The sequence below is a fragment of the Mesoplodon mirus genome (assembly GCF_964341445.2).
Source record: "Mesoplodon mirus genome assembly, chromosome: 2".
Taxonomy (NCBI): domain Eukaryota; kingdom Metazoa; phylum Chordata; class Mammalia; order Artiodactyla; family Ziphiidae; genus Mesoplodon; species Mesoplodon mirus.
The window spans coordinates 116289661-116578018 of record NC_138977.1 but is presented as its reverse complement, the minus strand read 5'-3'; the positions used below and the strand labels follow the sequence as shown (position 1 = coordinate 116578018).

The window sequence follows — 288358 nt, the reverse complement described above, 5'->3', positions numbered from 1 at the left end:
AGAAGCCACCGCAATGAGAAGCCCACGCAGCGCAATGAAGAGGAGCCCCCGCTCACCACAACTAGAGAAAACTGTGCACAGCAACAAAGACCCAACACAGCCAAAAATAAAAATAAATAAATAAAATTTTAAAAAATAAAATAAATATGTCTGTATTTATAAGAAAAGAAATTACAATACAGTATAATAAGGGCAAAAAGGTGAGCCCAGATGGCTATGGGAGCACATAGGAGGAAACCCTAACCCAGTTTTGGGGTGCCAACGAAGTCTTCTTGGGGGAAGTGATGTCTAAGCACTATTTGATGAAAATTATCATCTCCAGAGTTACCTCTGAGCCTCAGAGTTTGTGGAAGACAGAATACTGGCTTCCAAAGACGCCCACATTCTAATCCCCAGAACCTATGAATATGTTACCTTATATGGCAAAAAAGGCTTTGCTGATGTCATTAAGTTAAAAATTTTGAGATGGGGAGATTATTTTGGGTTGTCTGGGTAGGCCTGATGTAAGCACATGTAACCCCTTATAACAGGGAAGCAAGAAGGTCAAAGTCAGTAGTGGGAGATGTAATGATAGAAGCAAGAAGTTGGAGTGATGAGAGGAAGGGGCCACAAGCCAAGGGATACGGGTGGCCTCTAGAAGCTGAAACAGGTAAGGAAACAGATTCTCCTTGAGAGCCTCCTAAAGGACACTGCCCTGCTGACACTTGGTTTTAATCAGTAAGACTCATTTTGGACTTGTTCTACAACTGTAATAGAATACATTAGTGTGGTTTTAAGCCATTAGGTTTGCAGTAATTTGTCACAGCAGCAATAGAAAACTAATATAAGGACTTCCCTGGTGGTGCAGTGGTTAAGACTCCACGTTCCCAGTGCAGGTGGCCCAGATTCAATCCCTGGTCAGGGAGCTAGATTCCACATGCATGCCGCAACTGAGTTCGCATGCCACAACTAAGGAACCTGTGAACCACAACTAAAGACCCAGTGCAACCAAATAAATAAATAAATATTAACAACAAAAAAGAAAACTAATATAGATTTTAAGTCATAACTGGTGCAACATCACAAATTAGATAGGATGAATCCCGGATTAAAACCAAGAGTGAATATTCCAAAGCCTGGGTGGGCTTTCCCTAAAGCTTATGTAACCTCTTAAGAAACTTCTTGGGTATCTGCTCAGTATGTCTTGAAGAGCTTGTCTGCCAGGCTCCTTCCATTCTCTCTTGCCTAAGGCACGAGTGTTCTTATGAAGATAGTGTGTGGTATTAGATGCTAACGTGCTAGGATGTTAGACAGAGGACATGCGTGGATCAGTGCATTGTTTTTGAATAGCATAGTAGAAAGAGAACTAGATTAACACTAAGAGACTCAGGGTCTCTAGTCCTAAAGCTGTAATCAGCGCGGGGACTTGAGCAAACCCCTTCACATTTCTGGGCTTCATTTTGCTCATCTGAACAATAAGGGCTTGAGTGAAATGGTTTTTGGTGCTGCTTTAGTTTGTTTGTTTTTTTTTCCATGCGGGATCTTAGCTCCCCAACCAGGGATGGAACCCGTGCCCCCGCAATGGAAGCATGGGGTCTTAACCACTGGACTGCCAGGGAAGTCCCGATGTGTTTTAGTTTTAACGTCCTACAATTTCTAAAGGCAGGATGTCCTATCCCTCCTCCCCAGCACGTACACTTTGAAGCCAGTAAGCCCCCAATGCGAGTTCAGTTTTAGCAGCTTGGATGCCAGTTCATTTATTATTTAACCAAGGAAAAGGAAAGAAACCTCTCCTCTTCCAAAGAGGCCAGTGTTAGCAGAGATCGTCTGAAATTCCCTGAGTTTCAGAAACTGTGCAGATCAAGCTGAAAGATTAATTAGTAACCGGCAAAGTTGAAGAGAATGATCTTGGTTTGTAAATTCTGTCACTGCACATAAAGTATTATGTGAATGGTTGTAAATGAACAGTAGTTCTAGCTAATTCTGGAAATGGCCATATTCCCATGTTATCTGGTGCTGGAGCCTGAAAGGAGAGCTTGAAATAAGATCTGGATCTTTGGCAAATGATCTTAGGGGCCCCAGTACATGAGAGTCAAGGCTGTCTCAGATTGTGTATTCAAACTAAATGCCAATTTGTTAACGCAGAGCGATTCTGAGGCTTTAGCTCTGCTGGAGAGATACCCTGTGGGTTTCAATCAACCTTAATACTTGGCATGTCACAGCTTTGTATCTTTGATGCATGGAACTCACAGTACAAATTTGCCTTGACCTTTCTGTACTGGTCCTGGTACAATCCTATGAATGCTGCTGATGCCACCCAAACTGCTTCCTTGTCATTTCCCTGCTTTCTGCCTGGAGATGCCTGGGAACACTTAGGCAAACACACAGACTATTAACCCAACCAATCAACAAATAATAAACAATCCCATGGCCTTAAAATATTTTTCCTTCTTGACCTCTCTATAGAGCACTGATGCGACCACCACTCTCTTCCAAAACATGTTTCTACCTTCTTCAAAGATGCTTTACTCCATTCATTCCCCTTCTCTGCTGCTCCTGCTTCATCTCCACCTCTGTCTTCTCTTCTTCCCTTGGCTGCTCATCTTAGTCTTCCATTTCCAACCTTGGCTCTCAACTCCTTCCCCTGCACGTTATCTCCCTTGATAACCTCATCCAATCAGCGCTCGATTAGCATGCTAAAGTGGACGGTCCTGAAATTGACAGAGAGCTCGAGCCTCCCTCATGCCCCAGTTCCCACCATACTGAAGGTGCTGGGGTCACAGAGTTCAGGCTGGATCCCGTCTCTGCCACCCAGAAAAGCTCTGTGAATGTGGACCGGTGACAAGCCTCAGTCTCCTTATCTGTACAATGGGAAGAATCATAGAACAGACTTCCTGATGTTGTAGCAAGCATGAAAAAAGTGAATGCTGTAAAGTGATTGACACCTAGCAGTCACTTAACACATGCTATCAGTAATTCTTATTTGAATAATTAAGCTTTTTAACTTGCATACTTTGTTAGCAGATCCAATGCACACCTCTCCTCCCTGAAAAAATGAAACACTTCACACAAGCCCTCCAATGGTTCCTGTTTCTTTGAGTGGTGTCACCTGCCCTTCCATTTTGTATTCTTTCTTTGAATTTTTTTTTTTTTTTTTTGGCTGCACCACACAGCATGCGCGATCTTAGTCCCCTGACCAGGGATCGAACCCGTGCCCCCTGCAGTGGAAGCGCGGAGTCGTAACCACTGGACTGACAGGGAAGTGCCTGCCTCCCCAGTTTCTAGACCCACGAGTTTGAAGTCAACTTTGAGCCTTTCTCTTTTTTGTCTCTGTATCTGATGAATTGCCAAATCCTACATCTCAGTTCAAATCTGCCTCTTCCTCTCCATTCCTACCCCCAGTAACCCAATTTACATTGATTAGTGTCACCGTTCCCTAACCAACCTCCCTTAGTCTCATATTTTTGTGCTGCCAATGCATCCAACTTCATCTTGGCCCAGAGCTGTAATTTCACGCTCCCCTGATCTTAAACACACTTCTACTGATTCACGCTTCTTGTTGAATAAAAGCCAGTTCCTCAGGGTAACATTCAAGTTCCTACACAGCAGGGTTGAGACTTGGCTGAGAGTGTGTGAGGAGTGGGAAGAGGACCGCTCTCGGGATGCTGGAGTAGGTGTCAACTTGGGTGGGGGAAAAGAGGAGTCACTCGGTTGTTCTAAGTGCCAGAGAGTATATATACAAAGATAATGGATAACTGCAGTTTACACAGTGACAAATATCAAAAATCCTATGGGCATGAATAACATTCAATCACAGATATTTATCAAGCATCTACTGAGTGCCAGACACAATGGCTGGGTGTTGGGAATACAGCAGTGAAGGGCTTTGCCCTCAAAAATTTACAGTTGGAGTGGGAGTCAGAGAAATCCACAGGCAGTCGTAACACAGCATGGAAAACGCTGAGCACTTCCATGGGAATATACAGGAGCAGCTCCCACACCTGCGGGGGTTGGTGGGGAGGGAGGAAAGCTTCTGGGAGGAAAGGACACCTTAGCGGAGACAGATGCACAAAGACTCACTCAGCCAGGTGAGGACGGAGGGGTAAGGACGCCAGGGGATGTTTCAAGATAAGGGGTCTCGTGGGCCCACCAAAAGGCAGAGAAACCTTGGTGTGTTGGTGCCTGAGGGCTGAGGCTTAGCCAGGGGCAGAAGTGAGGGGTGTTGAGAGAGAAGACTAACAGGTAAGCAGGGGACAGATTAGGAAGAACTTTCTTTACCACGATAAAAGGGTTGGCTTTTATCCTGGGGGGAAAACGGCAGCCACTGACAAGTTTTAAGCAGGGTAATGGGCCCATCAGATTTTTCTTTATTATCAGAAACTGAGAAAAAGGCGAGGATTTTAGCTGAGGAGAGTCTAAATACACCAATCATTAGAACTCAGAAAATGTCAGTAATAGACACACCTCGGAGATATTGTGGGTTTAGTTCCAGCCGACTCCAATAAAGCAAGTCACACGAATGTTTTGGTTTCCCAGTGCGTATAAAAGTTATGTTTAGGGCTTCCCTGGTGGCGCAGTGGTTGAGAGTCCACCTGCCGATGCAGGGGACGCGGGTTCGTGCCCTGGTCTGGGAGGATCCCACATGCTGTGGAGCGGCTGGGCCTGTGAGCCATGGCCGCTGAGCCTGCGCGTCCGGAGCCTGTGCTCCGCGGTGGGAGAGGCCACAGCAGTGAGAGGCCCACGTACCGCAGAAAAAAAATAATAAATAAATAAAAGTTATGTTTACACTATGCTATAGTCTGTTAAGTGTGCAATAGCATTATGTCTAAAAAAACAATGTACATATCTTAATTTAAAACTACTTTATTGCTGGGACTTCCCTGGTGGTCTGGTTAAGACTCCACGCCTCCGCTGCACAGGGCATGAATTCGATCCCTGGCTGGGGAACTAAGATTCCACATGCCACAAGGCGTGGCCAAAAAAAAAATTTAAAAAAACTTTTATTGCTAAAAAATGCTAACCATCAGCTGAGACTTTAGTGAGTTGTAGCAGTACCATCAAAGATTACTGATCACAGATCACCATAACAAATAGAATATCAATGAAACAAACAGTTTGAAATATTGTGAGGATTACCAAAATGTGACACAGAAACACAAAGTGAGCAAACGCTGTTGGAAAAATGGCACCGATAGACTTGCTCGATGCAGGGTTGCCCCAAACCTTCAATTTGTAAAACACGCAGTATCTGCAGAGCACAATAAAGCAAAGTGCAATTAAATGAGGTCTGCCTGTAATTCTGTTTCAATATCTGGAACTTCAATTTTAAGACACTTAATTGTCCTTGGTTCTTTACCTCTGACCCTTGCAGTTTATAAGTAACATGGGAAGTCATCAACTGATTTATGTGCTGTTGTCTAGATAAATATTTATTAGGATCATAATTTAGGATGTCAGAGTCAGAAAGGACTCTAGCCACATTTGGCATAAAAATAAAGACACTGGTGCACTGAATGATGGGTCCTGGTTTTTTTCTGGTTTGCTGCCTTGATTTAGCATTGTCTGTCTTCTGTGGCCCCAAGTAACTATAAAGTAACCCAAGGTGGAGGCATGTTGCCTGGATGGGCACTGAGGGGGCTTATAGACCTGGCCAAGACCAACACCCCACTCTCAGGGAGACTAGGTCATGGTAGGTGCCCCACAAGAAGCCTGAAGCAGATTCACCAGGGAAGAGAAGAGAATGAGCTGGCGGGGTCAGGCTTCCTAGAAGGAGGGGACTTGGGTCCCATTATGTTAATACAACCTGGCCCTTTGAGCCCAGTTTTGAAAGACAGGGATATAATCTCCCCTCCAGGTCCAGACTCAAAGACTGGCTTAATAGAATTTGGTCCTATGCAGCATATATCATTAATAAAATGATGGCTGAGTCTTGATGGCTTAGTCATCACAGGGGTTACTGTAGCGTAACGGGACAGCCCTGGAAAAGGGAATTAGTCACAGAGTGGAGATGACTTATATTTGATTATTTCCCACAATGAAGGTTGAAGAAGTGGCTGCCCCAACCCCATGTATTTTTCAAGGTCATTGAAAATTTCAGCATCACCATTATCCTACAATAACTGGTGTCACCAATCTGGGGGACATCTCTAGAATTTGAGTTAATGCTGTAGAGTGTACTTACATTACAGAAAGCCACTGCTTTTTTTTTTTTTTTTTTTGCGATATGCGGGCCTCTCACTGTTGTGGCCTCTCCCCTTGCAGAGCACAGGCTCCGGACGCACAGGCCCAGCGGCCATGGCCCATGGGCCCAGCCTCTCCGTGGCACGTGGGATCCTCCTGGACCGGGGCATGAACCCGCGTCCCCTGCATCGGCAGGCGGACTCCCAACCATTGAGCCACCAGGGAAGCCCGCCACTGCATTTTTGTTCCATCTGTATAACAGTGAGATTTCACATATAAGCAATACTGTACAGTGCAGGCTCTGTGAGATGTCTGCCTGGGTGCGTCATCTGGAGCCATTTACCTACTGTGTGACTTTAAGTTTCTTAACCTCTCTGTTAAGGAGCCTCTCGCTAAAATGGGGATAAAAATATCTAAATGGGGGTATCTAAAAGGGGGATTAAAGATATCTACATTATAGATTTATTGTGAGGATTAAAGGAGATAATTCATGGACGGTGCTTAGCACAGAAAATGCGTTTCAGAAAGTGACACTGGGTGATTAATGTCAACCTAATATTTTACTTCTTCTGGGGGAATTTGTGTTTCTTCTATGATTTACCTGCTCTTGTCATCTGTCCACTTTTCAATTAGGGGCAAGTCACATTTTCCTTATTAATCTCAATTGAAATCTACCTGCATGCATTCACATGACAACTGTGTCAAGGCTCTTAGACCTTGAGAAGGCAAAGCAGCCCTGGCTTAGGTCTGCACTGAAACCTGGAAGATTTCACAGGCCCCTTTACAGTTTGCTCATCATTCTCTCACAGACTTTCCTTCTATGGTATCAGTTCTTCCGCAAGCACACTTAACACTTATTTTTCTTTCTTTTAATCCTTTTGACACTTCCTGTTCTCCCTAAATACTTAGGCTCCCTTCCCCCACTAAAGAGACCCTGACCATGAGATTTCTGTACATAAACCACTATGGATCCCAGAGGGAAAACTGAAATCAAAGGAAAAACTACATTCCAATTACTTGGGCGGTTGTGAATTGTATTTATTTAGCCAATCATCTACCATTGACTCAGCACTCACATGTGTCAGGTAAGGTGCTGGCACCTGTCCAAGATGGAAGGACATGGACCAAGGCTCAAGGATCTCAGACCAAATAGAAGACCCTGAAGGATCTTCCAAGGCAATAGAAATAAAAACAAAAATAAACAAATGGGACCTAATCAAACTTACAAGCTTTTGCACAGCAAAGGAAACCATAAACAAAATGAAAAGACAACCTACAGAATGGGAGAAAATATTTGCAAATGATGTGACCAACAAGGGCTTAATTTCCAAAATATACAAAGAGCTCATACAACTCAACAACAACAAAAAAAGCCAAACAACCTAATCGAAAAACGGGCAGAAGACCTAAATAGACATTTCTCCAAAGAAGAAATAGAGATGGTCAAGTAGGCACATGAAAAGATGCTCAACATCACTAATTATTAGAGAAATGCAAATCAAAACTACAATGAGGTATCACCTCTCACTGGTCAGAATGGACGTCATTAAAAAGTCTACAAATAACAAATGCTGGAGAGGGTGTGGAGAAAAGGGAACCCTCCTATGCTGTCGGTGGGAATGTAAGTTGGTGCAGACACTATGGAGAACAGTATGGAGGTACCTTAGAAAACTAAAAATAGAGAAACCATATGATCCAGCAATCCCATTCCTGGGCATATATCCAGACAAAACTATAATTCAAAAAAGACTTGCACCCCTATACTCATAGCTGCACTATTCACAACAGCCAAGACATGGAAACAACCTGAATGTCCATTGACAGATGAATGGATGAAGGTGTGGTACATATATACAATGGAATAATACTCAGCCATAAAAAGAATGAAATAATGTCATTTGCAGCAACATGAGTGCAACTAGAGATTATCATACTAAGTGAAGTTAGTCAGAAAGAGAAAGACAAATACCATATGACATCACCTATATGTGGAATCTAAAATAGGACACAAATGAACTTATCTCTGAAACAGAAACAGACTCATGGTCATAGAGAACAGACTTGTGGTTGCCAAGGGAGAGGGGGTGAGGGATGGATTGGGGTTAGCAGATGTAAGCTTTTATGTATAGATCAGACAAACAACAAGGTCCTACTGTATAGCACAAAGAACTATATTCAATATCCTATGATAAACCATAGTGGAAAAGAATATTAAAAAAGAATGTGTATACGTATAACTGAATCACTTTGCTGTACAGCAGAAATTAACACAATATTGTAAATCAACTGTACTTCAATTAAAAAAAAAAGACCCTGAAGGAAGATACCAGACTTGGTGAAGTGGCTGCTGTGAACCTATGAATGGGGGTCAAAGCAAGGACAAGGAGCTATGTGTACTGCATGTGAAACATGTCTGTACTGAGGGCATTTGTATTTTCATGTTTGTTTGCCATTTTTTCTTTAGTGAAGCCCTAGAAGACAGAGTCCTGGTCATCTTCTTTCTCGGGGGCTCCAGAGCTTTGCCCCACGAGCAGTCCTTCCCTTTGATCTGTACCATGAGCTATATGGGGTCAGAAAACCAGGACGCAGTCGAGCCGGCACAGATCACATGCCAGTTGACTTCTTTTCCCTGGTGAGATGGGTTCAAGCCCAGATTCTGCTCCATCCCGACAGAGCAACAGAAATCTACACGACAAAGCAGTTGCTTTCTGAAATGCACTTACTGTGCAAAGCACTTACACAAATTATCTCTTTTCATTCTCATTACAAACCTATAGGTAGGTATTATCATCTCCATTTTAGAGATGAGGAGTCAGAGGCACAGAGAGGTTAAATAACTTGCTCAAGGTCACACAGCTAATAAGTGGTGCTTCCAGATTATGAACCCCGATAGGTCTCTCACAAGATCCTATGCTATGCGATACCGCTTGCCCATGAAATCTCACTGTTATATGGGAGAAATTTAAAAAGAGAAATAGTTTATTCACTTATTAGATTGGCAAAGACTAGGAAGCTGAGTGATGTCTAGGGTGCGGAGGGCCTGGGGAAAGGTGTGCTTTGCTACCGCTTGTAGTAAAGATGATGGACTTCTACTCCTCCTTTCCTAAGTCAGAATTTGTTCAGGTAGCCTCCTGTCTCCAGGTCCAGAATGGAACCCAAGCATTTTAAGCCAGTATTTTTCAAGCTATAAACATGAAGTTTGTTTGGTGGGTCCCAACCAGTGTCTTTCGAAAAACTGAAGTCAAGTAAAAATAGAGTGTATTGTACCCTTCATCTGGAGTTCTGGTTTGTGTGAGAAAATAAATGTCTTTATTCTTTAAGCCAACTTGTATTGGGATTGTTGTTCCTTTGCAGCTGAAAGCATCCTGGATGATTCACTGAAGTGTGAACTGTGCAGTATTTCTGGAGGGCAATCTGACTACATGTATCAAAAATTTCACTAAACATACACGGCAATACCACTTCTAGGAATATATCTCAAAGAAGGAAATGTTTGCATGTACAGTTTAAAAGGATGTTCATGGAATCAACATTTTTAATAGCAAAAAACCAGACCTGAATAACCATTAATAAAGATTATATAAAATATGTTGCATCCTAGGTCTGGATTCTATGCAAGGAAAAGCTACGCAACCAGTAATCGGTGAGATTTATAAGTTAGTGAATTGTTCACACTAACAGGAAATTGTGCATAAATGACACAAATAGGAAATTAGTCGAGTCACTGAGTTAAAAAGTTAAGACACCTGTGCTTTTTGCAACCTTTGATGTATAATAATTGATAGAGACAAAGATCATCACTAGACGCTGAAACCATTGGATAAAAGATTGTAGGAGCAGGATGTGCACATGATCTCAAAGGATCACCCCTAAGGTTATTTATTGATTACAAGGGAGTCGGGGGACTTTATACTGGAGAGATCTGGCAGATGCCACCTTAACCAAGTGATCAGACTTTTCAATCCCAACGAGACGCTGGGAACCTCCTGACGTGATGCCTTGTAAAGTACCGATACCACCTAGGTCGTATCCTTGTCAGAAAGATTAAACCAGATCTAGTCAAAAGGAAACAAATTCAGATTGTAGGGCCTTGTACAAGACAATTGTCTTGGACTCTTCAAAAATGTCCATGTCACAAGAGAAAAAAAAGGCGCGAGAATATTCTAGAACAGTGCTGTCCAACAGAAATATAATGTGAGCTATACATGCAATTTAAACTTTTTAAAGAGACACAGGTAAAACTAATTTTAATTATGTATTTTTAGCCCAAGACATTCAATGTATTATCATTTCAATATGCAATCAATATACAGAATTACTGATGAGATAATTTACATTTTCTTGTGTGTGTTAAGTCTTGAGTACACTCAATTTGGACCAGCCATATTTCAAGGGCTCAAAAACCACATAGGGCTGGGGGTTTCTGTATTGGAAGGCACAGCTCTAGACTAAAGATGGCTAAATGGACATAACAACCAAATGAAATTAGGATCCTGTATTGGAACAAAAAAATAGCTATAAAGAAAACTGTGGGAATAATTGGGGAAATTTAAGGGTAGAATATATATTAGATAATATTATTGTATATATGGTAAAGTTCTTGGTAATAATAGTACTTATATAAAGAGAATTACATTATTCTTAGGATATAAACGCTAAAGTACTTGGGTGTCAAGTATGACGTCTGCAACTTACTTTCAAATGGTTCAACAAATTATAAATAGGTGGTAAGTCAATAAATAGAGGTTGAGATAGATATTGATATATAGAGGGAGGGAGCAAATGTTAATAATTGGTGAATCTAGGGAAAGGATATTCAGATGTTTACGGTACTGTTTTTCCCAACCTTTTTCAAGCTTTGATAGGCCTAAGAGAAAAAATAGATTCCAATAATGATAATGACATTTTACATTCTTTACAGTTTATGGCATATTTTCATATATATTGTGAATCTGATCCTTTCAAAAGTCCATGGAGGTAGATATATGGTGTGTTTTATCTTTATTTTATAGTCAACGAAAACATTTCTTCAGCACCTAACCACATGCTAGGCACGGCATATGCATTTTCTCTTTTAATTTCCCAAAGAACTCCCAGAGGCAGGTGGAGTCTCTCCCCTTCACAGCGGGTGACATTGGAGGCTTTGGGAGGTCAGGGGACTGCCAGGGCTGTGAACTGGGCAAGCCCCAGAGCTGGGGTTTAAATGCATCTCTGTCCCACTCTGGGGCCTGAGCTCCTTTCTCTCTTTGCATCCTGTTTGTAAGTCATATTTCACAGATGTAGAAGTGGAAGCCCAGAGAAGTTAACTAACTTGTTCAAAGTCACACAGCTACCAAGGGCAAAGGCAGAATTCAAGCCCACGCTTCATTCAGTCTCTGATTCCAGGGCTCTTTTTTCACAGCACATTCTGAAGTCGGTTTGGGCTCTAACGGGGTGACTCATGTGAGAAGAAATCTTGGAGAAAGGGCCCCCGGCACAGGAAATTAGTCGAGTTATTGAAGTGGAGACAAGGAAAGGCCCTTGAGCTCAGAGCAGGCTTGGCTGGGGAAAAGCTCTGTAAAAATAAAAGCACGACTACACCGACTAAATCATCTGATGCTCTGATTAAGAAGCATGAGTTGCCACACCATGTGATGGGGCGGCCGTGAGCTCCGGCCCTGGAGACATGACCTGGCACAGATTCCATCATTGGAGGGTGGTATTCAGGTAGGATTATGTTTGGGGGGATGGGAGGAGGGGGGAGCAGTTCAGAACTCCAGTCTCGCAACTGTGCTGCATTATTGTAAATGTAAATACTCTTCTTCAGTTTTCACTTAATTTTCAATGAAATTTAAATTTTTCAAATAAAAACTAAATTTTTCATTTAATTTTAATGATCTGATTAAAAGACTGACGTCTTAGCCCTGAAAACAATGAAGTCCTTTGCCAAAATACTCAAATAAGAAGAAACTAGCAGACTTCCCTGGTGGCGCAGTGGTTAAGAATCCGCCTGCCAATGCAGGGTACCAGGGTTCAAGCCCTGGTCTGGGAAGATCCCACATGCTGCGGAGCAACTAAGCCTGTGCACCACAACTACTGAGCCTGCGCTCCAGAGCCCACGAACCACAACTACTGAGCCTGCGTGCCACAACTACCCCACACCTAGAGCCCGTGCTCCACAACGAGAGAAGCCACCACAATGAGAAGCCCGCACACCACAATGAAGAGTAGCCCCGCTTGCCGCAACTAGAGAAGGCCCGCGTGCACAACAAAGACCAAACACTGCCAAAAATAAATAAAAATAAATCAATTAATTAAAAAACAAAAAAGAAGAAACTAGCATAACAGGAATCTAAGGGAATCGTGCGTTTTACATCAGAACAGGCTCAGGGCAATGAGGACTTCTAAAGGAAGATCGTCCCTTCAAGGACCACCCCGTCTTCTCCCACTGAGTAGGGGACTCCAGCAGGGACCTACCAGGGGGCTGTGAAGCTGAGAAGGTCGCCACCTTGTTACCGAGCCCAAGTTCATACTGCTTACTGCACGACGGCATGCCAATAAATCGAGAGATGAGGTGTTGGGGTAAGGAATAGCAACTTGATTTGGAAAGCCAGGAGGCCAAGAGGCCGGTGGACTCGTGTCCCAAAGAACCATCTTGCCTGGGTCAGAATTCAGGCTTCTTTTATATTAAAAAGGGAGGGAGTAAAGTCAAACATCTGCTTGTTCCCGTCAGCCTCCTGAGGGGAGGTGTTAATTTCTTCCTCCCTGCAGTCATTCACAGGTGGGCCTGGCCAGGATATCTCCTGTGAGCTAACCAAAGGTATCTTAGCTTAATGCTCATTACCTGGGGAGCAGGGTTAGGGTTAGGGTTAGGGCTCCCAGAGATGGGCCACTATGTATAATTTAAGCTTATAGGCAACATCCCTTTATTGATTAACTTGTAACAGAATACAGAAGGTTCTTCCCTATTACATTCTGAGCATTGATCTGGAACCACAGAGCACTGCCTGAACTGCTGAAGGGAGATGACTGGCTGTCCTGGAGACAGTGGAGCTCTGGGTCTGTCTAGGTTCAGCCTCCCAAGAGAGTGTGTGTCCTTTGAGAAGCCTGGGACGCACCCAGGACCCTCACCCTGATCGTGGCAAGGCCTAGGCTGGGAGTCACGATGGCCCCTTTTCTTTTTTCAATGTTATGAAGTGTAGTTGATTTACATGGTTGTGTTCATCTCTGCTGTACAGCAGTGACTCAGTTACATGTATATATATTCTTTTTCATATTCGTTCCCATTGTGGTTTATCACAGGGTATTGAATATAGTTCCCTGTGCTCTACAGCTGGACCTTGTTCTTTATCCATCCCATATATAATAATTTGCCTCTGCTCATCCCAAACACCCAATCCTTCCCTCCCCCACCCCTCCACCCCCTTGGCAACCACAAATCCGTCCTCCGTGTCTGTGACTCTGTTTCTGTTTCGTAGATACGTTCATTTGCGTCGTAATTTAGATTCCACATATAATACAATGGGCTCTTTTCAAATGACTTCTCAGCTGGGATGCTGCACAGCTGTCAGTCCAGACCCTGAATCCGGGAATGGTCCGAGTCAGAACTGAGTGCCCGTGAGTGGGACATAGGTGTAGTCTGAGGTCTGGGAAGCAGCCACTGGTTATGGGTGATGTTGGGGGCGGTGGCTGAAGGCCACCAGTGGACACCAGTCCCCAGCAGGGGGGTCCTGGAGGCGGCGGTCTAGGCCAGCAGCCAAGGTCAGTCATTCCGATAGCCTGCGTGGGTCTGACGGCTGAGTTAATGAATTGTGCACAACTCCATTCTCATATTGAATGGGTTTTGTTACATGGCCAACCCTGCCTGAGAACTTCACCCAGGCTCATCTAAGAGGGACCTGACATGGGAGCAGCAAAGGACTTGTGCTGAAACCCTTCCAAGTGTGACCTCTACACTGACCACCAGCACATCTTCTCTGTCATCCACCTCGAATCCCCATCGGGGTTTGCTGTTTGTTTTTTAATCCAAGTCTTTACCCTGCCAAGCACTAGGAAAAGGAGGATTTACCCAGTTAAGAGCTGACAAGAAGAAGTCCACACATGTGGGCTTGTGACCCTGCAGCCCAGAAGGGCTCACACTCCCCTGGGTCCCCCACGTGCCCACTGAGCCCCGAGGTGGGAGACCAGACCCCAGGGCTGGAAGAACCTTGTGTGGCTCAGAGTCTGAGCAGAGTCCTCTGCGCTGGGGAAGACTTCACACTGACCACTGCATCTTGTGACTCACAGTACCAGAGGCTGCTCTTAAGAGAGAGGAAATGATGACGCTTCCAGCCCTCAGAGGAGATCTGCGGTCGCTGTAATCAGAGTAATAACACTCTGTTCTATTTCAGTGACACAGGGTCACATTTTCCTTTAAACTGAGAAAATTCACGTCAGGCGTAATCATATCACCTCCCTCCCTCCCTTTCCCATGCTTCCTTCCTTCACTCCCCGACACGCTCCTCTACCCTTCCCTCTATTTTTACGGATGTGAAATTCACATAACACGCAACGAACCATTTTAAAGGGTATGACTCAGGGGCATTTCATGCATTCACTGCTGTGTGACCATCACTCTTTTCTGGTTTCAAACCATTTTCATCACCCCAGAGCACCCCACAGGCAGTGAGGGGTCACTCCTGTTCCCCCTTCCCTCAGGCCCTGGCAGAAACCACTAATCTGCTTTCTGGACATTTCATATAAAAGGAAGCACACAATATGGGACCCTTTTTGTCTGGTATCTTTCACTTAATTTTCTATGTTCAAGGGTTCATCCAAGTTGTCCAATATAACAGTACTTCTTCATTCCTTTCTGTGACTGAATAACATTGCATTGTGTGGATATGTCACAACTTGTTTATCTAGTCATCTATTGATGGGCATTTGGGTGGTTTCCACCTTTTACCTGTTATGAATAATGCTGCTATAAACATTCATGCACAAGTGTCTGTGTAGACATGCTTTCCTTTCTCTGGGGTGTACACCTAGGAGTAGAATTGCGGGGTCATATAACGCCATGTTTAACATTTTAAGAAACTGCAAAACTGTTTTCCAAGGCGACTGCACCAGTTTGCATTCCCCCAAGCAGAACAGGAGGGTAACTCTTTCTTTCATCTGATGAAATGAAACAAAACAAAATTTAAACAATTTGCTCATCGTAAAACACTGAGTCTGCTAAGGACATTGAAATAACCAACCACCTTTTGCAATGATTCACCAAGTGTGGAAACGTAAGCCTGAAACAAATTCACCCAGCTGGTCCACAGCTTTCCCTGAAAGGCAGAACAAGATGCTTTAGAGGGAAAAGACTGCGCACCAGTTGTTCTTTCGTGCGCTGGCTCCCTGGTCAGCTGCTCTTCTCCACATTTTATTCTGGCCCATCAGCAGGTCAGCTTGGCTGGACGCCCACTGAGCATAGAACACTCACCTCGCCAGCTGGTGGGAAGACACATGGGAAAAGATGCCGGAGGTATTCAAGGAGCATATGATAATGCAGACAAGTCTGAACTGACAAGACAAGGGACGGCATTTCAGAGCTGGCAAGGACTGTGAAATCTCAACTGAAAGTCAGGCACAAGGCTGGAGTTGAGGAGACTGAGCCCTGTCCCCCAACACCCGCCAGGTTCATGGACTTACACCTGGCCAGTCAGCGGCAGGGGATGAGAAGCCAGGCCCTCCACAGTGAGAGCGGCCCCGGTTCACTTTGCCAGGGTTCCCGGGCTTGTCCCACGAGGCAAGATGAGGAGGTTGGAAAATGCAGATCCCTCAGCCCCACCCAGACCGACTGGACCTGGCTCTCTCAGAAGGAGATCTGTGCTTTTAATGGTTCTGATCAGGAAGTTTGGGGAACACGTCACCAACTGTAAACAAAACGATAAGGCCGATTTAACAGCACCAAAAGTGCCTAGTTTGTGATTTTTGTGTTGATATCGCCTTGCGTTTGGGTGAAAATTTAAAGTTATTATGTTTATTTGATGTGTGGTTTCTGTTCGAGTCTGCCTTAGGCTCTGATGGTCTGATGGTTTAGTCAGTCTATGGCATGCATGCATGGGCACACACACACGTGCACACACGTGGACACTCACACACACACACACACACACACAGAATGGATGGAGGGTTACCCCACCTCTTTTAACCCAGAGTATAACAACTAACCTCACTGCTCTGTACCTTGCTTTGAAAACAAAACTTGAAGTCCCTCATCTAAATCTGATAATAATTACTGAGAAAAAGCCTGTGTAGTAGGTTTTTAAATCCTGGTTTCACAGATGAAGAAACTGAGATTCTACAGGTCTCAGTTACTTGCTTAAAGTCATGAAACCAGTTACTGGTTCAACTGTGCCTCCCCACCCTGAAAGGCTATGTGGGTGTTCTAACACCCAGTAGCTCAGAAGGTGATCTTATTTCGAGACAAGGTCTTTACAGAAGTAGTCAAGTTAAAATGAGGTCATTAGGGTCTTATAAAGTGGGGAAATTTAGACACACATACCCACACAGGGAGAACACCACATGAAGATGAAGGCAGACATCAGGGTGATGTGTCTACAAGCCAAAGAACACCGAAGATTGCCAGCAAACCACCAGAAGCTAAGGCACAGGCCTGGGACAGATTCTTGCTCATAGCCTAGAAGGAGCTAACCCTGACAACACCTTGATCTTGGACTTCTACCCTCAGAACGGTGAGACAATATGTTTCTGTTGTTTTAAGCCACCCAGGCTGTGATCTTTTTTTTTTAATTGTTTTTTTTTTTTTGTAATTTTATTTATTTATTTATTTATTTATTTTGGCTGTGTTGGGTCTTGGTTGCTGCACACGGGCTTTCTCTAGTTGTGGCAAGCGGGGGCTACACTTTGTTGCGGTGCATGGGCTTCTCATTGTGGTGGCTTCTCTTGTTGCGGAGCTCGAGCTCTAGGCGTGCAGGCTTCAGTAGTTGCGGCACGCAGGCTCAGTAGTTGTGGCTCGCAGGCTCTAGAGCGCAGGCTCAGTAGTTGTGGCGCACAGGCTTAGTTGCTCTGCGGCATGTGGGATCTTCCCGGACCAGGGATTGAACCCGTGTCCCCTGCATTGGCAGGTGGATCCTTAACCACTGTGCCACCAGGGAAGCCCTGGCTGTGGCCTTCTGTATGGCAGCCCCAGCAAACTAATACTCCAAAGAGAGGCAAACCTGGGTCTGTCCACATCTGACTAGAGTGTGCATGACCAACTCAAGGAGCCCGGAGTGTAGTGGGGGACAGACGTGAGCAAAAACACCCGGCAGTTCTATGACAGCTCTGTGCATATACCATGGGAGCACAGGGTAGGCATGTGGGGATGGGAGGCAGGGGTTTTAGAAGCAACTTCCAGCAGGTGGAGTCCAGATGTGGCCTGTGTCAGTTCCAGGGCTATGATCTAGAATGCCGTGCAGCAAGCACACGTTGAGGGCTCATGGATCTCACCATACACACACGGGTGAGCGGTCCCATGGACAGTGGAAAGAGAAGCCTCTAGGAGGCAAACACACAGTGTTCTAGCTCCGTTCTGTCTTTGGACAAGCCACATAGTCTCCAGGGCCTTGGTTATTCCAGCTATAAAACTGAGAACATCATACCTTCCTACCCTAATGGACCAGATGCCCACTTAAGGTCCACTTATGAGGTTTATGTCTGGGAGAGGGTGGCCTGCTAGTAGGGCAGTGGTTCCCAAACTTGGTTCAGCCTGGGGAACGATCCAGATTCCAGGCTCCCTCTCCCAGAGCCTCTGATTCAGAGGTACTACCACAGAATATACACGAAACAAATGCTCTCCATGCGATCCCAGTGGGCTGCCAGCTGTGGGCACCACTGGGTTAGTGAACACCACTGTGTAAAACGGGGCCAGCCAAGGGTTTGGGTTCAGATATGAGATGAAGCATTTGGAGATGCTGTCATCTAACCTGTAGAGTACTGAGCTAAAGTTGACATCGGAACACAAATGTCAAGGGCGTGGTGATGTCCAAGGCTAGTTCCTCATGAGGAAATGAACGCTCTCGGTAGGAGTGAAATGATCCTTGTGTGTGTACAAACACGCACACGTGCACAAACACACGTGTGTGTGTATATATACACACATACACATGCATACATACCTTGTGCAGTCGAAGGGCTGTGCTACAAAGGAATCTGAGAGTTACCATGAGCAGGTCTGGGGAGATGATGAGAGCTCTGCCGGGGTGGGTGGGGAGGTGGGAAAGGGCTGGACTGTAACTGCAGGACCCACACCCAGAGCATGAGTTAAAATAAACGTTGCTGTGCCAGAGCCAGGGAAAACTCAGGCCTGGGGATGCTAGCAGTGTGAGGGCTACAAAAGCAGAAACCAGTGAAAGATGTTTAGGAAGACTTTTGTCACCATGAAAGGACATGCCAGGCCTGGTGGCTACTTGGGAGGAGTCATGGGGTCAGAGAAGAGGGTCTGATAAGGAGCCCTGAGCAGGCGCATCTGAATGGGGGCTGGGGAGACCTGCGCAGGTAAATGGGGAGACTGGGTGACTGGGGATGGTGTGGTGGAGAGTGTTGACCTAGAAGTCGGAGTCTGAGGCTGGGCTGGCTGTATATGGATGTGTTAACAGGGACTGGAAGAAACAGTCTTAAGTTTCAATCAAGGGGAAGGAGTGTTTAATATTGTCAAATACAACAGACATACTTAATTTAAAGAAGCTTGTTCTGGGACTTCCCTGCTGGTCCAGGGGTTAAGACTCCAAGCTTCCACTGCAGGGGGCGCGATCCCAAGTCGGGGGAACTAAGATCCCACATGCTGCGCCGCGTGGCCAAAAAAGAAAGAAAACTAAACAAGCTTGTTTGGGCATTAATTGACTTGCTAACTCGATCACTAGCAGTCTATCACATTTACCAAGTAATGTGTAGGAGTTACAGGAAAGTAGATTTGGGGCTCAATATAAAGGATATTAAACTAAAATATACTCCAAAATAACTCTTTATAAATAGAACCAGCTGACTGACCCCTTCTGGCTGGGGCCTGCCTAGGTTAGGAGTCTGGGGAGCAGAGATGGGCCGGGCAGTGAATTTACTGTAAGTCATCCAAGTGAGAAAAGCCAAGATGTGAACAGAGCCTGTAACCTCCGGAGCATTTAACCTTGAAATGTCAGACGAGCAAGGTTCAGACTTCAAGTCCTAGGGTTCAAGGCGGATCAGGTCAAAGCAGCACTGGAACCAGGTGGGAAAGCCCAGAGTTGGAAGCCGATCTGAGCCTGGAGCAGAGAAGGATCCAAGGCAGAAGGTCCTAGGTAATTGCTGGGTGCAGACGTGCTGTGTGTGATTGGTGGGTAAAAGAAGCTTACGTATCCTGGCAGGATGGCTACATAAGTTGTGAGGCCTAGTGTGAAATGAAAATGCAGGGTTGGGCTTCCCTGGTGGCGCAGTAGTTAAGAATCCGCCTGCCAATGCAGGGGACATGGGTTCGAGCCCTGGTCCGGGAAGATCCCACATGCCGCGGAGCAACTAGGCCCGTGAGCCACAACTACTGAGCCTGCGCGTCTGGAGCCTGTGCTCCACAACAAGAGAGGCTGCGACAGTGAGAGGCCCGTGCACCGCGATGAAGAGTGGCCCCCGCTCGCTGCACTAGAGAAAGCCCACGCAAAGAAACGAAGACCCAACACAGCTAAAAACAAACAAACAAACAAACAAATAAATAAAATTTAAAAACATTAAAAAAAAATGAAAATGCAGGGTCTCCTTGCTGAAAAACCAAGAATTTCAAGACAGCAAGAGCAGAGCATTAAACCAAGTGCAGGGCCCTTCTGAGTGCAGGTCCTGTGCAACAACTGTACAGGCCACTCACTCATGAAGCTGGCCCTGGGTGCGGGTTAGGTGTGGAAGGAAGGCAGTGAGCCCCTGGCTGTGCGTGTTGCAGCAGAATCTGCTGAGCCCGCAGTGGCAATGCCTGTGCTGGACGAAGCACCCCAGAGAATGCCCACTAAAGCCATTCCAATGCTAAGAGTCTTTCATCCTACCAGCTAAAAGCACCCTGGGAGTTTGTAGATGGTGTCATGAGGTCCAGACAAGTCAGCCAAAAAGACAAAGCCAAGGTCCCTCAAGGCCCATGTCTAACAATCCAATTGCAGGCTCCTCCCCATGTCATTTTCTGCAGCCTGTCCCAGTCAAAGACTACAACTCAGCTGTAATTGAAACAGGAGAACAAGTACAGTAGCAACCATTCAAATAGCCCTGGGCAGGTTGGGTTCAGCTCACCGCAGTCATGACTTTCCTAAGGTTTCCAATAAATTCTTGGTGCCAGAGATCAAAGGCCTCTCATCTCTTTTGAAGGGTCTATTTCCTTTCTGTCACGCACAGTGATGCTGACAGGTGGGAAGAGAAAAAGTGACAATGAGGTAATTGGATTCACGCTCTGATGTTGTAACACTCCTGCTTGAGCACAGATCATGGGGGAAAGTACATTCAACCTTCAATCACACTCGAGAATCCAAAGCAAACTATTATCCCTTCTCCTCCTGGAGGAAAAAAGATCTGAAATGTTGAGGTTAGCAGCCCGCAGACATAACTTGGAGGTCACACTTAGAAGTCAATCTTTTAGCCATATGTGTGTAGACACACACACACACACACACACATAAGTATATATATATATGTGCATATATGTGTTTATGCATATGTATACATGTATATATGGGTATATGTTTGTATATATGTATATGCATGTATATATATTTATAAATATATACATGTAAACATATATTTATATTTCATATATGAAACAGTGACAAGAGGTATGGCTATGAAACAGCTTCAGTCAGTAATATGTATTTCAGGGAAAAATAATATATTAAAGATGCTGTAAACCCAGTTCTGAGAAAACTATCACTTATATGGGGAAAATTGATTTCTCCCATGTCTGCCAGCAGCTGCGGTTGAAATCACCTAAGTGCAGGTCTCAAGCTTACTCCTCGCCGCCTGGATTTGCCAAGCCATGTGGTTTGTAAAGCATGTTTCTTTCTCATGCAAAGAACCAGGAACTCGGAGGTTAGGTGGAAGACCACCAACTGGTGAAAAACCACCTCAAAACATTTTCGAGGGCTTCCCTAGTGGCGCAGTGGTTGAGAGTCCGCCTGCCGATGCAGGGGACGCGGGTTCGTGCCCCAGTCCCAGAAGATCCCACATGTCGCGGAGCGGCTGGGCCCGTGAGCCATGGCTGCTGAGCCTGCGCATCCGGAGCCTGTGCTCCGCAACGGGAGAGGCCACAACAGTGAGAGGCCCGCGTACAGCAAAAAAAAAAAAGATTTTTGAGGCCAAGCTGTCTTGAAGCCCTGCACTGACAGAGTTATAACTTAGTTTTATATATACTCCAGTGGTATTTTGACTCCAGAATAAGGATCGGGTGTCTTCACAGTCCACTTTCTGCATAGGTCTGATGATGCGCGGTTTAGACAAATCAGATACGAAACAGAAAGCTGAAGAGCATGACAGGGATCTTCCAGGGGTTTCCTTGTATTAAACAGAGGGCTGGGACTTCCCTGGTTGCGTAGTGGTTAAGAATCCGCCTGCCAATGCAGGGGACATGGGTTCGAGCCCTGGTCTGGGAAGATCCCACATGCCGTGGAGCAACTAAGCCCGTGCGCCACAACTACTGAGCCTGCGCTCTAGAGTCCACGAGCCACAACTCCTGAGCCCACGTGCCACAACTACTGAAGTCCACGTGCCTACAGCCCGAGCTCCGCAACAAGAGAAGCCACCGCAATGAGAAGCCCACGCACTGCAACGAAGAGTAGCCCCCGCTCACCGCAACTAGAGAAAGCCTGCATGCAGCAACGAAGACCCAACGCAGCCAAAAATAAAAATAAAACAGAGGGTTACTCTACAGATAGCAGTATTAATGGTTTTCATAGATATAGCAGCAGTATTTCAGGCCATTTATTATTTTACTTTAACAATTTGTCAAAGATGTCGATGTATAAAGAGAAAGACTAAGGAAACTGCACACGCATTTATTTTACTTCACACCAACTGGACACCATTTGGCTTGGTCCTTGTGGCCGTAGTTTACAGGAGCCACTCCTTACCAAGAAAGAGGGACTGAAGTTACAGCTATTTTAGGAGAAAATAATTCTTTTTCTAGATAGTCTTAAAAAGCAAAGCCTACAAAGTCATGGTATGCATAACTGCATGTTTAAAATGATGCTAGAATAAGAGAAAATCAAGACAGGAAAAAATATGAAGACACATTAAACTCAATTATTGTTTTTCCTGAAAATCAGTCTAGCTGTTTTCATTTCACTCTTCGACTCTGAACTCAATGAAGAAGGCAGGGTTGTTTCCATGTTTGTAAAGTGTTGACTGTTGCTTGCAAAATGGGGCCCTGTTCTCTAAGAGCCTGTAACAGATGACCTCCAAAGGGATGGAAGAATAAATTAATGATAGGGTGGTGAGTAAGTGCTGGAACAAGAGAATGCTGATAGTTGCACAACACTGTGAATGTACTTAATGCCACTGAATTGCACACCTTCAAATGGTTACAGTGGTAATTTTTATCTTGTGTGTATTTTCTCATAATAAAAAAGTAATCAATGCACATCCATCAGACACTGATTCAGAAATGAAAATTCAGAAATGAAAAAAGAATCAAAAGCTTAAAGCTGCCCAAGTCCATTATCACATGAGTCTATACCGTAGTTCACAGATACACAAATGTTATGAGCAAAATCACATCTACTCAAGGAGAAAGAACCACTGCATACAGCGTGGTGAGCCTATCAGGCTGGCATTACATCTGACATCAAATTAGAATAAAAAATCGAAAACAATGACGAGACATTATCAAAAGGAAATCCCCTAGACTGGCAAAGGGATGTGTAGGGGTTGGCAAACCCGTGGCCCCCGGGCTGAATCCAGTCCCATTGCCTGTTTTTGTGTTGCCTGGGAGTTAAGAATGGTTTTCACATTTTCCAGTGGTTGAGAAAAAAAGCAAGAGGAGAGTACTGTTTCATGACACATGACCATGAAATGAAATACACATTTCAGTGCCCCTAAATAAGCCTCTACTGGAACACAGGCCACCCCCCCCATTCCTTTAGGTACTGTACATGGTGCTTTTGAGCCCTAATGGCAGATTTCAGTAATGGCGACAGAGACCATATGGCCTGTAAAGCCAAAAATATTTTCTACATGACCCTTTGAGCCATTTGCCGGCCCTTGCTCTGGAAGGTGGACGGTACTTCTAGATGAAGGTGGGCCACCCCGGAGGGAACCCACCTCAGAGACAGACTGGGGGGCCCCTTCTTAAAAAAGCCACCCTGCAGAGAAATGTTCATCAAAAGGGGGAATCCAGTTCAGCACCCTTGAAGGGCCTGCTCCACGGGGCTGCAAGGCCAGAGGCATAGCGGATGCTCAGGAGGATGGGGCCACTGTGGTATCAACAGCCTCACCTGCCCTGTGCTCCAACACACCCTCACCTGCATTTCTTTTTTTTTTTGAAGTAAAGTTGATTTACAATGTTGTGTTAATTTCTGCTGTACAAAGTGATTCAGTTATACACATATATACAGTCTTTTTTAATATTCTTTTCCATTATGGTTTATCACAGGATATTGAATATAGTTCGCTGTGCTATACAGTAGGTTGTTGTTTATACATCCTATATATAATAGTTTGCATCTGCTAATCCCAAACTCCCAAACCATCCCTCTCCCTCTCCCCCTCCCTCTTGGCAACCACAAGTCTTTCCTCTATGTCTGTGAGTCCGTTTTTTTTCAGATAGATTCATTTGTGCCATATATTAGATTCCACATGTAAGTTGTATCATATGGTATTCATCTTTCTCTGTCTGGCTTACTTCACTTAGTATGATAATCTCTAGGTCCATCCATGTTGCTGCATGCACTTTCTTTTTCTTTTCTTTTTTTGTTTTTTTGGTGCACTGTGCAGCTTTCGGGATCTTAGTTCCCCGACCAGGGATTGAACCTGGGGCTATGGCAATGAAAGCACCAAGTCCTAACCACTGGACTGCCAGGGAATTCCCACACCCTCACCCACATTATCTGCTTCCTGCCTTCTTCCCTTTCAAAGCTTCTGTACATGTGTGATAGTCAACATCCCAGGTATAGCAGCCTTAGGAGGAGGAGGGATGGAAGCATAGCTGAGGACCTAGTTGGTGCCCAATATTTAAATATTAGCTCTTTGAATCTTCCCCACAACTCTCGTAGAAAGTGGGCATTATTAGCCCCACTTTGTAAATAATATTAGCTACTTCCCCGCCCTTTTTGTCTGAGTGATTGCCATGGTCCCTGGCATTATTCTATGAGCTGTACATAAATTAAATCATTTCATTCTCAGAACAGCTCTAAAAATAAATACAAGTATTATACTCATTTTACAACTGAGATCATTGAGGTCAAGGTATATTAAGTAATTTGCCCAGAGTCGCTCAAAAAGAAAACACAGGGCCAGGATTTGCACCCAGGTACCTTGGCATGGAGCTAGGGCCTGAACCGTTCAGCTGGGCCGTCTGCCACTGCAGAAGTGCCAAGAGGTTCTTGATTTTGCTAAGGAAACACAGATGGTAACAGCAGAGCAGGTGGCATTTCAGTTCTTTCTACCGCTTCTTAAGTGATCGTAACCCAAGACATGGGAAACCAGAAAACGGCCTTCGTTTGTCAAGAGACCACTACATTTTACAATTCTAAGTCTCCTCTTCTGATGCCTAGCAATGGGGACGGCTGTCGAGTGCTCTTCTTAAAGCAGAACTTGACCGGTAATAAAGTGAAAACCTGTCGTTTTTCTGATCAGGTTGACCTTCCTGATCTGAATTGGAATACTGGCTTTTCAACCAGATCTTTTCAGAACCGAGATTGATTTGCTGAAGGAGAAAAAGAAGAATATCAACTCTGCTACTGTTGTACGTAAGACAATGACTACAAGAAGACCAACTTTCTCTGATAGATGAAGTTTATCCAGAGACAGAGAACTTCTTTGGCTCCAAACAGGCTAAGAAGGCTGAAGGAATCTTTGAGGGAAATTGTCTGTGTATGGGACGTCCCTGGTGGCGCAGTGGTTAAGAATCTACCTGCCAACGCAGGGGACACAGGTTCGAGCCCTCTGGGAAGATCCCACATGCTGCGGAGCAACAAAGCCCGTGTGCCACAACTACTGAGCCTGCACTCTAGAGCCCGCGAGCCACAACTACTGAACCCATGCGTCACAACTACTGAAGCCGGAGCGCCTAGAGCCTGTGCTCCGCAACAAGAGAAGCCACCCAATGAGAAGCCCGCTCACCGTAACGCTTTATTAAAAAAAAAAAAAAAGTTTGCTGAGGACACCAGCTCAGCACAATGGGTTCCTACGACTCATGTCTGCCTAAAATGGACTGCAGCTTGTCAGCAGCTCCTTGGAAGAACCAGACGCCTTGGAATGATGGGGAAGACCAGATGCAAAATGCCAGCGCGCAGAAGGAAACTTTGTTTCTTGTTTCTGGAAGCGTCAGGGGGGTTGACTCAGCAGGTTAAGGACAGGCTGGCCCCCCCAGGTGTCTCCTCCCTGGCCCACAGCACCTCCTCTCCTCCCACCCTGTTCCCACCTGGCGCTTGCAGCAGAGACTGAGATGCCCCAAGGCCTTGCCTGGGACAGTGAAGCAGAGAATGAATCCTCAGAGGCATTTTGCAGGTGCAGAAATGCTACCCGGATGCAAACAGGAATATACCGCTAAGGTGACAAGAATGTTGGTGTGAATAACATCCAGGGGGACCCTGCGGTTTGCATTTCTAAAGTGAAAATAAAAGATCAGAAGCCAATACGGTGGCAATGAGATCCTGTTATGTGCATAAGAGCTGGTATTCGTTTCAGCCGGCTGCACTACAAAAAGATGTGAGAGCTACATTTTGTTTTAAGCTTCAATCATATTCCTTCCACCCTTGTTTCGATTTTGCCAACACTTACCGAACGGCTAATCTGAACCAAGTCGTGTGCCAGCTTCTGGGAGAACAGGATGAATCAGGCACAGTCCCTGACCACAAGGAGTTCAAATCTAGCATCTCCTGCAGACCTCTGAGTGGTCAACCCCGAGTGTTGTACTTGCTGACTTGTGCTTTTGAGGGGAGAAGCACAGCAGGCTGGGACTCACAGCTGCCACCCCACAGCCCCAGGGTCCCCCCCTGTCCTCTGTTCCCCACCACACAGAGGGTGGAACAGTTTGCACGGCTCTGTAATCTCAGCCACAAAGAGCAGCCCCAACCTTTGTCCCCGTGAAACTCTAGGTCGACCTGTAACTATGGCCACACTGCAACCCGGTGCCATCTGATAAGGACAGAATTTAAAACAGCGCTCACAATTCCTGCCAGCATCAGCCATGAACATCGGCCAACCTACTCGGTCTGGGCTGAGCGTCAAGTGCAGGAGCCGTAAAATGAAAAGTGGAGGCGAGAACTCAGCTGCCACCTCAAACAAGATGACACGCACTCACACGCGCACTGGCATCCGCACGCCCTCTCCCCGGTGCTTTGACCCAAGTACTTAAGTGATTCCATCCCCAATGTCTAGAAAGAGGAAGCAGTGCTGAGCACAGTGCTTTGAAAAATAAGCATGTGCAATTCAATAGCTTTGCAGAAAGGAGATCAACAGGGCAGGGCTGGCTTTCCTCTGGTTCTTGCACAGGAACATGCCCAGCTGGAGTTTGTACAAGAGCCATCTCCAGCCCCTGATCCTGGGAGCTGACTGGGAAGGTGTTTAGAAAGTGAAAGCTGCAGGCATCATTTGGCAGAAATTACTGGAACCCAGCCCGTCTTATATCAGCTGTGTTCCAAACATACAGAGAGATGTTCTGAAACTAAGGTAGTCTGGCAATCATTTAGGGTAGCAAAAGAGAAGGAGGCTGGTAACTAAGAATTTCCCAGAATGCCTGGTGGTCCAGGCCTTGCCATGAGGGCTTTCCGTGCATTGTCTCATGGAATCCTCACCACTACCTTCTGAAGTGATTACTGTTACCATTTCCATTTCACAGAAGGGGAAACCGAGCTTTAGCGAGATTAAGCCCTTTGCCTAAATGTCATGTATCCCTGCCTCGTGCTTGCCACCTCCTCCCCAGCAGGATTGCCCCTGCTGTTCCCCTGAAGTGGCAGAGGGTGATGCACAGACCGCCCAGAGGGTCCTAGCCCTGCCCAGAGAGGCCTAGCCCCGCCCAGAGAGCCCTGGCTCCGGAATGCAAGGAGCAGGGCAAAGTGCATTCATGTCTTTGTACTTGGCAACAAAATCTCCCTTCCCCATTCTTTTTGGACATCGGGTGCATTCAGCTGAGATAACCCTACCCCTCAGTTCCTGGGTGCAAGTTTGAGAGGAACAGGATATTTATAGTTTCATAGTATCTCCCCACAGATTCAGACTAACATCATGTGCCTCTTGGTGTGATGCACTAAGATATGGTTATGAAGCACTTCTGCCAAAACACATCATCTGAACCTAATCATGAGGAACAAATGAGACAGGCCCAAATGAGGGGCACTGTACAAACTCTGCAGGAAATGACAGGAGAGACAGAGCCAGGCTGAGGGGCTGTAAGGGGACCCAGCCACTGCAAGCATCGTTGGATTCTGTAACAGGGAAGAGCAATTTCTCTAAAGGACATTACTGGGTCAGTTGGTGAAATTTGAATATGGCGCGTACATTAGATCCTATATTGTATTCATGATAAATTTCCTGACTGCGACAATTGTATTGTGGTTATATAAGAGAATGTCCTCGTTCTCGGAGGCAAAGGGCAGACTAATATGATTTAACTCTCAGGTCATTTAGGAACAATAACAACAATGATAGCATGTATAGATACAGAGAAACAAAACGATAAAGCAAATGTGGCAAAACATTAACCATCAGTGGATCTGTGCCAGTTGCAACAAGATGGATGAAACTAGAGGGTATTATGCTTAAGTCAGACAGAGAAAGACAAATACTCTATGTTATCACATATATGGAAACTAAAAAATAAAACAAATGACTAACTATAACAAAAACAGACTTACAGATGGAGAAGACAAACTAGTGGTTATCAGTGGGGAGAGGGAAGCGGGCAGGGGCAAGATAGAGGTAGGGGATTAAGAGATATCAACTACTATGTCTAAAATAGATAAGCAACAGGGTATATTGTACAGTATAGGGAAATACAGCCATTATTTTGTAATAACTTAAAAAAAAAGAAAAATACACCAAAACATTAAGAGTGAAATTGGCTTATGTTTTTGTCTTTTGCTCTTCCTATCAGTGCTAAAAAATAAAAAACTAATAAAGAATAAAAAAGCTAATAATAAAGGAAAAAAACATAGTATCTTGTAGAACCCATAAGGTGGTTGCTCTTAAATTCCACTAACTGTGTAGGTGGCTGAGAGCAATTAAACAGAAATGAATGACTACAGAAGAGAAAGCAGGTTTGGGGCAGGGAAGTCATTAAGTGCAAAACCCACACAGAGCGCGATGCACATTCCCTAGGAAGACTAGAAACCACTACAGAACATTCTGGAGTTCTTCTAACCTCCTTCCATTTCTAGGCCCTTTCCTGGATTTCACAGTAAATATCCACAGCCAGAACCATCACCGACATGGAATCCCAAAGGGAGACAATTATCCAACAAGCAAAATAGACGGCTCATTCACTTTTGGGTCCTGTCTATACTGACAGAAGCCACTGGGTGAGAGGTAAGAGTGCTTGACTCTGCCTGTCTCTCTCCACACACACACACACACACACACACACACACACACACACACCATCACACCATCACACCATCACATCATCCAGGGTTCTCCCGGTCTGAATCCCCATAAGCGCATATGTAACGGCACAGTGCTCTGCCTGACACGCTAACCACCCGCTACTCTGAGAAGCTCTTCTGTTGGGAATGATACAGTTCCCACGAGTCTCTGTGACAACCACCCCAGAGGTGAGAACAGGAACTCTGCTGTTTCAAGGCAGATAGGCTCAAAGGGCTATCTTTGACCACAGTTGTTCCTTGAGGGATAGAAAAAGCTTAAGTTGGAGGTTATTTATAGGGAGAGAATGTTAGCAACCCAAAAGTGAATTAGCCATCTGGAAGTCAAAGCTTGGCAAAAGTGCTGACCAATAGCTCGCGGCTCGGGAAATTAGATCAAGATATCCACATCTTGAAAGAGGAAAGAGTTGGAAAATCTGAAAACAGTTTCTTGTAGCCCATCAACCAAAACTAGTCCAAACATGACGAGGAACAGGTCAAAGGAAATGAACTCAGGAATTTGGACCTTGTGGAGGCAACCGACTTAGCTGACTGGAACTGGTTCCTGTTTCCCCTTGGAGCCTGGCTAGGCTGAAGGCGGTGAGTTTCCCACCCAGCCTGCTGGTGCAGCATAGGGTCCAAGCTGGATGGGCCTGGCTGGGGGGAGCAAAGGGGCTCATATATCCTGCAGAGACGACAGAATTTTGGAAGGGAGGCTTCAGGTAATGAAAGTTTCGAAGCACATGAATGCAGGTTTAAATATTTCTCTCTCTCTCTCTCTCTCTCTCTCTCTCTTTTTATTAAAGTATAGTTGATTTACAATGTTGTGTTAATTTCTGCTATACAGCAAAGTGACTCAGTTACACAGATATATTCTTTTTTATGTTCTTTTCCATTATGGTTTATCCCAGGAAATTGAATATAGTTCCCTGTGATACAAAGTAGCACCTTGTTGTTGATTCATTCTATATGTAATAGTTTGTATCTACTAACCCCAAACTCCCAGTCCACGGTTTAAATGAAGGTTTAAATTATTTTTAGGTGGCTGCCAGTGAAATGTTAAATGTCCTCTGGGACTTGATGTCATTCTCTTTAGTTTAAATCTCACATTATATCCTTGCTGTCCTTTGCCTCCACACTGCCCATTAACTGTGACCTCAACCCAGCCCAAGTTCTTAAGACCATTAAGGTGGACAGTCAAACTCATATAAACATCCCCACCAGAGTGAGTAACCGCAGGCCCAACTTCCTTCCGAAGGTGCAATTATATATTTATATGAAACACACAATAACAACCCTTGTGTGTTATTGACCTGCCTGTGTTGAAAGAGAATGTTTTGTTGAGGGGGCTGAGTGTCCTGGAAGGAAGTTGCTCAATCTAAGTGAAAACCAAACCGTGGCTTTGGTTTCCTCGGGAAATTTTGCAGTAACTGCTTCTCTATAATTAGTGAGCGTGGGTTTGACCAAAGCCGTCACCTAGACCCTGCCTAGCATGTGTAAACATGAGCAGTACACAGGCCGGGGACATCACACCGGTCATCTTTGCCATCCTACAGCCATGGACGTGTTTGAGTCTTGGAAGGAACTGCCCAGTCTGGGGGGGTTTCAAATTTTTTTCTAAGTCGGGGTAGGGGGGGGCATGGATTGGGAGTTTGGGGTTAGCAGATACAAACTATTATATATAGAATGGATAAAGAACAAGGTCCTACGGTATATAGCACAGGGAACTATATTCAATATCCTGTGATAAACCATAGTGGAAAAGAATATGAAAAAGAATATATACGTATAACTGAATCACTTTGCTGTACAGCAGAAATTAACACAACATTGTAAATCAACTTTACTTCAATAAAAAAGAAGAAAGAAAAAAAAGAAAATCAAAACTTTTTCTACGTCTACTATGGATGGAAGGCAAGGGAGGGGAGGAGAAGGGGGGAGGGGAGGGGGAAGAGGAGAAAGATGAGACTTTGGTTCATAGCAGGGTCACTTCTCTCTGTCACAGGTTAACAGGTCCACATTCCAAAGGGGTTCCAATGTCGATAAAAGGTAATTAACAACCATGGATTAGTCTTTGCCATTTCACGGATGAGGAAATGAAAGTCCAGGGCGGTAAAGTGGCTGGCCTAAGGCTGTGAGTTACAGGAAATGGCCAAGGCTTCTGACTTCATATCCAGGGCCCCTTCTCCCTACTGCACACCACCCAGTAACACCAAGGAGAGACCAGTGACAGGGGCTGTGGTAAGTCTCCTGACGGGCAGATTGACAGGGGATCCACTGATCAATTCTGTATCAATTCCTACTAAGCAGGCAGCATTGTGCCAGCTTCTGCGAGGCACAGAAAAGGGTTTAAGTCATATCATCTTTCCCACGAGGAGCTTACTCTGTATTTGCAGAGACGTGACAGATGTTCAAAACATGTAAATATCAGTGCAAATCCAGGATGGTGGAGCATGGAAATCACCGCCGTGGGAATCAGAAGAGGGAGAGCGTTCTTCGAGGAAGCTCAGTGGGGAGGCTTCCTGGGGGAGGTGAGCCTGGCGCTGAGCCTTGGAGCAGGGCAGCCCTGGGGACCCCAGGAGGACACTGTCAGCTGAAGAAATGGAGGGGTCATGAGGATATAAGGGGGTATCCTGGCACTGGGATTTGTTCACACTAGGAAATACCAAGAGAGAAGGCAAAGAGGCAGGAGCCAGGGGGTTGATGCGCACCCAGAACTCGGTGCCGGCAGACAGAGGGAAGATGAGGAGAGACGTTGCTCAGAGCTGCCTGGACCCATCGGCTTCTCCATCCTCTACCCTCCCACCCACTGATCTGCGAGTCACAGTAAGGCAGCACCCTGTCGACAGCCACTGCTGGGTCCTTAGATCAGACTTTTATCACCCCACCTGCTCCTGGTCCTCTCACTGCTGTTCTGGCCCCTTCTAATGGCCACCAGAATTCTCTTGCTACAAAGCCAATGCTACCATGTCCTCACACTGCTTTAAGACCCAAGGAACCCACTGTCCGTTGGATAAGGCCACACTCCTTTGCAGGGCAGACCAGCCCCTTCATAGTCTGACCACACCTACTTTATGGCCTCTTCCCTCTTGTACCCTTGGCCCCAGGCTGATGTCCTTACAGCCCCTTCCTGTAAACCACATGCAACACCCTGCACAACTCTCTGAATCCTCCATGCCTTTCTGGCATAGTACCTTATTTTGTGCTTAGCCTTTGATTGTCTTCTAACTTTTCTTTGAAACTCACCTCAAATGCATCACCTCCTCCAGGAAGCCTCCCTTCCTTGATGCTCAGGTTCCTGGCCCTGAGCTCCGATAGCACATCGTTGGGCCTATTCTGTCCCCATTTGTTTTTTGTTTGTTTTTCCTTTTTTGGCTGTGCTGTGCGGCATGCAGGACCTTAGTTCCCTTACCAGAGATCGAACCCATGCCCCCTGCAGTGGAAGCACAGAGTCTTAACCACTGGACCACAAGGGAAGTCCCTGTCCCCATTTGTTTAAATATCTACCTCTACAAGGCAGAGCTGGGAACCCAGGGCTGATTCTCATTGTGTTCTGCCCAGGGCCTGATGTGGATCACGGTTCATAGAAAACTGCTTAATAAATGTCTGGTGAATGAATGAATAAGTGGAGGAGTATGAGAGAGGGGTAAAAAATCGAAGGCAGATTTTCAGGCTATTGGGGTTAAAGGAGTAGAAGACACCATGCACAGATGTGGTGCCACAAAAGGCTCGGGTTTGCCTTGCTGGGGCCACCCGCTCTGTTACTGACACCTCCATTCTCTAAGGCTGGGATTAGGGCTCCAGGAGGGGCATCTCCGGCCCCAAGCTAACTTCAGTGATCACAACAGTGGAGGTCTAACATACTTTAAGAAGCTATTTTGATGCTGAAAGCCCAAACATAACACAGTAAATCAGAAAGAAAAAATAAATTTAGCCATAATCCCATGACCTCAATACAATCACTCTTCTTAATTTTTTTTTAATTTATTTTTACTTATTTATTTTTGGCTGCGTTGGATCTTTGTTGCGGTGGGCGGGCTTCTCACTGCGGTGGCTTCTCTTGTTGTGGAGCACAGGCTCTAGGCGCGCGGGCTTCAGTAGTTGTGGTGCGTGGGCTCAGTAGTTGTGGCTTGCAGGCTCTAGAGCGCAGGCTCAGTGGTTGTGGTGTACGGGGCTTAGTTGCTCCATGGCATGTGGGATCTTCCCGGACCAGGGCTCGAACCCATGTCCCCTGCATTGGCAGGCAGATTCTTAACCACTGCATCACCAGGGAAGCCCCAGTCAATTACTCTTATTTTTCACTTTCCCTCCCAGTCTTCTCCCTTATGTCTTGTGATGGTTAGTTTTAGGCATCATCGTGACAGGGCCAAGGGATGAACTGGTGAAACATGACCCTGGGTGAGTCTGTGAGGGTGTTTCGAAGGAGATTAGCATTTAAATCAGTAAACTGAGTAAAGATCTTTCTCACCCTTGTGGGAGGGCATCATCCAATCCATTGAGGACCAACCTTGATAGAACAAGAAGGCACAGGAAGGGTGAATTCTCTTCTTTCTGTCTCTCTCTCTCTCTCTCTCTCTCTCCTTGCGCTGGGACATCACCTTCTGCCCTTGGACATCAGGCCTTCAGACTCAGGCTGGGGCTTACACCGTTGACCCCCCCTGGTTCTCAGGCACTCAGATTTGGACTGAACCACACCACCAGCCTCCGGGCCTCCAGCTTGCAGACGGCAGACTGTGGGACTTCTCAGCATCCATAATCCCAGGAGCCAATCCCTCGTAATAAATCTCTTCCTCAAATCAACACGGTGTACACCTTAAACTTACACAATGTCATATGTCAGTTATATCTCAATAAAGCTGGACGAAAATCTCTTTCCATATATCTATACATATCCTATCAGTTCTTTTTCTCTGGAGACCTCTGACTGATACACGTCTATTATTGCAGTTATCGTTTTTTAAAATATAATATTGGGTTGGCCCAAAAAGTTCGTTTGGATTTTTCCATAACATCTTACAGGAAAACCCGAATGAACTTTTGTGGCCAACCCACTATGTAAGCAAAGTCAAAATTCTTGAGACGATGTCTTTGATTTGCTTCCCAGTGCTCTTCACACAGTGGGTGCTTAATAAGTCATTTGAGGCAGACTGGCACGTATCTTGAGTAAAAGCTTTTCTCAGAGGCAGTGTCACCCTGGCCGTGACTCTTCCAGAAGGAAGCTAGTGAGAACATCTCTCATCACTTCCAGCCTTCTCTTTCCTACCTCAAACCCACTTTTCCCCTTTAAATCTCTTTCCCCCCAACCCAGCTTGTGGGATCTCAGTTCCCTCACCAGGGATGGAACCCAGGCCCTCCGCAGGGAAAGCGCAGAGTCTTAACCACTGGACCACCAGGGAATTCCCTCCCTTTGAATCTTATTTTTATTCCTTCAATCAGTCCTTTAGTCAACAAACACGAGTGCCGACTGCAGAGCGGCCCCCGGCTGGGCCCTGCGCTCCGTGCCGGGGGTGGGGGGGTGACTGCCTGCAGCCCCACTGCCCCCTCGAGACCCTGGATCAGTGGCTTGTTATTCAGGACTTATCCAGCTCCCAACTAGGAGTCCAGGTGCACCCAGGCCCCTTCTTTTGTGCGAGCTGCACCCAGAAACAGAATTGTCCAGCTGCCCCGAGAAAACCCACAGTTGAGATTGTGTCAGCAAGCCTCTGTTCTGTTTCTATAAAGGACAGCTTATTAGGTAACAATCCATCCCAAGTGGAAAACACGCCTTTTGTAAGGCCTGCAATGACCTCTTGCCTCATCCCCCTTCAAGCCCACAGTCCTCTCCCTCGGAAACAACGAGGTTGACCAACTACAGAGAGTCTCCAAAATGTCTTTTCTAGCTTTAAAGAAAACGGGGACTCTAGCCTCAGGGAGACAAAAGATGACACTGCGTGAGGGGAGCTCCAGGGAGTGGGGCTGAGCCAGAGGGGCCCTCGTCCTGGGTGGGAAACCACCTTTCCCAAACTTCTGCTGCAGGGAACGTCCGGGAGCGTAGGCTCGGGAAGGCCAAGTTGCCGCTGCACGGGGCTCAGAGGAAGGGATTGCTTGGGTGGAGGCGAAATGCTACACCAACTGGGGAGGAATTCATCTCCAATCCTGAGACCTAAAGAACCATGTTCCCCTGTGATGGGGTTGGGGGCACCTTGGCCTCCCCATAAACCCACAAACCTAGGATGAGGCAGGAAAGAAAGTCACACTTCTCACTCACCAGCACTCTTACAGGGAGGGTGACTGAGCAGGGTGTCCTCCAGAACTGTGGGCTTTCTTATGCACGCGCACACGCACGCACACACACTGTTGCGGGCTGAGTCCCCCTGATTTTCATGTGTTGAAGTCCTCACCCCCAGAACCTCAGAATGTGACTGTATTTGGAGACAGGGCCTTTAAAGAGATGATTTAGGTAAAAGGAGGTCATTAGGCTGGGCCCTAATCCAGTATGACTCGTGTCATTACACAGACAGACAGAGGGAAACCATGTGGACACAGAGGGAAGACGGCCGTCTACAAGCCAAGGAGAGAGGCCTCAGGAGAAGCCAACCCTGTCGACACCTTGATCTTGAACTTCCAGCCTCCAAACCTGTGAGACAACAGATGTTGGCTGTTTAAGCTGCTCAATCTGTGGTGCTTTGTTATGGCAGCCTGAGCAGACTACCACACCCTTCCCACAAATTCACACACACACACACACTCTCATACAAAAATCACTCACACACGTGTACACAGGCTCACGCAGAACCGCACACTTACCCACCATCTGCACAGACACACTCACGAATCCTCATCTCCCAACCCCACACCATCTACACAACTCCGCTCCCTTCACACACTCACATGCACTGCCTGAGGCCAGAGACTCAGGCTGCGTGGCTCAGGCCCACACTGAGGCCGGTTCCCTTCCTCGAATAGTGGGCTTTGCTCTCCATCAAGCTCACTCCTCTCATCCCGGGCCCTTTGCCTGGACTCTGACTTCCTGCATCCTGACCCTCCCTGGTGCCTGGCAATGTGCTCTCCTGTCCTGACCTTGGCCGGCACCAGGAGCTGGGAGGCCTAGACTCCGGTGAGCACGGGCAAGGAGCAAACATTGGGAACCTCAGGATTCTCATCTCCAAAATCAGTGTTTACGCTAGCACAGCAGTTCTCAAAGCGTGGCCCCCAGACCAGCAACATCAGGACCACTGGGAACTTGCTAGGAATGCACACTCTCAGGCCCCACCCAGACCTACTCATCAGAGCCTTCGGGTGGGTGGAGCCCAGAAGTCTGAGTTTTAACACGTCCTTTGGGCAGTTCTGGTGCAGGCTAAGGTTTGAGAACCACTGAACTGGGCGATCGCTAAAATTCCTGCTAGGGAATAAACCTCCCAGACTCAGCATTAAGTGTGGTCATTATGATGAGTAGTATTTATGAAACATCTTCAGTGTGCCCAGCCCTTTGCAAACATTAACTCTACAACAACCCTCTAAAATAGGTGTCATTAAACATATTTTCCAGATGAGTGAAATGAGGGCCAGAGAGGTTAAGTAACTAACCAAGGGACACACAGCTGGAGGTGAGCCGGAGAAGGAGGTGCACCAGGGCTCCCTCACTGAGTGGTCCCCCCTACTCCACCTGGGTTACCACAGTGACAAGTACCTGGCCTGCTGTCAGTTCTCAGTGCAGGTCACTCACTTTCTGGGGGTCCTATGACCTATGACCTGCTCTTCCCACCTTAACCAACTTTGCCAGCCTCCCTCACCACCCTACTTGTTACGGTACCTTGGAGCTCTCCCCCACCTCCCATCCCCTGTCCAGCACTGAGCCCTGCCTTCCTTCTCTTTCCATGGTAGTGGCTGGCGGGGCATCACAACCATTCCACGGGTTGACACCATTGTTGGAACCAGCTTGGCTCCTGAAGGAAAGAGGCCAGGCCTAAGTTCAAGACCTGTGATGGCCTGAAAAAACACAGCCTCTCCCCTCACAACTTCCCCTAACAGAAAAACCTCCTGCAGGCAACGTTGAGATTTCCAAGGCCTTGATCCTCACACAATGCAAAAGCCGTGGGAGAAACAAGGTTTCCCTAGTGTTTCCATAGGTGAGGCCTGGGGCACGTGGGCACTGAGCAGAAGCAGGGCCCTCCACGGGACTGGTGTGAGCAGGGAAGCCCGTCCGCCCGGAGGCCGCCCTTCCTGGTTCCCTAGCACCAGCACCCTGGTCGCCTCAGCAGTGCATGGCTGGGCTGCGCCCCATGAGGAGGACAGGGGTCTTATCTGTCTGCACTGCTCTATGCTTAGTTTTTACATATAGGAAGTGCCAAGTCAATATTTGTTGACTGAATGAATGAATTCTTGTTCTATCTACCAGAGTTTACATCAGCAGCAGCTTTGTATACAGGCATGTACACACACACACGTGCTCATGCTCCGGGGCTGGTGGAGACACCGAGGGGAGGAGAGAGTCAGGAAGCAGGACAGGGCAGCCAGGCAGGGGAGGCTGGTGTGGAGCAGGAGGAAAGCACAGAGGGACAGAGCGGGGTGGGAATGGACTGTTGCACAGCTGAGGCCAGTAAAAACAAAACCGAGAGACTTCCCTGGTGGAGCCGCAGTTAAGACTCTGCGCTCCCAACGCCGGGGGCCTGGGCATGATCGCTTGTCAGGGAACGAGATCCCACATGCATGCTGCAACTAAGAGTTCACATGCCACAACTAAGGAGTCTTCAAGCCACAATTAAGGAGCCCACCTGCTGCAACTAAGACCCGGCTCAACCAAATAAATAAATATTAAAACAAAGCAGGGCCTCCCTGGTGGCGCAGTGGTTGAGAGTCCGCCTGCCGATGCAGGGGATGCGGGTTCGTGCCCCGGTCTGGGAGGATCCCATATGCCGCGGAGCGGCTGGGCCCGTGAGCCATGGCCGCTGGGCCTGCGCGTCCGGAGCCTGTGCTCCGCAGCGGGAGAGGCCACAACAGTGAGAGGCCCGCATACCGCAAAAAGAAAAAAAAAAAAAAAAAAAAAAAAAAAACAAAGCAAGGGGGAGACCTTCAAGATGGCAGAGGAGTAAGACATGGAGATCAGCTTCCTCCCCACAAATACATCAGAAATACATCTACATGTGGAACAACTCCTACGGAACACCTACTGAACGCTGGCAGAAGACCTCAGACCTCCCAAAAGGCAAGAAACTCCCCAGGTACCTGGGTAGGGCAAAAGAAAAAAGAATAACCAGAGACAAAAGAACAGGGACGGGACCTACACCAGTGGGAGGGAGCTGAGAAGGAGGAAAGGTTTCCACACACTAGAAGCCCCTTCGCGGGCGGAGACTGCAGGTGGCGGAGGGGTAAGCTTCGGAGCCGCGGAGGAGAGCACAGCAACAGGGGTGCAGAGGGAAAAGCGGAGAGATTCCCGCACAGAGGATCGGTGCCGACCGGCACTCACCAGCCCGAGAGGCTTGTCTGCTCCCCCGCCGGGGCGGGCGGGGCTGGGAGCTGAGGCTCGGGCTTCGGTTGGAGCGCAGGGAGAGGACAGGGGTTGGCGGCGTGTACACAGCCTGAAGGGGGCTAGTGCACCCCAGCTAGCCAGGAGGGAGTCCGGGAAAGTCTGGAGCTGCCAAAGAGGCAAGAGACCATTGTTTCGGGGTGCGCGAGGAGAGGGGATTCAGAGCACCACCTAAATGAGCTCTAGAGACGGGAGCGAGCCGCGGCTATCAGCGCAGACACAAGAGATGGACATGAAACACTAAGGCTGCTGCTACAGCCACCAAGAAGCCTGTGTGCAAGCACAGGTCACTCTCCACACCTTCCCTCCCAGGTACCTGTGCAGCCCACCTCTGCCAGGGTCCCGTGATCCAGGGACAACTTCCCCGGGAGAACGCACGGCACACCTCAGGCTGGTGCAATGTCACGCCGGCCTCTGCCGCCGCAGGCTCGCCCTGCACCTGTACCCATCCCTCCCCCGGCCTGAGTGAGCCAGAGCCCCCGAATTAGTGGCTCCTTTAACCCCGTCCTGTCTGAGTGAAGAACAGATGCCCTCAGGTGACCTACACACAGAGGCGGGTCCAAATCCAAAGCTGAACCCCAGGAGCTGTGCGAACAAAGAAGAGAAAGGGAAATCTCACCCAGCAGCCTCAGGAGCAGCAGATTAAATCACCACAATCAACTTGATGTACCCTGCATCTCTGGAACACCTGAATACACAATGAATCATCCCAAACCTGAGGCGGTGGACTTTGGGAGCAACTGTAGACTTGGGGTTTGCTTTCTGCATCTAATTTGTTTCTGGTTTTATGTTTATCTTAGTTTACTATTTAGAGCTTATTAGCACTGGCAGATTTGTTTACTGATTTCGTTGCTCTCTTCTTTTTTAAAATATATAGATATATATATATTTTTTCCTTTTTCTCTTTTTGTGAGTATGTATATGTATGCTTATGTGTGTGATTTTGTCTGTATAGTGTTGCTTTTACCATCTCTCCTAGGGTGCTGTCTGCCCTGTTTTTTTTAATATAGTTTTCAGCTCTTGTTATCATTGGTGGATTTGTTTTTTGGTTTTGTTGCTCCCTTTTTTCTTTCTTTCTCTTTTTTTACATTACTTTTTAATACTTTTATTTTTAATATTTTAAAATTTTTTTTATAACTTTATTTCTTTTCCTTATTTTTTCTTGCTTCTTTCTTTTTTTCTCCCTTTTCTTCTCAGCTGTGTGGCTGGCAGGGTCTTGGTGCTCCAGCCGGGTGTCAGTGCTGTGCCTCTGAGGTAGGAGAGCCGAGTTCAGGACACTGGTCCACCAGAGGCCTCCCAGCTCCACGTAATATCAAATGGCAAAAGCTCTCCCAGAGATCTCCATCTCAACGCCAAGATCCAGCTCCACTCAACAACCAGCAAGCTACACTGCTGGACACCCTATGCCAAACAACTAGCAAGACAGGAACACAAGCCCACCCATTAGCAGAGAGGCTGCCTAAAATCATAATAAGGTCACAGACACCCCGAAACACAGCACCGGATGTGGTCCTGCCCCCCGAAAGACAAGATCCAGCCTCATCCACCAGAACACAGGTACTAGTCCCCTCCACCAGGAAGCCTACACAACCCAGTGAACCAACCTTAGGCACTGGGGGCAGACACCAAAAACAATGGGAACTATGAAGCTGCAGCCTGCAAAAAGGAGACCCTAAACACAGTGAGATAAGCAAAATGAGAAGACAGAAAAACACACAGCAGATGAAGGAGCAAGGTAGAAACCAACCAGACCAAACAAATGAAGAGGAAATAGGCAGTCTACCTGAAAAAGAATTCAGAATAATGACAGTAAAGATGATCCAAAATCTTGGAAATAGAATGGAGAAAATACAAGATACGTTTAAAAAGGACCTAGGAGAACAAAGATCAAACAAACAATGATGAACAGCAAAATATATGAAACTAAAAATTTTCTAGAAGGAATCAATAGCAGAATAACTGAGGCAGAAGAACGGATAAGTGACCTGGAAGATAAAATAGTGGAAATAACTACTGCAGAGCAGAATAAAGAAAAAAGAATGAAAAGAATTAAGGACAACCCCAAGCACCTCTGGGACAACATTAAATGCAACAACATTCGAATTATAGGGGTCCCAGAAGAAGAAGAGAAAAAGAAAGGGACTGAGAAAATATTTGAAGAGATTAAAGTTGAAAACTTCCTTAATATGGGAAAGGAAAGAGTCAGTGAAGTCCAGGAAGTGCAGAGTCCCATACAGGATAAATCCAAGGAGAAACATGCCAAGATACATATTAATCAAACTATTAAAAATTAAATACAAAGAAAAAATATTAAAAGCAGCAAGGGATGGGCTTCCCTGGTGGTGCAGTGGTTGAGAGTCCACCTGCCGATGCAGGGGACACGGGTTTGTGCCCAGTCCGGAAAGATCCCACATGCCACGGAGCGGCTAGGCCCATGAGCCATGGCCACTGAGCCTGCACACCCAGAGCCTGTGCTCTGCAACGGGAGAGGCCACAACAGTGAGAGGCCCGTGTACCAAAAAAAAAAAAAAAAAAGCAGCAAGGGAAAAACAACAAATAACATATAAGGGAATCTCCATAAGGTTAACAGCTGATCTTTCAGCGGAAACTCTGCAAGCCAGAAGAGAGTGGCAGGACATATTTAAAGTGATGAAAAGGAAGAACCTACAACCAATATTACTCTACCCAGCAAGGATGTCATTCAGATTCGACAGAGAACTTAAAACATTTACAGACAAGCAAAAGCTAAGAGAATTCAGCACCACCAAGCCAGCTTTACAACAAATGCTAAAGGAACTTCTCTAGGTAGGAAATACAAGAGAAGGAAAAGACCTACAATAACAAACTCAAAACAATTAAGAAAATGGGAATAGGAACATACATATTGATAATTATCTTAAATGTAAATGGATTAAATGCTCCCACCAAAAGACATAGACTGGCTGAATGGATACAAAAACAAGATCTGTATATATGCTGTCCACAAGAGACCCACTTCAGACCTAGGGACACATACAGACTGAAAGTGAGGGATGGAAAAAGATATTCCATGCAAATGGAAATCAAAACAAAGTTGGAGTAGCAATTCTCATATCAGACAAAATAGACTTTAAAATAAAGACTATTAGAAGAGACAAAGAAGGACACTACATAATGATCAAGGGATCAATCCAAGAAGAAGATATAACAATTGTAAATATTTATGCACCCAACATAGGAGCACCTCAATACATAAGGCAAATACTAACAGCCATAAAAGGGGAAATTGACAGTAACACAATCATAGACGGGGACTTTAACACCCCACTTTCACCAATGGACAGATCATCCAAAATGAAAATAAATAAGGAAACACAAGCTTTAAATGATACATTAAACAAGATGGACTTAATTGATATTTATAGGACATTCCATCCAAAAACAACAGAATACACTTTCTTCTCAAGTGCTCATGGAACACTCTCCAGGATAGATCATATCTTGGTTCACTAATCAAGCCTTGGTAAATTTCAGAAAATTGAAATCATATCAAGTATCTTTTCCGACCACAATGCTATGATACTAGATATCAATTACAGGGAAAAATCTGTAAAAAATACAAACACATGGAGGCTAGACAATACACTACTAAATAACCAAGAGATTACTGAAGAAATCAAAGAGGAAATCAAAAAATACATAGAAACAAATGACAATGAAAACACGATGACCCAAAACCTATAGGATGCAGCAAAAGCAGTTCTAATAGGGAAGTTTATAGCAAGACAATCCTACCTCAAGAAACAAGAAACATCTCAAGTAAACAACCTAACCTTACAGCTAAAGCAATTAGGGAAAGAAGAAGGAAAAAACCCCTAAAGTTAGCAGAAGGAAAGAAATCATAAAGATCAGACCAGAAATAAATGAAAAACAAATGAAGGAAATGATAGAAAATATCAATAAGACTAAAAGCTGGTTCTTTGAGGAGATAAAAAAAAATTGATAAACCATTAGCCAGACTCATCAAGAAAAAAAGGGAGAAGACTCAAACCAACAGAATTAGAAATGAAAAAGGAGAAGTAACAACTGACAGTGCAGAAGTAAAAAAGATCATGAGAGATTACTACAAGCAACTCTATGCCAATAAAATGGACAACCTGAAAGAAATGGACAAATTCTTAGAAAAGCACAACCTTCTGAGACTGAACCAGGAAGAAATAGAAGATATAAACAGACCAATCACAAGTACTGAAATTGACACTGTGATTTAAAATCTTCCAACAAACAAAAGCCTAGGACCAGATGGCTTCACAGGAGAATTCTATCAAACATTTAGAGAAGAGCTAAGAGCTATCCTTCTCAAACTCTTCCAAAATATAGCAGAGGGAAGAACACTCCCAAAATCATTCTATGAGGCCACCATCACCCTGATACCAAAACCAGACAAGGATGTCACAAAGAAAGAAAACTGCAGGCCAATATCACTGATGAACATAGATGCAAAAATCCTCAACAAAATACTAGCAAACAGAATCCAACAGCACATTAAAAGGATCATACACCATATTCAAGTGGGATTTATCCCAGGAATGCAAGGATTCTTCAGTATATGCAAATCAATCAATGTGATACACCATATTAAGAAACTGAAGGAGAGGGCTTCCCAGGTGGCACAGTGGTTGAGAGTCCGCCTGCCGATGCAGGGGATACGGGTTCGTGCGCATGTCCGGGAAGATCCCACATGCCGCAGAGCGGCTGGGCCCATGAGCCATGGCCACTGAGCCTGCGCGTCCGGAGCCTGTGCTCCACAACAGGAGAGGCCACAACGGTGAGAGGCCCGTGTACTGCAAAAAAAAAAAAAAAAAAGAAAAAAAAGAAATGGAAGGAGAAAAACCATATGATCATCTCAATAGATGAAGAAAAAGCTTTTGACAAAATTCAACACCCATTTATGATAAAAATCCTCTAGAAAGTAGGCACAGAAGGAACTTACCTCAACATAATAAAGGCCATATATGACAAACTCACAGCCAACATCATTCTCAGTGGTGAAAAATTAAAAGCATTTCCTCTAAGGTCAGGAACAAGACAAGGTTTTCCACTCTCACCACTATTATTCAACACAGTTTTGGAATTTTTAGCCACATAATCACAGAAGAAAAAGAAATACACAGAATCCACATCGGAAAAGAAGAAGTAAAGCTGTCACTGTTTGCAGATGACATGATACTATACATAGAGAATCCTAAAGATGCTACCAGAAAACTACTAGAGCTAATCAATGAATTTGGTAAAGTAGCAGGATACAAAATTAATGCACAGTAATCTCTTGCATTCCTATACACTAATGATGAAAACTCTGAAGGAGAAATTAAGGAAACACTCCCATTTACCCCTGCAACAAAAAGAATAAAATACCTAGGAATAAACCTACCTAAGGAGACAAAAGACCTGTATGCAGAAAACTATAAGACACTGATGAAAGAAATTAAAGATGATACAAATAGATGGGGAGATATACCATGTTCTTGGATTGGAAGAATCAACATTGTGAAAATGACTCTACTACCCAAAGCAATCTACAGATTCAACGCAATCCCTATCAAACTACCAATGGTATTTTTCACAGAACTAGAACAAAAAATTTCATAAGTTGTATGGAAACACAAAAGACCCCGAATAGCCAAAGCAATCTTGAGAAAGAAAAATGGAGCTGGAGGAATCAGACTCCTGGACTTCAGACTATACTACAAAGCTACAGTAATCAAGACAGTATGGTACTGGCACAAAAACAGAAATATAGTTCAATGGAACAGGATAGAAAGCCCAGAGATAAACCCACACACATATGGTCACCTTATTTTTGATAAAGGAGGCAGGAATGTACAGTGGAGAAAGGACAGTCTCTTCAATAAGTGGTGCTGGGAAAACTGGACAGCTACATGTAAAAGAATGAAATTAGAACACTCCCTAACACTATACGCAAAAATAAACTCAAAATGGATTAAAAACCTAAATGCAAGGCCAGACACTATAAAACTCCTAGAGGAAAACATAGGCAGAACACTCTATGACATAAATCACAGCAAGATCCTTTTTGACCCACCTCCAAGAGAAATGAACAAATGGGACCTAATGAAACCTAAAATCTTTTGCACAGCAAAGGAAACCATAAACAAGAAGCAAAGACAACCCTCAGAATGGGAGAAAATATTTGTAAATGAAGCAACTGACAAAGGATTAATCTCCAAAATTTACAAGCAGCTCATGCAGCTCAATATCATAAAAACAAACAACCCAATCCAAAAATGGGCAGAAGCCCTAAATAGACATTCCTCCAAAGAATATATACAGATTGCCAGCAAACACATGAAAGGATGCTCAACATCACTAATCACTAGAGAAATGCAAATCAAAACTACAATGAGGTATATCACCTCATACCAGTCAGAATAGCTATCATCAAAAAACCTACAAACAATAAATGCTGGAGAGGATGTGGAGAAATGCTGGAGAGGGTGTGGAGAAAAGGGAACACTCTTGCAGAGTTGGTGGGAATGTAAATTGATACAGCCACTATGGAGAACAGTTGGAGGTTCCTTAAAAAACAAAAAATAGAGCTACCATATGACCCAGCAATCCCACTACTGGGCATATACCCAGAGAAAACCATAATTCAAAAAGAGTCATGTACCACAATGTTCACTGCAGCACTATTCACAATAGCCAGGACATGGAAGCAACCTAAGTGTCCATCGACAGATGAATGGATAAAGAAGATGTGGCGCATATATACAATGAAATATTACTCAGCCATAAAAGGAAACGAAATTGGGCTATTTGTAGTGAGATGGATGGACCTAGCGTCTGTCATACAAAGTGAAGTAAGTCAGAAAGAGAAAAACAAATACCATATGCTAACACATATATATGGTATCTAAAAAAAAAAAAAAAAGGTCATGAAAAACCTAGGGGCAGGATGGGAATAAAGACTCAGACCTACTAGAGAATGGACTTGAGGACAAGGGGAGGGGGAAGGGTAAGCTGGGACAAAGTGAGAGAGTATCACGGACATATATACACTACCAAATGTAAAATAGATCGCTAGTGGGAAGCAGCTGCATAGCACAGGGAGTTCAGCTCGGTGCTTTGTGACCACCTAGAGGGGTGGGATAGGGAGGGTGGGAGGGAGGGAGACGCAAGAGGGAAGAGATATGGGGATATATGTATATGTATAGCTGACTTACTTTGTTATAAAGCAGAAACTAACACACCATTGTAAAGCAATTATACTCCAATAAAGATGTTAGAAAAAAAAAAAAACTGAGCAGAGGCTAAAGGAAAAGAATCACAAATTGGAAATTGGGCCCGAGAGCTGATCATGCTTGAGGTCTGCTTACAAAAATGATCATTTGTGTTGAGTACAGAAGGGTCACTGATGAGACCAGAGATGGTCCCACGCCTGTGAACTTTGCCGACAGTCTGGACCCATCGGGTTCCCTTGTGGGCAGGGCTAATCTGGCGGGATCTAGAGGTGCACCGAGGGGGGTTTTGTGGGCTGGACTTTCACCCTAAGTGACGCTATGACGCTAGGTTTGGTCTCACTTACTGTTTGTGGACGAAGCTTTTCATTCAGGGAAGCATTCTGCATAATCTTACACCCAGGGTGTCTTGCACAAGATGTCCTTGCAGTGTGACCAGGCTGGGGACCCCACGCCTTCTAAATCCAGGTTAAGACCAAATCCTGCTAATCCCAACTCCTTCTCTTCCCCTGGGCTTGGCACCTCCGTCTTGATGGATCATCTGGTGAACCCAGGTAATTCCAGGAACCGAGGCCCAGACCTCATCTGAATGGGCCTGGCTCATCTGTTTCCCTGCAGCCACTGTAGTCTTCTTGGACGGTCTAGAACTTGGAATAGGTGGGCCACTGCTGCCTTCTAGGACCTGGGAACGGCTACAGAGAGCACCTCCCAGACAGACGGGCACTGCACACAAAGCCAAGCAGGTCCTTTGCAGCATTACCCTCGTGTGTGAGGTCAGCGAGTGGACACACCGCAGGCCATCATGCTGCCATGGGCAGGTCTCTCAGGGCCTGTCAGGAGGAGACTGAGGCTCGGAAAGGTGGAGCGACACAGCCACCAAGAAGGAAAGCCAGGGCTCCAGCTTGTGTCTTGTGGCTCTAGGTCTGTGTTCCTTTCACCCTGCCATAAAACCCCGGTTATAAATGATGAGCACGGTTCCTGGACAAACTGCTTCACTGGAATTCAATCCTGGAGAAGAAAAATGGCCCCTGCGATGGGTTTACTCGGTCCTGGAAGCTGCACGGCCTGTGTGATCCAGCCTCGTGAGCAACTCTCCCGCTCGCATTGTGTTCCTGGATTAAGGGTGATTGATGCCAGCTGAGGTTCTCACTGAGGCTCCATGCATAGCGAGTAAAATCACAGGTGTTGGGATCCTCCCGCTCAGCACAGCCAGGCAGATACCTTCTTATATCCTTGTAAAGCAAACAACACATTTTATTGTGACAGTACCTTTACTGTGAAGGGGTGAAGGGGGTCAAAAGGTACACACTGCCAGTTATAAGATAAATAAGTCCTGGGACTGTAACATACAGCATAGTGACTATAGTTAATAATACTGTATTGTGTATTTGAAAGTTGCCAAATAGACCTTAAAAGTCCTCTTCACAAGAGGAAACAAAATTTGTAACAACGTGTGGAGACAGATGTTAACTAGACTTATTGTGGTGAGCATTTCGCAATATATGCAAATACTGAATCATCATGTTGTACATCTGAAACCAATACAATGTTATATGTCAATTATATCTCAATAGAATTTTTAAAAAATAGCTGTGAAGTTTTGTCAGTAATAATATACAAGCACTGGGTGGATCTTTGAGCAGTAAATGAAGAAAATAATATGGCAAAGGGAGTCTAATCACTAATAAAACCCCTGCTAAAATTCCTAAATCCCTTACATTTTCTAAGGACTTGTTATAATGAGCTGGTGATACATTGCCCCAGGGCAAGAGGTCAGTTTCATCTCTTCCGAAACTCTGGATGAGAAAGTAAATTCTTTAAAAACTAAATGAGTGACCAACAACCTCTAGCTTTTCAAAAGAGGAATTATTCCTCAGTTTAACACTGGAGTTTATCAGCAACAGACAAAGCTTAGAAAATCAAAATATTAAAGGACTAAGCTCAGAGCTGGGATGATCATAAAACCCAGGTGAAAACTGCTAAAATACGGACTTAAACGGACTTAAAAAGGAGAGCCAGCTTCTGGCCTTTGAAGGGGGCAAGTCAATGATCTGACCTCCCCTGCAGAGCCATAGGGCTGCTGGTGAGAGAGGCCCAAGGTGGCCTCTTCCTCCCCAAGTCCTGACACCCCAGAGTCCTCCCTGAGACAGTCTGCTTTGTTCAAGCCTATTTTGTTTCATTTTCCACTTTCCCTTTCAGCTCAGGGGTCAAGGGAACCCAATATAAAATTGTTACAAAGCCTTTCAGTGAATTCCAGAACACAGAACTCACACCATACAAAATATCAATTTCCCTTAAGATAAGGGCAGCTGTCTCAAATTCTTTTTGGAATAAGGTGAGATATAAAATATTTATATTCCCTAAATAGAATTATTTGTCCTAAAATAACAGAAGTTGATTTATCTCTGGGCAGAAAGCCTCATGTGCAGACAGGCACGCCCACCTGTTTACACTTAGGGTCACGGTGTCTGCCAAGAAAAATAACCCCCTCAGTGAACAAGCAGGAGTCACGCTGTTCCCTCACTAGGTCCAGTCACCAGAAGAAAGTTCTCAACTCCCAAGGGTCTCCCCAGGCTTGCTTTTAGGTCTCCTGTTGCATTGACTCTCTAGCTCTGTTGGGTGAAGATTGGACATGGTCCAGGAGGCTGCCGGCAACACGGTGGATCAACTACGCAAGTCGGATCCAGCCTAGACCTGTGGCCCATGTGTTTTCCATTTAGCGACACCCACGCTACCGGCACAGCGGCCAATAGCGCTCACGGCAGTGGTCCAGCCTTCACCCTGCATCCGCAAACCGGCCCTTGGCAGGACTGGGCAGGCCGTTCCCTCCGGGTTTGCATAGTCAGCACCCACTGCAGAGGCAGGGACAGGGGTCTTCTTAGAGACCTGCTCCCAGCCCTACAAGGGCAAAGTGGCCTCTCTTACGATGCCCTTGGGTGGCAGGTGTGGGTCCAGAGAGTGACACTTGCACCTATTCCACTCATCTAAAGAATTAAATCCGTGCATTCAAATACTCCAACAAGTCCTACCCAGGTACAACTCAGTTAACTACTTCAAACAACTCACTTACAGTGGTCACACCGACTACCGGACTCCCCAGAGCTGCCACCGGGAGAAGCTTCAGAGAGCTGTCAGGGACACGGCCACGCCAGCCGATCGTCCAGCCACCCATCATGGCCTCGGTGCCCAGAGCTGCCATATTTTGTTACACTTGACCCTCCTGCTTCGTTCCCAACCCCAGCCATTCTGATCAGAGCAGGGGTGGGGGACAGCTGGCTCAAGGGAATAAGACAGAAATGATGGGGAAAGCAACCAAGTGGGAGCCACAGCAGCAGCTGTAAGACAGGAGAAGGGAAAGCCAGGTGGCAGCAGACAGAGCAAGCTCGGCAGAGAGCCAAGGGCTTTCTGAGCCTATCCACTCTGAGCACTGCTGACCTAGCTTCCCTTGAGCACCTGCACCGGTAGACATTTTCCTGAGGAGACTGAAGCATATCTGTGTCCTGTGCATCTCCCAGGACACTGGGGAACTGGCAATTCATTACTGTAAGAACCTCCTCCATAGCTAATGGATGCTCTCGTGTTAAGGGCTGAATTGTGTCCCCCTAAAATTGTCTGTTGAAGTCCTAACCCTCAGTACCCCAGAATGGGACCTTATTTGAAGGTATGGTCTTCATAGAGGCCATCAAGTCAAAATGAGGTCATTAGGGTGGATCCTAATCCAGTTTGACTGGTGTCCTTATAAAAAGGGGGAATGTGGACACACACACAGAAAGAATGCTGTGTGAGCGTGAAGACGGCCGTCTACAAGCCAGAGAAGGAGGCCTGGAATGGACTCTTCCCCAAAGCCCTCAGAAGGGACCAGCCCTGCCCACACCCCTCCATCTCAGACTTCTAGACTCCAGAACCGCAAGACAATAAATGTCTGTTGTTTAAACCAGCCATTCTGTGTGCTCTGCTCTGGCAGCCCCAGGACACTGACACAGCCGGTAGGGTCCTCTGCCTGGCCCAGGGGCCCTAAAACCAGCACAATACCACACCTGCAACCACTTCAATTCCAGCCCTTTAATCTCTGGTCCCAAAATGAAACCTTTGATTTCGTGTTTTATTTTGTTTTAAACATTTTGGGACGACTGTATGTGCAGTTTTAGAAGTTTGTAAAAACAGTTTTCTATTAAAAGGCAGCGGCTCCTGGCCTCTTGCCTTCCCAGATCTGTTCCACTGCCCAGAGTCAAAGGGCTCTAATCGTTCCAGTATTTAGCTGTCGGGGGCCGGCATGTCTGAGCAGAGTGCTGACTTGTTCTCTGTTCCAGGAGTTCCCTCACTGAGAGCATCCCTTGGAAAACGCCAGAGAAGGTGAAAGGAGATGTCTTCGTGCGGAAGTAGGACTGCTGTAAATAGCTTGCTGGCTTGCTAGTGGGAGTCAGGTACTTCAGAAGGGGACGCTCAGTCCCCAGAGTTCCTGTGGCTCCTGTCACAGAGCAAGGACAGGACCCAGAGCAGACCCTGAGCTGGCCAGACTGGAGATCATGACCATCTGTCCTACCAGCACCTCTGTGCCCCTCCCCCAGCACAGTCCCTGAGTCAGAGAAGACCCTTTACTTGTAAATATCTGATGCTGATGGTTGTTGCAGGGAGAAGTTATCTGACGCTTCTATGTGTCTAATAATTAGTTGGCAGGGGCTGCTCTTGCTCTTTTTTTAAAAAATAAATTTATTTATTTTATTTTTGTCTGTGTTGGGTCTTTGTTGCTGTGCGCGGGCTTTCTCTAGTTGCGGCGAGCGGGGGCTACTCTTCGTTGCGGTGCGTGGGCTTCTCATTGCAGTGGCCTCTCTTTTTGCAGAGCACGGGCTCTAGGTGCACGGGCTTCAGTAGTTGTGGCTCATGAGCTCTAGAGTGCAGGCTCAGTAGTTGTGGCGCACGGGCTTAGTTACTCCGCGGCATGTGGGATCTTCCCGGACCAGGGCTCGAACCCATGTCCCCTGCATTGGCAGGTGGATTCTTAACCACTGTGCCACCAGGGAAGCTCTCTTGCTCTTTTTTTTAAACAGACTTTATTTCTTTAGCTATTTTGCATTTACAGGACAAACTGAGTAGGAAGTGCATAATTCCCATATACCCTTCACACACACACACACACAGTTTCCCCTGTTATTAACATCTTGCATTTGTAAGTGTGGTACACTTGTTACAATGAATGAGCCAATATTGACACACTGTTCTTAAATAAAGTCCCTAATTTACGTTAATGTTCACTCTTGGTGCTGTACCTTCTATGGGTTCTGTCCAGTGTATAAAGACATGTATTCACCAACACAATATCATCCACAATAGTTTCATAGCTCTAAAACCCCTCTGCACTCTACCTATTTAGTCATCCTTCCCTCCCTCCCCACCCTGAAACCACCGATCTTTCTACTGCTCCATATTTTTTCCTTTTCCAGAATGTCATATAGTTGGAATCGTATAGTATGTAGCCTGTCTGATGAGCTTCTTTTACTTAGTAACATGCATTTAAGTTTCCTTCATGTCTTTTCCTGGCTCGATAGCTCATATCTTTTCAGCACTAATATTCCATTGTCTGGATATACCAAAGTTATTGATCCATGCACCCACTGAAGGACACCTTCGTTGTTCCCAAGTTTTGTCAATAAATAAAGCTGCTATAAACATTCATGTGCAGGTTTTTGGGTGGACATAAGTTTTCAGCTTCTTTGGATAAATACCAAGGAGCATGATTGCTGGATCGTATGGTAAGAGCATATTTAGTTGTGTAAGAAATGACTAAGCTGTCTTCCAAGGTATCTGTTCCATTTTTGCATTCCCACAGCAATTAGTAATAGTTCCTGTTGCTCCACCTCTTTGCCACCATTTGGTGCTGTGTTCTGGATTTTGGCCATTCTAACAGATATATAGTGGTGTCTCATCTTTTTTTAAATTAATAATTCCCTAATTATATATATTGCTGAGCATCTTTTCACATGATGTTTGCCACCTGTATATCTTCTTTAGTGAAGTATCTGTTTAGATCATTCGCTTTCTTACTGTTGAGTTTTAAGACTTCTCTGTACTTCAGATACCGGTCCTTTATCAGATACGTATTTTGCAAATATCTTCTCCCAGTCTGCGACTTGTCTTCTCATTCTTGTGAGTCTATTCTCTTTTCAGACGCTCAGGAGGGCCAATGAGGACAGACACCCAGTATCTCCAGGGTGTGTTGTGTGTGCGCACACTCACTGGACAGCAGGCTGATGTATAGGGCCACATCTAGGCAGTGGGAGAGAGTTTGGGCTGGAGGAACATGTATTTTGGGTGGGAGTATGTCAGATTCCAGTGCACTAGCTCTGTCCATCCATCTGCCATCCACCTGATACGTAAGGTGTGCCTGTTTTATACCCTGCATGCTTCTAGGCATTAGGAAAGCAAAGATGAGTAAAACAGAGCCCTCGCCTTCAAACACCACACAGGCTGGTCCGGAAAGTGGACAAAGAAATAGGTCACTTCAGCGCAGGATGAGAAGTGCCCCGTAGAGGGAAAGGTGGGTGCAGTGGAGGTGGAGAAGGCTGTTGGGGGACGGCAATGACAGAGGGAGAAGGAGAATAGGCTGAAGGTCTCGCCTACTCTGCTGTCTCCAGGGACCCCCAGGGCAGCACGAGGGAGCATCCCCTGCCAGCTGAGCCTTTTGAGGGCATGTCCAGGAGCTTTCCATCCCCAAAAGGCAAAGAGCAGGCCTCTCCACCCTGCACTCTCACTGTCACCGCCGCAGCTTCCTCTTTGTCACTTTCACGTGGTCCCCAAACAGGAACTGCTGCAAAGCCCTGCGTAGCTGCGGGTGAAGCTGCCCCGGAGATGGGTAAGGGGCTTTCACACCCCAGGGGGGACAACTGACAGCTCAAGCTTTAGGGCAGCAGCTATGGCTACCCTCATGGTCAGTCGAGCAGAGGACCCTGGGGCAGGGAGGGGCAGGTGTGTTCCCTCAGGTGGGTGCATCTTCCTCCCCCACCCCCTCCCCACAAGGTGATCCTCAGGAGGGTGAAATTATTGCACAGTTAGTACAGTTGTGAAGGGGAACTTCCCATTTTCAAGGTTCTGCAATCAGCAATATGGGGGAAATCTTTCCCCATCTTTCTCTCAACTAGAAGTTTTTAGTTGTAAAGGCAATGCATGCTTCTGGCAAAACATTCAGTGACAGCAGAGCATAGTCTATGCTGAAAAGTTAAAACCATTCTCACTAACCCACCACATCACTCGCCCCAGAGAGGACCATGGTTATCAATTTCTTGTCTTTCAGACCTTCCTTAAGTGCAAAACACATGTCTCTAGTTGTAGGGAAATAGACAGTCGGATACAGAGTGTTCTGTGACCTCCTTATTCACTTATCGCTACATTTTGTTACTACAGATAACCCGATTCACCTTTTGTTTTTATCAATCCCTTGTCTGTTTTTTAAGGCAACTGCTGTGCCAATGAAAGGCGGTAAAGTAGAACTGGCTGAGGGCTGTCAGCCACCTTAGTAGCAAGAAGAGGCCACAGAGTGAAGTGGAAAGAGCATTAGACAGATCCAGCCGGGAATTCCAGCAGGCTTGCTGTGTCCCCTTTGTAGATTTCTTTACCTCTCTGGGCTCCCATGCCACCGCAATAAAATGCAGATTATGCTTGATTTAGGCTAAGGGTCAGAGTGTAATAGTTGCTCAAGAATTGCAGCTCTTCTTGGGGCTTCCCTGGTGGCACAGTGGTTGAGAATCCACCTGCCAATGCAGGGGACACGGGCTCGAGCCCTGGTGCAGGAAGATCCCATATGCTGTGGAGCAACTAAGCCCGCAAGCCACAACTACTGAAGCCCATGTGCCCTAGGGCCCGCGCGCCCTAAAGCCCGTGCTCCACAACAAGCCACTGCAACGAGAAGCCCGTGCGCCAAAACGAAGAGAATCCCCGCTCGCCACAACTAGAGAAAGTCCACACGCAGCAACGAAGACCCAACGCAGCCAAAAAAAAAAAAAAAAAGGATTGTAGCTTTTCTTAAATACATGGAGAGACATCCCATGTTGATAGACTGGAAGCCTCAATGCTGTTAAGAATTAAGCAATTCTTGGGAATTCCCTGATGGTCCAGTGGTTGGGACTCCACGCTTTCACTGCCAAGGGCCCGGGTTCAGTCCCTGGTCAGGGAACTAGTCTACTGAAAGCTGCATGGAGGAACCAAAAAAAAGAATTAAGCAATTCTCCCCAAATTGATCTACAGATGCAACTCCATCCCCGTCAAAATCCCATTAGGGCTTTTTTTTTCCCCCAGAAAATTTGCAATGTTTCTCACCCTGCAAATTGGAATCACTGAGTTCTCAAAGAGCTGAGGGATGTGGAGGCTCCTAGCTGGGGGCCCTGCATATTTGCAGCTGGTGTTGGTGGCCTTTCTGGACCCCACGTGCCCTTTGATCACCAGGAACTCTCACACTGGTAGGAATCAAGGTGGAGCATCTCACACATGTATTAGCTTCCTAGGGCTGCTGCAACAAAGTAAACGGGATTTATGGTCTCACAGTTCTGGAGGCCAGAAGTCCACGGTCAGGGTGTCGACAGGGTTGGCTCCTTCTGAGGGCAGAGGAGGAATCTGCTTCTAGCTTCTGGTGCCTTGGTGGTCATCTCTGGTGTTTTCTTGCAGATGTATCACCTCAGTAGATACCTCACTTCAGTGTTGGCCTCCCTTTCACGTGGCGTTCTCCCTGTATATGTGTCTATCTCTGTGTCCAAATTTCTCTTTTTAGTAAAGACACCTGCTCATACTGGATTAAGGCCCACCCTAATGACCTTATCTGAACCTAATTACCTCTGTAAAGACCCTATCTCCAAATAAGATCACATTCTGAGGTCCTTGGGGCTAAGACTTCAACATATCTTTTCGAAGGGACAGAATTCAACCCATAACAGGTGGTAAAGGAATTAAAATGGTGCTTTACATTTAAAAATGGATATCCTACTGAGTTTAATGCAAAACTCATATGGATTTTTAAATCAATCTTGAAGTGTCTCAAGGATATCAAGCTTTTGGTAAACACCCACTTCCCCAGGCACCTTCCTACACCTCCTCACCAGTATCCCCTCCCCTGGGGGTGCAGCTCAGCCCTTTTGTCCTAAAGAGCATTTTGATGGGAAAGCTGGGTGCTCCTTTATGTCTTTCACAGGTGAGGATGCTGACGCTGGAGGAGGGGCCAGATGGTGCCTACCCCATGGTGGGCCTTCAAAAGATATTTATTCTCCTTTATTTTGCTTGACCAAAGCCATGAACAGAATGTAACTTTAGGTTTCTAAGAGCCAATCTTGCTTAAAACCTCATTAAAATCCCTCCCCATTCCCTCCACACTCCATCAAGTATTAAGAAAACTTATTTATATTATATAAATAATATAAATAATATATATTATATATTATATATTTTATATATATTAGTTATATATTATATACATTTATATTTATATAATTATATATTATATTATATATATTATATATAATATATTATATAATTTATATTTATATATATTATATTATTTATATTTACATTTTATATATAATATTATATAGTATATAATATATATAATATATTATATTAATACAGGTGACATCAAAGGCCTATGACCCTTCTATGACCCTTCTATCTTTTTTTTTTTTTTTTTTTTTTTTTTTGCAGTACGCGGGCCTCTCACTGTTGTGGCCTCTCCCGTTGCGGAGCACAGGCTCCGGACGCTCAGGCTCCGCAGCCATGGCTCACGGGCCCAGCCGCTCCGCGGCATGTGGGATCTTCCCGGACCGGGGCACGAACCCGTGTCCCCTGCATCGGCAGGCGGACTCTCAACCACTGCGCCACCAGGGAAGCCCCGACCCTTCTATCTTTTTGACCCTTGGCTCTTTGCCCTGTTTGGAAAAACAAAATTGTAGTTATCTGATGCTACCAAGTGTGTCTGGTGCTGCATCCCCAAAGACTCCTGTGTAGTTGGGTCCCTTGAGTCCCTCAGTGACGGCTTCGTGGAGGGTCCGGTGGACACTGCTGCCCTGGTTAATCACTGCTAAAAAATGCTACCCATCATCTGAGCCTTCAGTGAGTTATAGCAACATCAAAGATCACTAATCACAGATCATAACAAATATAATAATGATGAAAATTTTTGAAATACTGTGAGAACTACCAAAATGTGACACAGAGACTCAAAGAACAAATGCTGTTGGAAAAATGGCACCGATAGACTTGCTTGATGCAGAGTTGCCCCACACTTTCAATTTGTAAAAAAAACAAAACAAGACAGTATCTTTGAAGTGCAATAAAATGAAGGGCAATAAAAGAGATGTGTCTGTGTATCATTAGATAATATCTCAAAGTAAAACCTTTCCCCTGATTTTCAAATATGTGCCACATCTGTGACAAGCTATGGACAGAGGTGGAAATGGGTATTTCCATCTAGGATAAGTTACTCCAATTTTTTTTTTTTTTTTTTTTTTTTTTTTTTTTTGCGGTACGCGGGCCTCTCACTGTTGTGGCCTCTCCCGTTGCGGAGCACAGGCTCCGGACGCGCAGGCCCAGCGGCCATGGCTCACTGGCCCAGCCGCTCCGCGGTATGTGGGATCTTCCCGGACCAGGGCACGAACCCGTGTCCCCTGCATCGGCAGGCAGACTCTCAACCACTGCGCCACCAGGGAAGCCCAGCCCAGTATTTTTTAATTAAGGTATGTACATTGTTTTTTAGACACAATATGATTGCACACTTGATAGACTACAGCATAGTGTAAACACGATTTTATATGCACTGGGAAACCAAAAAATTCATGTGACTGCTTTAGTGCGATATTTGCTTTATTGGGGTGGTCTGGAACCGAACCCACAGTATCTCTGAGGTATGCCTGTATAAATCTTTCTACTCCAATTGGCTGATATGATTTCCTAGTCCAAGATTTACAATGACTTAAGAAAACGAATGTGTTTTATTTTACTTTCCATGAATCCTTGCTAGCATGTAGATTTCAGTTGATATCTATGGAAACAGGACTTAGAATTCTTTGTCTCTATTTTCAGTTTTCAAAAAGGCTCTGGCATCATTGATGGTAATGGGGGTGATGATACATTTCAGAACCTGCCTGTTACTTCAGTTTTACTTTTGTTGTTTTTTTCTCCTGGACCTTTGAGGCAGGAGCCAGACTACACACCTGGGCGTGGGGACAAGGAAAGGAGGGTAGGAACTCAAGAAAGCCAAGAGAGGCTACTAGCTCCATGCTGAGAATGTCTCAGAGCTGTGCCCTCCAAGGGCAGGATGAGAGCCATGAGTGGGTACCAATCATTCTGGGAGGGAATCATGGGCCAGTCCTGCCCTCTAGCCTTCCTGCAGGGTAGGCAGGGGTACAATTCATAATTAGTGCTCATTCAAGGCCTCAGGGATGGAGTTCTAGGAGTCCCACGCTTTCCTGTCCCCCTTAAAGAGTGGCCCATTGTTGACAACCCTGTCTGAGATTCCTCAGAGTCCCCTGACCTTTGCACATCCTCTTCTTGTTGTCTGGAATGCCCTCTCTTCCTTTATCTGCTTCGCAAACTCCTCTTTCCCTTCAAACTCCTTTTCCCTTTATCTCTGAATCCTGCTTCTAATCCCAACATCTGGCACAAAGTAGGAGCTCAAGGAACGCACAGGATGAATGAACTTTCAGGCAAGATGGTTGGATTATGGAGACAACATGGGTTCTGGCACTGGAGAGAGGTCCATTTGCATGTCATACCTGAAATGCACTAATGGTGAGACCCTAAACAAGAGACTTAACCTTCCTGTGCCTCAGTGTAATCACACAGGAAACAGGACAGAAGTATTTACACTGCATTTCCCACAGTTTCCCTAAGGTGAAAGCATTACGTGAACTTCTAAAGTGCTTTGCCAAGGTCAGAAATAACCAACACTTCCTGTGTTCTTGCTGCACACCAGGCACTCTCACCTCCTACCCCAGGGAGCCCCACAGTGACTATGAGATGGACATTCATACCCTAATTTCAGGCGGGTGCAGGGACTTGTCCCAACACGTGGCAGACCCAGGCTTCACCCAGACCCCTCCCACTCCTGGAACGCACGTCTGCTTGATGTACTGCAGGAAGGGACATATCCGGAAACAAGGACCCCAAAGAGCTCTTCTCCAACTGGCTGTAGCCGAAGGGCCACCAAACCATCCCTCACTTATGAATTATTCGAGCCCAAACCCGAAACCCCAGTGAACGTTTAAACGCACTAAACGCTGCTGTTTATCTCAAACTTCATCAGTTTATTTTTTTCCTCTCCCGAAGGATCCCACTTGCATCTCAATGGCACAGGGGTGTTTCCCACTCAAATCAGGTTATTTCCCCTTAGGACCAAGTGAACCAGGACACAAAGCAATTTCAAATCTGATCAATTGCTAAGATGTATTCCATGACTGGCAGAGCCCAGGCAGCTGCTCTTCCTCTTCTTGTTTTTCCCTTTGAGTGGAAGGAACCAGTTGTTTCTCGAGAGAGGAGAGCCTGCCTGTTGCTTACAGGTTGTGTGAGCCATGCACGGCAGGGTCAATCAAGGGTTCAAGTTCTGCGGCTGTGATGTGCTGCCCAGAGAGTGGGATCCTGCTTGCTTTGTGACAATTTACATTTTCCAAATAACAAAACTGGGTAAAGGCCAGGGCAGTGCACGGTTTCAGGGCTTTTACTATCAGTCATCCCTAGCAAATGCCAGTTATCCATTGCTCTGTAACGAGTTCTCCCCAACACTGGGTTGAAAACAATAATCATTTTATTATTATCTCTCATGGTCATGGGTGTGGACTGGGGTCACCTGGGCTGTGCTCGTGGGATTGCTGTCAGCCAGTGGCTTGGGCTGCACTCGTCTGGGGGGTCTTCTTACCTGCATGTCTGGTAGCTGATGCCTGCTGTCGGCTGGGACCTCAGGATGGGCTGCCAGCCCGGCCACGTGGCCGCCCCGTGTGGCCTGAGCTTCCTTGCATCATGGAGCCTGGGTTCCTAGAGAGATAATCCAAGAGGACCAGATGGAAGCTGTTCCACCTTGCAGGCCTGGCCTCAGAATCACACCGTAGCCCCTCTGTAGTCACAGACCTCCCGCCCCCCAATTCAGAGAGGGAACGTGGTCCTGCTTCTCAAAGGGAGGAATGTCAACATCACATCAACACAACATCACATCAACACAACTCTTTAAGAACCTGTGGGATGGGAGATGGTGCTGAGGCCTTCTCGGAAAATATTATCTACAGGGTAGAACCTGGACACGCTTGGCCTCATGACTTCTAGGTCAGTGCTTTAACTCTAGTTCATGCTGCTTTGGGAGGTATGTGGGGTAGTAAAATTGACTACCTATAGATTAAACCCTTCTATATGGTAAAGAAACCACACAAACAAAATCCGAAAATCCCTGGGATATATTATTTGCAATATCTATGACAAAGGGCTAATTAACTTTAAAATGTATAGGGCCCTTGTAAATCAGTTAAGATTGTCCCAATTTTTTAAAAAACTAAGGACTTGAAGACTCAATTTACAAAAGAAATTAAAATAGGAGTATACATTTAAAAAGTTCAACTCAACTAAAAGAATTAGGTTTTAATAAACAACACCCCCGTGGGTATATTCTAATTGTCAAAGATTAAAAAAAAGAGAAGAAAAAAAAAGAACCACCCAAAGGCAAAAATATAGGGAATGGGCCCTTCCAAACACTCCTGCTGGTGGGTGTAAGTTGGTACAAACTTTCTGAGGGGCAGCTGGGAAGTATTTATTAAAAGCCATAAAATTTCAAATAATAGTGAGTTGGAATTTATCCTAGAGAAATGAATAAGGACACTTTGGTACACCTGAAACTAATACAACATTGTAAATCAACTATACTTCAATTAAAAAAAGGTTAAAAAAAAGTGCTGTTCATGTGCACATTTAAGTGGAAAACAAAAATACCTAAAAGTATATTTAGCAGGATCCCACTTTTCTTATGTAATTTTTACAAAATATATATAACAATTTTTAGCACATTTCTGGGATAAGATACCAATGTATGAATGAGATGATTGCTGAATAATGAGATTTCTGGTGATTTCTTTTTCTTGTACCTTATGTTTATTTTCCAGTTTTCTAAATACAAATGTGTTAAATACAAAGAAATAATAAAGTAAGATAAAGTAAAAATAAATTTCCACTTAAAATATTTTGTAAGGAAAAGGTGGGAAGGGTGTGAAAGCATGGCTTTTAGAGCAAACCAGATCTGGAGTTGGACTCTGCTCTGATACAAAGTGCATGCATGATCTTTGCCACATTTACTTCACTTTGGGCCTCAGTTTCCTGAGATGACCAATGGGCACAGTAAATTCTACTTCACAAGGTTCTAATGAGGAGGGACCCCATTTCCCATTACATTCAGTAAAGGAAATCTTCTCATTCCGGGATCCCTGCTGAGCGCTCTCCCTTCTTTCATCTCTTGAAGGCCTGAATGTTGGAACTCATCACTCAGCACCACTTGGTACCCATGCTGACTAAGCAACGAGACACACTTGTGGGTGAGAATGACGTCTTGTTTGCGAGGGGCCTGCATTGTCTGGAATTAGCCTTGTATTCTGTGTCATTGTCCACTGAGGTACACCGGGAACCTGGTCCCTGAAGAGAAGGGTACACTCACGTGTACACAGAGGCACACTTAGGAATACTTCTGTGTGTTCCTCATGTCATGTATAGATGTCTATAAATGCTTACTGAATAGAGATGACAGACTCACAGACATAGAGAACAGACTTGTGGTTGCCAAGGGCGGGTGGGGAGGGAGAGGGATGGACTGGAGGTTTGGCATTAGTAGATGCAAACTATTATATATAGGATGGATAGATAACAAGGTCCTACTGTAGAGCACAAGGAACAATATCCAATCTCCTGGGATAAACCATAATGGAAAAGAATACAAAAAAAAGAATGTCTATATGTATATAACTGAGTCACTTTGCTGTACAGCAGAAATTAGCACAACATTGTAAATCAACTCTACTTCAATTAAAAAAAAAGACTCTGGGAGGAAATGCTGGGCTGTTTGGGGGAAATCTGCAATAAAATGTAGAGGCTTGAACACATTTGGGACACTAACATTTAGACTTCCTTTGGTAGCAGGTTAGGCAACTGACTTTTAAGAAAGTTCGTTAGCAGGAAGGTGGGAAAGCTTGGACCCCTCTTCTTTCGGGGGAAGTTACGTGAGCGGCCAGGCCTGGGAGCTTCAACACCCCGCCCCCCATGCCCAGCAGGCATTGAGAGGTGTATCCTGCCCTCTAGTGGTCTCTTCTGGAATTGCCTCCAAGGAGAAACCTTGACGCAGTGGGGCTGGAGAGCTCTCACGCAGTCGTCTGGGCCCGTCTACCTTCGCCTGCGCTTCAAGCAACCAGGGCGTCAGTCTCAGAGCCTGTTTTTCAAGGCTTTTTGGCCCTTCCATCTCTTAATTGTGTCTTGTTTTAACAAGGGCCCCTTGTAAGGGTTCTTCTCCAAAGTAAGGGGCTCTGCTTTAGGCATCCTGGCTCAAGAGGTGAGGGAGTCGGCAGTGCTGGATCTCAGAGCCATAGCTGGGCAGTGACCGCTCCGCCAGCGGGGCTGGGGCCCTGCCTCCACCTCCTTCCAGCCCTCCTCAACCTGCTTGCTCCAGGATCTGCGACAAGAATTTTGCAAAACCTTGTTTCCTCTTACATTTTTATTCAGAACATTTTTCATCATAGGTTCGCTCAGTTGTAAAGAGATGTAACTTCAGGTGTATTGTCCATGTTGGTATTAAAAAAAATAAAACGGTTACAATCACTCTACAAATGTATCCAGTGAACCCCAATACAAGATCATTTCCAATCCACCATCAGCTGTTGAAAAGAGCTGTGAATAAGCCCTTTAGAACTCCTTTCTCTCTTTGCACTTGTATTCCCATTCCCCATAAAATGTTATTGTAATGTGATGTGTTTTTGTCCTGGAAAGTCTTTTATTGACTACCTTGAACTGAATAACCCAGACTAGAGGGAAAGGAAAGGATGCCGGAGTGAGGCACCCCAAGGGGAAGGGCAGGGCAGCCTGTCAGGTGGTGCAGACGCACACAGCAGGGAGTAGACAGGGCTCCAGGGCCAAGGAGCAAGGCTGAGAGATGTGCAGGGCTGCATCCTCCTCGGACTATTTTCTATTGTCCTCAATTCCCTTGCTTGCTTCCAGAGGGTCTGTCACCCTCAGCGCAGTAGCTGGGGCGGTACTGTGGAAGGAGCTGAGGGGTATGGGGAGGCGGGGTCTGCTCCATGCACTGCCCTCTCCTCGGAGGCCTTTGAGGAGGAAGACGGCAGTAATGGGCCTGGGAGGCTGCAGGGGGCACATGGGCATCAGCGCCAAGGAGATCCCCACGGAGCAGAGAGGAACACAGACCCACAGGCTCAGCAGCTGGAGGGCAAAAGACATAAGACAGCTGGAAATGCCAGAGGCAGGAGGTATAGGTCCTGATTACAGCCCCTTCCCAGTACCATCCCTGGCCCCAGAGAGCTCAGTTCCTGAGGGAATGTGCCTGAAAGCCCCTCATCTACTTCTGTTATGAGACCATTCATTTCATGCCTTCTGTAGTGTCAGAAATTCTAAATGTTGGGACTTCCCTTGCTGGTCCAGTGGTTAGGACTCTGCGCTTCCAGTGCACGGGGCACGAGTTCGATCCCTGGTCGGGGAACTAAGGTTCTGTATGCCACAAGACGCGGCCAGAAAAAGAAAAAAAAGAAAGAAATTCTAAATGTTAACATTTATATTATCTGAGGCCCAACACCATATGTGCACATAACAGATACTCAATGCGTGGTGGTAGTTTTTAAACTAAATCCATGAGTGGATAAATGAAATAGTGGAAGCCCTCTTGGGCTTAGTAATCAGACCCCCAACATTTATTCCTCAGGTAAGAAAAGTTAGCTGCTATAAGTATTAAAATGAAATGGCTTAATAGAGAAGGAGATTCAATTGGCTTTGAGGATTGCTGATCAAAGCAACTATATTTGCATAGTGGGTCTGTTTTTTAAGACCCAACATCTTATTCCCTCTAAAAAGCCTTTCTGGATCAGTTTTACCCTTATTATTTATTTATTTTTTTTCTGGCCGCACCGTGCTGCATGTGGGATCTCAGTTCCCCGACCAGGGATTGAACCCGTGCCCCCCTGCAGTGGAAGCACAGTCTTAACCACTGGACCGCCAGGGAAGTTCCATTTTTATTGGCCTCTTAAACTGTGTGTGTGTGTGTGTGTGTGCGCGCGCGCGCGTGCACGCGCACACACACACACACACACGCAGGTAAATCAATCATTGGAAGCATCAAGCTATGGGGTGTCCTTTCTCTCTACACCCCAACCCTCTGGGACTACACCACTGGGACTACATTTGTCCCAGGAGGGCTGTTGTTGGAATAATGGTGAACAAGGTGTGAGACCGAAAAGACTGGCAAGGCCATGCCTGAGGGCAGAGGAGTCCCCACTCTCACCGCCCCCAGGAGAACTCAGAGCAGGGGGTGGGGGAAGCGAGGTCAGGGCACTCCTGACCCGGGAGCCGAGCCTGCGGGAGTAAGGGAGTGGCCCCCCGAGAAAGGGCAGTGAGGGAGAAGGGCAGCCCACCGACTGCCTTGTCTCCCTCGGGGAGGGGAGAACAGCACACCTTACCCGGTCTGCAGAAGGGCCGGGGAGCCGCAGCGGTCCAGGCAGTCGGGATGAGGAGGCTGCAGAGTGACCCCGAGGATCAGGGGACCAAAGACACCCACGGAGTGAGACCCTGGGGCAAGAAAGTCTCAAAGCACAGCAGCACCCCTGGAGCGCCACTCGGAGGGAAAGGCTGGAGGCGCACATCCACAAGATCCAGGTTTTGTTACCAAACACAAGTTCGTGTGCCCCATGCATAGTGAGGCTAAATAAACCGAACCCTCGAAGTGAAACAGGAGGGAAGGGCGCAGGGCACAACCTTTGAAAGGATGACATAGCCGTTGAGGATATGACAAAAACTGGTTAGAACCGATTAGGCCCAAGATGGCGGAAGATTCGACTTCCGGTAGACCTCGAGTCTCATTATGCACTCATTGTAATATATTAGCATATGATAATTACACGCGCGCGCGCCATGACAGTTCCGAGGCTGACCATAAAAGGCCAAAAAGTGGGCAGTGGCCCAATTCCCGGAGATCCCTGCCCCTTTCCCAAAATAATTGGAATAATCCTCCCACTTGTTAGCCTATGAAATTACCCAGCCCATAAAAACAAACCACTCCATATTTCGGAGCCGCCCTCGTCTTTTGAGATGGATCGCGTTCGGTCTATGGAATGTGTATCTCTCCAAATAAATCCACTTCTTACGTCTCACTTTGCCTCTTGCTGAATTCCTTCTGAGCTGATACACAAAGAACCTGAGCTTCATTAAGTCCTGACACCACATGTGCGATCTCAATCAAAAGATAGTGGATTAGAATCCCATCTGAGTTGTGAGGTTTCAGGAGTTTGGAGCAGAGAAAGGTTTATTGTAGGGCCAAGGAGAACAAATGGCTTGTGCTCAAAAACCCCGAACTCCCCGATGGTTTTGGGGGTGAAGTTTTTACAGGCAAAATTTGGGGTGAGGGCTGCAGGGTGTGTGTTCTTTCTTCTGATTGGTTGGTGGTGAGGTAACAGGGTAATGTTCCAGGAATCTTGTGCTCAGCCTGAAGTTACCATCCTCCACCTGGATGGGGGCCTTAATTCCCGCAGAAGAACTCAAAGATATTGTGTATATCCCTTGAGGAGGAACCAGGATCCTGCTTTAATGGCTACACTATAGTTTCTTGACTGGTCCTCTTCTGTTTCTGCATTCCTTCCCTTCCTTGATTAGTAATTGTTTGAATCTGCCCTGTGGTACTCAGGAAGGTCTAGGCGGCTGAAGTCTTTATCCTGTAAATAAGAAACTGGGGACACAAAGGTTTTTGTGCCCAAGAGGACCCCATGGGGGTCCTGCTCAGTTTCACAGGGAGCTTAGATTTGGCTCTGGGGGAGAACCTGAGGAAGGATGGGGCAACGATGCTCCTTTAATATAACTGAGTTTGACCCCAGAGTGGCTGAGCAATTACTATATTGAACTAGAATTCCCCAGAGTGAGAAAATGAAGTTTTCTGCCGTTGCAGACTCTGCGCCTGAAAGTCAAAATGAGCTACAAAATAAATAGGACTTTTTGGTACGTTTTTCTGTACATCTGTATAATTCATACCTGCTAGTTACACTGTAACTAACATGTATCCTAATTGGACACAAGTACATGTGAGGTGTGGTTATAAAAAAGCTTTTTAAATTTTTTTTTAACTAAACTACAAACATTTAAAAACATACTCAAAAGAAGATCATAGAGTTATGAACTTACGTGTCAGTTAGGGTTTGTGCTCGAAGAATGTCACCTGCCATATCAGTAAACAAAGGATGTTGCTGCCATCAGTCACTGCAGCCACCCTGGACCATGCACCCTGAGGGGATTCAGGACGGAGAAAACCAGAACACTGGCCCTAAATACTAAGGTGCATATCAAATGAACAACTTCAAGAAGCCCAGATTCTTGCATCTTCCCATACATAGAAAAGCACTAAATTCATTAACTTGCGATGTCTGGTTTTCTTTAATTAACAGTAATCTTTTGATGTTCCGACTCCCTGGGGTTTTTGTTTGTTTGTTTGCTTTTTGTTTTTGCAAAAACTCCTATTTATCCGGCTCCTCCCTTGCCTCTTTGGAGCCGGGCCTCAGAGTGATCTGAGAGGCTAAGTTCTCAGTGAGTCTGCTGAATAGGACATAATTCTCAGCTTTTAGGCTGTGCAATTTTTTTTTCAGTCGCAGTCTCAAAAGCCAGATGTACCCATGTTAGGATAATATGAGGGAGGTTTAAAGTTATGGCTGGGGTGTGAGGAACCTCAGAGGGAATGGAGCAGTCCTAGGGGAAAGTGCCAGGGGGCTGTTACCTCCCTGAGGTCCAGAGACCAGGGAAGAGAGTGGTTCCTGGGACCCAAGCAGACAGCGTAGGAAGGGGGACACCTGGAGACCAGGTGACCTTCGGTGGTCAAGGGGTAGAGATAACCTTCAGCAACTCGGCAGGGAGAGGGAAATAAACACTTAGATTCACTCTCCTCTCTCCCTCCCTCCCCGCTAGGAAACCAGGGGGCAAGGGAGACAGATATCATCCTTAGATGGATTGGCCTCTTGGGGTCCAGCTAACCAATAATCTTAATTCCATCTGCAAAGCACCTAGATTAGAATCTTGGAATCTTTAGAATTCAGCCAACTACAACAATGATCAGCATTTTGCCAATCTTAGGTAACTCGCCTTTCTTTAAATTACAGTGTATTTTTAGAAAGCAGGTTTATTGAGATTATAATTCATATGCCATACAATTCACCCATGTAAAGTGTACATTCAATGTTTTTTTGGTATATTACATTAGTAATTTTAAAAATTGTGGTAGAATATATATTACATAAAATTTGCCATTTTTAAGTGTACACGTGGCATTAAGTACATTCACAATGTTGTGTAACCATCACCACTATTTATATCCAAAACTTTTTCATTACCCTAAGTAAAAACTCTGAAACCATAAAGCAATAACCCCCATTCCTCTTGCCCCTAGCACCTGATAAACTCTAATCTACTTTGAGTCTCTATGAATTTGTCTATTCTAGGTACCTCACATAAGTAGAATCATATAATATTTGTTCCTTTGTGACTGGCTTATTTCATTTAGCACAGTGACTCCAAGGTTCATCCATGTTGTAGCATGTGTCAGAACTCCATTACTTTTTATGGCTGGATATTATTCCCTTGTATGTGTACACTAGATTTTGTTTATCCTTTCATCTATTGATGGAATCTTGGGTTATTTTCATGTTTTGGCTGTTGTGAATAATGCTGCGATGAACATTGGTGTTCAAGTATCTGTTCGAGCTCCTGCTTTCAGTTTCTTTGGGTGTATACCTAGGAGTGGAATTGCTGGATCATATGGTAACTCTGTGTTCAACTTTTTTTTTTTTTTTTGCGTTACGTGGGCCTCTCACTGCTGTGGCCTCTCCCGTTGCGGAGCACAGGCTCCAGACGCGCAGGCTCAGCGGCCATGGCTCACGGGCCCAGCCACTCTGCGGCATGTGGGATCCTCCCGGACCGGGGCACGAACCCGTGTCCCCTGCATCAGCAGGCAGACTCTCAACCACTGCGCCACCAGGGAAGCCCTGTGTTCAACTTTTTGAGGAACCACAAAATGGACATCCATGGTGGCTGCACCATTTTACATTCCCACTGGAAATGCACAAGGATTCCAATTCTCCGCATCCTCCTCAACACTGTTATTTTCTGGTTTTGTTTTTGATAGCCATCTGCCACCCTAATGTGTGTGAAGTGATATCTAATTGTGGTTTTGTTTGGCTTTCCCCTAAAGATTAATGATGTTGACCATCTTTTCATGTGCTTATTGGCCATTTGTATATCTTCTTTGAAAAAATGTTTATTCAAATCCTTTGTCCATTTTTGATTGGGTTGTTTTTGCTATTGTTATTGTTGAGTTATAGTTCTTTACATATTCTGGATATTAACCCTTATCAGATATAGGATTCACAAATACTTTCTACCCTTTCATGGGTTGGTTGTCATTTCACTTCTTTTTTAAAAAAATATTTATTTGTTTATTTATTTATTTGGCTGTATCAGTTCTTAGTTGCAGCACACGGGATCTTCGTTGCCACGCGCAGGATTTTTGTTGCAGCATGCCAACTCTTAGTTGTGGCACATGGGATCTAGTTCCCTGACCAGTGATGGAACCTGGGTCCCCTGCATTGGGAACACAGAGTCCTAGCCAGTGGACCACCAGGGAAGTCCTTCATTTCACTCCTTTGATGCACAAAAGTTTTGAATTTTGATGAAGACCAATTCATCTTTTTCTTTTGTTGCTTGTGCATTTGGTGTCATATGCAAGAAATCATTGCCAAATCCAACATCAGGAAGACTTTTCCCTCTGTGCTGGCCTCCAAACAATTAAAAGCAGCAATCAGAACCCACAAATCTGATTTTTGGAGAGCAGTGTTGTTTTTATCGCTCACCCTGGCCCTAACAAGCTGCACTAGGAACGTGGGCTGCTGTCCCCACAGCTGAGTGTCTTGGGGCTGAGGGGTGGGTGATGGTTGCCACTATTAAGAGGAAATTGACCAAAATTTATCAGCCTTTCATCAAGCTCTCTCCTGGGTGCTGCAAGCATTCTACTAGACACAGAGTTCCAAAGTACTTCACTCAGATGGCTCCTGCCCGTTCAACTGCTGTTTTGACAGATGGATAGATTCCTAAACCTTCCTACTCCACCATCTTCCCTGACATCACCTTTACGATTTTATGACCAGAATAAAACACTGGAAGTTTTAGCCCTAACATAAGTTGTCCCTGTCAATAAATCCACATTGGCAGGCTGTAACTGATTCTACTATGGTGCCATTTTACAAGCAGGCTCTGTCGTACCAGGTCCCTACTCTACAACAACTTCAGCTCTGAGCACCTTGTTCCTGCTATTTCTGAGCCCCCTTCACTCTGTCCAAGTCAATGGTCCATTCTCATCCCCCCAGGGGTCAGCATGGGTGGCACTTCCCATTGGTAGCTGCTTAGAACAGAACGGGGGTCTCACTCTTTGGCCAAGGTCAGGAAGGTATCTTTGTTCCTTCTGGACATGAGGAGGGGAGGAAAGCACAGCTCATCTTCAGAACTGAATCAGGAAACCCTATCGCCTGTAGCTAAAATTTTTCTAAAAAATGAAAACAATGTTTGGGCTTCCCTGGTGGCGCAGTGGTTGGGAGTCCGCCTGCCGATGCAGGGGACACGGGTTCGTGCCCCGGTCCGGGAAGATCCCACATGCCACGGAGTGGCTGGGCCTGTGAGCCATGGCCGCTGAGCCTGCGTGTCCGGAGCCTGTGCTCCGCAGTGGGAGAGGCCACAACAGTGAGAGGCCCACATACCGCAAAAAAAAAAAAAAGAAAAAAAAGAAAACAATGTTTAGAAGGGTGATTTGATGTCCATAATAGAATTAATTTTTTTTTTTTTTTTTTTTTTTTGCTGTACGCGGGCCTCTCACTGCTGTGGCCTCTCCCGTTGCGGAGCACAGGCTCCGGACACACAGGCTCCGCGGCCATGGCTCGCGGGCCCAGCCGCTCCGCGGCATGTGGGATCTTCCGGGATCGGGGCACGAACCCGTGTCCCCTGCATCGGCAGGCGGACTCTCAACCACTGCGCCACCAGGGAAGCCCTAGAATTAATTTTTAAGTCAAATATCAGCCCCTAAGTTCAGGGACTCACTTGGGAAACAAACCATCCCTTATAACACTGGGGACTAAATAAATTTTGCAGATTATTAAATGGCTATCTTTCCATTGTGAATCCACCTCCCAAGATTAAATATCTTCATTCATACCAGATAGAGGGAGATTTTTTAACAAAAAAAAAATTTATTTTCTGTACTAATATTTATACAGCTGTAAACTCAAAGAATCATCCAATACTTGTACAAATCTGGGGAACAGTTAATAAGCACCTTCAATGGTTTCCACAGTTTAAGAATTTATCATTTACAAAATTTTAGAATGAGTCTAGTAAAATGAATAAGATAGTTATAAACATTATACAAAGTCATGACAAAACATTTGATATAGAGGGCTCAATATGGAAAGATAAATATAAAATTAAGCTAATTTATGGGGTTGGGCTATATAAAAGACCCATGTGCTCCCCAAACCTTGTGATTCTTGGGGATATATGTGCCTCTCAAAACAAACTCCAATTATTCAAGGAAAGGCTCTCTTGATTCAGGTCTCATGTACTGCAGAAAAGGGGGTGGGAGGGGCTGAGTGTCCTGAGGTTTGCAGATAAGAAGAGGGGTCTCTTCCTTAAGGAGAAAAACAGGCATATTCTTCCATGTCAAGTGTATAAGTGTTCTCTGGTAAGGACATACCATTTTTTTCTTTGGCGTTATTTAAGAGTTTTTCTCATTGCTATTGTTAAATCCCCTCCTCCACCCTTTCTCTTGGGTTTTCCATTCCTGCTCTTGGTCAATATCTTTGAGATACTTCTGAGTGTTCTCTACTCTCTTACCCTGATCTTTACTGACTCAAATTCCTTATTCTCAGCTTTCAATCCAAAATTTCTATCATTTTAGGACTCTGGGAAGCAGTTGACAAAAAAAAAACAAGCAAACAAACAAAAAAATCCACTAGCTATGTATAGTCAGGAGAGGTTTTCTAAACAAACTATAGAAACATACACATGAAATGTGGTAATGGTCCTTTTAATTACACCAATGAGCAATAAATGGTCTGGATCACTAGTATAAATATTCAGTTTGGCCCTCCTGGATTGTGATTTTGCATGAGAATACAGCCAGCAAGGGCCATGGATAGAGGGAGAAACAAAGGAGAAGAAAGCTTATGGTTGATTGTAGATTGGATCTCATGGAGGCCAGAGGTGAGGGACTATAGGGGGTGTCATCACTGGTACCAGCCCCAGCCTGTGTCTCAGATGGGTCTCCATTAGGAGGCTGGACACAGGTGCCAGCAGTGGGGCTGTGCTGCCCCAGAGACTAGATGCTAGGATCCAAGTGCTCTGGTAATCTTTGGTATAATTTAAGGCACATCAATAGAATCCCCATCCTCAAACATCTTACTCTACACATTGAAATTCCTACTACTGGACACTCCTTTGATTTGAGGCTTTGACTACCAAAGACTACTGCTGAAATGCCAATATTTTATCTGGGAGAGGCTGCTCAGTATCATCCACCAAATATCCATGTATCCTTCGGACAGGGTGGGTTTTGACCAAAAAGCAGGGCTTGCTCTCTATAATGTAGGCCTTGGGCAGGATGCAGGTGGTACAGAACTCAGGGGTTAAAAGCCAGGAGTATAAAGAGGGAAATCAGAGCACCAAGACGAAAGTGTGGGAGGGCTAACTCCCTCCTTTGCTCACAGCCTTGCCTAGACAATCCTGGCTGGTGTGTTCAGCAGCTGACGGGATGATGGGTATCTCAGAGTGAGGCTGAGCTCGTAAGGCCACAGGGAAGGGGCAGTTCAGGCCTGGGGAGGTTCTGCTCACCACTGGGGTGTTAAGGTTGGGGAAAGTTTCCAGCACCAGGATGGGGCATATAATCCTCACTCAGGGCTGTATAAGCTTGTCTGAGGGTTGGGGTCAGGGAGGTTTTCTGTCTTTGCATAGGAGTAGAGGCTTTCCCATTCCAGAAGTGCAGGGCATATGTTTTGGGGAACAGTGAGGGCAATGCTGTTGGGGCTCAGGCTGGGTTGGCCCTGGACCTGGTGGCCACTTAGCCACCAGGTCAGACAGTTTTCAGTCTGGACCCTTTCAAGTAGGGTCTTGCTGTGAAATACTTTAGAGAGGGAACGAGGCACTCATCTTCATTTCCGCTCGATACAGTCAACGCCCAGGGTATTGTCAGGGCAACGGCAGGTCCTGCTTCCTGGGGTGGCCAAGCAGAGGTGGGTGCAGCCACCATTGTTCACTGAGCAGTAGTTGTGACCTGGAAAAGGCAGAAGTCAGCTCAACAGCTAAGAGACTGGCCTCCATACTAGACCCCCTTTTGGTCTCTGGGAGGCCAAGCTTGTGGGGGCTCCTGGGGAACAGGGAAGGCTGCACAGGGCACTCAGCTCAGCTTATCTATCGGCTGTTTCCTCATCATTAAGGATTTGCCAGATGTGCAAAAACCTTGATTCCTGATCTGGGAGCTATGCAGATTTACCATTGAAGCTATTAAACAGATCTCAGGGAGGGTTTTCCAGCTCTGATCAGAACATGGAGTTGGAATTTTAAAGCACAATGTACTCTTTATCTAGCTTGGCCACTTGACTGGGGGACAGGAGGGAAACCAGGAAGGAGGCTGGGTTAGGGGAGAGAATTTGGAGAGGCAGCCTAACACAGGCTCAAGCCAGGCTGCATAGCTCATCCCCGGTTCTGCCATCGTGAGCACCATAAGTGACCGTGTGACTCTGGGCAAGTGCCTTCAGTTTCCTTATGTATAAGGTGAGCATAATAATAGTACCTACCTCGTAGGGTTGCTACAAGGATTAAGTGAACTAGTGGATACAAAGCACTTAGTATGCTAAGTGACTTAATATATGTGATGTACCTAGCTCACAGTAAGTATCACATCCATGTTTGCCTGGTAATTATTATTATTATGAATTATTGTTGTTGCTGTCAGGCCAAATGGATGGATTTTAAAGCAGCAGAGATCCTAACACTGATGTTCCTCCTTGGAACCTGAAGACCGCATACTTTTAGACCCAGCCCAAGAGTCGATACTTTTCCTCACCCTTATCCTCTATCCACTTCATTCCTTAACATTTCCTATTGATTCATCTTGGCTCACCTACTCAATAATGAAGACCCTTGACAGCCGGGACTGTGTCTCACCTGCCATGTGATAAGGGCTATGATAGGCCACACAGGTAGCAGCCAGAGTGTGGGCTCTGAGCCCCAGAGTGCTCCCAGCCCCCTGACCAGTTACAGCACAGGTGAGTTACCTTCGGGACACTGAGACGGGGCGGTGGTGATGCCATACAGCCGGGTCTGTTTGTGGGGATGGAAGGAATCCGTCTCTCTGGAAATAGCAAGATCCACAGCGACCACGGAATTCCTACAGAGCACCAAAAGATGGGAGGTTAAAATACATCTAATGTCTTGAACTTTTCTCTAGAGGGCAGCCTCTTTTGTTGTTTGGGGGATAATTTGGAGGCCATAAACAGATTCACTGGCCTTGCTTCCTAGCCATCCCTCCCTCTTCCTGGGATGAGACAAGCGTGCAGTTCTCTGGCTTCTTAAAAAAAAAAAAAAAAAAAAAAAAAAGGACATAGGTCAGCTAGCTCTTCCCTCCAGCTCTAAATTCCAAGCTGGGAAATCGACTTTCTATACAGATGCCCTTGCCACATCTGCTTGCTTGGTTTAACCCCACCTTCCTGCAGGAAGAGCTGGTCAAGAAGGGGCTTTGGGAATACTGCAGTTTAAGAATTAAAATAAAATAGGGGCATGGAGCCCACCAGCCAAGTGACCGAAGTCGGCTCCTGGGGAGAGAACAGACATGCTCGGGAAGTCCAAGTCTGCACTTGAAGATGCCCATCAAGGAGCATCCAGATGACACATGGCATCCCCTGCTTCCCTAGAAGCCCTGCCTCCCATTCCTCGCCCTCCTCTCTGACAGCCAAAGGGCGAGGCAGAGGGGACCCCTCTGGAGGCGGGAAGGTCAAGCCAAGAGGCCACTTGGGAAGGGAGCGGCCTCCAGGGAGGGCGGCAGGGCAGGCCCCCCGGCCCCCACGCTCCAGCTGCTGACGTACGTCTTCCAGTCTGTGTAATACAGATTCTTCCCGAAGCTTGTAACAGCAAAAGGATACTGGAGCCCTTCAAGAACCTTGCGTCTGCTGGGCTGATCAGGCTTCAGGCATTCGGCCTGATGGGTGCCTGTGTGGGGCAAACACAAATCGTCCATTGTTCATACAAGAAATGGCCCCTTTGTGTCCAAAAACGAGAGTAATGAGGGCAAGGGTGAGAGTGAGCGTTACAGGCTCATATCCTAGAGAACACAAGACTTGCTCTTCTAAACTGGAAAGTTGTCTGTTCATCCTCCCTGGCCCCTCATTGATCAATAACCCCTCCATCCAGTACCCATACATGGTTCTGATGGGGAGACAGAAGCTGGAGCAGAGGAAGAGCACCCCGTTTCACCAAAATTCCCGGGGACTTAGGAACGATGCCATCTTCCAGCTGCTGCTCAAGCCCCTCCTCCTTGAAGCCTCTCCAAACCTCCCCTCCCTGCATTCAGAGCCCTTAGAATTGCCAAGCTGCACAGCCTCGCGTCAATACCCGCATCATGACCAACTTAAGGCTTGGGCTTTCACTTAACTGTGCACGCTTTACTCCCTGCATCCCCCGTGGCACCTGACAGTGTCTAGAACAAAGCAGCAACACAAGAGAGACTTGATGGATGAATGACATTCCTCCCCGACTGAGCATCCTGCCCACATCCCTCGCCTGAGGGACACCCCAAATCTGCCCGGGCAGGAGCACACATCAGGGCTGTATTACTTTATCTTCCTTGGCCTCAAGTCCTGCCTAAGCCCTTGGGGACAAGCGGGAGCTACAAGAATGTTAAGTTGTGACTTGCTTAATAGGTATCAGAATGAGGACAGGCTCTGGGGGTCAGCAAACTTTTTCTTAAAGGGCCAGTTAGTAACTAGTTTAGGTTTTGTGAGCCAAGAGGTAAAAACCCAGGACATTATATAAGCATTTATATAACCTTTTATTTATTTATTTTACAGTATCAATCTATTTTATTAATGTAAACAAATATTTTACTGAAAATGTCAAGGTTTAGTTTGTCCCCAGTCTGAAAGGTGGAGTATTTATATCAAATTATTTGGTCTTTGGGAGGAGACTTGACTGTACTGAAAATGAATATGACTAGGCTGAATGTGTAATTTGTACTACATTTCTGAGATGTTCACATTCTTGCATGTGAAATATAAAATGAGCCTCAGCAGGAGTGTAAGACTAATAAATTTGAGCCAACTAGTTTGTTTGCAAAAAAGTCTATGGATTAAAAAAAATTTTAGATAGCTCTAATGCCAACTGAATTAAGTTGTCATTGTCTTAAATCTGAAACTCTGAAGCATCCTATAATAAGAAATTTTGCATTACCACTTGAGCTTGCCTAAATAGTCTTATAAAAATGCAAATTAAAATACACAGTGTTTTGGAGGCCTTGGTGACATCGTATTATGGCGTAGTACTCAGTTAGAAATGACTATGTAGATTATACACTCAGTAAAAATGGGTAGAGTCCAGAGCACACGATGGCTTTGGTAACTGCAGGCAGGCCCATCAAACTTTGCTACCATCTTTTAAAGCATTGTACACAAAAAGTACTATTGGATGTGGAGGAATGAGACACCTTCTTTATATCTTTGAAAGTTCTTTTCCCTTTATTTGGCCCTTCTCTTCCTATGTAAGGTGGGAACTTGCCATGGAGGCTTCCCTGTTTTCCAAGAGGCAAAGAGAATGCATGATCCTGGGCTGCTTCTTTAAGGCTCTTCACTGGGGCTTCTTAAAATGCTTGAGGGAAATGAGTGGAGGGATCGATAGCGCATGGTTGATGGAAGATGCTGATAATTATGTTGGTGGCAAATAGGAAGCTGAAGCTCCAGCTACATTTTTCTCTCTCCAAACTCCAGAACTCCACACTCCAGAGGCCCTCCTTTCCACGTGCTGTATATAACCTTTTAAAATGTAACATTTAAAAATGTGAAAACCGGGGCTTCCCTGGTGGTGCCGTGGTTAAGAATCTGGCTGCCAATGCAGGGGACACGGGTTCGAGCCCTGGTCTGGGAAGATCCCACATGCTGAGGAGCAACTAAGCCTGTGCGCCACAACTACTGAGCCTGTGCTCTAGAGCCCATAGCCACAACTATTGAAGCCACAACTACCGAAGCCCGCGCGCCTAGAGCCCGTGCTCTGCAACAAGAGAAGCCACCTCAATGAGAAGGCCACGCACCACAGCGAAGAGTAGCCCCTACTCGCCACAACTAGAGAAAACCTGTGCACAGCAATGAAGACCCAACACAGCCAAAAATAAAAACAAATAAATAAATTAATTTTTTTTAAATGTGAAAACCATTTATAGCTCCTGGGTTATACCAAGGAGGTTGGATTTGTCCCAAGGCTATAGTTTGCTGACCCCTGACCTGGAAGATTAAGAGCTCTCCCTAGACTGTGTCAAGCCTAGAGAAACAATAAATTTCAGAGCAAAGATATGCAGCTATTGTTTGTGCAGGAAAAAAAGCAGTTATCTTATGTTCTCTTCCCCATAACAGATAATCTTGATAGTACAGGGGGTAACAATAATTGTTTGGTAAAAAACAAGGCACTGTTCCAACCCCAGGAGCCAGGCCTGGGGCTTTCCATCACCTGCATCCACCCAGCAGAGTTGAGATGAGTAGGCATCAAAGGTCAGCCCGTTGGGCAAACCCAGGTCATCCTGCACAAGGATCCTCCGGTTTGTGCCATCCATGTAGGAAGTTTCGATTTTGGGGCTATCTCTGTTCCAGTCTGTCCAATAAAGATTCCTGGAGGAGGAAAAGGAGGAGAAAGAGGAAGAAAAATATGAAGATGCATGAGAAAAAGTTCACTTAGAAAACACTTAAGACTCACAGACTTGGAGAATGAACTTATGGTTACCAGAGGGGAAGGGTTGCGGGGAGAGATAGTTAGGGAGTTTGGGATTGACATGTACACACTACTGGTGGCACAGTGGTTAAGAATCCGCCTGCCAATTCAGGGGACACAGGTTCGAGCCCTGGTCCTGGAGGATCCCACATGTCACAGAGCAACTAAGCCCATGCGCCACAACTACTGAGCCTGCACTCTAGAGCCCATGAGCCACAACTACTGAGACTGCGCTCTAGTGCCCATGAGCCACAACCACTGAGCCTGTGCTCTAGAGCCCATGCGCCACAACTACTGAGCCTGCATGCCACAACTACTGAAGCCCAGGTGCCTAGAGCCCATGCTCTGCAACAAGAGAAGCCACTGCAATGAGAAGCCTGCGCACCACAACAAAGAATAGCCCCCGCTTGATGCAACTAGAGAAAGCCTGCGTGCAGCAATGAAAACGCAACGCGGCCCAAAAATTAATTAATTAATTAATTAATTTAAAAACAATGGATAACCAACAAGACCTACTATATGGCAGAGGGAACTCTGTTCAATATTATGTAACAACCTAAATGGGAAAAGAATTTGAAAAAGAATAGATACATGTATATGTATAACTGAATCACTTTGCTGTACACCTGAAACTGACACAACACTGTAAATCAACTCGACTCTAATAGAAAATAAAAAGTTAAAAAAATAACAAAATAATAAACAAAATTAAAAAAAAAAAACTTTAGAAGAGGGGAATTCTTTGGCGGTCCAGGGGTTAGGACTCTGCGCTTTCACTGCTGAGGGCCTGGGTTCCATCTCTGGTCGGGGAACTAAGATCCTGCAAGTTGCAAGGTGCGGCCAAAAAAAATTAAAATAAAATTTAAAAAATAAAGTTCATTATGGAAAAAAAAAACACTTAAAAAGAACCCACGGTGAAGACATTAGCAGACACTGAGACACAGAATGGCTAAAAAGGATCTGCAGGCGTCAAGACATATTTTCCTTTGCAAAGACCCTTGGATTTGGCTCTTCACTTGAATCTTTCTGTTACTCACGACTTCACTCCCCTTAAACATAAGTTACATATTATGTCTCAGTAAAACTGTTTAAAAAAAACCCAGAACACCATAACTGACATAAACACATGGGAATAATTCCCATATGCTGTCACCATACAGGAAGGCACAGCAGACCCAGGGGATGAAGCCCAGAAGCAAGGCTGGCAGAGGCAGTGGTTAAGGCACCTGCTGTCAGGCAGGTGGCTGAGTGGCCACAGAACAAGAGGTGTGGTCTCAAAGGGAAGGAGTCAAAGCGTCAAGGAGACACGGGCCTGGTGTGTAAGATGTAGAGCTTGCAGTAAGGGAAAGGGAGAAAAAGCACTGATACGCTGACAAAACCCATAGGGAGGGACTCCAAGGTGTTCATGCTGGGTTGGCCCCCAGGGGGACATTTATGCTACCTTGATACTCTTCTGGGGTCAATACAAGTCAGGTGTTGATTCACATTCAACCCAAGTGGAAATATCCAATTTCTGAGCTGTCAACTTACAAAGGCTCTTGGTAAAAATTGGAAAGTGGAACACGGTATCAAGTCCATGATCACACGTAAACATACTGCCATTTCACCATGGATATCTGTAAGCCACCGACTGTAGACTCACTCATCCTACACTCATTCATTTCAGGAGAGCAATGCTGGAGTTACAGCTTAACATTTGAGAAAATCCAAAAGGGCAGATGCAAATAGAAGAGATGCACACACAGATTTACGCAAAGATACCCTCTCACGGAATCCGTTACGATGCCTCTGGGATTCACCAAATCAGTCTCAAACAGCACCCGGCGTTGGGTCCCATCCAGCTTTGCAACTTCTATCCGATCCAGGTGAGAATCCGTCCAGAAGATGTTGCGGCCAAGATGGTCAAGAGCAATGCCTTCTGGGCTTCCAAGATCTAGAAGCAAACACCAAACATGGGCTTCCAAGATCTAGAAGCAAACACCAAACACTCCTGATTTTTTTTAAAGCAAGTAAGATGAGGTTTTTCTGATTACTCAGTGCTATTTCACCTGGCATCCAATCCTTGCACTTTGAAAAAACAAATGGGAGTGTTAAATGCTTGTTGTTTAAGATAAGTAACACTTCCGCCTGCCGATGCAGGGGATACGGGTTCGTGCCCCGGTCTGGGAGGATCCCATGTGCCGCGGAGCGGCTGGGCCCGTGAGCCATGGCCGCTGGGCCTGCGCATCCGGAGCCTGTGCTCCGCAACGGGAGAGTCCACAACAGTGAGAGGCCCGCATACCGCAAAAAGAAAAAAAAAAAAAAAAAAAAAAAGATAAGTAACACTTAGTGACAAATTGAAAAATGCTACTCATTCCCTCGATGGACATCCACCCTGTGCACTACATTGGGAGCCAGGCCCATAAAGATGCTGAAGCTGTGGTCCTGCCTTCAAGAAGAAGCCCACAGCCAATCACAGTTCAGACTGAGTTCCAGGTTCTGTGGGAACATGAAGGAGGGACACTGGACTCAGCGTGGGGAGACCAGGGAAGGATTCCTGGGGGAGATAACACCTCCTAAAGCTGGCTCCTGCAGAAACAATAGGACTTTGTCAGGCAAAGATCCTGGATAAAGGTTTTCCAGGTAGTGGGACCAGCACATAGGTCTAAAGGAAGAATAGACATGGCCTGAAGTAAACCGTGCGTGGCTGGAGACCCCGAGGGTGGAGGGTGGCCAGAGATGAAGTTAGCATGCCCGTGTTAATGAGCTTAGAGCTTATCCCTTATCCCTTATGCAAAGGGGAGGCACAGGAATATCTGAAGGTGGGAACAGGACAGATTTACCTTATTCACCAATGGGGAAAAAAGGTCATTTCAGAGAAATAATATATGTAAGAAATCACAGCTGTTATTACTTTTATACAAGTATTAGGATTACAAAGAAGGGATATCAGGAATTGTGAATAGCACCCAGAAGTCCTACTAGGCTATAAGCAACTGATTTCCAAGCCAGGGGTTGCCACAGCCTAAGCTGACTGCAGTGGGAACCTTCAGCACCCACCTAACCCAATCAGGAGTTCAAGATTGCGATGGTTTCCTGACTAGAACTACAATCAAGTTAAAAGCTAAAACCCCACCAGGGTTTTACTGGTGTCATCTGGGATTCTTTCCCCTCTGATTATAGAATCGAAGGTCATTTAGTACAGCTGGAAGTGGAAACAGGAAGGGGGAGAGCCGAGGATGGAGCTCCCTGCCCCAGGGGCCTGGTACGAGGAAACCAACCCAGCACTGTTTTTTTTTCTTCTTTCTTTCTTTCTTTGGTTGCATTGGGTCTTACTTGTGGCAGGCGGGCTCCTTAGTTGCGGCTCGCTGGCTCCTTAGTTGTGGCAGGTGCAGCACTGTGTTCTTTCATCAATAGAGAAGCAATCCCAACCTTCAGCCCCCTCCATATCGGCTTTCACTAGACCCCTAATACAATCATGACTGTGAATGCTGGCAATGTCTAAGCCCCCTCAAAGGACCCCCACCAGAGGAAGTTATTAAGAATTAAAAACAGCAGTTTCTAATTTTAAACACGTTCTTTATTGTTCTAACCAAAAGTAAAGATTTATAAAGTATTAAAATATTGTCCATGTCCCTAGAAGCAAAGGGATGGTGAGATTGAACTCCAAAGGCCCCTTTCAACTTTCAGACAATATCAGAAGAAATCATTCTGAGGTATATTTGGAATGAGTACATCCTGTCTGAGAGGCATGAGCTATTCAGACACACACAGAACAGTGGGACCAGGGAAGGCTGTTCAATGAGCGTCTCTTTACGAGTTCCAGGAAGGAACTCCGTGTCATGTTTTCTCTTTATAAACAGCCCTGATCTTGACGTCAAACCCAAGAGCAACCATACCTCCTTCCCCAACCAGGAAAATACTTCTTTATGGGATAAGGAGCCAAAGGAAAGGCCTGGAAAACCTCATCCTTTGCTGTGAGTCAGGGCAAGATGGGAAGATGTCAGGGCAATATATTCCACACTGATTATGTTGAAAGGAAACAGATGACGATACTTATCAAAGATATTTGGCTAGGACTTTAACTCAAGGAAAGACAGAGAAAGCCAGGATTCAGACGTTATGAAATTAAGAAGAAAAGAAAAAGAAAAGATACACACTGCCATTTTCACTCACTAGGAATGTACCAACACATACCATGATGAAGATGTAAGTGGAAGTTTCTTTCTCTTTTTGAAATTAAAAAAAAAAATGTATCCCTAGGGATCTTTCTTCTACAAAGATCACATTCTGATTTAATTCTGTGTTTTCACAGTGGGCTTTTGTCTGGAATGTTTCTTACTGGGCTTAAAGCTTTCTTGGATGATTATCAGTTCCAAAAGCAACAGGAAATAGCAAACGATGACCTACTCCCCTCTTCCACTGGGTTTTGAAGTCAAATCACAGATAATAGCAACAACATTTTTAACAGTGATAAGATGCAAAAAGGCATTTTCAAACTTCTGTTCATTAAAGCAAGCCATGAAAACTAGCAGACATTATTTAAATAGCATACTGGATTCCAGAAAAGGATTTGAGGTCTATGTCCAAAGTCAGACATATTTAACTCAACCTCAGTTTAATTCCTGCTACATCATCTCTTCTGAAGGAGCCAAGGAAGGAAAAACATGCCCCAGGGGCTACTCCACAGGCACAGGGACCCTTCCAGAGTACCAATTTCTAGGGAAATGTTAAATTGGAAATTAGAAAATCTACACTTGGCCCCAAGTAAAAAGAAATACCAAAGAGGCTCATATATTTTAAGGATGTATCTCTGATTTGAGTGTTCTGCAGAGGAAACAAGATGATTTTACACAGCAAATGTCATTGGCATGACAATGTCTTTTGATTGAAAATATCTGCAAGTCAGCTGATGAGTCACAGACTTAGTAATGTGTAACATTTGACCTTTTCAGTACAGGAGAATTTTTAGAGGCCCGTGGATTTTTGTCATAATGGACTTGAATCTTGATAAAACATATCTACCTAAAATAGCCTTGACTTGTTGAAGGTAGGCATTAACATAATAGAGTCCTTGGCTTAAATCAGCATCCATAAGTTAAGGAATTGAGGTTAAAGGTTGAGGGGTAAGCTGTGCCAAAGTGCTATGTGCTTTATCATCAGTGATGCAACAAAAACAGAAATGTCTGTAAGAGTTCAGCCTGATTTGCTGTACTCTTCTGGCAATCTGAGCAAGGTCCAGTGGGGGTGAGGTAGAAGAGAGGAGACCCACCGCACCATGAGATTACAGGTTGAAGTGACAACCCTTCAACTGGAAAACTGTCTTGGGAATAGACTCACTTCTCAGGGACAATATTTGCCAATATGCTTGTGATCCTCCCGTCTTTACGATTTATCTGCTTATTGCCTGATGGACCACCCGCCCTAGGGCAGACAGTCTGAAAATCGGTTCTAGGCTCAGCAGCCAGAGGGTGAAATGTATATCCAAACTGGATGGTCGAGTTTGGCCTTTATTATTCCTTAAAACTGGCTACAGAAGTTTTCAGAGACAGGCATGGACACTTACCCTGTTTTAATTTTATTCTCCTTAGGCTAGCAAGAAATCCCAGCTAAGATGTTCATGATTTAGTGATGAGTCCTCAGAGGACTCTCCAGAGAAGGCTGGAAAGGGCGATGTTTGAGGTTGAGAACCCAGCCCCTCTCAGATTACCATATCCTGTAAACAATCATACACCGCAGCCTTCCGCTCTCTCCCAAGAGCCACGTGGGCTGCTAGAAGCAAAACCGAAAAGGAAGACTGACATTTACTTGCCCACCTTGTCGAATGATGGTGCTTGGCTCTCCACCATGCAGACTGGCTCTCCCAATGGAAGGCTGACTGATGTCGGTCCAGTAAACCATCTTGTCCACACAGTCGAAGGCCAGTCCAATGATGACTTTATCCTGGAAGTGCAGACCAGTGGTGAGAGTGGTCCACCTACTAGTGAATGATGATAGTGGGACTCTTTCCTGTGCTTAGAGGCATTTAGATACGTTTTGAAATGAATTGTCTTCAAGTCTTTGTCTTTTTTTTTTTTTGGCTGTGCCACGCAGCATACAAGATCTTAGTTCCCCGACTAGGGATCAAACCCATGCCCCCTGCAGAGGAAGTGTGGAGTCCTAACCACTGGACCACCAGGGAAGTCCCTCTTTTGTCCATTTTAAAAATTAAATTATTGAGTTGAAGGAGTTCTTTATATATTTCAGATAAAAATCTGTTGTCATACACATATATATATATATGTATGTATATGTGTATTTTTTCTCAGTAAACAGCACTTTTTCATTTTCTTAATGATGTTTTTGGAGAGCAAAATTTTAAATTTGTATTAAGTGCAATTTTATTTTTCTTTATGGCTAATGCTTTTTGTATATCATCTAAGAAATCTTTGCCCAACTGAAAATCATAAAAATTAAATAAAAGACATAAATATTGGAAAGGAAGAGGTAAAATCACTCTATTTTAAGACTATGATTATTTATGTAGAAATTCCTGGGAAATCTATAGTAATATTTTAACTAAAAATTGAATCTAGCAAAGTTGCAGCATCCAAGGTCAAAGTAAAATTGTATTTCTACATACCAGCAAAAAGTAGAATTTTAAAATAATAATGTTTATAATAGCAGCAAAATATTTAAGAATAAGTATTTTTAAATGTACAAGATTCTATACTGAATACTATAAAACATTGTAGAGTGAAATTAAAGAAGACCCAAATAAATGAAGAGATGTTAGTTTAATGGATCATAAGATTTAATATTGCTAAGATACCCTAAATAGACTTTAGGATATCCCTAAATAGAGTTAAAGATCCAGTGCTATCCATATCAAAATCCCAACAGGCTTTCCTCCCTTCCCTCCCCTCCCCTCCCCTCCCCTCCCCTCCCCTCCCCTCCCCTCCCCTCCCCTTTCCTTTCCTTTCCTTTTTGGTAGAAACTTATAAGCTTACTCTAAAATGTATATGGAAATGCAAAGTGAGGTCCTGGGGACCATAGAAGTATAAGACCAGGATGCTCTTTTACTGAGAGAATCAGGGTTATCAGCAGACACTTGCCCTCCAAAAGTCATGTCATAAGGGAACAGAGATCCTTACCATACACCATATACAAAAATTAGCTCAAAACGAAGCGAAAGTCTAAATGTAAGAGCTAAAAATATAAAACTCTTAGAAGAAAACATAGTTGAGAGCCTCATTACATTGGATTTGGCAATAATTTCTTGGATATGACATCAAAAGCAAAAATAGATAAATTGGATCTTATCAAAATTAAAAACTTTTGTTCAGTAAAAGACACAATCAACAAAGTGAAAAGGCAACCAACCCATGGAAGGTGATAAAATATTTGCAAATCATGTAACTGATAAGGGGTTGATAGAGTATATAAAGAACTCCTACAACTCAGTAACAATAAGAACAAAACAACCCAATTACGAAATGGGCAAAGGATATGAACAGACATTTTTCCAAAGATATATAAATTGTCCATAAGTATATGACAAGATGTTAACATCACTAATCATTAGAGAAATGCAAATCAAAACCACAATGAGATACCACTTTACACATATTAGGATGGCTACAATTAAAAATAGAAAATAATAAGTGTTGACAAAGTAGAAGGGAAATTGGAAACTTTGTGCTCTGGTGGTGGGAATGCAAAATGGTGCAGTGCTAAGGAAAACCATATAGTGGTTCCTCAAAAAATTAAAAATAGAATTACCATGTAATTCCAGGTCTTGTTTATATACAAAAGAAGTGAAAGCAAGGACTTGAACAGATGTTTGTAAATCCATGTACATAGCAACACTATTCACAATAGCCAAAAGGTGGAAGCAGCCCAAGTTCTCCACTGATGGATGAATGGATAAACAAAATGTGATACATCCATATAATGGAATATAATTCAGCCTTAAAAAGGAAGGAAATTCTGACACATGCTACAACATGGATGAAATTTGAAGATATTATACTAAATAAAGTAAACCAGTTACGAAAGGGCAAATACTGTATGATTCCACTTATAGGAGGTCCCTAGAACAGGCAAATTTCATAGAGATAGAAAGTAGAAGGGGATGCAAAGGGGAGGAGGGAGTTATTATTGAATGGATCCAGAGTTTTAGTTTGGGATGATGAAAAAGGTTCCGGAGATAGATGGTGATGATGGTTGTACTTAATGCCACAGTGGCATTAGCTACAGTTAAAATAGCTAAATGGTAAAGATAGATAGATAGATAGATAGATACATACATACATACATATATACATACATACATACATAGAAGGACAGACAGATAGATGATACATAGATAGGAAGGACACAGTGAATATTTATAATGTTGTTTCAGCACTCTCCCTCCACTGATCCCATCTCAATTTCCTGCTTTTCATAGCCTCATTTGGCATTTAAGCCTCTCCCCTTGGTCTTGGGGGAAAACGACTTTCACACGGAGTTTAACCCACTCCCGCTACCCGGGAGTGTGTGCTAGTGGATAGAGGAAGAATGATGATTACCCCTTGAGGGATTTGTGCTTCAGTGAGGCAACAGGAAATCACAAAGATCACTTACACATTTGTTCAGCAAATATTTTTCAAGGGCCAAGCACTGTTTGGGATCTGCAAATACCCCTGTGAAACAAACACCTCCATGAAATAGATGGACAATTCCTGATCTTGCTGTGCTTATATTCTTGGTGGGAAGAGATACATCAGACATAGAACATGTACCCTGATATACAATGTTTCAAGTAGTGCTGGGTGCCTGATGAAAGACAAAGCAGGGTAGGTGGAGGCTGCAGTCTGGATAGGGCAGCCAGGACAGGTTTCTCTAAGAGCTGATGTGCCAGCAGAAATTCAAATGACATGCGGCAGTGAACCATGCAAGTGTCTGGAATGAGAGAACTCCAGGCAAGGGGACAGCAAGTGCAAAGGCCCTGAGGTGGGAGTGTGCATGGTGAGTTGAGGACCAGCTAGAAGGCCAGAAGGCTGCAGCCGGTGAGTGAGGGGGCAGTGGTAGGGAATGGGGTGGGAGAGGTAGCCGGATGCCATGGAAAGAACTGGATTTTTTTCTGGGTGAAGGGAACCCATCAGAGGGTTTTGTGTTGGGGAAGAACATGAATCCAATCACGGCTGCTTTGCAGGAGGCTTTTGAAAAGCATTTTTACCATGGATGGACCTAGAGATTATCATCTCTAGTAAGTTAGTAAGTCAGAAAGAGAAAGACAAATACCATATGATATCATTTATATGTGGAATCTAAAATATGACACAAATGAGCTTATCTATGAAACAGAAACAGACTCACAGACAGAGAACAGACATGTGATTGCCAACGGGGATGTGATGGGGTGAAGGAATGAGAGTTTGGGATGAGCAGACACAAACAAGTACATGGATAAACAAAAAGGATAAACAACAATGGATAAACAAGGTCCTACTGTAGAGCACAGGGAACTATATTCAATATCCTATGATAAAACATAATGGAAAAGAACATGAAAAAGAATGTGTATATATATATATGTATAACTGAATCAGTGCTGTAGAGCAGAAATTAACACAATGTTGTAAATCAACTATACTTCAATAACAAATTTTTTTAAAAAGAAGCATTTTTATTTTGCAGACTTTTTTTGATCATGTTTCCTCCCTGGTCAAAAAGAAGAGGGGGTATGGCGGTGTGCAGAGATCCATGCAGGAAGAGAAAATAGGGCAGGTGGGAAGGACAGGGGAGTAGGGAAAGGAAGATGAGAAGAAAGTAACATTTCTACCCGGAATCTTTACGCAGGCTCTGCAACCAGCACTGAGGGGTAATGAGGAGTCCTGCTGGACTTTCATCTCTAAGAGCTGGTAGCCCACTCGCTGCTACTTCTTCACTCCTTAGAGGACCCTGACGGCCCCCACTGCCCTGGCAACGCTGAGTCCACAGCCAGAAGCCTCCACCAGGTCTCAGGTTTGGTTTCCAGGCAGGAGGTCAGGATCCCAGACAGAAAAGCTCCTCAAAAGTGTCTGACCTCTAACTAATGGACAAAAATTCCTCGACTCACAAAATGCATCTCTGAAGCTTTGGAAAGCTCTGGTGACTTACTGCCTCTGGGCAGACAGGCGCATCTTGAGCTGAGCGGCTGCCGAAAGATGAGTCACGTTGCTAATTTAGCAGGGATGGCAACATCAAACCTGGCAGATGCTCGCAGACAAGAGAGCAAACTCACATGCCGCGCCCACCTGAGGGGTCAGATACCAAAGGGGTCTCTCTGGAAGGCCTCCTGTTTCTGCTCCCACCCTCGAGCCTCATGGGGGTGCTTAGGAATACAGTGGCCCCATTTAGAGGTGGACACCCAGGGTCACACAGAATGAAGAGGTCCTGGGTCCAGGGGTCCAGCCCTGGTCCCTGGGCTGACTGCACCCTGCTCGTTGCTCCAGGCCACTGAAGCAGAAATTGTCACCAAGTGCCATCGGCCAGCACTCACCGGGGCATGAAGCAGCGCCTTGGCTTCTGTCTTGGTCATGGTGTTTCCCTCCAGGGGGAGGTGCTCTATCTTCCCGGTCTGGGCGAAGAGTAGGTGGGTCCCAGGTGGCAGGGGGATCACGGCGGTAGGAACTGAGGGTCCGTGGTGAACCGGGGGAGCCACTGTGCTCAGACCTGGGTGGTGGGAGATGGCAATGAGTAAGGCCCGCGTGCAGTAGGAATGCACAAACGCACGCGTGCGGGCGTGTGCACCGACTCACACACATGCACCCACACCGGGTCACGTCACCTTCACGGCACCACAAACTGCACCGTCACACGTGCACATTTAAGATCCGAAAGTTCAAGGAGCAGAAAGACTTCAGTCAATCAAAGGGCATTTGTGATGAAGATGATGCAGGGCCAGAGTTTAACATCAAAGGTCGACTGGAAAAAAACAATGGCTCAGTTTCCCCCTTAATGGAACTAACCTGGCTATCGGTGCCCTGCTCTGCACACGGGCTGCAGCAGTGAACAAAAACAATGCAACAGCAGCAACCCTGAAACCCTGGCCACAGGGAGCTCACGCCCCAGCAGGAAGCTGCTGAGTATTTTCATGCGCGAGGAGACCATCTGAGTGGACTAGCCCCACTCACCCCATCCCACGGGGGTGGGAGGGTCTCAGATGCCACAAACGGGAACACAGGCCTTCTGGGCTTTCCAGAACAAAATGATGGGCAGGGCTAATCCTCCCTCAGACTCGGCCTTGCCTCCTATCTGCTGACCTGGTGACCCAGCACAGCTCCTGGCTCACCTGACCAGAGAACGTCCCAGGAGGGGACAGGGAGCCTGTACTGCGGGTAAGGAACATGCAGTGGCTGTCGGGAAACCTGGGCCCCAGACCTGGTCCTGACACTTGCTGTGTGGACACGTCATGGACCTTCCTGGGCTCGTTTCCTGCTCTCTGAAGTGAGAGAACGGGACCAGGTCATCACCGAGCTCATTTTCAGTTCTTTTCTCTTGTCCATCTTGCCTGTTTTACCCAATCAATGATATAAACCAATCTGGTGGACCTTTTTAATATCTCTGGAATCTATCCCTCCAAACTCACTGCCAGCACCTCAGGTCAGACCCTCGCCGTTTCTCACCTGGATTAATTAGAAATACTGCAATTAATTAATTGCACCCGCCTCCCCACAACCAGGGCCTCACTCCTCCCTTTCAGCTCTTCTAAAACTGAAACCTGGTCACATCAGCACCTGCTTGAAACCCTTCCTGGGCTCCCTCAGGACCAATCCACACCCCTCAGCGGGGCACCTGATGTCCTTACCTCCATTCTGCTCCCCTCCCACAGGACACAGACCCCTGGGGGTTTCTTTCCTGCCTCTCCGCCTGTTCCTGCTGCCTGGACCATGGGTCTCCTCAACCCCTACTCCCCAGCACAGCTGGCCCTGTTCCAAACCTTGGTTCTCACAGTACTGCTCTGCAAAGCGTTCCTGGGCTAGCCCACGACCCCCCAAGCCACTGTGCTTCCTGGCCCACCTACTCTCTCTTAAGGTTCCTTTCCCTACCCTGCACCTGTTTACCTGTCCTCTGAGGTTCTGGGGCTGGCATTGGGGCTTCCCTCTGTGGGCTGCCAGCACTGACCACACCAATCTGACACTCAGTTAATGCTGGCTGGCTGGCGTAATGAAGTTTGTGAGTGATCACTTCTCACTCTTTTTTTTGGCCTCCCTTCGCAGCATGTGGGATCTTAGTTCCCCGACCAGGGATTGAACCCATGCCTCCCTGTACTGGAAGCGCGGAGTCTTAACCACTGGACCGCTGGGAAGTCCCTGTGAGTGATCACTGCTTACTCAGCAGCCTCTTAGCAGCTTTGAGAAACTATCTGGTAGGGGATCAGTTTATGATTATTAGCTGAATGGAGAATGGAGAGGCAAGGATTGATTGTATTAGATTTTGGTAATTTGTGACAATTACCATTTTCTATGCCTGTGACAGAATTTTAGAGCTGAGAAGCATCCTAGAGATTATTTTGCTTGAATCCGATGTTGAGGCCGAGGATGCTGAGACTCAGGCAAGTATCTGTCCAGTGTCACACAGCCTGGCCCCCAGCTCAGCGCCTTCCCATCGTCATGGACTGTCACAGAACTATCTTGCAGAAAGCTTTGCGGCTGTTTGCTCCTGGCATTCTAAATGGACCGAGTACCTAAAAGTCCAGGAGCAACTGTGAAAGAGGCAAGTGTACCAGGAGGAGAACAGTTCCACGCCTGAGTAAGCCCCTCCATGCCTGGGGAGGGGCTCCGGTTGGTCTCTCCCATTCCTGTGCTGTGTGCCAGCCGCTGGAATGCTGGGCCACCCACTGCAAGGTTTACTCAGGGACCCCTGAGCACACACCCTCTCTGCTACCAGTTGCAGCCTCAATGCAGCGGGTCCTGCCCATCATTTGCACAGAACAGGTTTGCACAAAACAAGAAGAGGAAAGGGTAAGAGGGAGGAGAGGGAAAGTGGGGAGAGAGATGGTGAGGGTGGGCAAGTGATGGGGAGATGGAAAAGGGGGCTACAGAGGGGAGAAAGGGAGGGAGGGACGGGCTTCGAGCCAGTGGTGCAGGTCAGGATTTAGGGCAGGCAGAAAGTGCCAACTGCACCTTTGGCAAGGTTCCCCGGCAAGGGTCCCCAGCGATGCTTGCAGGTGCTGAGACTTCCTGTCTCCAGCACTGTCCTCTGACTTACACGGTGGCCTCATCCCGGGTGTGGTCCTGGTGCCCTCCACCTCGCGGCCGTCGCGGTCCACACACCAGCAGTAGCCAGTGCTGCCGTGGCACTGGGTGGGCGCGTAGTGTCCGTGCTCATCACACTCGGGAACAAACAGTCCCGGAGGCCGGGGACGCTGGGGGTCTACCGCCCCGAGGATGTGTTCTCGTTCATGCTGGCATCGGGTTTTCTCCACTTCTATTAAAGAGGTGAGCAAAAGGAGGGTCATCAGCTCAAGTCCCCATATCCAACTCAGAACCTCAGGAGCTGCCTGTTCACTACTGAGTTTCGTTTCATTAATTAAAAAAATTTTTTAATTTATTTTTATTGAAGTATAGTTGATTTACAATGTTATATTAGTTTCAGGTGTACGAGATAGTGATTCAAAATTTTTATAGATTATACTCCATTTCAAGTTATTATAAAATATTGGCTATACTCCCTATGCTGTACAATATATCCTTATAGCTTATTTAAAATTTTTTTTTTTTTTTTTGCAGTACACGGGCCTCTCACCGCCGCGGCCCCTCCTGCTGCGGAGCACAGGCTCCGGACGCACAGGCCCAGCGGCCACAGCCCACGGGCCCAGCCGCTCCGTGGCATGTGGGATCTTCCCAGACCGGGGCACGAACCCGCATCCCCCGCATCAGCAAGCGGACCCCCAATCACTGCGCCACCAGGGAAGCCCTAAGATTTTTTATTTTTTATTTTTTTGGCTGCACCACGCGGCATGTGGGATCTTAGTTCCCCGACCAGATATCGAAGCCGCGGCCCCTGCAGTGGAAGCTCAGAGTCTTAACCACTGGGACTGCCAGGGAAGTCCCAGTACTTTGTCCTTTTTTGTGGCTGAATAATATACTATTGCATGGCTACACCACATTTTGTTTATCCATTCATCACTCGATGGACAGCACTGACATTTGTTTTAAGAAATTTTAAGTGTTTCTTAAATTTGTCCTCTTTATCATCACCAGCTTCTTGATTACCCACACTGAGTCTGGGTCAAAGATTTGGGGGACCAAAGACCATAGGGCACATTTACCAATATTTGTATGTTTCCTTTTTTTGTTTGTTTGTTTTGTTTTTTTGCTGTACGCGGGCCTCCCACTGCTGTGGCTTCTCCCGTTGCGGAGCACAGGCTCCAGACGCGCAGGCTCAGCGGCCATGGCTCACGGGCCCAGCCGCTCCGCGGCATGTGGGATCCTCCCGGACTGGGGCACGAACCCGTGTCCCCTGCATCGGCAGGCGGACTCTCAACCACTGCGCCACCAGGGAAGCCCTGTATGTTTCCTTTTAATTACGTGCTAGTGTTTGGCATGAAACATGGCCTTTTGACTGTGTAACTCAGAAGATCCCAAGGCTGGGAAATACTGCTCTATCTTTGGGAAATTGCTGATGAGAAGCTATGAACTGGAGTAAACTCCCATGTTTATAGAGTTGTAAGTGGCAGAGTTGCAGCTGCTTCCACGCTGGCTAGACTCCAGCCACCACAGCATCCAGCCAGGCCAGCGCTGCCATCACCTCTGCTGCATCCGCCACCCAAAGCGATGCCCAGACACTGCCAAGAGCCACACTTCAGCCAAACTGAACCACGTCTGCTGCCCCTCTCCTGCAGGCCTTTCCATGTGCCATTCGTTGTGTGACTCCCCGCCCCCCCCCACTCCTGGCCGGTGAATCCTTCAAGAATCAGCTCAGGCATGTGCTTCTCGGGCCCTCCAAGAGCTCCCAGGATGCTCTGGACTCACCCGCCCTGTGACTCTCATCACACTGATGCTGAGACTCTAAGGCTGTTCCTGGTCTGTCTCCCTGAGCAGATTCTAGCCTCTGAGAAGGTAATGAGGGACTGCATCCCCTTAATCTTGACTTAGGAAGCCCCTCCTGGGCTGGAGTGGGGATGGACATGGGAATAAACCCCAGGCCCTGCCCTCAAGGAGCTCCCAGTCTGGAGGGAAGGGAACAAGCAAACACACAGTAACAATCCAATGAGTCAGTGTCTTGACAGAGGAGCCCAGGACACAGCACATACACACAAGAGGTCCTCTCTGTAGGGCTTGGAGAGCAAAGGGATGCTGGAGTGCGTTTTTTTGATCTTTACTGGAAGATTGTGGTTATATCATCGAGGGCAGGGCTCCACTGACTTTTCCTGCTAAGGAGCAGAGAATAATTATTTTTGGTCGTGTGGGCCATATGGTCTGTGTCACAACTCAACTCTGTGGATGTGGCACGAAAGCATCCAAGTTTAATACATATTGTAAATGAATGAGTGCCAATAAAACTTTATTTACAAACAGTGGGCCAGGTTTGGCCTGTGGGTCTGTAGCTGTCAACCCCTGCTCTAGGGCATTGCTAGTTATGTTAGGGAGAAATCTTATATAAATACTCTAATTAATATATTACTGTGTTCATAATATATATATTGTAATAATAGAGTATATAATAATATATTACATATTTCACAGAATTTCGTGTCTGAAAAATGTTTTTGATCCTCAGTTCCACCACTTGTGGCCCTGTCAGCAATGCTGGTTGACCAGCGATGGCAGGAGTAACTAATCCCACAGTATCATTTGAGGCGTGAGTAGAATATGATGAGACAATGTGAATGGCTGGAATTTTAAGTCTTGCACTCCAGCATTCATCTGTGACTGTATCTACACCAGATGACAGAAGGAAAACAAGTCTGTGGGCCACAGATAATTTCAGGGAGTGAGTTAAGCTAACGTGTGTGTGTCACCATTGCCATAACACGTTCAGGGAGCAGGGGGAGTCCTAGGCACTGGGCATGTGGGTGCAGAGGGCCCGGGGCTGGGCTAGGAATCCAGAGACCCGGGTTCTAGCGTTCATCTGTGACTGTATCACACAGGAGATCCTCTCTGTAGGGCTTGGAGAGCAAAAGCATCCTGGAGTGCTTTTTCTGATACTTACTGGAAGCTTGTAGTTATACAATCGAGGGCAGGGCTCCACTGACTTTTCCTGCTAATGGGGCAGAGAATAAATATTTCTGCTTATGTGGGCCATATGGTCTCTGTCACAACTCAACTCTGTGGATGTGGCATGAAAGCATCCAAGTTTAATACATATAGTAAATGAATGACAGTGTGTTCATCCGTGACTGTTATCTACACCAGGCCTTCACAGTGCATTCGGTGATGTGCTGCCAGTTCTCACGACAGCCTGCTGGACATGGCTGGCCCCTCGATTAGAAACAGCGAGCCTGCCAGAAAAGTGTGTGTTGAACCTGGGAGGGGAAACTGGGTCTGCTTTCTCTTTTGTCCCAGAGGCTAATATAAAAAACAAAAACAAAAGCAAAAGGCCCTACTGTATAGCAAAGGGAACTATATACAATATCCCGTGATAAACCATAATGGAAAAGAATATAAAAAAGAATTTATATATGTGTGTAACTGAGCCACTTTGCTGCACAACAGAAATCAACACAACATTGTAAATCAACTACACTTCAATTAAAAAAATAAAATTAAAAACAACAACAACAAAACATATTTGATGTAGGAAGAGCCAAACAAAGATACAAATAGGCCATCTGGTTGATGATAAAAATGTTGGTTTTCTTCACTCTTGGATGTAGGGCTTGTTTACTTCCTCAGTATCTTACATTTGTACAGGGCTTTAGTTTCTGTACAAGCTGTCTCTGCTCACACATCGTTCACTTAATTCTCACTATAATCCTATGCAACAGGCAACTACGGTTTTTACGTCAAATGAGAGAACGGAAGCTCAGATTGGCTTCCCCAGGCCACAGCACTAGCGAGTGGCTCAGCTCAAGCTAGAACCCGGGTCTCTGGATTCCTAGCCCAGCCCCGGGCCCTCTGCACCCACATGCCCGGTGCCTAAGACACCCCCCGCACACTGAATGTGTTATGTCAACGGTGACACACACAAGTTAGCTTAACACACTCCTCAAAATTGTCTGTGGCCCACAGACTTGTTTCCCTTCCATCAACATATGTATATGGTGCCGCCTTTCCAACTAGAAAACAGGCTTGGTATTCTGTGTACTGTCAACCAAATCAAACTTTTAAGGGAGGAAGGGGTACCTCCCTTGTACATGGCTGACAGTTTTGGGTTAGCCAATACACAAAATCTCAAGTGATCTAGAGTTTCCAGTGGAGCTGTATCTCAACTGTATCTTAAGTGCTGTATCTTGAACTTATATTAAGGTGGGGGAGACCTCAGTTGTGACTCAGGAAACAGAATTTCAAGTGTGTGGTTTTTTTGTTTTTTGCTTTTTGGCCGTGCTGCGTGGCTTGTGGGATCTCAGTTCCCCGACCAGGGATTGAACCTGCGCCCTCGGCAGTGAAAACACCGAGTCCTAACCGCTGGCCCGCCAGGGAATTCCCCAAGTGTGTTTATGGAAAGCTGTGATATCACTGTGTTCCCTGGGATGGCTTCTCAGCCTGGCCCACAGCAGCCCCTGTGGGTGCCTCCTGCTCAAGGCTCCAGGCTCCCACAGGGAATGTCCCACTGTGGGTGGGGTGGGGAAGGGATAATAAAGACACGTCGGCCTTGCTTCTGGTTGATAAAATAACTGAGGCAAGATTCTCTTTGCTCACCTAGTTTAATCTGCTCGGTGGGGAGGAAGCATTCGAGACCTGATACTTATCCAGGGAACAGCAGGGAGTCTGGGGTGACTCTTCTCAAATTGGGGACAAAGAGAAGGAGAGGAAAAGGAAATAGATGGAGAAGAAAAAAAGCACACGTTTTTGTCTCTTGATTTGCATCCCATTCCCTTGCCTGATTACACTTCTTCCTAGGTGTTAATTCAAATAAATAACTCTTGTAGCCTCTGATATACTCAGGGGGACAGAGGAACTTGTTGGGGGGCTCCAGTTATTCAACCTCTTCCTACACAGTCCACCCCCCTCCGTAAGGGGCCACCTGCTCCCGGTGGCCCTGCCACACACACGCATCTTGGGATGAGCTAACATGGGTGTGGTGAAACCATGCCTGGTCTCTGCTGGGTTTGAGAGTTTTGGCTCCTAGCTTCATCTCATTAACTGCCAAATGGACCCTTGTTAGTCCAAGATTGCCAAATTTCCAAGAATGGGAATTTACAAGTAAAAGAACAATAGCCATCTGATGTGAGGTTTACGAAGGACACCACCACAATCTCCACCACCGATGATGATGATGGTGGTAAAAATCTCTCTACTTATGAACTCTCTTCAGGTCCCTTCCCAACATGTGCCCCCAATTCTTACGGGACTGGTGAGGAAGGAGAATGCCCAGAAAGGGGGAAATAAACTAGCAATTGGCAAAGGGCAAAAGGGGAGGGGAAAGCAGAAAGGTCATAAAGCATCAGGAAGAGAAAATGCACCTCTAGCCCATGTGCCGTCTCATCGTGTGAAACTGTGTCTTTGGGTTTTACTCCCGTCTCCTCGGCCCACCCCCTGCATCCTTCCTCTCCTGACACCCCATTAGTGTGGGCCTTTTTTTGGGGGGGGCCCATTGTGCGGCTTACAGGATCTTAGTTCCCCAACCAGGGATCGAACCCGGATCCCCTGAAGTGGAAGCGCAGAGTCAGAACAACTGGACTGCCAAGGAATTCCCTAGTGTGGGCTTTTTAAATTGGTGCATCTCTCAGATCAGGAACCCCATGGACCCTTGAATCATTTACATATTTGTTATAAGCATTTACTGAAACCTCTGCTAGCCAGGTGCCCTGCAGGATGTGGGAATCGTCTCTAGATACGAGGACCCTGGGAGTTCACAGGACCCCACCAGGGTAACACATTGTGAGAAGTGGCTGGTAGTGGTCGAACAGGCTGCTTGGGAGCTGAGAGGAGGACCACCTCGGTCAAGGGGTCACCTGACACTGAGGGCAATCAATCTGCGGTGTTCCTAATACACCCCTAATACTCTGCATGGTTGGACCCAGTGGCCTGGGTGTAGGGCTCACCTCAGGCTGGAGGTTTTCAGGCCGTGCATGGAGGAGGATAAAGAAGCCAAGAAATTCAGGATATTGGTGAGGGTGGTGACATGATGCTTCTTGGGGTTACGGTGAGAGGACTTCGAGAAGAAGAAGGGATGGAGAAGCTGAATTGGAAATGAGGCTGTGTGAGGCTACAGGGCAGGGAGGTGGTGGCCAGAGGGGGACCACGGGCCTCAAGACCATAGGAGTTCTCCAGCCTCTGGGGGCCTGGTTTTTGGGATCCTCTACGCCCTGACCTCACCTGAGCTGCTTAACCGTATCTCATCCCCACTATTCCTCCCCATCTCCTGTTCAAATCCTCCCCATCTTCCAAGGCCAAATCCGACTTCTCACGCTTTCCCTCACTTCCCTAGCCCACCTAGATCTCCTCTCCCAGCCACTAGTTACCACTTACAGACTCGCTATAGTTTCAAGTGCTCTCTTTTCCTGCCCAGGGACAGTGTGAGCTCCTCCCAAGCGCAGACATTACTGTTTATGTGCCGAGTACAGTGATAGGCACATCACAGATGCTTAAGAAATATTTAGCAATTGATCTTGGCTAGTTAGCCAGGTGCCTTGGGCAAGTTAGGTAGCCTCTCTAAACCCGCATCCATTCAATGAGGTTAATCGTACCCCCAATGACACATACCAGCCAATGATGGAGAAAACTAAGAGGTGTGGTATCCTGGACACCAAAAGAAGAAAGTGTTTTAGGTGGGAAGGTGAGGTCAACTGTACCAAGTGCTACTAAGAAACGGGGGCAGGGCTAAGATCTAACAAAGTGAAGGTCATTGCTGACTTTTACAGGAGCAGTTCCAGGGTGGGGAGGGGGATTGGGGGACGGTAGGGCAAAGCTGACTGCAGTAGTGAAACCCAGCAGGATCCTGTGGGGCTCCTGGGCACAAAAGCCTTCCTGTGTCCCCCCATTTCTTAATTACAGGAAATAGGCTTCATTCAGGCTCCAAGACCTTCCCTGAGTTCCAAGGGGGTAGGTTCAGACCGTTGCTAATCAGGGAAGGGAGGGGATGCAGAGACAAGGGAGGAGCAGTCAAGAAACAATAGCGCAGCCTTGGGGCAGGGTCCTGGTTCCCCCCTCAACGGATACACATAACAGTATCTTTGAGCTGTTTTGCAGACACTGAAACCCTCACCAGGTGGAAGAAGTTAACTGTTTGCTGCCCACAAGCACGTAGACCCCAGACTGGTTGGAACCAGAAGGTTGATGATGCAGACTCCCGCTTACCTCACCACCAACCAATCAGAAGAAGGTCCACGAGCTGACCACGCCCTCTTTGAACCATTGCTATAAAACTCCTCACTACTCCCTCCAGGTCGGGACACGCAGCTTTGAGGGCATTAGCCCGTTGTGTCCCCCTTTGCCTGACAAAGCAATAAAGCTCTTCTTTTCTACTTCACCCAAAACTCCGTCTCCAAGATATAATTGGGTATGGGGTACAGAGACTGGATTTGGCTTCAGTAGTTCAAGAGGGAATGGGAGGCTCTGGGAAGAGGGTAACAACCTAGTTTTAGAATCTAATTACAGACAGAATAGCTACAAAAGCCATGGTCAACATTTACAATGAAACAAGGTGACCAGGTTGTTCTATGAACCCCCAAACACAAGCAGGGGTCACAAAGCCCCCCTGGTGTCAGTGTCTGTGTAGAGAAAGGAGAGGGAAGCAGCAGGGCATCTAACAGTTCTGGGAAAAGGAGAACCCAAAGAGCTAACAGGTACTCAGCTGGAAAGCGGGCCAATTTGAAAATGGCAGCTGAAACTTTGAAGGGATTTTTCTACTCCAAGGTGGAATGTAAAGCCAACAGCAGCTGGAAGATCTAGCCCCTACTGGGGAGAAAGTGCTGGGAATGGAATCAAAACTAAGGAGGATGAAGATGACACGTACAAGGAAAGAGAAGGTCCAGCGGGGGAGGGGAGCAGAGCCAGGAAACTGTAATGTAAGCTGAACTATTTTTAAACACTTCACCAAAAGAGCAGAAGAGGAAGCTCTGGGTCGCTAGAAAAAGCTATCTGCACCGAGCTTCTTTCAGAAAGTTCAGGAGAACTAAAACTCATAAAAATGAACAACAGAAAAGTATGGAAGGCAAATCCAACACAAAGTTACTATAAGGAAAAAGGATATAAAAGGATAGTCAGGAGTACAACAACCCTACAGATAGTGAAAGCTTGCCAAAAAGATGTGCTAACGGATCAAAACTGTAATCGTCTATTGGGTTGGCCAAAAAGTTCGTTAGTGTTTTTCTGTAAGATATTATGAAAAAACCCAAACGAACCTTTGGCCAACCCAATATTTCAACTTAAGCGAAAAGACAGTGGAAAATGATAAAAGACAGGAAAGAACAAAATGAATCAGCATTTGAAAAACTCAAAAATGAGGCAACAGGATTCAGGAAAGAAGTAGAAACTTTTAAAAAAGAATCATTTCAGAAAGGCAAGAAATTTTAAAAAAATTAAAAATAAATAAATAAATAAATAAATAAATGAAGACTCAACTAGATGGAACACAAAGTGAATAAACATGCCTTAAGAGAAACAGAAGGTGGAAGTGAGGAAAATGTTTAAAGAAAAAAAGAAAGGATATCAAACAAATTTAGGAGATTCGGACAAATACTGGAGATAGGCAAAGAAGATTCAATATGCAAAACAGAAATCCCTAAAAAATAATCCAAAGCAAGGAAAGAGAACAAATACTAAAACTAAAATTCCAGAAAGCTTTCCTGAAATTAAAAGATGTGAAATGACAAATTGAAAAAGCACACCGTGTAACTAAGACCCAGAAAAACCAACACCAAGCCATATTCTAGTAAAACTGTTGAACTTTTGAAGGGAACTATGGAAGAGAAAGAAAAAAATCCTTTGGGCATCCAGGTAAAAAGGGGAAAATTATCTTCCGATTATCATTTGCCCTTTGGACAGCCATGCTTTATGTCAGAGGAATATTTGAGATAGTCAAGGAAAGAAAATGAACCAAGGAATACTGTTTTCATGAGCCCTTCCTGAGAAATTTACTAGAGAACAAGTTTCTGACAACCAAATAACTAGAGAGGCATTGACATAAGGACTGGTAACAAGCAATAAATAGTGACTTGCTGAACTAAGACCAAATGAGGGTTCGAAGTGAGAGAACACAGGGACTTCCCTGTCGGTCCAGTGGTTAAGACTCCATGCTTCCACTGCAGGGGGTGTGGGTTTGATCCCTGGTCAGTTAACTAAGATCCCACGTGCTGCAGAGCGCAGCCAAAAAACAAAAACAAACAAACAAAGTGAGAGAATATAGTAGGTGTTGGTTACACGTACATGCCCAGGCAATGTAGATATAACTACAAAAATAGGAGGGCACGTGCAAAAAATTTTAATTGTTCTAAGAAATTGTATTGGTGGTATGCAGTATTTGAATTCTCAGCCTGTTATGTGTGTAATGTGAAATAAAGTAAATACGGACTTATGGTCTATTCTAATTCTTACATCCACTGTACCCTTGAGAACCAGGATTCTCAATGTGGAAGAAAGGAGATATGGATATAATCTAGACGGGGTAAAGGAAAAACCCTGTGGTCATGTATCTGAATTGGAACTATCAACACAGACTCATGAATTCCTAGCTCTGTCTGAACATTTCTACTACTTAGATTGTGGTCCTGCAATGCTATTTCCCACTAAAAGAAGAGCTTCATGGAAAAAAGGCTGGTTCTAGTTCAGAGAGCAAGGAAGATATTAAAGACCACAGTGGACCCTCTGTATCTGCAAGGTCCTGCATCCTGTATCTGCAAGGTCCTGCACCCCTGCATCCTCGATTCAACCAACTACAGATCAAATATATTAGAAAAAAAATCCCAGAAAGTTCCAAAAAGCAAAATTTGAATTTGCCACACAATTTACATAGCATTTTCATTATTTTTACAATTTTTTACATACCATTTACATTGTATTTATAATTATTTACATACCATTTACATTGTATCAGGTATTGTAAGTAATCTAGAGATGATTTAAAGTATCAGGGAGGATGTGGATAGGTTACATGAAAATACTATACCATTTCAATTTTATACAAGAGATTTGAGCGCCTGTGGATTTTACTATCCTCGGGGGGTCTGGAACCAGACCCCCATGGATACGGAGGGTTGACTATACTAGGCTCATGTCAAAAGGACCAGAGGCCAAATTGAAGACGTTCCCATGGGCCAAAGATGGGACTCTGAACCACAATGAGAATAATGATTACAACCAATTGATACCCATGAGTCTATAATGCTATTAAAAAACTAACAATTAATTAGCAAACTTCACTGGCTAATAAGGAATCAATCTGTTATCTTGTCAACCAGTAAGAAAAAAAAAGGGAAAGATCCAAGCATTTATCCTGCCTTTTCTTTATGAAATGTACCACTGGGCATCCAAAGAGTAGGTGAGGGGAAGCATTTCTTTATAAGTATTCCAACGAATAAATTTAAAAAAAAAACCCACCATGATGATAGAATTAGACTATTGCCATTTTGTTACCCACTAAACATTAATGGACCTAAGCAATAAGCATCAATTCCATCTAATAAAGGAGAAAGAAACGATAGAATTAACGTCTCACCATTTGCCACTCCCTGGAAATTAATGGATCTAGGACTTAATCATTAATGGCTCCTAACATCACCTGGAGTGAGACAAGCAGACTTTATGAGCTTCTGATGTAAGGTAAGACCACCACTTGTCTTGCCAAAAGGACTGAACCCAACTCTGATCAAGCCTCTGGACTCAGCTGCCAGTTTGCAGACGATATGAAGAACAGAGGAGTGTGTTGAACTGCCCCAGACTGTGGGAAACTATAGCTCAAAAGTCTTGGGTTCTTCAGTAGATAAACTTCAAGGACAAGAAGGGGATGGCAGAGGGAACTAGAGATAGAAAAACGAGCAACTCTAACTCTATAGTGTCTAGGAATGTACATGTATGATGAAACAAGAAATGCAAGGAAGTGATTTCTCTGAAGGTGATGTTGGTGGTTACTTTTGGAGAGAAGGAGAAGGCAATGACTGCAACAGAGCACCTGCAGCAGCTTCTGGGGCTGCTGGTAAAGTTCTACTTCTTGACCTGAGTGGTAGTTACATGGCGGTTCACCTTAGCTATCCATCCTTGAGCTATCCATCTGTTCTATATGACTTTCTGTATCTATGTCTTATCTTACAATAAAACGGTAGAAAAAAGAGAAAATGGGAGGAGAGGAAGTGGAAGTAGAACTCCAGACAACCCTCATGAGGAATTAAACACTATAAAAGGGAGAAGGAATGGGACGGCAGTTGGGGAGGGGTGGAGGCTCAAGGGAAGTCCTCATTTGTGTCTTTTAGATGAGAAATGGCTTCTCTGCAGGCTGACTGGAATTATCCAGTAGAGATGGAAATAATAACCATCCAGGATGGGGGAGGCTACCACAGGAATGGCAATTTCATCTCAGGCAAGCGATAATCTGGCACATTAAATTAATGTTGATTAGAAATTTATGATTTGACATTTGGTTGGTATTTAATTTGTAAATGTGTTTTGCTTTTATAGTTATAAAGGAAGTTGATACCTGGATTTCTCCATAATAATCTAAGCCAACCCTGGAGATCTTAAAAATGTTTTTCTTTCAAAAAGGGTCTTACTCAATTTTGAGAAAAGTTGCTTTAGCAAATTCTTTTCTATAAAGAGTTCAAGAAACCTTTTTGTAAACTAAGAAATTATTCGGGCCTCATGTTCCTCATTTGCAAAATAAAGGAGATGAATTACAGAATTTCTGGAGCCCTTTCCAGCTCTCAATGGGAAATTCGAGTTTTCTAACAGCCAGTTTGTTTGAAACAAAGTGCAAACTGTAACACAAACAACAGACACACAGCAAACAAAAAGTACATGTTAAATTGTTCCTCAGTTTTCCTCCCTTTACATTGTATTATCCTAAATGTTTTCCTCTTCCCATGCAGCCCTACTTTCTGAACTCATTAATTATCTTTCTGTCTATAGATGGCTGTGGATCTGGAAGCAGTAAGCTGGTAAGCGTGCCTGGTGCCAAGCATAAAGAAAAGTGATCAAGCATCCCCAGGTTTGGTACTTGTCCTTAAAAATTCGGGCTTTACTTCTCTAGCCCAGGATTCTTCATACTCCTCTTTCATCCTCTAATAAGCTCTCCTATATTCCAAACCTCTACCCAGTTCCAGTCCCCCAGACCTGTCACCTCCTCATATTCCCACACTTACATAGTTCCCTTTCACACTGTAGGAGGGTTGGCCTGTGACTAATAGTATCAGCAGAAGTGACAGCATTGTCATTTCCAAGGTTAGGTTACAAAAGACTGTGGCTTCCATAAAAAAAGAATGAAATCATGCCATGTGTGGCAACATGGATGGACCTAGAGATTATCATACTAAGTGAAATAAGTCAGAGAAAGACAAACATATATCACTTATATGTGGAATCTAAAAAAAAATGATACAAATGAACTTATTTACAAAACAGACTCACAGACATAGAAAACAAATTTATGGTTACTAAAGGGGAAAGGGGTGGGGGAGGGATAAATTAGGAGTTTGGGATTAACAGATACACCCCACTATATATAAAATAGGGAAACAATAAGGACCTACTGTATAGCACAGGGAACTATATTCAGTAACTTGTAATAACCTATAATAGGAAAGAATCTGAAAAAGAATATATATATACATATACATATATATAACTGAATCACTTTGCTCTACACTTGAAACTAACACAACATTGTAAATTAACTATACTTCAATTTAAAAATGCAAAAAAAAAAAAAAAGAAAAAAATCTTAAAAAAAAATTTTTTGAAAAAGACTGTGGCTTCCATCTTGGGCACACTCCCCTTCCTTGCTTGCTCTGGAGGGAGCCAGCTGCCAGGTCTTGAACACACTTAGGCAGCTCCGTGGGGAGACCCATGCTATGAGGAACTGAGGTCCTCTGTCCAACAGCCCATAAGGCCTGCCAACCACCATAGGGACCCTTCAGCCCCAGATGAATCCCAGAGAAGATGGTAGCCCGGCTAAGGTCTTGACAACAACCTCTTGAGAGACCTTGAACCCAGACCACCCAGCTAAGCTCCTGAATCCCTGTCCCACAGAAACTGTGAGATAATATACATTTACTGCTTTAAGCTGCTAACTTTGGGGGATAATTTGTTACACAGAAATAGATAACTAACATGACAGCTTTCAAACTTCCTGACCACAACCCATAGAAATGCTTTCCACTCTGCATTTCAGGACCCACACGCATGCTTACACATACACACAAACATGCACACACTCAGCCATGCACTAGACAAGCGTCCACAACTATTATTTCATGAAACAATACTTATTCCTACTGCATATACTCGGCATACTCTATTTTCTTGATTATTGTTTTCTTTTTCGTTCCATTCCATTTAAAAGAAAATGGTAATAGTGCCCCACTGAGCTGATTTCACAATCCACACGTGCATTTTGGGCAAAGAGTGCAGAAGGACAGTGGGGAACAAATCATCATTTTTTTTGTTTTGCTTATCATTGGCTGATACTGCAGTAGCCATAACCTTAACTGACTCACCCCTAAAGCTAGTTTAGTTTTTTATTTTTTTAAACTAGCCCCTCTGTATAGGGTAGGTACCCAAAACTGCTCAATGTCTAATCCCTACACTTCATTATGCTTGGTAATAGGAGTCCAGATAAGACTATACTTAATTTTTCATTAATATTTCATTAACTATTTAGTCACACAAAATTTAGAAAAATACGATGAAAACCTCATTGTTCATATTCCAGCTGGGAAAAAAAAAAACATTAGAAATACAAATGCAGCCCTTGTGCAGCCCTTCCCAACCCCAATTCCCTCTCCCACCATAGAAGTAACCTTTATCCTGAAGTTTTTGTTTCTCATTCCCATGCATGCATTTTATAGTTTTATTGTATATTTATACATATGCAGGTTTCTTTTCATACAGGCTTATATTTCATATAAATGGGATCATACTGCGTATATCCTTTTATGACTATTTTTTTTAATACGTAAGAAGTAAATTTATTGAGAGAGAGACACACTCCATAGACAGAGTGTGAGCCATCTCAGAAAGTGAGTCTTTTATGACTTTTTTTTGCCCAACATGATGTGGAGATTTATCTATTAACTCTAGGTAACTCAGATTTATTTATTTACTTATTTATTATTTAATGTGTTCATTCATTCATTTATTTGCTGCACTTCGCGGCTCGCATAATCTTAGCTCCCCGACCAGGGATTCAACCAGGGCCCTTGGCAGCAAAAGTGCGGAGTCCTAACCATGGACTGCTAGGCGATTCCCTCTAAGTTCACTCACTATAACTCCTGTATATTATTTCATGGTATAAATTGTACCCAAACTCATTTGTCCATTCCTCCTGTTGGTAGTCACTTAGATTTTTTTTTTCTGTTATGAACAATACTCGATGGACACATATATTTCTAGTGTACATTCTCTCTCGAGCATATACATAGATGTTGAATTTTTTAAGAAAACAGGATTAAATACCTAAATAATCCTAGCAAAGAACTCTGATTGGTTTTATCCTTGTCCCATTTTTGTATCCCAGACTATAGGTCTGGATTTGTTTCTGTTTAGTCAATAGAGCCTCGAAAACGGGGCCAGGAGTTGGGTTAAAAGAACAAAAATAAAAAATGAAACATCTGCTTCCTTTTGAACTGCAGATGTGAAGGAAGCCTAAGGAGATAATGTCTTAGTCATTTTTAATAGCTGCTGGAATATCTTAACTCAAATGATCATGAACTTTTCTCTGTGTAACCTGCCTATCAGAATCTGTGGGGACAGCCGTGTCTTTTACCCATAATATCAGGAACAGAAGGTTGATCCTCCCTGGGTTCATCTAGGCTGGGGATCAGCAAACTTCTTCTGTCAAGGGCCAGGTAGTAAATATTTCAGGCTTTACAGTCTCTACCACAACTACTGACCTGTCTTTGCAGAATGAAAGCAGCCATAGGCTATTCATAAACTAGAGTATGAGTGCTCCAATAAAACTTTATTTACAAAAACAGGCAGTGGACTAGATTTGACCTGCAAGTCATAGTTTGTTGAGTCCTGTCCTAAGCAGAAGAAAACAATTTAGACCAGCAATATGTAGTATTGTATATCGAAATTTAAACTTTAATCTGATATTCTTCTCCTTTTAGATGGTCAATTATCCTAAAAACTGGTCACACCCAGTCCTGTTGAGAGTGCGAATAAATAATTATCAATACTATTATACACTGCCAGTAGGAGAGGTGCATTCATTTATTTCCTCAACAACTATAAAGAGCTATGAGCCCCAACATAGGCCACGTACTCCACAGGATACTGGGGACTTGAAAATAAAGTGCACAGGCACGCTATGCTCAAGGCACTGAAGGCTAGTGAAGGGAGGCAGACATTGAAATAGCTTGTAATTGCTTGAAAAAGTGATGAAATGGAAATTTCCATGTATCTCTTATTGAAACCTTGACAGTGGCATAAATTTATTTGGCCAACAACAGCAGCAGCAATTAAAATAAGTAACAACTCATCTGGCTAACTGCAGTCGGAGGCATCAGATACATCCTTAATCTCACGACAGGATACCATGTGGTTTCGGGAACTGAATCCAGGTTGGAGTCCATCGGGCAGACCTGGGTTTGAGACTTAGTTCTAGTACTTACTACCCCTGGGACCTTGATTGTGCTTTTACCTCTGCGTTTTAGCATCCTCTATGTAAATGGAAATAGTAATAGTACTTACTTTAAAGAGATGATTATGAACATTACATGAAATAGTGTAGGTAAAGCACCCAGCACACAGTAGGCTTCAGGCAAATGGCAGCTAATTATACGTATTCATTCAACAGCATTTGTTGAGTGCCTCCTAAGTTCCAGGATCATTCCAGGTACTGAACTAGGACTATCATTATCCTCATGATCTAATGAGATACCACAAAAGTCTCAACTTTAGAAGCTGCACAGTCCAGGTGTAATAGGTGGTACGCCCAATTCTGCGGAGTCCTCAGCCTGCCTCTTCCCACAACTGGTGGCCCTTCACCTCCCCCACCCCACCCCAGCACCATTCCCCATGACTCTTAGGAATCTGTGATGGTTAATTTTAGATGTCAACTTGACTGGGCCACAGGGTGCCCAGATATTTGGTCAAATATTATTCTGGGTGTTTCTCTGAGGGTGTTTCTGGCTGAGATTAACCTTTCACTCTGTAGACTGAGTAAAGCAGATGGCCTTCCCTTAGGTGGGTGGGCCTCATCCAATCAGTGGAGGGCCAGAATTGAACACAAAGGTGGATCCTTCCCCAAGTAAGAAGGAATTCTCCTTTCCTGATGACCTATGAATGGAACATGAGCTTTTTCCTGCCTTTGGATTCAGACACTGGCTATTCCTGGGTCTCCAGCTTGCCGACTACAACCCTTGGGACTTGCCAACGTCTACAGTTGTGTGGGACAATTCCTTCTGATAAATCTCTTTATATATAAATAAATATATATTTCTCTCTCTCTCTCTACACACACACACACACACACACACATCCATTAGTTCTGTTTCTCTGCAGAACCCTAATACAGATCAGTTCTTACCCTGTACTGCTCAAGTCACAGGGATGACCAGCCTCCAGGGTGCCAGCACAGTTCTGGTCCAGGTGTGGGACCCCCGGAGTTGTGCAATGTGCAACCCGCATGCTCAACACCGCAGCTGTGCTCTGATCACCCACCTCAACTCTCCATGGAGCCTCCCACGTCCCCACCTAGCCTTCTCTCCCAGGGCCTTGTACTCAGTACTCATGGACAGGGCAATGACCCACCAACTCCAAACGTCCCCGACACCTTACCTCCAGGCAGGCAATGGAAGCCGTCTCCCTGATAACCAGGTTTGCACTGGCACGTGAAGGACCCTGGAGTGTTGTAGCAGACGGCATCAGGGTGACATCGGCTTAGCTGGCATTCATCCACATCTGCAAGACAGCCACCAAGCCGGGGATAGTGAGATTTCTTCTAGAATTCCTAGTTTACACAATAATATAAGCCACTTACTCAACTTCTGGGGACTCAGTTTCTGATCTAGGAACAGTGATTTAAGAACTCAGCAAACATTAATTATCAAAACACGAACTCCTCAATTTCTATCTAGTGTATTTACAAATGTGTTTCACTTTGATGTTTTCATGAAAAATCAAGCATGCAAAAGGAAAAACGAGAGGATTTTTTTTCATTATTTCCTTCTCATCATAAACGAGAGCTTCAAAAATGTCTGAGTTTGGAGACAGATGATTAACTGCTTGACAGAAAAATCTTAAAGACCAGAGAAAATTCACATGTTCAGTAACAAAGAGAAAGTATTTCAGAAATTATAATCTCTTAGAGAAGCTTGGACTTTCCAGAAATACTCCATGGTATAACGTTAAGTAATTTTGCAAACCAGGGGACAGAGGAACGGTGTTCAGAGTTATTTCACTTAAAATTATCTCTAAGAGCACCCTGGCTGCCAACAATGGACAGATCTGAGGTCTGAATTTTGTGGAACCATTTATTCTCTGCATCTGAAGTCATTTATTCAAAAAGGGGACTTCACTTTTTTTGGAACACAAGATTAGAGCAGGCCAGGTGAATGACTGTATGCATCTTATTAAACAAAAGGCTGGACTTTAAGCTCCACGTGTGTAAGGATTGTTTGTCTTTTCATGAAAGACAAACAATCTCCTCAGTCCCTAGCAGACAGCAGGTGTTTAATTATTGCCTGAACGAGCAAGTGACATGGAACAAAATGGTACGGGGAGGACAAGTGTCTTCCCCAATGAGAACAGCCCCCCAAAGAAAACACATAATTCAAATTACTAGAGATACAAAATACAGCCCATCTACTCAACAGAGTTGGGAAAAGAATTCTCTTTTTTTTTAAAATTTAATTTTATTATTTATTTTTGGCTGTGTTGGGTCTTCGTTGCTGTGCACGGGCTTTCTCTAGTTGGGGCGAGCGGGAGCTACTCTTCGTTGCGGTGCACGGGCTCTAGGCGCACCGGCTCAATAGTTGTGGCACGTGGGCTCAGTAGTCGTGGCTCATGGGCTCTAGAGCGCAGGCTCAGTAGTTGTGGCGCACGGGCTTAGTTGCTCCGCGGCATGTGGGATCTTCCTGGACCAGGGATCGAACCTGTGTCCCCTGCATTGGCAGGAGGATTCTTATTCACGGCGCCACCAGGGAAGCCCGAGAAGAATTCTCTTGAATTTAGAGTTGAGTCAGTAATTAGCATATGATAAGTATCACCCAGGGAATTTTCTCAGGTTACGCAGGGAGGAAAGTCAGAGTGACCACGTACCTTGGCAGGCTCTGCCATCCCCAGAGAAGCCTGGCAGACAGGAGCAGGTGTAGGAGGAGCCTCCCAAATAGATGCACTGGGCCCGCTGAGAGATGTCACAGTCATGAAGGCCAGTCTCACAGTAGTTGATGGGGCGCTGGTCCACGACAGCTTCAGACAAAAGGTTGACACACAATGTTTAAAAGAGTCCCCAGAGCAGTCCCAGGGCCCTGCCAAGCAGTGTAGTCCACTGAGGTGGATTATGTCTGGACCCCAGACCTCCAGACCTCTCTTCAGGTTCATCCCTGCTCCCCGCCGGATGGTCCCCCTGGCTCTCCTCCTGTTTCCCCCCACCTGGATCCCACCTCTGATAAGCCTTCGCAGCCTGCCACTGCAGGGGGTCAATCAGCCTGGCTCTCAACCTCAGCTTCGCCCCAGGGCTCTGTCTCAGGCCACTCTCCACACCTGGTCCCCGAAACCCAACTTTCCCTTCATCTGGATGTGGAGGTGGAATCTGCAGGTAGACGCACTTCCCGTGGCACCTCTGTTGGTGGAGCGTTTGGAGCTGAGGATCTGAGACTTCCACAGTATCTTTGCCCTCGGCTCACTGGGCAGGTGGAATATTCACTACGAATGCCAAAGTCACCCACGTCCCACCAAGGAAGGTGAAATCAACTTTCCCAGGGAAGTGAGACGGGGGATGGTAGAATGACTGTGGGCCTCTGGGGTGGGCAGCCCTGGGTTTCTACTAGGTGCATGAGTCCACCATATGGCTTTGGGTAAATCATATAACTTCTCGGAGCCACAATTTCTTCCTCTGTAGAATAGGAATGACTTCCAGCTTGCCAAGCATGGGGAGGCCCAGTAGGTGGGACTGCTCTAAAGGGTCCTGATGACAAGACTCAGAGAGTGAGGTTGTAGGAAGTAGGCCTGTGACACAGAGACTAGAAAATCATACCCCATCCTGTGCTGCTGCCTCGAGGTGAAAGTCAAGGACTAAGGTCTAGGGGGTGATTTCCAACAGCTGGTTCAGATACTCTGGGGTTTGTAAGGCACTTTAACTTCTGGTCTTAAAGCTCTAAGGCCCAGGTCAGAGTCCTGGCCCTTGCAATGTCAGAACAGAACACTTTCTTCCTGCAAGGAGGCCCTCAGGGTTTAGATTATCCTGGACACAGGAGGACTCCTCATCTTTATCCTCAATGAGTCTTCCCAAGATTAATTCCAGTTCATCCTGCCTCAAGTGCTTCAGCAGAGAGGGCTCCAAGCATTGTCAGGGGACAGGTAAAGAAGAGGATCTTCTTCAAAGGTCTGTGCCCATGAGAGGTTAGCAAAGTACTGTATTGGCAGATGGAGGCCCAGCCTGTGGACTCAGTAGTTTAGACTCCTGAAGTTGGACTGTTAACTAACTCCCATGGGACAGGGACCATGGAACCAAGTCTGTGGGCCAAAGGGTTACTGGATTTTAAACTGCTACAAAGTGGTCCAAATTTCCTTCTAGAAAACAGTAGCCCAGATTACACTGAACCAAACCAAGGACACACTGTTTCCTTGGACCACTCCTGTTTTCTCTCACTTTTCATCGTTTCTAACATTCTTCTTCTCTCCAGGGTCTTCTTTCCCCCAACTCCTTCAGCTCGCACAGTGTGAAAGGGACACTCTCGGAGAATTGGGACCAAAAAAAAGATAGGGGAAATATACCCAGACAGAACAACCAGGAAAGGAGTCTCACTTCTCTTCCATCAAATATTCATGTCATTAGAGTGCGTAAGTGATCATTTTACACATTGTGTTCGCTCCAGCCACATTGTGCCCCACCCTTGGTAACAGGGAAGGACCTTGCTGCAACATGGGTAGGTCTTAATGTCCCCTGCCCTGCCATCACCTTCACCTTTGCTTCTATTTTTTTTTTTTGGCCAAACTGCTTGGCTTACAGGATCTCAGTTCCCCAACCAGGAATTGAACCCTGGGCCCACGGCAGTGAAAGTGCAGAGTCCTAACCACTGGACCCCCAGGGAATTCCCACACCTATGCTTCTATAATCCTCAAACCCTTTCTAGAAAAGGCAGTTTATAATTTAATTTTTTAAATCACGTTTTCCTTTATGTAAGACCATTTTTCACACCAGAGCAATTTTCTTCTGAAGGAAGCTTTAGAACTTTACAACTCCAAACAATTTAGTTCTACCTTTTTCATTTTCAAAGTATACAAAGCATTTTTTTTTCTTTTTCTTTTTTCTTTCTTTATTTTTTTTAACATCTTTATTGGAGTATAATTGCTTTACAATGGTGTGTTGGTTTCTGCTGTATAACAAAGTGAATCAGCTATACGTATACATATATCCCCAAGTCCCCTCCCTCTTGCGTCTCCCTCCCACCCTCCCCATCCCACCCCTCTAGGTGGACACAAAGCACCGAGCTGACCTCCCTGTGCTATGCAGCTGCTTCCCACTAGCTATCTATTTTACATTTGGCAGTGTGTATTTTTAAGCAAAATATACAGCAACCCAAAGGAGACCTTTTCACTAATTTACACAAGAGGGGCCACCAGCACATCCAGCTGTGCTTCCCTCAAAGGCTCCTAACCCCGCAGGCTGGCAATTTCCTACAATTCTCACCCTGCCTGTCAACTAGCAGGGGGTGCAGGGTGGGAGGGAGGGGAAAGTTTTGGAAAGGACAGAAAATCAGGCTCAAAATGGGATTTAAAACCAGTATGGAGGTTCCTTAAAAAACTAAAAATAGAATTCCCATATGACCCAGCAATCCCACTACTGGGCATATACCCAGAGAAAACCATAATTCAAAAAGACACATGCACCCCAGTGTTCATTGCAGCTCTATTTACAATAGCCAGGAGATGGAAACAACCTAAATGTCCATCGACAGATGAATGGATAAAGAAGATGTGGCGCACATATACGATGAAATATTACTCAGCCATAAAAAGGAACGAAATTGGGTCATTTTTAGAGACGTGGATGGATCTAGAGACTGTCATACAGAGCGAAGTAAGTCAGAAAGAGAAAAACAAATAACGTATATTAACGCATACATGTGGAACCTAGAAAAATGGTACAGGTGAACTGGTTTGCACGGCAGAAATTGAGACACAGTTGTAAAGAACAAACGTATGGACACCAAGGGGGGAAAGTGGCGGGGGGTGGAGGTGGTGGTGGGATGAATTGGGAGACTGGGATTAACATATATACGTTACTATGTATCAAATAGATAACTAGTGAAAACCTACTGTACAGCACAGGGAATTCTACTCAGTGCTCTGCAGTGCCCTAAATGGGAAGGAAATCCAAAACAGAGGGGATATATGTACACGTATAGCTGATTCACTTTGCTGTACAGCAAAAACTAACACATTGTAAAGCAACTATACTCCAATAAAAATTAATTAAAAAAAATTAATTACAATTACATGGTCCGTTGGGGTTCTACTTTTCTAGCCCCTGCACTTCTGAAGAGAACCCTGAACGGTGACCTGGCACGGGCAGAGCTGCCCTGAGATGCTGCCACCCAGTGTGACATTGGTCCCCGAGAGACTCCTGCAAGGCTGGCTGGGGCCAGGAAATGAGACAACGCAGAGAAGGGAGGTGATGCCAAGAAGGAAGGACAAAACGAGGGAAAGAAGCCACGTGTTACAAGGAGAGAAAAGGGCGGGGGATAAAGAGCCTTTAGGAGAGTGGTTTCACAGCCTCTAGTTACTTTAAGTTCTGAGAAAAAGATCACAAAGATGAATGATTCACAATAATTTTTCCTAACAACATGACAGGAGAGGGAGGGAGAACAGGAACGCTGGGTGAGCCAGGCTGAGCCTTTAGCCTAAGCCCAGCCCTGTTCCCCCTGACCGATGGGCAGGTGCATGGTGCCGTGCACTGTACAACTCGGGGTCCCAACCTGCCCATGCTCTGTACAGGCCACGTATCACAGGGGGCAACTGTATCTACACATAAAGGTGATTTGCAGGCCAGCTGAGGCTCTTTTCCTTTGTGTCAGCATACTCTGCACATTCCAATTAACTAAAAGTTTGCACCCAGGGGAAAAGAGAAAGTCACAGGCTTGCAGAAAATGACAAAGATGGAAATCCACAAAGCAGCCCCTCCCCTAATGGATACCCATCCTCATGGAAAGACAGTCACCTCTGGCCATCCACACACCCTGCATGAGTGCCCAGCCCCTCACAGTTGTCAGGACACAGAGCCGGCCTCCTAAACCATCCAGATTCTTTCCTCACCCTTCCCTGCTCTGACCCGACAGACATCATCCCAGCCTGGGCTTCAACCCAGGACGTCGTTTTAACAAGGAATTCCGGGAGAGTGAAACTGACCAGTCAATTATCCAGTGAGGAGCCAGAGTCTTTGTGTGAATGCATTCAGGCAGACTTGGTTTCACCCTGTGAGCCATCTCTCTACGAGGTGAGTCTCAAAGGAGGCAATTAAAAGAGGCAAAAAGCCAAGTGGGATGGAAGTGCACAGGGGGCCACAGGCAGGGGGAGAATCAGGAAACCTCGATGCCAGGTCTTGGTGGAGCTTAATGATCTTCAGGTAGTTTTCACACTGCTTCTGAGAGGGGGGAATCCATTATTCAAACAAAATCTTACTCAGAAATTGATATACAGAAAAATGAAATAGTCGTTGTATCCCCACTGGCAGATCCTGGGGCATCTCCAAGGGCTCCACAGGAACACAGGACACAGGAAGCCCATGATGCAGTCTAATCACCTCATTTTACAGGTGAGGAACTGAGGCCCAGAGAGGTTGTCTTCCTCAAAATCAAATGCCTAGGAGTAGACGTTTGCCCACCACCTGTCTTGCACCCCACCCTAGCCCTTCTGTGAGGGTGGACCCCAGGAATGGCTGGAGACAGAAACTGAGGACACAACATGCCTCACACACGTCTGCCCCAGGACCGTCCACATCACCACTCAAGGGGTAAAGGATCCACCACCAAAGCTTCAGCCAAAATATAATGCAAATGGTGTTGCCACAAAAAATAGACCTTTGAATCTCCTTCGTCTCAAAAAGCAGAGAAGGAAGTCAGGCCAAATTCACAGAAATTGTTGTTCGCTATGGAAAGAAAAAAAAAAAAAGAAAGTAACTTTAGCAGAGTTGAAATCTCAGCTCTGTGCAAAGGGGACTGGCTGTCTCTCAGTTCACAGATGTTTGGGTCATACTCAAAATATGAGAACGGCCTGTTCCCTCTGCCCTCAAGACACCGTCTCACCCTGGGACCTTGGCGGCCTCATCTGAGTTTCAAGACAGAGCAAACAGAAAGCATGCTAGGGTTTAGTAAACAGCAAGGAAAGCACAAGGAGATGGTTCACTGATGCAGTAAAAGAGGAATCTGTTTTAAATTGGGAAGAAATGTTGAGTTCAGACGGCCCCTTTAGCATGCTGCCCTCCAGACCTGGAAATCTCCAAGAATCTTTGAACTTGAAATTCTTGGAAACGACAGGTCAAAGTGCAGCAGTTGGAAAAAGTGGGGAAATTTAAACAATCTGGCTCTTTGGAGTTGGCCCATCACCATCATCACCAAAATCATCAGCAACCTAAAGCATAATTAGCCCAATTAATAGCCTTAACTTCTAACTTTGATAGGCTATGAAGTTATGCTAGTACTTGTGGCTTGTAAAATGGAAATCCATAAACAGAAAGGCTCCGAATGGAGTTTTAGATGTAAATCAGGAAGAATTCAATCTAAGGCAGGTAGTGACACAAATGCCTATAAGGTGTTCCCTCCACGTGAATCCCAAGGCCACTAATTACAAGGAGAAACATGTCTAGTTGTTTGAATAGCTATTAAAAGAATAATGAAAAGAATTAAAAGGAATTTTATAAGAAGGGAAGGGTATCACCAGTGTAGACAGACAACACTGCTAATTCCTTGTACCTGTGACTCTCCAGGCAGTCGGAGGGAAGGAATGAAGTCTGATTCACCTTTGTAAACTGTCCTCCCCAACAGGACAGGGAACCTTCCATCTCAGCCAGGAAAACTACCTGGGGCAAAACCATTCACACAGGTGCTGACATACGTCATGTGAATTACTCATTTTGAAAAGTCACCCACAGAACTTACCCACACACGTTCCCTCCTCTGAAAACCGGAAACCCTCCACACACTCGCATCGGAAGGTTCCTGGGTGGTTACTGCAGATTGCATGGCTCCCACACACCGAGGGCTGCTCTGAACATTCGTCAATATCTACAGCAAAAAAAAAAAATGTTTTTAAGATTTATTAATTGATTCATTGATTTTTGGCCTCACAGCTCAGCTTGGGGGATCTTAGTTCCCCGACCAGGGATCGAACCCAGGCCCCCTGCAGTGTAAGCGCCAAGTCTTAACCACTGGACTGTCAGGGAATTCCTCCCAAATTTTTGTTTGAATGCAGACTTTAAAAAAAAAAACCACCTCTTCAAACAGCACTAAACATAATAAAATAGAAAGCATTTTGGCATGCAAATGGACCCACTTTAAAACACACCTTTTTATATTCCAGAAATGATGTTAAAGAAATCTTTTTTTTCTGTGCATAATTTGAGAGTGAGCCCAAGGCCCTCCTCCTAAATAAATGTGTACTCCCCACTCCCCACCCAACCTGCCCTACCTTTTGGAGTTAGTTGCTGAGCCTGGCACCGACTAACATCAGATGGGCAAATATGTGTTAGAAAGACGTGCAGACAAGTCTCCAGACTCTGAATAAGGTTCCTAAACTACAAAATGTAATTAAATATGCTCTTGTTCAAAAATATTTCCTTTCTCCAACGATAGTGACAAAGCAAAGTTGGACCGTCTAAAGCCTAATTGTGAATCTTGGAATGTTATCCTGAGCTTAATGCACTAACAGGAAAACCATTAACTCATAAGATTGTGAGTGATGCTCTCTCACAGGATACCACTGTGGCCATCACGTGGGGTGACTGGAACAAAGGAACGTATGCTCTGCAGCTGGACACAGCTACGTTCAAATCCTGCCTCCTTTCCTTACCAGCTTGTGTGGTCCTGGGCAGGTTGCCTCACTACTCTGCCACAGTTTCCCCATTGGTGAGTACTCATGCTACTATTCATCTTGAGGGGTTCTACTGAAGATTACAGAAAATGAATGTAAGCCTAGCCTGCTCAAGAAAGGTACCTATTGAGACTTCCCGGGCCATCCGGTGGTTAAGACTCCACGCTCCCAATTCAGGGGGCACGGGTTTTATCCCTGGTTGGGGAACTAAGCTCCTGCATGCTGCGGGGTGCGGCCAAAAAATAAAAAGAAATTAAAAAAAAAAAGAAATGTACCTATTATTATTATCCTACACTACCAGCCACAGGGGTGTTCCGATTCTAGGAACATAGCCCTCAGATGGCCACTGGCATTGGGGGCCAGTCTGGCTACCATTACAGGAAGGCTGGTTGGCTCAGATAAGAAATCAAGCTACTCTGTCATCACCTGGGTTACCTGTCCACTGATGGACTGAAATAAATACAGTCACACAAGATCCTTCTGTGCCAACCTCACTCTCAGAGTGCACAGGTACTTCTGGCATTTTTAGAACTCTTAGAGATGCATGTGAGGAAGATTTCATAGTGGCTGAGACCACACAACTCCCCTCCCCCTCTCAGCTGCCCATCCTCAATTCCATCATGTGAATCTTCCTCATGCTCCACCTCCGATGGCCAGTCCAGCTGGTCTCTTCACTGGTGAGGCAAAAGCCCTGCTGGCTTTTTGGACTACATTGCACAAGACAGGAATTTTTGCCACTTCAGCCCCGTAGTTGGACCTATACTCAGAAAAAAACCCAAACCAAATGGCATTCAGCTTTTGAAACCACACTACAGTGTAAGTTTCTGTGACATGCTTAAGATACAAGATCTCAGGGCTTCCTTGGTGGCACAGTGGTTAAGAATCCGCCTGCCAATGCAGGGGACACGGGTTCAAACCCTGGTCCGGGAAGATCCCACATGCCACGGAGCAACAAAGCCCGTGAGCCACAACTACTGAGCCCACGTGCCGCAACTACTGAAGCTTGTGCACCTAGAGCCCGTGCTCTGCAACAAGAGAAGCCACCGCAGTGAGAAGCCCACGCACCACAACAAAGAGTAGCCCCTGCTCACTGAAACTAGAGAAGAGCCCACACGCAGCAAGAAAGAACCAACACAGCCAATAAATAAATAAATAAATAATTTAAAAAAAAAAAGATACAAGATCTCATATCACTTATATGTGGAATCTAAAATTTGGCACAAATGAACCTATCTACAAAACAGAAACAGACTCACAGACATAGAGAACAGACTTGTGGTTGCCAAGGGGGAGGGGGAGGGAGAGGGATGGACTGGGAGTTTGGGGTTAGCAGATGCAAACTATTACATTTAGAATGGATAAACAACAAGGTCCTACTCTATAGCACAGGGAACTATATTCAGTATCCTGCGATAAACCATAATGAAAAAGAATATAAAAAAAGAACGTATATATGTGTATAACTGAGTCACTTTGCTGTACAGCAGAACATAACACAACACTGTAAATCAACTATACTGCAATTAAAAAAAAAAAAAGCTACAAGATCTCAGACCAGAGGATGGGTCCAGGCACAGCTGGAAGGTTACAGAACAAAGCCCCTCCGAAGGCAGCCTCTTAACGAGCTGAAGCTGGGATGGGGCTGGAGGGATACTCAGCAAGTGTGGACTTTCCAGCTCCATCCACCAGCTGCTGCTGCTTCAACAACATGGGAGAAAAAGATCATTCTGTTTCACTGTGTCTGCACTACAGCCCTCAGAGGACACAACAGGCCAGATGTCTGGACATGCTGTGCAAACTGCAGGGATCCACGGCTGAGGCTCAACTGCCAAAGCACAAGAGCACAGAGCAGCAGTTTTCAATCAAAGGGACAGAACACAATCACCAGGGGAAATTTTCCAAGCTTCATTCCACCCCTAGAAGGTTTATGGAAAGGGAAACTGCGCGTTTCAAGAAAGCTTCTTAGGTGATTGGAAGGATGCTCATCCTGCACACCCTACCTGGAGAACCACGGCAAATAGGATCTGGGGGCCCGTGGGATGAGGGAGGGGATGGTCCCCTAGCACTACCCCACCTCCATGCAGGTCTACACATAAAATCCAAGCTGAGCGACTCCTTTTCTTTTAGAGCAAAACCCTAGCCATTTCCCTGCTATTATTTCACGGTCCTTACAGTTTGGAAATTCTTCCTAATGCCTAATTGAAACCCTCCCTTCTGTAATTGGAGGCTAGGACTCTAATCCATTCTTTAGTAGAAAGAGTGAACTAGTGATAACTGTTCCTTATAAAAGATCACAATATCTGCTTGAAGATTATTGTTCTTCTTAGTCATGATCTGGTCAACGTCTTCACTGGGAAGAGATTTCCTTTCACATAAATCATTCCCTAACCCAACGGGAAAATCCTGGATTATTCTTGTAATCACTGCTTCCTTTTTGACTTTTTTTCAGAGTGGCTACTTTTCAACAACTCTAAGTTTCTCTAAAATGTGTCCTTTTCATAAACACCAGGCTCTCATTGGAGAAGAGTCTCAGGATTTATTTGTTAAATGCCTGTGCGCACTCAATGAGAGATTGTGCAAAACCCTCTCTTACAGCCTCCCAACTGAGAAATATAGGGAAGCCATTCTGTCAGGCACCAGAGCTCTTGTGATTCAACTGGAAATCTCCAAATTAGCTTGCAGGGTCACTCTGCAGTGTCTAATCAAGCCCAGCCTTATTTTGAATGTCATCTATCATTATATCAACATTACACACACTGAATGACAAAGGCTCACCCTCATTCTCTTCAGAGGCACTTTCCAGGTCAAAATAATATGTGAAGTGATCTGCTTAATGCAATTTCCTATCAACAGCCCGGTGTCTCAATGCATTAAGACTACGAGGTTTATTCTCGTGACCCAGAACAGAAAGTAGCCTGACTAGGAATATACCCACATTCCATGGTGCAAATCTGCCAGGATGAGGACTAATCACAGGGCAAAAGCAAGTGCGCACAAACACCTGTCTTCCTGGGCCAACACATCAGAGGGGTTTCCATGATAGCAACAGATTCCATCCGTAAAGCATGGCTGGTTGTGCCTTGGGAAAGTGAAGCAAGCAGTCCCACCACAAGCTCAGGCACCAAAAGCAAAATTAGCCAGAGGTTATGGGTCAGCAGGTTGGGGTAGCTCCATGTTTTACTAATACAGTAATTCCCCTACATACGAATGAGTTCCATTCCGAGAGTGCATTTGTTAAGTCCAATCTGTTTGTAACTCCAACACACTTAGCCTAGGTACCCAACTACCACAATCATCTATATACCGCTGATTTTACGCATGCTTCCGGACATCTGGGCTTGAAATAAAGATACTGTACTACTGTACTCTATACAGTACTGTACAGTAAAGTACACAAAAGCACACCCACTTATAGAGGATGCACGCACGTGACAATGTACACCAGACACGTGAACTAACTTACATGACTGGACATGCGAATGCACATTTGCAGCTTTGAAGGTTCGCAACTTGAAGGCTTGTATGTAGGGGACTTACTGTATTCAGTTGGCTTATGAAGCTGAAGCAGAGCTACATAAAGACTGAGGAGGTACAGGCTTCTGCTGAAGAAATGGGGATACCTCATCCCTTCGTGGTGTCCTTCACCATCACCATGGCCTGGGAGGTCTCTGCTCACAGACACACAGTATCACAGTTTCAAAGTGGCCTGAGCCAATTTAGCCATTCAAGACTGTTGGGCTCTTTGGGGAAACACTGGGGAACTCTGATGATCAGAGGTGAGTAGGAACTATGTCCCCTGCCCGGTGTTATGTTACAAGGGAAGCGAGTCTCAGATTGAATTCTACCACACAGACAAAGTCATCAGCCAGCTGGCTAGACAATTGTACAAGCTGTTCCTGTAAGCCCAGTCCCTGCTCTCCATCCTTTCAGACGTTCCAATGAGCACCTCACATAAATTTCACTCTGAAGTAAATGCAGCAATACCCCAGCAGCAGGATCTGCTAACCTTCACGTGAAATCAGCACACTAAAGCTGCCATTCACTGGAGGCATCCAATGGATTCAATTCAATGGATTCCGGACCCAAGGCATCATTCCCAAATTCCAAGGCTGCTGGGCTCCCCAGATTCTTATGCCCCAGTCATTCAAGGGGGCTGCTCATCATTCTGGCCAAAAAGACATGTGCACACCACCCATTTCACTAGGGAAGCTTACTTCTAGCACTCCTTACATTTGTTGGTGAGACCCTGTGGCAGGTTTAGGAAGCTTTGACATTCTTACCCTAGTTGCCTCTGCTGTATGGACTCTTCATTGAGTCAGGAGTCAACTAACTGCCTTTTGGTGGTGGATTAAAATTTAGTAACAAACATAAATATCAAGCTGTCTAAGTGAAAGTATTTAAAGTGAAATTATAAGTAATAAAATAAGTACAATGAAGACAGTATAATATATGCACTTGAGTCAGAGACTCAAGGTCCAACGTTCCAATGTCCCTGGCTCATCTGTAAAAACAGGAATAGACCTCCCACCCATTAGGATGGCCGCTATCCAAAAAACAAAACAAGTGTTGGCAAGCATGCAGAGAAGTTGCAGCCCTTGTGCACTGGTGATGGGATATAAAACGGTGCAGCTGCTGGGGAAGACAATATGACGGTTCTTCAAAAAAATCACACACAGGGCCTCCCTGGTGGCGCAGTGGTTGAGAGTCCGCCTGCCGATGCAGGGGATACGGGTTCGTGCCCCGGTCTGGGAGGATCCCATATGCCGCGGAGCGGCTGGGCCCGTGAGCCATGGCCGCTGGGCCTGCGCATCCGGAGCCTGCGCTCCGCAACGGGAGAGGCCACAACAGTGAGAGGCCCGCATACCGAAAAAAAAAAAAAAAAAAAAAAAAAAAAAAATCACACACAGAATTGATGTGACCCAGCAATTCCACTTCTGGGTATATCCCCAAAAGAGTTGAAAGCAGGGTCTCAAACAGATATTTGTACCCCATGTTCATAGCAACATAATTCACAACAGAAAAAGAATTGAAGCAACCCACGTGCCTATAGACAAATGAATGGATGAAAAAGAAAAAGGAGTATGTGTATACAATGGAATACTTCGCAGCCTTCAAAAGAAAGGAAATTCTGACCCAGGCTACAACATGGATGAACCTTGGGGCCACTATGCTAAGTGAAATAAGCCAGATACAACAAAGGACAAATACTGTATGATCCCACTTACATGAGTTACCTAGAATCATCAGATTTGTTGAAAGTATTATTGAATGGTGGTTGCCAGGGGCTGGCAGTGGAGGGGAGGGATGGGAAGTTGTTATTTAATGGGAAGAGAGTTTCAGTTTTGCAAATGAAAAGAGTTTTGGAGATGGATGGTGGTGATGGTCACACAACAATGTAAATGTACTTAATGCTGCTGAACCGTACACTTAAAAATAGTTAGAATGATCAATTTTATATTATGTGCATTTTACCACAATTAAAAATAATTTTTAAAAGACAGAAATGAAAGAATCTATCTTATTAGAGTTGCTGAATTAAATCAGTTAGTGTTTGTGAAGCACCTAACACAACAATGCCTGGGTACGTCGCAGTTGTAGTCATATTATGTGTGTTATAAACAGCGCTGACTTTCCCTTCCTTTAAGCCCATGTATTCTCGACGTGAAGTGGAGTGTGACCTTATAAATTCTACTCTGCTGCTTAGAGTCAGGGCATCTGACCAGATGAAGGAAGGGCCAGGACCCCTAACATCACAGAGGGAACACTGAGCGTGGGGCTTCAACAACTCAGCGTGACCATCAGTGTTTATCTCACTGGTGCTGCCTCTTCCTCGCCCCTCTGCTGTACAGGATCTGTTTCTGCAGCCCCCCAGCCCACTGCCCACCACCACCAAGTCAGAGTGGACGGCTGTACCGTAGCAGGTCTGTCCGTCTCCCCGGAAGCCGATGGAGCACTCGCAGGTGAACTGGGTCCCGGAGCCGGGGCGACAGGCTGCATTGCTGTCACACCCATGAGTGCCGATGTAGCAAGGATTCTGAAGGGCATCAGGGGAGCCGTCTGTGAAGGCAGAGACATTGAAACCCAGTGAGGATTCAGAAACTCTTATTCCTCCAGAAACTCCAGAAAGTAAGGCAGGACTGATGACCAGGAAACCCGCCAACTCCTGAGTCACCTGGGGGTCACCTGAGGCGGGATCAGCAAACTACATCCCTTGGGACATTTGTCTGTTTTTGTAAATAAAGTTTTACTGGAAACCAGCCACACCCATTCACTTGCATACGGTCCTTGGCTGCTTTTGTGCTACAGTCACAGAACTGAGAGAGACTGCACGGCTGGCAAAGCCTGAAATATTTATTGATACTGTCTGGCCTTTTAAGAAAAAATACGCCAACCCCTGATGCATGGAGCTACAACCGTCAAAGGAAGGGGACAGACACCTGCCCTCCTTCTGCTTTATGGAGCTGAGGACAAACCCAACTAGCTGGAGAAGTGACCTGGGTACAGAGGGAGAGTCAAAAATAACTGAAAAAGAGAAAGACCTTCACACCTAGACCCCAAATATACAGAACCCCTAGGGCTTAAAGATTTGGATGATGTGAGACCTGACACTGGGCTGTCCCACTAGCTGCAGCTCCTTCCACGCAGCCAGAAGCACCCCCAGACTAGACCCCCCCTCTCGCAATGTGCCGTCCCCAGGCAGAAAGCTCGTTGTAGGCTCCGTGCCTGACTTTTAGCAGATTTGATTTGGATTTTCCCAGGCCCTGAGCACACAGTGAGCATCAGAGTGTTTTAAATGCCTGGCCATCAATAGGCACATGAAAAGATGCTCAACATCACTAATTATTAGAGAAATACAAATCAAAACTACAATGAGGTATCACCACATACCAGTCAGAATGGCCATCATCAAAATATCTACAAACAATAAATGCTGGAGAGGGTGTGGAGAAAAGGGAACCCTCTAACACTGTTGGTGGGAAGGTAAATTGATACAGCCACTATGGAGAACAGTATGCAGGTTCCTTAAAAAACTAAAAATAGAATTACTATATGGTCCAGCAATCCTACTCCTGAGCATATATCCAGACAATTCAAAAAGATACATGCACCCCCTAGCAGCACTATTCACAATGGCCAAGACATGGAAACAACCTGGACATGGAAACAACAACAAATGAACTTATCTAGCAAACAGAAATAGACTCACAGACATAGAGAACAGACTTGTGGTTGCCAAGGGTGTGGGGGAAGGACAGGGATGGACTGGGAGTTTGGGGTTAGAAGATGCAAACTGTTATATATAGAATGGATAAAGAACAAGGTCCTGTTGTATAGCACAGGGAACTATAGTCAATATCCTGCAATAAATCATAATGGAAAAGAATAAAAAATAAAATAAAAATAAATGCCCAGGGCTTCCCTGGTGGCGCAGTGGTTGAGAGTCCGCCTGCCGATGCAGGGGACACAGCTTCGTGCCCCAGTCCAGGAAGATCCCACATGCCGTGGAGCGGCTGGGCCCGTGAGCCATGGCCACTGAGCCTGTGCGTCCGGAGCCTGTGCTCTGCGGCGGGAGAGGCCACAACAGTGAGAGGCCCGCGTATCGCAAAAAAAATAAAAATAAAAAATAAATGCCCAGCCATAGGCAGCTGCAGCCCTTGGATGGTCTACTTTTTAAGGCAACTCAAGGATTATCATTCTTCTCTACCCCAAATGGAATAATGAGGAGGCCTTAGGTTAGCAGAACAGAGACAGGTAGGTTTTCTAAGAATCATAAATGACAAGACATTTATTTCTGTCGGGAGCTATTTCAGCATAACTTTCTTCTTCTTACTGAGAGTAAGAGACGAAAAACAACATGTCAAAAGCACCGAGAGAGCCGTGCAGGCAGACACACACACACAACACCCAGTCTGAGCTGCCACCTCTTACCCCTCACAGGACCGATAGAGTTGCTCAGAGCATAGCGCAAGATCCTCTCCTCCTGGTTGTACAGGACAAACACGCTGTCCACCGAGAGCTGCTGGGTGCTGGGCAGGGCTGGCCGGGAGTCGTCGTGGACGCACTCCTGGAAGGTGATGGTCTGGCGCCACTGGTAAGTGTGGACGTGAGAAGGGGCCACGCCATCGCGCTCGGGTTCCATCACTGTGTACTCCCGGGTGGAGGATGATGTGATCACTGGATGTGGGAGGGAAGCAGGGAGACAAGGCAGGGACACAAAGGACAGATCTTGAGGATACAAGAGGCTTAGTCAAGGGCTCTAAAACCATCAGCAGTATTCTCTGCCTATACTGCTACCAGATGAGAGATCGGATGGAACAGGATAAATAAAACTATTTATTTCAGCATTGGGACTCATTCTGACACCTAGATTTCCCATACTTTTATTGATGTTATTTGCATTAGAAATAGTTACTGCTTTTTCTCATCAAGTGCTTCTCTATAAGTTCCTAAGTCACCCAGAACCAACCCAGAGTTTAAGGTCTGATGAAAAGAGCACGGGCTTGGAGGGAGAGACACCTGAATTCACACCTTGCCCCTTCGCTCACAAGGTGTGTGATCATAGACCAGTTACTAACTTCTTTACCCTCTGTTTCCTTTCCGACAGGGGTTGGGGTGAGGATGAGATAATGTATGTAAAATTTCTGGAATCAAGCAGGCTGATACTGTCATTAAGACACATTACCATTTATGGTGCATTTACCACGCGACTAGCAGAGTGCTAACTGCTTTTTATGGGTTATCTCACTTAGGATTCAATAAATAGAGGCTGCTATAAATAACCCTAGATTAAACGGTTCTCTGATATATAAAAATGAGACACTAATAGGTTTCAGTAGACAATTTCTATAAATTACTAAAGAAATGTGAGCAAATCTCAGTAGAGAAGGGAAACAGTCTTCCCCACTTAGAAGACAGCTCGCTTTTCACCCATACAATGAAAATCTCAACTTCCTATTTTGAAAAAAGTATAAAAGACTCTCTATATCTGTGTGCTCTGCTGTAGTTCATCATCAAAGCCAGAGGATACATAAAAGGTTAGTGTAAGCTGCCTCCTGTCCAGCTCCCACGTGCTGGGCTGCCAGAAACACCATCTGGTCGTAGCCTGACTTGCAAACCGGGGTGCTGCAGCTCCCTGCACCTCCTACTCACCCACTCGTTTTCCCCAAGAGAGCCGGAGCAAGCCACAGAGCCATGGTAATTGGTACAACCTTTCTGGATGGCCATTTAATAAGAGCCTTTAAAGAGTCTCCATTGTTTGACTCGGCACTTCTATTTCTAGGAATTCGGTCAGAAAAGAATCAGAAATGTGGTCAAGATTTATGATGAAGATGATTATTTCAACTCATTATGAGAAGGAAAAATTGGAAATAACCTAAGCTTTAGAAAAGAGAATGGTTTACATTGATAGCCATACAATAGAATGGTAGAGATTCATTAAAAAGTGTTTGCAAAGCCTATTTAATGAAACTATCAAGTGTTCATAATTTGATGCTGACTGGAAAAGTGAAGATACAATAATGTGGTATGACTGAAATTATGTAAACAGAAACTATATACTTGACTGTAGAGTATACAGTAGTATTGTATCAATGTTAAATTTCCTGATTTTGATGAGTGTACTGGGACCGTGTGAGAGGATGTTCTTGTCTTTAGGAAGAACATGTGAAATATTTAGGGAATGAAGGATCATGGTGCCTACAACTTACTCTCCAAAAACACCCCATATATATATGTGTGTATGCGAGAGAGAATGATAAAGTAAACGTAGCAAAATGTTAACAACTGGTGAGGCTGGGTAAATGATATGTGGAAACTGCTATTTTCAAGTTTTCTGTAAATTTGAAGTTTAAAAAGTACATACAGATGTATACTATAATAAAATTATATTATTTTGAAATTATATAATATGATGAGATTTTATGTTGGGATATTATTTGTGTTGGTATATATACATATGTTGGGATCGTCTTTATATGGAAGGAAAAGGCTGAGAGGAAATACACTTAATCTAATAATAATGATTGTGTCCTGGTTTTACATCTGTAAGTTATGCTTATTTTCTTTTCTGCCCTAAATTCTCTCCAATGAGTGTGCACGATACTTATTAGAGAAAAGGTGATTTGTATAAAGTACCCGCTGCACTTCCCTCTCCGAAAGCTAGGAGATAGCATGAGCTCAGGGCTGGAGCCTGTGGGTGACGCTGCCCCAGGACGTGGCGCTGCAGCTCACCCTGGTGGGAGTAGTGGTAGAGCTCCGTGTAGGGCTCGATGTGCACCGAGGAGCCGAAGGTCATCTGCGGCACTCGGCCCTCCAGCTCCGTGTCGATGGTCAGGTGTCCGTGCTCGTCAATACCGCTGAACTGCTGCTTAATGAACAACTTGTCCGGGTGCCCCACAAAGGTCACCTCAGCCTGGCGGGTGAATTCGCCCCCTGCAAAGCAAGGTCAGTCTGTCACGTTGCTGTCAAGGAAGCCACCCTCATGCCTACCCTGGGCTCACTGTGCGGACAGGCTCACACCTCCTCTGCAGATGCTTTAGTTTGGTTAGTAGAAATGGGGCTGTTGACACCAAGGACAGAGCCAGGACATCCATATGGCCCAACTGAGTCACGCGCAAGAAACAGAAGCTGCTTGCCAGCTTCAAACCAGCATCTGAGATGGGTGGGCTCGTGGCTTGTGCTGGAAAAAGCAGGGGATAGAAGTTGGACTCCCAGCTGTGCTGGGTACTGGTTGGGTGAGCTTGAACAAGTTACTTAACCTCACGGAGCTTCCATTTCCTGATGATGAAAAAGGGATACAATCGGTCTTGTGGAAATTAGATAAGTACGTTAAAACGTCCTCTGCCAAACATCAAGCGCTCCAGGACGTTGGCTGTGGGAATGACTACTGTAACAGCTAAGCCCTGGTCAGGATGAGCCAGTTGTTCAGGGCAAACTATCACCAGGCCCAGAAACCATCCTAGGAGCACATACTAAGGTGCTGGCTCAGGACCTCCCCTTGGTCTGGGCAGGGAAGCAGCCCCTGACAAGCAGGAAAAAATACCCCCCCCCTTCTTCCAGCTTCCTCCCTTTGCCACCTTTGCAGACTCCCGATAGCACGGCTGGCAGCTATTTCATGATATGTGAAAAGTATATGAAATTTACATTTCAGTGCCCATGAATAATTTCATTCCAACACAGACATGATCATTCATTTGCATATTATCTTTGGTGCTTTCGCTCGACGACGACAAAGTTGAAGACAGTTAGTCCCCTACATACGGATGAGTTCTGTTCCGAGAGCGCGTGCGTTAAGTCCAATATGTTCTTAAGTCCAACGAAGTTAGCCTAGGTACCCAACTAACACAATCCACTATCTAGGACTGTACTGTAATAGGTTTACAATATTTTTCACACAAATAATACATTAAAAACAAACAAACACAAAAATAAAGAAAACGTTTTTAATCTTACAGTACAGTACTTTTAAAAGTACAGTAGTACCAGCTACATCACTGCTGCTTTTACGCTTGCTTCCAGACACCCTGGGCTTGAAATGAACATACTGTACTACCGTACTCTATACAGTACTGTACAGCGACGTACACAAAAGCACAACCACTTGTAGAGGATGCACGCACGTGACAACGTACGCCAGACACGTGAACTAACTTACGTGATTGGACATGCAAACGTAGGTTCGCATCTTTGAAAGTTCGCAACTTGAAGGTTCATATGTAGGGGACTTACTGTAGCTGCAACAGAGCCCGAATAGCCTAAAACATTTAGGCAAAGCTTAAAATATTTACTAACTGGCCCTTTGCAGAAAAAGTTGGACAACTCCTGCTTTATAGCCCCCAGGTCCCAGGCAGATATCCAGCTGATAACACAGGGGCAGTTAAGAAGGACCATTGTAGTAACAAAGATTTGCTGTTGTAGGGAATTTGTAAAGACTCCCTCAGCCTCCCTGAAGTTGATGTAAGTTACAAAGGACCATCCATTTAAGTCAATCCATATTCAAGGCAACACCAATATGAAATGCTGTGCAGCCAAGGAGTAGGATCTGTGGATCTGGCCGCAAAGCTCAACTACGTCTGCAAAGGGAAGAGCGTGTGTTTGCAAGAGAGCCTGAACATCGTTATGATACTCAGGGTACACATGCCTGTGGGAGAGGGAGAAAAAACATTGGGCCATAAATAAGGTATCTTATATCCTTTTCAAATATATATCCTCTCCTTTCTTAAAACGTCCACATTTCAGGAAGTTAGGTATTTATGCTCTGTAACTTTGGGAGGGGTGTCTATGCAAAGCCTACAGACCCTGCTCTCAGCAGTGTTTTCATGATAAAGCTATGGCTGAAGCTCCAGTGAGGCTAGGGGTGTTGGAGAAGGCAGGTCTAGGTAGTCAGAGGCAGCGGCTATGTACCTGTGCCCCAGAACAGCAGGCTCCAGGTCCTGGGAGTGGCCAGAGATGAAGGATGCAGACTCCTCCAGCCAAGCAGTTCCAGGAAAGGGCCTCCAGCACAGTGGGGCCAGCCTCAGCACAGCATGGGAGAGGCCACCACTGCTCCAGGGAAGCATCTCCTCTACTCCCACCCACCGACAATCTGCCCACATGTCCCCTGAAGACTGAACTTTCCCCGACAGGACACGGTCTCTAAGCAGCTCCAAGGAAACTCAGCTTTCCTAAGACTCATGCGGATTATTTTTATCAGGCTGACTTTACCAGCTAGAAATGACAGGTTCCTTTTCTCCAAGCAGATACTAAGGAAATGTCAAATATCAGTTTCAGATTAGTTGGGAATTTGGAGGCAGGCTGGATAAATAGAAGGATCCCCATACTTTGGGTTGTGAGGATATAGGAGCAAACATCATTTGCTCTGCCTAAATCTAAATCTCCACCCTGAAATCGCTCCCTGGTCAAAATGCAATTCTAGACAGTCTTAGTTAATGTATATTAATTGAAAAACTTCTTGATAATTTTACCTCAACACCTTATTTCCAGAGCCACAGAATGCTTATCGGTAAGTTACTTGCAGACATGGAGTTCCCTTTCCATTCACCCCAGCCCATTAATTTTAAGGTCTGATGTCAGTTACCTGTGATGCTAAACCCATTCTTGAATCCATCTTGCTCCACGGCAAACATCCATCCGATGATGCCCCCAATAGGGGCCAGAGGAAGCAGAGAGTACCCGATGGTCTCAGGAATGGTGCTGATGGCTGTGTAGGAGCGCCCATGGTTCATTACCACGTAAGAGTGGAGGTCGGTGTTCTCAAAGACAATGGGAACTTGGCTGTTCCCCACAAAGATCTTCCCTTTCACCTTGCCGTTAACTCTCTGGGGGGTACCTGAGTGAGAAACAAAGAAAGCAGCCGGCCCTTCAGAATAGAATAGTATGTCTGGTAGGATCTGTACCTATAAAAGCAAAGAACCAAACAGTACTGGGGTAAAGGGCTTTGGGGTAAGTGAAAGCAACTGTTCTTCCCAAAAAGGCAGTTCCTATGGCTGTGTCTATGAGCCTTACAAATTCCAATTTCTTCCTCTCTTCCACGCTGATGGATAATGGACAGCAGAAAAGTGAGACCCATTGTTTGATGGAGAAATGTCTGAGGCAATTAAAATGATCTCATAGAACAGTATCATGGGTGGTCTAGAACTGGGTGACATAAATGTCTCACTTTTGAGAGTATCAGGGACAGAATTAGTCATTTCACTGGGACAGCAGGGCTAAACTGGTTGGGACATTTGGTTGCCTGATCTGTAACACATCTTAAAGAGCATCTCCGGCTCAAACATAGGACTGCCAGTCTGAGTCCTGGACCTTCACTCAAGCCAAGCCAGACAGAAGTGGCCACAGTGGATATTGCAGGCCACACAAATACGCCCTCTGACCCAGAACCAGCTTGTGGGCTGGGGTGTGTTTGTTGTTGATCGTTCCATTTAGCCAACCGGGGAAGATGTGAAACTTACTATGGCATATTTAAAAGCTTTCTTCATAAATTGCTAAATAGTATATGTATAGGACACCATTTTTGAAAATCACATTAATGATAAATGTTAGCATACACTTAGGGGCAAATATCTGAAGAGATATACACAAAACTGCTACCAGTGGCTAACTCAGGGCGATACGGTGAACTTTCATTTTCTGTACTATATATCTCTATAATGTTCAAATATTTATAACTTGCATATATTTATTATTGTTTAATCAGGAAAAGATAAGCTCTCAAGAAATTAAGTTGTTCTTGTATTTGAATAAGAAAATTGAAGGTTACCACATGACCCAGCAATTCCAACTCCTAGGTATATACCAAGAGAACAGAAAACATATGTCCACACAAAAACTTGTACACGAATGTTCTTAGCAGCATGATTCATGATAGCCAAAATGGGAAAGCACCCAAATGTCCATCAATTGATGAATGGATAAACAGAATGTGGTATATCCATGAAATGGATATTATTTCACTAGAAAAAAGGAATGAGGTACCTGATACATGCTAAAACATGGATGAAAACATCATGCTAAGTGAAAGAAGCCAAACACAAAGGTCCCATGTTGTAAGATTCCATTTATATGAAATATCCAGAACAGGAAAACCCGTGTTGACAGACAGTAGATTAGTTGTTGACAGAGACTGGGGATGAGGATAAATTGAGGGTGACTGCTAAGAGATCCAGGGTTTCCTTCTGGAGCAATGAAAATACTCTAAAATTAGAGGTAATAGTTGCACAACTTAGTTAATATACTAAAAAGAACCAAATGGTATACTTTAAGTGAGTGTGTTACTTACATCTTTAAAAAAAAAAAAACTGAAGGAAGAGGTAAATAAGTCACCTTGGACTGTTCAGGTTTAATGTAGAAATTCTATCACTTACTGATTGTGCATATCGTGTTTCTCTTCCTAGATTATAAATGTCTAGAGACAAGACTTTCACACCCAACTCCCTGGCTCTGTCTTAGCAGAGGTTTCTGTGCACAGTAAGTTTTCAGTGAAGTTTGTAGAATAACCTGAGACAAACGAGCCCTCATTTGAGCATGGTCACCAGTGTTCTGAAGACTTTCTGCTGTGTTCAGTATGCCTTAGCTGCTAAACAGGGTCACTGAGGAACTTCCCTAGCGGTCCAGAAGTTAAGACTCCACACTCCCACTGCAGCGGGCATGGGTTCCATCCCTGGCCGGGGAACTAAGACCCTGCATGCCGTGCGGTGTGGCCCCCCAAAATAGAATAGAATAAAATAAAATAAAATAAATAAAATAAAATATAAAATAAATAAAATAAAATAAACAGGTTCACTGACAAGCCAAGGCAGACTCGACACAGAGTATTTCTGCAAATAAACTATGTCATTACACTGGGGGATGCGGTGAAGTTAAAAGACTAATATCAAAAAATGCCTCCCCCAGGGCTTCCCCGGTGGCGCAGTGGTTGAGAGTCCGCCTGCCAATGCAGGGGATACGGGTTCGTGCCCCGGTCCGGGAAGATCCCACGTGCCGCAGAGCGGCTGGGCCCATGAGCCATGGCCCCTGAGCCTGCGCACCCGGAACTTGTGCTCCGCAACGAGAGAGGCCACAGCAGTGAGAGGCCCGCGTACCGCAAAAAAAAAAAAAAAAAAAATGCCTCCCCCAAACAATTACAGAAACAAGCAGGAAAGCCAGGGGAAGGAAACCAAATTTTTTCCACCAAACTTGGAGCTAGAAAACTATTTCAAAAGTAGCAAGACTCCAAAAATATTTAAAAACCACAAAACTATGACGGGGCGTGTACAGAAGGTCAAAAAATGTAGCCGAGCGATCTGTCACATCTGAGCTTCCTGCCAAATGCAACCCATCAGCATTTCCAATCTGATATTTGGCACAGAAAGAGCTAATGAGATTGCTCTTTGAGAAGAAAGGTTCACTGTAGATTTTGGAAGCTGCTCCCAGGGTGAGAGATATATAAAAGCCAAGCCTAAAACAAAGCAGCAAAGATATACCATCCCTGGGGCAGTGGGCTTTGGAAGAAAACAGACAACACATTTATAAACGTTAAAAACATCCCCCCAAATTAATATGCAATGTATACAAAATTTTCTTTCTTGCTGCAGATAGTATTTAACTATCTAACTGTGACCTAGGAGGGAACTTTTTTTATTTTAGCAAATTAAAATAACTGATTGAACTTTAGCTATGGCAGGGGATCTAAAAAACAGAAAAGCATTCCTCCAACTGAGTTTTATTTAGTTGTATTGTGTGAAGCAGTTGAGGTTCCTCATTAAACACACGAGGAAAATGACAGGTGACAAGTGAGGTGACTTGGCATCTGAAGGAACAAATGTTCAGTATGGTCGGTTTGGGTTTTGTTTTAATTCTGGTTTATGGCCTCAGGTTCCCATAGGTCTCCCTCTCTAAGTAAACTCTTATCCGGGCCCTCTAGACTTTTGCAGAGAAGATTCTTCTGACCATCTGAGAATGTCAAGACTGGTTGGTCCTTTTCCAGGGGCAGAGCTCAGAACTGATGCCAGCCCACTGACGCCAGCTGAGTCCATTTTGGAGTGGGCCCACAATGGGTCTGGGCTCCAGAGTTAGCTGTGATGCACCCCTTATGCTGCTCCATCACCTCGCTGGGATCCCAGGGGCATGAGGACAGGTCTTTACCCGCTACATACTTTGGTTTCCACCAGCCCACTGTGGCCTTGCTGGAGTTGAACCACCATTAGGATGGTCTGAGTGATGCCAAAAGAAAAGGTTTGAAAGAAACGGAGGAAAATGGGGGGCACTGACAATTCGTGGTCCAGGCTGCATAATTCCAACACTTTAGCCTTTGGCTCACGCTAGCGACAGTTGTGAAGATGGGCTCCTAATGGCTGTCATTTCACAGATGGAGAAACAGCACAGGAAAGAAAGAGACCTCCCCTTATTAGAAAAAAAGGACGGGGCTTCCCTGGTGGCGCAGTGGTTGAGAGTCCGCCTGCCGATGAGGGGGACGCAGGTTCGTGCCCCGGTCCGGGAGGATCCCACATGTCACGGAGCGGCTGGGCCCGTGAGCCATGGCCGCTGAGCCTGCGTGTCCGGAGCTTGTGCTCCGCAACGGGAGAGGCCACAACAGTGAGAGGCCCGCGTACCGAAAAAAAAAAAAAAAAAAAGAACAAGAAAAAAAGGACACTCCCCAGGACCACACCCCCAGTAGAAAAATACGGGCAAGAACGGGGAATGAGAGATTAACTATCATTGCCCGACTGAAAATACCACCCCCGTTTAGAGATCTGGGTAAAGGAAAGATTTCAAAACAAGCAGCGAAACAAAAATTCCACTCCTCCCCCTTCAAAGGGAACAGACAGAAGCAAAGTACCTTCTGCAACACACTGCCGGCCATTCCCCGTGTAGCCGGAAACGCAGCTGCAACAGAAGCCGGTGGCAAAGTCCCTGCACTCTGCGTGCACGGAGCACTGGTGTCTGTTGTTGGCACACGTCTGGCGGGAATCCGTGTTGTAGCTGAAAACTGCTTGGAGAGAACACAGCACACCTGTAAGCGCTTCACAGGGCTCTGGACCAGGAGGCTTTCTGACCCTACGCCCTCAGCTGTGCAAGACTTGACATCTGCTCAGGCAATTCAGACCCAGGGCTCTCTACCTGTAGCCACTTAAATAGTATAGTGGTTCCATTATTCAAACCACCAAAGCAAATGGGTCTAAAGGGAGTTTGAGAAATCACAAGGGTGAATTCTTTAAAAATGCTATAATCCAATGTCCTCAGTATCACGGAATCAATCTTAGGTGACCGGCACCCAATGTCAATCTTAATATGGCATCCATCTAATGTCGTCAGATCCACTTCACATTTTGGGCAGGAGGGACCTTAAATTTTTTTTAAATTATCTTTTATTGTGGTAAAATATCTATAACATAAAGTGCCATTTTAACAAGCTTAAAGTATTTTTTTTTAATTTTGACCCTTTCTTCTCACCAGGGGATAAATCCGAAGCTCTTGAGTCAAAAGCTAGTTAGAAATAATTCCTCAGTCATACCTGGTCTAAAAGCCTTTGACCCAAGAAACAAGAAGAATTTCTCCCTATTTTAAATGTCTCTCTCCCAGGTTCATTTTATTGGATGATGAACTAGCTCATTAAACTCAAAAATCCAGAGCAAATTAATTTGGGTTGAAGTTCAAAAACACAAAAGGGGATGAACTTTTAGAGGGGATAATGACCCACTTTATAAATGACTGTTATGAGTGAAGAGAAAAGTAAAGTTTAACTCCAGGTAGATTCCATGAGTCCTACATACCCAGAAGGGAATTTCCTGTATGTATAAAGATGGCGTTTGGAGCTGAAAATACTTGGGCCCTGAGCTGAACGCATGTGATGCTACTGATTGCTTAAGCCCAGCTCCCAGTGGGTCTGTTATGGTCAATGGATCTGTGGGTGACTATTCAAATCACACCAGGAATGCACTGCTGGCTACAGGAGACTGACCTTTCTAATAAAAACAGTGAAATAACTGGGATCGAGGGCAGAAAAACATCTCTTTTGAACACAGTTGGGGTTCAAAATCTAGGCTTTTCTTTTTACTAGTACCAAGGAATATACTACCATAAGTTGCTGGGGCTAGCTATGCTCTCATTTAAGTGATAGCTTCACAAATGAGAATTTCAGACACGTACGTGGGGTGAAAGCAGGATGAGACTCAAAACTCACCCTGAAGGTAAACATATGTGCCAGTAAACATACACAGTCCATCTTGGGGCGACCACCCTGAGACCCAGCTATAAGAGCTGAGTGCAACATGCTAGGCGTCAGCATTACCCCAGGAAATCCAGGGTGCCATGTGTATAAAGGGAGCCCTGAGACATGAACCATGTCCTCATCATGTCACTAAGGGCAGCTTCCCCGTTCTGTGCCTCAGAGGTAAGTAAGCACACTACCCCGGCCACCAGACCCTGTCCATGCTTTGGGATACTCGATAAGAACAAACATCCGACTATTGCTACGAGACAAGTCACAAGTAAGGAGAAATAAAAACGGGTGAATAGGGCTTCCCTGGTGGTGCAGTGGTTGAGAGTCCGCCTGCCGATGCAGGGGACACGGGTTCGTGCCCTGGTCCAGGAAGATCCCACATGCCGCGGAGCAGCTGGGCCCGTGGGCCATGGCTGCTGAGCCTGCGCGTCCGGAGCCTGTGCTCCGCGACGGGAGGGGCCACAACAGTGAGAGGCCCGCGTACCGCAGGAAAAAAAAAAAAAAGGGTGAATAATGTGGAATTGAGTAGATGTTTTGAGGGCCTTATGATAACTTCATAGTTGAAGCAGTTGTGCGTCATAGTAAACACCATTTAAAGGCTTGGACCGTCCCCTTGATAGGAATCTTAATGGATTATAGGTCAACCCGAAGGGCAAAAAAATAATGAACACAGTCTAGTTCAAATGTCTTTTATAAGACAAATCAAAGCATGCTGGGGTTCCAGTGGTTTTCCCTGAAAATGTAGCAAAAATCTGATATAATACGGTTGATTAGAAGATATTGTACTTTGAAACCATCCTCAAAAAGGGGATCTACTTATTTTGTAGTTTTAAATGTTCACAAACTAACTCTGAAACTGATAGGGCCCGGGAGGAAAAATAATCAACCATCCTCCTTCCAAAACCAAGAGGAAATAAATTTCAAAGATAAACCGTGTCAATAGCCAAAGGAACTTCTAAAATGTTTTTTCAGGTGGGTGAATATACTGCTCATCTCAGAAGTCACAAATAAGGAAGGAAATCTGACAATCAAAATAATTCTAAAGCACTTTTCTCTTTAAAACAGAAAAAAAAAGAAAGAATAATAGAAGACTTGAAAGAGGACATGTTCTACAGTCTCCATAACCCCAGCCCTAATGGCCAGATCCCTTGGAGTCTCTGAAGCCTTTGGGCCCATCGACCGATGCTCTGCAGCTGTGAGTTCCACCCCCTCCTTCCCCAGGCGCTCATCCTTACAAACCACCAAATGATGCCCACAGCTGACAACCCGCCAGCAATGCTCCCCTGTCTGGAAACCCAAGTATCCAAGAAGGTACCACCTGCAACATAAATGGCCTTACCAACTCCTGTTTCCTCAACTTCATCCACATCTATGACCTGTGGTTGCTGCTGGGGAAACCTCTCCACTGGCAGCTGGAAAGATCTGGTCCTCTCCGTGGGAGGTCCAGGGGGTCTCTCAGTAGCCAGGCGGCGAGGGGAGAGGTCACTGGGCATGTTGTATGTGCCAGTGTCTCCCCTTCTCCGGGCCTCATAGGGGAAGGATGTGGTGCCCGTGTCCTCCAGGCTCAGAGGTGTCACCGAGTCATAATCCTCATCATCATACTCTGTTCCATCGTCCAATCCCAGGTTCACGTCCGAGGGCACCACGCCACTGGCCGTGGCCGGACTCCCAATCTCAAACACCCAGATGCCCTGCTGCCCAGAGTTGCTGCTCCTAGGGGGAAGGACAGGCTTCTTGGAAACAGGCCAGCAACCCACAAACAGCCCCCAGCAACCAAGCAGAAGGAGCCCTGGGGATCCGTGTCAATCTGAAACCCACCGCCTGCTTCTGCCCACAGCCTCGGTGGAGGATGAGAGAGCAGATGCAGTCCTGTCTGGTCATCACTGAGCTGAGACCATCCAGGGGGATACGGTGAGGCTGTATCCAATGGGCACAACCCTAGCAAAGGCTTAGTCTCGGTCATTCGAGAGGCACGCTTCAGGGACATTTTTAGGCCTTAAAATGCAATTTATAGGAATCACTGGTCATGTGCTTTACCATATAAGCAACCTGTTGACCGGAGTCATCCATTTTCTCAGTTATTCTCTTTCCAGGGCATGGTGTGATATGATAAGAAATATGTATTTGGTCCTTGTCTCTGGTTCTGGCATATAACCCCTAAAATCCCTGTAATCCCTGGAGTGATAAGGGTGTCTTTTTGTATGCTAATGAGATGGCTGGTGGCTGGGGACCCTAGGTAGCTTCAGGATGGGGGCTGGTCACTAGGAAGAATAAGGCTTGATTACAGGGCTGGAATTTTCTTCCCCACGCCCTGACTTCCAGGGAGGGGGGTGAGGAGTGGGGTTGGAGAATAAGTTAATCACCAATGGCCAATGGTTTAATCAATCATGCCTATGTAATAAAAATTCCTAAGTGATGAGATTGACAGAACTTTTGGTCTGGTGAACACATCATGGGGCTAGGAGGGTGGTGAGCCCAGAGAGGACATGGAAGCCCCTCACCCACTCTTCCTCCCATACCTTGCCCTATGCATCTCTTCTGTTTGGCTGTTCCTGAGTGTATCCTTTATAACACACTGGTAATAGTAAGGAAAGTGCTTTCCTGAGTTCTGTGAGCCATTCTAGCAAATTATCGAACTTGAGCAGGGGTTCATGCAGACCCCCGATTTATAGCTGGTGGATCAGAAGTGCAGGTGGCAACCTGGGACTCGCAAGGGATGTCTGAAGTGGGGGCAGTTTTGTGGGACTGAGCCCTTAACCTGTGAGGTATGTGCTGACTCCAAGCAGTTAGTGTCAGAACTGAATCGAATTATAGGACACCTAGCTGGTGTCTGAAGAGCTGGAGAATTGGTTGGGGAAAAAACCCCACAAATTTGGTGTCAGAAGCGTTATGACTGAAAATAGTACAGAGTTGGTTTATTAGAAATCCCAACACTGTTAACTGTGGAACCTTGGACAGGTCTCAGTTTACCTTTTTATGTTAAAAGGGTGTAGTAAAATACAAATGATATTGAGAATCTAAAGGCTTTTTATAGTTATAAAATACAATAGAATAACCCTAATCTCTACTTCTTGCACCACCATTTTTACTGTTCTTCTGTGTGTGATTGGAAGTGTTCCTATAAGAAATTATGTAAAATGACCAGCTCATACAATGGAAAGAAGGGACATACACTACTGGGTAGAGAATACTGAGCAAAAGACGGGGGTTGGACAAGGAATGAGGAATCAAGAAAGTCCTGCAGAAACTGGACATCTAATCAATCTGTCTGCTTGGGACTCAAATAAAGGCAGTGCTATGCAGGAGCCTGCTTGAACCAGCTGGTAAAAAAATAAATTATATAAACTTACAATTAAATAATCTATATTAAAAGGAGAGGCAATCAAAAAGATACATATACCCCAGTGTTCATTGCAGCACTATTTACAATAGCCAGGACATGGAAGCAACCTAAATGTCCATCGACAGATGAATGGATAAAGAAGACATGGTACATATATACAATGGAATATTACTCAGTCATAAAAAAGAATGAAATAATGCCATTTGCAGTGACATGGACGGACCTAGAGATTGTCATACTGAGTGAAGTAAGTCAGAGAGAGACAAATATCATATGATATCGCTTATATGTGGAATCTAAAAAGAAATAGTAATAAATAAACCTATTTGCAAAACAGAAATAGAGTCACAGAGGTAGAAAACAAACTTATGGTTACCAAGGGGGAAGGGCAGGGATAAACTGGGAGATTGGGATTGACATATACACACTACTATATATAAAATAGATACCTAATAAGAACCTACTATAGAGCACAGGGAACGCTACTCAATACTCTGTAATGACCTCTATGGGAATAGAATCTAAAGAAGAGTGGATATATATATGTATAATTGATTCACTCTGCTGTACAGCAGAAACTAACACATTGTAAATCAACTACAATAAAAATTAAAAAAAAATAAAAGCAGAGGGAATAAATACTTGAAACTCATATTAGCTATGTTCTTCAAGTTATTTGAATCTACTGCACCTCTATGGTGAGAATACTATATAATGGTTCACCTGTTCTCAACCCCAGGTTGAGTGACATGATGTGAGCAGCTGGAAACTGGCCATGGTAGGAGTATTTACACCACAGAAATAGGCAAATGCTATAAATGAGGGCTTCCCCAACCCATCTAAAGCCAGTTGCTAAGCATTTACCAGCGCACCATTAAAGTGTAGAGGAGTTTTGGACTCAATTGGCAATATGAAATTGGGAGGGGTTTTCTCAGCCTTGGGGTCATAGCAGGACATAGTTTTGAATAACTTGTATTTCTAACTTTATACATATAGAAGAGATGGTAAAACTGTCTCAAATGAGAATGATATCTAAAAACTTGGATACCTGTTCATTCTAAGAGTATATTCCCTTGAGTTCATCAGAAAAACAAAGTACTCCATAATATAAAAATTATATACAAAATTTAAATCCATGGGAACATTTTTAGGTAATGTTCTATATTGCCCATTACATTATTCTTAATAAAACAGTAAAATGATAGTCTTATTAAGGGGAGAATCTACTGAAGAACAAAAAAAAGCATACTTGGCCAAGTTTCCAATTGATTCTCTGTCATTAGCAAATACATTATAAGCTCCGTCACTCTTCCACATTAATCCTACTAAACCTTGGCTGAAAGCAACCACTGCGGGAACTTGGTTCTCATCCTTCTTTGAGAATGTCGTATAGAACTGCAGACCATCTTCAGGATAAAGGAAAATGGCGTAGGTGCTGGAATCAGAGGAGGCCAGAACAGCCTGGAATGTGTTTCTCTGTGAAGATGAGTTAAAATTCAGTTACTCAGGAAAATCTCTACAGATCTTAAAATGCGCTCTTCACCAGATCGTATCTAAAAAATACAGAGATGGCAGTATTTACACCTTATTCTAAAGCAATACTTTTGTAGGACCAAGTATTCCAGGATAATCCCACTTAAATATCTCTAAAGCTATGTCAACATGAAATTTTCTAATTAATCAATGAATACTTTCTGCGTAACCGTGACCCTAAGGTTAATGAAAAACTATAGAGATGGCACCTCCAGGTAGTGGCCTAAATCTCATGCAACTTAGCAAATTCTTACCCACAGAATTTGTTTCCACGGCCATTAAACATATTCAACCACATTCATTATGTAGCTGATTGAGCCCAAGCACCGTGCAGTGAGAAAGAAAAGGAGCTTTGAGAGAAAACAAATCTGGATCCAAGTCCTGCTCTACCCCTCACTGACTGTGTGACCTTGGGCATGTTACCGAACCTCTCTGAACCTTGATCTGTGAATCTGTAAGATGGAGATAAAGCCACCTACCGCATAGAAATGTTAGGAGGACTACGTGAGCTAGCGTACGAAGGGCCAGGCACAGAGAACATATTCCTACTGTTAGTACCTCTCCCACGCACCAGGCATTGTCCTGAGCACTGTGAAGACGAATAAAAGTATGGGATCGCCGCACTTGAGAATTTACAGTCTAGGTGGGAAAACTGACATGTGAACAAAACATGGCCAAACGGGAGGATAGATTCTGTAATGGAGTTGTGTGCAGGCGAAGCGCCCGATGCTGGGAGGAGCGGGGGCAGAGGAGGCGGAAAGAACAAGCAGGAGCTGGACACGTGCAGTGAGGGTCAGGGAGAGGCCATCGCAAGCAGAGAGCACAGCTAGTGCCAGGGACTGCGGGTAAAACAAACAAGCAAAAAGCCTCAGCAGGGAACTGCACATAATCTGATACAGCTGCTGCAAGAGGGTGCCGAGAAGTAAGAGTGAGGGGAGGTTTGGCCCGTGAAGCAGGCAAGAGCTCTGTACAAGGGGCTGGGCAGGTATCACTCAAGTGAAAGGGATGCACACTCGAGAAACTGAAGGTTTCAAACAGCTTTCAAGGACAGCACTCAGGCAGATACAGGTGGCAAAGCAAAACGTGTCAGACAGACTCCTCCAAAGTGTGCTCTATGGGCTTCCCTGGTGGCGCAGTGGTTGAGAGTCCGCCTGCCGATGCAGGGGACACGGGTTCGTGCCCCGGTCTGGGAAGATTCCACGTGCCGCGGAGCGGCTGGGCCCGTGAGCCATGGCCGCTGGGCCTGCGCGTCCAGAGCCTGTGCTCCGCAACGGGAGAGGCCACAACAGTGAGAGGCCCGCGTACCGCAAAAAAAAAAAAAAAGTGTGCTCTATGGGATGCAATGTGTCTTATTTGGGAGGGAAAAGGGTATGGCCAAAAGGTTTGGGGATGGCTAAATTAAACAAAATTAAGCAGGTTTCTGTACTATAGGACTTTCCAGAGTGAGTCACCATGAGGGAGATATAGTTTTAGCGCTTCCCAAACTTATCTGGTCCGAGGAGTCCTTTTCCTCAAGGAATGTCTGTGGGACCAGTGTTCTGTGGTACACACTTTGGGAACCACCAGCTGGGAACATCCCCCATTTAAAGGGAGTGTTTTTGGACCTTTCAAGTTGCTCTCTACCCTGTAATGCTATAAAAATTAAACAATGGTGGAGCAAATTTATTTTTCCAAGGAGAAATCGAAGCATGTCCTAAAGAGTCACCTCAGATCTAGAGATGGCTTTGTCAAACATTCCCTTTCCTTCAAGGGCAAGTCCAGGCTCTACACACCCTAACACCTTTCCCAACCACTGCATCCACAGAGACTCCCATCTCTGGTTATGATGAAACTTGTTTCCTGAACCACCCACATGGTACAAATAGGTTTTGTCCCCCCCAACTAGAGTGTGGGTCTGGTCTTTATTTCTTCACATCTCTTGAGACTGCTTTATTAGTTTAACCTATCACTTCATATTAATAAATTCTTTATTTATCTAGAAGCCACCTCCCACTATCCACCACCCAAAGTAAGAGCAGCTAGGGCTGTAATTTATCAGCCCTGTTCTTGCCATGTGGCAATCTTCTCAGGAATTGGCTTTCTTTACATCTAATCATCATTACAGCATAGATTTAAGTAGCCCTGCAGATAAGGTTTTGGAAGTTTCAGACCTGCAATAAACAGCTTACTAGATTTTGCTTTGGATGTCTGTCCAGTCTTTATCAATCGCATGGGCGTGGTGTACATCAGAGTAGCACAAACCAGAAGACCAAAGTGTACAAAACCAACATGTTAGACTATTTGCCCTTGTGCCTGGGTAGGTGCTTACCTTGCCTTCCTGGGCAGGGTCCTTGCTGGGCCCTTGGTAGGGAGCCACGGATTCCCAAGTGACAACCACCACGCTACTGGGCTTGAAAGAGACTTCCGGGAACCCTCTCTGGACACACTCCGCTGCCAGCTGAGTGACAGAGGGAGATGAGTCTTCCCGATAGTAAACCTTCCCAAGGCCATCTGTCGTGTCCAAGTCCGCCAGGAAAGGGGCGACTGCTCCGAAGGTCGGTGGGAAGAGCCCAGGATGGGATTCTTTGGCTGGGGGCTCACTCATGGCAATAATGCCATTTGTGGTAATCTGTACAAATCCAAACATCATTAAAAGGAGTGCAGAAACTTACAATCAAATATTGGGAGCAACCCAAATACCCATCAACAAGAGAACAGGTAAATAAATTCTGGCCATTTCACACAATGGAATACTATACAGTAATATTTTTAAATACACAAAACAACATGAGTGAATCTCACAAATATTAAGCCAAGCAAAAGAATCCAGACACAACAATAGTACACAGTATATGATTTCATTTATGTGAGATTCAAGGGGAAAATGGTGTAGTTCAGTTAACTGCAATTAACCTCAAATGTACACAATAGTTGCACTTGTAGAGTACATAAAGATAAGATTATCTCAGCTCTTTTTTCCTTGAAAAAAGAGAGAAAGGAAAGGAAAAAAAAAAAGATGTGCAGAAACGACATCTTCTTCAGGGAGACTGAGCTCCCGTTCACAGAATGCTGTCATAGTGTATCAAACGTGACAGTGTGTCAAATACAAAAAAATTGGAGAAAGACATGATCCAGAACTGTAAAACTCAGCATTCTTTTCCTAGGGAGGACGGCCTGGTAGAAGGTACAGGGGCAAGAATCACAGGACCTGACCCTGGCATAGTCACCAGACCTTGGGCAAGGGTCTCAAACTTCGCATCTTAGGCTTCCCATGTGTGTGGTTTGTGGCACACGAAGGACCATTCAAACAGAAGAGTCATCATCAAAGACTGTGTTAATTTACTCAACAGAGTAATCACTACAAACCAGGGCTGTGCTAAGCACTGTGGGTCCACAAATAAGTAGAACCCAGGCTCTGCCTTCAAGGCACCCACAGTCCAGAAGGACATGGAGACGGACTAACACAAACAGATGATAAGACAATAAGCAAACAAGTGTCAAGAAGTAAACGTGAATGGGCCACGATGGTGGCGTTATTTTGAACAGATTAATGAATTAGATCAATAGCTAACATTTATTGAACGTTTACCATGTCCCAGACCTCTTATTAACATCTAATCCTCAGAAGAACCCCATAAAACTAGCTATTACTATTATGCACATTTTTCTGAGGTGGAAAATGAGGTAAGTTAATCAATTTGTCCAAAGTTACCAATAAGAGGTCTCACCGGGATTTGAACCAGTTTATAGCCTATGAAAAGATTTCACTGTTCTTATCCAGCTAAAACCCACATTCCCTGGGAAAATGGGGAAGGGACTACAGCCTCCTGGCAGTGAGTGTGCTTGGGCCTCCTGCAAAGCCATGCTTAGAATGAGGCTTTGAGCCCTTCCCACATCCTTGTTAGTGCACAGTTCACTGGTGACAGAGAACACCACGCCAGTGATCTTTTGTGTGTGTGTGTGTGGTACGCGGGCCTCTCACTGTTGTGGCCTCTCCCGTTGCAGAGCACAGGCTCCAGACGCGCAGGCTCAGCGGCCATGGCTCACGGGCCCAGCCGCTCCGCGGCACCTGGGATCTTCCCAGACCGGGACACAAACCCGGGTCCCCTGCATCGGCAGGTGGACTCAACCACTGCGCCACCAAGGAAGCCCAGCCAGTGATCTTTTTACTTCCGGAGTCTATGAATTAAAAACAAAAAAATCCCTAATCCAATGGGAGCAACTTTGCATATGGCCCTAGTTTGCACTTCAAGAGCCTACAGGTTGGAAGAACACAGCAGCAAAGGGAGTTACAATTGCTCAGGAGTTCATTAGAAGGCCTGTGGGTTTTCCAGGTCACTTACTTCCCTCCCTCCTCTTCCCACGGCCTTATCCTTCAGTCACTTCAGACCTCATTCCCAGAGAAGGGGGCAGTGACCGACAAGAAGGAAAGGAACTTAAGACCAAACTCTACAACATGCCAAGAACCAGGTAAAAAGCTTCGATGTGATGGAGCCAATTTGGGCCCCGGGAAGGGACAAGAACAACAGGTTTGAAAGTTAAGTGTGGACCTAGCAAGATCCTTCCTTTTTACCAAGTGTCACGGTCTGTTAACTGTTCAGGTGACATAGTTTCCATCATCACCTGGCACCAGCAATGATTTTCTAGAATGCACAGACAGGCTGCAGAGAAGGTAGTCAGGGAAGAAGCCTCGTCCAGCTGGTCTCCTGCCCTCTTCGCCTCCACCCCATCCAAACATCTCCCAGCACAAACATCCTGATTGGGTTGCCGTGTGAGAGCGTGGGAAACGGCTCACTTTCTCAAGCCACCAGAAGTTGGCAGTTACCAGCTGCCAGTGGGAAGTGATCACATGGAAGCCACATACAGACAACTTGGTTTTAAAAAGCTGTTTTCCAGTGAAATTTAAATCAGGCCAACAATTTTGAAAATGTTCCCGGTGCCTTACATTATTGAGAATCTGGGCACAGGAATTTCTATTTTCACAAGGAATGCTTTAGGAATTGAGTTTTTAGACAAGAAGCATGACGCCCTGCCTGCAAATGCTTTGGACAAAGACCAAATAACCCTCATTAATATTAGTAGAAAAATTATTTTTCAGGCAGTTTTATGGCACACTCAACTCACTTGTCTATGATAATGAAGAAAGATGTCATATACAGAACATCCGGAAGTTTCATTTGATTCTTAAACTTCTTAGTAAACGTTTTCAGTTTTGTTTTTGTTCAAATGTAACAATTAATGGCCAACTTGATGAACGATACTCCTTTACATTTGGGTGCCAGGCTTATTTCACAAATCTGTCCAGCTCATGATACTCCTACTGGCCTGGTTCCTTTTCTCCGTCTTGTTCAAGTCGAGCAATTCAATAGAAGGGCAGGCGCACAAAGGGAAGGGCCTAAAAGGCACTTAGGAGGCCAGGAGGACAGACCTGGGTACCACTGAGACAGGCTGGGACCTGGGACCCTCTACCGGGGCACTTTCTCTTGGACCTGGACAGACATCTTCTCCAGCAACAGAATACAAAGAAACTATAGGGACTAAAAATAACTGTGTGCATGCGCAGTTGGGACAAATTATGAACAATAAGATACAAAAAGGCCACAAACCAATCGCCACTTCTGAGGTCCCTGGAGCAAAAGCAGGGTATTGCGCATGACCCCTGCACACAGCACCACCAAGGCGGTAGGCAGGCCACCTAAGCCACCCCTCAGGCCCGACCCACCAATCCGCTCCCACCCTCACCCCATTTAAGGGACCAGCTCACCACGCCCCCCCACTAGGAGAACAAGCAAGGGCGCCTGTTTCTTGTTTTTACCCCTCAAGCTGCAGCACAAGTCCCAGTAAAGCCTTGCCTGAGTTTCTTGTCTGGCTTCTCATCGATTTCTATTGATTAAAGAATCCAAGGACCGGGCTTCCGTGGTGGCGCAGTGGTTGAGAGTCCGCCTGCCAATGCAGGGGACACGGGTTCGTGCCCCAGTCTGGGAGGATCCCACGTGCCGCGGAGCGGCTGGGCCCCGTGAGCCATGGCCGCTGAGCCTGCGCGTCCAGAGCCTGTGCTCCGCAACGGGAGAGGCCGCGACAGTGAGAGGCCCGCGTACCGCAAAAAAAAAAAAAAAAAAAAAAGAATCCAAGGACCCAGGTCGGTAACACCATCTCCAAAGGGACTAGACTGGGGCCCACAGAGAGAGTCACGCAGCCGCCTGTCCAGCTGCTCAGGGCTGTCGCCATAACAGCTGTTCACCCAGCTTGCTTAAGCCAGGAAACCTGGCAGACGGCCTTCATTCCTTGCTCTTTCTCATCCCATGTCCTGTGTGTCCGGCCTCCAAAGTATACAGCACTTTCTCCATCCCTGCGACCACCAGCACCCCTCTTCCCCACCTCCTGCACCCATATAATGGGCTCTTTCTCGCCTCTTCCAGGGCTCAGCTGAAGCAACACCTTCTAAGGGAGCCTCCTCCATCCATCCAGTGTATCCCCTGGCGGGCCCCTCCTCCTCCCTTCCCTCACGTCTGGCCCCCATTCATATCTCCACCTCCTATTTGTGTCCTTCCAGGCACAGACCACAGATTGTAGGGATCTCACTGACTCAACTGCGAGCTCTGGCCACTCTTCCCACTGCCACAGTACATCCCTTGTGGTCCAGGACCAGGTCCGTCTTGGTCTGTGCCGTAGCTACAGAGCTTATCCCCTGCCTGGCACACATAGCTCCCTCCCTTCCCGACTCCCTCCAGGAAGTGCAGAGGAAAGGTTCATAGGGATAAAACCTCCCACCAAGGCTGTTTTTGGGTTTTTTTTTTTGCGGTACGCGGGCCTCTCACTGCTGCGGCCTCTCCCGTTGCGGAGCACAGGCTCCGGACGCACAGGCTCAGCGGCCATGTCTCACGGGCCCAGCCGCTCAGCGGCATGTGGGATCTTCCTGGACCGGGGCACGAACCCGTGTCCCCTGCATCGGCAGGCGGACTCTGAACCACTGCGCCACCAGGGAAGCCCCCAAGGCTGTTTGAGAAATACTGCCCGGTGAGCTTCGAGAAGGGCCACAGCATTATGTGTCGGCGGTTCTTCCGCTGGAGTGCGACACGATTTACTAAAACACTTTGCATAAATGTGAACCGCTAACTCAGGTCTGAGCAAGTCTCTAGATCTAACTACCACTTTACAGGAAATACAGGGGACAGAAGCACACTTAGAGGATACCAGAGGGATGTGACCAGCAACATCCAGAATATGGGACATCCTGAAGGACAAATACCCAGTTTCTTTAATAAATGCATGGAAAAAAGGTGAGGGGAACCTGCAGATTTCAGAAGTGGTGAGGTACCTATCTAATAGACGTGATGTGTGGTCTTCGCATCTACTAGACGTGATGTGTGGTCTTGGATCCTGATTTAAACCAGTCAACTGAAAGGCCAAATAAAATACTTTATGAACCTATGTGATATTGGATGACATTAAGGAAATATTGTTAACTTTTTAGGTGTGATCATGATTTTGCAGGGGTTTTTTTTGTTTCTGTTTTTATTTTTGGCTGCGCTGGGTCTTCGTTGATGTGCGTGGGCTTTCTCTAGCTGCCGTGAGCGGGGGCTCCTCTGCGGCGTGCAGGCTTCTCATTGCAGTGGCTTCTCTTGTTGCAGAGCATGGGCTCTTGGCACGCGGGCTTCAGTAGTTGTGGCACGTGGGCTCAGTAGTTGTGGCACAGGGGCTTAGTTGCTCCGCGGCATGTGGGATCTTCCCGGACCAGGGCTCGAACCCATATCCCTTCCATTGGCAGGCGGATTCTTAACCACTGCACCACCAGGGAAGTCCCCGTTTTGTTTTTAAAAAGTCATTTTTTTAGAGATACATTCTGAAATATTTACAATGAAATAAAATGTTTGGGATTTGTTTAAAAACAGTTCAGTTTAGGTAAGAGGGGAGAATATTAAGAATAGGTGGGGAGGGCTTCCCTGGTGGCGCAGCGGTTGAGAGTCCGCCTGCCGACGCAGGCGACGTGGGTTCGTTCCACAGTCCGGGAAGATCCCACATGCTGCGGAGCGGCTGGGCCCGTGAGCCATGGCCGCTGAGCCTGCACGTCCGGAGCCTGTGCTCCGCAACAGGAGAGGCTGCAACAGTGAGAGGCCCGTGTACCACAAAAAAAAAAAAAAAAAAAAAAAAGAATAGGTGGGGATATAGGTGAAACCAGACACACCATAAATGGATACATGTTGAAGCTGAGTGATTCATGAGAGTGCATCATAATATTCTATTTGTGCATATGTTTAAAATTTTCAAAATGAACTTTAAAAAATAGATAATGAAGTGATTAATCTAAAATTTAAAGTTTCTAAAGAAAGGCAGCTAACTTTTATAGCTAAGCCCACATGAATGCTCTCTGTGAGGAGGAGGGCCCACGTTCATTGTCTGAATTCCTCCTTCCCCAGACTGGTCTACCCCTTCCCTCACAACCCCTGCCTCTCCTCTACCAGAGATTTTCAGGAATGTTAGTTGCACTGGGCGCCCTAGATTGTGTTAATGAGTAGAAGGTGCTGGTGAAAGCAGGTTTAGTAATTAACATGAACCAAAAGTTGCAGACACTTGAGGCACCAGATGCAGGGCCCGGAGTCCAGAAAGAAACAATTATTAAACATAAGTATTATACAGCAGTCACCAGTATTATTTTCTGTTCACCACTTTGTGCCAGCTGAAAAATTACGTGGATTATAGGACCAGGTTTTAGTTTTGATATGAATGTTGGTGAGGAAAAGTCTAGAGTAGAAATACATGTGCTGGAATTTTTTTTTTTAATTGCTTACACTTCTCCAAACTCACCATGCTGTTTCACCTACTTAACACTGTGTGGTTTTGCATTTATGGTCCCCCTCGGCCTTGAAGATCTTCACTCAGCTCCTGTCCGTGGCAAAGTCCCATTTTACCCTGTGAAGCCCTCCTGCCCTCCCCAAGCAGGGTTTAGCACCAGCTCCTTTACATCTGCACCTCTCTCTATCTTTGGGCCATTTACAGGCCCAAAATGGAGTCACTTATGCTAAGCCCCACATCACCAAACTGAGACTTAATTATAGTTTCCACTCTATATGGAATCTTAAACCAGTCAATCAGAAACCACCTGATCAGCACTAGTGAGGTCATCTGCTGGGTAGACCCCAGCCCTCCCCTAAAGAAAAGTAGCAATACTAGGACCTGCTTTTTTTGGCCAGATAACTTCCTTATTCCCACTCCTTCCTGCCTATAAAAGTCTTTCATTTTGCATAGCTCCTCGGAGCTCCTTTCTATCTGCTAGATTGGATGCTGCCCGATTCGAATCGATTTTTGCTCAAATAAACTCTTAAAAATTTTAATATGTCCCAGTTTATCTTTTAACAGTTCACAATTAGCACCTTGGAGTCCTGACTCAGGAGCCCTGAGTCCCAGTGACACCAGCACATTCCTTGCTGTGAATTATGTAATAGGGAAGAACAAATCTAACTCTATATTGGATCTGTTTCTTTTACTTTAACCTTGAAGCAATTATACTCCAATAAAGATCTATTATTAAAAAACAAAACAAAACAAAAAGAATGTTGTCTCTAGCCTGAAATATACAGGACAGCCCATTCTCAAGGCTTTGAACTTTAAAGGTATAACACTTCTCCATTCATATAGAGATAAAAAGTTGCAGAGGGCTTCCCTGGTGGCACAGTGGTTGAGAGTCCACCTACCGATGCAGGGGACGCGGGTTCGTGCCCCGGTCCAGGAAGATCCCACATGCCGCCCAGTGGCTGGGCCCGTGAGCCATGGCCGCTGAGCCTGTGCTTCTGGAGCCTGTGCTCCGCAACGGGAGAGGCCACAACAGTGAGAGGCCCGCGTACCGCAAAAAAAAAAAAAAAAAAAGTTGCAGAACAGAGAATAACATTTGTCCTGTTGGACGTTTATAGGAACACTGTCACCAGACCTACATGGACAGCTGCAAGAACAAAGGATTCTGGCACCAAGAAGTGTGCACCAACCAGCCACACCCCCTTGCCTTTTGGTATAAAAGAAGCCTGAACCCTAACTCAGGGAAAATGGTTCTTTGGGACACTAGTCCCCCATCTTCTCAGTCTGCTGGCTTTCCAAATAAAGTCACTATTCCTTGTCCCAACACTTCTCTCGATTTATGGCCTGTCATTCAGCGAGCAGTATGAGCTTGGACTTGGTAACTATAACATGGCAAAACTCTTGTGAATTTTTTTTTTTTTTTGGCCACACTGCACGGCTTGCAGGGTCTTAGTTTCCCAACCAGAGAGCGAACCCACGCCCCCTGCAATGGAAGCTCAGAGTCCTAACCACTGCACCGCCAGGGAAGTCCCAAAACTCCTGTGAATTGAATGCATTCCTGAGAACGTCTGTCTGTATTATTGAGGACTAAAGTAATAATAATGATGATGATGATGATGTTATATTATTGTCTTAAGGTAACTCTAACCAAATATTGCCTCGCTGAGGTTTTTGGTAGCGTAATAATACGTTGCTTCTTTATTGAAAAATAGCTACATCCAGCATGCTGACCAATGTAAATACTGCCCTGAATCTTGCTGACAGTTCACACTAGGAAAAAGAAGTTCCTTCAGCAAAGTTAATGTTCAGCTCAGCGTGTTACTAGCGCAACTCAACAGCCCTGTACAGAACACACCTATTCACTCACCCCAAGGAACACACCAAACAACAGGCTCTTCATCCAGCTGCAGCATCAGTTACATCACAAAGCGCTCCTGGGTGAAAATGCAAGCCTCACAGGGCTAACAGTTGGAGCCACTTACTTACAATTGTTTCAACTCAGCTGACAGTAAGAAGAGGCGGGACAAAGCACTAACTCATAATGAGGAAGTGGCCCCCATTTTTAAAAAAAGCACTTCACGATCATCTTTAAAGTGAACTTACAGGCAAATGAAGCCCTGGAGAAAGTCTAAATGCAGATACTCCATACATTAAACTTATGTGTTAGATTCCTTATATTCAAGCAAACGCTGAGGAAGTGAAACAACAGCCATCTTTTTTGACTTCCGTGAGCCTGGTAGCAGGCCCCAGGGCAGAATGCTTTTCCCCTGCAACCCTGAGGGGAAAGCCTTCTTTAAAACAGATGTGGTTAAGAATACTTGAGGTAGGCACAAATAAGAAACAAATGGGCTCCTTTTAGAAATGCGAAGAGCAGTACTGGGAAGACAATGAAATTGCTTGCAGTTGCAAAAGCAAACTCCATGGGTGGGAAGAAGCAGGAACCTAAGGTAAAATAATTAAGGCCAAAGAAGGAAAGGGAAGCAAACACTTACTGCTAGGTTTGAGGCCCTTTACTAAAGCTGTTTGCATTTTTTTACATTTAATACAACCACCCCTCTTTTCACGTGTATGAAACAGACAAGGAAATGACAAGAGACTTTAGCTTCATGTCACACAGCCAGCAAATGATTGGGACCAAGATTTGAACCCACATCTGGTCGAGTCCATTACCGGTGCTCTTTCTGTTATACTCAGCCACCTAGTTTAGAGAAATGGGGAGCAAAAGTCCTGGAAGTTACAAAGCTTCATGGGATGGCTCCATGGTTAGAGACGGGGCAGCTAGAAAAACCTAGGAAATGAAAAGAGCCTAAGAAAAGAAAAACTTGAGAAAGAAGTCCCTGAAATAGCCTGAACTAATGACACAATCAAGGTGGAGGTTAACCGATTCCAGCCTGGAGCTCAGAGGGGACCTGGCGCCTGCCCCACTTGAGTGGTACTTGACAGTTTACAAAGCATTTTTACTCCAGTTATTGTAGTGAACCTAGTAAAGCATGCATTAATATCATCTTCATTCTTCATCTGAGAAAAAAATGAGTTTCCATTTATAGGACTTGCCTAAGATCATACACCAGAAGTGCCAGAACGAAACTCTTGAGTCTAAATTGCAAATATTTTCTATTAACTCCACAGAGCCAGAGAAATGACTCTGGCTTGAATTAGAAATAGAAACAAAAGGATTAGCAGATAAAAACAAGGGGCAACCTGGTAGTAATAGTTAAAAGATGAGTCAGTGTTTTAAACTGAATCCAGTTAATGTCTAATGAGAGACTCAGGATAAGTTACCCATCTCTTCTGCAGGACATTTCTACCTGAGATTATCTGCCAACATTTAAAAATGGTTGGGAGTCTTTAAATTTTAAACTCTGGTATGTCTATCAAAGAAGAGGTAGAATTGTCCTTCAGCATTCCAGAACAGGAGGTGATCAGGAAAGGCAAGAGAAGGGCCTTGTCCAAACCCTCAGTCTCTGGGGAGAAGTGTGCCCCTCCTTAACATCTTGGATAGAGATATCAGAAGTTCACCTGTGCTGACTAGGGCACCAGGACTCCCTGAATTTGGATTATACCAATCCCTTAATTTGAACACCAGTCCCTTAATTGGATCAGAAATTATAGGGAAAGAATTAAGCACTTATCTGCCTTTCCAGAACAAACCATGTCAGTGTAACCCAAAAGCCCCAGTTGATGAGGGAAAGCTCTTCTTTACAGGAGTATGCCAGCTAATAAATGTAGAAAGAATGCTAGAAACCAACAAGTAAACAACAAGACAAAATAAGACACAATTTGGCAACCGTTAATTTAATAATTGATTCAGGCAAAGATCATCAATGGTTGCTATAGACATTAAGTGATAGGTTGGTGGGCAAGGGGACAGCTACATAAGGCCAAACAAAGTATCACCCCATAGCTTGCTCTCTGCTTACAAGGGGAAAAATGTAACACGACAGGAGCAGCTAGCAGAGAAACAACCAGACATCACTTGCCTCCTGATATTATACACTATGACATATATGGCTTCATTCATGAAGTATTCTTGTTAAATAATGTTTAACCTACTCAACAATAAAAATACAGATAACCCAATTTAAAAATAAGCAAAGGATGTGAACAAACATTTCACCAAAGAAGATATGCAAATAGCCAATAAGCATGAAAAGATGCTCAACATCATTATCATCAGGGAAATGCAAATCAAAACCACAATGAGATACCCCTTCACACCCACCAGGATGGCTAAAATCAAAAAGTCAGATAATAACAAGTGTTGATGATGACGCGGAGAAACTGAAACCCTCATACATTGCTGGTGGGAATGTAAAATGGTGCAGCCCCTTTGAAAAACGATTTGATAGTTCCTCAAAATGTTAAACATAGAGTTACCATATGACCTAGCAATTCCACTCCTACGTATATACCCAAGAGACCTGAAAGCTGATGTCCACACGAAAACTGGGACACGGACATTCATAGCAGCATTATTCATAATAGCCAGAAAGGAGAAACAACCTGAGTATCCATGAACTTATGGAAGGAAAAATAAAACCATGGAATATTATTCAGTCATAGAAGAACTAGGAACTGCTAAGTACTGCAAAGTGGAGGAGGCTTGAAAATGTTATGCTCAGTGAAAGAAGCCAGTCACAAAAGGTCACATGTTGTATGATTCTATTTACGTGAAACATCCAGAGCAGACAAGTCCATAGAGACAGACAGTAGATTAGTGGTTTCCAGGGACCGGGGCAGTGGGGAGGTGGGGGAGATGGGGAATGACTGCAGAAGGATACTGGGTTTCTTTTGGGGGTGAGCAAAATATTCTGGAGTTAGACAGTGGTGATGGTTGCACAAGTCCCTGGGTATACAAAAAACATTGAACTGTACACTTTAAAGGGGTGAATTTTAGGGTATGTAAATTATATCTCATAACACTGTTATTTAGAAAATCAAGGAGGTGTAGAAAACAAGGGGGAATGTGTACATACATATGTTTGTACATTTGAGACTCTCTCTGCAAAGAGATAAAAAATTCATGAATAGTGATTGTCTCTGGGGAGAGAATGATGGGCCTGGAGGCCAGAGTAGGAAGGAAACTTCCCTTAACACTGTTGTTACAAGTTTTGTTAACCATCTGCATTGTCTTACTATTCCCCAAATTAATTTTTTTTTTTTTTTTTTTTTTTTGCGGTACACGGGCCTCTCACCGTTGTGGCCTCTCCCGTTGCGGAGCACAGGCTCTGGACGCGCAGGCTCAGCGGCCATGGCTCACGGGCCCAGCCGCTCCGCGGCATGTGGGATCCTCCCAGACCGGGGCACAAACCCGTGTCCCCTGCATCAGCAGGCGGACTTTCAACCACTGTGCCACCAGGGAAGCCCCCCCAAATTAATTTAAAAATAAGATTCTACGTGTTTTCTAAAGAAAACAATGTTTAACCTGAATATTTTCAAAATTACCAGTTTTCAGAAAATACAGAGATGGAATAACAGGCTAGACTACATTACAGAGAAACAGTCAAATGCAGAAGGTGGGACCTTCTACAGGACATTAAGCAGTGACTCTTAAATACAGTGAGAAATAAAAAGGGGGGGTGTATTGGTCAAAATTAAGAGACTAGCGACTTCCCTGGTGGTGCAGTGGATAAGACTCTGTGCTCCCAATGCAGGGGGCCTGGGTTCGATCCCTGGTCGGGGAACTAGATCCCACATGCATGGCACAACTAAGAGTTGGCGTGCTACAACTAAGGACCCCACGTGCTACAACTAAGGAGCTGACGAGCCGCAACTAAGGAGGCCCAGTGCAACCAAATAAATAAATAAAATAAAATAAAATAAAAAATTAAAAGAGACTGAAGAGCCAAATGTAACGCTTGTCATCCTTTGGGCCCCAGTCTGAATAAATCTAGCTATAAAGGACAGCTTTGGGGATATTGGAGAGATTTGATATGGACTGGGCATAAATTGGTAACAGGAAATTATTATTGATTTTGTTTAGTTTGATAGTAGTATGCTGGTTAGGTAGGGAAATGCTGTTACTGTCTTAGGAATGCATAGTAAAATATTTAGTGATGAAATGTCATGATGACTGTAATTTACTGTTACTTTGGATACATGAGTAAAGAGAAATTAAACAAATAGGGAAAATGCTAACAACAGTTACCTTTATGTAATGTGTCTATGGGTGTTCGTGATACTAATTTCTCCCTTTGTGTGTGTGTGTGTGAAAACATTTCTAATTAAAAATTAAAGGGACTTCCCTGGTTGACCAGTGGTTAAGACTCTACACTTCCACTGCAGGGGGCACGGGTGCGACCCCTGGTTGAGGAATTAAGATCCCACATGCAGCGCGGCCAAAAAAAAAAAAAATTTAAGAAAAAGATTTACCTGAGGACAAAGCAGTTAAGAAACCTGCTCCTTAAGGGATAAGAACCAACTTTTTTCACAAGCAATGCAATGGTGAGTGATGTGATGCAGTGTGAGTTCCGTGAGAGCAGGGATCATGTGTGATATCACTCATCGCGTGATGTAGCCTCACACACCTGGCCCCAAAGTCTGTACATTACAGTGATGATGAGAGACTGTCAAATGAATAAATGAATGAAGGAGGGGAAGAAGTCGGTATCCAAGGTGGCACAGTATAAAGACCGCAGAACTAGGGGTGGGAAGATCTGAGTTCAAGGTCTACCTCGACCCAAGCTGAGTGTATTTTGACAAGGCCCTTAGCTGCATGTGTCAGTGTTCTTCTCTATAATAGGAGGCTCATCCTATCACCTGCCTGAGCGACCTCACAGGGCTGCTGCGTGTCTCAGATGAGATAACACATGAGCAAGCCTCATTGCACTCACCTGCAAATAGCTCTAGAACCCACAACCCGTGTCCACACACCACCACCACCCTCCCCTGGACCCTGGCAATAGGTCTCTAGCTGTGGAATTCACTCTTCCTCCTCCACACCTCCCCTAAAAGTCCTTTACCCACAGGCAGCATCATTTTTAAAAAACTTTTTATAATTAGACTACTTTTTGTGTGTGTGTGTGTGGTACGCAGGCCTCTCACTGTTTTGGCCTCTCCCTCAGGGAGCACAGGCTCCGGATGCCCAGCCGCTCCGCGGCATGTGGGATCTTCCCGGACCGGGGCACAAACCCACAACCCCTGCATCGGCAGGTGGACTCTCAACCACTGTGCCACCAGGGAAGCCCTAATTAGACTACTTTTAAGGGAGAATTTTCAAACACACACAGAAGAATCACCAAAATTATCCACACACTCTAGTTCTTGCTTTATCTATTTCTTCCACACATGTGCATATTTATTTTTTTCTTTTTTGAAGTATTTTAAATGAAATCCCAGGCATCAAATTATTTCACCTGTCCATATTTCCATATGTGTCTCTCCTAGAAAAGCAGTTTGTCTCCAAGATGTGTTTTATGGCCACTTTGTTTCGACGTTTCCATCAGGATCCAACAAAGTCCTTACCTTACATTTAGTTAGCTTGTCTCTTAAGCCTCTTTTAATCTATGCAGTTCTCCCTCCTTTTTCTCCCATGCCATTTATTTGTTGAGGAAATGGAAATCTTTTAAAAATAAATCATGTCGGGGGAGGGAGGGATAAATTAGGAGTTTGGGATTGACATATTATAGACACTACTGTATTTAAAATAGATAACCGACAAGGACCTATTGTATAGCTCAGGGAACTCTACTCAATATTCTGTAATAAACTAAAATGGGAAAAGAATTTGAAAAAGAATAGATACATGTATATATATAACTGAATCACTTTGCTGTACACCTGAAACTAATGCAACATTGTAAACCAACTATACTACAATATAAAATAAAAATTGTTTAAAATCACGTCACTCATCTAGCTAGAATCCCTAATGGCATTCCACTGCTTCCTAGAATAAAGTAAGAAATACCTAGCGTTCGTTCATACTTTCATTCATTCAACAGATCGTATCAGAGCACCCACTATGTGCCCCAGACCCTACTCCTGGTGTGTACCTGGGAGACAGTGGTGAATAAGGCAGGTCAGACGCTGCCCTCAAAGGGTTCAGGCTCTAATGCGAAAGATGAGCAACACACAAGTAAACAAATAAAGTAGTTTTAGGCGGCTATACATGCTGGGATGAAATCAAGACAGAATGCAACAAAACAACACGCACGGGCGTCTGCATGTGAGCAGAGACCTGCGTGACGGGACGGTGCAGAGGAGAGAGGAGTGTCTACACCTGGGTGGGACTAGCTGGCTGTGGCCGAGGAATACAAAGTGGCTAGTGAGGCTGGAGCCCAGCACATGAGGACATCAGGGTAATAAGGGATGAGGATGGAGAGCCAGCGTGACTGTATCATCACCACACGTGGTGAGAAGCTGGATGTCATTAAGTGCAAAGGGAAACACCTGGAAGGCTCTGAGCTGCAGTGTCCGGGTCTGACTTAGCTCCCCCAGTTCTTGCACCACCGCCCTCACTCACATTGGCTTTCATTCTGTCCTGAAGACATGCCAAGCTCCTCCTCTCTACAAGCTCCTGGTCTCACACTCAGTAACGAGGCACCATTCTGCCCCTCCCCCTTTTCACATGGCTAATCCCCTACCCATGCTTTAGTTCCAGGTGGAGAAGGTCCTCCTGACCCTCCACCTAGCTCAGTTTCACCGCAATATATGAACTTCTTCCTCATAGCACTTATCACAGTGTCATTACTAGTTTGTGTTTTTTGTGTGGTTTTTTTTGTTTGTTTTTGCGGTACGCGGGCCTCTCACTGCTGTGGCCTCTCCCATTGTGGAGCACAGGCTCCGGACGCGCAGGTTCAGCGGCCATGGCTCACGGGCCCAGCCACTCCGCGGCATGTGGGATCCTCCCGGACCGGGGCACGAACCCGTGTCCCCCGCATCGGCAGGCGGACTCTCAACCACTGCGCCACCAGGGAAGCCCTGTCATTTCTAGTTTAATGTCTGTCTTCCTCACTAGACTGTCAAGAGCAGAAACCAACACTGGTCTGGTTTCAATCTCTATCTCCAAAGCCTAGCCTTGGTCCTGGCATGTTAGGCAACAAATTAAATATTTGTTCAATGACTAGATGATGTATCTCAACATTGCACTGCATTATATGAGAAATAATAGCCAGTGTCCTGTACATAGTAAAGGTATATATTCAACATCTGGTCACTTGATCAGAGAATACCAAAGATCCACAATAAAATGAACCTTAGAGATAATCTTACCAAACCTCTTTGTTTTATAATAAGAGAGATCTGGAATAATAAGGGGGTGAGATATGAAGTGACTGGACCTCAATTATAAGTTGGTTAATCAACCTGATTCATCAATTTCACTTTAGCCCCCATTAGAAATTAATACTCTATCAAGTATTCTGCGACTCAGCCAGGGCCACTGTTAGACCACAGGGAGCCTTTGGGCAAATTAGAAGCAAGTACCCTTTCCTCTGAATGGCCCCAGGCCCATGCTGAGGTTCAGGGCTTGGTGAGTGGCCTGAGGGCTGGACTTTAGCCGGTTTGCCCCCTCAGTTAGAGCCTTGTGCTGCAAACCACCTGCATAACCATGGGTGGTGGCCCCGGGCTTAACCATAAACTTCCTATGTGCCAGTAAGTGTGGCAGGTTCACGAGTGATGTCAAGAGGAATACACACAATCTCAGGGAGCCAGGCTGGCCTGCAGCTCAAGACTAGGACGGGGCTGCATGTACCCTCCATCAAACCTGCACCTCCCCAAAAAAGTCACGAGACCATGTCGAATATGGAGAAACACCTATTTAACTTGTAGTTTGCTGTCAAAGAACTTAATGACAATGCCAAGAAATATGAGAGAGAAGAAAAGGCTGGAAAGGCCAAGATTAAAAAGGCCATTTAGAAGAGCAATCCAGAAGTGGCAAGAACACACATTGAAAATGCAATCCACCAGAGTTAACAAGCAATTAATTACTGGAGTGTGAGCACTGGGGCTCCTGCTGTGGCAGCAGGAGTTCAGACTACGGGCAAGGTGACAAAGTTCACGGCCATTGGTTGGCTCTGCAGATGCTACGTGGAGGGGTATGAACCTCCATGAAAAGATGTTTGTCCCGATGGACACGTGTAAACACCAACTGGAAATGCTGAAGGTTCAAACGCAACAAAGGGAAGACACGATGAGTCACTCCACAACCCTAACAATACCACAAAACCAAGTGGATATGTTGCTCCAAGAAATGGCATATGAAGCTGGCCTTGATGTCAAATGCAACTAGGTTCTATAGGCACAAGTGTTGCTTCAATGGAACAGGATGAACTCTTAAGAGACTTGTTTGTCTGAGTGATCAAGAGTAAGTTACAGGGCCTCCCTGGTGGCGCAGTGGTTGAGAGTCCGCCTGCCGATGCAGGGGATACGGGTTCGTGCCCCGGTCTGGGAGGATCCCATATGCCGCGGAGCGGCTGGGCCCGTGAGCCATGGCCGCTGGGCCTGTGCATCCGGAGCCTGTGCTCCGCAACGGGAGAGGCCACAACAGTGAGAGGCCCGCATACCGCAAAAAAAAAAAAAAAAAAAAAAAAAAAAAAAAAAAAGAGTAAGTTACAGAACTGGTACTTCTGTTTACTTTACTTGCTTCTAAAATATTTTGTGTGTATATATACAGATAAGTTGCACTCCAGTTACACTAAGAACACCATGTATGCCAGAATGCTTAAACACTATTTGTATGTAGTGCTTTCTTTTGCTTTGCTGTACTTCCCAGTACATTAAGAAATTGCAGGGGGAAAAAAAAAAAGAAATTGCAGGGAGTTTCCATTTTGACATATTTTACGGTTCCGTATATTATGCGTAAAAGTACGAGGGACGTCTTTTTGTCCATGTCTTTGACAGAGTAGCATTAGCTTGCTGTGTATGAAACATCTTTCTCAAAAATTAACATAAAAAATCTAGCACAAGGGACTTCCCTGGCGGTCTAGTGGTTAAGACTTCGCCTTCCAATGCAGGGGGTGCAGGTTCGATCCCTGGTCAGGGAAATAAGATCCCACATGCCATGCAGCATGGCCTAAATAAATAAATAATTTTTTAAAAAAGAATTCCTTGGTAAGGTTAGTGGAATAAAGCAACATTTTCTTTCTTTCTTTCTTTCTTTTTTTTTGCCGTGCCTTCCCGATCAGGGATTGAACCCATACCCCCTGCAATGGAAATGTGGAGCCTTAACCACTGGACCACCAGGGAAGTCCCTGAAGCAAGTTTTGAAGAAAGTCAGTGGCCTGTATTGGCAGAGAAGGTAGGGTAAAAATAGGAAGAACGTTAGAAGACCTTAAGAGTTAAATTTACCTTACTTAAGGAAAGATTCTTATATGTAAGTGGTATAATGAAAATCAGTTTGTGGAAGATGTATGTGGTGTGTGTGTGTGTGAGAGAGAGACAGACACACAGACAGACAGTCATGAGGAAGGGAGATGAGGAGATGAGTCAGGAGAGCAGTATACAATCTTTTTGCTTCCAAGGATATCCTTTTATTATTTTTCCATAGCCATAAATAATTTTTTTTTTTTTTTTTTTGCGGTACGCGGGCCTTTCACTGTTGTGGCCTCTCCCGTTGCGGAGCACAGGCTCCGGACACGCAGGCTCAGCGGCCATGGCTCACAGGCCTAGCCACTCCGCGGCATGTGGGATCTTCCCAGACCGGGGCACGAGCCCGTGTCTCCTGCGTCGGCAGGCGGACTCTCAACCACTGCGCCACCAGAGAAGCCCAGCCATAAATAATTTTATTTCCCAAACTGAACTTATTAACTTATTAAACAATATTAAACTTATTAAACAATATTAAACTTATTGAACTTATTAAACAATAACTAATTCATTTCTCCATGTTTATGAATCAAGCCATTACATCATATGTAATCAAATCATGTACTAGATTTAAACACTGGCCCACTCCCCTCTCATTACTCAGGATGGGGTCCAAAGAATGACTGGCTTCATCACTGGGACTGTGCTGATTTAAAAATAAAGAGATTACTCCACGTGGAGAATCAGATCTTATCATGCAATGGCCCACAGGATCAAGTCAGGAAACCAAGATGTCCCCTCGCTCCACCATGGAATATTCCCCAGCAATACCCTCTGCCTTGGAACAGCTCTCAAATTAAGGCAGAGGTATACGATGTCTAGATACCATCAAATCAGTGGCTCTTGAACATTTTGGTCTCAGGATCCCTTTATATTCCTAAAAATTATTAAAGAACCCCCAGAATCTCATGTTTATATAGGTTATATTGATCAATACTTATCATACCAGAAATTAAAATTGAGAAAAATTTAAATATTTATAATACTTAAATAACAATGAACTCATTACATGTTAACATAATTTTAAAGAAAATAAAACCCACAAGTACCTAGGGAGAGAAGTGTCGTTGTTGTACACTTGTGCAAATCAATTTGATGTCTGGCTTAATGGAAGATAGCTGGATTCTCCTATCTTCTACATTCAATCTGTTGTGATAAATATCACAACACATGTAGATATCACATATCCTGTAGCCTCTAGTGAGCTCCACTATATACACATGAGAGCATGGGAGTATAAAAAGCAAACAACATTTTCGTATTACCAGGAAAAGAGTTTTGACCTTGTGAATTTCTTGAAAAAGTCTCCAGGACGCCCAGGAGTCCCCAGACCGCACTGTTAGAACTGATGAGTTGGGTCATCACTAATGGTACCCTTTCCAAGGGCTCCAAACCCAGCTCTCAGCTTGTTCCCAGCTTTCCTACTTCGCTTTGTAAACCAGTGTCAAGGCTTCCATTCACCTTCCAACCTAACTGCTCTTTTGAAGGTCTACAAGCTCCAGGGCATCTCCATGTTCTGGTCCCCTTGTTGGTCTCCAACACCACCAAGTCAAACCTGGACTAATGCCTTTTCACTCAAGTCAGTTCTGCCAACCATCTCATCATTCTTTCATGCCTCAAGACCAAGAACCTCTCCCTCCCTGCCTTCTCCTCCACGTTCCATGTGTGACTGGTCAGAAATCTTGCTGATGCATCTTAGATCAACTCAGGTTCACCCGCTCCTCTCCTTGCCCCATTCCTGTACGCTCTAATTCCTGCATATCTGATAAATCAGTAACTTATGGGACTGGTTTTCCTGCTCCCAAACTCTTCTTGTCCATTTGTTCATGCTGTCTTGCAAACCACTGCCAGACTTATCTTACTAAAGACGGGCATGCCTTGTGACCAGCTACAGACAGTATAACCCAGCAACCACTAACCTTCCAGGAGCCATCTTTCATGACCCTCCATGTAATGTATTGCATCGTTTGGCTCCACATCTTCAGCTCTCCCTGTATCCATGTCTGTTACCAGCACGGCGGGGGCGGGGCGGAGGGGGGAATGACCTGCCTCACCTACTGACTCTGGGCTCAGCCATGAGACTTGCTTTAGTCCCTGAGATGTTAGGAGGCATGACCCAAGAGAAGGCTCAGAAAAGCACTATGCATTTCCACTTACTCTTTTATACTTCTGACATCTCCATGAAAAAGGACATGCTTAAGCTGGCCCTCTGAAGCAGCACCATCCAATAGAATTTTTAGTGGTGATGGATACATTCAACAGCAACATTGTCCGATCTAGTGGCCACTAGCCACTAGTGAGGGTGTTGAACATTTGAAATGTGGCTAGTGTGACTCAAAAGCTGACATTTTAATATTATTTCATTTTAATTAATTTAAAATAGCTATACATGGCTAATGACCATATTAGGCAAAACAGCTGTGGAGGTTGAGAGACACCCCCCTCCCCCACCACCTCCCAGAGCAGAACCAGATCATCCCAGTTGCTCCTGCTGAAGCCACCTTAAATCAGCCCACCACCTGCGGATTCCAGACACATGAGCAAAAAGTGCTTAGTTATATGCCACTGATGTTTTTATAGTTGTTTGTTACACAGCAAGAGCTAACTGATACATTTATCCCCTGACCCCACGGCCTATCCCAGACTGAACCCTCCTATGCCAACAAAAACACTCTGCTCCAGTGGGGTCATATTCCTCACTCTCCCAGCATATGCCAAGCTTGTTCCCATCCTCATGCATTTACCCCTGCAGTATCTCCCACCATGAATGGCCTCTCCATTTCTCCCTCTGCCTACTGAAAATGGACCTGTCTTTCAAGTCTTAAATGTAACCTCCTCTGTAAAATCTTTCCTCACTACTCTAACTCACAGCACTCCCTTGGGTCCATCACATGTTTTAGGTCTGATGCTTGAAAGCACTATGAGTCAGACACAGACTTGGGCTGAAATCCTAGTTTGGGGGGTTTTTTGGTTGTTTTTTTTTTTTTGCGGTACGTGGGCCTCTCACTGTTGTGGCCTCTCCTGTTGCGGAGCACAGGCTCCGGATGCTCAGGCTCAGCGGCCATGGCTCACGGGCCCAGCCGCTCCGTGGCATGTGGGATACTCCCAGACCGGGGCACAAACCTGCGTCCCCTGCATCGGCATGCGGACTCTCAACCACTGAGCCACCAGGGAAGCCCTAGTTTGGGTATTTTTAATTGATGCGATGGCCTTGGGTAATTACTAATTATTGTTATTCTTTTTTCATCTGAAAAAAAGGGGGCACGTTGTTTTGAGGATTAAATAATGTAAAACTAGCAAGTCCCTGACACATGTAGATATACTCATCCAATAATCACTTTCCTTCTCAGCGGGTTTCCTTTCATTTTCTTAATCTAATGCCCAGAACAGTACAGACCATCTAGTTCACGCTCACACTTCCTGTCAATTCACCCTTTCACTCAGGGCCATGTGAGGGTTTCCATCAGCTCAAAACAGCATCTACAAAACTACAAATAGTGGTGGGTGCTGTGATGTGGCACCAGACCCTCATTCAGCTCCTGGGAATGCAGTCCTCAGCCCTCCTCTTCAATAACTGCCTCCGTGGAAAAAACTGCCTCATCCGAGGGTCACACCTCGGTCCAGGGCAGCCCTTATGGAATCACTGATCTCTGTAAGGACACGGAGGTCCATCCCTCTCAGGAGACTTGAGAGAGCTCTGAAAGGCCATGCCACCTCCAGAGCTCCCAGGGGATTGGCTGGATGCCCTTGCTGGCCTGCACTGCAGCTCCACTACTCCGCTCAGTCTTTCTCCACTACTCTCCCTTCTACAAGTGTGGATCTGCGAAGCTCGCCCTAATGAAATAACCTACCTGCTTATCTCCATCTCAGAGTTCTTCCTGGGAACCCAACCTGAAGCACAGAAATAAGATGCAAAGAGAGCTCTGGGAGTCTTTCTCGCTGAAATGCAGATTAAAAACCCAAACTAGCTCAGAAGGTGTGGACTGACGGGAGTCACTTTTTAGCAATCGATTTTCTAGGTCTTTAGAATGCAATGTGGTTAGTTTGATGCCACAAGTAAAGAAGGGCAGGAGGGCCCTAATTTAACATAGGGGTTCATGAATAGAATTCAGTGGGTCTGTTAACCTAGAGAGAAAAAGAAATTTCATTTTAATTTTCAGTAACCCGTAACTGGTATTTAGCATTTCCTTCCATTATAAATGTAGGCAACAAAACACAGTAGTATTAGCACTTAATGACCTTGCCACTAACAGAAGTCACAGATATTCTCCTATCACATTATAGTCACGGTAGGTGTCTCTGAATATTGTTTACAATCCACGTGACCTTGAAAGTTCCGGCATTAGCTGATCGTACACTGGATCCACTGCTACACCTTGCTATTTAATACGGTTAAAAAGAAAAAAAACACATATATTACTTAATACAATTTTTAAAAAATATTTTAACTCATTTTTCAACAGAATTGATCTCCTTGGCAATCCTGTGGATTTTATCTTATGCATTTAAAAACCTAAGACAGGGTCTTACAGGCTACAGCAGACTGAGCAAGGAGGTCAGGGCAGTCAACCAACAAGGGGACACCCTCTGTCGGTGGAGACTTCGAGGACTCATTCTTTTTGGGCAAAGCCGACAAGCTCCACGTGGGTGTTGTCCCGGGCGAAATCTGCCCCGGCCAGAAGACGAGCACAGCCATTTCACCGGCAGGACAAGCTCCAGCCGCTGATGGCGTTGTTTCCTCCACTTCTGGAATGCACACAGCTTTATATGAAATCCACATGGTGCGCGGCGGCGGCACGAAGGGACTTTACCAAGTTGACAGCGTCCCCGAGCCCGGCCAGTTCAGAGAAGGATCCAGAGAGCGAAAGGTCCCTGTCCCGCTCCCCATCTGGCCGCCCTCCCCCCGCCCCCCATGGTGACAGTGCACGGCTACAGGAAATTGGATCACCGGGGCGCCCTTTCCCAGCCCTTAACTCTGGACTGAGAGCAGAATCATTGCCAAGGCATATCCGGAGTCCACACACACAAATGCAGGGGCTGTCGGCTACATTCCCGGGGCGGAGAGCCCGGTTTGGCGGTCTTTTCCTGCCCCGGCACCTACGGCAGTCGCAGGGCCCCCGCACCGGCTGCAACCCAGCTCTGGCCTTTGCCCCGCGCCCGCGCCTGGTCCCAACCGCACCGGGTCCTGTCCCCAAAAGGCAGGGGACAATGGCGAGACGCGCACCGACTTCTCGGAGGCGATGCGGTCCACAGCCGCCGGGGTGGAAACGCCGCCCGGGTCCCGGGGTCCGGGGTCGCGGGGTCCCGGAGTCGGGCAGGGCGCGCGCGGGGCGGCGCAGACGGGACGAGCTCCCCAGACCCGAGTGCACCTCGGGCGACAGTGACCAGGCGGCGTGGAGGCGTCGGCGGGCCGGGCGGAGGCGGGAGCCCCCTTGGGCTTGGAGACCGAGCGCCGCACCCCGCGCCCCGGCGGCCTGCGGGTCCGGGTCCCCGCCCACGACGCTCACGTCCGTCCGGCTCCGCGGGCGCCCCCGGCCCGCCCGGGCCTTCCTTCCGACGCCGCGTCAGCCCCCCGTGCCCTCCCAGACAACTGCCCCCATCTCCCGCCCGGGGTCGCACTCACGTAGACCGAGTTGAGGTCGGATTTGTCGAAGAAGCGGAGCGCAGTGCTCAGCTCCAGGGCTGGGGAGACGCGGTCGTCCCCGGCCTCCAGCTCCAGGTCCCCCTGCCCGGGGCCGAAGGGAAAGAGCTCCTGGCGGCTCAGGCAGCCCCCGGGCCCCGCCAGCAGCAGCAGCAGCAGCAGCGCCCGCGTCCACGCAGCTCCGCTCCGGCGGACCGCGGCCAACATGTTCCCGGACTGCCGTCCCGCAAACCGAAGGGCTCTGCGGCCGGAGGCTGAGGAAGGCGGAGATGTAATCGGACGCCCCTCGGCAGCCCCTCCGCGTCTCCCGCCTCCCGAGGTTCCCACCCCGGGAAACAGGGGAGGGGAACCGAGGGGAGATGGGGAGGGCCCCGCCCCGTCCACAGGGCGCGCCGCGGAGGCTGCCCAATGGCCGCGAGGGGGAGGGCGAGGGGCGACACCTAATCCCCCAGCCGTTCTGCCCGGGTCGCCCTCCTTCCCCGCGGGGTGATGGGCGCTGGTGGCCGCGATTCCCGAAACCTGCCCAGTTCCCACCGAACGGCCCCTCCGGGAGTAAGAGCAGAGGGCCAGGCTCTGCACCATTATCCTCGGCCCAGGGCTAAGTCGTGGAGATCGGGCGACGCGGAAATGCCCTGGATTCGGGGACACAGTCCACCCCAACGCTGCTTGGTGGCGTCCGGAGGTCGGACATGGTCAGACTGGTAGGAAGAGCGGGGCGTAGGTGCTGAGGATCAGCAAGAAGGGATCGGGCCAGGAGCATGGCCATTTACTCATCCCTCCATTCTTTCAGCTTTATTGAGTGTGGAAGCCTATGCTTGGTAATGGGAACTTCGGCCAGAAGTCGGGTCCAACCCCCAAAGTCATGAGTGTGTAACAGTGTTAGGCAGGGTGGAGCCCCCAAATGATAAAGGACATCGGGAATGGAAGAACTGGTCAAGGATAGCATCTTTGGGGATATGGAAATCAAACCAGGTCTTCCGGAAGGGGTAGAATTTCACCAGGGGGCTGCAGGAGGAACTTTCTAGAAGCTGGAGGGCTGAGCTGTGGGTGGATTCAAGGTGCCATCCCCCGGTGGAGAATTCGGGAAAGGAATTTCCGAATTCCAGTTCGAAGTAAGTTTAATACCAAACCTAGGAATTTGAACTCGCTCTAACCCTCACAGGAGAACTATTGAGAGTTCTTGACAAAGGGAGATAAGCGACGTAAGTGGTATCCGAAATAATCCGTTGGTCATTAATTTGGCACTGGGTTGAAAGAAGAGACACAGAGGTCATCAGAGGATCGCTGAAAGAAAAAAAAAGGGATGAGGAAGGAAAACTGAGAAGAAATGAATCTAAAAGACATTACAGTGAAAGAAGGAATAAGACCTGATTATAAATTTGATTTGGGGGATGGGGGGAGAGGAGAAGAGTTTAAATTGGGTGGAAGGTTTTGAGCCTGGAGGATTGCAAAACCTGTGTTGCCTTTTGAAATCAGGGAATGGGAGCTGGGAAGTTGGGAGTTGGGTATGTGTTTGGTGTCAGACCTGTTAACCTGGAGGGGTCAACAGGGTATCCCCCATTGCCTGTTGCCCACTAAAATTAAGGACCTGGGACCCAGTTTGGGAGAATTCTCCCAATAAACAGCAAGTTCTGTATAATGTTTAAGGAGCATGAGTCCAGTAGAAAATATGAAGAAAAAGCCAACGAAATACACCATCGTTTTGCAATCACAATACCCCTAGGAGACAGAAACCATCCCCACTTTACAGAAGAGAGACAGGGACCCAGAGAGGTTTAAATCACTTTGCTTAGGTCACACAGCTGCAAGCCTGCCCGAGACCCAGGGTGGTCTGGTTCCCCCTTCACCACTACACTAAGTGGAGTCATTATTGCTACGTTTGTTTCTCTTGATGTTAAAGAGCAGCTAACGCTGCCTGCCTGCAATCTGTTGCCATATCCAGTGGCTTTTCTTTCAGTTCCCTCCCAGAATTGCAGCGCCCGGAGCCTGAAGCCTCCATCCTGCCCCAGAAGGACTTCCTACTCTACCCCATGCCATCCGTAGCCTCAGCTGCTGCACCGCCCATCTCTGGGCTTCTGGGCCCCAGCTCTGCCTGTTCCAATGGAGAGAACCCCATACAGAGGCCCTTCTTTCTTCCTCTGTGCTCACCTGCACAGGCCCCAGTTTTCCCAGTGTGTGCTCAGCCAGCCCCATGCGGCCCGTCCCTCAGACTCACCCCCTTGCAAACCCCCATCCCACCTTCTGTCTCACATCAGAGCTGGCTCTGAAGCCGATGCCTGTCCCTGGAATGCTCTCACCCCCTCTCCCGAATTCTCTGCCTTTTTAGTACTCAGACAGCTTTTGAAACTCCTATTGGTCGGTGGAATTTTCCTCGGCTAATACAGAGCGAGAGCTGTTCTCCACTCAGCGGGTAGCTTGGAGTCCAGTCTGGCTGAGGCCTGGGCTCTGCCATTTACTAGCCCTATGAACTTGGGCAGGTTTCTATATCCTCCTCATTTGCATGGGATGTTCATTCCCACAAACAAAGAATTGTTATGGGAATGAAATAAGATGATCCATGAAATGCTCCTAGCACAGAATTAAGCCATCATTATTATCTAAATGTATGTTTTTCATGACTCTTATTATTTCCACAATTAATAAGAATCCACTTTGTTTCAGATACTGTAGTAGGAATCCGAAATATGAAGACCATTAACTCATAATCCCTTTTGTAAGCACCTCATAGTCTACTGGGAAAGACAGACACAATATTAACACAGTGGGATGTTTAACAAGATACACAGAGAACAACAGAGGACGCTCCTTGTTGAATGCCTGCTTCTGCTAGATGCTTTATGGAGCATCGAATTTAATACTAATAACAATTGCACAAGCTAGTAGTTTTATAGTAGATGTAGGGAAAATGAGATCTGCAAGAGTTAATGCGCCCAGTTTCACAAAGTGGAAGAGCCAGGATTTGAATCCCAGTGTATCTGAAACCAAAGGTGATATTCTTTCTACCACACCGTCCTGCCTTTCTGTAGAAGGAGAGCTTTCTCCCTCAGTTTCCATCCACAAAACATATTTGCTCCCTTGTTTATACACAATGTTCACGCTCTATTTATGTATGCTTCTGTTCCCTAATTTCATTAGTATAGTCTTGCTTAAGTTAGTTTGATATATACTGTAAACTATCTGTCATTTCCTATTTATAGCCCTGCACTCACCACACGTTGCCTGGTGCCCGGGGGACATGACATCTATGCTGTGCCTCCTGTTAGGACAATGTGGGCCAGGTGCCAGCCACTCCTTTAGAATTTATAGTTTCAACTACATTTAGTGTGTAATCATAATCTTCATCATAGAATATTTAATTTCATATTTTGCTCTGGTCATTTTCTAAGTGTATTTAATACCTAGATGTTTTTCTCTAGTTGTTTTATGCGGGGGGTTTTTCCCCAGATATAAGCTCTTTGGGGCGAGGATCATGTATTCTGTTTCTTTTCCAAAGTTCACAGAGCCTAACACGATGCTGCATGCACGTTAATAAAAGTCAACTGTTTGAGAATTCAATAGTACTTTTAAGAATCATTTGAGGGACTTCCCTGGTGGTCCAGTGGTTAAGACTCCGCCTTCCAATGCAGGGGATGCAGGTTAGATCTCTGGTTGGGAAACTAAGATGCCACAGGGCAACTAAGCCTGCGTGCCACAACTACTGAGCCCACGCACCTCAACTAGAGAGCCCGCATGCAGCAAACTACAGAGCCCAGACGCTCTGGAGCCCGTGCACCACAACCAGGAAAGAGAAAACCTGCATGCCACAACTAGAGAGAAGCCAGCACACAGCAACGAAGATCCCAAATGCCACAACTAAGACCCTACGCAGCAAAAAAAAAAAAAAAATCATTTGATATCTGCAGTAGCAATATGCGCCCACAATTAAATGACTAAGCCAGTTTTTTTTTTTTCTTTAAGTTAAACCCTACTTTTGAGACATGTACTCTTTCATTGACTGCTGTGATGGGATAAGGCAAGAAGACAAAATTTAGGAAGCAGGCTATACCTATAAGAAGCCAAGGTAACTTTTCTATTTGGCTTATTTCAGACAAATGTCCAGGCAACTGAGTGGAAAAATAGCTCAGTTGTCTATTTCACTGAAGGAGACGTCTGTTATAATCTCACTCTCCTGTGAGGTTTGACCACTGACCACATATGGCTATATTTATTCCTTTATTTACCAGATGTCATGCAGAGTTCAGCGTATCAGTGTTTCAATTCCAGGGGAATTCACTTAACTCATGAATCAGGTGATTGCTATTTTAAACAACTTAAGCTCAACTGTTATAAGGATATCCTAAATTAAGTGACCATCCCTACCAAAGGATGAGAATCAAGCAGGATTTGGTGCTCAATTTATTGTATTCTCAAAGGAGATTTGGATAAAAAGTACTTGGGGGAAACACATTATGTCCATCGATGTGTTTGGTTTGGAAGATACCACAGTTTTCAGGATAAAGTTTAATCCTTCTATTTCTACATCCTGTTTTCATGTGGATATTTTGCTGGTTCATTAACATCAGACCTCCAGCATAACCTGTCTTTTGTTGTTGTTTTAATATTTTATTTTGATTTATGTAATTTGCAGACTTACATAAATGTTGCAAGAGAAATACAAAAAGTTCTCATATACCCTTCACCCAGATTTCTTCTAAAAGTTTTACCATAATTGCTTTGTTTTTGTTTTGTTTTGCGGTACGCAGGCCTCTCACTGCTGTGGCCTCTCCCATTGAGGAACACAGGCTCCGGATGCACAGGCTCAGCGTCCATGGCTCATGGGCCCAGCCGCTCCATGGCATGTGGGATCCTCCCAGACCGGGACACGAACCCATGTCCCCTGCATCGGCAGGCGGACTCTCAACCACTGCACCACCAGGGAAGCCCACCATAATTGCTTTAATTCTGTCTCCTTTCTCTCTCTCTCTCTCTATAGATAAATAGATAGACAGATGGATATACACACACACATTTTTTACCTAGACTATTTGAAGATACGTTTTAAACATGATGTCTCTTTACCTCTGAACACTTCAGTGTATATTTCCTAAAAACTGGAACATTCTCTTACATAGCCACAATACAGTTGTCAAATTAAGGACATTAACACTGGAGTTAACTTTGATCAGTTGATTAAAGTGGTGTCTGCCAGATTTCTCCACTTGGTTTTTTCCTAAAATTAATTAGTAATTAATTAGTAATGTTTCCTTAAGCACCAGAATTATTACTCTTATTATTAAAAAAGACTTATTATCTTTCCCATTTTCAGGGTTTGTAAAGCATCTGCGTATATTTAATTCCATTTCCAATCACTATTTGTCAAATTTTTCACTTCATACCATTTTTCTTCTATATTTTTTTCTCTCCAAAATAATTTGCGAGAGTATTTTTATAACTGTGTCATGTTCCAAGACAATGTTCATCCGAAGACAGTACTACAGAAATTTAGGAGATTAATCCAAAAAGCTTATATTTATGGCTTCTCAGCTGCACTTCACAATTTTCTTATTCCAATATGGATTTTCATATGTTAATCACCTTTATGATTTTTTCTAGCTTTATTGATATATAATTGACAAAATTGTATACATTTAAGCTGTACAATGTGATGATTTGATTACATACACATTGTGAAATAATTACCATAATCATGTAATAAACACATCACAATTATCATAATTAACACACCTGCCATTTCACATAGTTAGCATTTTGTGTGTGTGTGGTGAGAACACTTAAAATCAACTGTTTTAGCAAATTTCAGGTCTACAACACAATATTGACTATAGATAGTCACCATGTTGTACATTACATCCCCAGAACTTACTCATCTTTTAACTGAAAATGTGTACCCTTTGACCAATGTCTCCCCATTTCCTCCACTTTCCGGCCCCTGGCAACCACCATTCTACTCTCTGTTTCTATGAGAGAATAGCAAAGATTTTTAATATTGTATGTTTCATTGAAAACAGTAGTGTCTTGTGATAGATCACACTCATGGCCTAAGATTGTTAAATATCACTCAATCTGAGTCAAGAGCAAGTAAACATATTATTTCTTCTTAATTTTCTTTTGTTAATAAATCATCATAAGTTCCCATTTCCATGTGGTAAACTTTATTGTAATGAAAAAAAACACATGAAATTTGCATAATTAACTAAATTCAGCATAAGTTGTGACGACTGATGGATTATAATGTAGTTCACTGTAGCTGACTGTACTCAGTCACAGCAAGAAGGTCGTTAGACCATGATGACTCATTACTTTGTGTTAACTAATTAGATGAAAAATAATTACAAAAGTATGTTTGTGAAAAATGTCCTTGTTGGAATTGGATTAAGCAATCATCGCCATTCAGCCTCTGGTTCTACATTTGATGCTGATACAAGCTAACCACTGAACAAAGTGAGTGGGGAACAGATTTTCTAAAAAAAAAAAAAATTGTAACATGCTTCCATATGACATCAAGTATGCTTACGGAAATAAAGTAAAAAAAATACGCTGAACTAGAACTTCTTTGAACAATATAGTTCTGTGGTATGGGCTACATGTCATTTCCTTAGTGCTTAGATGCTGTGCTTAGAATCTGTACCTCCTGGGCATTGTAATTTCTTCTCTGGATATTTTATCTTTCTACAAAATAGACTAGACAACTGCCTTCATGGAATTATTTTAGAGGGTACAAAAAACTCCTCCAATTCCTATTTACCCACTGGTTTTAATTTTGTTGAACTTGAGGTTTTCCTTCCAATTAAAATCAGAGGCCACTCAGGCTGGTGCAACGTCACGCCGGCCTCTGCCACCGCAGGCTCGCCTCACACTCCGTACCCCTCCCTCTCCCCCGGCCTGAGTGAGCCAGAGCCCCCTAGGCAGCTGCTCCTTTAACCCTGTTCTGTCTGAGCAAAGAACACATGCCCTCAGGCGACCTACATGCAGAGGCGGGGCCAAATCCAAAACTGAATCCCAGGAGCTGTGCAAACAAAGAAGAGAAAGGGGAATCTCTCCCAGCAGCCTCAGGAGCAGCGGATTAAATCTCCACAGTCAACTTGATGTACCCTTCATCTCTGGAACACCTGAATACACAACGAATCATCCCAAATTGAAGAGGTGGACTTTCGGAGCAACGATATATATATATTTTTCCCTTTTTCTCTTTTTGTGAGTGTGTATGCATATGCTTCTGTGTGTAATTTTGTCTGTATAGCTTTGCTTTTACCATTTGTCTGAGGGTTCTGTCTGTCCACTTTTTTGTTTATTTGTTTGTTTGTTTTAGAATACTTTTCAGCACTTGTTATCATTGGTGGATTTGTTTCTTGGTTTGGTAGTTCTTTCTTTCTTTCTTTTTTTTTAATTACTTAAAATTTTTTTAATAATTATTTCTTGTTTTTTATTTTAATAACTTTTTTATTTTATTTTATTTTATCTTTTTCTTCGTTTCCTTTCTTTCTTCCTTCCTTTCTTTCTTTCTTTCCTTCTTTCTTTCTTTCTTTCTCCCTTTTATTCTGAGCCATGTGGATAACAGACTCTTGGTGTTCCAGCCAGGCATCAGGGCTGTGCCTCTGAGGTGGGAGAACGAAGTTCAGGACATTGGTCCACCAGAGACCTCCCAGCTCCACATAATATCAAACAGTGAAAACCTCCCAGAGATCTCCATCTCAACTCCAGGAGCCAGCTCCACTCAATGACCAGCAAGCTACAGTGCTGGACACCCTATGCCAAATGACTAGCAAGACACAAACACAAGCCCACCCATTAGCACAGAGGCTGCCTGAAATCATAATAAGGCCACAGACACACAAAAACACACCACCAGACGTGGACCTGCCCACCAGAAAGACAAGATCCAGCCTCATCCACCAGAACACAGGCACTAGTCCCCTCCACCAGGAAGCCTACACAACCCACTGAACCAACCCTAGCCACTGGGGACAGACACCAAAAACAACGGGAACTACGAACATTCAGCCTGCGAAAAGGAGACCCCAAACACACTAAGTTAAGCGAAATGAGAAGACAAAGAAACACACAGCAGATGAAGGAGCAGGGTAAAAACCCACCAAACCTAACAAATGAAGAGGAAATCGGCAGTCTACCTGAAAAAGAATTCAGAATAATGATAGTAAAGATGATCCAAAATCTTGGAAATAGACTGGAGAAAATACAAGAAATGTTTAACAAGGACCGAGAAGAACTAAAGAGAAAACAAACAATCATGAACAACACAATAAGTGAAATTAAAAATTTTCTAGAAGGGATCAATAGCAGAATAACTGAGGCAGAAGAATGGATAAGTGACCTGGGAGATAAAATAGTGGAAATAACTACTGCAGAGCAGAATAAAGAAAAAAGAATGGAAAGAATTGAGGACAGTCTCAGAGACCTCTGGGACAATATTAAACACACCAACATTAGAATTATAGGATTCCCAGAAGAATAAGAGAAAAAGAAAGGGACTGAGAGAACATTTGAAGAGATTATAGTTGAAAACTTCCCTAATATGGGTAAGGAAATAATTAATCAGAGAAACATGCCAAGACACATATTAATCAAACTATCAAAAATTAAAGACAAAGAAAAAATATTAAAAGCAGCAAGGGAAAAACAACATACAAGGGAATCCCCATAAGGTTAACAGCTGATATTTCAGCAGAAACTCTGCAAGCCAGAAGGGAGCGACAGGACATATTTAAAGTGATGAAACTGAAAAACCTACAACCAAGATTACTCTATCCAGCAAGGATCTCATACAGATTTGATGGAGAAATTAAAACCTTTACAGACAAGCAAAACTTAAGAGAATTCAGCACCACCAAACCAGCTTGACAACAAATGCTAAAGGAACTTCTCTAGGTAGGAAATACAAGAGAAGGAAAAGACCTACAATAACAAACCCAAAACAATTAAGAAAATGGTAATAGGAACATACATATCGATAATTCCCTTAAATGTAAATGGATTAAATGCTCCCACCAAAAGACATAGACTGGCTGAATGGATACAACAACAAGACCCGTATATATGCTGTCTACAAGAGACCCACTTCAGACGTAGGGACACATACAGACTGAAAGTGAGGGGATGGAAAAAGATATTCCATGCAAATGGAAATCAAAAGAAAGCTGGAGTAGCAATTCTCATATCAGACAAAATAGACTTTAAAATAAAGACTATTACAAGAGACAAAGAAGGACACTACATAATGATTAAGGGATCAATCCAAGAAGAAGAGATAACAATTATAAACATTTATGCACCCAGCATAGGAGCACTTCAATACATAAGGCAAGTGCTAACAGCCATAAAAGGGGAAATCGACAGTAACACAATCATAGTAGGGGGACTTTAACACCTCACTTTCACCAATGGACAGATCATCCAAAATGAAAATAAATAAGGAAACACAAGCTTTAAATAATACATTAAACAAGATGGATTTAATTGATATTTATAGGACATTCCATCCAAAAACAACAGAATACACTTTCTTCTCAAGTGCTCATGGAACACTCTCCAGGATAGATCATATCTTGAGTCACAAGTCAAGCCTTGGTAAATTTAAGAAATTGAAATTGTATCAAGTATCTTTTCTGACCACAATGCTATGAGACTAGATATCAATTACAGGAAAAAATCTGTAAAAAATACAAACACATGGAGGCTAAACAATACACTACTTAATAATGAAGTGATCACTGAAGAAATCAAAGAGGAAATCAAAAAATATGTAGAAACAAATGACAATGAAAACAGGATGACACAAAACCTATGGGATGCAGCAAAAGCACTTCTAAGAGGGAAGTTTATAGCAATACAATCCTACTTTAAGAAACAAGAAACAACTCAAATAAACAACCTAACCCTACACCTAAAGCAATTAGAGAAAGAAGAATAAAAAAACCTCAAAGGTAGCAGAAGGAAAGAAATCATAAAGATCAGGTTAGAAATAAATGAAAAAGAAATGAAGGAAATGATAGCAAATATCAATAACACTAAAAGCTGGTTCTCTGAGAAGATAAACAAAATTGATAAACCATTAGCCAGACTCATCAAGAAAAAAAGGGGAGAAGATTCAAATCAATACAATTAGAAATGAAAAAGGGGAAGTAACAACTGACACTGCAGAAATACAAAAGATCATAAGAGATTACTACAAGCAACTCTATGCCAATAAAATGGACAACCTGGAAGAAATGGACAAATTCTTAGAAATGCACAACCTTCCGAGACTGAACCAGGAAGAAATAGAAAATATGAACAGACTAATCACAAGCACTGAAATTGAAACTGTGATTAAAAATCTTCCAACAAACAAAAGCCCAGGACCAGATGGCTTCACAGGCAAATTCTATCAAACATTTAGAGAAGAGCAAACACTTTTCCTTCTCAAACTCTTCCAAAATATAGCAGAGGGAGGAACACTCCCAAACTCATTCTACAAGGCCATCATCACCCTGATACCAAAACCAGACAAAGATGCCACAAAAAAAGAAAACTGCAGGCCAATGTCACTGATGAACATAGATGCAAAAATCCTCAACAAGATACTAGCAAACAGAATCCAACAACACATTAAAAGGATCATACACCATGATCAAGTGGGGTTTATCCCAGGAATGCAAGTATTCTTCAATATATGCAAATCAATCAATGTGATACACTATATTAACAAATTGATGGAGAAAAACCACATGATCATCTCAATAGATGCAGAGAAAGCTTTCGACAAAATTCAACACCCATTTATGATAAAAACCCTGCAGAAAGTAGGCATAGAGGGAACTCTCCTCAACATAATAAAGGCCATCTATGACAAACTCACAGCCAACATGATCCTCAATGGTGAAAAACTGAAACCATTTCCACTAAGATCAGGAACAAGACAAGGTTGTCCACTCTCACCACTATTATACAACATAGTTTTGGAAGTTTTAGCCACAGCAATCAGAGAAGAAAAAGAAATAAACAGAATCCAAATCGGAAAAGAAGAAGTAAAGCTGTCACTGTTTGCAGATGACATGATATTATACATAGAGAATCCCACAGATGCTACCAGAAAACTACTAGAGCTAATCAATGAATTTGGTAAAGTAGCAGGATACAAAATTAATGCACAGAAATCTCTGGCATTCCTATACACTAATGATGAAAAATCTGAAAGTGAAATTAAGAAAACACTCCCATTTACCATTGCAACAAAAAAATAAAATACCTAGGAATAAACCTACCTCAGGAGACAAAAGATCTGTATGCAGAAAAGTATAAGACACTGATGAAAGAAATTAAAGATGACATAAATAGATGGAGAGGTATACCATGTTCTTGGATTGGAAGAATCAACACTGTGAAAATGACTATACTACCCAAAGAAACCTACAGATTCAATGCAATCCCTATCAAACTACCATGGGCATTTTTCACTGAACTAGAACAAAAAAGTTCACAGTTTGTATGGAAACACAAAAGACCCCGAATAGCCAAAGCAATTTTGAGAAAGAAAAACAGAAATGGAGGAATCAGGCTCCTGGACTTCAGACTATACTACAAAGCTACAGTAATCAAGACAGTATGGTACTGGCACAAAAACAAAAATATAGATCAATGGAACAGGATAGAAAGCCCAGAGATAAATCCACACACATATGGTCACCTTATCTTTGATAAAGGAGGTAAGAATGTACAAATGGAGAAAAGACAACATCTTCAACAAGTGGTGCTGGGAAAACTGGACAGCTACATGTAAAAGAATGAAATTAGAACATTCCCTAACACCATACACAAAAATAAACTCAAAATGGATTAAAGACCTAAATGTAAGGCCAGAAACTATCAAACTCTTAGAGGAAAACATAGGCAGAACACTCTGTGACATAAATCACAGCAAGATCCTTTTTAATCCTTTCTGACACCTCTTAGAGAAATGGAAATAAAAACAAAAATAAACAAATGGGACCTAATGAAACTTAAAAGCTTTTGCACAGCAAAGGAAACCATAAACAAGATGAAAAGACAACCCTCAGAACAGGAGAAAATATTTGCAAATGAAGCAACTGACAAAGGATTAATCTCCAAAATATACAAGCAGCTCATGCAGCTCAATTTCTAAAAAAGAAAACAACCCAATCCAAAAATGGGCAGAAGACCTAAATAGACATTTCTCCAAAGAAGATATACAGATTGCCAACAAACACATGAAAGAATGCTCAACATCATGAATCATTAGAGAAAGGCAAATCAAAACTACAATGCAATATCATCTCACACCAGTCAGAATGGCCATCATCAAAAAATCTACAAACAGTAAATGCTGGAAAGGGTGTGGAGAAAAGGGAACCCTCTTACACTGTTACTGGGAATGTAAATTGATACAGTCACTATGGAGAACAGTATGGAGGTTCCTTAAAAAACTAAAAATAGAACTACCATACGGTCCAGCAATCCCACTATTGGGCATACACCCTGAGAAAACCATAATTCAAAAAGAGTCATGTACCACAGTTTTCACTGCAGCACTATTTACAATAGCCAGGACATGGAAGCAACCTAAGTGTCCATCAATAGATGAATGGATAAAGAAGATGTGGCACATATATACAATGGAATATTACCCAGCCATAAAAAGAAATGAAACTGAGTTATTTGTAGTGAGGTGGATGGACCTAGAGTCTGTCATACAGAGTGAAGTATGTCAGAAAAGAAAAACAAATACCGTATGCTAACACATATATATGGAATCTAAAAAAAAAAAAAAAGGTCATGAAGAACCTAGGGGCAAGACGGGAATAAAGACTCAGCCCTGGGCTTCCCCGGTGGCGCAGTGGTTGAGAGTCCGCCTGCCGATGCAGGGGACACGGGTTCGTGCCCTGGTCCGGGAAGATCCCACATGCCGCGGAGCGGCTGGGCCCGTGAGCCATGGCTGCTGAGCCTGCGTGTCCGGAGCCTGTGCCCCACAACGGGAGAGGCCACAGCAGTGAGAGGCCCGCGTACCGCAAAAAAAAAAAAAAAAAAAAAAGACTCAGCCCTACTAGAGAATGGACTTGAGGACACGGGGAAGGGGTAGGGTAAACTGAGACAAAGTGAGAGAGTGGTAGTGTATATATGGACATATATACACTACCAAATGTAAAATTGATAGCTAGTGGGAAGCAGTCACATAGCACAGGGAGATCAGCTCATTGCTTTGTGACCAGCTAGAAGGGTGGGATAGGGAGGGTGGGAGGGAGGGAGACGCAAGAGGGAAGAGATATGGAGATATATGTATATGTATAACTGATTCACTTTGTTATTAAGCAGAAACTAACACAGCATTGTAAAGCAATTATACTCCAGTAAAAACGTTAAAAAAAAAATCAGAGGCCACCTACATTTGTGAGTAATGAAAAGCATGTTTTGACATAACAGAGAATTTCAAGGGGCTAAAAGAGGTATGAGAGGGCACCATTGAGGACTGAAAAATAAGAGTCTGGAAGAACCAGAGTGCTTAAGGCACAATTGGCCTGTTTCACAGGCCCACTGGGGTCAGCCAGGTGTATCCATTCAAGTACTGAGGACAGGGCATACTTTTTGATGGGTTCATTGATGCCAAATAATTTTATCTAGCATTTATAGTTACACCTTTAATAAACTATACTGATCACTTATTCATCAATTAATACTTACTGAGCACCTACTATGTACCTGACGCTGTTGCAACAGTACTGTGAATAAAAATAAATTAGGAAAAAAATTAGGATAAGAATTTACGTGGGTGGGTGTCAGAGGTAGTTTTATTTAGGGTGATCAGGGAAGTCCTCTTCGAGGAAATACCTTTGAAGCCGAGGCCTGAGGAAGTGAGGGAGTGAGCCACATGTGTGCAGGGTGAAGGAGCATTCCAGGCGAATGTCTGGACAGGGTTGCGCTGCAGTGCAGGGGACCGCAAATTTAAAGTTCCTGAGCAAGAATGGGCCCCCTCTAGTCAAAGAATAGCGAGCGGCTACAGGTAGGTAGAGCTGGCCCTCCACACCCACTGACATGTCACGCTGTGGCACCGCTTTACTGAGTCCGACGGGGTACTACGCAGCCCCACTCCTGCGTGATGCAGTCACCTCCTTTAGATGACTTGGCCAAGAGTCACACTGCAGCCTGAGTGTCTTCCCACCCATCCTCCTGCTTCCTCCCTCTCCTTTCACAGGTGTGAGACCTGCACTGAGTCTACGGTCCTTCCCCAGGCCGAAGAAAATGGATGAGGTTTGGGGACTGGCTCACTCACCACCTGGTGGGCAAAAAGGATGGTTACATCTGTGCCATTTACAAAGTATGTATCATATATGTGATGTCATCTAATCATTACAGCAGCCTTGTGTCTGTTCCACTTTACTCGTGAGGAAACTGGGACTCAGAGTATTTAAATGGTTTCCCAAGGTCTCAACAGCTAATAAATGTTATAGCTGAGGCTAATGTGCCTTCTTCTAACTCCAAACACAATACTCTTTCCACCCATGTAATGATATTCAAGTGTTTGTGTAAACATTTTTAAGGCAACCTAAGACTTAACTCAAATACAAGTTTTTTATTTGGATTTGAATCTGTTCAAATATGCTAATATTCTATACAGGGCTGCCACTAGAGTATACATACATCACTTTATTCCGCAGCATGTGGGGTCTTAGTTCCCCGACCACGAATGAAGCCACGCCCCCTGCAGTGGAAGCGTGGAGTCTTAACTACTGGGCTGCCAGGGAAGTCCCATACACTTAGATTCACTTTTCTCCAGTTAACATGATAATGTCATGATTTTCCATGTTGTGACATAGCTTTCATAATTATTACTTTGCAAACATTGCATTTATTTGAGCTTAATTAATCTGACCATCTCCCATCTGTTAGCATTTAGGCTGTTTCCTTTTTTTTTTTTTTTTTTGGCTGCTATTAAAAAACATCTGCAGTGAATATTGCTCTTTCTCTCTGGGGATTATTTCTTCAAATCTTCTACCCCAAATAGGATTACTGGGTCAAAGGATGAGAACATTTTTATGGCCCTCGATAATGTATTGCCGCTGTTGGGAGTGAGGGGTAAGGCGAGTTGAGCGGTAGAACGTGGACAAAATCACCACCAACACTGGAGAAACAAGACGTGTGCCTTTTAACCTTTCTACAGAATCAGTTCAAATCTACCTCCTGCAAAAATCCTTCCCAGACCCCTCCCCAAGAGAATCCATCTCTCCCTTTCCTGCACCCTGTTAGATCAATGATTGTAGCAACATCTCATCTTGGCTGAGAACTCTTTAATTTACAAAGTATATCTACAATCTCATGTAATCTGCAGGAGTATTTTAACTCTCATTTTACAGATGAGGAAACTGAGAGTCAGAGTAAATACCTTGCTCAAGGACACTCAATTAGCAAAAGGCAATGCTAGGTTTTCAAAGGCAGGGCTCTTCCCTTTACAGAGCTGTAAAAGAACAACTCAGATCAATAGTGAACTTTTTGTCTTTGTCCGAAGAGGTTGCTAGGTTGCCGTGGGACAGCAAGGTGTGGGGGGAAGGGGCTGGAGAGATGGAGAAACATTGATCAAAGCTGATGATCTGCTGACTGTCGGGATTGGGCTGTCTCTCCAAGCTCCATTCGGGATAATTCCCATCACTCCATTTAATTCTGATTACAAACAATCCATTCCTTATGCACAAAGTTACAAGAAAAAAGAAAATTTAAACCCAGACAATGGAAACAGATCAAGAAGGGACATTTCAACCCTCTCTTCCTTCTTTTTTTAAAATTTATTTTATTGAAATATAGTTGATTTACTATATATATATATATATATATATATATATATATATATATATATATATACATTCTTTTCCATTATGGTTTATCACAGGATACTGAATATAGTTCCCTGTGCTATACAGTAGGACCTGGTTGTTTAACCCTCTCTTATTCTAATGCTAGGAAGAAACATACAGCAGTTTGACCCATGTCCTACTAATGGCTGAGTGGCCCAGTGGGAAAAGACCTGGCCTAGAAACTGTGCATGCCAATGAACTTGAAAACCAACAGGTTCTGTGATATGAATAGTTTTGTTAAAAGTATCTTCCGTATTTTCCTTGTGAAAGGCTTCTGGGGAGTTCTTCTTCCTTCCTTCATCTGCTGCCTGGAATGCAGATGTGTGGACTGGAGCTCAGCAGTCAACTTGAATCACGAGGCACACCCAGGGAGGGGGCTGCAGTGAGCTGCAAGGGTCCCTGAGGATGCATGGAGCTGCCCCACTGCCTGAACTGCTGGCCTCCGGACTTCTATTATGTGAGAAAGGAATCACAGGGAAGGGCCAAATGCAACACCGTTAGGGGACCAATCACAGAAAGAGAGGCCCTGTCTACAGGGTAGAAGAACCCCAACCTCTCACAGCGGATGGTGAAAGCTTCCCCCGCAGGGTCCATTCTGATTCTGCACTTTTCCAGTGCTTGCACGTTGAATCCGGACTTGGCTGTGACAGGAGCTCTTTACAGGATCTGGTCCAGAGTGAGGGCTGGGAGCCCCTGAGGAGAGAGGAATCCATACCTATACTGTGACTGATGATCTAGTGCAGGAGCCTGCCCGGAGGAGTGCTTCTGGGTCTGCCTGAGGTGAAGGAGCAGTCTGTAAATGTCCACTCTGTCGTGGACTGATACTTTTGTAAAACACAATTAAAATGAAAATTCTAAAAAGACATAAATCTTACATTTGTAATGATTAGATTGGATGGACATAAAATTACTCTGTCAGGGCTTCCCTGGTGGCGCAGTGGTTGAGAGTCTGCCTGCCGATGCAGGGGACACGGGTTCGCGCCCCGGTCCAGGAAGATCCCACATGCCGCGGAGCGGCTGGGCCCGTGAGCCATGGCCACTGAGCCTGCACGTCCGGAGCCTGTGCTCCACAATGGGAGAGGCCACAACAGTGAGAGGCCCACATACCGCGCAAAAAAAAAAAAAAAAAATTACTCTGTCAAATTGCTATACAATTTCCAATCACAGTTGCTCTCAGGTTCTGTACTTGTCTCATTGGGGACTGGTAACAATCCACAGACCAGCGCTGGGTAGGATGGACCTTTTAACCTATACCCAAAAGGGGATATTGTGTGCATAATATGTATATTAATAGAAATGTTTAGTCTAGATAGAGTGAATAATTCTACATTAGGTAATTTTTATGCTGAACAGTCCTACAATATAGGTAAGTAATTTGGAAATATTACCACTGGTTAGTTTTCACTAATTTGTTGGAGACAATGAAGTGAGTAGAAGGCACTTCACTAGAGGTCTTAGACCCCCATAGCTACCCACATTGCTGGGCCACTGAACCAACCAGCCCTGCCCCTGGATTTGTGGTCTTGTGAGATAATGTAAATCACCTTTGGGCTCAAGCCATATTGAGGGGTTTCAGTGACTTATAGGCAAAAAGTCCTAAAAATTCCAGATGCAGGGACTTCCCTGGTGGTCCAGTGGTTAAGACTCTGAGCTTCCACTGCAGGGGGTTTGACCCCTGGTGAGGGAACTAAGATCCCGCATGCTGCACAGCATGGCCCAAAAAAAAAAAGAATAAAAATTCCAGATGCTGACCCTCAATCCCTAGGGTGATCCTTAAAGAATGTGGCTTAACCCTTGATCTGTAACACTCAATGCCTGCTTATGGTCTCTCCTGAAGACTAGTTTGCTGTTTAACAGTCAGCAAAGCCTGGTTGAAAGTCAAAGTTTTAAGGCTGGTTGTTTGAAACATGTAGTCTACTCATCCTTCTGATGACCCTGGAACATTCTGGAACATCAGAAAAATGCACACCTTGATCAGGTTATTTGGCCCCATATAGAGTTGTTCACACTGTCTTGTGCCTTGGCTCATGTAAAGTTGCTCCTGGCTCACAAAGGGGGATCCTAGAAGAGACAGCTGCAGGAGATACTCTCATTTATCACTTGTAGATTGTTGAGGACCTTGCTTGTAATGTTATCCAGAGTCTTAGATTGTCTTCAAATCCAAGTGCCAGGAGAAACTTCACCCTCCCTAAGGGACTGCTATGAGTTTTCCCCTGAGGAGTTAACTGACTGATTTTCTCTTTTGGTTTGTCTGCTCATGGAACTCTCAGAGTAAAATGTAAGGTTCAACTTTAATAGCTGTGCAGACCCTATGGTCTGTATTAACTCCTTTATCATTTCCACAACTTTCTTTTTTTTTGTTTTGGCCGCACTGTGTGGCATGTGGGATCTTATTTCCCTGACCAGGGATTGAACCCGTGCCCCCTGCAGTGGAAGCGCAGATTCTTAACCACTGGACCACCAGGGAAGTCCCTCATTTCTCCCATCTTGATCTTCTGCTTCCATCTATATTAATCTGTTCTCAATTTTTAAAATTTGTTGTCATTTTAGCTGTACATCCCCTCAAATTCTTTATGGAAAGATACAAGAGGGTGTGAGATCAACACATACCAGCTGATCCACTTTTCAACATCTGACTACAGATTAAATCAGATGAATATGAAACTCAAGGGTAGGCGTGAAAGAAAAAGTAATTCATAAGCACAGGTTAGCCTGAAGGGTGTGTGCAAGGGCCAAGGAATGATTTTTGGTCATGGGAGTGGAATGGAAAATAGATGTCAGGTGACAACTTGAGCAGGTCCTCTATCAAAGGATTGGAGTCCATCTGATGTGCAAATAGATTTGTTGCCTTTAATGAAAGTTGCAGGTTTTCTCCACACCACTCCCGTGTTTTGAATCATTCCTCCCTGATGAGGAGATACAAGCCCAGTGGTTCTCAAAATGTGGGACCAGCAGTAGCATTTGGGAACTGGTTGAAGTGCACATTCTCAGGGTCTCACCAAGACCTACTGAGTCAGAAACCCGGGGTGTGGGCCCCATATCTGTGTTTTAACAAGCCCTCCAGGGGATTCTGATGCTGATATTTTGAGACCCACTGCACAAGACCGTCAGATCCTGGTCAGCTGGCATTTATATGATTGTTTCTGAATTCTCATTAGAGAGCTTGGCGTAAGGCCTTGCATCCATTAGTTGGTCTATGAATGTCTTTGGACCAAATGGAACAGACACTTTTCTTCTCTTTGGTTGAGCATCCAGACTCTGCGAGGAGCAGCGAGGTATATACCACCCTTCTGTGAGGCCCTGGTCTCACACTCTCCTCATTTTCTTCCCTTCTTCTCCTTCTCCTTCCACTTCTTTCCCTTTCTACTATTCCTTTTCTTTTTTTTTTTTACATCTTTATTGGAGTATAATTGCTTTACAATGGTGTGTTAGTTTCTGCTTTATAACAAAGTGAATCAGCTATATGTATACATATGTTCCCATATCTCTTCCCTCTTGCGTCTCCCTTCCTTTTACTTTGTCCTATATATACCTTCTGTTTCCTCTGACCCCTTTAACAAACAAGAGAGACACCCACCTTCTCCCCTTTGATCCACGTAATTCCGAAAATCAAATTCCTCCTAAATACAGCCACGTAGTTCCTATTTGAGTTCTTTATTTTTTTACTTTTTAATTTTTTAATCGAAGTATAGTTGATTTACATTGTTGTGTTAATTTCTGCTACACAGCAAAGTGATTCCGTTATACATATACATATTCTTTTTTATATTCTTTTCCATTATAGTTTATGACAGGATATTGAATATAGTTCCCCATGCTATACAGTAGGACCTTGTTGTTTATCCATTCTATATGGAATAGTTTGCATCTGCTAACCCCAAACTCCCACTCCATCCCTCCCCCTCCCCAACTTGTGGCAACCACAAGTCTGTTCTCTATTCAGTTCTTTAATTAAAAGTAAAACGGTGGTCATTTATTCATTCATTCATTCATTCCTTCTTTCAGCATCTACTATGTGCTGGGCATTGTTTTAGGCTGGAGTAGGTGAACGTTTTCTGTAAAGGGCCATATAGTAAATATTGATATTTTAGGCTTTGTGGGTCAAGAGATAATGTCCTCAAATCTTGAAGCAACTGTCTCTCTGAAAAGCTAATAGTGGGTTTTTGTTGTTGTTGTTTTGTTTGGGTTTTTTTTTTTTAACATTTCAAAATATAAAACATTTCTGAACTTGCTGGTTATACTAAAATGAAGGTAGGTGGGATTTGGCCTAGTGGCTATTTTTTGTTGACCCCTAGATTTAGGCATTAGCAATACAGCATTGAATAAAAGCGACGAACGTTCCTTCTGTCATGGAACTTACATCCTAGTTGAGGGAGAAAAAATAAATATGATAAGTAAATTATCTCATATGTAAAAAGGGCCAAGTGCTATGGAGAAAATAGAGATGAGTTGGGGTTTGGGGAATGTGGTGGTGGAAGGGAAGTGTGAACTTTAAATAAGGTGGTCAGGGAAAGCCTCACTGAAAAGGTGGCAATTGAGTAAAGACTAAAAGGAAGTCAAGGAAGGAGCTATGAGTGTTCTAAGCAGAGGGAACAGTCAGTGCAAAGGTCCTGCAGCAGGAACCAGCCTGGTATGTGGAGCAGTCGACCTGGCTGGAGCCAGGGTGAGAGAGGGGAGTGGTAGGTGAGGTCAGTGTGTAGACTCACGTTCTGTGTGTGTGCATGCACTTGGGGGGTGCTTGTGTGATGTTTGTGGAATGAGGAGAGGAGAAGCTGCCGAAAGGGCCAGTACCTGGTCTCTGAACTCTGTCTCATTTCCTGAGCCTGACTCCAGTCTATCCTCCCAATTAAACCAGAAAGCATCTGCTCTGAGCCCCTCCCCAGGGTCATTTGCCTGACCCTCTGCAGTCTGTGCCATGGCTTGACCCAGGCCTGCCACTTCTCCTGGCCAGTGGGGAAGAGCCAGAAGTAGGAATATATGCTGATTAGCAGGGCATCCAGTTTAAGGGGGAGTTGAAAACTCACTAGAACATTCAGGTAACCTCTCAGATTGGAAACGAAGGGAAAAAATAAAGGATTTCCTATTAGAGATGAAAGGACCAAATGGGAGGGGGTGGAATGCTCTGGTTGGTTGTTTTTCAGGATCTGTAGTGGAGGAGGGAAAATGAACCACTTCCTGGGAAAGGAAAGACCCCCCACACACCCCATCCCCAGCCTAAGTACCAAGAGGAAGGGAACACAGGTGGCTGTCTCTGTTTTAGGGCATCCCCTGGCGAATCCAGGTCAGCTGGAACTTGGATTGACTGAATTCAGGCTGAAGAGGGTGCTTTCTATGATGAAATACAAACAGAAATGGACCTTGGGAGCTGAGACCTCATTACCTCTTTTTTTTTAAATTTTATTTAATGTTGGAGCATAGTTGATCAACAATGTGTTAATTTCAGGTGTACAGAAAAGTGATTCAGTTATACATATACATGTATCCATTCTTATTCTTTTTCTTTTTCTTTTTTTTTTTTGGAAGCTCAGCTTGGTACTCTGTGATGACCTAGATGGGTGGGATAGGGTGGGGAGGGAGGTCCAAGGTCCAAGAGGGAGGGGAATATATGTATACATACTGCTGATTCACTTCATTGTACAGCAGAAACTAACACAACACTGTAAAGCAATTATACTCCAATAAAAAAAAAAGATAGGTTAGTGTTTTGGGAAAGGGATAAAATAATTGGATTGAATACAGCCTTGTGAGGGAAGGTACCATAACACTTGTGAGATGTTATTCTTTTTCAAATTCTTTTCCCATTTAGGTTATTACAGAATATTGAGCAGAGTTCCCTGTGCTATATAGTAGGTCCTTGTTGGTTATCTATTTAATTTAATTTCTTTCTTTATTTATTTTTGGCTGCACTGTGTCTTGTTGCTGCATGCGGGCTTTCTCTAGTTGCAGTGAGTGGGGCTACTCTTCGTTGCGGTGCGCAGGCTTCTCATGGCAGTGGCTTCTCTTGTTGAGGAGAATGGGCTCTGGGCACATGACCTTCAGTAGTTGTGGCATGCAGGCTCAGTAGTTGTGGCTCATGGGCTCTAGAGCGCAGGCTCAGTAGTTGTGGAGCACGGGCTTCGTTGCTCTGCAGCATCTTCCTGGGTCAGGGATTGAACCTGTGTCCCCTGCATTGGCAGGCAGATTCTTAACCACTGCACCACTAGGGAAGTCCCCAAAAAGAGTCTTTTTAATTGAATATGGTTGACTATGAAACATCCACTTTATATAAAGAATATAGGAATGTATATGTGACTACATAGGTGTGATTATATATATAGTTTGTAATTATAATACATATGATTTTTAACAGTTTTACCATAGACTAATGAAAGCTTTGTCACAGAACAAAGCTGACTCCAGGCCCCTGCTTGGGAGCCACGGCCGATGCAGGAGGTGCAGGATCAGTGATGGGGCCCCTGAGGCCCTCCCTGGCCCCCTCACTCCCCACCTCTTTCTTCGTGCTCTGGCCACTCCACACCCCTCGCAGTTTCCTGAGCTTCACCCCTTCTCCCCTCTTTTAGAAGATAGACTCTATCACTCGTGCCTTAGAATAGTATCACTTTCAGACTTCTGTCACTGTTAGTCTTTTTTCCTTACCAGACCCTGAATTCCTTGTTCACCTCTGGGTCCTCTCACAGGAGGAAACACATAGTAAGTGCTCATGAAATACTCACCAAACTGAACTGATTATGAGCAGAAACTGTGTTGTTCAAAGCAAAGTTTCCTTAATGAGAACAGTTCAGACAGGAGCCAGCTGGATAACAAAACCACCTCCATGGGGGTGTAAACATCAAACACTGCATGGGAGACTGAGTCATTGGTCCCTGTGTCCAGGAAGGTCCTGGGGAAAATGATAGGTGTAGATGGGTTTAAAACAAATATAATTTAAAATGACCGTCCTCTGATTCACTTTGCCGAAAACTGAAACTAACACAACGTTGTAAATCAACTATGCTTCAATAAAAATTTTAAAAAACAAAAATAAAAAATAAAATGATAGCTCTCAGCATGGAGTCTTCATTGGTCCAGATAACCTTATTCCACAGACACTATTGAGGAGAAAATACAGCCGATTATTATATTGTTTTTTTAAAAAAAAAGTGCAAATGAATAAAACAGCCATTATGAAGCTGTAACTAATACATCATCTTTGGTACACATTGTACTGTGGGTGGATTTTTTTTTCAAATATTATTTTCTATAAGTAGTCTAACTGAGGTGCAAAATACCCTTTTAACTAAAAGCTTGGGGCTCCCATGGGGTTCTGTGTAATGCACAAGAATTTCCTCTCCACCAGGAAGCCCTGCAGATAAATAAATGGACAGAAACCCCTGAGTCCATTTATTCTGGGTGAGTGTACAGACCTACTATCCATATAGTTTATATGGTTTATTTATGTCTGGTAACTGTGTGGACCTAATAGCTTTCATTTGAGTTAGAAGATCTGAAACTAAAACCATCAGCAATCTACTCATTTCAGCCCAAACATGGTGTGACATTTTGGTTCAGAACACACACCCCACGGGGCTGTCCTGCCGTCCAGGGAAGTTTAGGAAAGTCAAGTACTTTTCTTTTTCCAGGAACTCGAGTGCTAAATATTTACAAACGTAAAGAGAGACAGTGTTCCTGAGACCCTCTCAGGGTAGGAGTGTTTGACTGAGAGGGTTTTTTTCCTTCCTAAGTTTACACTGAAGATAGATTATGGCAAAACAAATGATGAAAAATGAGAAGCGTGTTGAACTGGTTGTTTGGACAACATCACACCAGCTGACTTGTTTGGCTCATCTACGGGACAATTCAGTCCCATTGTGCTCGTCTTAGCATCCAATCCACCCTTTACTACTGTCCTGTTACAACATCAGGGCTTTCCACCTGCACCCCTGCTCTCTCTGAGGCTGAGGGGACCATTAGCCCCAGAAGTGAATTGTCTTCTTTTTTGAGTTTTATTTTAAGCAAATGTTACTCCTCTCCATTGTGTTTACTTTCCCTTAAAATGTCTAGACCTAAAAAAATTTCCTTTTCTAAATTATGAAAGCAGTGCATGACAGTTAGAAAAACTTCAAACATTCAGCCATGTACAGTGTCGAAAGGAAAGTTTCTCCTTTCCCCTCCCTGCGTCCCATACTCCAGAGGTCATTGGGGATTTCTATTAGGACATGGTCTCTGGAGTCAGACTACCTGGGTGCAACTCTGTCACTCTCTCCTTGGAAGACCTCGAGAAGTTCCTCGACCTCCTCGTGCTTCAGTTTTCTCATCTGTAGGATGGGGACAATCATGGTACTCACCTCATAGGGCTACTGTGAGGATTAAACAAGTTATCACATGTAAAGTGGCTGGAGCAGAGCTTAGCACCTAATAAGCACTAGGTGTGTGTTAATTACCATTATTAGTAGTGGTGATACTATAAACACATACCATATTACTTAGAATATAGGATTAGCTGCTGTAACAGAGGTCCCAAACTACAGTAGCTCAAACAAGACAGATGTTTCTTCCTCTTTCTAGAAGTGTTTAGAGGAGTGGGACAGGGCAGGTAGTTGCCTCTGTTCCATGAAGTTTCATCCTCTATCAGGGGTCCTTGACTGCATCAAAGCCTTATCTCTGGGGTCCAGCTGCAGGAAGGGGACAGAGGAAGTGAACCACTAACTTCCTCTAGAAGGATGTGACCATTTGGTTGCACACATCACTTCTGCTCACATCCCACTGGCCAGAATTTAGGCTCTCTGCTAAACCTGGCTAAAAGGGAGGCTTTGGCCGCCCACTTAAATATAGGATTGGCTACACTGCCCCCTGGCATCTTCATACCCACCCAAGCTAATGCAGTCTTTAGCTGCCCACTTAAAATAGACAGGAGTGGGGGGAGACCAGAATTCTATTACTAAATGAAATAAAGAAGGGATACTGACAAACAGCTAGCAATCTCTGTCCCACACATTTTTTCTCTAATGGTATCATTCCAGACATACGGCTTTACACACAGATTTTCCATTTGGCAGTATATTGGGTAGGTCCCCCTGTGTCAGTATAAACATATCTAGTTTATGCTGTCTGTCAGCTCACTGTATTCCAGGGAATGGACGTCCTGTAATTCACTGAGCCAAGCCTTAGCGATGGGCACTGAGGTTATTTTCAATCTTTGCTCTTACAAACAAAGGTCTAGTGTGCATCCTTCCACATAGATATTTTTTGCAATTTTAAAAAAAAATTATTTATTTATTTATTTATTTATTTTTATTTTTTGCTACGTGGGGTCTTCGTTGTTGCACGCAGGCTTTCTCTAGTTGTGGCGAGCGGGGGCTACTCTTCCTTGGGGTGTGCGGGTTTCTCATTGTGGTGGCTTTTCTTGTTGCAGAGCACGGGCTCTAGGCACGCAGGCCTCAGTAGTTGTGGCATGCAGGCTCAGTAGTTGTGGCTCACGGGCTCCAGAGCGCAGGCTCCGTGGCGCACAAGCTTAGTTGCTCCGTGGCATGTGGGATCTTCCCAGACCAGGGCTCAAACCCGTGTGCCCTGCATTGGCAGGCGGATTCTTTTTTTTTTTTTTTGCGGTATGCGGGCCTCTCACTGTTGTGGCCTCTCCCGTTGCGGAGCACAGGCTCCGGATGCGCAGGCCCAGCGGCCATGGCTCACGGGCCCAGCCGCTCCGCGGCACATGGGATCCTCCCAGACCGGGGCACGAACCCGTATCCCCTGCATCGGCAGGCGGACTCTCAACCACTGCGCCACCAGGGAGGCCCGGCAGGCGGATTCTTAACCACTGCGCCACCAGAGAAGTCCTGCAATTTTTTTTGCTAGCACTTCTGTATCATAGGTTTATAGAAGTGGGTTGCTAAGGGAAAGAGCATGTGCATTTAAATTTTTTTCTATACTGTGAAATTCCACTCTAGAAATACTATATCTCTTTGTGCTCCCCCAACAATATAGGAGAGTCTTTGTGTCATTCTATCTACAGAGGGGAAATCTCCCCTTTGGAGAGACAGCTATCTCCATCTGAAGACCTTGGAGACAGGGTATGTAGCCACAATGGCCCTCCCCACCCATCAAATGATTATCTTGATTTATAGTTGGTCCCGTCTGGTGGTATGGAAAAAGGAAAAAAGGAAGGACAAGAGGCAGAAACTTGACATTCATTGAAGATTGGATATTATTATCCTTACTTTCTAAGTATGAAAACAGAGGCAGAGAGCAGTTATATACTTTGCCCAGTTCCCTTACCTGGCAAGACCTTGTTCCCTTCTCTTTTCTGTCTTTTTGGAAGCTTTCCTCATTCATTCTTCTCTTAGGTACTACTTACATATAATACAATTCACCAACTTTAAATACACAGTTGGCAAGTTTGTTGTTGTGTTTTTTTTTTTTGGCCGCGAGGCATGCAGTTTCTTAGCTCCCCACCAGCGATTTAACCTGTGTCCCCACCGGCATTGGAAGCACAGCGGAGTCTTAAACTCTGGGCCGCCAGGGAGCTCCCCCAAGTGGCAAGTTTTAACAAATGTATCCTATTGTAACCACCATCACAATCATGATATGAAACATCCTCATCCCTCCCCAGAGCCCCGTTGTGTTCCATTACAGTCAATCCCTTTCCTCCACCCAGCCCTGGAAACCACCAATCTGCTTTCTGTTGCTATAATTTTGTTTCCATAATTTCATAAAAATGGAACTATATAGTATGTGATCTTTTGTCTGGCATCTTTCACTTAGCCTACTGCTTTTTATTTTTTTAATTTATTTTTATTTATTTATTTTTGGCTGCATTGGGTCTTTGTTGCTGCACTCAGGTTTTCTCTAGTTGTGGCGAGTGGGGGCTACTCTTCGTTGCGGTGCGCAGGCTTCTCACTGCGGTGGCTTCTCTTGTTGTGGAGCACAGGCTCTTGGCGCGCGGGCTCTAGAGTGCAGGCTCAGTAGTTGTGGCACATGGGCTTAGTTGCTGTGTGAAATGTGGGATCATTCCGGACCAGGGCTCGAACCCGTGTGCCCTGCACTGGCAGGTGGATTCTCAACCACTGTGTCACCAGGGATGCCCCCTACTTCTTTTTAGATTCATCCATGCTGTTACAAATATCCGTAGTTTCTTCTTTTTTAACTGCTGAGTATCATTCTATTGTACGGATATACAAAAATTTGTTCATTCACCAGTTGATGGATAATTGGGTTGTTTCCAGTTTTTAGCTATTACAAATAAAGCTACTATGCATGTTTCTTCCCAGTTTTACGTGAACATATGCTTTACTTTCTCTTGGGAAAATACCCAGGAGTAGGATTCCTGGGCTGCTTGTAGGTGTATATTGAACTTAAGAAGAAACTTCCAAACCGTTTTTCAAAGCGGGTGTATCATGGTGCATTCCCACCAGCAATGGATGAGAGTTCCGGTTGCTCCACATCCTGGCCAGTCCTTGATATTATCTTTTTCATTTTAGTCATTCTCAGTCAATTTCAATGGCTTCCTAACCTGTCCTTGATCCCCCCCGACTCCCTGCAGACCCAGGAAGTATGGCCTCTCTGCCTTTCCTCTGGAGGATGGTCTTAAACACAACCTCCTCACACTGACGGAGTTGGAAGGCACAGTCCAGGTGAAGTGAGTGAGAAGTTACTTGCTGGAAGGGGGAACTTTAGAAAGAAGGAACCAGGAAGCTAGGGAACCAAAGGCCAAGAGGCTGACCAGAAGGGAAAATACGTGTGAATTAGCAAGGGGAGGGGCTAGAGAGAGCTAATTATCAGAAAGAAGTGAAAATGGGAATAGGGACAGGATAAAAGAGAGTTCTGGAGACTTCCTTTGTAGTCCAGTGGTTTAGACTCAGGGCCCCCAATGCAGGGGGTGTGGGTTCGATGCCTGGTCGGGGAACTAGGATCCCACGTGCCATGGGGTGTGGTCAAAATTTTTTTTAAAAAGAGCTCCATTTTGAAAAAAAGTTTTGTGACGCTGAGATACATGAGATGATGCAGAGATAGAGCAATGATAGTGTCTGAGAGCACGGGCTCTGAGGCAGGCTGCCTAGGTTCAAATCCTGGCTCCACCACTTGCTTGCTGTGCCACATTGGGCAAGTTACTTAACTTCTCTGTTTCCTCATTTGTTAAATTGGCTAAAAATAGCACCTACCTCATGGTTGTTGAAAGTGAAACTGCACAACTCAGGCTGGGACTTGAACCCAGCCAAAACCCAGATTGGGACTTGAACCCACTGTCTTTTAATTGAGACCACACACCTGGTCTCAGGACTTAATGAAGCTCAGGTTGTTTATGTCTCGTGGCAGAAAGAATACAGTGAGAGACAAAGTGATAGGTAAGAAGTGGATTACTCTGCCTTTCCCTCCTGTTTCACAAGGATGGAGCTATTATCAATACATGTAAAGTACTTAAAATAATGTCTGGGTCCATTTTAAGAATTAGGGATGGTGGGCTTCCCTGGTGGCACAGTGGTTGAGAGTCCGCCTGCCGATGCAGGGGATGCGGGTTCGTGCCCTGGTCCAGGAAGATCCCACATGTCGTGGAGCAGCTGGGCCCGTGAGCCATGTCTGCTGAGCCTGCATGTCTGGAGCCTGTGCTCCGCAACGGGGGAGGCCACAACAGTGAGAGACTCGCATACCGCAAAAAAAAAAAAAAAAAAAAAAGAATTAGGGATGGATTTGCTTTTCTTTCCCCATCATCCTCATCCATTGTCACTATGGACCTAGAAGTCAACTAAACTGGATTTGATTCGCATCCCAAGATTTCCTTGCACAGTACCCAAAATAACTGTTCAGTTGATACTCAGAGTCTGTGCACCCTCAGCAGAGTGGGGTACATGAGCCACCCTAGGGCAAGCACCCCAGCCTTTGATTCTGGGACACAGTTCTCTAACCCATGGAGGGAGCTCTGAGGAACATCTTTTGCAGATTTGCACTGGGATGCCGTTTCATCACGGTGAGGGGAGAATTTGACAGTCAATGGGTCAGGAGAGGTAGAGCTCCACACTAACCTGCTGACAGTGGGAGCAACTATTAAGAGTTCCCATCCAGGGCTCCCCTGGAAGCGCAGTGGTTGAGGACCTGCCTGCCAATGCAGGGGACACGGGTTCGTGCCCCGGTCTGGGAAGATCCCACATGCCGCGGAGCAGCTGGGCCTGTGAGCCATGGCCGCTGCGCCTGGGCGTCCGGAGCCTGTGCTCCGCAACGGGAGAGGCCACAACAGTGACAGGCCTGCGTACCGCAAAAAAAAAAAAAAAAAAAAAAAAGAGTTCCCATCCATTAGTTCCCACTCAGTCAAACCCCGAACATGTGGTTATACTGATTAAGTATACATAAATAGAGCTTCTTGCCTGCCCTAGACATGTATGGCATTGTCACAAAACGAGACTAGCTTTAACGTTAATTTGAAATGCGTGTGTCTTTTGCAATGCCAAAGATGGTAAAGCAGCTGCATTACATTCTCATGGACCTCCAATACTTCCTTCCTTCCTGGCTAGAGTATTTAACTCGCTTCTCAAAGTACAGACTGTCGGGCTGGAAGGCAACACGGGACATCTGGTCTGCCTGCCCCGCCCATGTAATGCATTCAGCAGACCTGTCCTCTACATGGGGCCTTGCACAACCTCCATCCTATAAGCAAAGACAGAGATGGGCAGAGAAATGGCAAGTGAAGATTTTTTATTCATAAGGAAGGGAGAAGAAAGAAAAGAGCCAACTGAAACAGAATTGCAGCCCATTAAAGTGAGGTTTGGGGGGCTCCTGGAGCCTTTTTGTAAGTTTCTTCTTGTGTCTGCCTTACCTGTCTTTGTGAGCTGCCCAGCAGAAAGCAGGAGCCCAGGGGGTGGGTTCTGGGTGATCTCTTCTCCCCTGGCAGTCCTGCTTCTGGGAGACCTCTCTCTTCCATGTGCAGCTATCCCGGCATCCTTGTTGGGGGCCCTTCTTCCGCCCCCTCTGCACGCTGGTTGTCCTCTGAGTTCTCTCCTCTTCCCACTTGAAGGCCTTTCCTAAACGATTTCATGTCCTATACTGGCTTAAACTTCCTCTTTTATGCTGTGCATCCCCCAGATTTCCAACTCCAGCTCAAATCTCTCTACTGAATGCCCGATGGACATTTCCATTGCTGTCCCATGGACATCTTCAATTCAACATTTCCAAAACTGAACTCAAAATTCTCTCCCCCGAGTGTGCTCTTCTACCTGGATTCCTCACCTGGGTCCAGGACACCACTTTTGCCCTACCTGTTCTGTCTAGAGGCCTGTCTCCTTCAACTTCTCAATTTTCATCTCCCTCTACCCCATGTCAAATCAGTAGTGATCATTATAGCTAATATTTAATGGGCACATGCTGTGTGCCAGACATTATACTAACATTTTCATCTTATACACCAATTATACGAGGTAGGTACTCTTTTTTTTTTTTTTTTTTTTTTTTTTTTTGCAGTACCCAGGCCTCTCACTGCTGTGGCCTCTCCCGTTGTGGAGCACAGGTTCCGGACACGCAGGCCCAGCGGCCATGGCTCACGGGCCCAGCTGCTCCACGGCATGTGGGATCTTCCCGGACCGGGGCATGAACCCGTGTCCCCTGCATCGACAGGCAGACTCTCAACCACTGCGCCACCAGGGAAGCCCGAGGTAGGTACTCTTATTAGCAGTGCTTTATAGATGAGGAGATTGAGGCACAGATTGCTTGCTCAAGGTCACAGGGCTAATAGACAGCTGGGCTGAAACTGGAATCTGTTTAATTCCAAAGCTTGAGCTCTTCATCACCACCTGCACCTTGATCACTCGTCCTAAACACTTCTCACCTCTGCATCCTTCTCTCCATCTCCTGGGCTGCCCCTTTCTGTGCTTGCATCATTTCTCACATGGACAAATGTCGCCCCCTATTAATGCTCCACCTTTGAGCCTGCACCTCCGTGTTGCTAGCACAGTGAGATCTAAAACCTTTCAAGGGTTTGCCACCACCTATAAGAGAAAGCCTGACCTCTAAAGCATGGCCAAAAGAAAACACATTTCTTTGCCGAGATTCTCAGCATCGTCTCTCTGGTTGCCCACACATATCCTGTACTTCCATCTGCTCCATGATGGGTCATGATCTTTCACTTTTTAGGGACTTTGCCTTATTTTCTCTCCGGGACCTCTTTCTACTTTCTGTGAATTCTACTTATCCCTTAAAACTCAGCTCAGCTGGCAACTTCCCTATGACGACATCTGTGATTCTGTGATGTATAATAAGAAATATCTGTTTGGTCTTTGTCCAGATCCAGTTCCTGGCACAAAGCCCCTAAAACCTTGGAATTTCTTAAGTGATAAGAGAATTAAAAGAAGTGTCTTTTGTATTCATCAAAAGCCCCTTTCAACCACAACTGCGTTTATGTTAATGAGGTCATTTTGGAAAGTCCCTCAGGATAAGGGCTGGTTGCCAGGGTAACAGTGAGTGATCAGAGAGTTGGAACTTTCAGCCCCCAAACCTCCAGGGAGAGGAGAGGGGCTGGAGGTTGACTCAGTCACTGACTGACCAATGATTTATTAATCATGCCTACATAATGAAGTCTCTATAAAAAATCCTAAAGGATGGTGTTCAGAGAGTTTCTGGGTTGGTGGACTCACAGAGGTGCTGGGAAGGGCCCCAGAGAGGGCACGGAAGCTCTGCGTCCCTTCCCCCATACCTAGCCCTGTGCTTCTCTTCCTTCTGGCTGTTCCTGAGTTGTATTTTTAAATTATAAACCAGTAATCTAAAAACAAAACAAAACAGAAAACACAGAAAACAAAAAAGCTAAAAACAAAACAAAACAAACCCCAGTAATCCAGTAGGCAAACTGTTTTCCTGGGTTCTGTGAGCCATTCTAGCCAATTATTGAACCCAAAGAGGGGGTCGTGGGAACCCTCAATTTATAGTAGGTCAGAAGCACAGGTAACAACCTGGACTTGAGGTTGGTGTCTGGAGTGAAGGCAGGGGCGTGGTCTTATGGGACTGAGCCCTTAAACTGTGGGATCTGATGCCATCTCCCGGAGATAGTGTCAGAATTGAGTTGAATTGTAGGACACCCTGCAGGTGTTGGAGAATTGTTTTTTTGTTTTTTGGGGGTTTTTTGCGGTACGTGGACCTCTCACTGTTGTGGCTTCTCCCGTTGCGGAGCACAGGCTCCGGACGCGCAGGCTCAGCGGCCATGGCTCACGGACCCAGCCGCTCTGCGGCATGTGGGATCTTCCCGGACCGGGACACGAACCCGTGTCCCCTGCATCGGCAGGCGGACTCTCAACCACTGCGCCACCAGGGAAGCCCAGAGAATTGTTTGGTGTAAGAAAATCCCCCTCATATTTGGTAGCCAGAAGTATTGAGAATGGTAAGTAGAAGAGAAACACAGTGAGTTTTCCCCTTTCAACATCCCAGTTCTCCTAGGCAGGACTAAATGTTTTTTCCCCTGTGCCCATGCTATTTTATTTTATTTCTTAATAAGCAGTAGTGATCATTCCTTTATCTGTGTGTTACTTACCCTAGAGTTGCCATTTCTCTTCTCAAGTGGATTCATTGCCACTGTTGCAAGTAGATTCTTAATCACTGGCCAATTAGTCATTCCATAAACCCTACCTGAGCTCCTTCACTTAAATCTCAGACACTGTGCTAAGTGCAAGTGATGGAAAATGAGTGTGAGAGAGACCCGGGCATTGAGGAGCTCTGGGTTCGTGTTAAATACACTTTTAGGATATAGCTTATCCCATAGGGCTGGGACCAGGTTCTAATCACACACGCATTTCCAATGCCTAAGATAAGGCGTGCTCAGGGCAAGTATTAAATAAATGTCAAATGAATGAATGAACCTGAGTTCTATTTCTGATCCAATTTATGGATTGAAAACAGAAGTGAGGAGAGAATAAAATCTCTGTTGAGAGACCGACCTCCTGTTCTCCAACTAACATCCACAGAGGATTCCAAGAGAACCCCAAAGCATACTTTGGGAACCAGCACTGCACTGGCGGCAGTGGGTCCCCACATGCTCTATTTAAGGGCCCCTGTCTTGAGGCCGAGATAAAATCACTGTTATCGTGCTGCCAATGGGTAGAACTTTTACAGGCTGAAGAAGGAAGGATTTTGCTTTCCTCCTAATGATAGAACCTATTATTGACCTCAGAGAAGCCTTTAACATCAAAACGGAACCTGCAGTTCACTTTTGAACACCTGAAATCATTTCCTTGCTTCTCATGTTCTAAACACTCAAAAGGAATTACTCACAGTTGTTTGTGGGAAACTCCCATCAAGGTTGTTAACAGTCATCTCAGAGGGAGGAGGGGGAATAAGGGGCGTGAGGGTGACAACAGAGGTCACTGGTAGGGTGTCCCCTAGTTGGAGAGTTCCTACAGCCCAGATGCACAAACTCTACCATGGACCGAATTCAGTGACCACCATCCCATCTCCAGGAAGGACTGGAGACCCCAGGAAACATAGAAATAGCTGCCAGGCCTGTAATTCACCACCAGGCCCCTTGATTCCAGAATCAAGGCAAAGCTGCCCCATTGGCCCAAGCCAATGACACTATACAGCGCCCCCCACCCCCACCCCCGGCTTCGCACAGCCTGGTCCCAGCAAAGCCAAAACCAAGTCCATAGTGTGGAAAAGTGGAGAGAGCCGGTCCTTTGCCATCGTCAGTTTTGGAGAAAATCTTCATGAATTTCAGCCTCATCAGTGCCTGTGTGACTTGTTCCTGGAGGTTTCATGTGGATCCCCTGGGAAACCTGAGGGGTGGACAGGGATTGGAGGGCCGCCTTTGTTAACGTGGGCATGACTGCTTCTGATCTCACACCACCCCTCACACCTACACTCCCATTTCCAGGCCCCGTTTGGCCACCTGAGCACTCCCCGGCGCCCTCCCACCCCGTCCACCCCCCACCCACCCCCCCGCTGGCCCCGCAAAAGGGAACCTCTTCTCTGAGGTCTCCTGGCACGTGCTATCTTATGATAATGACCGCTGCCTGCTTTCTATCGGGGTCATTTGTACCCCTGGACAAACGGACAGCACGGGACCCAGCCCGGCTTAGGGTTCCGGCAGCAGCAGCAGCTGGTAGGTGCTCACGTGACTGTGAATCGATCCCACGCAGCTCAGGTGTTCTCAGCGGGTCCTCAGATGGTTTCCTCCCTCGCTCCCTCCCTCCCTCCGTTCAGTTCCACGGAGGGCCGGCTCAGGCTGCCTGCGGTTGAGGGGGCAGTACGAGCAGGTCACCCAGGCTTTGTGCAGGCGGCCCCGTCTCCACTCCACACCGTGTGAGCCCCCGGGTCCCCCCGCAAGGCGTTGGCCGGTCGGGCTCCGCAGAGGTAACTTGCCCAGAGCAGCCGCGAAGGAAGGACCCGGCAGGTCCAACTTCGGCCCGGGACAGCAGCGCGCGAAGCTCTCCAGCCAAGTCGCTGCCGGGGGCGGCTCGTGGCTGTATGCAGCTGGCGCCTCTTTCCTTGATTCCGTTCTGCTGCGGTTACCTGGTTTTAGAAGTTGCTGGAAGTACGTTTCTTTCCCCTGAGAGAGCGAGCTGTGCTGGCTTTGCACCTAGAATCAGGTCTCAGCTTCTCCAGGTCAGTGGCTTTGCACAGACTTTGCTTTTCCCATTCTCCCTTCTCTACTCGTTGCTATTCTACTGGATATTAGTATTTTAGGGCAGGGTGGGAGGGAAGAGTCAGTAGAGTTAAAATTCGATCTGATTGCAGATTTGATCAATGTTTTAGTAGGGGAGAAGTTAGTATTTAACTAACGTTTTATTAGATTTATGTTTTCCATGTTCTTACAAGGGATTTTCAAAATCGACCGCGTATCAGAGAACAAAGTACAAAATTTCTATTTTGTCAATTTTATTCAATTCATGCATGGCATGTAAGAACAGCAGCTCCCAGAAGATGGCGCCAAAGTCTGCCTTTTCTCCACTTTCCTCCTGCGCTTCACTGTTTCACAGTCGGCAGGGTTCACCCTCAAAAAAGTGAAGTTTCCTTATCAGCACAGACCATTTCTGGCGAAGGTCCACAGCAGAAAATCCTCAGTAAGACGTTTAGGGGGGAAAATAGTCCCAAGAGTTGTAGCCTTGGCTGGTGTAACTAGCAACTTCCAGTATTCCAAACTGTAGAACATTTCACAGGTGGGAAGCAATGGAAAATGTCTTGGGTTTGGAGTCAAGGTCAAGTTCTTTCACTTATTGACTACCTGGCCCCGACTACTTGAGCCGCAGTCTCCATCTTTCTTTAATGGGACTAAAATCCTAATTAGTTACAGAGCAGTTATGAAGCTCAGATGAGTTGGGTTTGTGCAGAATGCTACATAAATCATAATGGAGTTTACCAACTTAACAGAGGCAACCTGTAAAATCTGTAAAATGATGATGATGGTGCCTATCTCATCCCAGTTTTATGAGGAATACATAAAATAATGCATATTTATTTTTTCAGTTATCTGATCATATTTATTGATGGTTCCTATATAATAGACACTGTACTAGCTGGGCAGTCATAGAGAAGACATAAAAATGCTTTGTAGATTATAAAGCTTTTATGTAAAAAGTCCTTTGTAAATTAGAAGGCAACATACATTTTTTTCCCTCAACTTTCTTCATCTTTTCCAATCTGGACACACCCACATTTGCACTAAAACACACCTGCAACTAACATTATACTCTGATGCCGTTGTTTAAACTATAATACATGGCAGCCATCACAGATAATGGCATGGAAATAAAACTATGACAAGAAAATATCCTCAAAATATTTTGGTGACTGAAAAAAGGGTAATAACAAAATTCATACAAAATTATCTATACATATATGAATCTGGGAGAGTATACATTAAAATAGTCACAGTAGCTTTCTCTAGGTTGTAACATTGATGATTTTGACTTTCCTTTCTTGCTCAGACGTAATTTTTACTTTTTCTACCCAAAATTACCTATGTAATTTTTAAGTTAAAAATAAAACATTTTAATGTAGCTATTTATCTTTTTGAAATTACTTTGTTTATTTATTTATTTTGGCTGCATTGGGTCTTCATTGCTGCGTGGGCTTTCTCTAGTTGTGGCAAGCGGGAGCTACCCTTCGTTGCAGTGCATGGGCTTCTCATTGCGGTGGCTTCTCTTGCTGTGGAGCACGGGCTCTAGGTGCACAGGCTTCAGTAGTTGTGGCTTGCAGGCTCAGTAGTTGTGGCACACAGGCTTAGTTGCTCCGTGGCATGTGGGATCTTCCCGGACCAGGAATCGAACCCATGTCCCCTGCACTGGCAGGCGGATCCTTAACCACTGGGCCACCAGGGAAGTCCCTAGCTATTCATCTTATAGAATCCTAAATGTGGGTTTGAAAGGGGCCTTGGAGAGCATTATAGATGACGAAATTGAGGTTCAGGGAGATGGACTGGTGGGACTTCCTTCTCTAAATTGGACATTTTTTTCCTTCCTCTCTTTCCAAACGTGTTTGCAAAGCTTTTGATTTTTAGTCTAAACCCATATGCTCTGTAGTTAGATTCTCATCTTTAATTATCTTTCTGACTTTTTGATGTATCTACTTACTCTAGCATGGTAGTTTTTCTTTGACTTGTTTCTTTCTTTTTTTTTTTTTTAATGTTCAACTGACTGCTTGGTTTCTTTGACTTTTCTCTTTAAAAGATGCCTGAGGTAAATAAGCATTTTAGCCCCATCAATGGTCTCTTTAATTATATTCTTCTCACATTTGCCTTTTGGTCTCTACCAACTAATTTCCTCAGAAATTTCCAAGGGTGAATCATAATTCCTCAAAGACATCATTCCTGGAGTCAGAACATTTTTTTTTAATTTGATGTAGATTGAAGTAAGAGTCTTTCAGACAGAGTGTACAGTATTCTTTAACACAAAGGCTTTTGCCTTCTGGGTCTCAGTGTTTCCATCTGCCAAATGGATGTTTTCCCACCTCACTTGATGACTACTACTTATGGGAAACATCTTGGAAAATCTGAAGCCCCTCCAGCCTCAGCAGACAGACACTTGACTCCTTAGATTGCATGTGAGTGAATGGATCTGGGGCCAGAGATTGTGATAGAAGCCAGAGCATCAGAGCCGCCCCCCCCCCGCCCCGCAAGACGTGGAGCTTTGGACTGTACAAGGGGAAAGCCCAGCAGGGCAGAGCCAAACGTTAGATCAAGTGAATTTGACTCTTTTTTTTTTAATTGAAGTATAGTTGATGTACAATATCGTATAAGTTACAGGTGTACCATATAGTGATTCAGAATTTGAAAAGGTTATACTCCATTTATAGTTATTATAAAATATTGGCTCTATTCCCCGTGTTGTATAATATATCCTTGCAGCCTATTTTGTACCTAACAGTTTGTACCTCCTACTCCCCTGCCTCTATATTACCCCTCCCCGCTCCCCACCGATTACCACTAGTTTGCTCTCTGTATCTGTGAGTCTGCTGCTTTTTTGTTACATTCACTAGTATGTTGTATTTTTTAGATTCCACATGTAAGTGATGTCATACAGTATTTGTCTTTCTCTGATTTATTTCATTTACCATAATACCCTTCAAGTTCATCCATGTCGATGGAAATGGCAAAATTTCATTATCTTTTTATGGCTGAGTAGTATTAATTTAACTCTTTTTCTAAATGAAGTCCTTTCTGTGACTGATGTCCTACACTCAATTATCCTGCTCAGGACACCTATGGCTACAGTTTGATTGGCCCCTTATCTGTGGCCCCTTAGAGCAGGGCCAATCATGAGGCTTATAACACACATACACACACAAACACAGAGTGAATTCACATAAGTTTCCACGTTCTCTGAGAGTCCAGTAGAAATATAATTCAAGCCTCAAAGTTTCACCCCATATGTAATTTCAAGTTTTTTTGAGCAGCTTCATTTCTAAAAAGTAAAAAAGAAATGTGGCAATAATTTTAATAATGTAGTTTATTTAACCCAATATATCCTAAATATTATCATTTCCATATGTAATCCATAGTCCAACTTACTACTGAGATATTTTACATAAACAAAATTTGCACAGAATGCTATAGTTTTCTGTAAACTGTTAACCTTTTTTAAAAATTGTAGTAAAATATACATAACATAAGCTTTACCATTTTAACCATTTTTGGTTTAGTGGCGTTCAGTACATTCACATTGTTACACAACCATCACCATCATCCATCTCCGGAACGTTTTCATCATCTCCTCTGAAAGCTGGTGAATCCACAGTCTCATAACCCACGTCATTACTGGTCAGGTAAGGAAACCAAGGCTTGCTTCCTCTCCCCTCATCTCCCTTCCCTTTTTCTCCTTCACACGTCACACTTGCAGCCTAGCTTCTGCCCACAACTGCCCTAGAACTGGTCCCATTAGGCTGTCAGACCTTCCTGGTGGCCTAATCTCACGGGCTGCCTCCTGATCCTGTCTGGCTTCTGGTCTGCATCACCGGGCAATCCTGTTTTCCAGTCCCCCCTGCACATTTCCTCCTCCGGCTATTTCTATAACACCCTGTCCCTGGGGTTTCCTCTCACCTTTTGGGTCTTCTGACATCTCCTCCTCCTGGCTCAGGAACTCATCCCTACTCCCTAGGTTTTGCTGGCCCTGGGCTTGCTGGAGGGGCTCCTCTCCTGCCACCTGCTGAGTGTCCCAGAGGAGAGGCAGGTGGGGAGGGGGCGGGGGCGTGTCGCTCTGTCCTCCCAGGCCGAGGGGCTCTGTCCACCTCCTGATGGATCTCAGCCCACAAGAGCTTGCTGATTCATAATGAGCTCACACAAGAAAGGCAGAGCAGTGGAGCTGAAAGAGTTCTTGTCTACATCAGGATACTTAGTTCTGTGTTTTTTCTAGATCCGCCACTAACTGGCCATGTGACTCTGTAAGGCCCAGGAGCCTTATTCATGTGTAAAACGAAGGGTATTTAGATCTCTTTCAACTCAAAAATTCAGGAAGAGGAAACATTGCGTTTAAAGGCTGTTCCAGGCTTTTAAGGATAAGTGGATCCACATTTTCCAAGGTATCAAAGCAATGGCTGAATCCTCTCACTGGGCTAGTAATCACAGCCTCCCCTGCACTCACCCGTGACCGTGACCTGCTGCCAGATGACTGCTGCTTATATAAGTGCCCAAGTCATTTAAGGAGCTTCCCTGGAAGAAAGAACTGTAGTTGCACTCTTGGTTTTCACTATTTTCATGTGTTATGAGTTGAAGTAAATGATATATTTGATTAATCTGTGTGAGAGTGATCTTGCTCAGAGTTCTCTGAAAGATGGCTGTACTGAAGGAGATGTATCCTGAGCTACTGCCCAGGAGGAAAGGAGGATGGGGGAAGGGGGGGAGAGAGGGAGAGGAGGGGGGAGGAAGAAGATGAAGAGTAGGAGGAAGAGGAAGGAGGGGGAGGGGGAAGAAGGGGAGGGGAAGGGAGAGGGATGGAGGGGGAGAAAGAGAGAGAGACTGATGTCCCTTTACAAACCCAGATCATGGTTTCCACAAACCCCACCTATCATTTACTCAAGACCGTTAATCAGGGGACACAGATCTGGACTGATGCCTATAGCTCCCAAGCTGATTCTTCACCAGGAGGCTGAGCTGGTGGCTGCAGCAGACAATGGAAATTCACCAGGTGCTGCCCGTGGAGAGGGTCCACCTCCAGGTCCTAGATGACCATGAGTCAAGGGTGTTTCACTCTCCAAAGTCCTGCATGTATCTGACTTCATTTACAGTACAACCACATAAGGGGTAAAACCCATAAGATTTACTTTCCAGGTTAGGAACGTGAGGGTCAGAGAGAAAAACTAACTTTCCGACGTCACCCAGCTGGCGCATGGAGAATCCGGGATTCAAAGTCGCTCCTGACCCCGGGACCTCTCCCTGCCTCTCTGCATAACCAGATCCACGCACCTCAGTTCCCCACCCCTCAGGCCTTCCCCACGTCTCCATCCACTGAACAAATTACACCCAGTGTGATTTGCTAATTCCCTCATTCTTCCTTGCCCAGTTCCCCCACTCTCTAAACCTCTCTGATAGTTTCACAGATGGCTTTCACCTCTGCAGCCAGGTGGTACGGTTCTTGAAGTCTTGGAGCATGTTTCCTACTTCGTTTTTCCTCCCAAATTACCCAGCGCCAAGCTGAGCACAATACTACACGTGGGGTAGGTGATGGGCCAGCAGAGCACCCACCAAAGACATTCTGTTCCCTGGCCACCCAGACTCTAGTGTCAGCCCTGGTTATTCTCTCTCTCTCTCCATTTCTCTATAAATTTATTGTTTTTTTGTTGAAGGTGTTATTTAAACCGGAGTTCTAAGCCACCTCTTTGAGTTATTCTTTCCCATATACATATATGAGACAAACATGTTAATAAACATGATTTTTTAACTCTATGCACATTTACTATTTTTAATTAATTTTTATTGGAGTAGAGTTGATTTACTATGTTGTGTTAGTTTCTGCTGTACAGAAAAGTGAATCAGTTATACAGATATCCACTCTTTTTGAGAGTCTTTTCCCATATAGGTCATTACAGAGTATTGAGTAGAGTTCCCTGTGCTCTACAGCAGGTCCTTGTTATTCATCTATTTTATATACAGTAGTGTGTATATGTCAATCCCAATCTCGCAATTTATCCCTCCCCCGCAACCCCTTTCCCCCCTGGTAACCGTAAGTCTAATAAACTTGTTTTGCTTTGTCTTATTAATCTGTCTTTGTATTACACAGCATCATCTGCGGACCTATGAAGGGTAGAAGAAAGGTTTTTTCCTGCCCTATGGTATGTGTTCCCCCTGTCGACCTCAGAGAGGCTGGGATCTGTGTCCAGGGGTCAATGGTGGGGACATCCCGGTCAGTGACAATCTGGTTTTAAGGAAGGGGCTTTTAGTGTGTCGATAGACAGTGACACTTAATACGCCCAAACATGTTTACTGGGAGAATATTTTTTCCAGGCAGAAAAAGTCAGTTTTATTTTGTACTTATTAGTAATTTATGAATATTTAACACAATAGCATTAGACATAGGTATACTCTGTTGTTTTCTTATGGCATTTCTTTACTTTCTTTTATAAAACTTACTGTGATGTGTAATTATATGCTCATTTGAGTATCTACTTGTTTTCCACTAGAATGTAAGCCCCCAGAAGTCAGGGACCATGTGCATTTAATTCACCAGAGACTCAAAACATATTTGTTGAATGATTGATAATAGTTATGTCCACTGTCCTCATTTTCTAAGGACCAACCATGTGTGTAGTGAAGAGGGTCCCAAATTAGGAATCAGAGAACTAGGCCCTGGTTTAGGCTTAGTGACCCTCTGGCTGAGTGGTCATGTCCACACCCTCTCCTGGCCTCATTGTTTTACTTGCAAAACAAGGATAACAAGGTCTAGTCCTACCTATTCTCAGAGGCTGTTCAGTGAAGACAGTGGGATAATTTTAGTCTTACTGTGCTGTTAAAGTTAAAGCCTGTGTTGTCAAAGTTAAAGCCTGATTTTTTTTTTTTTTTTGGTCACACCGTGCCTAGCTTGTAGGATCTTAGTTCCCTGACCAGGAATTGAACCCAGGCCCCCAGCAGTGAAAGCACTGGACTACCAGGGAATTCCCCGGGCTCATATTTCACTCTGTCTTTTTTTTTAAACCTCATTTTTGTGAATAGGCCATACAGATACATGGTTCAAAAAATATCAAAATATACAAAAAGGTATAAAGTGACAATCCGCCTTCACTCCTCTGTCCCCACCCGCCCAGTTCCCCCACTGCTAACACTACCATGAATCTCTTCTGTCGCGTTCCAGAGCTTCTTTATCCACATATGAGCAAACACGGAAAGATTTTCCCCACAGTAACAAGTCTTACACCTACAAATTTCCCAACTACCTTGCTCTGGGCCCAATACAGAGTGAATTCTGCAATCAATATCTGTTGATGAATTTGACTAATGGGTATCGTAACAAAAAATTGGACAAGAAGGAACGTGACTTCACGATATGCATTAAAGATGGATGGACAGGGTTTCCCTGGTGGCGCAGTGGTTGAGAATCTGCCTGCCAATGCAGGGGACACGGGTTCGAGACCTGGTCTAGGAAGATCCCACATGCCGCGGAGTAACTAGGCCCATGAGCCACAACCACTGAGCCTGCGCGTCTGGAGCCTGTGCTCTGCAACAAGAGAGGCCGCGACAGTGAGAGGCCTGTGCACCACGAAGAAGAGTGGCCCCCGCTCGCCACAACTAGAGAAAGCCCTCGCACAGAAACGAAGACCCAAAACAGCCAAAAATAATAAATAAATAAATTTTTAAAAAAAGATGGATGGACACACATGCTGACCCGGACGCTTCCAGGTCACTGCCTGCATCTTTCCTGCTCCTATTCAATACCAACCCTGACATCTGGGCCTTGGTTTTGTTCAGCTTTCTTTTTTTTTTTTTAATGGAGGTAAGCAGTTTATTGGGACATCTCAACTCGTGGGTTGTTACAAGGACAAAATGTGTGACGTCACGAAAAGGTCTTAGAGGCTGGCACAAAGACAAAACCCAGGGACCACTAGAAATTATTATCACTCTTACCTCCTATCCACAACTCACCTCAGATGACCAGTTAGTTCTGCGTCATCGGCTGAATTCGTCCCCCTGAAATTCAGAAGTTGAGGCCCTAACCACCCGCTGTACCGTAGAAAGTGACTAATTTGGAGATTTGGTCTTTAGACAGGTAATTATGATAAAGGAAGGTCATTAAATTATCCATTAAATTATCCTAACCACCCCCCATACCTCAGAAAGTGACTAGTTTGGAGATTTGGTCTTTAAACAGGTAATTATGATAAAGGAAGGTCATTAAATTATCCAGTCTGGCTGGTGTCCCTATAAGAAGAGGAGGTTAGGACACCGACACCCAGAGGGAGGACCACATGAAGACACAGGGAGAAGACGGCCGTCGAAGAGCCAGGGAGAGAGGCCTCAGAAGAAACCAACCCCACCAATACCTTGATCTGGGACTTTCAGCCTCCAGAACTGTGGGACAACGGATTTCTATTGTTTAAGCCACCAACTCTGTGGGACTTTGTGAGGTAGCCTGTGCAAATGAAGACACCTTGTTTAGCCCTTCATTTCCCACACATATGAAAGTAGAGAAGACTTGTGTTTGGTTTTTAGAGCCAGGCCTCTGCCATCACAAGGACACAAAGGTGCACCAGACACCTGTGAAGGCGTTTCTGCCCGCAAGTGGGGCAGAAGGAGTGCGCACCCCTGGGCAGGCCGCTCAGCACCTGCTCCAGGAGCTCTGAGCCATGCCTGGGGGTGGAAGCGCCCTCCTGGCCAGCTCCTTGAAGGGCTGTGTACAGAGCTGCATGACAGCCATGGCCTTGCCTGAAGCCAAGACCCTGCAGGAGGAGAGACAGAGCAGATGCCTGTCTGGAGTCCTGCCTTCATCCCAGCCTCTCTGAGGCCAGCCCCACCGCTGCCTGCCCTGAGCTTTGACTCCCAGAGCTCACCTCCTTGCACTTAAGTTAACGGAGATGTGTGCAAAGTTTACAGCTCAGAGGGTGCTGGCAAACACAGTCTCTAAAGAATAAGATCCTCGGGACTTTCCCTGGCAGTCCAATGGTTGACTCCACGCTTCCACTACAGAGGCATGGGTTCGATCCCTAGTCGGGGAACTAAGATCCCACATGCTGCCTGGCCAGTGACTGCTGGCCGGGCTCCAGCCGCCCTCTCCCTGCAGCCCTGGTGGTTCAGGGATGCTCCAGGGGCCCCAGACAGGCTTCCCACCAGAACAGCCGCCCTCACTGCGCAGTGCCTGCCAACAGCGAACAAGCCTCCCGCTCCAGTGACACAGCTCAGATTCTCCACCAGAAGCTAAGCCTCCCTCTGCTGGGTTCCCAGGGTCACATGGATGTGCAAGTGTGTCTGTCTTGGGTTCCTCGAGACCTATGCCTGTGTCGTGTTGCATCAGCATCTGTGGGGATGTCTGCATGCTCTCTTCTGTCCCTGGTGGTTTGTCTCTCACTCCCTGGAGTCCGGTCAAGCTTACAGACAGCAACCCCGGGCCAGCATCGGGTCTCTGTGCAATGGCAGAGTCAGGTGGAATCCAGACCCAGACCAAGCCCGTAAAGAAGCTCGTGGTTACGATGCCTTTGCAGAGCAATCACTGGACAGCTTGTACTGAAGCGGAACCGAGCTGGCTGCCCGCTGACCTGGGCTCGCTGCCCTTGCTGGGCTGACCAGAGTCCAGCTCCTGGCTGCACATTAAAGAACAGGAGACGTTACAGTTCATAAAGTCACCAGCTCCAAAAGTCACTGCCGTGGGCACGCAGCCTGTGGAATCGGCCGTGGTCTCACCCTGGGTTGGCGGGGGTGGGTCATCCCTGTGCTCTCTGGGCAGCCTTATGCGGTGGCTCAGAGCTAGACCCGGGGCTTCCCGGGCTGGCTTTGCCCTCTGTGTGCCTTTAAGGAAGCCCCCTAACCTCTCTGAGCCTTTCATCACTCATTAGCCAGAGAGAACCATGTTATAAATTAATAGGGGCATGCTTAGGAATGCATGAAATACTAGGGGTGAAAGTGTTTCATTTGAACACCTTAAAAGTGTTTGTGTGCATGGACACCAAGGGGGGAGGGGCGGTGGTGGTTGTGTGAAGAATTGGGAGATTGGGATTGACATATATACACTAATATGTATAAAATAGAGAACTAATAAGAACCTGCTGGATAAAAATATAAATAAATAAAATTTAGGGAGTAAAAAAAAAACAAAAGTGTTTGTGGTTGTTTGGTTGGTTTGGTTTTCCTCGAGCCTATCCCTAGCCCTCCCCACCCCACCTCCTCATGTTCTGACCTCCTCAGGATAATCCCAGAGCTGCCTGCTGTCCCCTGTCACAGCCATCAGGACCTGTGATATCTGACCCCTCTACTCTGCTGTCTACCAAACCTGTCTTTTTCTGTTCACACTCCCAGTTCCCGCTTGTTTCCTGAGCTAACTCTAGACACTTCCTTTTCTTCCATCCTGACCTCGTGACTCTCAGTCCTGGGGTAGGAGGATGACACATCTCCTAAATGCCTGCTCATCTCAGGGCCACCTGCTGCTGAGCCACTTTTGTTACAACAGGAAACCAGACAAGAGGAGGCTGACGGGCCAGTGAACCCTCCTCACTGCCAAGGTGAAGACGGCTCCCGGTCTACCACCACCATCACTAAACGGTCGGCAGCAGCACCTCTCACCACTCCCAATGGGTGGGCTCCTCCAGATCCAGGTCTAAGTGCTCCTATGTGTTATTTTATTTCGTGTTCACAACAGCCCTATGAGGTTGATCACTTAGTCTGGATGGGAAGAGCCATGGTTATCAGCAAGGCTGTGTTTAAATCAACGAGGCACAGCACATGGCCATCCCAGGCAGAGCCCAGAGTGACCCATTTCTTGCCACAGCAGCTTGGCACCAGGTGTGCCAGTGGCCTGCCTCCTGCTCAAGGGCCCCATGTCTCCAGCTTGGGCACCTACTCAGCTCACTGGGCTGGTGGGGCCCTCCTGATGGGATTAGTGCCCTTTTCAGAAGAGACAGCGGAGAGCTCGCTGTCTCGCTGTCTCTCCACCGTGTGAGGACACAGAGAAGACGACCACATACAAACCAGAAGGAGAGTCTCTCCAGAACCTCACCACGCTGGCACCCTGACCTTGGACTTTCCAGCCTCCAGAACTGAGCAATAAATTTCTGTCATTTAAGCCTCCTGTCTGTGGTACCTTGTTATGACAGCCCTCACAAACTAATATCGTTAGTTTCCTTATTCTCAGTCCAAGATAAGATATCAAACGTGACTACTGTTGCAGTTATTACCCCAGGAGCTGTTTTCACATTTTGAGAGCACAATTAGCAAGCACTTGGTAATGGATCTGCTTCTGGATGCTCTGGGACCAAGTTTAAATTCTCTGTCTGGTCTAGAAATGTTGGCTGAAATGGAGCAGGACTTTATGGTCCTCCCCCACCCCGATGTCCCCCACCTGCCTTTTGTGTGTGGAAAAACTTCAGCCAAAGAGTAAGGTTAATCAGAGAAGTGAGAAGATGCAAAAGCAAAGAAAAGCAGTCAGGACAAAATAATAATAGTCAGTAAGCGAAGTCAAGGACTTTTAGTCCCTCCTCAAGGGCTATAGATAATCTTCTGAGCCGTATCCTGTGAGCTGTCTTATAGATACTGAAACTGCCACCAGGTGGAAGAAGTTAACTACATGATGACCAGACTGTAGCCATGACATAAGTTGCCACAATTCCAAGAATTGGCCTCAAGGAAATGGGAGCAAACCAACCCTGGAACTGAAGATTAACTGTACCTAAAACAGCCAAGATGATGCTGAGCAGACCGCCGCAGGATCAATTTCAAGATGACCATCAGAGCTGACTGTGCTGTTCTGCATGGAGCCCCCTCCCTCTGTCTATACAAGCTCTTGCCCCCCGATTGGTGGGGGTGGGAAGCCGGCCTTCCCGACAAGCGTCCCCCTCCCCCCTCCCCTCCCCCCCGCCAGTTGCCGGCATCCAAAATAAAGCAAACTTTCCTTTCCACCAACCTTGCCTCTTTATTGGCTTTTGACTGGTGAGCAGCCAGACCCAGGACCCCACTTTCGCCTACAGGTCCATTCCCAGGGATCTCTGAGATCCTACCAGTCCAGACCAGCAGGACCCCCAGAGCCTGGCCCTCCCACCTGGTCTGCTTTCCCTGCCTCCTCTTCCTCCCCTTTCCCTGGCCTCCAGATAGAGGACCAGAGGATGCAGGAGGCTACTCCCTGGCACCGTGGGCAGGGAACTCATTCTTCCCTTTCTAAGCACAAAGCAATCTCTATGCACTGCCTCACAGAGGGAAACTGCAAATGAAGCTCTGGGTGTGGCGAGTCCAGGCTGCAGGAGCTGGTAGGCATTTTTTCTTAGGGAGGCCTTTGTTTTCCCTTTCAGCAGACTGGCCTGAAATACGGAGGCACCTCAAAACTCTTAATAAAAACAAAAACAAAAACAAAAAAAACTCTTAATATACCATGACCCGGAATTCACAATAAACTGAGTAAGGAGTTTCAACAGCTCAAAGACTCCTTAAGATGAGTCACCCCACAAGAAAACTTGAGATGCCCTGAAAGCTGTGGATCATAAGTGAAAAAAGCTCATTGAGGTTTTCCCAAGCTGACAACAATCCTAAAAATCCCCATGACTAACAATAACGAGTTCTGAGCCTGAAACTCTCCTGAACTTCAATAATAAGTGTTTGATCAGTCGTGCTGGAGAAGAGATTTCTCTGTCTGTTCTGTCTACAGAAAATTAATTGCAGAATCACTCTTACATGAAGAGGAGTATGAAGACCAAAGAAGTGTAGGGAAAAGGGAATTTAGAGATGCCTCAGACAATGAATAAGTAAAAATATTGCACTACTCTTCTGGATTTTGTGGTGTTTGTAGGACTGGCCAGCTTCTTTAAATGTGTGATGTGTTATTCTAAAGAAATGATTCATTTTGGTACCTAGTTTTGTATTTGTAGTTCTGTTTTTCTTTTCCTAAAGAGGGTCTCTAACAATGAAGAAGAAGCTTCAGGACTCACAAAATTGGATGTGGTGTAGCCTCTTGAACTGCTTTCTCAGAAGGATTTTCAACACACCTCTCACCTTCATCCTTTTGGTCCTGCTCTGGGCGGGTATCAGTCAGCCTACCTTCATAGTTCACTGGACCTAGAAGTTCTGACCATTCTCAGTGGCTGACCACGTGTGTGCCAAGGAGACCAATGGTGCCATCATAATGGCTCATCCCCCTGCGGTGTACACATCCCTGAAAATAAGATGTGGTCATTCTCAGACCTTGAGACACAATGAAGTTCCACGGCTAGAATCAGTGTCCTCTTGGGCTCTAGCTACTTGAAGTACTATTTATGGAGATGAAAATGGGAACCTATAAGAAGAACACGGAGCAATAGCCAGCAGCTTAAATGCCTTTTCAAGAATTCCTGGGGGCTTCCCTGGTGGCGCAGTGGTTGAGAGTCCGCCTGCCAATGTAGGGGACGTGGGCTCGTGCCCCGGTCCAGGAAGATCCCACATGCCGCAGAGTGGCTAGGCCTGTGAGCCATGGCCGCTGGGCCTGCACGTCCGGAGCCTGTGCTCCGCAACGGGAGAAGCCACAACAGTGAGAGGCCCACATACTGCAAAAAAAAAAAAAAAAAAAAAAAAAAAAATAGAATTCCTGGAAAGGACTTCCCTGACGGTCCAGTGGTTAAGACTCCACTCTTGCAATGCAGGGGACAGGGTTTCAATCCCTGGTCGGGGAACTAAAATCCCACATGCTTCGTGGCCAAAATGAAACAAACAAACAAAAAAACTCCTGGAAAGAACTGGATCTAGTTTCCTGCCCAGAAACTTGAGCAAACCACTGACAATACTTTCCCTGGAGCAGAGTATGAGGTGAATGCGCTTTGGGGGATTTGTTGGTAGGAAACATCCCATTCTTTTTTTGGGTAAATAGATAATATTCCATGTTCTTGACCACTGCGGGCTTCAATTTACACTAAGTTCTCTTTTTACCCCAGTTCCACTTAATACCAAAATTTTAATGAGGTTATTGAATCATTAAAAGAGCACATCTGAGCAACCCTAGGAGGGCTACACCATCTGCCTGTTTGCTTAGACAGCATTAAGGATTGTCGTAGGTTTAGAGTTTGCTGTAAATAATCCCATGCCTGACCAAATTGAAATCTGATATGTTTATTATAGGGGGTGGGGGATGAAATCTGTGTTGAAATCCAACACAGATTTATGGTGATAGTTGCCCCACGAGGTGAAGTTACTAAAAATCACTGAATTGTACACTTGAAATGGGTGAATTTTATAATCCAACAAAGTTGTTTTAAAACTCTGATATGCTTCATGGTCTACATTTAGGAATTACAAAAATGAGATCAATGAAAATAGATATGTAAATCATATTTCACAAAACGTAAGATGTATTTGTTGAAACAGAAACTTTCCCACAAGAATCATCTTAGCTTGCAAAACCCTTATCACTTATACTATCTCACCTCTTGAATCTCTTAGCATTCCTGAAACCTTTGACACCCTTAGCTTTCAAAGTTTAAGATTGCAATTTAGACCAAAAAAAAAAAAAAAAGAAAGAAACCCACAAGCGATGTTGACTTTGTCCTGAATCGCTGAGAACAAAAACTATAGCCAGAGAATCAGTTGCTCATTCGATAATGAATCAAACACACCTAAATATGTGTTGATCACGGAAATGAAGATATTGTCATGTTTTTCTGTCACTTTACATTTGGCAAAGCAGGACACATCACTTAGAGCTAAAACAAAACTAAACCAATAAAACCAGTCTTGTTAGGAGTGGAATCTGGAGGCTGAAAGCCACATGACACAAAGTTTTCAGGGGTCGAATATAAAAAATGTAAAAAAGCAATAATTCTGTGGCTACTGTAACAGCTGAACAATTTCGTCTCACAACGTACATCCATTAATGCAAATAAGCATAATTTCTGTTGCCCCGGGAGCTTGCCCTCTTTAGTTGACTGAGACTCCGTGTTTGTGTGTCCCTTTTAGGGGCCTTTCTTAACAGCCTAGATTGAGCAGGCTGTGGTTAGTTCTGTTGTTTCTAACTATCCTACATTTCTCTAGCTGGAATCAGCAGTACCCAGGAGTGCTCTTTTCCAGGAAAATACCAGCAAGGATTTGTTTATCGAAATGAGCTACTTACCACCTTGGAAATTCTAGTTCTCTGAAGTAGAACACAGACAGACACGTTTAACCTGGCGTGGAGCCTGGGTGGAGGTGTGGTAAAGGTCTGGAGGCTGGGCATGCTGGGGTCAGTAGGCTTGGGGCAGCCACACAGCTGGGGGTTCCTGGCTACCTGAGCGCTCAATCAGGACAGGAAGTTCAGAGCTGGGAGAGATGCCTAGTGATAGCTGGATCTCAGTGACCAGCCAAGGGGCAAAACAGAAATTCCTTCTTTGGCCTGCCTTCTTCTCATCCCTTAAATATTTGAAAGAATTTCTGAGGATAGCTGGCAGATAACTTAAAAAAAGATAATTTCTTGCAAATGTTATATCCCTTTTCCAAAAATTTACCTCTAAACTTTTAACTATGTGCATATAATCATCTGGGGAGATCTGTAACAGTATGGGAAGCTATTTGTCACCATTTTGTCTCCCCAGCATCTGAACTCCCTTACTACATTGGGGAATTTCCTACTCTAGGAAGTAGAAGCACCCACCATGGAAGCTGAAGATGCTAGATTCTCACATTCTCAGCCGCTATTGCTGCTGGGATGTGGGCACATGGTCTAGTCTCAGCCAATTAGATGGCTCTGCCCCAGACTTTGAATTGGAAGCTCTTGATTCAAAGCAGCATGAACTACAGACTCTATTGCAGAGAGGGATTCACTCACCCAACACCCTTTATCACCCTTTACCTTTTCCTAGCCTGCCCCTACCATCCAGGCTGGTCATGCATTCCTAACTTCTTTTGTATCTCTAGATGGTTATATGGCACACTTCTGGCTGGAAAGATACAGATGGAGGTTTGTCTTGAGATTTCTGGAAAACTTTTGCCTTCCTGATACAGGAGTCACCCTTTCTGTCTTCTCTCAATTTCTGCCTTGAATGTATATGCAATATCTAGGGCTGCAGCAGCCATCTTGCAACCACAAGGGAACAACTCTGAAGATTAAAGCCAGTACGCTAAGGGTGGTGAAGCAGACCGAAAGAGCCAGGATCCCTGGCAGATTTTTTAGATAGTTGAATCCATGTTTGCAACTACTAATTCCTAGATAAATGAGAAAAATAAGCACTTATGTTTAACCTAGTATTAGCCAGGATTTCTATTGTTTGCAACTGTCTTCCCTCCTAACTGATATACGCAATTTCCAGTGTCCAGAATTGGGGAGGTCTGTGGTGCAAAACTACCACATCTGAGCCAGGGGTGGCGGCAGCAGTGTTGTTACAGAACCAGTTCTGCAGCACTATTTTGGGTGTCATTCTTTCTTAGCCTCCAAACTCCTGCAGAACTCCTGAGGATTTCGTGAGCTACATAAAGTACCTTTTTTTTTTTTTTTTTTTTGTGGCATGTGGGCCTCTCACTGTTGTGGCCTCTCCTGTTGCGGAGCACAGGCTCCGGATGCGCAGGCTCAGCGGCCATGGCTCATGGGCCCAGCCGCTCCGCGGCATGTGGGATCTTCCCGGACCGGGGCACAAACCCGTGTCCCCTGCATCGGCAGGCGGACTCCCAACCACTGCGCCACCAGGGAAGCCCATAAAGTACCTTTTAATACATTCTTTTTCTGCTTAAATTTACCAAAGTTTAATAATAATAATAAAAGATGAGGTCATTGGGGGGTCGTAATCCAATATGACAGAGTCTGCATAAAAAGAGGAAATTTGGGCACAGAGAGAACACCATGTGAAGACGAAGGCAGAGACTGGGGTAAAAGAAATTCAACAAAATTTATTTCCTTTGCTTGCAATCAAGAATCCTGAGAAATACAGAAACTGACAATCAGGAGAGGTGGCAGCAAAATACCCTCAGGGAATAGGGGGGTATTTGAGATTGATTGTCTGGTCTGGTTGGATCTAAGGACAGTGAAAATTCAAGTAGTATTAAGACAGTTCACGGCACACTGTCACTTGTAGTGGCTTGCATGAAGGTCACCCAGCACAGTGAAGGTCCCACTGAAGTTAAGGCATTGAGAAACCAAGTGGTTACTGCCAGAGAACAGCATGAAAGGCACAACGGATTCAAAAACTGTGGGGTGGAGTGGTTGATGCTAAGGCAGGAAAGCTTAAGAAGTGATTGGCAGAGTCTTAAATTCTAGTTCAAGGCAGTCTGAAAACCAGGGACTTTCACTGACTATGCTAAAAGCATATCTTATCTTTTGCAACCACAACTAAACCAAAAGGGAGATTCTCTGGGTTCCTGATATACAATATCTGTTAAAGTCACAACCTCCTCTTTTCTCTCACGGATAGTTAGGGGACTGACTGGAAAGAGTGAGAACTGGGAGATTCTGAATGGGGACAGGTGGCCTGAGGACTCAGAATACACAGCTTCCGAAGTAACCCCTCCTCTGTATAAAGAAGCTCTTCCTCACTTCCTTGATGACCTAGTACAATCTTGCCTGAGGAAGTCATTTTGTAAACGGAATTCTAGGCCCTTTGGACCTCCCCTTTTCTCAGTGTCTTCAGACCAAAACCAGAGCTAGGTACCAACATATCCCTCATGTTGTAAAGCCAGACCTGGCTGGAGGAGATTGATACCCCAAAGTAATTGCACAGTTTTGCTCTTTTTATCAGTAAAACACATGGGAGTTAATTCTGAGGGTGCTAAACCAGGAAGGGAAGAACAGAATGTTTCCTTTCCAAGAGATTCCAGCTCAATGTGCTTCCTGGAGCGGGAAGAGTGGTTCTGTTTGCTTCTTCTTTTTTTTTTTTTTAATATATATTTATTTTTGGCTGCATTGGGTCTTCGCTGCTGCGCGCGGGCTTTCTCTAGTTGCGGCAAGCGGGGGCTACTCTTCTTTGCGGTGCGCAGGCTTCTCATTGCGGTGGCTTCTCTTGTTGCAGAGCACGGGCTCTAGGCACACAGGCTTCAGTAGTTGTGGCTCACGGGCTCAGTAGTTGTGGCTCGTGGGCTCTAGAGTGCAGGCTCAGTAGTTGTGACGTACAGGCTTAGTTGCTCCGCGGCCTGTGGGATCTTCCTGGACCAGGGATCGAACCCGTGTCCCCTGCATTGGCAGGCAGATTCTTAACCACTGCACCACCAGGGAAGCCCCCTAACTGTTTGCTTCTTGCTATGAAACCTGGTAATCCATACCAAAAGAAGTTGAGATGCCTGCATTTCTTTGGCATCATGTAAGAGCAGGGATCCAAGGAAGTGGGAAGGTTGGTGTGAATATATTGTGTATGACCCACCCACCAATCCCCTAACTCTGTCCCTTGAAATCGACCAGAAGATACTCCCTTCATCAAGGCATTGAGAAATACATTTGGTGAGGGAAAGGCCACCACCTCTCAAAAGCACTGTCATGGCTATTTTATGTACATCAGGGATGTTGTTGAGAGCTGCTGGAGTTAAACAGACTCTGTCATGTTTGCCAGAATCCCAGGCACCAGAGGCCAGCAGTGGCACAACCAACAGAAGAGGCAAGGTCATCTTGGTAGAAGACATGGTGACCGTGACCATTCACAGGGTCAGCCTGGGACTCAGAACTGTCTGCGCATCAGATGTCTTTGGCAGAAACAAATTGATCATGGGTCCCTAGAACCAAAACAGATGAGTAGCCCTCTATGGCCCTATATGACTCCTATGACAGAAGCAAACCAAAACTCTCTGGGTCTGACTTAAGTCATCAACAGACAACATTATACCCATATCCAATGCTTAGACCTGAACTTGAATGCTACAGAAGTGGCAAATTCCTGCAACATCGCAATTGTACTGTCCGACTGATGTAGATGGACAGGTCCAGGATAGTGACAATGGGTTATCATGAACTTCATAAGGTGGTGACTTCAATACAGCAAACCACACAGCCCCTGAGGAAAGTGCTTTTTTCTCATTCCCAGTGAGCAAAAAAACTCCAAATGCTGCTTTGTCTCATCTGGCAAGGATGACTACCCATCTTGCTTTTGACAGCAACTTGATTATGCCAGTGTGATCTTTAGAAATCTTAATCACCTCCATCATCTTTAGGACACAGTGACTACTACACTGATGATATGTTTTGAAGATCTGAAGAGCAGGAATAGTAGCTATTCTCAATAACATTAGTAAGAAACATGCAAATTGTTGTGTGGGAAATAGCTCTCACTAATCTACAGAGGCTTGTGACCTTAGGGAAGCTTTTTAGAAGGTCCAGTGGTCTAGGTTGAGATGTCTCCTTCAAAGTGAAGGATGAACTGTTGCACCTTATGCCACTTCCTACAGGAAAGAGAGATATAATGCTTGATGGCCCTCTTTATGGAAGCAACATTTGTCCCATTCGCCTGTGCTTCTCAGACTGGGTGACTCAATGGGTGTTAATTTTGAGGAGAGGCCCAGAGGCAGAAGAGACTTTCCATGTGGCTCAGGCTGTGGTGCAATCTGTCCTGCCACCTACGACTCCGTGGATCTAATTGGTGCTCCAACGGCAGATTGGAGAGATGTATGGTGCTTGTGACAAGCCGTGTTAGGAGAATCACAGTATCAGCTATTAGTGTTTGGAGCAAACACACACCTTCTTTGTCAAACAGCTATTTTCCTTGGCTCGCTACTGCACCATAGAAGAGATTGAATGCATGATCCATGCAGTCTGAGCTGTCCGTCTTGAGCTGGATGTTATTTTTGATCCATTAAGCCACCAAGTCAGGTTCAGCAAAAGACCCAACTACACTGGAGAGTCTCAATATTCAGGGGGACAGGTTAACAGGCCCCATGGATGTAAGTCAACTTCTCTCCCCAGCTGGCCCACTGCTTATTCAATGGATTTACGGACACAGTGACCGTGCAGGCAGAGACTGAGACCACCCATGTTTTTAACAATCTAGACTTCCCCTCTCAAGGCTAACCTGACTCCTTACCAGCATTTACTAACCAACTATGAGTTCTTCCTAAAGGTACCAGATTCAGCCACCTGGAAGCAGATTATATAGATTGGACTTCTTTATTCATGGAGGGGATCAACAATTTGTCCTCACTGGAATAGACAATGCTTCTGAACTTGGATTTACTTTTTTTGCCCAGCTATCATCCTTGGGCTTTCCAAATGCCTTGTTCATCATCATGGTATCCTATACAGTATCACTTCTGACCAAGGTCTCACTTTACACCAGAAAAAGAAATGCAGTGGGTTAATTTCTGTCCCTCAGTAGCAGCTGGCCTTATAGAATAGTGGAATGACTAATTGTTGACTTAGTTATAGTGCCTGCTGAAAGACACATCTGTAAAGACAGTATGACTGTCCTATAGCACATAGAATATCTTCTGAACTCAAGGCCAATGTATGGTGTTGCTTCTTCTGAAGCCGTGATACATGGCTATAGATCCAAGAGGATGGCATCTCTCATGAATACATCCAATGACCCACTTGCAAATTTTTTTGTTTCTGTTCCGTTTACCTCTGGGCTCTGCTAGTTTGACGGTCTTAGCAATCAGCAAGGGATTCTTCCACCAGGGGAAATCAAACATAGTTCCCTTAAGATTGAAACTGAGACCCTGGCTATTTCAGACTCCCTATGCCAGTGGGTAAGAGTGCAAAAAGAGTGTGATGGTAGTGACAATCAGGGGATGCAAGGTTGCTGTTATATGATGGGCCAAAGAGGCCAATATGGGACTTCCCTGGTGGCGCAGTGGTTAAGAATCCTCCTGCCAATGCAGGGCACATGGGTTCGAGCCCTGGTCCAGGAAGATCCCATATGCTGCGGAGCAACAAAGCCCGTGCGCCACAACTACTGAGCCCAAGTGACACAACTACTGAAGTCCTTGCACCTAGAGCCCACGTTCCACAACAAGAGAAGCCACTGCAATGAGAAGCCTGTGCACCACATCGAAGAGTAGCCCCCGCTCACTGCAACTAGAGAAAGCCCGTGTGCAGCAATGAAGACCCAACACAGCCAAAAATAAATAAATAAATAAATAAATTTATTTATTTATTTAAAAAAATAAAAGAGGCCAATAGATAGAATCCAGCCATGGTGATGCCTCATGTTACTGGCATGTCCAGTGAAAAACAATTTTTTGTTAAAAAATTTAACATACTCAGCTCCCTCAGACCTAAGGGTTATCCCCTGATTAGCTAAGATTCTTGATAAAGGGAAAGGGGGATTTGTAATGTGCATTAAAGAGCGGAGTCATAAACTGACATAATGATATACCAATTAAAGCCTTGCAACCAACTGCAAAAATAAGAACTCTAACTTCTACTTATATTTTCTTCCTTGCTGTGTTATATGTATATTTATATCTATTTAAACTAATTATCCTTTACTTTTAACTTTCTTCTATTTTATGTAGGATAAATTAGTGAAAGATATCATAACAATTTAATTGTTGTGATCAGAATATCGAGATGGGACTGTGGCAGAATTAAAGGAGGAATTACTATCACCCAGAGATCCTGGACTTCAAGCTGGACACAGAAAATGATCCTTCAGTGTGACCCCTTTGGAGGAAGGAGTGAAGGTATTTTTCAATTGTATAAGGAATATTGCATTATATTAATTGGATCATTTTTATTTTATATAGTTTTTATTTTCAGAATTGTAAGAATAGTGAGAAGCACATTTGATGCTGGGTGGTCAAGGGACAGACTACTGTCGACATTTGACATTTTGGGGGGCTGCTTTGCAAGTATGGTGAAGACTGCTAGTTCCTCCCCAAATCCATCTCCCCTTCATCCATAATAACAGAACCTTGACTTTTAGCTGTGCATATTGCCATATGGAATAAAAATTACATTTCCCAGTCTCTCTTGTAGCTATCTTATTAAGGTAACTAAGTTCTACCAATGAGTAGCAGATGCATTGTGTGCTATTTCTGGGAAGGCTCCTTTTTTTTTTTTTTTTTTCTTTTTGTGGTATGCGGGCCTCTCACTGCTGTGGCCTCCCCCATTGCGGAGCACAGGCTCCGGACGCGCAGGCCCAGCGGCCATGGCTCACGGGCCCAGCCGCTCCGCGGCATATGGGATCCTCCCAGACCGGGGCACGAACCCGTATCCCCTGCATCGGCAGGCGGACTCTCAACCACTGCGCCACCAGGGAGGCCCTGGGAAGGCTCCTTGAACGAGAGAGAACAGGTGCCCCTTAGTCCTTACCTGTTCCTCCTAACGCCATCCTGGCATTAGGTGGATGCAATGGTTGCAGAGCCAGCAGCCATCCTGGATCATAAGGTTGTCTTGTGACTAGAGGTCTTGCATGGTGGAGGAGAAATATCAGAGCACGGGCCTTTGATGACACTGTATTCTTTCAGTAAAATAAAATATAAACAGATATTTTTTTGATTGTCCAGGCAAGCACAGGGAAGACCAATATAAGCAAGGCATGTTTCTATACTAAGGAAACTTATAAACAAGTGGGGTGAGTGACAATTATGCAAGGATGCTCTGTAAGCACACAGGTGGTGCTCCTAAACTAATACTGAGTGGATGAAGGTGTGGTCTGGGAAGTCTTTCTGGAGGAAGTAACCCCCTTACAAATGAATGGGATTTGGCCAATTGTTGGAAGAAGGGGTTGAAAGAGTTTCCTTGGCAACGGGAGTTAAGGGGTGTTAACACTCATTAACACCTCAAGAGACAAGTCTGGGAGGCCAGCTAGGGTAGGAGTTTGGACTTTATCCTCAGAACAATGAGGGGCAAGTGAGAGAGGGAAAGGATAGAGGAACTAGAAAGGAGCGTGACACCAAAGGCACACCTGGCCCTGATGAAGCACCTGAAATGTATTAGGAGGATGTAAGCACTAAATAATTTGTTGGAAAAGTAGCGCTGGTCCAGGCTCCACCGTGGGGGAGGACGGGTTCGTTTAAGGAAAGAGAACACACAATTAGGCACGAAGTTGACTATTAACTTGAGATGAAAAAATAAATCACAAGATACTACTGGAGTCTTGGAGATTTCGGGTCCCTTTCTTTTGTTTACCCGAACTGCTTGCCTAGAAGTGCTCCCAGACGGCAGCTTGGCCAGCCCTCTCTGCCCACAGCACTCTACAATTCCCGCCACCCTCCCCGCCCCCCTTCCGCCAAGGTGATGCTAGAGAGGCTCCCTGGGGCGTAAACTCAGTCAAAGCCTCGGAAGAGCGACCCCTCAGCCACAGCAAACGAGAGAGCTTGTCTGTTTGATGGGCAGGCAGTCCTGCTGGATGGGCCGGATTGGAATGGGAGGCAGCACGCCGAGAGCGGCCACCAGCTCTCTAAGGTCCCGCGGGCTCCCTCCGCTGCCCCGCCCCCGCGCTGCCCGCCGCACCAGCTGCTTTCCTAGGAGGTGAGGGGCAAGCATCCCCCAGCCCACCGAGGAAGCACCGTGTGGGGCGCACTATGAGGATTTCCGGGAGAAAAAAGCCCCGCTTACCACCGAGACCAGGCGGCAGCCATAGGGACCATTCTTTTCCTCACTCTGCGTACGCAAACTTAACCTCAAAAACACAAACCCTGTCTTTGGCATTTCTGGATTTAGAAATAAACATCATCCCAGCATGACATTTTCAAGGAAAAACGCCAATTAGTTCATAGCCCCAGAGTCGTAAAGTTTATTTTTAATGTTTAAAAAGATTGCAACGTTTGTCGCTGTTGAAATAAAATAACTTCTGCAAAACAACAAGTAATCATCAGCAGAGAGCGCGAGGCGTGGGGCTCCGTCCCAGGAGAAGGGGGCGACTCGGCACCCGTCGGGCGGTTCGGGGGGCGTCGGGAGGCCGAGCGGCGCGGGGGCGCGCGGCAGGGGCGGGGCTCCGGGGGGCTTGCGGCGCGGGGCAGGGGGCGGGGTGGGGGCGCCCGGCGTGGGGGCCGCGCAGTGCAGGGGGCGGGGCGGAGGCGCGCGGCACGGGGCGGGGCTCCGGGGGGCGCGCAGCGCGGGGCAGGGGGCGACGTGGGGGCGCGCGGCGCGCGGGGCGGGACTCCTAGGGGCGCGCGGTGCACAGCCCGGGCGCGCGGGGCTGGCGGGCGCGCGGGGGCGGCGGGCGCGGCGCTGCCAATCGCAGACAAAGGCCGCCCCAGTGAATCATGTGGTGCCGGGGGAGGAAGTGCGGCTTATTTTCTTTCCTCCAGTCGCTGGGCTCTGGGTGGAGCGCGATGCTCGGAGACCCCCGTGGGGGCGGCGGCGGCCGCGAGCCCCGATGAAGCCCGAGCGCCCCGGCCGCGCCGTAGCGCCCCCGGCCCGATGGAGGCCCCACCGTGGGACCCCCTACGCAACGACTCGCTGCCGCCTACGCTGACCCCGGCCGTACCCCCCTACGTGAAGCTCGGCCTCACTATCGTCTACACCGTGTTCTATTCGCTGCTCTTCTTGTTCATCTACGTGCAGCTCTGGCTGGTGCTGCGCTATCGCCACAAGCGGCTCAGCTACCAGAGCGTCTTCCTCTTCCTCTGCCTCTTCTGGGCCTCCCTGCGGACGGTTCTCTTCTCCTTCTACTTCAAAGACTTCGTGGCGGCCAATGCGCTCAGCCCCTTCGTCTTCTGGCTGCTCTACTGCTTCCCCGTGTGCCTCCAGTTCTTCACCCTCACGCTGATGAACTTGTATTTCACGCAGGTGAGTCGCGGGAGGCCGCCCCCGCGGGCGGGAGGCACCTGGAGGGCGCTCACCTGGAGGGGGCGATGGCAGCCGCCGGGGCGGCTCACAGAGCCACCGGCCTGAGAGGGTCCGGGGAAGAAGCATTGGTTCTGGGGTGGTCCGAGCCCTGTCCTACCTGCAGGCCTTTGTCCCAGGTAACGCCCTCCCATTCCCAAGGGAGGCGAAGGAGAAGGGACAGGAAAGTGAGAGCTGGAGGCCACCCGCAGCCTCTGCCCTCAGCTCAGCATCACCCAGTGGGTATGGTCCTCCGTGCGCGGGGAGCGGCATCTCCGTGCTCACAGGAGAATCGGTATTGATGGGAGGTGTGCCCCCCAGGGACACTCGAACTCTAGAGTTTTCCCTCTATACCCTCATTGCAGGGCTCTAACCCCCAGCCCGGAAAGATCACCTGCACGTTGGCCTCCAGGTTGGGGCTAGACACTGGCTTTGTGAGGCAGGGTGGGACTGCCCTGGTTTGGATGGGATGTTCTGAGCCTCCAGAGTGGGAGCCCTGCTGAAGTGCAGCTTGCTAACTCATTCCACAGGATTGCTAAACAGCAGTCGGGGCAACACCCAGCTCCTGAGCTGATGCGGCGGGAGGTCAGGGTTGCCCTCTGAGCTCATCTGAGAGGCCCCGAGAAAAAGCCGTAAAAGTTTGCTGGGGCCCTTTTACAGGCACACGGGAGTCGTTTTAGGAGGCAGATTGTTAATAAGCTAGTGGGAGAACGTGCGAATTGACTTGGCTGCTGTGACGGTTGACTTAATGAAGTACAGTAATTGGAAAGTACTTTGCAAATACTGTGTAAAGCATTGCATAAAGGTGTAATAGCACAATACCGTCGTCATCATCATCGTCATCTCTGCTTCTCATTAGCTTTCCAAGCACTAAAATGTCCATTTTCACTAGGACCCTGCTCGGGGAAGGCACCAACCACGTCACCTGGTAAGGGGAATTTAAGAGCTGTCGCTTAGGTAGAGGCTTTGTGCCAGCAAGCATTCCATTCCTTTTAATAGTGTCCTTATTTATTAAAAGAAAATGCTCTTGATTTAAAAAAAAAAGAAAAAAAGAAAAGTTAGAAAACGGATTGCCCTGGTGTACTGGGAGCCCCTGACTGAAAATTTGGAGGAAATACTTTTGGCTAAAAACTAACATATGTACTCTTTAGTAGCTATTATAATCTTATCAAAAGGGATCTATACTCAAAGCCTTCTCCTCGGTCTAGTGTATCAGCATATTTTCCAGTCCACAAGTAATGTGTATCATCTGTCCAAATACAACTTTTAAACCTGAAAACCAGTTCAGGCAGTCAGCTACGTTGCAGACACTCTGGCTTGTTCATTGGATGGAAAGGGCTGATTTCAGCAAGATACATGAGTCAGGTAGGTTGATGTTCCTTCAAGAACTGTGACGATGATCTGATTGCATATTGAGATCTTTATTCTGTTCCCTTTCTGAGGAAAAAAAGGACAGCGTAGAGCACTGCCATGGCTCTCTGGCACTCACATGCAAATTCTGCACTCAGAGCTGGATTAGGGGCAGGGCTTCACATTTTCTGCACCATCTGCTGGCTGGTGAGTAAATGCTGAGCGAGGGAAAGAGTGACCAGGCCGACAGCCTTGCAAGCCAAGAGGCTGCAAGCCACCACTCTAGCTTCTTTGTAACTGTCAGGACTTGTTTTCTTTATATCTCCAGGGTGGCTGGCAGGGGAAAGTGGTACTAACTGGTGGCATCTCAGACCCTGGCAGAGAAGCCATTCTCTGGCTTCCTGGCAAATAATCTGATACTTCTGGGGTGTTATAAAGGGGTCGCCCTTTGACTCCCTTCTCAGATGCCCCCCCCCCCACATGCCTTCTCTTAGGCAGGGTTCTCAACCACTGGAATGGCTGGAGGACCTTTAAGGATTACTGCGGCCTGGGCCCCCTCTTAGAGCACATAAATCCGATTTCGGAGGGTGGCGGCTAGCGGCTAACAATGAAGAAGCATGTGCTGTGTGCTAGGCACGGTTCTAAGCGGTTTGTCTAATTTATTCTTCCCAACAACCCTCTGAATGAAGTACGGATGGTGTCCCCATTTTTCGGAGGTGGGTCAGGGAGGTTGTATGACTCACTCAAGGTCACATGACCAGTGAGCCCTGGAGCCAGGAGTCCCCCTGCCTCCAGACCAGGCTGTACAGCAGAGGTTCTGAGGCCAAGGCTGCCAGCTTCTGGGCCAGGGCAGCCCTGCACGAGGCAGGTCTGTCTGCAGAGCTGGGGTGGAGGGTCTGGGGCGGGGGTGGGGGTGGGGGGAAGGGCCATGGTGGGGGTGAGTTCAGCGGCGCCTGGGCAGCCATCTCCCCCAGCTGTTCTCTCTCCTAATTTGGGGTCTGGCCCTCAGACTCCTGGGGTTCCTGGGTGTGACTGAATGCGGCGGGCTCAGCTGCCCCCTGGTTCAGCCTTGTCTTGAGCCCTGGGGCAGATTCCTGCCGTTACAGGCTGGTTTGAGGAAGGAAAAGGAGAAGTGAGGCCTCTCGGTGGGGAAGAGGTGGTGTGATTACTGGACACTGAGGCAGGAGCCAGCACCTACTGCGCCTTAGAGTGCGGCAGGGAAGCTGCAGGGGGGTTACTGTGGGCGCCTGGGGCTCATGGTGGGCCAGCAAAGGCCTGTGAATCCGGGCAGCACCTGGAGTGGAAGGAGCAGGGACCCTGTGGGCAGAGCTGGCTCGGCCTCTGGCGTGTCTCCCAGGGCCAGTTACCGACCTGCTGCAGGACAAGGGCAGCCCTAGTGCTCTCCCCAGGGTTGGAGCGGGTTAAAGGAGGTGCCGTCTGTGCTGTGTCCTTCGGCCCCTCCTCTCCCTCAGTTAAGGTGCTCTTTCTGTATCTCCTAACAGCCGGAGCCCAGGCCCTGGCCAAACCACAGTCCTGAATGTCAGGCCCCAGCACTGGCTCGGCCCTTTATCAGCCCACTGTGTCATTGAAGTAATTTTTCCCACCAACATGCAACTTTTTTTTTTTTTTTTTTTTTTTTTTGCGGTATGCGGGCCTCTCACTGTTGGGGCCTCTCCCGTTGTGGAGCACAGGCTCCGGACGCGCAGGCTCAGCGGCCATGACTCACGGGCCCAGCCACTCCGCGGCATGTGGGATCTTCCCGGACCGGGGCACGAACCCGTGTCCCCTGCATCGGCAGGCGGACGTTCAACCACTGCGCCATCAGGGAAGCCCATATGTTTGTCAAATGGCAGTGGCCCTGGGCCTCCCATCGCGGGGAGGGTGGAAGTCACCAGTTCCTCACAGCTGTAGCTCGCAACGCTGAGAGTTGAAGGGACTGTGGGGTCCAGCCCTTCATTCTGCAGATGAGGCAGCCGAGGCCTCGGGGATTCTGGTGACTTGTGCTGGGTCCCCCAGCCAGGCACGCAGAGCCAGGAAGAGTGCTTGCTGCACGCAACACCCCGCAGCTCAAAACGCATCCTGGTCCTCATCTCTCTGACCGGGAACGAGGAGGCAGCTGAAAGGCTAATCCAGGGACCCTGTCTCCACCCCACCAGGAAAAGGGAGGTGGTGACCTCAGGCATAAGTGGATCTCGCTGTGGCTCTTGGCAGTCAATTTAATCAAGAAATGTTTACCGAATCTGTTGTGTGCCAGGCCCTAATCTAGGAGTTGTGAAGAGGGAAGCTTCTAGGCCTCTTGATGATTATGAAGAACTAAGAAGCTTAGGAACACATACTTAGGAAGCCTTTGCTGGTCCCCAAGTACCTTATTTCAAAGCTAGGAGTACACAGTTGCACAGGGGCCGGGAATCCTCACCTCTGCACCAACCGTGGCTGCCCGGCCCCTGGCAGCGGCTCCTTGTGGTCACTCAGTGGACTCACAGCTGCCAGAGCTCTGTGTGTGTGTGTGTACACACACACACACACACACACACACACACGCAGGACCAGGAGAAGTTTCTTTATTAGCGTTCAGTCTACCATCTACCACCAGCACTCCCCAGGAAGTCACTTCCTAATTTTACTTCTAAAACCTGCCCCCCAAGAAGAAGCTTTCCAATTTTACAGCCCGATTTCCCAAGATCTGTCCTCCAAGCACTAGCTCTTTGTTCTCTCTGTTCCCCACTCTTGTGGCTTCAATGCCGAAGGGCTCGCCTGCCAACGTCAGGGGAACCAAATTTCCTTCACGGCCTCCGCACTCGTGGGAACAGTTAGCCTCTTCTCAGCGTATCTGAGCTCCGGCCCATTGACCAGGAAGCCGCAAATTCTCAACAGCAGAGGCTGAGCTGAGAACGGTCAGCGTTGTCCCTGTGTTGTCCCTGTGCTGTGAGCCCAGACCTGTGACTCCCATTCCCATTGGAGCCTGGGTCTGGTCCCACACACCCTCACGCCTTTAGGTTTTTGCTGCATCCTTTTGCTCCCCTGCCTTTCCCTGGGTCAGATGAGCAGGGACTAGCAGGGAGGCAGAAAGAGAGCATCATCCTAAGGCCCTTTTCATTGCTCAGGTGGGTCGTGTGAGGCAGTGCCCTTCCCGCCAGAGGACTGTGATGTGCCCCCATCTTCCAGCCCCCAGAGACGTCAGCTCGGAGGTGCCAGGTGGAGCAGTGAGGGCTGGGCTGATTGGAGAAGAGCATCGATGAAGTTGATGCCACTCATCCGAATGACATTCCTAAGAGTGTCAGGTTTTTGGAAACATCATAGTGTGTGATCCCAGGATCTGTTTTCATCCACTGATTCCTGATCGCCTTGCAGTTCCAGGGAGAGGAGAGAAGCCTCTTCCCTGTTATAGGTCTGGCACGTCTGTTATCTCAGGACGGAAATGGCCTCAGCACACAGGTGACCATACCTGGCACATAGGCACCCCCAGAGGTCTGTGGAGGCTTGTAAATATTTTACTTTTGATTCATCCTGTGGCTAAAGTTTAGAGCCTGTTAACCTCTGAGGACAGAGGAGGTCCGAGTGGTTTTCCTCTGAGTGGGTTATTTCCTCAAACTTGGGCATGGAGGACGCAGGAAAGGAAGTCCAGACGGTGCCCGAGTCAGTATTTTAAGCCTTGTGTGTCACATATGGTCTCTGTTGCATGTTGTTTTTTCTTTCTTAAACATCTCTTTAAAAAGATAAAAACGATTCTTAGCTCAAGGCCATGCGGTAACAGGCTGTAGGCTGAACTTGGTCCTCGGCGCAAGGTTAGGACAAAGCCGGCGTGTGTCACCAAGCACCCATCCCACCTTGCTGTTATTTTTACTGTGACAGGTCCTTCGGGCACATTGGGAACAGGCCGTGGCTTCTCAGCTTGTGGTTAAAGAGTGTCGTTCACTCAGCGAACAGATCTCATCAATCACCTGCACACAGGTGTCTGGGCTCAGAGACAGTAAGCTGGAATTTGTGCCCTGAGGGGCCGCAGACTATAGGGAAAGACAGACAAATGGAGGCGGCAGTGCCGGGAGCCACATGCCACCCACAGCACCCGGGGGAGGGGGGACCTGTCCCAGCCTGTGGGGCGCGGGGGAGCTGGGGAGACACAGACGAGGGGCCTTGGGCTGGACATCTTGTGATGTCACCTTTAATGACAGACACACCGGTCAGGCTACATAGTTTGTAAAGCACAGGGTAAACGTCTGCACACGCTGCTCTCCTCGCTCCCCAGACCTAAGAGCCGTCAGAGGTCACGTTGCCCATCAGGCCATGTGAGGGTCTGTTGGTTGTGTGTTGACCTGGGGCAGACAGGGAGGGACGTGGGCCGAATGTGAGCCCAGCTGGCTCCTGTGGGCCCAGCCCTGGCAGGACCACAGCCCTGTCCTGATGAGACGGCATCACTGTCCACACAGAGGTCCTGGTCCTCCCAGCTTTCAGTCGCACAGTCTACTGACGTGAACTTGGAGACGCATTTCACTCACTCGACAAGTATGTTCTTAAAATTGGGGTGAAATTCATGTCCCGTAAAATTAACCATTTTAATATGTATGACTTAGTGGCATTTAGTACATTCACATTATTATGCAACGATCACCTCTGTTCAGTTGCAGAGCATTTTCATCACTCCAAAAAGACCCTCCACGCCCATTAAGCAGTCACTCCCTTTCCCCCCCTCACCCCAGCCCCTGGCGAACACCGATCTGCTTTCTGTGGATTGGCCTGTTCTGGATACTTCACATCAAAAGAATCATACATTAAGTGGCCTTTCGTGTCTGGCTTCTTTCACTTAGCATGATGTTTTCGAGGTTCATCCGTGTCGTAGGGTGTGTCACTAGCTCATTCCTTTTTAAGGCTGGCTGATGTTTCACAAGTGTGTTCCACAGTTCGCTTACCCACTCATCTGCAGAGGGACACTAAGGTTGCTTCAGCACGTGCTTCTGACTGCCTGTTATTCCCTGGAGGCTGCGCAGATTGGGTGAAGGTCACACGTAGTTGCTGCTTTCAGGGAACTTGGCGTTGAACAGGGAGAAGAAGAGACCATGTAAATTCCGTCTCCATGCTGCCAGTGGCCCATGTGACTTAGCGACAGTCCTTACAGTGGTGACACCAGGTGCAAGATGTTTCTGGTAGAAGATTGGGGGCTTAATTCACTCCGTCATCTCTGTAATTCTCCCTCTAGGACACACGCTTTAAACAGAACCAATGGCTTTGCTACTATTTAAGTGTAAGTCAAATCCTTTCGCCCTGCTTTGTTCACGGCAGCCTCTTGGGGTCTAGGCCACCACCAGGATGGAAAAGTGAAGCTGGGGGAGGGCTGGCCCCAACCCTTGGGGCCATGTGGAGCGGTGTCACCCCTCCCATGACAGACTTGGCGGCATATGTTGCTTCCTCTTGGGTCCTCCCTGCTCGGGGTGGGACATTCTCAGTTCCCTTCATTGCTTCTGATGGGATGTGGGTTTGTCCCTCCCTGTCCTGGTCATTATCCCAGGTGTCTCCATCCAGTGTCCTTCAGTGAGTTGGGGGCAGTGCAGCAGAAGACCTGCGTCTCGCTCTCCGAAAGCAGTTTCTGTCACCACGTTCCTTCCCCTGGAGGAGGTACCACCGGCAGTCCTCTTGGGCAGGATACGGGAACATTCTCTGACCTTGTCTGAGTCTGTTTGGCTGCTACAATGAAACATGACAGACTGGGCAGCTTCAACACCAGGAATTTCTTTTTCCTTTTCTTTTCTTCTTCTTCTTCTTTTTTTTTTTTAACAATCCATTGCTTTCTTTTCTTTAAAAAGTTTTTATTTTATATTGGAGTATAATTGATTTAGAGTGTTGTTAGTTTCAGATGTGCAGCAAAGTGATTCAGTTATACATATACATATATCTGTTCTTTTTCAAATTCTTTTCACATTTAAGATTATTACAAGACATTGAGTCCCCTGTGCTATACAGTAGGTCCTTGTTGGTTATCTTTTTTATCTATAGTGGTGTGTATTTGTCAGTCCCAAACTCCTAATTTATCCCCCCCCCCCACCTCTCCCCTTTGGTAACCATAACTTTGTTTTCCATGCCTGTGAGTCTGTTTCTGTTTTGTAAATAAGTTCTTCTGTATCATTTTTTTTAGATTTCACATATGAGTGATATCATATTTGTCTTTCTCTGTCTAACTTACTTTCTGTAGTATGATCATCTCTAGGTCCATCCATGTTGCTACAAATGGCATTATTTCATTCTTTTTTATGGCTGAGTACTATTCCACTCTATATATGTACTACATCTTCTTTATCCATTCATCTGTTGATGGACATTTAGGTTGCTTCTATGTCTTGGCTATTGTAAATAGTGCTGCTATGAACATTGGGGTGCGTGTACCTTTTCGAATTATAGTTTTCTCTGGATATATGCCCAGGAGTGGGATTGCTGGATTGTGTGGTAGCTCTATTTTTAGTTTTTTAAGGAACCTCCATACTGTTCTCCATAGTGGCTGTACCAGTTTACATTCCCACCAACAGTGTAGGAGGGTTCCCTTTTCTCCACACCCTCTCCAGCATTTATTGTTTGTAGACTTTTTGATGATGGCTGTTCTGACTAATGCTAAACACTTCGCTCTCTCAGGAGACTGGTCGCCTGAGGGCAGGGTGTCAGTAGGGTCGGGCTCTGGCAAGGGCCTCTTCCTGCTTGCAGACAGCCGGCTTCCCGTGGGGTCCTCACGTGGTAGGGAACAGAGGGAGGCTCCTTGGGGTCCCTTTGATAAGAGCACCAATCCCACCCACGAGGACGCCACCCTCTTGACCTAAGTGCTTAGAGGCCTCACCTCCTAATACCATCACAGTGGGGGTTAGGATTTCAACATGTGAATTTGGGGCGGACACAAACATGTAGTTCATAAAAAATACCACATTGCTCCCAGCAAGGGCAAGAGTTCCAGGAAACCTCAGAATTGTCCTTCCTTCCAAGGCAGAAAGTTATTTTCTGGAGGGAAAAAAATGCCTGAGGCATCTTCATTACCTATTCTGTAGTTTGTACATCATTTGCCGAGATGATTGGGGTCCAGTGGCGAGCCATGGCCCAATGCTGCTGCAGCCACACGAAAGCCTGAAGCCTTGGGGCCCAGCTGGCTGGTAAGCCAGCTAAGCTTCCTAGGTGGAGAAATGTATCTTCCGTGCTATGGTGTACTGCCTTATTTAAGCCTTTACCTTAGTTAAGTGTTTAGAACAGTTATGGGCAGGGCCCTGGCAGGTAAGCTGTGAACTGCCGTCATGGCAGGAGCAGTTCAGAAACATCCTACCGATCATGGTACCTTGTGTGGCTACAGCCCTCCCGCCCGCAGAGGGAGACGCCTGCCAGGGAGGCTGATGGGCGTTGTTCACCTCCACCTGCACCAGTGAGGTGACCCGGGCTGCCCTGGCGGCGGCTGGGCCCACGTCCCTCCCCTCCTCCCCTACAAGTCAGGGCCACCCCCACTTAGAAGCAAGGCTGCAGCGATCCCTGTGGGGCTGGGATCCCCCTGGGAACTTCGTGTCATAGTTTTGAAAGCAGAAGTCACCGTGATGAACATTTGTACTGACCCTCTTATCTTACAGGGGACACTGAGGCCCAGGAGCGTAAGGAGAGTTTATCAGGGGTGAGCAAAAAAGCAGGTTCAGGGAATTCCCTGGTGGTCCAGTGGTTAGGGCTCGGCGCTTTCACTGCCGTGGGCCTGGATTCAATCCCTGGTCCGGGAACTAAGATCCCACCAGCTGAGTGCGGCCAAAAAGAAAAAAAAAGGCAGGTTCATGGCAGTCTGGCCAGCTGTGCGCCCCTGAACCCAGACGCTTGGGTAGCAAGAGATGATACAGGAAGAATCAGGGCGCCTGAAGGCCAGCGTTCAGTGTGTCATCAGGTGACCTTTAGGGCCTTTGGACAGGCACGCCCACCAGGGTGCTGCTGCCCATCGTGGGTGGTACCTGTGGGCCTGACTTGACCAGTGTGGAGCACAGAGCCTGCGGGATGGCCTGGTGGGTGTTGGTGATGTTGGATGGAGGTGCAGTTCAGTTGATAGGGACAGGCAGGCTCTGGTGAGCCGCTGGGGTGGGTGGAGGAGAGAGGAGCTTGGCTGGACCCCTGGGAACTGGAGCTGGAGAGGAGCCTTCAGGAAGGGAGGGGGCAGGTGGAGACGCCTGTATCCCATGAGACCTCATCCCTTCATCATTTGCAAAGGGGTCCTGAGACTACAGGGCAGAGAAGTGTGAGGCTGAGCTCCTGCCTTCGTGGGGCTCCCAGGTTGACTGTGGGGATAGGGGAGACACACACACACACACACACCACACACACACACACACACACACCACAGACACACACACACACACACACGAGCCTGAGGTGGGCTCTCCGGTGCTGGCTCAGCTGGACAGGACAGGACAGGGCAACAGAGCTCTCAGGAGAGCGGGAGAAGGCTGAGGATGCTTCCAGGGAGCTCTGGGCTTTACAGAAGTTCAGAGGAGAGGCGGCATCATTGTTGGTCCTGAGATCACATATGAAAGCAGCTTGCCTAAGTGCTGGGGGTCCTCTGTCCCGACGGTCAGCGCGAGGCCAGGCAGTGACTAGGACTCACTCCTTGAACCACGCACTTGCCAAGTTCAAAGACAGGAGATGACAGGGTGAAGACCTGACCTTGGGAGCCAGTCACCTCCCTGGGGGCCTGTCACACCTGCCCAGGTGGGGACACAGAACGTGCCTTGGCTCCAGGCTGCTGCACCCAGAATGACTTGGCATGGACAGCATACTCCTTTTTCTTTCATGGGGTTCCATGGCTTTTTTTGAGGAAATTTTATTTTTCATTGAAGCATAGTTGATTCACGGTGTTGTGTTTGTTTCAGGTGTCCAGCCAAGTGATTCAGCTATACATATACATAAATCTATTCTTTTTCAGCTTCCTTTCCCTTATAGGGAGTAGAATTCCCTGAGCTGTACCGTAGGTCCTTGTTGGTTATCTATTTTATGTATTCTGTGGCTTTAAAAACAGGGCCAGTGTCTGCAGACATAGAGACATCACCCTGCCCTTGCTGTCTTAGAGAGTTGACCTTGCTCTTCTTCAGGGATTGCTATGCAAAGGGAGACGTCCTGCATGTGAATTCAGCGGGCTCCAAAAATGTAAAAACTGCAGGTTGAGTCACCCTGCTCTGGTGAATGAGGATGCTTAGCGTGTGGAAACACAGACTAATGACTGTCACCCAGGGAGACCAGGGCCTCAGGGTTTGCATAATTTCCCCAATATATCAGGAAGTGGCCAACACAGAGGGATCACAAGCGCAAATCGTGAATGTGTCAGTGGTTCCTAACCTTCTTGAATACGAAAGTTCCTTTTATGGTCAAGACAGTATTTATGATCACCGTTTAGTAGCTGTGCATTTAGAATCGTGGTTTGCGAGCATTTGCAGGGACTGGTAGTAATAATATAGCAGCAGCAGGGGCAGCAAACACATAAACGCTGAGATAGTGTCTGGTAGGTGGCAGGCATTTGGCTGAGTGCTCTATCTGTGGTAATTCACCTAATCTTCACAAAAACCTATGAGATGGGCACTATTATTAGTCTCATTTTACAGATGATGTACTTGAAGCACAGAGAGGTTAGGTAACTTTTCTAAAGTCACACAGCTGATTATTGGTGGAGCCAAGATTCAAGCCCAGGGGAGCCAGCTCCGGAGTCCACACTCTTTTTTTTTTTCCCCAAGTTTTTATAATATATACATATACATACATGCATACATACATACATACGTACATACGTTTATTTATTTATAACCCGCCCAGCATGGGTTGCAGGATCTTAGTTTCCCGACCAGGGATCAAACCAGGGCCATGGCAGTGAGCTGAGTCCTAACCACTGGACCGCCAGGGAATTCCCCAGAGTCCACACTCTTAACCATCTTTAGGCGTCTCTCTGCTGGAGATGGACACACAGCTGTGACCTGCAGACGGTGGAATACCCAGCCTTAGTGAGAACGCATGAATGAGAGCCAAGTGTCTCAGCATCTATACATTGCAAATACCTTGTGACAGGTGAACAGACAAGTTGCAGAAGGGTATGGAAGGCATTGATTTGAACAAAGTGAGAAACCATGCAAGATGGGACTATATATTGTTTATCCTCGTAAAAGTAGAAGCCTGCTGGCTATCAGAACACCAAAGTCAGGTGGCCATTCCCTCTGCAGAGGAGGGAGGGATCAGAACCAAGGAGAGAGACGCTGGGGGCTTCAATGGTGTCTTTTTATTTATTAGAAATAAAATGAACTGGAGCAAACAAGGCAGTGTCAAAGGTGACTGAACTGCATGGTGGGTAGTGAATTTTGGTTACCTTATTTCTTTGTGTATACGTGACATAGTTTACAGTAAAGTTTAAACCTACTATAAATGTGTAACATTTTCAAACGAATTTGCATACATACATTTAAAAATAGTATATGAGAGAGAGAGGGGGAGGAGGCAGAGATTGGTTTAGACATGGGTCTATGCTTGGTACACACAGAGTTACAGACCCTCTTGGTTACTGTGAGGGTCTCCAGGGGCCTCAGCCCCCTGGTGGGACCACAGACACAGGAGCAGGTGTGCAGCCTGGGCCTGGGGTCTGGAGCCTGTTCAGGATGGGAGGGTTGTGAAGTGTCTACCTGCCTGTTCGCTTTTAAAGGGGCAGCGCTTCAGGAAGAGGTGGCACCGAAACGGAGACTCGGCGACACGGGTCATGCTCTAGGGGGGTGGGTGTGTAATTTATAAAGCAAAATGGCCACATAGAGAAATTGTGAATAAAGTGCAGGTCTGGAGGCATAGCGCTTCATTGAGCTGTCACGGACGCTGCCTCTGGGGACAGAAGAGGTTACTTTTGTTTAGTTTCGCTGAATGCACAAGGGTCACTGTCATCCCCACAAGGAAGAGCCTGGGACGTTTCTACCAGAAGCAGCCAGCATGCTTCATTAGGAAAAATGATTGTAGAGCAGCAAAGGCCAGCTGGGGTTGGTAGGAGGAAAAAACAGGCAAGCAGGACTTCAAAGGGTGGGAACAGAAGGGGTGAGCCGTTCAGGGGCTGTAATTTATGAGGGGAGGGAGGCCGAGGGCAGCAGCTGCTTCTAGAACCTTTGTACTTCTGTCATGCGTGTACGTCATAGGCGGCTCTCTGGGCCCTCCTGCGTCATCTGGGAGGTGGCGGGAAGGGCCTGGGGTTGCCCAGAGGGCACAGAGCCCCACGGGTGGGCGGGAGGGGGCCTGGGAACAGAGGCGGGCTCTCCCCACCCCAGCCTCCCTCCCCGGGGCCAGCTTGGGGGTGGGGACATCCTCCCACTTCCTTAAACCGGAATTAAACCTTCAGCAAGTCACCTGGCTTTCCTGTCCTGGGCGTCAGTTCTAGGTAGGACTCCGCAAGGCTGTGGAAATGATGCTGAGACCGACAGGAATGGGTGCGGGGAAGATGCTTTAGTCCCACAACAGGATGGGAGTTTCCATGGAAACTGCTGCTCTGCCCCTCTCTCTTGGCCGCACCCCTGCCTCCTGCCTCTCTCTCCCTCTGCTCTGCCATCCCGATGGGTCCCCGGGGCCCAGGCTCCTGATCTTAAACCAGGTCCTAGTGCCCTTGAATAATCTCTCTCTCATTTCACAAACACATTTTTAAAGAGTAGCTGATGCTCTAGCATAGACTCCCCGCTCCCACTTCCTCCTGCCTCCCCCCACTTCCCCTCCAGGCCCCTCCCCATCTGCCCAGCTCCCCACGGTTATCCTGTCCTACTTCTGAGCAGCATCTGGCACCCTGATGGTCCCTCACCCAGGCCTCTCTCTCCCCCTTTGCCTGCCTACGTGCCACTGGCACCCTCGGGCCAGCTCCTTGCCTGCTGTTCTGCTCCTTTATGTTGACTGAGACCAGTTCACACTCTGTACTGTTCTCCATTTAAAGCTCTACATCCACAGACTTGCCCAACCATCACCACCATCAATTTCAGAACATGTTTTTTATTGAAGTATAATTGATTTACAAGGTTGTGTTCATTTCTGCTTTACAGCACAGTGATTCAGTTATGCGTATATACACATTCTTTTTTATATTCTTTTCCATTATGGTTTATCACAGGATATTGAATATAGTTCCCTGTGCTCTACAGTAGCACCTTGTTGTTTATCCATCCTACAGATAATAGTTTGCATCTGCTAACCCCAAACTCCCAATCCATCCCTCCCTCACCCTCACCCCCCATTGGCAACCACAGGTCTGTTCTCTATGTCTGTGAGTCTGTTTCTGGTTCATAAAAGTTCAGAACATTTTTTTGTCACCCCCAGAAGAAACCCTGGAGCCCTTAGCAGTCACCCACACTTCTCCCCAAGCCCCCAGACCAAGGCAACCGCTAAGCTACATTCTGTCTTTGTTTTGCCTGTAAACACACACCTCTGTTTTCACCTTCTCTCTGAACCCCTAGTCCAGGCCCTTTGTCTCTGGTCCCCACCCCTGCCCCCCTCTAAAAGCACAGCTCTGATTTCAGATTGTGTGGATTCTACTGAAAGCCTTCTGATTCTCTGACAGGGAAGTGCACGTGCCTTACCTGACTTCAGGCTGCTGCCTGGACTTGTATCCTAGCCTAGCCTGCTGCCCACCTGGCCCACCCCAGGGGGTCCAGGTTCCCCTCAGGCTGTCTCACCTCCTCACAACTCACACCCCCCCTCACACCATGTCTGTATCTGGTTGTAGTTTTTGGAGGTCAGGACCAACGTTTCCTTATTTTCACAATTCTCGGTTCCAGATCTGGTGCTCAGTGTCAGCTGACCCGTCACAAATACCACCAGTCTGAATGTGTGGGGAGAATTTGAATTTTTGTCTGACCTCACTTGTTCCCCAGCCACTCACAGGTCCCTGTCGTCCTGCCTTCCCATCTGGTAGGTCTGGTTTTGCAGGGAGCCGGCAGAGCCCGCATGGTCTGTAGCAGTGGCTGTAAAATATGAAGGAGTAATTCATCCTTGTCTGCCTCCCCCTCAGGAGCCCTGTCCTCCTCCCAGACGGATTCCTGCTGAGGTCAGTGGGAGCCAGCACAGACTCTAGGAGATGGGCAGCCCGATAAGAGAGCAGGAGTCAGCCCCGGAGGGTTAGCTCCACTTCTGGGCACTAATCAATCTTCAGTGAATTTCCCTGGAACACAGACAGGAGTGGGGGAGGGGTGAGTAGGAGAAATTAGAATTTTTTTTTTTTGAAAACTTGGTCCAGACATTTATGTACTTTATTTAATGAGGGCAAAAATGATGCTGCAATTAAATGTATACTGTGTCAGTTTAAAATGCCAGGAACTTAAATACAACTTTAAGCAACTTAGGTTTAAGGATTAACTTGAGGACAGGGCAGAGTTTCTAAGCACAACTTGCAAAGGCCCAGGTGAATTCAAGACATAAACAGTTGACCCTTGAACAACATGTATCCACTTAGATGTGGATTTTTTTTCCACAGTGGATACTACAGAACTACATGATCTGCGGTTGGTTGAATCTGTGGTTACAGGGAAGCCGCCTTTATGCTGAAGGCCCATGATAAATTCTACTTGGATTTTCACCTGCATGGAGGGTCAGGGAGCCCCTGACCCCCTTGTCGTTCAGGGGTCAACCGTAATTGCCACAACTTATAAAGAGTGGACAGAGCGTTTACAAATCGTGGTTGAGGCTTTTCTTTTGATGTCGTTATCTGTCACCCTGGCTTTCAGCTTAGAGAGGATCAAATGGTTTATTTCGTGTCAGACTGTGCCCTTACCTGGTGATGACTTTTCTCCTCCAGGCTGCGATGTGGACTTAATGAGGATCTAAGTTTTGTGGGGTTTCCCCATCTTTTACAGGATGGGGCTTTGGGTTCCTTTTGGTGTAGAATGCTTGACCTGGGGGACCCCTTGTGCTCAGTGCCTTGTTTGATTGGTGTTCATGGGGGTGAAGGCTGAGTATGATTTTAAAGTTGTCATTTTTTCTTGTTTGTTGTTGTGATTATTATTATTATTGCTATTATTAAGGCTGCAGTGAACATTCTACCTGTGCTTAGCACCTTAAGGGCAGTGTTTCCCAAACTCTGTTCCCTGGAACACTCATTAGGAACACCTTCAGTGGCCAAATAAGTTTGGAAAATTGCTGCATACCTTGCATTTCCCTTGAAGATTTACAACATAGAGTAATTAGCTTTTTAAAGGCTCTAGGAATTCTTGCAGGGAAAAGCTGGGTAGCCTAGCAGTTTCTAAATTTGTTTGCTGACCTAACGCCTATTTCCAGTCACCTTTATGAATTCCCAGTTCTGTGGGCGCACCTTGAGAAACCCAGCCTCAGAGTCAGTTCTTATGAGGAGAATTATGGGGGCAAAGCATGTGATTGTTTATAAAGCTCGAGTCCTGGACCAGATATTTGATAGTCACGGCTGGGAACCCTGACCTTCACTGTTTTCCAGGAAGGGGCTTCTGGGGTCCAGGCTGGCCTCCCACCCCTGACTCCTTTCAGTTCATCATCCATCCGGCATGTGCATTCAGGGCTGCAGGGATCGTGGGAAGTAAAGAAACATCTCTTATTTTATTTATGGAGGAGGATGGTGTACAGGTGGGCTATGCTTCCACTTGGGAGGGTTCACTGCTTTTGCAGCTCTTGGATGGGGGTGTGGATCTGCAGGTCCCGGGCCCTGAAGACCCAGCGCTGGCCGAGTGGTGGCAGTGAGCTGGGTGCCCCATGGGCCACGGGTTGACCCTGATCCGTGCATGTGCTCTCGTGCCGTCCTGGTGGGACCAGGAGCCACCTGGGTGAGACGAGGCAGGATGTAGCCGAGGAACGGGAAGAGTTGATGTGCCCATCACGCGGCCGAGCCCCCAACCTGCAGATCAGCCCCCTGTGCCCATACCACCTGAGCCCATGGCCTTTCTGGGTTGCATCTCCTCTTCTCATTTGCCCAGTCCAGGTTTTCCCTCACCAGTAGGGACCATAACCCTGTTGAAGGCAGAACGGGTCAAATTTTTCCTGCATCCATGACAGCACTTTGCACCGAGCTGAGTCCATAGGACGGGACCACCTGTAGGTGGTTTCTGGGAGCCCAGCGATGGCCCTGGCATATGAGAGTCAACTGAGTTACCTGCCACCGAGTAAGCCCCCCAAGGGTGGCGAAATATTAAAACGATATTTGTATATTTCGTGGACAAGTTCAAACACTTCTCAAAAAATACTGTAGTTTCAATATCATTATGATATCACTTATGTTTGGAATCTAAAAAAATGGTACAATTTAACTTATTTACAAAACAGAAATAGACTCACAGACATAGAAAACAAACTTATGGTTACTGAAGGGGAAAGCGGGGGGATAAATTAGGAGTTTGGGATTAACACATACAAGCTACTATATGTAAAATAGATAAACAACAAGGACCTACTGTATAGCACAGGGAACTATATTCACTTCTTATAATAACCTAAAATGGAAAAGAATCTGAAAAAGAATATATATATGCATATATATATATATACACACACACACGTGTGTGTGTATGTATAACTTAATCACTTTGCTGTACACCTGAAACTAACACAACATTGTAAATTAACTATACTTCAATTTAAACATGGTTAAAAAACACTGTAGTTTCGTCTCCTCACTTTTTTTTTAACTTCTTGACGAAATTTGAATATTTATTTATTATTATTATTTTTCATCATTATTGGAGTATATTTGCTTTACAATGGTGTGTTAGTTTCTGCTTTATAACAAAGTGAATCAGTTATACATATGTTCCCGTATCTCTTCCCTCTTGCGTCTCCCTCCCTCCCACCCTCCCTATCCCACCCCTCTAGGTGGTCACAAAGCACCGAGCTGATCTTATGCTACGCGGCTGCTTCCCACTAGCTATCTATTTTATGTTTGATAGTGTATATATGTCCATGCCACTCTCTCACTTTGTCCCAGCTTACCCTTCCCCCTCCCCATATCCTCAAGTCCATTCTCAAGTAGGTCTGTGTCTTTATTCCCGTTTTACCCCTAGGTTCTTCATGACATTTTTTTTTCTTAGATTCCATATATATGTGTTAGCATACAGTATTTGTCTTTCTCTTTCTGACTTACTTCACTCTGTATGACAGACTCTAGGTCCATCCACCTCATTACAAATAACTCAAATTTCGTTGCTTTTTATGGCTGAGTAATATTCCATTGTATATATGTGCCACATCTTCTTTATCAATTCATCCGATGATGGACACTTAGGTTGCTTCCATCTCCTGGCTATTCCAAATAAAGCTGCAATGAACATTTTGGTACATGACTCTTTTTGAATTATGGTTTTCTCAGGGTATATGCCCAGTAGTGGGATTGCTGGGTCGTATGGTAGTTCTATTTGTAGTTTTTTAAGGAACCTCCATACTGTTCTCCATAGTTGCTGTACCAATTCACATTCCCACCAGCAGTGCAAGAGTGTTCCCTTTTCTCCACACCCTCTCCAGCATTTATTGTTTCTAGATTTTTTGATGATGGCCATTCTGACCGGTGTGAGATGATATCTCACTGTAGTTTTTTTTTGTGTGTGTGTGGTACGTGGGCCTCTCACTGTTGTGGCCTCTCCCTTTGCGGAGCACAGGCTCCGGACGCGCAGGCTCAGCGGCCATGGCTCACGGGCCCAGCCGCTCCACGGCATGTGGGATCTTCCTGGACCGGGGCACGAACCCGTGTCCCCTGCATTGGCAGGCGGACTCTCAACCACTGCGCCACCAGGGAAGCCCCTCACTGTAGTTTTGATTTGCATTTCTCTAATGGTTAATGATGTTGAGCATTCTTTCATGTGTTTGTTGGCAATCTGTATATCTTCTTTGGAGAAATGTCTATTTAGGTCTTCTGCCCATTTTTGGATTGGGTTGTTTGTTTTTTTGTTATTGAGCTGCCTGAGCTGCCTGTAAATTTTGGAGATTAATCCTTTGTCAGTTGCTTCATTTGCAAATATTTTCTCCCATTCTGAGGGTTGTCTTTTGGTCTTGTTTATGGTTTCCTTTGCTGTGCAAAAGCTTTTAAGTTTCATTAGGTCCCATTTGTTTATTTTTGTTTTTATTTCCATTTCTCTAGGAGGTGGCTCAAAAAGGATCTTGCTGTGATTTATGTCATAGAGTGTTCTGCCTATGTTTTCCTCTAAGAGTTTTATAGTGCCTGGCCTTACATTTAGGTCTTTAATCCATTTTGAGCTTATTTTTGTGTATGGTGTTAGGGAGTGTTCTAATTTCATACTTTTACATGTCCCTGTCCAGTTTTCCCAGCACCACTTATTGAAGAGGCTGTCCTTTCTCCACTGTACATTCCTGCCTCCTTTATCAAAGATAAGGTGACCATATGTCCGTGGGTTTATCTCTGGGCTTTCTATCCTGTTCCATTGATCTATATTTCTGTTTTTGTGCCAGTACCATACTGTCTTGATTACTGTAGCTTTGTAGTATAGTCTGAAGTCCAGGAGCCTGATTCCTCCGGCTCCATTTTTCTTTCTCAAGATTGCTTTGGCTATTCGGGGTCTTTTGTGTTTCCATATAAACTGTGAACTTTTTTGTTCTAGGTCTGTGAAAAATGCCAGTGGTAGTTTGATAGGGATTGCATTGAATCTGCAGTTTGCTTTGGGTAGTATAGTCATTTTCACAGTGTTGATTCTTCCAACCCAAGAACATGGTATATCTCTCCATCTGTTTGTATCATTTTTAATTTCTTTCATCAGTGTCTTATAGTTTTCTGCATACAGGTCTTTTGTCTCCTTAGGTAGGTTTATTCCTAGATATTTTATTCTTTTTGTTGCAGTGGTAAATGGGAGTGCTTTCTTAATTTCACTTTCAGATTTTTCATCACTAGTGTATAGGAATGCCAGAGATTTCTGTGCATTAATTTTGTATCCTGCAACTTTACCAAATTCATTGATTAGCTCTAGTAGTTTTCTGGTAGCATCTTTAGGATTCTCTATGTATAGTATCCTGTCATCTGCAAACAGTGACAGCTTTACTTCTTCTTTTCCAATTTGGATTCCTTTTATTTCCTTTTCTTCTCTGATTGCTGTGGCTAAAACTTCCAAAACTATGTTGAATAATAGTGGTGAGAGTGGGCAACCTTGTCTTGTTCCTGATCTTAGTGGAAATGGTTTCAGTTTTTCACCATTGAGGACGATGTTGGCTGTGGGTTTCTCATATATTGCCTTTATTATGTTGAGGAGAGTTCCCTCTATGCCTACTTTCTGCAGGGTTTTTATCATAAATGGGTGTTGAATTTTGTTGAAGCTTTCTCTGCTTCTATTGAGATGATCATATGGTTTTTCTCCTTCAATTTGTTGTTATGGTGCATCACATTGATTGATTTGCGTATATTGAAGAATCCTTGCATTCCTGGAATAAACCCCACTTGATCATGGTGTATGATCCTTTTAAGTGCTGTTGGATTCTGTTTGCTAGTATTTTGTTGAGGATTTTTGCATCTATGTTCATCAGTGATATTGGCCTGTAGTTTTCTTTCTTTGTGACATCTTTGTCTGGTTTTGGTATCAGGGTGATGGTGGCCTTGTAGAATGAGTTTGGGAGTGTTCCTCCCTCTGCTATATTTTGGAAGAGTTTGAGAAGGATAGGTGTTAGCTCTTCTCTAAATGTTAGCTAGAATTTGCCTGTGAAGCCATCTGGTCCTGGGCTTTTGTTTGATGGAAGATTTTTATTCACAGTTTAAATTTCAGTGCTTGTGATTGGTCTGTTCATATTTTCTATTTCTTCCTGAGTCAGTCTTGGCAGGTTGTGCATTTCTAAGAATTTGTCCATTTCTTCCAGGTTGTCCATTTTATTGGCATAGAGTTGCTTGTAGTAATCTCTCATGATCTTTTGTATTTCTGCAGTGTCAGTTGTTACTTCTCCTTTTTCATTTCTAATTCTATTGATTTGAGTCTTCTCCCTTCTTTTCTTGATGAGTCTGGCTAATGGTTTGTCAATTTTGTTTATCTTCTCAAAGAACCAGCTTTTAGTTTGGTTGATCTTTGCTATCGTTTCCTTCATTTCTTTTTCATTTATTTCTGATCTGATCTTTATGATTTCTTTCCTTCTGCTAACTTTGGGGGTTTTTTGTTCTTCTTTCTCTAATTGCTTTAGGTGCAGGGTCAGGTTGTTTACTCGAAATGTTTCCTGTTTCTTAAGGCAGGATTGTATTGCTATAAACTTCCCTCTTAGAACTGCTTTTGCTACATCCCATAGGTTTTGGGTCATCGTGTCTCCATTGTCATTTGTTTCTAGGTATTTTTTGATTTCCTCTTTGATTTCTTCAGTGATCACTCAGTTATTAAGTAGTGTATTGTTTAGCCTCCATGTGTTTGTATTTTTTACAGATCTTTTCCTGTAATTGATATCTAGTCTCATAGCATTGTGGTCGGAAAAGATACTTGATACAATTTCAATTTTCTTAAATTTACCAAGGCTTGATTTGTGACCCAAGATATGATCTATCCTGGAGAATGTTCCATGGGCACTTGAGAAAAATGTGTATTCTTTTGTTTTTGGATGGAATGTCCTATAAATATCAATTAAGTCCATCTTGTTTAATGTATCATTTAAAGCTTGTGTTTCCTTATTTATTTTCATTTTGGATGATCTGTCCATTGGTGAAAGTGGGGTGTTAAAGTCCCCTACTATGAATGTGTTACTGTCGATTTACCCTTTTATGGCTGTTAGTATTTGCCTTATGTATTAAGGTGCTCCTATGTTGGGTGCATAAATACTTACAATTGTCATATCTTCTTCTTGCATCGATCCCTTGATCATTATGTAGTGTCCTTCTTTGTCTCTTGTAATAGTCTTTATTTTAAAGTCTATTTTGTCTGATATGAGAATTGCTACTCCACCTTTCTTTTGGTTTCCATTTGCATGGAATATCTTTTCTATCCCCTCACTTTCAGTCTGTATGTGTCCCTACGTCTGAAGTGGGTCTCTTGTAGACAGCATATATACGGGTCTTGTTTTTGTATCCATTCAGCGAGTCTGTGTCTTTTGGTGGGAGCATTTAATCCATTTACATTTAAGGTGATTATCGATATGTATGTTCCTATTCCCATTTTTGTTAATTGTTTTGGGTTTGTTATTGTAGGTCTTTTCCTTCTCTTGTGTTTCTTGCCTAGAGATGTTCCTTTAGCATTTGTTGTAAAGCTGGTTTGGTGATGCTGAACTCTCTCAGCTTTTGCTTGTCTGTAAAGGTTTTAATTTCTCCGTCAAATCTGAAGGAGGTCCGTTATGGGTAGAGTAATCTTGATTGTAGGTTTTTCTCCTTCATCACTTTAAATATGTCCTGCCAGTCCTTTCCTGCTTGCAGAGTTTCTGCTGAAAGATCAGCTGTTAACCTTATGGTGATTCCCTTGTGTGTTATTTGTTGTTTTTCCCTTGCTGCTTTTAATATGTTTTCTTTGTCTTTAATTTTTGACAGTTTGATTAATATGTGTCTTGGCGTGTTTCTCCTTGGATTTATCCTGTATGGGACTCTGCTTCCTGGACTTGATTAACTATTTCCTTTCCCATATTAGGGAAGTTTTTAACTATAATGTCTTCAAATATTTTCTCAGTCCCTTTCTTTTTCTCTTCTTCTTCTGGGACCCCTATAATTTGAATGTTGGTGCGTTTCATGTTGTCCCAGAGGTCTCTGAGACTGTCCTCAATTCTTTTTTTTTTTTTTTTTTTGCAGTACGCGGGCCTCTCACTGCTGCGGCCTCTGCCATTGTGGAGCACAGGCTCCAGACACGCAGGCCCAGCGGCCATGGCTCACGGGCCCAGCCGCTCCGCAGCATGTGGGATCCTCCCGGACCGGGGCACGAACCCGTGTCCCCTGCATCGGCAGGCGGACTCCCAACCACTGCGCCACCAGGGAAGCCCTGTCCTCAATTCTTTTCATTCTTTTTTCTTTATTCTACTCTGCAGTAGTTATTTCCACTATTTTATCTTCCAGGTCACTTATCCGTTCTTCTGCCTCAGTTATTCTGCTATTGATCCCTTCTAGAGTATTTTTAATTTCGTTTATTGTGTTGTTCATCGTTGCTTGTTTCCTCTTTAGTTCTTCTAGGTCCTTGTTAAATGTTTCTTGCATTTTGTCTATTCTATTTCCAAGATTTTGGATCATCTTTACTATCATTATTGTGAATTCTTTTTCAGGTAGACTGCCTATTTCCTCTTCATTTGTTAGGCCTGGTTGGTTTTTATCTTGCTCCTTCATCTGCTGTGTGTTTTTCTGTCTTCTCATTTTGCTTAACTTACTGTGTTTAGGGTCTCCTTTTTGCAGGCTGCAGGTTCGTAGTTCCTGTTGTTTTTGGTGTCTGTCCCCAGTGGATAAAGTTGGTTTAGTGGGTTGGTTTAGTGGTTTAGTAGGTTTCCTGGTGGAGGGGACTAGTGCCTGTGTTCTGGTGGATGAGGCTGGATATTGTCTTTCTGGTGGGCAGGTCCACGTCTTGTGGTGTGTTTTGGGGTACCTGTGGCCTTATTGTGATTTTAGGTAGCCTGTCTGCTAATGGGTGAGGTTGTGTTCCTGTCTTGCTAGTTGTTTGGCATAGGGTGTCCAGCACTGTAGCTTGCTGGTCGTTGAGTGAAGCTGGGTGTTGGTGTTGAGATGGAGATCTCTGGGAGATTTTCGCCGATTGATATTACATGGAGCTGGGAGGTCTCTTGTGGTCCAGCGTCCTGAAGTTGGCTCTCCCACCTCAGAGGCACAGCACTGACTCCTGGCTGCAGCACCAAGGGCCTTTCATCCACACAGCTCAGAATAAAAGGGAGAAAAAGAAAGAAAGAGGGTAAAAGAAAATAAAGTAAGATAAAATAAAATAGTTATTAAAATAAAAAATAATTATTAAGAAAAAAAATTTTTTTAAGTAAAAACAAAACAAAAACGGACAGACAGAACCCTAGGACAAATGGTGAAAGCAAAGTTATACATACAGACAAAATCTCACACAGAAGCATACACATACACACACAAAAAGAGGAAAAAGGGAAAAAATAATAAATCTTGCTCTCAAAGTCCACCTCCTCAATTTGGGATGATTCGTTGTCTATTCAGGTATTCCTCAGATGCAGGGTACATCAAGCTGATTGTGGAGATTTAATCTGCTGCTCCTGAGGCTGCTGGGAGAGATTTCCCTTTCTCCTCTTTGTTCGCACAGCTCCCGGGGTTCAGCTTTGGATTTGGCCCCGCCTCTGCGTGTAGGTCGCTGGAGGGCGTCTGTTCTTCGCTCAGACAGGACGGGGTTAAAGGAGCCGCTGATTCGGGGGCTCTGGCTCACTCAGGCCGGGGGGGTAGGTTGGGGCACGATGCGGGGGCGAGCCTGCGGCAGCAGAGGCCAGCGTGATGTTGCACCAGCCTGAGGCGCGCCATGCGTTCTCCCGGGGAAGTTGTCCCTGGATCACGGGACCCTGGCAGTGGCGGGCTGCACAGGCTCCCGGGAGGGGAGGTGTGGACAGTGACCTGTGCTCTCACACAGACTTCTTGGTGGCGGCAGCAGCAGCCTTAGCGTCTCAGGCCCGTCTCTGGGGTCCGCGCTGATAGCCGCGACTCGCGCACGTCTCTGGAGCTCCTTTAAGCGGCGCTGTTAATCCCCTCTCCTTGCGCACCAGGAAACAAAGAGGGAAGAAAAAGTCTCTTGCCTCTTCGGCAGGCCCAGACTTTTCCCCGACTCCCTCCTGGCCAGCCGTGGTATACTAACCCCTTCAGGCTGTGTTCATGCCGCCAACCCCGGTCCTCTGCCTGCGCCTCAGGTCCCAGCCCCGCCCGCCTCGGTGGCCGAGCAGACAAGCCTCTCGGGCTGGTGAGTGCCGGTCAGCGCCGACCCTCTGTGCGGGAATCTCTCCGCTTTGCCCTCCGCATCCTGGTGGCTGCGCTCTGCTCCGTGGCTACGAAGCTTTCCCCCTCTGCCACCCACAGTCTCCGCCCTCGAAGGGGCTTCCTAGTGTGTGGAAACCTTTCCTCCTTCACGGCTCCCTCCCACTGGTGCAGGTCCCGTCCCTATTCTGTCTCTGTTTATTCTTTTTTCTTTTTCCCTACCCAGGTACGTGGGGAGTTTCTTGCCTTTTGGGAGGTCTGAGGTCTTCTGTCAGCGTTCAGTAGGTGTTCTGTAGGAGTTGTTCCCCGTGTAGATGTATTTCTGATCTATCTGTGGGGAGGAAGGTGAGGGGAGGAAGGCGATCTCCGCGTCTTACTCTTCCGCCATCTTCCCCCTCCCGCCCGTCTCCTCACTTTGACATCTGTGGAGAATTCTCTTTTTCTTTTTTTTAAATTTATTTATTTTGGACTGTGTTGGGTCTCCGTTGCTGTGCGCGGGCTTCTCATTGTGGTGACTTGTCTTGTTGCGGAGCACGGGCTTCAGTAGTTGTGGCACGCGGGCTCTAGAGTGCAGGCTCAGTAGTTGTGGTGCACGGGCTTGGTTGCCCTGTGGCATATGGGATCTTCCTGGAGCAGGACTTGAACCCGTGTCCCCTGCACTGGCAGGCAGATTATTATTATTATTATTATTTTTGCGGTACACAGGTCTCTCACTGTTGTGACCTCTCCCATTGCGGAGCACCGACTCCGGACACGCAGGCTCAGCGGCCATGGCTCACGGGCCCAGCCACTCCGCGGCATGTTGGATCTTCCCAGACCGGGGCACGAACCCGCGTCCCCTGCATCGGCAGGCGGACTCTCAACCATTGCGCCATCAGGGAAGCCCTGGCAGGCAGATTCTTAACCACTGTGCCACCAGGGAAGCCCCAAGAATTCTCTTGAATTATTTAAAAGCAAGATCCTCAAGTACTATGTATCATAAGAGCGTTTTTCTGAGAGCATTGTTATAGGTTGCATGAATCAGTACTATTCAGTATTACCAGTAACAGAACTTTGGAGTGATATATTAATCTGTGTCTTATTCCTAAGGGAGGTTGTTTTATAACTTTTCTCCTTCTCATGGACTGCAGAGAAATACCAAAGGTGATGTGACTTGCCAAAAATCCCACGGGAGCTTGTCAGAGAAAGCTGAGCTCAGGGCCCCTTTGACGTAAGGGCAGTGTACTCACGCCATCTCTCTGTGTTTTTACCAGGTACTTTATTTGTGATGTGAACCCCTACTTCCTACCTCCTTCCCAAAGGGATTTAGGACAGAGAGAAAACTCATGTCACAAACAAAATAATTCCTCCATAAGTTCGGAATGCTCCCCTGTGAAGCTCTGAAAATGTGTTTTTAAAAAGCGGGGCGTGGGTTTGCTTATTGTAAAGTCTGTAGGAATGTCTGCGGTTCCCCTCTCGCCCAGATGTTGATTCTGAGGATTAGAGTCCTCAGTTGGTGGCACGTTGTTGTAAGTTTGAGGCAGGCATGAGCGTGAACATCGTGGGGTGCCGTCCGTGGACTTGGAACGTCCCCTGATCTCTGTTCTTGGCACTGTACCTGGACTCTTGTGGTGTCGTCTCATTACTGTGATCGAGTATTTCAGTGCGTTTGAAATGAATGATTGCAAAGCTACTTAAGAATAATAGGTCAGGCAGTTTTCATCTCTTTTGTAGTTCCTACGAGGTGGTCTTTGTGCTAGCCAAACCCGAATCTGAATCACTCGCTTGGGGTGGGCAGTCTATTAAAATGCAGATTCCTGGGTCCCAGCCCAGACCCATCAGCTTGGCACCTCGGAGGATGGGGCTCTGGGATTTGCATCTTTAGCAGGTTCCCTGGGTGATTCCTATGCACGGATAAGTCTGAGAATTACTACTGAAGGTCCTCAGAAGTGTCTTTGAAAAGGCTCCTGGGGGAATGGCTGCTTCTATTGCGCGTGTTTTGTGGGAATCGACCCCTAGGGTCACGTGGAGGCTCGCTGCCCCTCGTGACATCTGTCTGCATCTGCAGACACGGCAGGGCACTTGGATCCACTGAAGCCTTTCCCAGCATTATGTTCGCATAACCCTCCAGCAGATTTCTCACTGCTTGCTCCTCAGACAGGAGGGCGACAGTATGGAGCTCCCGTGAGCCCCCATGGGTTCCAGGGCTGCCTGTCCCCTCCTCCCCTGTCGCCAGGACCGTGCTCTTACTCCCCACCCTGTTTTCCCCTTGTCCTTGCCTCCTTACCACTCAGGCAGGGTTTCTCCCCCTTAGACAGGTGTTTGGGGGCTGAGTAAATCCCGAGGGAAGTACCAAGGGCCCAGAGGGCTGAGGAGGGGGGAACAGCACATGGCGTAGGATGGTGGGTTCCCAGAGGGACATCGCAGCCCTCAGGGCCAGCAGGAGGAAAGGCGGGGTGCCGAGGGCATGTTTGGGAGCTCCGTGCAGAGGGAGAGCCTGGGCGCAGGGAGCTCAGGTCGTCTGATCCTCGCCGTCCACGGCAGGAGCATCTCTGAAAAAATGTCCTCACTCCTCTGCTCTTCCACACCCTTCCTTTCCTTCTGCCCGTGCTGCCGCCACCCGCTCGCAGACACCGGGGGTCAGGAGAGCAAGCGTATGGGCACCTGCATGGCTGCTCCAATGCACCCCGAGCCAGACCCTGACCGGTGACCGCACTCAGGGCTCCCGCGAGCACATACCCACGCTGTGGGAAGAGCCGCGTGTCTCGTGGGGCCGGAGCCTGTGCTGACACCTGCTTTCCATCTCCCCTTCGCCTTCTCACAGGCTCTGCCAGGCCAGCCTCTGCCCCCTGCATGGGCCTGTTAACAGACTGTGCAGGCTGCGAAAATCTGGGGAAATTCCAACAGGCAGCATGTCATCGAGTTTGACACTCCTGTAGTCCAGTGGGCTGCAGAGTTTGAGGCCTGAGTCGATGGACACACGTACATTCAAACCACATGCTTTTGGTGCCAGTGAAAGCCCTAATAAAGTGTGAGAGTGAACTGTTTATCTCTGGGGGAAGTATGGGCTCCAATACAATTTTTTTTTTTTTTTTTTTGGCCACACTGTGCAGCATGTGGGATCTTAGTTCCCTGACCAGAGATTGAGCCTACGCCCCCTGCATTGTAAGCGTGGAGTCTTAACCACTGGACCACCAGGGAAGTCCCTCAAATATAAATCTTAAAATAAGGGACGTACCGGCTAGTGGTAGACTAGTAATACCTTAAAAAAACAAAACATTTTAACCATTTGTAAATACCTTTCCTTTTAAATTTCAAATTAAATTTAAATTGTATGCACAGCCTAAACAATGTTTAGCTTCACAAACTTTCTCACAAAGCAGACGTCTCAGTTTCAGAGGCCGTGCCCCAGCGCCCAGGCACCAAGGGAAAGGGGAGTTCTAAGCAATGATATCAGTTTGTCAGTGTCAGCAGATTGTGTACCCAACTTGCCGTGTTTTTTTTGTTGTTGCAGGTGATTTTTAAAGCCAAGTCAAAATATTCTCCAGAATTACTCAAATACCGGTAAGTTCACCCTCCCCCTCCCGCCCCCCAGGACATTTCTCTGTGTGACAGCAGGTGACCTCGAGGTTTGCACACATCACTTCCCTGTGAGCTGCCCGAAACCGGCCTGCTTGATGGGTGTCGCGTTCACTGCTCACTGAATCACCGCTTAGCAGGCCTTGCAGCATATTGGCCTTGATTAGAAGAAATAAGAGTCTGGTAGGGACTTGCTGGCGGCCCAGTGGTTAAGACTCCCAGCTTCCACTGCAGGGGGTGTGGGTTTGATCCGTGGTTAGGGAACTAAGATCCCACATGCCATGTGGCATGACCAAAAAAAAAAAAAAACAAGAGTCTGGTTCCTTTCCTAACCAGGGAGAACAGAGAGGGGAAATAAGTCTAAGTCATGCATGCTGCATCTAAACCTTTTCGAGGCGCTTGCGAAGTCAAGGGCCTCAGCAGAAGGAAGGCGAGCTCCCTAAAGATGCCCACGTGGCCAGACATCCCCCTCCCTACCCACTGGGTGCAGGTGCAGCTCTGGTAGAGCCTTGTCCCCGAGGCCCTGCCCCCTCCCCTTGGTGGCCTGACCCCCAGTCCCTGGCTGCTGACTGCTGGCAGGCTCTGTTTCTGGAACTCACCAGTGAGGCCCATGCAGGGCTGAGCAGGAGAGGCTTATAATCTGGAAAGGGAGGCTTTAAATCACATGCCGAATTGATGGCAGGAGGTAGATATGCATGTTTTTCCTGGGGGGGCGGGACGGGTCCATCGCTCTGCCCAAGTTTTCAAAGAGGCCTATTGACCTCCCAGCAGCAAAGAACCCCAGTGGCTTCAAGAGTGGTCAGCCTTGGGGGACTTCCCTGGTGGTCTAGTAGTTAGGACTTCGCCTTCCAATGCAGGGGGTGTAGGTTCACTCCGTGGTTGGGGAGCTGGGATCTCACATGTCTCACGGTCAAAAGACCAAGACTTAAAACAGGAACAATATTGTAACAAATTCAATAAAGACTTAAAAAAAAAAAAAAAAAGAATGGTCAGCCTTGAGATGTAGAGAACAAATATATAGACACCAAGGCGGGAAAGCAGGGGGCAGGGTGGTGGTGGTGTGATGAATTGGGAGATTGGGATTGACATGTATACACTAATATGTATAAAATAGAGAACTAATAACCTGCTGTATAGAAAAAAGCAAAATTCAAGAATAGTCAGCCTTGGGCAGAGGGGGAAGGGAGACAAGGTGTTCAGAAGGTGTGAGATGGGCACCGCGTGAGCCAAGGTGTCCTGATTTCCCTGCCTGGGAGAGCTCGGCTGCCTAGGTAAACATTTCTGGAAAGGTGGCTTTGGCCACTTACCTTCTAGAGTCAAAATGAAATTTTAGTTATTTTGTTACTTTACAAACATGTAAAAATGTATACATATTTTATTTAAACATGTATCATCTTAAATTTACAAAGACTTTTATTTAAAATTCTGAAAGTGTATTTTTATTTTTATTTTTTATTTTTTGCGGTATGTGGGCCTCTCACTGTTGTGGCCTCTCCCGTTGCGGAGCACAGGCTCCAGATGCGCAGGCTCAGTGGCCATGGCTCACGGGCCCAGCCGCTCTGCGGCATGTGGAATCTTCCCGGACCGGGGCACGAACCCACGTCCCCTGCTTTGGCAGGCAGACTCTCAACCACTGCGCCACCAGGAAAGCCCGACAAGCGCTTTAAAAAAAAATATTTCAAGGATTATTTTCACAGATGATTATCAAACAGTATTACAAAGTATCATGTGCAAAATTCCATTAAAAAAATCATTTACAAAAGGAAGTACGACATGGTATGTGTTGAGGGTTTTAGGTGTACAGCAAAAGCTTAGAAAGGGACAACGTACAAAGCCAAATTAGATGACTATGCATCTTTACACAGTACAATAACATGTTTTTGTAACTACCTGTGTTACGTTGATACGAGACCCTCATCCTCTGTGCAAACTGCCCCCCACCCAAGGAGGTTTCGTAAAACAGAAATTTAACTTCACCACACATTCTACAACACAGGTGGGCTTTTTGGTGCATTTGCAAACTCCTTTCCAAACTCACGTAATGTGAGTTTCATTGAATTTATTTAACTCAATGAAACTCACATTACGTGGTTTCTGCCCAAAATAATTTGATGCCGTTAGTTTTGATTTATGTGGAAAAGGAAAAAAAAAAAAGCATTGTTCTTATGTTTTTTTCCTCGTGGGGTTTTCAAAATTGCTTCCGAAAGCAAATAACATGGGACAGTTTCTGCGAATCTCACTGCATATTCACAGTATTTTCAGCATAGGTGGTTCCTTCTGTCTCCTTTTCCCACTTCCTTCAAGGAGCCTGAACCAGCAGACTCCACCCCTTAGTCCTCTGTTAGAGTCTGTATTTCCCTCTCGACCTCTCTCTACATTCATTTCTTTCCTGATCCTCAGCATCACTTGGTGAAAACACAAAACAAAGTGATACCACTGAGTGTGAATAAGGTAATAACAGTACGTCGGATTTCGAAAGGCATTCTATGGCCAGTGTCAGTAATACATGGCTGTAAGAAACCCAGCAGTCTCTCCCCACAAAGTTGCCCAAACATCTGGTTACAGAAGAGAGACTTTTAAAATGCAGTACTCTCAAATCCAGCAAGAGATTTCTTTTTGCATATTAAATGTTAAAATCACATGCATAATTATAGAATATCTTAAGGTTACAAAAATATTTTAAAACCCAATCCTGACAGTTTACCTGCAACTGCTATAAAAATTTCTATGAAATATATAAAAACACAAAGGCTCTTCATTAAAAAAAGAAGAGGGCTTCCCTGGTGGCGCAGTGGTTGAGAGTCTGCCTGCCGATGCAGGGGACACGGGTTTGTGCCCCGGTCTGGGAAGATCCCACATGCCGTGGAGCAGCTGGGCCTGTGAGCCAGGGCCGCTGAGCCTGCGCGTCCGGAGCCTGTGCTCCGCAGCAGGAGAGGCCACAACAGTGAGAGGCCTGCGTACTGCAAAAAAAAAAAAAAAAAAAAAAAAAAGAAGGAAGGGAGGGAGGGAGGGAGGAATGGATGGAGACACTCACTGAACTGAGAGGTCTTTCATGCACCGCATCGGACAGTCTTCTCAAAAGCCTGCTGTTGAACTCAAGAGCTTGTACCTTAAATGTTTATTTAGTACGTATACATACACGTGAGCCAACCCAGAACCTGGCTGGGGGTAGACAGCAAACGACCTTGGGACACCTGAACCATCAGATGCAATTCTCCAGCTCCGAAGGATGGATCCTACTGTTTCATGAACCTCAGCTACCCTGCTTGGGCGTCGTGGCTAAAGGTGCCCTTGGCCTGTGGATGGCTCCATCACTGAACCAAGTGGTCCCCAAGGAGGTGACTGCTTTTCAAGCACGAGCACGTGGCAGCCAGAGGCCAGGTTCCTAACTCCCCTCTTTGGATGCACCACTGGGAAGCCTCACGTGTCTCCTAGGAGACGGTGAGCTCTTCTTCCCCGTACTCCTCGGGGTCGGCCCCCTGGAACTTCTCGGCACAGAGCCGACACACGTCCTCCATGGTGACATCACGCCTCAGGAGGAGGGTCTCTCCCACGCAGCCACTGTTGACATCTTGGAATGCAGGCCGGAGGTGATTCAGAGCGTCATCCACTGCGGGGATGGTCCGGTTGGTGAGACGAGCGCTTTTGAACGTGGTCGTACAGGAGCTGTAACTGAGGCCGGAGGAGGGAACGTATTTCCCGAGGAGGAGGGAACGTATTTCCCGAGGAGGAGGGAACGTATTTCCCGAGGAGGAGGGCACGTATTTCCCGAGGAGGAGGGCGCAGAGCAGGAGCCATGGGTGCTGTCACCCCGGGGGAAGAAGAGGGGGAAGAGGGACCAGGGGCCTCCAGGGACAGGCTCAGACGGGGGAAGGATGGGGCGAGGGTCACGCCTTTGAGGTCAGCGAGTAGGTGGTGGGAGGACTTGAGGCAGCAGGGGTACCTGCGGAGGAGGTGATGGGGCCGGAGGTGACGCCTTTTTCTAGAAGTTGCTCTTGACGAGGGTGAGGCCTCACCGCTCCCTGGGTGATGTCAGAGGAGAAGCTCAGGGTCCCTTGAATTCTCACGGCGGCTCTTTGAGGCAGGAAGAAAGGGTCAAGCTCCGTTTTACAGAGGAGGACACGGCAGCCCCGAGCAGCCGAGGACCCGCCTGGTGTCGTGGCTCTGTGACCCAAGCTCTCTGAGTCACGCCCAGCAGATGAGAGCAGAGCTGGGGAGGGTATGGGGGGGAGCGGAGGCTCGGTGGCTGTCATGTGACCATTCAAGACAGAGAGGGTGGCGGGGGGCACACACCAGCAGTGTGTGGGTGGTGAGCTGGGCCTGGTTGGCTCTTGCTTTCCCTGTCCCCAGTGTCCTCTAGGGGTCCTGTATTATTTATTGTAGTAAAGAAAGAGTAGTAAGAATTTATATCCACCATAGTATTTAAAACAATACCCAGGAGGAATCCTCTGGAAAAGCTGAATGTCCAGATGGTGCTTCTTCTGGAGGCTCGTCGCCGTCACATGGATACAGAGTGTGCGCACACACCACCAAGGGGCTGGGAACGGTAGGGCTGATTCCAGAGGGTTCTGGATGTTTCTAAATTGTGTTCTTCACAAAAGCACAGCAGATAATAATAAAACAATTTAAAAAATAGGGCTTTCGAGGAACCAGAATGCAGATTTTTGGTGACTCCCCATTGGCCCTGCCTTTGTCTCTCTCTCCACGCCCCTGATTTCCCCCATCGCCGTGAGAACATGGTACAGAGCAGATGAGGTGGATTGCAAGGGCCTGGACCAGTGATCACGTCCTATAAAAGAACCTGTCCTTGGCAACTAATTCATGAGCATCCCCCCTGCCCCAAACCTGTTTCTGCGTGAAATGCTTTGAATGCGTGACTACACGTGAAGATGGATCTCTGAGCCTTCAAAGAGCTGCCCACCGCCAGCCTCACGCAGCACGACTCCAGGGGCGAGGGTCACGCTGGACCTTGCCCTGGGCCGGTGGGTGGCAGCTCTCACCACCCCTGTGCATGTGTCTCATCTCCTTTAATGGCATCACCCTGTGTCCATCCCCACGGTCCCCCGCCCCCCTGCCTCTGGCACGCCTCCCTGCTCAGCTCCCCGGGGCCGTTGTCTGCTGACTGCAGGCTCTTCACCCCTTCCCTGCTCTGCCAGCCCGTCTTTCTCAAAGACAGACATGGCCACGTCGGTCACTCCTTTGCTTATCAACCTCGAGTGTTCCCCGGCTGTCCTGCCCACCCTCCGGTCTCTCTCCCACCCCCGTCTGTTTCCCCTGCAGGGCTGGTGCTCAGTCCTACAAACACTCTTCAGCCCAAACCAAGCATACTCTTTCCTGCATTTCTGACTTTGTACCGATGATACTCTGTCTTCCATGTGCTTTGTCCATCCCTCCAGTGTCTTCCCGGCCACCCTGAGCAGGGGACCTGGGCCACCTCTTCTCCATCTTGTTACCTCGGCACCCCCAGCACAGGGCTCGGGTGGGAAGAACCGCAGTTCTTTCTCTCTAACTTTGAAAGAGACAATCCCTCAAGTTTAGATTGTTTCCACAAGAAGGGCGAGGATCTAGTATCTGCTGCAGTAGCGTGTTTAGGAAAGAAAGGGCAGCCCTCGTTTAGTTAGCTGACGCTTTTTGGATTCAGAGTGCACATCTTCACCTGGCTGACTCCTTCCCTCTCTTCCTCCTTGACATATTTATTGAGCTCCTACGGTATACAGTGTGGATAGAGGGGGTGAAGAAAAGAGCTGAAATCTCGACCCTCATGGAGTGTACTGTCTGGGTAGAAGCAGCACGTGGTCAGATCACTGTCCATATGCTTCATTATAAACAGGTGATAAGTCTGCGAAGTTCAAGTGCAGGGGACCGGGAAGCGGACCTCAGGGAGACCTGATCGTGTGCATCTAGTGAGGTCGGTGTGCAGGAGGTGTCAGGAAAGGCTTCTTGGAAGCAGTGATGTTTGAGCTAAGGTCTGAAGGCTGAGGAGGGGTGGGGTAGGCCAAGTTCCTTTGGTAGAAAAATTACGTGAGAGCCTTTGCCAGTGGACAGTAAATCATTCATTGCAAGACATACAATCACATTCAGATTAGCTTGGGTAAGTGGGGGGTTTATTCCATCACCCTGACATCTGATGGCAGAAAAGCAAACTGCAGCTGCCCCATGGCTGTGCTTCCCCTCCCAGCAGTCACTGCACCGGCTGCTGTCAGTGGCGTGATGGCTGGAGCTGGGACCAGGACCCAGTCTGTGATGGCTTTGGAAGACACCAACACTACCTTCTAGTTTCAAGCCCGCTTTTAGTTGCTGGTTTTCTGCTTTGGGACTTGCGGACATATTCAACTTAAATGGTCTATTTTTGAGCCAAACCAGTCTGTTTCTTATTTGCCTCTTGAGTGATATTTACCTGAAGTAAACACAATATGGACAGTCCTAGAGGGAAACTTGAACTGATTTCGGTTTTGGTAAATCTGAGAAACCTCTCTCTAGACCTTGCACAGGTCACGTAGGCAGCATGTAGCTCTGAGAAACCACAAGTTAAAAATGGCCAGTGGCATAGCCTGTCCCCTTCCGGCCCGGGGAAAGTGCTGAGGCTGAGGCTTACTCACTGCAGACTGTCCACTAGTGAGTGTTCCCATGCCAAAGGGGGTGCTGCCCAGACTCGGTGACTTTGGGGGGTTGGTGGTAAAACCCTTTCTTTTTTGGCTGCGCTGCTTGCAGGATCTTAGTTCCCCTACCAGTGATGGAACCCTGGCCCTCGGCAGTGAAAGCGCAGAGCCCTAACCACTGGACCACCAGGGAATTCCCTGAAATCCTTTTTAAGCATTATCTCACTTGATCTGCAAAAACAGCCAGCAAGGTGGGTATTATTCAGTCTGCTTTTGGATGGTGACACTGAGGCTCACCCAGGGCAATCTTGCCCAGGTTCTCAGAGTGCAGGATGCTTTCCGCTCTCCCCGAAACCCAGCCCTGCCTCTGAGCCCGGCTCTGCTCTCTGCATCCTTGTGAGTAGCGGGTGCATCAGTCCATGTACATACAGCCCCTCTGATCCTTACAGCCTCCCAGGGACAGGGGAAGCGGGGCTCAGGTAAAGGACCTTCCTGAGAGCACAGTTTGTAGTTGATTCGTCTTTTAGATTGGGAACCCTCCAAAGACCGAGCTCTTTTTTTTTTTCTGATTTTTTTAATTGAAATATAGTTGATGTACAATGTGCCAATCTCAGCTGTACAGCAAAGTGGCTCAGTTATACACATATAGACATTCTTTTCATATTCTTTCCCATTATGGTTTATCACAGGATATTGAATATAGTTCCCTGTGCTCTACAGTAGGACTTTGTTGTTTATCCATTCTAAATGTAATAGTTTGCATCTACCAGCCCTAAACTCTGAGCTCTTAAGTGTTAACTTTGGCATGTTCTGCTTCTAGCATGAAAAAAATCACAGTTTCCTTGTGGATTGATCCAGAATGTACAGGCAGCATGCGTGGAAGGGTGCCTTCAGTCCCTTCTCTGGTCCTTCCCAGGTTACCCCTCTACCTGGCCTCGCTCTTCATCAGCCTCGTTTTCCTGCTGGTGAACTTAACCTGTGCAGTGCTGGTGAAGACGGGCACCTGGGAGAGGAAAGGGATCGTCTCCGTGCGTGTGGCCATCAACGACTCGCTCTTCGTGCTGTGTGCCGTCTCCCTGTCCATCTGTCTCTACAAGATCTCCAAGATGTCCTTAGCTAACATTTACTTGGAGTCTAAGGTAAGGTGGACATGTGGTCGAGATCCTGCTGGTTCCCCCTGGTTCTCAAAAGAGTTCCCTGGTTTGCAAACAGAACTCAACCAATGCCTCTCACACCTGACCTCCTGCAAATGATGAGCCGGGTTGTGGTTGCCAAAACAGGGAGCCTTGTAGTTCCTTGAATTTTGTATGTGAGAATAGTTGGCTCTGGGTGGCTTGCGGCGTATGGGGGTGTGCAGAGTTACTGGCAGAGAGCTAAGACTCTGGTTTATGGATACAGCGGTTTAAGTGACATTTTAAAGGACCAGTGGCATTCATTGTGCCACTAATATTAATAGAAACACACACCTAGTGTTCCCTGCGTTCCCGGCACTTTTATAAGCGCTCTGCATGTGGAAACGACCGTAACCCTCACAACTCTATGGGAGTAGGTATCACTCGATAGATAGAGAAACTGAGGCAAAAAGAGGTCAGAGGCTCGCCCCGGGTTACACAGCCAGGAGATGCAGGGCCAAGATTTGGTCTCTGCAGCCTGGCTCCGGGGTCTGGGGTCTCTCCTCTCCATCACCCTGTCGTGGTGCAGGGATACTCAGATCCAGGCTCACCCCTGCCTTGGCTATGCCCATGAGAGGGTCCCCCTGAAGAGTGGGAACTGCTCCCGGGGTTCAGGACATCAGGCCTCTCATGGTGACAGTTCAGAGATGGAGCCAGACAGGCTGTGTGTTGAGCTGCAGCCCACAGACCTGCAATCCCTGTGTATAACTAGCTTCAAAACCAAAGAAAGAGCCCGGAGTCAGCAACAGAGATATTAGTGGTTTAATAGATGGGGGAGCTTACACGTGTGAGGCAAGGTCCTGGAGAAACACCTCACCGAGTGCAGTGGACGGCAGGCAGGACTTGGTGGTGGTCTTCGCTCCCGGGTCCGGGGAAGGGGAGATAACCAGTTAAGGTGGGGGGATTGACATCCGGTGGGCTCCTTAGTTACCAGGGAAACCAGCAGAGGGGCCCACCCCTCACCGCCCCCTTGATAAGAACAATCACCAGCTGGGCCCTGGGAGCAAGTATGTAGGCAGGTCAGTCCTGTGAGTAGGTGTAGGTGAAGCGGGCCCTGGTCAGGCAGGGGATGGACAGAGGGCAAGAGAACAGCCACCCTGAGTGGGCTGACTGTACACTGGGAGAGGGCAGCTCCTGCCCGTCCTCTTGTTTAGCTGCTGTGCCCCCCACCCTAGAGCTCCTGTCTTCTCCTTTTCTTCCCCCAGAGTTACAAAGAGGGGGGCTTCCCTGGTGGCACAGTGGTTGAGAGTCCGCCTGCCGATGCAGGGGACATGGGTTCATGCCCCGGTCCGGGAAGATCTCACATGCCGCGGAGCGGCTGGGCCCGTGAGCCATGGCCGCTGAGCCTGCGCGTCCGGAGCCTGTGCTCCGCAACGGGAGAAGCCACAGCAGTGGGAGGCCTGCGTACAGCAAAAAAAAAAAAAAAAATCAAAGAGGGGCAGGTCTGCTGCCTGGAGCAGGGGTTCTGAGGTGCCCTTCACCAGCCTGGTCCCCGACTCTCCCTCACTGAGAAGTCTGGTGGCGAGTGGAGGTCAGGAGAGACTCCCTGGGCTCTGGCTGGCCACGGGACCCCAGGCCTACCAGCCTGTCGCCCCATGGAGCCTGGGTTTTCTCACGTGTAAAGCAGTTGAGTGATTTCACAGCTCCTCTGCTTTGGAAATTCAGTGACGCTGTGCCCCGGGGCACCCCCCTGCCTTCCTTGCCTCGCGGCCCGTGTGGCTGTAACATCTTTGGTCTGAAGACTTGAGCAGCCATGCCTTCCACGATCCTGTGTCTTTAGGAGTGATCAGTAGATTAAAGTCTGCGCCTCCAACTTCAAACATACAAAGCCTTCATCAGGGCGTCCTGTGACGTGACTGAACTCTTGCAGAATCCCAGAAGTTATCGTGGCGGCATCGGTTTTTGATTGAGAAATGTCGGCAAATTTTAGACGTAACTTTGCTTGACTTTATTATTTATAGTGTCTCGTGTATAAGGGCTAGCGATGGCTTTTTAAAGACAGGATTGTGATTTTTATAGGAGGGGTCACGTTTTAGATTGTCAAAGTACCGTTTAGATGACCCCTATGGCAAACAAGCTAATAAACTACCACTGGCAAAATAAAACACTAGCTTAGATTTAGTTAATGACTTTCAAATACAAAACTCAAAAATCGATTTCAGGTTTTTAGTTAACTGTTTCTAGCCAGGGGTCATCTAACTGACTTTGGAAATTGATAGCTTCGTAAATGGGGGCACAGATGACCCATTTTCACAGAATTGCAAGCCCTGAGTCACATGGAGACCCCAGCACTCCCTCCTAGAAGATGCTGGGTCTTGAGGAAGTGCTCACCGCCCAGAGCCACTGTCCACAGCAGCGCTGTCTGCCAGCCGCCATCCCTCTGAGGTTGTTTTGTTGTCCTCAAGCCAGGGGCTGGGCGCTGGGCTCATAAGCTGAGAGGGTCCTTGGAGCTGAGCCAGCGGCGTTTAGAGATTTAACCAAATAAGCCATCTGACTTTCTTGTTCTTCCAAACCTAGGCCTTAGGCAAATGGCTCCTATTTTCAGGCATCTCCAGATCAAGTCCCAGGTTTTGAAGCATCTCTATGAAGATAGTTTGAAGTTTGGGATGGGTGTGGCGTGAGGTGAGGTTTGCAGTTGGGTTTAAGGTCTGAGGGTGGAGGAGAAGCTCGGAGGAGACGGCAGTGCCTCTGAGATCGAAGCTTTAGCAGGTCCGAACACAGCCCATGTTCTGGGAGGGGGCTGGGGTCCTGGGCCCGGAACGGGCGCCCCCCTCATGGCTCCTCCTCTTCCAGGGCTCCTCCGTGTGTCAGGTGACTGCCGTCGGTGTGACCGTCATCCTGCTCTACGCCTCCCGAGCCTGCTACAACCTGTTCATCCTGTCGTTTTCTCAGAGCAAGAATGTCCATTCCTTTGATTACGACTGGTACAATGTGTCAGACCAGGTCAGTGGGCGCCGACGAGGGCCACCTGATTGGTGGCTCTTTGCTTTGCAGCATCCCATGTGGCAGAGAGGTGTAAGCTCCTTGATTCTGCTGCTAAATAGCTGGGTGACCTTGAGAGTCACTTACCTGGGTGGTGTCTGCACCCTTACCTGTAAAGTGGGATCATAGTTCCTGCCTTGTTCCAGCTCACACACACACACACACACACACACTTCCTTCTCCTTTCTACTTTCTGGGGCTTTTGTCAATCAGTACTTAAATTTTTTAAGTGCTTTCATATAAATGTAATATGATGTTATTAAAGGGTGAAATTTGCAAAGGTAAAAACAAATAGTATCCAGGTTTCAGAAAATACATAAAATTATGAAGTTTTTTTTAATGGAGCATGTAAACTAATAGCATTTGAGGAAATCTAGACAAAAGTGACCAAGAATATTAAGGTGTTAGTAAGAGCCCATTTTATATCTCAATATGAAACTCTTTCTTTTTTTATAATGTATTCTAGAAATTCATAAATTATAAAACAAATGAACAGAGGTAGTGAAATATAATATGGCATCCATCTTCACAAAAGCTCAAAATAAAAAAGAATGAGAATTAGTGTTCTCTCATTTGAGAAATATCGATTCTTTGTCTCCAGCCCTGGGCAAAGTGCTGGGGACACAAAACAGAACAGACCTAAGCCTCCCAGTAGGAGTTTGTGTCTGCTGAGGAAAAGAGCCACACAGATAAGCCATTACAATAAAGAAATAGAAACGTCTGTAGTAGGAGTCTCTTGGATTGAATGGCAAACGCTCCTGAGATTTTCCTGGAAAAACACTGAATACCCAACTCTAGACAAATCCACTTCTAAAATCCCAAGTGCTCAAACCTTGCACTGAATTGCACTGAATTGTGACTCTGGAGGAAAGAATAAAGTGACCATGATAAGTTAAAACTGTGAGGACACGATGAAATCCAGGAGAGGCACATGCAAGATGTTATAATTAGAAAGGATAAAAACCACCACAATAACCACCGCCGGCCTCACCCAGACGAACAGCACAAATACAGGATGGGGGGAAGGCGGGCAAAGCACTGCTGAAGCTCTGTCCTGTTGTGAAAAATCAAACACATAAAGATCTAAACGTTCAACAACGATCAACTAGAAACTTACTCATAATACATAGAGGATTTTTATTGTGGTAAAATATACAATACAATCGACCGTTTTAATCATTTGTAAGTGTCCAGTTCAGAGGCATTCAGTACCTTGACACTGTTGTGCAGCCATCACCACCATCCATCTCCAGAACTTCTTCATCTTCCCAAATGGAGACTCTGTCCCCATTAAACAACAGAGATTTGGTTTTAAAACAAAATAATTATTTCAGCGTTTCTTTCAATTAAGAGCTTATAGTTATAACGAACTTAGAATATCACAATTTAAAAAATTCTGTTGTTTGGGGGATATCTATTTATTTATACATATCTAGATCTATGTGTTGCAACCAAAATAATCTAGGAGCAAGCCAAACAGACGGCCCCAAGTTGCGGGTTATTTATGTAGAATGGAAGAAGCACACACAACACACTTTGGAGACATGTAAGTAGAATTTGAGATGCAGAGTGTGAGAGTAATCTTTCCGAAGAAGAGCACGATTGGTTTCGGCTACTGTACTTTACACACGATGTAGTAGGGAAGGCAAAAGGATTCTGCAGGGGATTGGCCCTTTATGGTTTGATGTTGGTGCAGTCTTCCTTTGAGATGATGGCCTTTCTGATCGACTTGCCCAGAAACAACCTCACACACCTTCCCTCTGCCCTACAGAGGGGAGAGCACTGCTACGCCACGTCCACTCAGCCATCTCACGGGTCTGGCATGTAACCATCCTGGACTCGGAGAATTTTTTTCTAGACAATCTAGCCTGCAGTAAAGCTTTAAAGGGTAAATCATAGGATGTGGTTAATGTGACGAGAAGTTTAAAAACTGACACGTTTATCCCAAGGATGAGACCAAGGGTAACACATGATACACTGCTCTTAAGAACCGGGAGAAGGCAACAGAACAGTCTCATTACTCAGCTGTTGAAGAAAAGAAAATCAGCTTAGAGACTTAATTTGGATGTAAGGAAGATTCTTGGAGGGTGAAGGAATAAAACCTCAGAGATTGGCAGTATCTGTCTTTGAATATTTTGAAGAAGATAATTATCTATCCTGTCTGGTTTAAATAACTCCCCACCTGAGGTCTGGACCATTAGTAGTATCTGATTTCAACATGCACATTTTTGGGGGAAAGAATTACACTGTATTAGATTTATTAGTCTCTGTCATGTTAGAAAGAATCAAATCAAACTTATTTCCTCTGCCCTTAACCTAGTGACTCTCTTATTTTCTTCTCTTTTCAACAGGCAGACTTGAAGAATCAGCTGGGAGATGCCGGATACATAGTATTCGGAGTGGTCCTCTTTGTGTGGGAACTCTTACCTACCACCTTAGTAGTCTACTTCTTTCGAGTTAGAAATTCTGCGAAGGACCTTGTAAGTAAACCACTTTGTATTTGCAGAAGACATCTCCTAATTCTAATCACAAAGCATACAGTTGGAATTTTTTCTTAGATTTTTCAATAGAGAGCCTCTTCCATCCTATTCTGATATGAAAAGTTCCTTGTCTATTTAATTGAGACTTTCTTTTCCCTTAATTATCTTTTGAGGGAAATTTGTTTTTCAGTTTAGCTTTATTTTACAAAAAAAAAAAAAAATTTAAGTTGCATCTTGAGGCCTGGAGATAGTGATTAACTTTTTTTTCCTAATGAAACAGCCACCTCACTAGTATTTGAGCCTTGACTTGCTGTGAACCAAAGATAGAAGCTTTATTTTAGCAAAGGGAAATAGAGAATGGTAATTCAGCTCTTCACCCCTGTGTTGTGCTGGTTGGTGATTAGGGGGTGGAGTGATAGGGAGATACAACCTTATTGTGAAGAATGCTAAAGTCACTCCCCCAATTTGGTCACGTTTCTGCTCAACCAGCTTCATATAAATGTCTTTATGGAGGTGGGATAGAAAATGCCAAACCCAGTAGAGTGGGGAGGCTCCTGGAAGCTTTGCTCCCTGAATTATCCCATCCATAGGAACCAGTGGTAGGATTTTGAATCACTCATCTGTGAAGCCCACAGAAAAGTATACTGAACGTTTTTTGGCCAATGGAAGCAAAGTGTGGGTGGCAGGGAAAGCATAGATACAGTAACCTGTTTTGTGTTTTATCTTGTCTTTTGTTTTGTTTTCTTATTCATCTCTGGATAGTCACTAGTGAGCCAGGAATAGGAAAAAAAAAAAAAGTAATACTGGAGCAGGGTGGGTAGTGGAGAAGCACAGCCTGACCAATGGGCCCTTGAAGACAGAGTGTGTGGGCACTGTTTTCTAGATCTGAGAGTCAGTTTCCTCGCCTTTTATTATTTTTAGCTTCAGGACAGCAGTTCTGTGCTCTGTCTGACCTTTACTGGCATTGGGAACACCTGGAGGCTTCTGTAAAGTCAGACCCAAATGCTTCCCCATCAGTGGCAGAGAAACATGGGGAAGGTGGGCAGGGGACCCCAGGCCAGAGTCTAGTGCCTTGTTTTCTTTCCTTCTCTGAAGACAGACAGTTGAAGCTTTCTGGAAAGAGCCTCTTAACAAATATCCCTGTGCTCACTGTGCTTCTCCTCGGCTCCATGGGCCTTCTCACCACTTCCTAGTGTGACAGAGGCTTGGGAACTACACTCCCTAAACCCAAGGCAGCCTGAAGGAGAGAGTGCACATCTGAGTCCTAAGGGGTGAAAGACTGTCGTTCAAAGTACAATTTTTTTTTCTCTTGATATTTAATGTTCTTTCCATCACATCTCTGTTGATTAAAATGAAAGAAAAAAAAAGAAATAGTATAAAGAATCATCCTGGTTGAGTTTCAAAGTACTATTTTATTAAGTGAATACAGAATAATAGGGATAGTCTCATTTGTACTCTTACGTCTCATTGTCCAGGGAAACATGTCAGCCTTAACACACTCTCTGTGTATGTGTATAGAGTTACTTGGCTATTGTGTTTGAATATATTTACTGTTTAGGGTATTATCTGGAGCAGTGGTTCCCAAACTTTTTGGCGTCAGGACACTTTACACTGATACATTATTATTTGTTTTGTTTGTTTTTATTGAGATATAATTGATATAACATTATATTCATTTTAGGTTTACAGTATAACAATTTGATATTTATATATATTGCAAAATGATCACCACAATACGTCCAACTAATGTGTCACCACACATAGCTTATTAATTTTTTTTCTTGCAGTAGGAACTTTCAAGATCCATTCTTTTTTTTTTTTTGCGGTACGTGGGCCTCTCACTGCTGTGGCTTCTCCCGTTGCGGAGCACAGGCTCCGGACATGCAGGCTCAGCGGCCATGGCTCACGGGCCCAGCCGCTCCGTGGTATGTGGGATCTTCCCAGATTGGGGCACGAACTCGTGTCCCCTGCATTGGCAGGTGGACGCTCAACCACTGTGCCACCAGGGAAGCCCCAAGATCCATTCTTATAACTAATTTCAAATATGCAATACAGTATTAACTATAGTCACCATGTTGTACATGGATCCCCATGACTTATTCATTTTATAACTGGAAGTTTGTATCTTTTGACTTTCTTCACCCATTTCACCCACCTCCAACCTCAGGCAACCACCAGTCTGTTTTCTATATTTGTGAGCTTGGGGTTTGTTTGTTTTTAGATTCCACATATAAGTGAGATCATATGGTATTTACCTTTTTCTTTTTGCCTTTTTTTAGTTGACTTATTTCATAACATAATGCCCTCAAGGTCCAACCATATTTTTGCAAATGGCGAGATTTCATTCTTTTTTCTTTTTTAAAAATTTTATTGAAGTATAGTTGATTTACAATGTTGTGTTAATTTCTGCTGTATAGCAGTGACTCAGTTATACATATATGTATTCTTTTTCATATTCTTTTCCATTATGGTTTATCAGGAGATTTCATTCTTTTTATGGCTGAATATTTCTAGTGTGTGTGTATCACATTTTCTTTATCCATCCATGCATTGGTGGACACTTGGGTTGTTCCCACATCTTGCCTATTGTAAATAATGCTGCAGTGAACATGGGGGTATATGTATCTTTTTGAATTAGTGTTTTTGTTTTCTTCAGATAAATATGCAAGAGAGAAATTGCTGGATTGTGGTAGTTCTGTTTTTAATTTTTTGAGGAACCTCCATAGTGGCTGCACCAATTTACATTCCCACCAGCAGTGCACATGTATTCAAGGATTCCCTTTCCTCCACATCCTCGCCAACACTTATCTTTTTTTTTTTTTTGATTATAGCCATTCTGACAGATATGCAATGATACTGATTGTGGTTTTGATTTTTATTTCCCTGATCATTAATGACATTGAGCATCTTTTCATGTAACCAGTTGGCCATCTTCTTTGGAAAAATGTTCAGATCCTCTGCCCATTTTAAAATCAGGTTGTGGTGTTTTGTTTTTGTTTTGCTATTGAGTTGTATGAGTTCTTTATATATTTTGTATATCAACCCCTTATCAGATCTAGGATTTGCCAATATTTTCTACCATTCAGGAGGTTGCCTTTTCATTTTGTTGATGGTTTCCTCTGGTGTGCAGAAGCTTTAGTTTCATGTAGTCCCAGTTGTATATTTTTGCTTTTGTTTCCTTTGCTTTTGGAGTCAGATCCAAAAATCGTCAAGACTGATGTCAAGGACGTTATTGCCTATGTTTTTTCTAGGAGTTCTGTGATTTCAAGTCTTTCATCCCTTTTTAAAAAAATATTTATTTATTTATTTTTGGCTGTGTTGGGTCTTCGTTGCTGCGCGTGGGCCTTCTCTAGTTGCGGTAAGCGGGGGCTACTCTTCGTTGCGGTGCACGGGCTTCTCATTGCAGTGGCTTCTCTTGTGGTGGAGCACGGGCTCTAGGTGCATGGGCTTCAGTAGTTGTGGCGCACAGGCTCAGTAGTTGTGGCGCACGGGCTTAGTTGCTCTGCGGGATCTTTCCGGACCAGGGCTCGAACCCGTGTACCTTGCGTTGGCAGGCGGATTCTTAACCACTGCACCACCAAGGAAGTCCCCTTCATCCCTTTTGAGTTAATTTTTGTGCATGGTGTAAGATAGTGGTCCAGTTTTCCCAGCACCACTTATTTAAGAGACTGTGCTTTCCCCATTGTATGTTCTTGGCTGCTTTGTTGTAAATTAATTGACCATATATTCTTAGGTTTCTTTCTGGGCTCTCTGTACTGTTCTATTGATCTGTTTCTATGCCAATATCTTACTGTTTTGATATACCTTCATAATATAGTTTGAAATCAGGGGACGTGATGCTGCTGGCTTTGTTCTTTTTGCTCAAGGTTGCTTTGGCTATTTGGGGTTACATTGATAAATTGAGGACTCCAAAAAGTTTGTTTGGAGGTGTGTATGTGTGTGAGAAAAATTTTGAATGCTCATTTATTAATTCATTGTAAATAATAAACCTATAACGTTACCATAAAATTTTTTTATGAAAAAGAACTATATTTTCCGAAACAAATTAGTGAGAAGAGTAGCATTGTTTTAAAATTCTGTGACTCTTTTTAATGTCTGGGTTAATAGAAGACAGCTGGATTCTCATATCTGCTGCTGCATTCAGTCTGTAGTGATACGTTGTTTTGGTCGAAGTATATGAAGAAGATCCAGTTTCACAGAGATACATAGTTGCAAAAATGAGTATTTTAATAGCTTTTTGATTAGCATAATTGTGAATATTCTTTAACTTACACTCAAACTTAACAAGTTGTGATTTCTTAAAAGTTAGCTGCAATATGGAATCTAAAACCATATCAGTGAACTTTAAAGGTTGTGTTATACATTAACATCCATTGGCTTACCTTGCAGTTTGAATGGATCTTTTACCAATGCATGGTTTTGTATTTAATACCATGTGTTGGTCATTTGGAAAATTCTCGTTTATTGAGTTATACAGATCTTCCAAAAGTTAAGTTTTTATTATACAATATCAAAAAATATATATATATCATTCATTAATATTACCACGGATCATCAGAAAAATCTTTAAATATTGGGAAGCTGCCAAGCTCACGGTGGGGAATACAAGTTTTCCAAAGCTTTAATTTTTGCTTCAATGCTCAAATTTGATCAGTGGCAACAAATACTGTCATATGTTTTCCTTGAATTGACAGCTCAGTTCATTCACTTTTGAGACAATGTCTGCCAGATGCCCACATCTGAAAAACCATGGTTGTCATGACTTTTCAAGTTGCATGAAGAAAGCAGCTACAGCTCAGAGTTGTACAGGATCTTGTCCTTATAATAAAACTGGTCAGTTTTTCCTGCTTCCTTAAGACCTTCTTAAGTGAACCTTTTTCTCACTGTGATTGTGTAGTCGGGGAAGAACCTGGTAAGTACCAGCGCAGCTGGTCCCACTGCTTTGAAATCTGCTAAAGCACCAGCAGTTTTACTGCTTTTGTGCCACTGGTGCCAATGTGAACACAATGGAAAAGGCAAACAGAATCTTAATATGCTAATTACGTAAATAGGTATGACCCTGTCAGTTCTTGAAAGCATCTCGGGGGGCCTCCAGCAGTCCGTGGACCACACTGATAACTGCTCATCTACAGTAGCATGTTAGCGAATTAAAATGATTCTTTTTGCCCTAAAGGACATTATCTCCTAATGCATCCTGAGGGAGTGAATTCATGATACAAAATCATAAATAGAAAACCCTTTCCCATTTTTATATCATACTCAGGAAGTTAAGTCTCATGAGCAGGTGTTGAGTGTCATATCTGGCTCGGTGAAGCACCAGTGTTCATAAAATACCCTTGGGCAAGGCAACCAGGGTTAATGCCATTATTATATACAGAACTTGCTAAAAATAGCTAACAGTTATATAGCATTTATAGATGCTAGGCACTGTTCTAAGCACTTTAAATATATTAAATTCTTTAATCCTCACAATAGCTCTGTGAGGTAAAATCTAGTATTATACTCATTTTGAGATGAGGAAACTCAGGCTCAAGATCCCCATGGCTAGTAGGAGGCAGAGCTGGGATTCAAACCAAGGCAGCCTGGCTCCTAAGTCCATGATTTTATTTTATTTTTCTTTTGTTTCTTTTTGTGACTTGTTTATTTGACTTCACATACTAAGTCCATGATTTTAATTCTGTGCTGCACTGTGGCTTTACTTGGCATAATAACATTTGGAGAAGAAATTAAATTCCTAATGACTCAATAATCTATTACTATCTGTAACTTCTGTAATTGCTTGGAGAAAAAGGTCAAATATTCTTTTGGGGGAGATTTATAATTTAACTCATACTCATTGACTTTAAAAAAGCACATACTGCAGGTAGGGCGTTTTAAAAAAAGTTAACTACCATTTGTATCCAAAATACAGTTGGTATAAACCAGCCTCTACACTTGGCGTCGTCACTAGAGCTGGTGTAACAGTATACTCGATGTGTGGCTCTTTGCCATCCACGTCAGAATCCTGAGGGGTGCTTGGTGTAAGTACTGATGCTTAGGCCATGTTCTGGACCCAGTTCAGAATCTCTGGGATAGGTTCTGGGAATCCACATTTTAAATAATTTATTAAGTACTCAAGTGATATGAATGCACTGTAAAGTTTGAGAATCCCCTCTCCATTTCATATATATATATATTTTTTAAATAGCTTTATTGAGATATAATTCCCATACCAAACAATTCACCCATTTCACGTGTATAATTCAGTGGTTTTTGGTATATTCAGGTATGTGCAATCATCACCACAGTTTTTTTTTTTTTTTTTTTTTTTTTTGCTGTACGCGGGCCTCCCACTGTTGTGGCCTCTCCCGTTGCGGAGCACAGGCTCCGGACGCACAGGCTCAGCGGCCATGGCTCACGGGCCCAGCCGCTCCGCGGCATATGGGATCCTCCCAGACCGGGGCACGAACCCGTATCCCCTGCATCGGCAGGCAGACTCTCAACCACTGCGCCACCAGGGAGGCCCATCACCACAGTTTTTAGAACATTTTTATCACCTCAGAAAGAAACTTCATACTCTTATCTATCACTTCCCATCCCCCTGCCCCCAAGCGACTACTAATCTACTTTCTGTGAATATAGATTTCCCTATTCTGAACTTTGATATGAATGGGATCATACAGTATGCCATTTTCTGTCACCGGCTTCTTCTACTTAGCATAATGTTTTCAAGGTTCATCCAAATTGTAGTATGTATTAGTACTTCGTTCCTTTTTATGGCCAGTTAATATTTCTTTGCATGGATGTGCCACATCTTGTTTATTCATCCACTGATGGATATTCGGGTTGTTTATGTCTTTTGGCTACTTATGAATAATGCTACTATGAACATTCATGTACAAGTTTCTGTACATATGTCTTCATGTCTCTTGGGTATATATCTAGGAGTGCAGTTGCTGGGTCATTTGGTAACTCTAGGTTTAACTTTTTGAGAAACTGACAGACCGCTTCCCACAGGGAGTGCACCATTCCGCATTCCCAGCAGTCATCCTCCCCAGCACTTGCTTTTTGATTCAGGATGCCCTGATAGAGATCTCATTGTGGCTTTTGATTTGTATTTCCCTGATGACTAATGATGTCAAGCATTTTTTATGTACTTATGGGCCATTTGTATGTCTTCCTTGGAAAAATGTCTATTCAGATCTTTTGCCCACTTTTAAAAAAAATTTCTATTTTTCTTTGGCTGCAGTGCGTGGCTTGCGGGATCTTCGTTCCCCAACCAGGGATTGAACCTGGATGCTTAGCAGTGAGTGCAGAGTCCTAACCACTGGACCACCAGGGAATTCCCTGCCCACTTTTTTTTTTGCGGTATGTGGGCCTCTCACTGTTTGTGGCCTCTCCTGTTGTGGAGCACAGGCTCCGGATGCGCAGGCTCAACGGCCATGGCTCACGGGCCCAGCCGCTCTGCGGCATGTGGGATCTTCCCAGACCGGGGCACGAACCCGTGTCCCCTGCATTGGCAGGCGGACTCTCAACCACTGCGCCACCAGGGAAGCCCCCTGCCCACTTTTGAGTTGTCTTTTTACCATTGAGTTATGAGTCCTTTATATATTTTAGATATAAGTCCCTTGTAAAGATATATGATTTGCAAATATTTTCTCATTCTGTGGCTGTCTTTTCATTTGATGGTATCTTTTGACGGAAAAATATTTTTAATTTTGAAGTCCAGTTTATCTGTTTTTTTGGTTTGTTGCTCATGTTTTTGGTGTCATATCTAAGAATCCTCTGCTAAATTGTAGGTCATGAAGATTTGCCCCTATATTTTCTTCTAAGAGTTTTATAATTTTTACTCTTTCGTTTAGGTCTTTGATCCATTTTGAGTTACTTTTTGTATATGTGTGAGGTAAGGGTCCAACTTCATTCTTTGTTTAGACATTCTTGAACTGCTATAAATAGTAAATTTGAAGGTGTCCCACCTTGTATAAGTTCCGCTTTGCTTCCTGTGTTTGGCTAGAAGAGTCTTAGAAAAGCAGAAATTCACGTATAGATATCCATCCTATAATAACCTTTTTTCATACTCTGTTGGTTAACTTTTAAATAGACCACTAGGGACTTCCCTGATGGTCCAGTGGTTAAGACTCTGTGCTTCCACTGAAGGGAGTGCGGGTTCAGTTCCTGATCGCGGAACTAAGATCTCACATGCTGCACCGTGTGGCCAAAAAAAAAAAAAAGACCACTAATGATATGTACAAAGATGTCAAACAAACATGGGATTTTATGCCAGGTTGAATCCACAAATGCGGAATCCGCATATACAGAGGACTGACTGTACTATATCATTTTATATAAGGGACTTGAGCATCCTTGGATTTTGGTATCTGGGGGGTGGTCCTAGAACCAGTCCCCTGTGGACAGCTGTAATTTTTTTTGAGAGGTGAACTCAGCTTGGGGACAGAAACAGGAGGGGCAGATTATAGAAATTGGATAAGAAACTCTCTCAAAATTTCATCATTTCATTATTTTAATTTGTTGTGAATGCCCACATCATTATACAGGTTTATATCTAATTTGGGACTGTCTAGTTTGGCTGATTTGGGTATTGTCTGATTTTTCTGTAAGAGATTAAAACGGTGATAATTCACTGCTGCAAGCAGAACTCTGAAAGAAGATTTTGTCCATACTGATAAGAGAAAAAGTTAATACCTCTTAAATTAAAAAGTAACTGAAATGAACACTCCAGCTGAACAAGTGCCTCCATCCAGGTGGATAGAGCATCTTTAGTCTCTTGCAAGAAAGAGATGTTATTTATCATTGCCTCAAGCAAGGCACAGTGTCTGAAAATACACTGAACCATTACACTGTCTTTCTAGACCAACCCTGGAATGGTCCCCAGCCATGGATTTGGTCCCAGATCTTATTTCTTTGACAACCCTCGAAGATATGACAGTGATGATGACCTTGCCTGGAACATTGCCCCTCAGGGACTTCAGGGAAGGTAAGACCTTAGTTCATGCTGGAGGGGCGTGGTTAGGAGGCTGAGGGCTGAGCCAGTGAAATGGGTTCAAACTAAACGGAAATGCCTGCATAAAACTCCGGAGCTGGAGGTAGGGTGAGGCCAACAGAAAAAGGAGGGGAAGCATCTGAGTAGTAAGACTAACTGCAACCAGAGTCGAAACCCACCTCCTGAGATCATGCGCTTCATGACCTCTGCCAAGGCCACGGTCACGGTCTGCAAACAGGAGGTGGGGTAGCTACTGGATTCCCTTCCCACTCTTCAGCCCAGGGACGCTTCAGCCACACTCCACTTCTCAGCGATCATCCTGTCCCCTCTCTCGACCTGTGAATCTGGGACTTCAAGGCCAGCAGGGGCGAGAGGGGCAGAAAGGGCTGACCTAGTGCTTGCCAGGCTCCTCTCTTCACTCTGCCCGTCCTCCCAGGACCCCTGGACTGTTCCTGTGAAAGGGTAGCTTCAGGCTGAGTGTTTTTTAGAAGTGAAAGCTTATCTTATGAAATCCTTTGTGAATTTAAAGACCTACCGTTAACATATTAAGGTAAATTCTTTCTCCCCCTGGGGCAAAATGATGAAGATATGCTTGCTTTTCTGCTCTTTATTACTACAGTAAAATCCTTAGAAAACCTTAAAAGAGGTCTGAAAGGAGTCCTTGTTATAGGGTCAGAAAACGCTGGGAGAATACCTTGCTTTCTCAGTGGATCAGGGAGCAGAGAAATCCTGGTCAGATGACAGAAGAAAAGATGATAGTGCTGGGGGAAAAAGAGCGCAGAGCAGTCCACCCAGCCGGCAGCTGTAAAGAACACAGATACTGGGAAAGGAGTCAGTGAACTCCAGGTCAAGAGGCGTCCCATCTCTCTTCCCTAAAACTGTTCTCTTCTCCAGTCCCCACGGCATTGCCTGTTCGCCGTGTATGTCCCTCTGTAACCTGCTGGAGCAGCCCTAACCTCTCATGTGCTGGAAGAGACACAGCTGAGGGCGCCCTCACTGCCTCTGTGGAAGAAGAAAAGATCCCCTTTCCATTACACAGAGGAAAATAATGATGATAAAACAACAATAATGTACATTATTGAGAGCTAACTGTATAGTAAGATTCTGTTATAAACATTTTACAGGTATTAACTCACAAAAGCCCAACAAGGTAGTTACCAATATTACTCCCATTCTAGCAGATAATAAAATTGAGGCACAGAAAAAAAATTTTTTTTAATCGAGGCACAGAAGTTATTTGTCCAAAGACACACAGGTAGGATGGACCTAGAGTCTGACATACAGAGTGAAGTAAGTCAGAAAGAGAAAAACAGATACCGTATGCTAACACATATATATGGAATCTAAGGGTAAAAAAAAAGTCATGAAGAACCTAGGGGTAAGACGGGAATAAAGACACAGACCTACTAGAGAATGGACTTGAGGATATGGGGAGGGGGAAGGGTAAGCTGGGACAAAGTGAGAGAGTGGCATGGACATATATACACTACCAAACGTAAAATAGATAGCTAGTGGGAAGCAGCCGCAGAGCACAGGGAGAACAGCTCGGTGCTTTGTGACCACCTAGAGGGGTGGGATAGGGAGGGAGATGCAAGAGGGAAGAGATATGGGAACATATGTGTATGTATAACTGATTCACTTTGTTATAAAGCAGAAACTAACACTATTGTAAAGCAAGTATACTCCAATAAAGATGTTAAAAAAAAAAGACACACAGGTAGTGAACTATACTCTCCATTAGGATTCAGATACAATTTGTTGCTAAAGCGTTTTGTTATACATAGTGATTGGCTGCAGTATTACTACACTTCTGGGCTCTATAGAGTTCAGGTGACTTTTGTGGGTGGCCTTCTAGCTACTGTGCATAGCACTGTTTAGTGGGAAAACGGGCTTCGAGAAGCTCCTTTGAACAGCTTTGGGATTGTCTGGTTTATACAAAACCCTTGTTCTGTCTACCTAAAATCGGCATGTCATCAACAGTCAGCATAATGTTTCACGTCACTGAAATCTCTCTTTTTCTTTTCAAGTTTTGCTCCAGACTGCTATGATTGGGGACAACAAACTAACAGCTTCCTGGCTCAAGTAGGAACTTTACAACCAGACTCAATTTTGGATCCTGACAAACCAAGCCATGGGTAGCATCAGTTAACAGTTATATGGACGATGCCTCAGTTGAAAATCTTCAGAAAGACTAATTTAATGACAGCTGAATTTTTAGGGCATGTTTCCTTAAGAAATAGGACTTGATTTTTCTTTGTTACAGGTTTCTGATGGCTCCATAGGACTAAGCAATAATTTAGATTGATAAAAACCTTATTTTAGTACTAAAAAGTGAGCCTGGCTACCTGTTTCAGTGAGTATAATTTAAACTTCAAAAAAATTCTGTACTTTTATAAAGATGTATTTTATATAACTTAATGCTAAAATATACTAGGATTTTTTGAGAACGTTACTGCAATATATGTTGTAGTTTGCACAGACTTTTATGCATAATTCACTTTAAAAGTATACAGTATATGGTCTGATGGTTTTTTTTTTTTTTTTAAAGGCTTTTGGACTAAAGTATTCCTCAAATCCTTACCTCTTCAGATTGCTCAGATTCTGGTAGACTCTAAGTACAGTTGACATCTAGAAAGCCGATTGCAGCTCCAGTGTTGAAAGTTACAATGTAGCAGAATGTCAACAGACTGCATAGTAGGTAAATTGGCTCCTTAAGAGTTGTTGGAGGCATAGATGGTTGGTTCCTCAGAATCTCCTAAATTTTGCCAAAATTTAGTACTCCTTTCAACAGGGCACTAATGTATACCATCAGTGATAAGTTGATAATGTTAATAAAAACATTGATAGAATTGACTTACACTATTAAACTTCCTCTGCTGTATTCAGAGACTTTTGCACAGTTTGTTAGCCCAGTGGATCTAATACCCATTACCTCAGGACTTCAGCAAGACTGCACCTTTCCCAGCTCACTGAACATTCATTACTGAACAATGAAGAGGTTCTCAACGAAGAGGTTCTCAAAAGGGGTTTAGTAACAGGTAGCCCTGAGGCCTTGAGCCAAAAGACTATGTGGAATCCTAACAGTTTTCTTATAGTTTCCAACCATATTTAAAATAATACTTTTTATTTTTAAGTAGCTCTGAAAGCAGCCCACTGGAAGCTGCGTGTTTAAAATGGTAGTAGCCCTGCAGTATCCTATAGCATGAGTCCTGCCTCTCAGCCATGTAAAAGGTCATTCCAGACAGCTGCTTCTAAGTTGTCTTTCACTTAAGTGAAACACGTCATGAAATAGTAGTTCCCCGACCATAAATGCCATTCTAAAATCTCGAAGCCTATATATATACATACATATGTGGCCTGCAGTTATAAAACTGCCTATAATAGGAGACTGTACATGGCTCTGTCAGGGAGGCTAGAGTACTAGAGGAAGTATTGTTACCAGAAAGTATCTTTCTGCTCTGCCTAGGAAATGTCACATCTCGGGACAGAGGGAGGGGCAGGTGAAAAAGAACTTATATTAGTAAGTTCTGCCCACGTGATGAAACCCATTTCTGATGTCTTCCTTCCCAGTTTGGCCTTCAGGAATAACTTGTCTCCGGGCACTGATTTCACAGCGATCAAGTCTGCTTCTCTTATCTTGATGGTATTTAAAAATCAGGATCTCAAGTTTTCAGTGGGTCATGATTGGGTTTTTCACGTGTACCAACACCTTCACCCTGCATAATCACACACAACAACATTCTTGCTTTTCAGTATATGGAAGAATTTGGGTCATGTATTTAAAACAGTTACTGCCAGGGAAAATTCTACACTGAAGCAAAATTTGCACTGATTATTCAGGTTACCTTAAAATATTATAAGTTGTTATTCTAAATAGCTTTAAGAACACCCTACTTGTCATACTATCTTTGTTAGTGATACTTAGAAGAATTTAAAGGCAGACTCAGCAAATGCTTAAAAATCCTTTAAATCATGCTTTCAGGAAGTACTGCAGTTCTTCAATATTAGGTCAAAACATCATGCAATTATTATACTCATCCTATGACATACAAATATCTTATTCTTTTATAATTGGCAAGAAAATTGAAATACTCAGCATTAACTGATAAAAGCCATAATCTATTTTTATGATTAAGCTGCTAGTATTATTTGAACTATTATTTTTTTATCAGAAAGGATAAAAATGTTCTAAGTGCCTATTTTTCTTTTCTTCCCTTTTTGAAAAGTAATGCCTTAAAGTACAAGTAATGTAAACACATCTAGAATATGAAAAACTATGATTGTAACAAACTGTCTCATAGTAAATGATCATGTGTACTCTGAAATGTTGCATGTATGGTGTGGAAAGGAAAATTAAAATTTCCTCTAACTTCCTAATTTACTTGTGTTGCCAAGTACACTAACAAAGCTACTCCTAGGTGAAATACTAAAGGCCAAGAGAAGGCAAGGAATGGTGATTACTGGTTCTAAAATACCCAACTGTCCTCTTGTTTTAAGGCAACATGATGAAATTAAAACTCCCATAATTTGAACGTTAAAAAAGTATGGGGAAGTATGGCAATATCACTGAAAATTTTGTACCATCATTTAGCTAAGTCTGATTCAACACTAAAAGGCTGCATTGAATGTTCCTGTGCATCCACTGGAAATATGCATAACAGTTAATTATGGAGTTAATTGTCTAAAGAATTCCAACTGATTTGTGTACAGGCAGACCTTGGAGATAACTGCAGTTTGGTTCCAGATCACTGCAATAAAGCAAAACATTGCAATAAAGTGAATCACATGAATTTTTTTGGTTTCCCAGTGCATATAAAAGTTATGTTTACACTACACTGTAGTCTACTAAGTGTGCAGTAGCATTATATCTTAAAAAGCAATGTACATACCTTAATTTTAAAATATTGCTAAAAAATGTTAACCATTATCTGAGCCTTCAGCAAGTCATAGTAGTAACATCAAAGATCATGGATCACCTTAACAAATATAGTAATAATGAAAAAAGTTTGAAATATTGGGAGAATTACCAAAGTGTGACACAGAGTCACAAAGTGAGCAAATGCTGTTGAAAAAATGGTGCCGAAAGACTTGTGCAATGCAGGGTTGCCTCAGACCTTCAATTTGTAGAAAATGCAGCATCTGAAGTGCAATAAAGTGAAGCACAGTAAAATGAGGTCTGCCTGTAAGATATCCTTCGGTGGCTCTTTTTCCTTTCTACAATTAACCCATTTAATTGAGCTGATGATTAAAACATCCAGAGTGTAACATACAGAGCTGTGGACTCTAAGAGGTTTTGATTCTTGCAGTATACACACACCAGTCACATTTAGCTATGCCAGTTCTTTCTTGAATGTGTCAGGCACGTTGCTAATGACTATGCTGGTTATTGTGTTTAGCTCCTTACATCAGGCACGCTTGCTAATGCATCCCCCAATTTTCTCTTACCAAAATCCAGAAGAACTGCTCTTTGTTGGCCTTGAACAATTAAACCCCTATTAAGAGGAAAGGAATAAGCATTAGTAAATCCTAGAACTTGAGAAGTGCTTTGAGAAAAAGGCCCTCATTTACATTTACATAGTATTACAAGAATATTGCTTTTACTTTTTAACCATAAAGATGAACTTATATTAGAACTAAATGGGTCTAAATATTTGAAACTATCAAGATTTCCAAATAAAGAAACTTAAAAAAAAAAAAAAACTTGCTCATGTCTTTAGAATACTGCATGATAAAGTATAGGGCTGATCAAAGACACATCTAATATGCATTTCTAATTTTTATTCCATATAGGTGAGAATTTTTTTTAATTGGAAGCATTTCTAACTGTATAATGCTACTTAAGACTCTTCATAGTCCAGATGGAGGAGCTTTTGGAAAGGATCAAGCTAAATAGTGGAATTCTTCTCAAAGACTATAAACAAACTGATTGAAGTGAGGAAACATTTTTTTAAAGGGACCATGAGGAAAAGGAAGTGGAATTCAGTGTTTATTGAGCACCTACTATGTGCTAGACCCTGGGCTCAGTACTTGTGTCTGTGGGCCCAGTCTGTGGACACAGCACCACCCTTACATTAACCCTACTCTTGGCACTTAGCAGGTATGTATTTATGAAGAGCCCTTGCACCAAAGGGTCAAAATACCTTAAAAGTCAGCTGATGTTCGTGTGCCTCCAACCTAGATCTCTGGGTTCATTCCCTGTACCTGTCGCTCAGCTCCTCTGGGCCTGGGCACTGATGTGGGTTCATTCAGTATGGGGTTCTGAGACTGGCTGCCAGGTCATCAAGTAGGGGTTTCAAAGTTCTGAGGTCCAAACCTGTTGACTCAGCAGCTCCTAATGGTATCTACCTGGTTCCTCTAATGCTGGATTCCATACCTCTATCTCTATCCCTTGACCTGTCGCTGGGACCTACCCCCTATTTTCCTAGAGACTAATCATACCTTGCCAGCATTCACTCTTTAGCCTCCAAGCCTGATCTGTCCTTCTGGAGCTTGGTGCCCTACCACTCAGAATAGTAGAGTCTTTTATCTCCAGAATATGTTTTCTGTCTCTGAACTTTAAGAGCCTAGTCAGAACTAGAGATGAGCTGCCTGCTCTCTTCAGCTGGACCCATGACCTGTTCCTTTTCAGCCTGTATGAGCTTCAAAATCTCTCTCTTTTCTCTGCTGATCCCTGTCACTCTGACCTTTCTTGACTCTGACCCTCAATTTCCCACGACCCTTGCTAACCTACAACAGTCCCTCCCGTTTCTTTGCAGTCCCAAGTCATACGTGCTCCTTGAAGGCACTGACTGAGGTATAGAAAGGGTGAGTTTAGGATAACCAAATAATGCTTTACCAGCGCCATTCAATTTGTGCTACTGTATATCCTTGGTGTGCTATCCCCTTGGTGCATTCACTAGCCTAGAGTCTGGGCTTCAGGTCTGCAGACTGAAAACCTGTTAAAGGACAGCAGAACACTTACCCATTTGGAGATATATTCTGTGAAGGAAATCTGCACGGAAAAGTTAAATGATATCAGAATGATGTATGGTGAATGCAGACTCTGCCCTGACCAAGGGGTGGTAGGTAGATGATTTTAATTGATTTTAATCAGCCTGTGACAACTTGATGGCACTGTCAAGCAGACAAATAAGATTCATTCACATCGAGGGGACCTTCTCCACTAGACAGGTTTCTGTGTTACCTATTCCTCTTCGACTGATACACAGTTGATTACTGAACATCGTGAAGGTTAGGGGGGCTGACCCCCAAGTAGTCAGAAATCCACATGTAACTTTATAATCAGCTCTCCGTATCTCCGGTTCTAAATCTGCAGATTCAACCAACCACGCATCACGTAGTACTGTAATATGTATATATTGGAGAAAATGTTAAGTAGACCCGTGCAGTTCAAACCCATGTTGTTCAAGGGTCAACTGTATTCTTCCTCTGGGTGCATTCTTGCTATCAACTAGATATAACCTAGTGAGGTTATAGAACTCATAAGTTATGCGATGGCAGGGATATGTCTGTTTTGTTCACTGCTATATGTTCAGCTCCTACAACAGTGAGTGAACATTCAAATCCTGTTTCTTCTGGTAGATATCGCCAGGGCTTTTTAAAGGTGACTTCTTGCACTTGCACTTTTATCCACTGCATATTAATCTTAGAAGATTAATACTCATTTAAGGGCCCCTCCCTGTTTTGTTATGAATCTTTGACAGACATCCAACTTTTGGACAAAGAATCCATAATGGAATAAAAAAGGAAATAAGGATTGTATAGCAAAATAGTTCTCAAATCATTCTTAGAAGCTAAGTCTTAAAACGGAAGCACTGGGATGAAATTCTGTCTACACAGGCACCTCGCGTTCTGTCTCTTTGCTCTCACCTGTTTGGGAGCTGGCAACTAGAATACTGAAATGATTAACAAAACAGATAATAAAAAGTAGATTTTAATCAGGTGAAGTATCAAAAGAACAGTGACGCATTATGTGGTTAAAAGGGCAACCCTCCAGAGAAAACACTGAGGTGGGCAGAGTTTTTAGCATGATTCTTATGTTAAAGGACTTTTTTTTTTTAAAGCTCCTATGGAACAAGAACCGCTAAAAAAATCATTTTAAAATTTTGAAAGGGAGCAGGGGAGATAAGAGGGGGCCAATGTACCAGGTATTAAAACATAGGCCCTGAGTAGTTAAAACAATGTGGTACAGGTACAGGAGTGAATAGATCCATGAAATAGAGAACCCAGGATTTTAGATGAGATACACATAGCATCTCAAACTAGTGAGGAAAAAAGATGAGCTGTTCGATAAATGGTACTGGATTAACTGGGTAATCGTCTGGGAAAAAATTAGGTTGGATCCTTAACCTGCACTTTATGCCAGGATCCACTCCAAGGAGTCAAAATTTAAATCTAAAAAAAATAAAATCATAAAAGTTCTAGAAGAAAATATAGGTGAATTATTGCTGTGGAGTGAAGAGGGCCTTCTTAATTATCAAAAAGTCTGGAAGCCACTAAAACAATAAATTAGACTGCATAAAGACAAAGAAATCATGGCTAAACCACCATGAGCAAAGTCAAAAGACAGACTGAAAAAAAAAAAGTACAGCTTATTACAGTCAAAGTATGAACATCTCTAATAAATAAAGCACTCCTAGAAATTGATAAGATCAACAGTGCAGTAAGATGGGTAAAAGTTATGAACACAAAAGGAAATATGGCTCTTGAACATATTAAAGGTAGTCAGCCTTATTCATGATAGGAAAAATACAAGCTAAAATACACTGATACATAATTTTGCACCTTATCAGGAGAGCAAGAATCCAGCTTTTTAATAACACCCGTATTGGTGGAGGAGCAGATACTGCCTTCAACTGAAGGTGGGCGTGTGAATTGACAGCCATCCCCTGTGGAGAGCAATAGTCTAATATCTTTCAAAATTATGAATGCACATGGTCTTTGACCCAAAAATTCCATTTGGGGGAATTTAGACTTACAAGTACGTATTTACATATTTGTAAAATGGCATAAATACAATGTCTGGAAACAATCCAAATGCCCATTAATAAGAGACTGGCTAATTAAATGATTGCATAGTCATATAATGGGATACCAAGCAGTTCCAAAAAAAAAAAAAGTGATTAAGCTATCTATTGATGTGGGAAGTCTGCCAAGAAAAACTAAGTGGGGGGAATAAAAAGCAAACTATGTATATGATGCCACCCTTTGGGTAAAAATGAGAGAAAAAATAAGACTTTTTGTATTTGTTGGTATATGCCTTAAAGATGTATGGATGGAAACATAAGAAACCAAGCACAGAGGTTACTGATGGTGAGGGCAGGGGAAGGATGCCCAGTACAGAAAGTTGGGCCCAAGAAAGACGACGTACCACTGTAGAGCTTTGTATATTTTTTGGTTTTTGAACCATGTGAATGTTATTACCTTTCCAAAAAATAAAATAAGTATATTTAAAAAGCTTTATGACTCAATACCAATCAAAAGATGCCAGAAGTCCCCAGTGTTTAGTTGCATGGTAATAAACTAACAATTTATAACTAATTAACACAAAATACACTATAAACTAACACAAATACACCACCTTCTGAGCTGAGACTCTATAGAGTCAGGCTTTCTATTTTCAAATTCTAGTCCCACAACCTAGAATGTCTGACTATGGATAAGTTACTTAGCCTCTCTTATCCTCAGTTTTCGTATTTAAAAACAGAGAAGTAATTGTACTTACCTGCTAGGGTTGCTGAGAAGATAAATAATCCATGCAAAGCCCTTCAACAGTGGCTGCCAATGAGTGCAATTATGATTTTAAAAAGAACCACAGACTAGTTTCTCCCTTCGCCACAAATTATAACCAAGTTTTCATCTCATAAAAGGAAACATTTAAAAGGGTTAGGTTAAAAAAAAAAAGAACAAGATAGGAAGATGGCAGAAACATTTACTTTAATTCACATTTTCTATAATCTGGTGGGTACAACAGCAAATTATTTGGAATTCTATTCAAAATCAAAGCTGCACCTGTAGATGTTACTTAAAATAGAGTACATGTAAATTTGGTGCGTGTCTATGTTGTTTTGTTTTACCAAATAATTTCCATGGTACCATGCACCCAGTCTGTATTTTGGTGAATAGCTATGGTTTCTGCAGGTACTTCAGTTTGCAAACTGCTGAGAGGTTTACTGTGAACTGTTCCCAAATTTCCAGATGAAGGCAATGCTGACGGAGATCAAAATAGCTGTCCTTTTTAATATACAGTGGCACCTAGATAAAGTTGGAAAACATGGCACAGTGTTTCATATACGTACAGAGATTGTAAGTACTGAGTAATTCACAACATTAAAATGTCAAAATAAAACGTTGGATTTATCAGATTTCAAAACTGTAAAAACCATTACTAATATTCTGTCTGATCTTCCTCATAATCTAAGAATCAACACAAGAGAAACATTTAAATTTACCAGTTTTAATATACAGTATTTCTAACTTACACAGATGCCACTTAAGAAAAAAAATAAACTCATGCCATTGAAGGAAGGAATATTTTCCTTTTCTTCATTGTCATTACTTTATCAGCTGGTAAAATCATTTCTGTCAAGTTATATTATCAAGTGTTAGACTTTTAAATTAGCTGATGAGATAAAGACAAAATGCCAAGAGGTATTATTGCCAGGCAAGCATTTTCACAATGCAGTCGGTACTCTAGTATCATGTGACAACAAAAAGGTATGTGAGTTGGAAAAAAGTTTATATCACAAGGACCATAAGACATCACCAGGCTCACAAAACAAAGATTCCTATCACTTACACATTAATTTAAAAAGCACACACATACACAAAAATGTAGGCTGCCTGCCACAATCTAATTTATGGTAAAATAAAGTTAATCAAATAGATTTCAGCTTAAGAATACTTCATTTGTTTATTTTCTTGGTAGTGAAAGATCTGTTAAAACCTTTAAAAGAACTTTTTTACCCTAACTAGATCTTTTAATTCCTAGAACTCACTCTAATACACAATTTTAACTAAGCTTGAAACAAATCACAGTAAAGGAAAGAAGCAAGAAATGGAAATGACCAAAGATCTTCTCCAGGAAATAGAGCTTAAATAATAGGCTTTATCTTTAACTGAGGGAACGGTGAAGTAACACTACCAAAGAGATTTTTAAACTTACAGTAATAATAGACAAAGTGCAAAACATTCACATTTTCTTAGACTCTGAAAAACATTAAGAAAAATTCTTATTAATTTACCAGCAAGATTACTTAGATATTCACTTTTTAGACAAATTTACCTGAAGGTCCCCCTCTCCCACCAGACAATAACTTGCATCCCTAAAAATGAAAAGAAAAAGTAGAGGAGGCTCCAACCAAGTCAGCCTGTTTTATTCAACTTAAAAAAAAATACCACCACTATCAACAACAACATGAAAACTCCAGGTCTATAAAGGTTAGAAATGGGGTAAGAAAATAATTAAATAGTGAGATCTTACTCCCTCAAACCATAGCCCTCCAAGGGACAGCTAAGTATTTTTAAAAGAGGGATAAGCCAACTAAATACAAGTTAAAATATGCCACTAAAAATCATCAATGAACACATTCAGACTTTGGCAGGATAAGATATGGGTTTAAGAGCACTTATTTACTTCATGAAAGACTGATACCCGCATTACTTCTACACAGATGCAACCTTTCAAATTAATCACATTATATATACTAACACCTTTTAAAATAATATTTTAAATATTAAGGATATTTAAATCCCAGGTTTAAAAAATGACAGTTTAGGACTTATGAAGTCATCTGTTGGTACAAGTCACATGAAGTACCATTTATATATAAAGAACTAAAAAAGAAAAGGTGGGGAAAGGGGAAGCTTAGAGAAGGTATGAATTAATTTATCTATTTAAATACCCTACCAAAGAAAATCAGATTGAAAGAGGATTGCATAGACTGTATTCTGAAATAAAATCCTTTAAAAATGCTTACTTTAAAATAGTAAGTTTTGTGTATATAATGTTTTCATTTGGTGTTATAAATCCATATAATTCCATTCAAATTTTATCAAGATGGAAACTGTTAAATAAGTATTTATGCGATTTTTTTTGGTTTATTTTCTTAAACAAAAATTTCTAAAATTGGAGTAGGGGCAAAGAAACACACAATCAATAGCAACTGATTTACAGGTTCTGAGTAAAGAATCCTCTTGAGCCAGCCCACTGCAGGCACATGAAATCTGGCTGGGTAGCATGGGGATATTACTTATTCACCTTTGCCGAAGCAGGCCCTTTAGACCAAAGCAAAACACAACAACAACCACCTAAAATCTTCAATAAAAACCAATGAAATTGAAGTCTTGGGGATTCTTAAGTAACTACTATAACTATACATTGAAAGGGTCATTGATCACGCTGACACTTCCATATTACAGAAGGTGACACACAGAGCTAGGCAAGGCTAAAAATACATTTAAAAATCACTGACAAATTTTTGTCACTGATACCTGCCCTAAGCAACATTTGCTCCCTAGCTCTCCTTTTCCATAATAGACTAGTTAACAGTATTATTCAGATGGAGACGTAGTCATTTAAGTTTGACAGCTGGAAATAACAGAATAAGTACAAAGCCAATTCTAAACAAATGGAACAGCAGAATATTCAACAGATGGAAACACATGGAATTAAATACAGAATCAGTGTAGTTTACATGTTTTAAAAGTATATACTTCCTTTACAAATGTGTCTCATTGATAATCTATTAAGAAGCATAAATATTCAAGTGAACATTTGAATTTTCTCTTTAAGAGTTCAGAATTCTTGAAGTCTGAAGATTAGTCTCCTTCTGCTGAAATGTCCAAGACTAAAAAGGCTTCACACAGTCACTTTATGTCTCTAATTAGACATATAAAAGCCTCTATTACCTACTGTTTTGTAATAAGACTTTGAAATTCTGTAACTCTTTTATACTTGTAGAAAGCCTACAAGAGAAAAAAAAAGCATATTAGCACAGCTAATATGATGTGTACACATTTCAAATTACTGATGCTGTTATATGGGCTACAATTTGAAAGCAAAATCGAAAATGAAATGATGTAAACAACACTGAGCAGTGAAGCTTCCATTTTTAAACGTGCATATTCTATAATTATTAAAGACTGACAGAACACAGAGCTGTAGTTCGTTAGTCTTGGTTTAGAAGGGGCAGAGGAAGCCAGTTACTTCATAGTATCAACAGATTCTAGATTAATGATGGGAACAGTGGTATGATAATTCATTACAATAAAGAATCTCAAATCATTTACATTTGGCCTTATAAATTCATTTTGCACACTACTCTCCAAATCCGCTTCTTTCTTGTTGTTCCCCAAACATTGATTTGTTTTAACCCAAACACTAATTTGTTTTAACACAAAGGTACAGGTTCTATTTATTCTGTCTACTGATGAATCCCTGTGCCCTCCATCCACCCATATTTATAGTGTTCAATAAATTATTATTGAGTGAATAAATGAATGAAATGCTTCTGAGCCCAGACCCAGAAGTAAAACTCTAGAATGGAAATCATAAAAAAAAAAATTCTATAAGCTCAATTATTCTTAGGTACAATTCAGGGTTGATACAATAAAAATCTAATGTTTTTCTTTCTATAGCTTAAGATAATGTAGAATGCAGTACTGAGCTCATTTCTTTAAGAACTTAATAAATAACAGCTTTTCTTATAATGAGAGCTTAAAGTATGGTAGGCAATATTCTAAGCTCATCACAGATATAATCTCATTAATTGTTTAAAAAAAATTCCACAAGGTAGATAAAATTAACCCTGATTTTACATTTTAGGAAAAATGAGGCTCAAATAAATCAAGTAATTTTCCCAGGTTGCTCAGCTAGTAGAGTAGGTGGGTTCTAACCAACCATCAGATCCCAAGACCATATGTCCTCTCAAAAAAAATCTATGTCCTTTATGGTCTCAAAAACATTTTCTTTATATTCTTACAAGCTGTAGGATTAACAGAAAATTAATTCTTACTCTAATCCTCAGAATATTAGAGGACTGAAACAGTGTTTACTTATTACGAAAAAACATGATTATTAAACAAAATAAATGTGTAAAATCATATGCTGTACCTCAAAGTACCTGTTTTTAAAAAAACTATCAAAATACATATGAAGATACGGTAGAAACCAAGGTCCATAACTAAAGAAAAGAGAGCTTAGTAAAGAGCAGCAGCTGAAAAAAACAATGAAAAAAGTATGCTCAAAGTCTGATTTAGATACAGAATGAAGAGTGTCAGAAAACTCAAAGGTTATCATACAAATTAACTGTAGGTTACCTTTTACGCGGGGAGTACAAACTCGCCAGCACTATATGGGACCAGAGTCTCTGTGAAGATGCATTCCAGACCTCACAATTTATTACACAAGAGAGATTTTCCACATTCCCTATTATTATTCTAAGACAGACACAGGAAGGCACAGAGCGTACCTGCATTTACCTACTGCTTTACCGGTACTTTTAGAGGGATACTAAAATATATTTTAATAGCCAACAGGTATATTAATTTGTTCCCTGGAAAATAAGCCATTTGATATAAATGTTGAAACTATCAAAAAATGGCTGTTAGTGTAGGAAAGACATTTGCAAAGTATTCAAGATAAAGAAACCACATTTCCCAGCCTTCCTTGGCCAGAACCAAAGACAATGCTCCCTGTATGTCTCTGCCCACTAGCATCACATGACAAAGCAATGCTGTCCTGGCTACCCTAATTGAGGCAGAATTGTATTATATAGGTTGTCAGACCAAGAAAACTACCAATTCACTTAACAGGAACGAATGCACAAACCCTCCCAAAGTGTAACAATAATTTTTTGTGTTAGTGCAGCCAGAATCATTTACTATTTAAATGAACTGATAATAAGGTGGAAGATACAATGAACATATCTCATTAACAATTATTAAGAACTGTAATATTTTTAAGGAAAAAGTAAGAAATGTATAGAATACATATGAAGGAAACAGTTAAACTTGACTAAGAAATAAAAGAATGACTAAAATTGTGGTATATCCATATAACAGAATATTGGCCTATATTAAAAATAGTGCTTATGTATTTAAAAGTTGCTAAAAGAGTAAATCTCAAAAGTTCTCATCACAAGAAGAAAAACTCTGTAACTACGTGTGGTGATGGATGCTACCTAGACTTACTGTGGTGATCATTTTGCAACATATACAAATATTGAGTCATTATGTTGGACACCTGAAACTAATACAATGCTGTATGTCAATTATACCTCAATAAAAAAGAAAAAAATAACTTATGAAAAAAATTTTAATAATATTGGGAAATGATTAAATGTAATGCCAAGGGGCCTCCCTGGTGGCGCAAGTGGTTGAGAGTCCGCCTGCCGATGCAGGGGATACGGGTTCGTGCCCCGGTCTGGGAGGATCCCATATGCCGCGGAGCGGCTGGGCCCGTGAGCCATGGCCGCTGGGCCTGCGCGTCCGGAGCCTGTGCTCCGCAACGGGGGAGGCCACAACAGTGAGAGGCCCGCATACCGCAAAAAAAAAGAAAAAAAAAAAAAAAAAAAAAAAAAAAAAAATGTAATGCCAAGTAAAACAGGATAAGAAAGCATACAAAATGTATGGTTATGTACACACACACACACGTACATAAATTTTTTACATATAAGTAGTGGGAAAATACACATTAAAAATATGCCAAGGGGGCTTCCC

At 45.1% G+C, this 288358-nt stretch overlaps 3 protein-coding genes across 9 annotated transcripts in view; 1 reads left to right on the top strand and 2 right to left on the bottom strand.

Moving 5' to 3' along the window:
• Positions 1–69941: 69941 nt before the first annotated feature.
• NID1 (nidogen 1) lies at positions 69942–164278 on the bottom strand. 3 transcript variants are annotated; one of them, XM_082640751.1, is made up of 20 exons: positions 163664–164278; positions 140273–140572; positions 137681–137907; positions 134428–134801; positions 131706–131858; positions 127467–127718; positions 124622–124822; positions 122321–122566; positions 120305–120448; positions 113461–113586; positions 107402–107551; positions 105920–106042; positions 89091–89309; positions 86380–86552; positions 81689–81815; positions 77655–77826; positions 75636–75793; positions 73010–73133; positions 72203–72315; positions 69942–71199 (listed from the first exon to the last, which is right to left on the bottom strand). In XM_082640751.1, exons 1-20 carry the CDS (start codon positions 164261–164263, stop codon positions 71078–71080), a joined length of 4104 nt encoding a protein of 1367 aa, XP_082496877.1. In that variant the 5' UTR covers positions 164264–164278; the 3' UTR covers positions 69942–71077. The 3 variants fall into 3 exon arrangements, with proteins under 3 accessions (XP_082496877.1, XP_082496878.1, XP_082496879.1); XM_082640752.1 differs by having other exon boundaries at positions 131706–131855; XM_082640753.1 differs by lacking the exons at positions 69942–71199; positions 72203–72315; positions 73010–73133; positions 75636–75793 and having other exon boundaries at positions 77669–77860.
• A 57807-nt stretch (positions 164279–222085) lies between these two features.
• On the top strand, positions 222086–277015 carry GPR137B (G protein-coupled receptor 137B). Its single transcript, XM_082640779.1, has 7 exons — positions 222086–222680; positions 250361–250410; positions 257941–258163; positions 260990–261139; positions 263530–263658; positions 272508–272632; positions 274666–277015. The coding sequence occupies exons 1-7, from the start codon at positions 222312–222314 to the stop codon at positions 274775–274777; spliced, it is 1158 nt and encodes a 385-aa protein (XP_082496905.1). The 5' UTR covers positions 222086–222311; the 3' UTR covers positions 274778–277015.
• Positions 277016–282356: 5341 nt separating this feature from the next.
• Positions 282357–288358, bottom strand: part of ERO1B (endoplasmic reticulum oxidoreductase 1 beta) — a 64915-nt gene continuing 58913 nt past the window's right edge. For 2 of the 5 annotated variants that reach the window (XM_082645554.1, XM_082645558.1), the window contains 2 exons: positions 285552–285604; positions 282357–283846 (listed from right to left, as the gene is read on the bottom strand). In XM_082645554.1, coding sequence (XP_082501680.1) covers positions 283830–283846; positions 285552–285604 — 70 coding nt within the window. In that variant the 3' untranslated portion in view covers positions 282357–283829. Of the gene's footprint in view, positions 283847–285547; positions 285605–288358 lie in introns of all 5 variants that reach the window. The other 3 variants (XM_082645557.1, XM_082645555.1, XM_082645556.1) reach the window with 3 other exon arrangements.

What these genes read in the sequence shown, in the direction of transcription:
- GPR137B (XM_082640779.1), top strand. Translation starts at nt 222,312, where the DNA reads ATGGAGGCCCCACCGTGGGACCCCCTACGCAACGACTCGCTGCCGCCT. An exon ending in TGAACTTGTATTTCACGCAG is followed by an intron (nt 222,681 to 250,360) that starts GTGAGTCGCGGG and finishes TTGTTGTTGCAG; the next exon opens with GTGATTTTTAAAGCCAAGTC. An exon ending in ACATTTACTTGGAGTCTAAG is followed by an intron (nt 258,164 to 260,989) that starts GTAAGGTGGACA and finishes CTCCTCTTCCAG; the next exon opens with GGCTCCTCCGTGTGTCAGGT.
- NID1 (XM_082640751.1), bottom strand. Translation starts at nt 164,263, where the DNA reads ATGGTGCAGAGCCTGGCCCTCTGCTCTTACTCCCGGAGGGGCCGTTCG. An exon ending in CTACCACTACTCCCACCAGG is followed by an intron (nt 122,567 to 124,621) that starts GTGAGCTGCAGC and finishes TCCCACATCCAG; the next exon opens with TGATCACATCATCCTCCACC. An exon ending in GGATGGCAGAGCCTGCCAAG is followed by an intron (nt 106,043 to 107,401) that starts GTACGTGGTCAC and finishes GCTGTCTTGCAG; the next exon opens with ATGTGGATGAATGCCAGCTA.